This window comes from Struthio camelus, chromosome 16 (assembly GCF_040807025.1).
Source record: "Struthio camelus isolate bStrCam1 chromosome 16, bStrCam1.hap1, whole genome shotgun sequence".
Taxonomy (NCBI): Eukaryota; Metazoa; Chordata; class Aves; order Struthioniformes; family Struthionidae; genus Struthio; species Struthio camelus.
Window position 1 is genome coordinate 13,493,925 of NC_090957.1, and position 284,792 is coordinate 13,778,716.

General features: G+C 43.4%; 9 protein-coding genes and 2 long non-coding RNA genes across 28 annotated transcripts in view; 6 read left to right on the top strand and 5 right to left on the bottom strand.

Moving 5' to 3' along the window:
- Window positions 1-6,666: 6,666 nt before the first annotated feature.
- Window positions 6,667-8,848, bottom strand: MIS12 (MIS12 kinetochore complex component). The gene has a single exon (XM_009678131.2). The coding sequence runs from the start codon at window positions 8,445-8,447 to the stop codon at window positions 7,815-7,817; it is 633 nt and encodes a 210-aa protein (XP_009676426.1). The 5' UTR covers window positions 8,448-8,848; the 3' UTR covers window positions 6,667-7,814.
- Window positions 8,849-8,928: 80 nt separating this feature from the next.
- Window positions 8,929-13,632, top strand: DERL2 (derlin 2). Its single transcript, XM_068909788.1, has 7 exons — window positions 8,929-9,117; window positions 9,517-9,582; window positions 9,859-9,932; window positions 10,357-10,450; window positions 10,967-11,162; window positions 11,612-11,702; window positions 13,136-13,632. Exons 1-7 carry the CDS (start codon window positions 9,025-9,027, stop codon window positions 13,239-13,241), a joined length of 720 nt encoding a protein of 239 aa, XP_068765889.1. The 5' UTR covers window positions 8,929-9,024; the 3' UTR covers window positions 13,242-13,632.
- A 2,586-nt stretch (window positions 13,633-16,218) lies between these two features.
- DHX33 (DEAH-box helicase 33) lies at window positions 16,219-29,706 on the top strand. The gene is made up of 12 exons (XM_068909444.1): window positions 16,219-16,420; window positions 18,191-18,351; window positions 18,960-19,187; window positions 20,011-20,181; window positions 21,608-21,793; window positions 22,554-22,665; window positions 23,069-23,228; window positions 23,592-23,680; window positions 24,218-24,345; window positions 24,921-25,124; window positions 25,919-26,005; window positions 27,406-29,706. Exons 1-12 carry the CDS (start codon window positions 16,219-16,221, stop codon window positions 27,712-27,714), a joined length of 2,037 nt encoding a protein of 678 aa, XP_068765545.1. The 3' UTR covers window positions 27,715-29,706.
- Window positions 29,707-31,467: 1,761 nt separating this feature from the next.
- C1QBP (complement C1q binding protein) lies at window positions 31,468-36,243 on the top strand. The gene is made up of 6 exons (XM_068909445.1): window positions 31,468-31,747; window positions 32,129-32,279; window positions 32,780-32,870; window positions 33,914-34,009; window positions 34,881-35,003; window positions 35,814-36,243. Exons 1-6 carry the CDS (start codon window positions 31,489-31,491, stop codon window positions 35,961-35,963), a joined length of 870 nt encoding a protein of 289 aa, XP_068765546.1. The 5' UTR covers window positions 31,468-31,488; the 3' UTR covers window positions 35,964-36,243.
- Window positions 36,244-37,789: 1,546 nt separating this feature from the next.
- RPAIN (RPA interacting protein) lies at window positions 37,790-41,332 on the bottom strand. The gene is made up of 7 exons (XM_068909446.1): window positions 41,202-41,332; window positions 40,796-40,984; window positions 40,140-40,203; window positions 39,496-39,610; window positions 38,859-38,922; window positions 38,587-38,721; window positions 37,790-38,005 (listed from the first exon to the last, which is right to left on the bottom strand). The coding sequence occupies exons 1-7, from the start codon at window positions 41,277-41,279 to the stop codon at window positions 37,976-37,978; spliced, it is 675 nt and encodes a 224-aa protein (XP_068765547.1). The 5' UTR covers window positions 41,280-41,332; the 3' UTR covers window positions 37,790-37,975.
- A 127-nt stretch (window positions 41,333-41,459) lies between these two features.
- Window positions 41,460-53,978, top strand: NUP88 (nucleoporin 88). Its single transcript, XM_068910263.1, has 17 exons — window positions 41,460-41,724; window positions 42,643-42,812; window positions 43,301-43,426; window positions 43,641-43,727; window positions 44,319-44,495; window positions 45,582-45,765; window positions 46,221-46,371; window positions 47,449-47,547; window positions 47,712-47,802; window positions 48,855-48,956; window positions 50,081-50,239; window positions 50,698-50,823; window positions 51,211-51,276; window positions 51,514-51,594; window positions 52,028-52,154; window positions 52,630-52,748; window positions 53,768-53,978. Exons 1-17 carry the CDS (start codon window positions 41,482-41,484, stop codon window positions 53,829-53,831), a joined length of 2,172 nt encoding a protein of 723 aa, XP_068766364.1. The 5' UTR covers window positions 41,460-41,481; the 3' UTR covers window positions 53,832-53,978.
- Window positions 53,979-54,538: 560 nt separating this feature from the next.
- Window positions 54,539-108,046, bottom strand: RABEP1 (rabaptin, RAB GTPase binding effector protein 1). Of its 6 annotated transcripts, XM_009678123.2 has the most exons (19): window positions 106,997-107,033; window positions 106,337-106,438; window positions 89,206-89,334; window positions 86,721-86,924; window positions 85,280-85,440; window positions 78,684-78,803; window positions 75,600-75,735; window positions 74,651-74,829; window positions 73,599-73,724; window positions 70,104-70,571; window positions 68,059-68,163; window positions 67,177-67,293; window positions 65,511-65,609; window positions 63,700-63,840; window positions 62,792-62,981; window positions 62,438-62,493; window positions 61,509-61,607; window positions 60,555-60,671; window positions 54,539-58,411 (listed from the first exon to the last, which is right to left on the bottom strand). In XM_009678123.2, exons 1-19 carry the CDS (start codon window positions 107,016-107,018, stop codon window positions 58,310-58,312), a joined length of 2,673 nt encoding a protein of 890 aa, XP_009676418.1. In that variant the 5' UTR covers window positions 107,019-107,033; the 3' UTR covers window positions 54,539-58,309. The 6 variants fall into 6 exon arrangements, with proteins under 6 accessions (XP_009676418.1, XP_068766362.1, XP_068766363.1 ...); XM_068910261.1 differs by lacking the exons at window positions 106,337-106,438; window positions 106,997-107,033 and adding an exon at window positions 107,745-108,046; XM_068910262.1 differs by lacking the exons at window positions 106,337-106,438; window positions 106,997-107,033 and adding an exon at window positions 107,149-107,300.
- A 225-nt stretch (window positions 108,047-108,271) lies between these two features.
- Window positions 108,272-110,501, top strand: LOC104146185 (uncharacterized). The gene is made up of 4 exons (XR_694576.2): window positions 108,272-108,510; window positions 109,176-109,251; window positions 109,551-109,740; window positions 110,173-110,501. It is a non-coding gene; the product is annotated as an uncharacterized lncRNA (long non-coding RNA).
- Window positions 110,502-116,838: 6,337 nt separating this feature from the next.
- LOC104146186 (uncharacterized) lies at window positions 116,839-125,482 on the bottom strand. Its single transcript, XR_694579.2, has 3 exons — window positions 121,980-125,482; window positions 120,948-121,065; window positions 116,839-117,491 (listed from the first exon to the last, which is right to left on the bottom strand). It is a non-coding gene; the product is annotated as an uncharacterized lncRNA (long non-coding RNA).
- A 2,033-nt stretch (window positions 125,483-127,515) lies between these two features.
- On the bottom strand, window positions 127,516-132,379 carry IFT22 (intraflagellar transport 22). The gene is made up of 5 exons (XM_068910272.1): window positions 132,091-132,379; window positions 131,701-131,780; window positions 131,490-131,579; window positions 130,151-130,353; window positions 127,516-128,618 (listed from the first exon to the last, which is right to left on the bottom strand). Exons 1-5 carry the CDS (start codon window positions 132,127-132,129, stop codon window positions 128,470-128,472), a joined length of 561 nt encoding a protein of 186 aa, XP_068766373.1. The 5' UTR covers window positions 132,130-132,379; the 3' UTR covers window positions 127,516-128,469.
- A 15,375-nt stretch (window positions 132,380-147,754) lies between these two features.
- The window catches only part of COL26A1 (collagen type XXVI alpha 1 chain), a 182,395-nt gene continuing 45,357 nt past the window's right edge, over window positions 147,755-284,792 (top strand). For 3 of the 13 annotated variants that reach the window (XM_009678109.2, XM_009678113.2, XM_068910267.1), the window contains exons 1-5: window positions 147,792-148,241; window positions 173,579-173,701; window positions 185,631-185,734; window positions 268,268-268,309; window positions 284,258-284,319. In XM_009678109.2, coding sequence (XP_009676404.1) covers window positions 148,090-148,241; window positions 173,579-173,701; window positions 185,631-185,734; window positions 268,268-268,309; window positions 284,258-284,319 — 483 coding nt within the window. In that variant the 5' untranslated portion in view covers window positions 147,792-148,089. Of the gene's footprint in view, window positions 148,242-173,578; window positions 173,702-181,333; window positions 181,441-182,358; window positions 182,655-185,630; window positions 185,735-268,267; window positions 268,310-284,257; window positions 284,320-284,792 lie in introns of those variants that run through there. The other 10 variants (XM_068910266.1, XM_009678116.2, XM_009678110.2 and 7 more) reach the window with 9 other exon arrangements.

A 284,792-nucleotide genomic window follows, 5' to 3' on the forward strand; every position in this document is an offset into this window, starting at 1 on the left:
TCTGGCTGGCTCCCGGGGCCGTGCAAGACCCCACGCGGGGAACGTCTGGGTGTAACAAGGGTGTCCCCAGCCTTGCAGCAGGACGGGCGTCCCGGGGGTCTCTCCCCTGTCCCGGTGGCCTCTTCGGCTCCGCAGCCGTTGGACCTGAGGAGAAGTAATTACAGTGCGTGACCGTCAGCAGGGTGTCGTGCCTGTAATTAAGGCTCTCGGTGAGGAGCCACAGGGTGGCCTAAGGCCAGCAATGGGCCAGCTTCATGAACGATTCAGAAGATCAGAGATTCATGAATGGCCATTAGCGACACCACGGACGTTGAAGCGGCACCTTGCTCATGGCCGTGAATTCGTGACTGTCTAATTGGGCCTCGGAGGCGGGGAGCGGGCTGGGGCGCAGCGGTGCCACCAGGGTCTCCACGCCGGCCAGGGCTCGGACAGCACCCGTCCCCAGCCGCGGCCACCAGGCCGCTTGGGCGACGCAGTCCGGGAGCTGTCGAGCGAGCCGGCAGAGGAAGTGAGGGCTTCACCGGCGGTGGGAGATGGTCGCCTAACCGCGCCGGCCTTCAGGCTCAGGCCAAGCTCTTTCCCAGCCGGAAACCAGGTCTTCTGCTGCCGCAGGAGCGCTGGGAGGACACGGAGAGCCAGCAGGTGAAATACGCTGCCTTTGGGGTCTGGTTTCCCGGACGGTTGAGTCAGGGTCCTGAGGGACAGTCGGTGCCGCTAACAGCGGGTTACGGGACGCGGTCGGCACGAATCCCAGCAGAGCAAGCGGGAAGGTCCCGAGTCCGGGACGTCCCCTCGAACGCGCGTTGTCCTCCTGCCGAAAGCCGGTGGCTTCGTTCCCGTTAGACCTCCGCTTTGATGCTGACGCCGCTGACAAAGCGCACTACAGAAAAACTGCTTCTGCCCTCAGGATGATCTTGGTAACGTTGTACAACCGGCGGTTGTATTTTCACGTGGGTTCTTAACGAAGCCCTTGGCCTCAGGCCTGGGCTCTTCTGATCCTCCAGCTCGGCACAATCATTTTGGGAGACCGGGCATTAAAATTGAACTACCTAGACTTTCCTCCTTTCTTTCTTTAAAAGCGCAGAAAACGCAAACTGGCCCCAGGCCCTGTTCCTGCAAAAGCCTGGCCTAATAGGATCGGTGGGGTTTGTTGTACCCGCGCGGACGTCCCTCCTCTGCGGCAGGTCTCGTGCTCGCAAGGGAGCGCCGCGCGAGCCCGCCGGTACGAGCTGCCGGAGGGAAACGCCTCCCGGCTACCCGCAAAACCAGCAGCTGAAGCAGCGCGGCCGTTGCAACAGGGGAAGTTTGGAGAGGAGCCACCGCGGCCTCCACGAAAGGTCCTGAGGCGGCACGAAGATTTGTGGTTAATTGGGACTATCACCAAGACAGGAGGAGAGCTGCTCTGCCAGGGAGGGAGGCGGGAGCGGGCGGCCGGCACCGAGCGGGGCGGCGTTTGCGGGCGCTCGACCCAGCTCGATGAGCCCGGCGGGTGAGAGGGGAGAGGAGCTGGCGCCGGCACCAGCTCCGGAAAAGGCCCTGGCAGCACCGGTATGGGGGTCTCGGAAGCGCCGGATTCATTTCCGATGATTGCCGTGAGGTGACTCGAGCGACGGTCTCAGAGGGACCGCATGTATCCGCACGCCTGCGCTGGCGGGACCCCGTTTCAGCCAGGGACGGGGTGGCCCTGCGGCCTCCGCTCGCTCCCGGGCGACGGGGAGAGCTCTGCCCCAAGGAAGCGCTGGGGGTTTAGTGGCATCTTAGCACTGGCGTCCTCCAGCGAGGAACCGATCGGGGCACAAACTCCCAACCTGCGTCTCTCTCACAAACGTCCTTTGACTAACAGCGACCCCTCAGCTCCGTAAAGGGGTTAGGCAGCCCCGGGTTGGGGCCGTTTGCTCTGTCTTCCTCTCTGGATAATGCAAATCAGGTAAGCCTGGGGTTTTTTTTGCAGTTGTCTTTAGCTGATTCCCTTTACAGGTGCTGGTGTTTTCACGCCAAGATGTGAAATGCTGCAGAGGAAGGGCTTTTTTGGGCGCGCACAAACAAGGAGCTCTTTGGTGACTGTCACTGCCACCTTCGGATGCCACCTGAAAGGTAAGTGGGAGTGTTTTGAACAGAGAAACCGTGTTTTGCTTGTTAAAATTTTGAAATTCTTTAAAAAGCATTGCCTCGTTTTAGGAAGGGGGTTAGGAGAGGGGTGGTTGCATTTGCCCTCCCGCTCCGCTAGCAGAAGGGAGCGAGGCCATGGTGCGTGGCGATACCTCCGCGAGGTTTGGGCTTTGCCTCGAGGCAAACGGTGCTGCCGTGAGGTTTGCTAATGATGAGACGGATACAGGGCAAACTCACCAGCAGCTCGCTGCCCTCCCAACGATCCTCCTTGCCTGACCAGCAGGCTGCTGCACCAAGGAGCATCCAAATCATTCAAACGGGGCAGATCTGACAGTCACATGGCATTGCATGAGCATACACGTGCCGTCGTGGCTTTTAAAAATTAGATGATGATGATGAAAATTGACATTGAAATAGCTAATTAAAAGTGCCAGAAGCATTGCAACAAGGAAGGACAGACTGGTCTTCCCTGGCATGTATTCTTTTAGCCCCTGTTTTTGGGATGTGCGTATGCGTTAACTGACAGAGAATCATGGATCTGCAGGAGGATTTAGAGTATTCAAATCAAGCGGCTGCCAAGCCTGTGCAGACTGTGTGCTCGCCTCATAATAACTGACACAGAAGCAGAAACATGTCGCTTGCAGATACGAAAAGGGCAAGCCTGCTGACCTGAGAGCGTCAGAGCCATACCTACGATGGCTGGCAAGGCCTTTCCCAGAGACTCCCTCCATTAAGAGACCTTTGTAGCAGGGAGAATGCTTTACAGACGTGAGCCTTCACTCCCTGATGGAGCTGAGAACTGCAGGTGGAGAAGAGAGGAGCAACAGCTGTAAGATCATCCAGATGTTTTGTTAAGTGGTACATATCATGAGACTTATACTTTATCACTGAGCAAGATGTAAGACTCTTTAGAGATGTTTTGTAAATGTGAAGCCTTGCCTTTTATTTCAGGTAGAAACATTCTGTCTCAGAAGGTAATAGATTTGTGTATGCCATGAAGGCAGTCTACTTTGAAAAGAATTAAGAGAGAGAGACATGATGGAGGAAGGTACAAAGTCGTTTCTGCCTAATTGCATGTAACAGAGGCTCCTCGAGCTGTCTGTGTACACACTTTCCTTTGGGGGGTGACATCTCCCATTCAAAAACTGGCACCCACAGCTGTGATCATGAGAAATGTTCTGGATAGCATCTCAGCACTGTACAAGCTATTCGATCAAGAGGAAAAAAAGTGTAGCTGTTTGAGCACAAATGACTGAAAATTGGAATAAGTCTTCATGAGAAGCGAAAAATACAGCATTAGGATGTATAAATATTATACTTTTTGATCTAGCTCTCTGCAAAAACACACGTGTATGTTCTCTCATGACATGCAGTTCCCCAACAAAAGGAAACCTGTCTCCTACTCATTAATGGTAAAACAACCGATTTATCTTAGGAGATATTCAACAATTCTTGGTGCATACAAAAGATATGAGGCAAAAAGAAACAGACTTTTCTGCCAGCTGAAACCTTGCGACGGTCTCCTGGTGCCCTCTGCTGTCCACTTTTTTCGTTCCAGAAAATGCAGTTTTGATATTTTGACATGCTCATTGTTTTTATGAGTTAATAGGCTGGCATCCTGACCTGATTTTCAGTGATAAGGCTAAATGACTTTGCTTTATTGCTGTTATTTGAGCTAAAATAGCAGCTTGCTGAAGGCAATTATCTTCAGGTTCTCTAGTTTGGTTTAAGAAGCATAGCTTAGACCATGTGGGGAAAACACAGGCTATTTCTGAAAATAGTTATAGTATTTGCCTTGGACATGATGGGTAAAAATTGTAACCTAAAAACATGTAGAAGCAGATGTTTGAGCTATGAAGGAAAATTAATTCCCCTATGATACAACTACTGAGAACTTTAACTTGTTACTTTGTAACTTATTCTACCTTTGTCCTCAAACCTTGTGACAGGTATTTTCTCCCATTTCCAAACACTCTGCTGCTCTGTAATTGACGTTATAGAAACATACAAGTAAAACTTCCCTTTTCATTCGTTTTATGTTTCCATGTCATTCCTCTCTCCTCCCACCCCTGACTGGAACGATCACGCAGTGCAATTTAGCGAGGGAACCTGCATAAATCCTCTTTATCTAGTCAATGTCTAATGCTCGTTTATCTTTGTTCCTGCAGGAGAGACATCACGTTGTGCTGGGAACTCATTAGCGGGGCTAAGTCTAACCAGCACTTGAACAGAGGCTCCAGAGCACAAGGAATGGAGAAAAGGTGAGGAAAACTGCTTTATAGTAAGGTGGAACAGGAAAAACAACTGCTTATTAATGCTGCTTTCTGGATGTAGCTTGGCATTTGCACGTCGCATAGGTCACTGATCAGAGGCACCTCGATGCAGAAAAACACCAGCTCCCATGCGGTGGGAGGGCTGACAGGACACGTTATGTTGTTGCAAGTAGCGACTGTCAAAAGAGGTTAGAGTAAAATTCTCACTTTTCGCAGCCACTTTTGTAGTATGTGTTAAGTCCCTGCGGCATTTTTGACAAGCGAAAGAATGTCTTCCCTAGGCAAATACTGTTTCTTCAATATTATAAAAACAGTTACAGGCATTCATTCTGTAGTTTATGTGCCTAGCTCATAAATACACAGAGTACACCCTGCCTAACGGGATTCACCCTGTAGCAGTTACTTTCCACATGTGCACTTCTGAAAAAAAAAACACCAAACACATTATTTTCATACCTGTAATTTGATTCTGCATACACTAAAGGAAATCTGAAAAACACTATTGGGATTATTTAGAAGTGTTATATGGATTATATAAGCTTGTCTGATCTTCAGAGAACAGGTAATTATATTTTAGAATTAAATGATAAAACATTCAGATGTTTCTTAAATAAGTTTCTAGAGGCTTCGCATGACAGCCAGCAAATAACTAGTATTGCCAGATTGTGTCTAAAGCTTTTGCATTTAATTTCATCCTGTGGAAGTATTCTTAGTTTCATAACATAACATTCGCATAAGGCAACTTGACCTCCAGTGAATGTCCCTATCCTGCCACTAAATACATACATTTTGGATATATATTTCATCAAACATTTTATTTACAATGTTATTTTAAAAGTATTTTTAACACTCATTCCTTAGGTAACCATTAAAAAAAATAGCATTGCTTCATAAAACAATTGTTCTTCATTATATTGCTACCATGTATATTACTGAAATATGCTGGATCTCCTGGTGAAGCGTTTTATTACTCTTTGGAAAGAGATTATATTTGGCAGCAGCTTTCATACAGTATTCACCCCCCCCTGCCCCCCCGCAGTTAGAGAGTTATACTCTTACAATTGATTTTATGAACAAAAATGAAGAGGAGAAATCAGGTTACAAAATCTTAACAGCAGGTGAATTTAAGTAGCTGGTATCTCCAGAGGGCTTATGGCAAGTCTCCTTTTTGCTTCACAGATATGATTTTCTCCATATGCCATTCATTTTGGCTAAATGGTTTTGTCATCAGTCAACCATCACTTAATTTCAGCTACAGAAGCCTAAACAAAGAAGAAAATGGTCTCACTGTAATTAATCTCCTGTTGAGAACCTACATTAGCTAGTAAATGGTTATTTTCCCTGTTCATTTTAATGAATTATTCATACACCAAAAAAAAACCTTTTTCAGGAATAAAGACTTTAAAATATTAAAATCAGCAAGAGAGCTCAATCTTTAATCTACCAGTGCACAAATCCTGAAGAGCAGCATGCAAAACAAGTGATGCATATTTGAACCGTGTAGATGCTGAAGTGTTTGATAAATAATGAAGGCCTTCGTATTCTTAACATTCTTGATCAGAGGTTTTTACGCTACTTTTTCCAATTCCTTATTTCTAGAAAAGTTACCAAGTTTTGAGGACTGCAATGAATATGCTGTGAATGTGAATGTCTGTGACACTTACACAGCCATTACTTTGTCCTGAAGACCAGGTGGCAATAGATTGTTTCATTCCACATTGACAAACACTTGCCTGTAGTTCTACTTTTAGCTAAATGTTCATGGGTTTTATTGAAGCTATCATCTTAGCTTCTTAATCAGTGGTAGATTTTGTAAACGCTATTCTCTACAATTAAAGAAATTGTGATTGCTTGATTTTTTGCAACAAAATTCAAGTCAATGGTACAAAATGAAGCTGCACTTTCTCAGTTAAAGATTATCTGCAGCAGAGATTATAATTGTTCTACTCTACAAACTTTAAGTTAGACAATATTAGATAACCTGCAAGTCATAGACTAAGCTGTTTCTTAAACAAGAAAGCAATCTAATTTTTACTTGCTCCTCTATTTTTCTCAGCTTCTGAAGTTGAGCTCTAGCCTCCATATAGGCTAACATTCACTGAACAAGTCTAGAGTTCAACATTAGATATTCATTTCCTCTGTAAGGCTTGCAGAGCGGCCACGGAGTCTTACCTTTCTGCAATTGCACATCAAAAAGTCAATATATGTTTAAATATACTGGCTATACTAAACTGATTCTATATGAACTCTTTAGATGTTTGGGAAGAAGTAATTGAAAAATGTGTTTTATGCTTTTAGTACATTGTTTTATTGCAATAACTCCTAAATTACACATAAGTTTAATGTATTTCAAACATCTGTGCTTACTAAAGTACAAACGGGTGTTAACACTTTATGACAAAGAAGCGCAATCTGTACAGGTGATTCAAAGCCTCCTGAGGCCTTTGAAAAGATTTACACCTACTGTGTAGAACTTGACAAAGCACAGATAGAATAAGCTCAATTAAGTGACTTCAAAGAACTCATCAGTCAGTCTTCACAACATTCATACAGGAAAATCTGATTAAACATGCACAAAATTAGCTTTGCTATTTAGTAGAAAAAGGACACCGGACAACAAAAATAAAGCCTTGTAAGATAAAGTAAGGAAAGTGATCAAGTTGAAGTGATCGAATTGTTCATTTCCTCCAGGTGCTTTCTGATTTTAAATCTTTTGAGCAGCACACTATCCTCACTCGAAGAAAACAGTCTACCTCTTTACAAAACATATTAAGTGGTAATAAACCCTTAAATCTCAGAAACTGCTCAAAGTGACAAAAGTTAATATTGATGCAAACAAGTCTGTTCCTCCTCAGAGCATTTACAAGCGTCACTACCTTATTCTTCTCTATGGGCTTCCTACTTGTTGACTTTCAAAACACAGCGAACAGGCACCTTGGCCTTAAAGAAAAACAGCCTTTGTAACGCAGCTGCTTCAGAAGATCAGTACAAAATCTTGATGTCATCACTGACAAAAGCACACACTTCATTACCTGAACTGGTATCAGTCTGGGAACTCACTTAGACATTCTTCAGTGTGCTTTGTTAACCTTAAGATACACAAATGCTATATGCTGTGTTCAAAGGTAACTTTCCTGAGGTCAGGAAACTACCTTCAGTCAGGTTATCCAACACAAATTGTATTCCTGATCACCACTTTCATTATACTTTTCCTAGAAAATGAAGGCTTTTTCCTCTCCCTGCTTCCTAATTAAGTTGAGGCAAACTGATACACTTCAACAAAATTCAGTGCAAGAGCTCGACCAGCTTTCAGCCTACTCCTGGCAGGATTAGAAGTGCAGGGGCTAGAGAAGATACTTCTGGAAAGGCAGGCCTCTTTATCATTTTAAGTGAGCTGATTAATGGCTTTTTTGATGCTTTTCATAATTTCCATTAAGCTAACTGACCACTCTTCTGCAGTTTTTTGCTTTTCTTTTCAACATCTTTTAATACCCCTTGGAGCTTCTTAGAGTTCTGGGTCAGGAATGCAAAGCTTTCTTGGAAGTTGCTGGTCCCGTGTGCTCTACAGATGTTCTCAAGCCCATCAAACCACTGCAAAATTTTTTCAAGTTCAGCCTGAACAGTCTTCTGTTCTTCCAGTTCCGCTAGAAGCGCCTGCCCCGCAGACGCCTCGGCCCTGTACTGCTGCTGCAGTTCACTGATCTCATCCTGCAGCGCCTGGAACTGTTCTTTAGTGTACGGGTACTGCTCGTGCACCTTGTCCTCAGGAAGGAGCACGTTCTTCGGGATGTTCAACACCAGCTGCAAAAGCACTTCTTCCATTTTACTGAAGAGCTGATCAAAGCGCTCCTTCATGAAGAGAAGAAATTTCTCCGTGCTCTCCCGGATCTGGAACGGGCTGATTTTAGCGTTGGGAAACCCATCCAATTTCTTCAGGATGACGCTCTCAACCACCAGCATCATCTCGAAGAGGTAGTCCTGGAAGGCGATGTAGACACGAAGCATGCACGTCTGGGGGGTGAAGCCGAAAAACTGCGCCTCGTAGGCCATGGGGTTGACCGACATCTTGGCGAAGGGGCCTCGAGGGCCCGCACCGGGAGGGCAGCGAGGGGGCGCCGCCGGCAGAGCCGGCCCGGGCCCCGCGGAGGGGCAGCGCGAGGACGACGCCGGCTTCCACGGCAGGCCTAGCGGGGCGCCGGGCCCGTCCCCTCCCTCGGCCGCAGCCCGCACGGGCGCTGCAGAACGAGCCCGCGGCTCCTCACGGCCCCGCAGCCGCGTCGCGCAGGAGCGAAACTCACCGGAGCGGACCGGCCTCCCCACTCCCCCTCAGGCCGCCTCCGCCGCTTCCCGCCTCGTTCGAACCCCCTCGGGCGGGCCCGCCAATCAGCGAGCAGAACGGAGCCGCGAGGAACAACACGCCGGCCAATCACCGTGCCCTCTGGCTGGAGAGGCGGGCGGAGAGGGAGGGGGAAGCCGCCGCGGCCAATGAGAGCGCAGCGCGATGGTTCGGGCGCGGCCGGCGCCCATTGGCTCCGGGGGGGGGGGGGGCGGGAGGAACGGCGCGCGCAGGCGCGCAGGCGCGCGGCTGGGCGGCGGAAGCGGAAGCGGAAGCGGAAGCGGAAGCGGAGCGGGGGGCGCTAAGATGGCGTACCAGACCTTCCGGCAGGAGTACCTGCAGGTGCCGCCCGTTACGCGGGCCTACACCACGGCCTGCGTCCTCACCACCGCCGCCGTGGTGAGTGCGGGGGCCGGCGCGGGGGCGCGCAGGAGGAGAGGGAAGGGGATGCCGGGCGGGGTGAGGCGGGCTAGCGCCGTCCGGGGCGGGGGGGGGGCTGCTGCCCCGGCCAGGCCGCTCTGCTCCGGGCCGGGGCTCTGCCCTGTGGGGGCGGCGGCCCCCGAGCGGCGGGGCCCCGCTGCCCGCCTCTAAGCCTGGAGAGGAGCAGAGCACCAGCGCGCGTTCAGCAGCGCCTGCGGGGCCGGGCGGATACCGCGGAGGGCTCGGCTGGAAAGCTGCGTGCGCTCCCGGCCTGGCCTCGGGGGCCTGCCTCGCGCGGAGGAGGTGGGTGACCTGTTTGGGTGCGTACGGCGGAACTCTCGGTACGTTCGTTTCATCAAATGTTCTCTTCTTTTTCAGCAATTAGAACTAATCACGCCCTTTCAACTATATTTCAACCCTGAATTAATATTTAAACACTTTCAAGTAAGTGTTTTCTAAAGTGTGGGGGTTCTTAAGAAAGCTGTTGAGCTTGTAATTGCTTGTGTTTGCAAAGTCAGTTGTTATAAATGGCTGTTGCCTCTCATAGCAGAGTTACAATTTAGTAATAAAGCTGAAACAAAGATCAGTGTATCTCTAGGTCAAGTCTTAGATCCTGTGACTGTAAAGGAGACTGGTTGCAGTTACTTGCAGTTACTTTCTATTTAGACAATAAAAAAAAAGTTTTCATGTTTAAGTTCCTTGTGTTTGTCTTATTTCCAGGTATGGAGGTTAATCACAAACTACTTATTTTTTGGACCAGTTGGCTTTAATTTTTTATTTAACATGATCTTTTTGTATCCTTCATCAAGTTTGTTTCCTGTTCTCGGAAAGCAAAGCTCCAGAGTGCAGAGATGTTGCTACGAAAAGGCTCAGTTCTGCTGCACTGTGAAGTTTCTGGGAGCTTAGCGATGCTGATTTCACTGGTGGGAGCTCCTTCAAGTTGTAAAGAATTTTTGACATTTATTTCCGTGGTGTTAGAACTTGAGCTTACAAGCCTGATCCTTCTGGGGTGTTCAAGCAGATTGGTGCTGGTATGTGGGAGAAAATTCCAAGAGTGTTTCTGTTCTCCAGGGTCTGGCTTCTCTGCTGAGGTGCTCAGTTGATGAAGTAAATTGGTATAAAATTTACATGCAAGGGCATGTGTAATCAAAACCTTTTCCCCTTGAATCTTTCTGTCGAATTCATTTGCTGTCAAACTTTCCTGACCTGTGGCTTCAGATATCGTTACTGCCGAATGCTTGAAGAAGGATCTTTTCGAGGTCGGACGGCAGATTTTGTATTTATGTTCCTTTTTGGTGGACTTTTAATGACTGTATCCTTTTTTTTTCCTCTTGTTTTCCCCCTAACTGCCATATTAAAGTTGAAGATATGTCAATGAGAACTCAAACTGTGCTGTTACACTTCTCTCTGTTTTTAGATGATGAGATACTTTGCTTGTAGCATGAGGGATAATGGTGTTAAGGTAGTTTTGAATGTTTTGTGACTGTCATTTTTATCAAGTATTGAGCTGGTCTTTTAGTCTTTCTAATGCTAGGTTTAGGATTATGGAAATGAGTTTCTCGTGTGAGATGCTATTAGCATGAAATCGCCTGAGTAAATTATACTATAAAGAGAGATTATTCATGCTGCAGATATCCTAAATTCCACTATAAGTGTTGAATTTGATAATAAATTTGATTGACTTGAATTCGGGGAATTGGAGGGAGAAACTGTATGGAAAACAAAAGAGAACAGGTCAAGTTGTCAAATTCCTGTCATGTTTGATCTCAACACAGTTATTTTAAATGACTCATAACTGTGAACTGTTTTCTTTAACTAGCCATCCCAGCTTTTTGGCTTGTTTGTAAACTTAGTTTTCCTGGGTCAGGCATTCACAATAATGCTTGTGTATGTATGGAGCCGCAGGAATCCCTATGTCCGTATGAACTTTTTTGGTCTTCTCATCTTTCAAGCTCCGTTTCTACCTTGGGTACTGATGGGCTTTTCACTGCTTTTGGGGAACTCCATCATTGTGGATCTCCTGGGTAAGAAACTGCAAAAATCCTAAGAATCTGTTTCTGCTAGTGTTTTACATGGGTGGGGGGGAATGCAGAAAAATCCAAGAGCCAAATGCCTCCTGCTTATGGCTTAGTATTAGTTTATCTGGTATATTGATGATATGCTTATACGAGGCCCTCCTGGTTTCTAGACATTATAGGGTATTTAGTGCTGTAGCAGCGATGAAAAAGGTTTCTGGTGCTTCAGCTCTTTTTTTGCTTGGAAACAGCCCAGATGCATAATCTCATCATGGGTATCAGGCTACTGGTATGAAATAGTTTATATATACTACTATTTTTATTAGTTCACATAAAGCAATAACATCAGCATGTTTAATAATGACAGGTGTTTTTTCTGAAAAAAATCTAGTGGAGCACTTCTAAGTTATAGAGGAGAAATATTGAAAATTACCATTTGACATTTCTTTATGTACTAGGCATTGCAGTTGGGCATATATACTTTTTCCTAGAAGATGTCTTTCCTAATCAGCCTGGTGGTGGAAGGCTTCTGAGAACGCCGTCTGTCCTGTAAGTGTTTGTTTTTTGATTTGGAATAGCTAAATAGATAAAAAAGGGGTTGGTATGGAAAACTGTTTATAATTCATTTAAATCAACCTCTATTAAGTTAGGCAGCCTGAGACAGAACTGCAGTAAGTCTGTGCTTGCTATTTTATTTAATTCATTTTTTACCGAACAAGGGAGGGGGGCGAGTATTACCAACGCGTAAGTAGGAACTAACTTGGAGAGAAGGGGGTAAAGAGTTTTTTGTAACTGTTGATTTCTTTGGTAATCCTTGATAATCCTTGCTTAACCGAGTTTTGCCTATTGGTGGCGCCCAAGATGCATAAATCTGTTACTGAGATGAGGCGCAAGAGTGCCGCTGTGTAGGAATGCGGTGACTGAGGTATTTAGTTTAGCTTTTGGGCAGGGGCAAGTGGAATGATCCTCGTGTCAAAATTTTGACAAAGGACTGTAGTGTTTATAGAATTCAGTGGTGCTGTTCCTCCTTGGTTCCTCTTATATAATGGGCCGTAATCATCTGGAATGTCGTGCGACAGCTTAGATGAGACCAGCTTGCCTAAATGTCGGGGTAGTTTGAGACGTGGAAAGCTGAGGTGTCTGAAACTCTTAGAATTGTGTAGCGCCCAACTGATTCTCTTTTTGGCTTGAACTGGTTTGCAGACAGCTGGGTATTTAAACTTATTCAGATATATGCTTGGTTAAACTCATTTGTCATAGCTGTTTGATTGTCCAGGAACTTGTATTGATGTTTCATTTTTCTTCCGTCTACGCTTTACCTTCAGCAAGTAACTGTACCAGGTGATCTGTACAGGAATAGCTGTCCCAGAGTAGCTATGCAGGTCACTTCTGTAGGTCTGCACTAATATAATCCAGCCTTAATACCTCAAAACTGTTTCCAGTGCAGGCTACCTTCACATTTCCTTATTGCACATATGTAGTTGGGCGCTCATTTGTCTTTTTGCATTTATATCTGAGCTTTTAAAACTAGTTTTGAGAGTGACAGAATAATCTGCAAGATTGAGTGTGGGTTTTTTTTTTTTTTTTTTTTTTGTAAATTGGAAACTCCAGATCTCTAATCTGGGTGCAGCCACAGACTCGTCTACTGACTAATGGACTCTTACTAATAATATTTGTCCAGCTCTCAAGATGTGAAGAGCTATTTAATGTTCCATTCGCATTTTGGTCCCTTATCCTGTCCTGGGAGAACATGCTAGCTGTATGAAATTCTTCCTTACACGAAAGATAAATTTGTAACTTTCAGTTAAATCAGTCCTAGTTGATTTAGCCACAAAATTCTTGCCCTTCCTGCAGATGTCTCCTAGCTGAAGCACACATGTGACCCTGTATGCGTGAAGAATTTGAACAGTCTTGATGTTACCGTGAAATGTGTGTGGGGAGGTTTTTTATTTGTTTTTAAAAAACCCTTTTTTGTTTTCCAGGAAAGCAATATTTGATACACCAGAGGATGACCCTAATTACAATCCCTTGCCAGAAGAACGACCGGGAGGATTTGCATGGGGAGAAGGTCAGCGCCTTGGAGGCTAATAGGCGGCCGTGCCAAAATCCAGCAACGGCTGGGAGAGACTTAACTGAAGTACTATATTGGGGATTCTTTTATTTCCCCGTCACAGAAAGGACACTTTTTGAAAGCTCTATGGTTCTGAATACAAGCACTTTATGAGATGGTAATCTAATCCAAGAAGCTTCCAGGCTGCCAGTGTCTTCCCTGGCTAGGGGTTGTATTGCACTGGTAATGAAAATATCAATCTAGTGGAGCCAAAAAGCTAAAACTGGAAACCATTTCCTGTCAACTTCGGTTAATAAGACCATGAGTACTTGTTTAAAGTGATTTCTAAAGCATTTTTTTCAAGTTATTTGATACAGGGAACTGTATGGGAAACTTTACAGGGGACAAAATAAAACTTTTTGGTTTTAACTCCTTTTTTTATTCTTAGATGAACAAGCCGCAACATGGTTGAAAGCGTAAGTCTCTCTTGCAATGGTGGAAGTTTTTGGTCTGAGATGCTAATGTCTCCGGTCATTACAATTCCTTACATTTGAATTGTAAGAAATGCAAGATTCGGCATAATGCAGGCTTTTTACTTTACCAGTTCGGTGTGGTTTTGGAATGTGCCTTGGTGTGAATAGACTTGTAGACTGAGACTGTTTTGATAGGTTTTTCCATGACGACTGTACGTTCAGATGACAAGGTTTGAGTCTTACTGGTTTGTTAAAATAGATAATCTTGCAAAATCCAACACCCACCCACCCACCCAACACACCCAATCCTAGCAGTCATTAAATTATTTGGAACACTAGGGAAGAGCTTGTCTGCTGTCTGAACTGCTCAAATACTTCAGGCAATGAGTTGAATAAAATGTCTTGTGGATCCTCTTTGGTTACCTTTTGGGGAATCTTACAGTCTTTGGGTGGGTGGTGGAAAAAAAAATGCAGAGGTGGGAAAAAACAAGTCCCTGAAGAGGCAACATTAGTGCTGGCTTCTCCCACAAATGTTTCTCCCACAAGTGCTAGGAAGAAGGACTGTTCATTCAGTGTGCTCAGTTTTGGTGTACGCATGAAGCTTGTTGCAGGAGGACCGAGTGGTAGCAACATCTGTCCAAAAACAATCAGTGACACTGAGTAGAATTTAGCTTAAAATTAGGTTGATAGAAATTTCTTTAAGAGGAGCCATGTAAAAAAACTAGTAGCACAGTTCAGCTGGTAAAGCTGAATTACTCTTTGGACTCTATAGATGGTACCAAGTAGTTCTCTAGTGACTGACTCATGACAGATAGAAGCAATAAGATACTGTTGAACAGCGTCTTCCTCCTAGACTTAAGAAGGCTAGGCTTACAGACATCTATAGTCAGTCGTCTTGTATAGTCTCAGATTTTGCTGTTCTTGTTTGTAAACTAGCTATAATTTCTAAACTCGTTTGTAGTCCAGGAGATTAATGTGTCAGGATCTTATGGAATAATGCATTGCTCACAAGCTGTGTTGGAAATGTTAAACAAATTTAGTGTGACCATTTTTATCTGGGTCTTATCTGTTAATCACTCTGAAAAATTTGAGAGGGATAATTTTTTTTCTCCAAAACACCTTTTAAATCTTACTTTCTAGGAGTACTAAAAATGTTGAAGGCAGTACTGCTTAAGGATTGCCTTTTGAGGCACAAAATTGATTAAAAGCTGTTTTCAGTTCTGCGTTTAACAGCTTCTTAATAGTTTCCTGGTGAAATGTTAGTGAGTGGGGCTGAAGCTAAAAGACAGCCTTGTAGCTAGGATAAAACCTTTTGTAAATCCAAAGCCCTGCTGAGGTGGGCAACATCGTGTATGCCTTTCTGAGAAAGACCTGCTGTTTTTAGCAAGTAATATATTGACAAGACAGCTTGTCCCTCCTTGCTCTTTCAAACTTATTTTCCTTGCACGTTTCCTACCACACTGGTGGAATGCTTAAGTTGTATGCTTCCCTTAATCGAGTAATATCCTAGTATCCAAGTCTGGGAGGGACTTGGAAATGTTACTTACTTGTATCCCAGGACAAAATCGAGACCATATATGTTATTACTGGCGGATCAGTAATAACATATATGAAGATGTTATATACATCTTCAATAGGGAAGTTTCCCTAAGACTAAGCACGGAAAACTGCTTTTAAGCTGCTTTTGATCAGCACTTTTCCAGTGGTAATCTTGAATTTTTTTTTTATTTTTTTTTTTTTACTCTCAGCTATGCTGCTAGGGCTCTCTCGGACATCTGTGCTGTGCGTTTCTCAAAGCTGTGCAACAACCCTGCCAGCTCTGTGTTTCAGGTGATGATAAAACATCTCAGCCCTTCATACCTCAAGTATATGCAAGGCTGGACTTGCTGATCCTGGAAGGAGCCTGACTCAGTGAGGCACTACAGCTGTAATGAATGCTGTAGCCCGAGCTTGCTGAGAATTTGCTCCAGTCCCCTTAGCCCTAAATGCACGCACTAAGGGTTTAGTAATTTCTCCAAGCAGTGTCCTGTGAATATTACCAAAAGCTTCCTGTTTGCCCCAGGAACAGAGCTGATAGCACCTTGGTAACATTGCTTAATATGTCTCATTAGCATTTCACACAGAACTTTCCCACAAGCAAAAGGTAAATGGTGGCGGGGGTGTTAGCCTGGCCGAGGGGTACCCGGCGTGCAGGGGGTGCCGCTTGCAGGGTGGGGGTCCGTGTTGTGGGGTGGCCTGCTGGTGGCGGTACTGGCCTTACGGGCCTAGTAAAACTCGACCCTGGAGCTCTGGAAGCTGTTTCCCGTGGTTTCATTTAAAACAAAACCAAACAAAACCCCACGTATGCGCCGTGCTGGCTGCCCCGGGAGCCGGGCGGGGCGCGAAGAACTACGTCCCCCACAATGCCCCGCTGCGGCGCAGCCGGTCACGTGGGCGGCGGCGCGATGACGCCGCGGCGGCGCGACGCGGTGAGGCGGCAGCCGTCGCCCGGGCGACAGGCGGGCGGCGCGGCGGGCCTGAGGGGGCCGGGCGGCGGGGGGCGATGCCGCAGGGCAGCGAGGTGCCCCCGGCCAAGCGGCTCAAGGCGGCGCCGCCCCCGCCCCGCGCCGCCATGCTGCCGGGCTCCCCCGCGCCCCGGCGGCACCCGCCGCCCGCCGACTCGCAGCGCCGGGGCCTGCCCATCTTCCAGGCGCGGGGGCCGCTGCTGGGCCAGCTGCGCGGCCTCGACAGCGCCGTCCTCATCGGTGAGTGCGGGGCCGCCGCTCGCGGGGTCGCTGGTGAGAAGTGGCCCCGCAGTGTTTGGGGGGGCCCCAAAATTAAATATTTAATATTTAGATATTAATATTTTTGTTCTCTCTAGAGCGCTCCGATACCTGTTGCCTGGGTTTATATGGGGCAGGCGGGAAAAGTGCGTGTTTTCGCCTTTCCTTTTCACCAGAGAAGCCGTCCACTTAAAGCTAAATGGGAAAGCCCTGCTCTTTAGAAAAATAATCGTGTTCCTCCACGTTTGCAGGGGCATTTCTTAATTTTGTTTGTTTCTTTTTTAGTCCCAGCTGTTATACTTTGTGTCTGACTTTCAGGAGTGAACGTGCAGCTCCCAGTGCTTTCTACTGGAAACCTAAAGACTCAGCGCTTATTAGAATTAAACGCAAAACGCGTTGTATTTCACCCCCCGCAATAAGTGAGAAGTTCGGAAGAATCGCTCATGATCGTTCTTAAGACTGATAGATGAGACTGTGTTTATAGCCTTGCTTCTGTATAATCCTGAGATTACTGCTTGCTAAATATACACTGCAAGATGCCACTTCCAGTTTTTCAGTGGAGTCAGCTCAATAGCCTTTCTTGCTTTTTCCAGCCTGCAGCTGCAGTGCTTGCATTTGGAATTGGACTTGGAATTTGGAATTGCTTTCCAGTTCTCTTCTGCCTTCTATCATCCTGCTAAATTTCTCATTCTTCTTCCTCCTTTTCTTCTGAGGTCTCACCTCAGTCCCGCAGTGCGTACTGTGCTGGTGCTGTCTTGCAAGGATTGAGAGTACAGGCCTCACGCTTTTTCAGATATAGCAATTTGCTTTTAATCGGCCGGTTGAAAGTGGAATAGGCACCTGATCTAAATAACAGATGTGTTTTAAGTTGTAATAAAACGCATAGGAAAATGGCAGTTATGGTGAAAACAGTCTCTGCTCTTCCTTGCGCGTTGCACTTTCAGATAGTTTCACCTGCAGTGCCTCTCAGCACTCTGATTTGTGCTGATTTATGCTGCCCACAGTGTGTTACCCTTTTTGTTGTCCGTGCAGTAATAAGGACTGATGGTAGCTCTCTGTATACTTGTGCCACTTCTGCTGACTGCTGTCTGTAGTACAGTGGTCTGTGCAGAGCTTGTCTTGCAAATACCCATGGGGAAATTGGGCTCGTGCTCATTAGATTGTGCGCTAACGCTGTGTGTATGGAGGAGGCATTCACCTGAGCCTGAAGGAGCTGTCTCTGATTTCCGGAAGGCACAGGGGAAGGCTTGTTAGCTTGCGGTGCCCCTGAGTGCTCCTCTAAGAGAGTCTCAAATCTCAACTTGCTGCTTGCTTGCTTGCTGTTATGACAAAAACTTTGCTTTAATTTACTTATAACTTTACTTTGAAACATCCTGGTGTGTAGTGTGAGTAAAAATAACTGTGTCTATACCTTGCTCTGCACAATCATCTCTTTATGTTGGCTGTTAGTCGTTAAACATTTCACGTCCAAGCAGACTGGAATATGTTTCTGAACCGCAGTATGGCTAGAGAGAACCTGGGTGAAACGAGTTTTGTCAAGTAGTGGTCTGGCAGCTAGAGCATGAAATCTGGGTTCTGTCCCTGGCCTGCTCCTGCTTTATTGTATGACTTTGGGCAAGCTGTCCAAATGCTTCCTGCCTTCAGCCTCCCTGTGCTGAGACAGGATTGAAAAACTAACATAAAAATGGCTTGGGACCTTTCATTTGAAGATGCTAAAGACAAGAAAAACTCTATTCACTTGACATTCCTCAGGAGAAACGGGCTCAGGAAAGACCACTCAGATCCCTCAGTACCTCTATGAAGCGGGAATCGGCCGCCAAGGCGTCATTGCTGTGACCCAGCCTCGCAGAGTAGCAGCTATATCCTTAGCCACCAGAGTCTCGGATGAGAAGAGGACAGAGCTGGGGAAACTGGTAGGTTGCTTTACAAAGTCTTTAGAGAGTTGATTTAGTACTGTGGTGCTGACTGGACTGTGTCATGGCTTGAATGGGTAAGACAAAGCTGGGACCACAGATAACATGTAGTCTTCATTTAATAATATGCCTGGTGCCTCTTTGCCTGCTTCTGCAGCTCAGCGTGAGCCATGTTTGTCTCTCTCTGTGGTATTTTACACCTCAGCTATCATCAGTGTTCCTTTATTTGAGAGGAGGAAAAAAAAAGCTGGTTAAAGAATAAAAGAAAAATAATTGCTCTCTCTTCCTAGGCCTTCTCTTCCAGTGTTTCTTATGTCCAAAGTCCTGGGCACACTGGCAAGGAGAGCCAGGAGCGTCTGTGATAAGCTTCTAGTTTGGGATTGTGATACAATGTGGAGAGCTTCCTTTGGGCTGGAATATTAGATTCCCAAGGCTACCTTCTCACAGACTGCAAAAACACAATATGCTTTCCAAAGCTCTCCCCACAGCCCTACCTGGCTCTGGCTAACGTGATGGCCAGAGTGCTTTGTGGTCCTTTACTGACATGATGGCAATGAGGAACGTAAAGAACCTTGTGCTTGTACTCTGTGTGATGATGACTTCCTTAGGTCGGCTACACTGTGCGCTTTGACGATCTTACATCTGATGAAACTAGAATCAAGTTTCTAACGGATGGAATGCTCCTCCGCGAAGCTATTGGGGACCCCATGCTGCGGAAGTACAGTATCGTCATCCTGGATGAAGCGCACGAGAGGACGATTCACACTGATGTGCTCTTTGGCGTGGTGAAAGCAGCGCAGAAGAAGCGAAAGGAATTGGGCAAACTGCCGCTAAAGGTACGTGCAGCTGGGAGGCAGAGAAGGGCAGGGACAGGGCTTGGTCTCAGAGCACTGTGTGCCTCAGCTAGGGTTTCCCAACGTGTTTGGGATTTCAGCCTTGCATCTTTTCCTATTTCTAATAAGCCTCTTTAAACCTGAATTGTTCAGGGTGACCAACTAATGACCTGTGGGTATATTATAGCCCATCAGCACAAAGTATCTGGTCTTCTCCATTTTGCCTTTTTTCATAAGATCCTTGCAGGTGTGAGCTAAAGGCCAGGTACATTGTTCAGGGAGTTTCTGGTACTGTTCCTGAGAGCGCCCTGGATATAGGAGCTCTTTGCCTAATATGACAACTCTGACGTTTTCACAGTGAGAAAGGAGATTGCCCATGTGTGTCATGTCACGATTCAGAACGTGTGCACACTTGTGTAATGGACGTGTGTGTGAATGCATCATGACGTGTTTGAGTGCCTGTTAGTTGCATGGTTTTGATGGGGAAGACATGTAGGGGGATGCATAGGGTCCTAGCACAGTCCCTTTCAACAGGCTGTTGTGCAACCCAGCTTTGTGGATAACTCAGCTCTCTTTATGAAATGTCAGAAAAAAAATTTAACATGTCTTTGTTTTATCATGCCAACACATTACACTTGTGTGATACCAAGGCTGATGACTTTAACCAGGAAAGCTCACTCTCTTCTCTCGCAAACTCTCTGTGCTTTTTGCTGTTCTCAGCATATGTTGCAGACTTGAGAAGGTGGCTTTTGGTTAGCCCTGACTGGCAAGTGTTCTAGTGGGTCTGAATCGCAGTACTAACCCCTACCTTATGTTCATATTGAAGGTGATCGTCATGTCAGCTACGATGGATGTTGACCAGTTCTCCCAGTACTTCAATGGAGCTCCTGTTCTCTATTTGGAAGGCAGACAACATCCCATTCAGATCTTTTACACCAAACAGCCTCAGAGCGATTACCTCCAAGCAGCGCTGGTGTCAGTCTTCCAGATCCACCAGGTACAGTGACTGTCAAGTTTGTGCCTCCCTGGGGCCACGGGTTGTTGGTCAGTATAGGTTCTGCTGCCCGAGTACTACTTTCCTTGTTGTAGCAGAAGCACTGAGGTGTAGGTCCTTGAGATGGGTCAGGCTCACTGATGCCAAATCAGCGATGTCCCTCAGATGTTCACTGCATCCTCCAGGAAAAGGAAAGTGAATAGCTGCCGAGTGTGCGGGGTTAATGAGTTGGATTGGTTCAAGGAAGGGGTTGATGAGTGCCAGTGTTCCCAAAGGTGAGAGAAACACTGGAAGCGGAGTGAGAGGATAGATAAAAAATGTGAGGGGGAAAAGGTGCCCTCAGTACCTCCTGTATTTAGTAGCAGTGAGCTGTTAGGTTGGCTCAACTGTTCATGAAACAGTCAGAGGGTGTTTCACAGACTCATTCTATATAAGTAGTGGTATCAGCCTGGCATTCTGCTCTTCTGTGGCATCAAAGTCACGTGGATAAACATGGCTACGGGCACGTGTCACAGACCTCTGCAGTCATGCTGTATGCCTGTGGATTGATCATGCTGTCCTGGGAGCCAGTGGTGCTGAGGCTATTTGGAAGTCTGCCTCTAGGATCTTTTGACAGCCTGCCCAGTCAGACAGCTAATGTGGGGGTATGGAGAGGAGCACTCACATGAGTAGAAAACATGACAAGTGCATGTGTGAATGCAGGAAATAATGTAATTTGTATTTTTGTGGCAACAGTGAAGAGCTGGGCGGGGGGGGGACAACTCCAAAAAGCCCAGGTTTAATCCAAGAGTGGCATGAAGATGATCTTTCTAATTTACTGGAAAAGTGTCACTGTAGAGCAAGTAGAAATCTATTAAAAATAACAGTTCATAAACGTTTTTTGACTGGCACTAAATGTTTGATTGAGAAACTGCCAGATGCTTGCATCATTTAATTAAACTGTTTATTATCTTTCATCTAATGCTCTGAAGATGCTTGTTGTTGCTAGGATTGTGGGACTTCCACATTGAGGCTGGAGTTGAAAGGAGACGGCTAAGCAAAGCTCTCTGATGTCAGCTCGTGTCTAATATTTAAATGTTCTTGTCACTTGATATTTTCTGTGATTACTGGCTTGTACCTGGATGCTTTCTGCTTTTCTCATTTGCACATCCTGGATGATTATTTAACAAAACAGACGTGTGAATCTGAGTGATTTCTCCATCCTGTTAAGACTCAGTCTTGCAAAATGCTGTTTACTCTTCACTTCTGGTGAATCCAGTGGGAGTTCCAGGCTGTTCCATCCCTTGCACAGGGCACAAGTCTCTTTTCTTTCTTACTTGCGTCGTTGTCTTGCTGTCAGGACATCTCAGAAGATGTGCTGTCGTTACAGTCTCTGTTTTCTCTCCCTATGCAATCCATCTTAACTTCTTGGTTTTTCCTCTGGTTCTAGGAAGCACCTTTTTCTCACGACATCCTGGTGTTTCTGACTGGTCAGGAAGAGATCGAAGCAATGACTAAAACCTGTCGAGACATTGCCAAGCATCTCCCTGATGGCTGCCCACAGATGATGGTGATGCCTCTTTATGCTTCTCTGCCCTATTCTCAACAGCTCCGAGTCTTTCAGGCTGCCCCCAAGGTGAGGCGATGTGATGGGTGAACAGGATGAGTTTTTTACCTGCTTGTATAGTTGTTTGTTTAAAAAAAAAAAAAACCCACATGGCATAAAGCAGTCTGTACGGATAATAAGTAATAGTCTCCCCTGCCCACTGATTTCAGTAATGTCCACTGGTTTCAGTGGTTTCAGTGTGACATAAGATGATGCAACTGTGCTGGTATTAACAGACATATACAATAAATTTTCTGGAATCATGAAAAAAAGGTAGGAATAAGGAGAGCGAAAAGAGTGAGGAATTGAAGTTCCTACCATTTCTTGTGGATTTTATGCCTATAGCCCAAAAAAGGCACTGCAGTTAATGGGCCAGCCAAATTCTAACAAAGCTAAACACCTAAGCATATTCAGCAGGGCCGTAAGAAGAGGAAATTATGCTGCCTCAGGCCCTTTTGCATCTATTCAGCAGATAAATAGGAATTCAAGTCTTCCAGGGGATCTGTGCTTGTGCCAGGAATGAAACCAAAGTGCTTTAAAGACATGGTGATAACAGCTCTGCTGAATGGTGTATTTTGTTGCAAGAAGTGTAAGTACGTATTTTGGAAACTGAATAAGAGTACAGATTATCTTAATGTACAAGAGCTAGCATAGCAAACCTGGTACTTGGTCATAGCACCCTGTAATGCTGTGTAAACCTTGACCATGCTTGGCAAAAATAGCAGCAGTTCCACCATTGCAGCTAATCTAAAATGTCTTTTGACTGGCTTTAACTTGATCTTCATTCTAGGGTTATCGCAAAGTGATCCTCTCCACAAACATTGCAGAAACCTCCATCACCATTGCAGGAATAAAATATGTTGTGGATACAGGCATGGTGAAAGCAAAGAAGTACAACCCTGGTGAGTACTTCTTTAAGGAATGATGCAGAGATTGTTTTCACTTTTATGTAAGTTATCTGAGGTGATTAGCACCACTGGCAGCTGATTTAAAATAACCCTCTGCGCTCTCTAAATTGGTGTCCCATGTTTGAGATTTGTATTTTTTTGGTCTTCCCACTGTGCTCACCTCATCCTGGACTAAGTAGCAGCCATTTGAGGGTAAAAATCTGTCCAATCTGAATCTTCTGTTCATGGCCACAGCGCCTGATAGTTTGTTTTGCTTCAGGGTGTGAGCACTGAACCAAGTGAAGTCTGAGCAGTGTTTGGATGGGAGACCGCTGGGATTTTTTGTCATTGTTCCACAAAGTTATGTTTTTCAAAGCCTTATGTTGTGCGGACTGAAGTGATGCTTTTCCATATTTAGAAATTGGTCTGGAAGTGCTGGCAGTCCAGCGGGTGTCGAAAGCTCAGGCTTGGCAACGGACAGGGAGAGCGGGACGAGAGGACAGTGGGATCTGTTACCGGCTCTACACAGAGGATGAATTTGAGAAGTTTGACAAAATGACGATACCTGAGATACAGAGGTGAGAACAGAACTTGTTTTCCCTGTTGCGGTCATACTATTTGCCACGCTTTTTTTTATGGCTTGTTACACGAGGGGCAATGTAAAGAACTGAACAGCAAAACTGGATCGAGGGTTTGACTGGCTGACTTAAAGAAAAGTGAACTGCGGAGACTAAACAGAAAAACTAGGCAGAATTTGCTTAGGTTGGACAGTTGGACTTGCATCTTAACCTTCCTAGTTTAGGAAGTCAAACTTCACCGGCCAGCATTAGGCTAGTTTCTGTTAAGCCATAGCACAGATCCGAGGACTGTTTCTCAACTTATAGGCTGATTACAAACCAAAAAGAAAGCAAAACATCTCAGTAATTTTTCTGCCCGTGCAGGTGTAACCTGGCCAGCGTGATGCTTCAGCTCTTGGCCCTGAGAATTCCCAATATACTCACCTTTGACTTCATGTCCAAACCATCTCCTGGTAAGTGGGTACAAAGGCAGCCTTGGGAGAAATGGACAAAAGAGTCACTAACAAACTGCTTTAACGTAGTCTTCAGGCCAGCTTGAAAAGATGGAGTGTGGAAAGCCCAGGGCTGTGAAAGGGGAGCCATCTCTCACTGCTGCATCTCCTGGTGGTTGTGAAGTCTCAGACTTGTTCACCGCTCATCGCGTGTGCTCTGCCTCATCAGAGCAGGCATGGTTACGGCAGAGAGCTGGCGAATCCAGCTTCCAAACAGAGCAAAGAGCGGTTTTGTTAAGGAAAAGCTGTAGAGAATCTCACAAAACTAGAGACGGCAGGTTTAGCTTTGCCTCTGTTTTTGCTACTCAAATTGGAAATGGTGACTGTTCTACTGGATGAAGGCGGATACATCAGTTTGGGGCATCCATTTCTCTAAATTGCTAAATAGAAAATACTTGTCTCTCTGGCTGAGGGAAGGTGGCAGTGAGGGTACCAGGGTACCATCCCTGCCAGTGCCAGCCCAGAGGCCTCCCTGCCTGAACCGTCTTGTTTTGACAGATGCTATTCAAGCAGCCATTGAGCAGCTGGACCTGCTGGGGGCTGTGGAACGAAAGGAAGACCAGCTTGTCCTAACCCCCCTGGGAAGGAAGATGGCAGCCTTTCCGCTGGAACCAAAGTTCTCTAAAGTAAAAACTACAGAACAATTAGCTTATTTATATCTGACGTATATATTTTCTGTTTCAAACTCTTGAAACAAGGTCTGGAATTTGGGGTGGCGGCAGCTGTAGTAGTATATTTATGGTATAGCTTTTTTTTATATTTATGGAAGCATAGCTTGCTTTATAGCAGCTGTGCTGGTTTGCCTGTCATTTGCTGTTTGTTTAAGGGAGATATTAAAAGGTGATTTGTTTCGGCTAGCACCTCTGAAGCTGAAACTAGTCTAATTCCCTTGCCGTTTCCAGGATCACTGGCAGCACTGTTTATTGGCAGGTTCACCAGGTTGTCTGGTACTGTTGTGGATTTTAGTCACCTTGTTTATGCTGCGTCTGGACTGGCCGATCTCAAGAAATTGCATGATAGCTGCTGTTAAAGGTGCTTGGTGGTCCTGTAAGAGCATTTACAGTTGTCTCTAGGCCAAAGTGTTTATGGAGTTGTCCTGAATGATGCTTGGTAAAGTTCTTGGGCTGTAAGTAAGCAGAAAAGCCTGCCTACCTTGAGAGGATGTGGTCAACCAAAAGTCAGTTTGTTCTGTGATTTGCAGACCATCCTCCTGTCCCCTAAGTTCCACTGTACAGAAGAGATTCTGACCATCGTATCGCTGTTATCAGTGGACAGCGTCCTCTACAGTCCGCCAGCCCGGCGGGATGAAGTGCAATCCATCAGGAAGAAATTCATCTCCAGTGAAGGGGATCATCTTACCTTGCTCAACGTGTACAGGGCCTTCAAAAATGTCAGTGGCAACAAGGTAGGATTCTCTCAGGCTGCCCTTGGCTGCCTGTGGACATGGTGGTGAGGAGTTCTCTTGACACACAGCAGAGTAACATCTGCAGCCTTCACAGTTGATATAATAGGCATCCTTCCAAAGCACCTATGAGAAGGGAGGGCTTATTTGTGCTTTACAGTGGGGTAGTCAGAGAGTGCTGTGTAGTTGCAAAAGGTCCCCCCAGAAGGCCGTAGTGGAACTGATTGTCAGATTTCCCTGAGGACAATTTTGTAATTGCAAAGTCAGGTCTCTCTCTTGCCTAGTTCTAGCTGGAAACAGGAGGGGATGGTAGAACGTTGTGACTTGCTGAGTAACACCTAGATGTGCTCTTTGGTATGTCAGGATGCATTGCAAAGACACTAAGCATATTTACCAATAGATTTGGATTTATTCTACCCTATAAACTCAGTCTGATTTTTAGGTTGGGAGAGTAGTGCACTCCATTCCCTGCAGCATCTTTCTTATCCATTCTTACTCTTGTGTAGTTTGTTTTCACCAGCTGTGGGATATCGAGTGTTGTTTCACAGCATTTGCTGACCTTGAGAGCAACTGAGAGCAGGAAGAGAACAACACATTGCAATTCCTTCACGCTGTGGGAAGGAATGTAGACAGAGGGCAGCAATCACAGGTAGAAATCTGACAAGGAAAAGGGTTAGCACCTGTTCTCTAGGAGATGGTGTGTTTTGGAGATTTCTGCTCTTCATGGTATCCAAAGGTTTTTCATGCTTCTTGGGTGAAGCAGCAGCCCCTTCTCACTCTTGGTGCCTCTGCTGCAGGAATGGTGCAAAGAGAACTTTGTCAACAGCAGGAACATGATGCTCGTGTCGGACGTCAGAGCTCAGCTCAGGGACATTTGCGTAAAGGTAACTTGTTGCCATACTCTATTTCTTAGTTTTGTCTATTTGCATTTTTCTTTTCTGTTTGTCCCCCAAATGATTTCCTTGTGCACCAAGTCCCAGGAGCAGCAAACCTGGTTGTGTTTTCAGTTCCTAATGAACAGCTGGGGAAAATTCCTGACTGTGCAGATTGCATTCCAGAATCTTAGAGCTGCAGGCCTCAATGCGTCTAGGAGAGGTGTAGAGAGAAGTGGGGCTCTGGGAAGGCTTCTCAGGCAGAGGACAGTTTTTCCTAAGGGATCCCGCTGCTATAGTGCAGGTGGGACTGTGCTGTGTGCCACTGGGTGATGGCAGCCTCCACAGCCCATGCTGGCTGGCTTCTTCCCATAATCGGGCATTCAGCTTAGGAGCAGCTTTCACATCAGCACTGCTCCTGCCAGTTGCCCAGCTTGAGCGATAGCACAGGAGCCAGGGCTGGATTACTTGCAGTCCGTACGTGACGTGGGAGCCGCGCAGCCGCGCACCCCTGTCCTATTGTGAATGCTAGCTGGCCTGACGCTGACTTGCAGAAGGGGAGTCTGGATCCGTTTTGTGACTCTTCTCCTTTCTGCTGTTAGTCTGGACTAGCCTAATGCCTCAATACAAAGCCCTGTCTGCGCTGAATTCCCAGAGGTCCCAGAGGTTTTGTAGTTCATAGGCTAGCTGAATTGCTGGCATGGTGTTGCCTGGCCTCAGAAGCCCATTGAAATGGAGTTGCGTTTCCCCCTGAGGGTGCACATACACGCTTGCTTACTCTTTGGCACGAGAAGAACACATTGTGAAAATAACTCCCAAATGGAGTCCCTCTGGACAAACACAGATCTGTGTGAGAAGTAAAAGCTAATGCCATTTGATAGTGAGCAGTACCTTGTGCACTTTAGGGTGTGTGACTGCAAAGTGCCGTGCAGCCCGCTTGATGCTATGGCTTCCATCTCTCCTGCCCTGGTTATGGCTGCCAAAGATCCAAGGAGGGCAGGATTTCAGAGCTGGGTAGCATGGGCACAGTAGCTCTGGAGAATTAGGAGTACTGAGGTGTTGCTAAGGCTGATGTTTCCCTGCAAAGCATGCATGAAAGCCCAGCTGGAGCAGAAGCCGCAGGCTGTCCTCTTCATGTGGCCTTCTCTCCTGGCAGAAGCGTTTCTCTGAGAGCCTGCAAGTGAAGTTAGAACAGTACCTGAGCTCACTCTGCAGGGCCAAGATCCCCTCTCTTTTGGGGTCCCAGCTGTCAGAATGAGTGCCAGAAAGTGATGTGCTCTTCTGGGCTATGCGGGAGCCTCCAGCTTGCTGTTTAACTTCTTTAGATGTGATGTTAGGGGTGTCTGAGCCTGGGCTGCAGGATGCTCTCTAAAGGTGCTACCTACCACCTTGTCTCTCTCACTGCTAACCAGCTATCGATGCCAATGGAGTCTTCCCGCTCAGACACTGGAAACATCCGCCGCTGCCTAGCTCACAGCCTCTTCATGAACGCTGCGGAGCTGCAGCCGGACGGCACTTACACCACCGTGGACTCTTACCAGTTGGTGGCCATCCACCCCTCTTCTGTGCTGTTCCACTGCAAGCCGGCCTGCGTGGTTTACAACGGGCTGCTTCACACCAACAAGTGCTACATGCGGGATCTCTGTGTGGTGGATGCGGACTGGCTGTATGATGCAGCCCCTGACTATTTCCGCAGGAAGCTCAGAACAGCCAAGAACTGACCTGCAGGCCTGGGGCTAACAGGACCAGGATTTTTAGGCTCACCTAATGAGGCTATTTTTTGTTTTGTAATGAATGTATGGGAATGGTAGAGCTTTGCCTTGTAAATCGGGTAAAAACCTTAGAGGAAAAATGGCTTCTCTGTGAGAGCCAGACCTCACAAGTCTCCATGGCTTAGAACAATCATCCTTTATAGCAGTTAATCTGTAAAAGGGAAACATAACAAGTACTCTGTGTGCACGCGTGTGTGTGTGTGAGAGTGATAAATCTGTGTTGGGGGGGGGGAAAGGGAGCTGGTATCAGATTCCAGTTTTTAACACTTACTAAACTTTAACGAGCTTGTATACGAAGAAATGAAATCCTAAGAGCTCTTCTGAGCAGACTTGGTATTTTTTGATGATTGTGCTTGTATCCTTAGCAGGTTTTATTGGCAAAAAAAGGAGAAAAAAGTTTTAAATCTCTACATACAGGGAAAAAATGCCTTTTTTAAACTATTTCTAGAAGGGAGGTGCTACTGTCTTTTACCTCATTAAACATCTTCCTGCCTGCATGTCATATTCACCACGTCATTTGGGACCAGCTGAAAGCTAGTAATGGCGTCACCTGCTTGGACAGGTCTTCATTGCCTGTGTCTGTGTCCCAGGGGCTGGTAGTATTTTCTCGGAGGGGCTGTCCAGCCACCTGTGCATTTGATGTTGCTTTTGTTCTCCCTTTTGCTGTTAGGGCATGCAATTCCTCTGTGTCTGATGCACGTGGAGGAGGCAGCTGTAGATTCTCAATATTTGGCCCCACGGTTCCACGTGGAAAGATGCAATCTGCTCTGTCTAGAGCGATTTTCTTCCTCTGAAGAGCCAAACTTCTTAAAACAGGAGGAGGGACTCACTCCTGGGAAGGATCCAGCGTTTTAGCAGCAAACTCTTACGTCCTTCCCCGCTCTGTATCTGGACACTTCTGGCTTTGGAGTTGGCACACCGTCCACAATAGCTAGTCAAGCTAGTTTGAGGCGAACTCAGCAAACCAAGTACGAAGATGTAGTTTAGACTCTTAGACTTCCTTTAAAGGCACTGGAATCATCAAACCTTTCTTCTGCTCTGACACCGGTGCTTCTTTCCCCCTTCCGCCCCCCCAGGCCCCAATTATACTTTGACTCTCCATTAGAAGTTTGGAGCTTGGCGTTGTTTGTCAAGAACCATAGATCTGCCATTAGTATTTATTTTTATTTTTCCATATCCCTTTGGCATCTAACTATCTTTTTTTCTTCTTATTGGAGAGAAGTGGCAATAAGAAACTTAACCCTCTTTTTAAATACTGTAATTAAGGAACTAAGACCACTCCAAAGGTAAAACTTGTTCTGTAGTGTGAAGGAAAATGGGTTGGTTACATTATGACTGTGTGTGGGTGGAGAAAAAATTTAAGTTGTTTTTAAATGATGCCCTAAGTAGTTCTAAAATAACCTCTCTGGGAGAGGTGACTTCCAGTTTCAACAGAGTCTGTTGACACAGTGTATTAGTTTATACAGATTTTTGGATGAGTTGCACTAAAGCAGATTTGTTATAGAGTGGGAGAGAAAGCCGTTCTGTAAATACGGTGTCATTATATAATACAGTGAGGTTAGCTAACATGGGCTGTGACGGGATTTTCACCCTTTGACTTAAGTGGTGTTCAGTTCTTGCGTTCTTCAAGCATCAACTTAAAACAAAAATAAAAGCTCATGGCATTTTAGTGGGACTGCTCAGGGATGCAGTCATATTGGCAAGCCCTTACTCACTCCATTTGCTTGGGGAGTAAATAAACTGCTGGCTTTGCTCGTGGGATCTGTGGGAACAAGCTGCACTTTCCAGTTAGCAAAATGTCCTTTCTGGTTGCACACATCACAGTTACCCAGCACATTGTAATATGCCTTCTCTTTGGGCTCCTGATTTCGACTTACCTTGGTTCTCTCTTTGAAAACTGGGTCAAATACCTCTTAAAAATAAAAAAAAAATGGAATTTCACTTTTGCTGGTCTGCAAATTGCTGTCTCCAAAGAGAGTAGATAGGGATCCAGTGTACCAAGAACGGTCTTGTCTCTCAGCCTGTTCCCGGAAAGGGTGATACTGAAAGTTTGCGGGGGTCCCGTGGAAGTGGGCTCGCGTCCGTGTTGTGCCTCTTGCGGTGTTGTTCCTTGGTGGTCAGAAACACACCAGTGTGCGGGGCACAGGCAGCCGTTGCCACTTTTGTATGTAAGAGCAGCTATCGGTTTTGATTCGTGTTTCAAGAGTGTGCTGTTATTTCAATTGTTCTCACTCGCACAAACTGCAGGGAATTATCAAAGCACTGTACGTAACTCTTCCTTGTTTATACAGACTGCATCTGTAGGGGAAAATGGAGTAAAAGCACATTTGGTTTGGGCAGTCTAATTAAGCAGACTGTTTAAGGGAGGGGATGGGGAACTGATTTAGAAGTAACTGATTTGTATATTTTTCCCACAATAAAGAGCGATGGCTAAAATCCAAGTGCCGGGTGTCGTTTTGTGAGGCGGGAAAGCTGCATAGCTAACAGAAATGATGGCAGGACGTTTCGGTACAAGTCCTCATAGTAGTGCTTGAAGTCCGGGGGCGAGTGTCCTGTCTTGACGCCGTCCGGGGTTTCGGTGTCACTGAAGCACTTTGGATTTTAAAGATAAAACCTTAGCAGGGGTTGGTGAGTCTGGGCTTTGCGTACAGGAGGGGCCCAGTTATTGCGGAGGCAGGACTCAAACACGAGCGGGGAGCAAAAATCCTGGTCCTTTGAAGCCATGATACCGGACCTCTCCAGCCAGAGCCTTGCTGCAAGCACTAATTGGCCTTTTGTGGGTCTGGTCAGAGCATTGGAACAGGTTGCCCAGAGAGGTGGTGGAGTCTCCTTCGCTGGAGATATTCAAAACCCGTCTGGATGTGATCCTGGGCAATACGCTCTAGAGGACCCTGCCTGAGCAGGGCGGTTGGACTAGATGATCTCCAGAGGCCCCTTCCAACCTCAACCAGTCTGTGATTCTGTGGTCAATAGGGGACAAGAGTGCCAACTTGGAGACAAAGCCCGGGCTTTAAGCCAGGAGGCAGTTTGCCTTGGTCGCGCCCCCTTCTAAAATATTTATTGCTAAAGGCCAAAAAAAATCATTTGTTTCCCCTTTCTGAGGCCTTGCCAGAAAGCTGGCTATTCTTCTAAGAAAGAGCCGGGAGGATATGCAGGGATAAAGCTTTCAGCGCTCAACGATGCTTTTTTCTTGTCGCGGTCAGTGTTGAAGCTTCAGCGTCGTTTCCACGCGCCTGGAGCTTTTCTGTGACCCTTTCAGCAGCGCCAGAGCCTCACCCGCCGAGTGCATGGGGTGGAGAGGTGGTAAATATTGATGTATATACATGTAATATTGACGTAGACGTGGTGCGTGTGCTGCTCTTGTGTATTGTTGCTCTTTGTAGCCCATCAGAGTAGTGAGCTGCCCCCTTGACAGGCGTCCCTCTGCAACCGCTGTAAGCAAGTCACTTCAGGTTTTCCACTTCCTTGTCTGTAAAGCGGAGGTAAACGCAAAGCTGGACCGAGCCCTGCTCTACCGCCTTCTGTTTGCATAAGCAGCGCGTTTCCGGGCGGGACTCCGCAGCTGCCGGGGGCGGGACTCGAACCCGCGGCGCCGGGCTCGGGGCGGGGCGCGCTCGCCGCTGCGCTGCCGCGAGGCAGGACGGGAAGGGGGCGGAGCGCGCTGCGCCGGAAGCACTCGCGGCACTTCCGGGCCAGGCGGTGTCCTCCGCTGCCGGCCTCGCCATGCTGCTCGCCCGCGCCCTGCGCCCCGCCGCCGCCGCCGCCCTGCGCCCGCCGCCGCCCCGCCACCAGCCCCGCCGCCCCCTTCTCCTCCTCGCCGCCCCCTCCTGCCCCCGCGCCCTCCTGCCGCCGCCCGCCGCCGCCCCGCTGGCGCGCTCCCTGTGGCAGCTGGGCGGCGGCGGGTGGCGGAGGGCGCTGCTGCGCCCGCGGCGGGGCTCGGCCGGCGGCGTCTCCTGCGGCTGCGGCGGCCTCCACACCGAGGGTGAGCCGGGGCGGCGGCGAGGGGAGGGAGCGACCCCCCCCGGCAGGAGGGGCGAGGGGGGCGGGGGGAGCCGCTCTGGGAGGGCGACGGCCCCCTGGGGGGGGGGGCAGGGCCCCCGTGAGGGGGGCGGGGGCGCGAGCGGCCACGTGCGCCCTCCCCCCCCCCCACGTGGTCGCGCGTGTCCCGGCCCGCACGTGGCGGGCGGGGGGGGTGCGACACGAGCGGCCTCGGCCCCCGCCGGGCCGTGCTGCCCCCCCCCCCCCCGCCACCGTCTCCCGCGGTGGCCGCGGGGGAAGGGGCGATCTGCAGCCCCTGCCCGCTCTCGAGGGGTTTCTTGCTTTTTTCCTTTCTTATTCACTCGCCTTATTGCTGCCTCCTAAGGAGACAAAGCGTTTGCAGCCTTTCTGACGGATGAAATAAAAGAGGAGAAGAAGATCCAGAAACATAAATCCCTGCCCAAGATATCTGGAGGGTGGGAGCTGGAAGTCCATGGCACAGAGGCCAAGCTGGTCCGGAAAATAGCTGGGGAGAAGTAAGTGCAAACGGGTGCTTGGCGTTTCTAAGGATTCATCTGGGCAAGCGTGTGTGCTTGACAGCAGTAATCACAATTCTTCTGTGTGTTCGTGTTGCTTGTGCCACTGTCTATCCAGGCTGCGCAAACTCTGGGTGTTGCATAGGCTCGTTATTTTACCATCCTGGGCCCAAGGTGTTTTTCTTACCAGTTGGCTTTGTTTTGTGTGTTGCAAAGATTTGTGAGATCTCCCTCCATTAAAAACATGAAATCAGTCTAATAAAACTTGAAGAACGCCCACCTGTTTTATTAGAGCGTGCATCTTAAACTCTAAGCTGCAATACATACCACATGAGGGAAGGACAAATAGAACAGAACATGTAATATGCTTTGAATCTCGTTCATGAGGTGTGAATTCAATGGCTGTAGTGCTGTCCCTGCTACAAAAGTTTCAAATACGAGAGATACAGTAAGTATTTTCTTTATTGTGTTTAAAATAATTGCTTATGGTTCTTTTGAAGGATAACGGTTACGTTCAACATCAATAACAGCATTCCGCCATCTCTTGAAGAAGAAGAAACACAAGAAGAGCAGAAACCTGATGAGCAGGAGGTAAACATAGTCTTTATGTACACTTTATTATGGATGTCAGCACACAGGAAAGTTAGCTGTTTGCCCTTAATGCTTTTTCTCTCATTTGATATTTGGGAGCATAAAGATAACATAACGCAGATTTTTCTCAATTTCCTGTTCTTTGGCTGTGACCCTCTTCTCTCTGTAGCAGGAAGACAGAGAGGGTGAGAGGGTTCTGTATGAGGAGAGATGAAAGGAACGGAGATATTTGACTTTATGGCTGCCTCTGTAACCTGCTACAATAAATACTGCCTTTTGTACTTTGCTTAGCTAGTGTAACTAATGGTACTGGTATGCCATGCCAACAAAATGCAAAACTACTCACATGACGTTGTTTGCATGGTTTTGTTGATTAGAAGAGTGTCGCATGCTCCTTTTTCATAAGACTGTGAGTAAAAGTACTGGTAAAACTAAGCGAGCAATGTGATTTGAGGCAGATGCCTAATCTACAGTGACATTGGTTGAACAAGTAGGGAATGAAACTGTACTGCATGTCTGTGGTTTATAGCAGTTACTCTGCGTTTTTTGAACGTTAGTGCTTATTCCAGTGCATTACTGCTTAGTACACTCAGCTGGGCGGGCTGGGGAGACTGTACGTTGCTCCCCATCCCTGGGCATGCCCTTATCTACTGAGAACACACAGTGCGCTTGGTCCGTGCGTGTGCATAGGAAGTCTTTGTGCACTGCCAAATGTCCCACGTGAAGGAGCGCTGGCGAGAGCAACTCCTGCTCTCAAAACAATTTACAGGGGGAGGAATCTGGGTGAGTTGCAGGCTCTCTGGGTTGTTAGTGATCGTTCTACCAACGTGACCAGATGCAGAATAGAGAAGGGGCTGAAGGGCCGTGGGTGAGGTTGGAGGAGGCTGCCTTGGCGAGGACAACTCCAGAGGCCCTCAAGAAAGAGGGTGACTGGGAACAACCTGGGTGCTGGATGGGCTGTGTTGCTGGGCTGTACCTTGGCTGCTTTAGCTCCCGTTCAGACTCCAATGCTGATGTGAATTTCTTTCTTACCTTTTACGTAGCCTGATATTACATCAACTCCAAACTTTGTTGTAGAAGTAATAAAAGATGATACAAAACAGACCCTTGTTCTTGACTGCCATTATCCTGAAGATGAGGTGAGTATTGAACTGCTCAGGTGTCAGCTACGGCTAACTCTGGCCTGTGGCTCACTGCACATCTCCTGCTTGACCACAGTGTAATTGTGCCACTGTTGAATCTAACTGCTCTAACAGTCTGCTGGTTTTCTTAATCTGCAGAAAATGCAGTCTTCTCTTGCTTCTCTTGTTTAACACAAAAAAAGGCTTTAAGAGCCTGCAAGAATAAGCTCTGGGGAGATGTTCCATTACATTCCTTATATCCTGACCTTGCTTTTCTAATCAGCTACATATAGGCTAGCTTATTGAATTGGAGAAAGGAGGTATGGATTCTTTAACTGCATGGCAAATTGAGATAGGTAAACAAGAATGGCCTAAAGGATACATTTAATACAATGTATAAGTAACTTGCAAATCTCATGGGTGCTGAGGTGTCACAAAGGTGGAAGAGTAGTAGGGATTAGCCAAAAAAAAAAAAAAAAAGAAAAGAAAAAAGGGAGGGGAATTAAACTGAGAGCTTTGCTTCAGGGTGATTTTTGTGGTTTATTTTGCACATCTTAACATCGTTTATGCAGACACTCTGATGTCAAAGGTTAGACAGACTTCTGAGGACAGAATGTTTTAGAACCTTGCAGAAGAGATTTTTACATCTTTGTCATTGACTTACATCAGGTTGCAAGAACTGGTAGACTGACCTCTTTTGGGATTTCCTGTGTTCTCGTGCATGTGCGTGCTTGTCTTCACAGGCATGTGTTGAAAGAGAGGAATGGCTTTAATACTGGTTGTGGGGTTTTGCCTGCACTGTAATATTCCTTGCTTCAGGCTGAAGCAGTGGCTAAAGGAGCCCTGTAGTTTGGGCTAATCTTTGTCTTGCCTCCATTTCCTGTTTCAGGTCGGACAGGAGGGAGAGGACGAAAGTGATATTTTCACAATTCGAGAGGTCAGCTTCCAGCCCGCTGGAGAATCAGATTGGAAGGAAACCAACTACACCCTCAATACAGATTCCCTTGACTGGGTAAGTGCTGCTAAAACTAACAAGGCCTTAGACTGCAGAGGACACTTGAGCTTCCCTGGACTCACTCCCTGCTTCTGAATTCTGGATGAATCCTGTTCTGGGTGCCTGAGACCGGGGATTCCCCTGCTCTGCCCGGGCTTGCTGTGCGGCAATGCTTTTCTGTGCTGCAGATCCACTGCAGACTGAGGGCTGTTATGTGGTCCCAGTAGTCATGCAGTGCTGGTGGCATTAGTGGCAGTGAGAGGCCTCCATGTTGAAACCACTTCTGTCTCAGGCTTCAGAAGTTTATGATGCTTTTTCCTAGCTGCACTGCGTTTTAGAGATGCTTTAACGATGCTTGCACAAGTATCATTTAATCTATGTTCAACGTAACAGTAGTTTAATTTTTGTTTTAAGTTTCCCAGGTATGTTTTCCTAGTGGGGACATAAAATTAAAAGAAACAAACAAACCTGGAATCTGTTCAAGAATCTGGCATGTACTTAAAAGTTCTCAATGCCAGGCTTTCAAAAGGTTAAAGCCTTCTTAATTTGAAGCTGTATATCATGTGATTAACATTTTAGAGTATTTATCTTTGGGTAGTGTTCACATTACGTTGGTAGTGTGCTCTAAAATATCCCGTGCTGCTTTTTTTTCCCCATTCTGACTTGAGACAAAATTAATTGCAAAAAATGTGCCTGGTATCTGGTCTCGTGCAGGAGGAAGGTCTGATTTTCCTCAGAGAAAGAAAAGCCCAGTGCCATGGGGCATCTTAAAATCAACCTGTACCCAGGTGTGTTCTGCTCAGTAAGTTTTCTGTTCCTTCCTTCCAGGCTCTGTATGATCACTTAATGGATTTCCTGGCTGATCGAGGAGTGGACAACACATTCGCTGATGAGTTAATTGAGCTCAGCACTGCACTGGAGCACCAGGAGTACATTAAATTCCTTGAAGACCTTAAAAGCTTTGTCAAATGTCAGTAGATTAGGATAGGAAACTAATCGTCAAATGGGGGTATTGCACAGCAGCGCTCCAGCTAGCAATGCCCAAACATATATCTTCACAACAGATACTGAGAGTAAGTAACTTTGAATTAGGATATGAGGATCGTGGGGGGAAAATGAGGATTCTCGCATGTATTTTGGGATTTGTATTTATGCCCAGATCAAGTTTTAGAACGCTACTGCCTGGAATTGCCTCACCCCACTTGGTGTTTTTGTACAATTATGAATGAATGTGAAGAATAAAAATCTGTTCAATGTATCACTGCAGACTGGTGTTTTTTCTTCTTCTTGCTGTACCACTGCTGACCAGAGACAGTTGCCATAATATGACTTGTTTTCTTTTTTTTTTTTTTTTCCGGGCCTGAACCAGTGTTACTGGTTACTATAGCTGCCCGCAGAATTGTTGATGCGGAGGCAGCGTGTGTTGCCAGCGGGTTTTCTCCAGGCAGAGCTATTCTAGCACCTTTAAACAAACACTGGCATAGTTGCGTCTGGAGGAGGGATTTGGCTGGCCAGCCAGCGCTAACTGTGTATGCGATTCTTTCATTCTAGGTGTCCGAGGTCAGTACTGTGGCAGGCTGCAGTGTAATCAGGGTATGACTGAAGTTTTGGCTGCCTTTCTGTGTGTCATGGAGTAGAACCTAGGCTCTTAAAAATAAGCTTTGAGGAGCTGTTTTAAATAGGCACCTGCTGCCATAACATATTATAGCAGTGTTAATGCAGCTGCTTTAGAAAATACCCCAGGGAGACTGGCGCACTTCAGTTTCAGCAGAGTACTTCAGATGATGTGGCTGCTCATGTCAAAGGCATTGCTGCAAGGCAGCAGCTGAAGATGTCTATGCAAACTGGTGTCTCCAGTTGGTGCCTCAAGGTCATTAAAAAGTCCTCTTGGCAGAACAGAAACCCAAATGTGCTCCTGCTATGTTTGGGAACGGTGTGCCAGCTGGCAGTACATTAAAGCTCTACTTCTTCATTTGGTTTCAGTGCATCCGTGAAAAATGCTGAGATGAGACAGTCACCCTATTTAAATGGCACTGGGGTCTTGCACTTCTGCACGGAGTATGTCTTTTGATCTTGTTAATTTTGTCCAGGACTACCTTGTATTCTGGAATTGTGCAATTCAGTTAGCAATGATGAGCTTTGCTGTTGTGCAGGGTGCTCAGGGAAGTACGTGTACTGAGGTAGAGAATTAAGCTGCTTTACTGTGGTTTCAGTTTAACATAATTTTCCTTTATGACTCAACGAGAAATGTGTCTCATGACTGTTTGCAGAGGCTGACCAGAGCTGACCACATTGACCATGGGAGGAACAGGATTCTCTCCATCCTCCTGAAGCCTTGGCTGTCAGGAATCCAAATCCAAGCACCTGCTGTTCCCACCCGCTAGCCAGCCAACACTATAGTGTTTTGAGAGTCGTCTTTGTCTCACGAGAAATACATTCAACTTACGTTTCTCTTTGCTGTCCTTCTGCCCGTCTATGCATTGTTAACCCAGGTGTATTAAAACAATATTTGTTTACTAATTAATCGGACCCATGCTCAAATAGGGGGACGCCTCACACAAAAGCAAAGCTTTTGTACCAGAGCAGTCCCATTCCTTTAGGAGGATCCTATACTGAAAAGGAACTAGGTTTTGGTGCTTTGTGTAGTTAAGCCTACAGGGACTCCTCTGTTCTCTACAACAGAAGAAAAGGATATAACAAAGCACAGATGCTGTCAGTGAAAAGAAAACAAAAGCGAAAGCCAGTGCAAGCTGTGATATCACTGATGCACTGATTATAATAATAAAAAAACATGGAAGCTGAAATAAACTAGGTCTATTTATTTCAAAATATTTACTGTGTCATCAAAAGTGCAAGTTAAGGCAATACTACTGCCTTGTCAAATATGTTTTTGACACAACAGTTACAAGTATATACATAATAGTAGCAGCTCTGGGCAGATTTTTAAACTCAAGAAGTTCTTCCAGTGAAAAAACAGCAGCGAAATCAAGTTACAGGAGAATCATCCAGGAGTCACAGACCTTTACAAGAAGTAAGGGAAGTTAAACAAACAGACAAACTCTACTCATACATTTTATATATAACTCTATTAATATACAAAACTGAAATGCTCTGTTCCTAAAACTGTAGTCAGATAGGTACACATATCAGTGCCCAGCAGTTCTACTTAAGCAGCAAGTTTAAGTCCTTCCTGCTAGCTCTAGCTTGAGCCGAAGTTACGGTATGTGGGTTCTCTAAGAGGCCTGAGCTGTTCGAGGAGGCCTAAACTGAAATAACTTTTACAGCTTTTCTTCAGGAAACACTTCTCAAAATAGATGCTCTACACAAGGCAAAGTTGTTTGCTAAGGTGTGAGAAAGGAAGTCAGCTAATTTGATAGGTCCTCAAAAGACTCCCTAATCCAGCAGTTAAGGTGTATTTTGTAAATTGTGTAATGCTACTGCCCTTCCTTTCATGGTTGCAGGTAGTCAAGAGAGTCTGAGAGAAACAGCAACCCAAACCACTGAGGTCAATGGACTGCTGCTTTCTGTGTGTAGCTAAATAGGTAGTACAGAAGTTGGTCTGACCCAAGAGCCTTTCCAGAAACTTGACATTTAGACTCACCGAACAGCTCATGAGAAGACTGGTTTCTTCCTCCATTCCGCTGGTAACAGTAAACTCTGGATTGTGAAAGCACCTGTGACTGTGCTCTGTTATAGTGTTTTCTAGAACTGACCGGAGCTTCTCTTCTGTCATATCCTGAGATAAATTGGGTTAAAAGAAATCTTAGACTTAAGTTGCTCCGTAGCTTAAAACTGCCTCCTCTTGTTCAGAAGGAGGCTGACCTCGCAATAGACAGAGGATGTTAATTACACTTCATCCACAACATAGCTTACCTGTGTACTGATGTATAATCCACACTGGCAAAAAACCAAGTGATTCCGCACGGTCAGGTTATTCCTAAGAAGACAGCAGACACTGAGCATCTTCACAACAACAACTAGAACAAAGGCAGACCTTAGCAAGAGTTGTTAGATTTTTGGAGCTCGTTGCTCAGTTTTCTATTTTGTTGAAATACCCACAAACAGGAGCCTGTGTTTGCCTGTTGCTTTTGTTAGCGCCTGTTTCTAAGCCCAAACTTTTTATGTGCGGGAGGAGGGTGGAGAATCAATCCCTCTTTGTGCTAATTATGGCTAGGTTGATTGCAGCACCAAGGTTCCTCACAGAATACTTTGTTCCATGAATGGCACAGAAGAGAAATTCTGTGCTATCACCTTGCAGCTGAAATTCAGCCTTAACTTACACAATGATCTTGTTGTAACTCCCTTCAGAGTGCTCTAGACAGAGGCGGCTGCACGAAAAGACCCAAATATCTTGCACAGAACAACAGGAAAGAAGCCAGCGTTCATTAAGAGAACAATATCTAGAGTAGCACAGCTTTTGAGTGCTGCTCAGACCTGCAAGACTACGGAGTAGAGAAGCCCTGGGAGGCTTCTGTCACGCATCTCGTTCCAGCGCCAAGAGCGTTCTTACTTTCTACACACGGGGCAGATGATCTTGTCACCGGCATCCAAGCCATCAAGCATCGCATTGAGACATTCTTCATCAAACTGAAGACTTCGCTCATATTCTTCTATAAGCAACTGTTCTGCAATCAAGGAACAGAACACCCTCGGGCATCTGTTATGAGCTCAAGATGCTACAGAAACATGCATGAAGTTGCTTGGTGGACAGTCTGTGACAGCCACTACTTCTGAACGTGTCTATCTTATCTTTGGATCGCATTTCTACACTTGGAGGAATGATTCCTGTTAATCTAGTTTTTCCTATGGCTCAATCCTTAGGCGGTCTCAACTGTGCAAATATAACACACTTCAACCAGCAACCTAGAAATACTTTGCATTGATTTATACATGCTCCTACAGCTCCCAAACGTCACAGTGCTGTCTCCTGACTCTATTAGCTTCTCACAGACCCTAAAGCGCCATTCAAACTTACAACTGTCACAAAGGGCTCAGTGCCCTAGAGAGGCCACAGATACTTCCAAAGAGGCTCTTCTTGAAACTCCCATGGTCTACAAGAACTAAGGAGTTCAGTCTCACCCCCGTTTGGATTACTAGAAAGTCAGAAATATTACGATTTAAACTGAAGTCTGAAAAAGCGTTTTGAGAAATTACCTTGCAACACCAATTCATGTTGGATTTCTTCCAGCACTGCTAGTTCGTCAGGATCCTCTAGCATCTGAAAGGTGCATCAGTCAGTAATTCTCCCATTCTGCCTACATTCTCCCTTATTTTCCAGCGCCTGACTAAGCTGTCAGTGTAATGTAAGTTCACTCCTTACTTGTCTATCTGTCACATCTCTGCATTTGCAAAAACATGCACTGTAGAAAGCAACATACACGATACTAATCTGTGCAAAAATATTCATAAGGGATGGGATCACAGGCTGCCCAAGAATCTGCCTTTTAAAACGTTAGAGTCTTTTTACCATTTCTTGGAAGTGAAAGCAGTCAGTGACACGAGCGCTCTGAAAACCACAGCTGTGGAAATCCCCCCTCTGCTGCGATTCATGCCCAGCTTGTGCTGGAAATAAGGAAGTTCCCCGCTCCTGGGCCCGAAGGCCACCGCTCTCACAGCTGTTTCACGACATCCCGCACTAGCTGCCGAAGCTCGAAACCCAGAAGGTCTGAGCTGGGCCAACTCCAAGCAGAGGAGGCTGGAGCTCACCGGGGAAGAAAGCAGCTACAGCGGCAGAGCGGTGCACCCGATGTGCCCACCTCCGACGGGCGACATCCCGAGGCGAGGAGCCCGAAGGCGGCGGCAGTACCGACCTGTGCCAAGGGCTGCTCGCCGCGCAGGGAGGGCAGGCTGCCGGGCGCGGAGCGCAGGGCCTGCCACTCCTGCTCCATCACCTCCTGCACCAGCTGCGCGCCCAGGGCCGAGGCGCCGACGCGCTGCCCGGCCTGCCGGTACCGGTCCAGCAGCTTCGCCCGGCTGTTGCGCAGCCTCTCCACGCAGCGCTGCGGAGACAACACGGGCCCGTCAGTGACGCGCGGGGGGGGGGGGGGGGGGGCTGCTACAGCACTGGCGGAGCGGAGCGGCTGTAGCGGCAGTCGGCGCCCGCCCGGTAACGGCGCCCAGGCCCAGCCCACGCCGCCCGCTCCCGCAGCGCCTCGCTGCGCGCCCGGAGGCCGCCAGACGGCTCCCCCTCTCCCCCGGCGCGGCGGCCCCGCTCACCCGGCGGTAGGTCTCCTTCCAGGGCGGCGCCGCCGGCCCCTTGTACAGGGCGCGGTGCCGCCGCAGCGGCGCCTCCATGGCCGCCCGCCGCCGCCGCCACCCCCGCCACCCCGCCCCGCCTCGCCCGCCGCCGCGCCGCGGGCATGCCGGGAGCCGCCGTCACCCCGCCCCGGGGCACGCTGGGAGATGCAGTCCGGGCCGACGCGAGCCGATGGGAGCCGCTGATTGGCTGCGAGGGCGGGGCGGGCGGGCGGGGGAGGAGGCGGCGCGGCGCGGCGCGATGGCGGCCGAGTGGGGCCCGGCGGAGCAGTGGCGCGCGGCGCTGCCGCAGCACGCGGTGCTCTGCCGCCTCCGCGAGCGCAGCGCCGCCGCCGCCGCCGCCCCGCGGCCGCCGCTCATCCGCAACCTGCTCTTCGGCCTCGACGGCGACCTCTTCCTCTGGGACGGCGAGAGCAGCGCCCTGCACACCATCGGCCTCCGCCGCCTCGGCGGCCCCGAGCCCGCGGGGCTGGGCCGCTACCAGGTGGGGAGAGCCGTTAGCGGGGGGGGAGGGGAACCGTTATGGGGGGGGGGATCTGGGGCCGTTAGCGGGGGGGAGGGGGGACCGTTATCGGGTGAGGGGCGTCTGGGGCCGTTAGCTGGGGGGGGAGGAGTGGGGGACCGTTATGGGGCGGGGGGGGCTGGGGCGGTTGGCGGGTAGGGACGACATGGATCGGGGGAACGTGGGGTCCTTACCGGCCGGGGCCGGGGGGGTCGTTACCGGGAGGGGCTGGACCGGGACCGGGGGGAGGATGGAGATCGTTACCGGGAGAGGCCGGAGATGGGGACGGGATCGTCACCGGGACGTGGGGGATCGTTACCGGGAGAGGCCGGGACCGAGGGAGGAGATGGGGACGGCGATGGGTACCGGGAGGGGCCGTGGGGCAGCGAGCAGGGCCCCGTGGGGCCGGCGTGCGCTGGGCAGCGGCAGGGCCGGGCTGCGGGGCCGGGGCCGGGCTCAGCGGCGAGGGGCGGCCGAGGGCCCTGTTGCCGCCTGGGCGGGGGGGCCCCCTGGCCCCGCTTGCCGCCCTCCCGGCTCGCACTTGCCCCCTGTCACCGAGCCGCTGCCGCGTGCAGGACTGGGGGTAAAACCATCAGCCGAGGAGCACGCGTGGGTCGGCGTGGTGGCGGCTTCCCCGTGGCCGTGCAGCCGCTGTGTCCGTCGCGGCTGGGCTGGAGGAGTTAAGTGACGTGTGGCTGCAGAAGTACTTCTCAACGTGGGGCCCTCGCTCAGGGAAACGGATGGATTTTTTGTATGATGGTGTGGCTTGAAACAAGCTTTATTTATCACCCCATGGCCTGTGCATAAATCGCCGTGCAAACTGGATACTAAATCCTGAACGCTGTACTTCCATGAGCGTTTCTGATGGCTTGCGTTTAACTGTAACACTTTTATTTTCAGACTCTTCTCTGCATAAATCCCCCCCTTTTTGAGGTCTATCAAACACTGTTAAGCCCCACGCAGCATCATGTGGCGCTCATTGGTACTAAAGGGCTCATGGTACTGGAACTGCCTAAACGCTGGGGGAAGAATTCTGAATTTGAAGGTGGGAAATCAACAGTCAACTGCAGGTGGGTAAGACCTGAGGTGGTTCATGATATCCTGTCTTGCTGTTTGTTCCATGAGAGCCTCTGTTCTCGTCTGGCTAGATAGGAAAGGCATTGGTTGTATCAGGGTTGTAGAGACAATCACAAACGCGGTTATTTTGGCTCGGGGTTTGCTGTTTGGTTGTTGCTTGTTGCAACAAAGCTTGTTGCAATTGCAGAGGAACAAGGTATTCTTCTGTATTTTTCACTAACCATTTGGATCTTTTAGCATTGGCAGGTAAAAGCACGTTTTCAGGTGGAAATGGCAAAGGGCTACATATTAAAGCTGTCCCTTCAGCCTTAAGAATTATACAGCCAATGCCTTTGAAACATTTTAAATGGGTTTCCCCTTCTTCTTGCCCCTACTTTCCCCTGGAAGTAGTAACTCATTCTGTTTTTGTTTTTGGGAGGGATGTGTGGTTCTTTCGCTGTTGTTTTTTGGTAACATTGCACGCTTCTGCTCTGTATTACAGTACTATTCCTATTGCGGAAAGGTTCTTCACAAGTTCAACATCTCTGACTTTAAAGCATGCTGCCTGGTATCCCTGTGAGACATTAGAGCCCCATATTGTGCTGTTGACTTCAGATAACACCATAAGGTAAAACCTGTTTATAACTGATCATCAACTTTTTTTTGTAGTAGCCAGTCTGATTTTTCACTGGATCTTTTTGCATCACCATTCTCACCGGGTTTACCAAAAAAACGTAGACTGGGAAAAATTTTAGGCTGATAACTACTGATGTTTCTGTATCAGCAGGGACGCGTGCAACGCTGACAACTGAATTAACATTGTTCCTATCTCTTTTCTCCAGGATTTACAGTCTAAAGGTGCCTCAGACACCCATCAAAGTGATTGCTCTCTCAGACGCTGAAGAGGAGACTTTAATAATAAATAAAGGGTTTGTGTGGCTTCTTGTTTTTGAAATGTATCAAATGTGTTTTTAATTGAATGAGTGGTAAATCCACTAGAAAATCTTCTCATGTCTTATTGGTGCGCTAGCTGCACCTTTTTTTACCCCACGTTTATTTAAAAAAAAAAAAAAAAGGAGGAACAAGCTGTACAGTCTAGTGTTTGCTGGCATTTGAAAAATACACATTACACATCATCCTTAACATGTGGTTAAAAAGGGCTTTCTGAGAGAGGAATGCAGAAAATAATTGTCCTTCTCTTTTCTCCTTGGCCTAACTGAAAAGGAGAAACTCGAGGATCTTGGCTAGTCAAGCCATAGACTGATATATTACACAGGAAATACCGGTACGTCCCCTTGTATCCTGAGAAGTTGGACTGGCTGGTGAGCGTATTTCAGAAATGCGGCACAGGAAGAAAGATGTTACCTGCAGGCTTTTGCTGCTGAACATAGGACATCAAAGAACTGATTGTCAGCTGTTTAGCAGTAGTTTGTCTGACAGCACATACTGATGGACCTAGATAAATAACCTGTGTTCTCCCAGTCATTGCTGACTTCAGGTTTTGTTTCGACTTGTCCCAGGAGGGCCTACACAGCATCGCTTGGAGAAACTGCAGTGGCGTTTGACTTTGGCCCACTGGTGCCACTCCCAAAGAACATAGTTGGACAGCGAGGGAGCGAAGAAGTGTTGGCCTATCCTCTGTACATTTTATATGAAAATGGGGAGACATTCCTCACATATATCAGTCTGATACAGAGGTAGGCCTCACACTCATCCTTACGTTTCATGTGGTGGTTGTATGTTTGTGCAATGCTTGGATTTCAGAGCCATCTCTCAGCCTGGCTCGGGTTCTGGAATGGATGCTAGGCTGGCTTTACGATATTGCAAACTGTTCTGTCTTCTCCCATGGCAGTACCAATAGACTTCAATCCAAGAATAGCGAGGCTTTCTTTTTTGATCCAGAGGTGAAAGGTTCAGTTTCCAATGCTGACAACCAGCAGTCAATTAGCAATTGCCAGATATCTGTAATGGAAAGAAGGGATTGTTAAAAGATTGATGGCTCTGACACTGTTACACGTATTTTGGAACCTTCAGTTTGAAGCAGTTTATTTTTAGCCTCAAATGAGGCTGAACGAGTGCCAGTGTCAGCTTAGGAGAAGAAATATTTTAAGGTCATAGGAGGTTTTCATGTGTATCCCATAATGAGAGGTCAAGAATTTGAATCGAGAATAGGAGCACAATATAGGAAAACATTTCATACCTCAGAAAATTGAAAAGAGTGGAAAACAAGTTAGATGTAGTATAACTGAGAATTAAAACGCGGATGGTATTTAGGTTTGCCTAAACAGCACCGTTTGCCTCTGCTTGAGAATTGATGTTGAATTGAGTAGATCCTGCTCATCATAAGCAATGAAATGACCTTAATCCTGCAAAAGTTCTACCAGGCCATAAAATGCTGCTTGTAAGTGCTTTCTTAGGCAAGAAAATAACTAATTAATAAAGATAATTAATTTGAGGTTTCTATAAGTACCTTTTAGATTCTTATATGAAAATATTTCCTCTCAAATTTGTTGCAATGTAGCTTGGTTGCTTTTGGAGGAAAAAAAAAATGGAACCCAGCAATAACATGTTATCCTTCAAGATCTCCATGAAGCAGATAGTGCAGGCTCTTAATCTTCAGAAGGCTGGATTGCTACTACCTAGCAGAAATTAAACAGAACTCTAACCTATTGGGTTTGTTTTGTTTTGTTTTGTTTTTTCAATCATCCTTATTTTGTAGTTATTCTCCAGCAATCTCTTGTAGGCAGCTGTGAAGAACTCTGAACACTTCTTCTTTATTTCAGTGCTGGAAATCTTGGCAAGCTGCTAGGCCCCTTGCCCATGCATCCTGCTGCAGAAGATAACTATGGCTATGATGCGTGTGCTGTCCTTTGCCTACCTTGTATTCCAAACATCTTGGTGATTGCCACTGAATCGGGAATGCTTTATCACTGCGTGGTACTGGATGGAGAAGAGGATGATGAACAGGTATCTTGTCTTGTTCTTTCTATACGCATCTTTGTTTCTTCAAAGTTCCTGGCTGCAAGATAGCAGGATGCCTGGTAGGAAAAGCCAAGTGTCAAAGCTGCATCCTTTTATAAGGAAGTAGTGAGCCTTCCTCCTATTCCTGCCAATCCCTATGATCACTGGGGCTTTTATTTTAACTGTCAATTCTGTATACCTCTAGGGATATCAGTTTTTAATCAAACTTATTAACAACTATTTTAGAGAGAGTCTTCTAAGATTAGAAATTATTATGGTTCATAGAGAAATGTAACTTTTTTTAAAGTAAAAAAAATAAAGAGACTTTAAGTACTTTATCTCTGACAGTATATACTTGGGCAACTCTTGCCTATAGTATGTAACTCTTTTCCTTGATGTTATTTATGCTGGCATTTCTATTTAAAGGAGGTCTCACTAAAGATTTCAAATGCCCTTTACAGTCAGAAAAATCTTGGGACCCGAGAGCTGATCTTATTCCTTCACTGTATGTGTTTGAATGTGTTGAGCTGGAACTTGCACTGAAACTGGCATCAGGAGATGAGGAAGAGCCTTTGGAGTCTGACTTCTCTTGCCCAATCAAACTGCATCGAGGTAGGGTTGTAATTCAGCCATGTGGTTGTTGGTTTTTTACCTGCTTTATTTCATTAATTTAACACCCGATTACTTGCAGATTATCATTGGCCTCAGACAGTGGTATTAGAATAAGCATTTGACTGATGTCTTCATTAAAGCTGGGGAAAATCTGCTGCGTAAAAGGGGAGTTGTCCTAAGACAGTCCAGAGACTGCTGAAACCTGCTCCCAAAGTAGGTGTGAGCCTGCAGTGCCTGTTATCTCCACTCCATCTGTTGTCCCTCCCCCCCCCTTTTTTTTAAACTAATTGCTCCATTAAAAGGAGTAGCAGAGAGGTGTTTCATCTCCTTCAAAACAGAAATTGGCTTAAATCACCTGATGTTAAATGTAACTACAGGGGAGTGTGCATACTTCTGCAGAAATATGAAGAGACAGCTGGAAGACTTGTGTTTCACAAATGGGATCTGGAGGAGCGTGGCAAGCATTGCAGGCCACTAAAAGACCGAGCAAGCCTGGGACATGCGTTAATGTTTATTCAAGGGCAGATTATATAGGTCACATAATACTAAACTCTTTCAGCTGCAGATTATAAAGTAGAAGTTGTTGCATCTGTGATGATTTTACATATGTAAGCAAGTGATATACCTGGGGATGGTGACCTGTAGGATGAGTTAGGTTTTTGTTTTTTTTTTTTTAATTAGAGTAACTGATGTAATTGTGGGGCAGGACAAATGGTTTGAGTATTTCTGAACAAGAAGCTAGTCTGAATGCTGGTCTGCTGCCTTTTAACTGATCTTGCCTTTAAAATCCAGTAGATTGTTATAGACATCATTGTGTGATACAAATAGTTAGTTCTAAACAATTCATGAAGAGTTTAGGCATTTTAAGTGTATTACAATTCTACGCATAAAAAAATTATGCGGCTAATCTATCTAGCTAGGTTTTTTTTTTGGATAGAGACTAGTTAGTACTAGTACTAAGATGCTAATATTGACTGGACAACAGGCAGATACCAATGTTAAACAATTCGACTTTGTGGGATGAGTTTTTTCTCAGGTTGAGGTCTTCTCTTAATATATTCACTGTTTAAATTTCAGATCCTAAATGCCCCTCTAGATACCACTGCACACACGAAGCTGGTGTCCATAGCGTTGGGTTGACGTGGATCAATAAACTTCACAAATTCCTTGGGTCAGGTGAGTGGCGAGACTCCATTGCACGCAGAGGGAAGTGGTTACCATCTAGACTTCTACATTTTGCTATTAACAAGTTGGTGAATATGCAGTTAATGCCTAGAATATGTATATTTTACCTTGCAAAGGGGATCTAATGCATGCTGACAAATCTGTCGTCTTTGTAGATGAAGAAGACAAAGATAGTTTACAAGAGTTGGGAGCAGAACAGAAGTGCTTTGTTGAACATATTCTTTGTACAAAACCGTTGCCGTGCAGGTAAAAAAAAAAAAAAAAAAAAAAAAACCCCAACCCCCCTCCCACCTCTTTCTATTAACTCCAAATCAGTGAGTTACTATGCAAAATATTTATGTTTTGCCCCCCCCCTTCTGCTGCATTCTCTCTGTGGAAAATAATTCTGTTAAGCTTACTTTGTTAGTTAAATAATCAATATATGCATCGGGCTTTGTACTGCACAGTCAGGGTTGTAAGCTAAAGTCCTGACTTTCCTGAAAACATTTGTCCAAATAGCAGAAATTGTTTTCAATGCTGTTTACTTGTCTCTGCACAGCTCTAGGACTTGATTTGGCTTTCTTAACAAACATTGACATATTCCTTTTCTTTGTATGTTAAAGATGAAACAGTGCTCTAAAAGAATGTTTGATTTTTTTTTTTTTTTTTTTTTTGAACAACTCCTGAGGTACCCCAGTCTGGTTCGAGATCAAGTGTCTGTGGGGCTCTGTACTGTTTATCCATCTGCTTTTTTTTGTTTGTTTGTTTGCTTTAGTAAGGCCTGATCATTATTATATAAGGCTATGTATAAAATATAATAAAACTACAAAAAGGTGTTTATTAATAGATGCTAGCCATCTTAAGGTCTCACTAAGTCAGTGCTGATGACAGCTCTCTGATGGTGTTAGTAGGTACCTGAGGACAGGGCATGTAAATCAAATATTGAGCGTGACTAACTGTCTGCACAGGCAGAAGCGTTCTTGCCTGAGAAAGTATGTGCTCTGCACTAGAAGTGGGATACGGTTTCCTCAATCAAGGCAGAGTCGCTTCTGTTTCACAGTTAAGTGGTGTAGGTGCTCCCTCTCCCAGGATGGATGGGTTTTTTTTCCTTGTGTAGCTCACTTCCAACAAGACCGTATGATATAAAAATATTATTTTGCAAGACTCATTTTGGAAAGCAGTTCTTACTTTAGGGAGACATGTCTGGCTTAAGGTGCCTGCTGTAGCTAAGAATGCTTCCATAACAGTGGATGTGTGTAATAACTGCAGCTGCAAAGAACTTGTTTTGAGTTGGTAATTCTTGTGTTTTCTTCCCTCAGGCAACCTGCGCCCATTAGAGGATTTTGGATAGTTTCTGACATCTTGGGGCCGACAATGATCTGCATCACAAACACCTATGAGTGTATTACAAGGCCGCTTTTGTAGGTGGTTCTTAATTGGATTGAAATCCATGTTTTTAACTGAGCTGTTCAGAGGTGACTGTCTTGCAAAATGGATCTCAGGATTTTTTTTTTTTAAAGTCCTTTTCTTCTTAGACTTCTGTACCCCTCGTAATGCACAGACATTTTTCTACTGAACACTCCCTGTCTGAGTTCTGAAGTGTTCTTGTACTAGTTATTAAAAACTGACAAAGTGTTTTTTTTTTTTGGGGGGGGGGGGAATGAGGGGAGAATAACATTAACGTGTATCACTCTTAATGCATGTTAGCACAGGAGGTTGTTGACGTTATTGGGTAGTCATTTTTTTCCTTTAATTTTTATAATGAGGAATCTGGAAAGCTGAAACTCCTTTGCAGACAGAGGAGTGCAAAGATGTTTGATTGTCACCAAGGTTATGTTTGCAGGAGGAAAAAAAAATGCAGGGAGAGGGGCAAAGTAGCTTTAAAGTCATGGCATTTTAGTGTGTATTTCTAAAGCAACGTTTCTCTCCTTTATGTTTGGGGCTGTGGGGGAAGGATATAGATGAGTTTGGGGAAAGTGGTTTTGCACAGGAAAGTGAACAAACACTCGGTATAGATGGAGCTATTTTAATTTCTTTGTTACTAAGGACACTGCCACGTGGCAGGTACCTTCAACAGAGCTTCAACAGTCAGGTTACCTTGCACATTTTCCTCCTTTTTTTTTTTTTTTTTAAACTCTTTCTGCAATATGCTCAAACCTGTTTTCTTAAAGCTACTTTAAACCCCACTTATCTCACTTTATATAAGCAGGACAGCAACGTGTTGGGTTGCTTGGAAAAGCTAACCATGCTGCCATTTGAGATGGTGCTTGCCTTGTTACTGAACTTACCTCCCTTTAAATAAAAGGGTGCTTTTGGTTCTTGCCCTTTTCTGTTCTGTCCAAGCAGTGGAAGAGTTGGGGCTGCAAGCTGCACCAAGCTTGTCTAGAGTTGGCCTTAGCGCATCATTGAAATAAGTCTTGGAACACATCTGACTTACGGCTATAATACATTAATTCCACAGTGGATGAGTTCCTTAACTAATGGGGTATAATGTTTAAGCTACAGCAGAGTTTAAAGTGTTCTACCATGTGATGTGCTTTGGCAGAAGTACAGTCCATCCTGCATCCCCGCCTCTGCTGTGTACTAGAGAGGACAATGATGTTGCAGTTTCCCCTCTCCGTATCCTGGCCGAATCACAGCATTCATTTGAGAAGCACATCCGAAGCATCCTCCAGCGTAGTTCTGCCAATCCCTTGGTTCTGAAGTAAGTAAAGACTCTCTCCTAGGGAAGCTGAAGGGTCAGGGGGAAGATGCCTAGGAATACTGTGTGTTCATTGGCTTCTGCTCAAACTGCCTGTTAGCGTGGGCATAGCTAGTAACGGGGCAAACCTCCCGCAGCCAACTCATGCCTTTCTGTCTGTACAGGCAGGGCATAGCATCATGCAGCAATTTCAGTTGGAAGGGACCTCACAGGTCATCTTCGTCCAGCCTCCTGCTCCAAGCAGGGCTAACCTCAGTGCTAGAGTGGGTTGTTCAGGGCCTCATCCCATTGGGTTTTGAGTATCTTAATATCTTGGGCTTTCCTCAGTAGGAAGACTGCCTTATAGCCCCTCGTTTCCATCTCTGATCTGAAGTCCTTATCATACATAGTATAAATGGCTTATCCTTTCAAAGGAACGTGCACAAGTAGGCTTACCAAAAAACTGTCTCATATATATGAAGGTCTGCAGATAAAGATGCTGCTCCTCCCCCTGAAGAATGCCTCCAGCTTCTTAGCAGAGCCACACAAGTGTTCAGAGAGGAATATATACTGAAACAAGATCTGGCAAAAGAGGAAATTCAGCAAAGGTAAGACAAAAAACCTAAGTACTGTATGTACACTGTCTCTATGAATCAATGTCAGTAAGTATTCAGCATTAACCCTCCTCTGCTGGAAGAACTGTTACAAATAAGCACAATCTATACTGTGACACCTACTCCTGTAAGACTAATGGAGTACTAGAGTTGAAAACAGTATTACAAGCGAAGGGGTGAGGGGGGAGGGCTAGTGTAATATCTTGTAGCCTACGGGGGAAGAAAAAAAGTGAAAACACACACATAAAATACTTCTCTTCCGGTGTGGATGAATGGAGTCATGAACACTAATCACTTTCTGTGATCCTTTCTGTATAGCCTAAATCCTGATTCACCTGGATTGCTGTTGTGTATGGTTTTATTTTATTCATTTATTTTAAGAGTGAAGCTGCTATGGGGACAGAAAAAGAAGCAACTGGAAGACCTCAATTACTGTCGAGAAGAAAGGTGTGTATAATCTCTGGCTGGTTTTATGAAGCCAAATATCAGGAATCACGCAACTTCATGCAGAAGTACAGGTCTTGTCGGAAAGAGCTGTCCATGAAGTGAATGTGTTACCAGCTAGAATTAAGCACGTAGGTTCATTCCCTGCTCCAGCCTTTTCAGGCTCCTTATCCTGTTTCCATGTACAGCCCATCTACCATGTAAATCTGAAGTAAACAAACATTTCTTATTTGCGTAAAGGAAAAGTTTGCGGGAAATGGCTGAGCGCTTGGCTGACAAGTATGAAGAAGCCAAAGAAAAGCAAGAAGATATTATGAACAGGTGAGTGCTAACTGCCCTGTTTCATCACAGAGCACTTGCTGTAATAGAGAAGTTTGCAGCTAGGGTAGAAGAACAGAGTAAGCGGAAGGTGCCACACTGGTTTGTTAGAGAATCTCTGGACTCCTCTTGTTACAGCTTAGGAGTGATTTTTCAGTACTACTGCAGGTCCAGACTGAGTCAGCTTGCTATTTAGAAATGCTCTGTGAGGCTAGCTGAAAGAAGAAAGGCCTGAGCCTAGGAAATGCCAAAAGATGCTTCATGGGCATATGCAAGACTGTAGGTGTCTTGGCATAACTGGTTCACAGAATCACAGAATGGCTGAGGTTGGAAAGGACCTCTGGAGATCATCTAGTCCAACCCCCCTGCTCAAGCAGGGTCCTCTAGAACACTCAATAGTGTTAATTCAGCAACGTTTCTTGCTTTGTACCTGAAGGATGAAGAAAGTGCTTCGTAGCTTCCACTCTCAGCTTCCAGTTTTATCAGACAGTGAAAAAGATATGAAGAAAGAATTGCAGACAATACATGACCAGCTGCAGCACTTGAGCAATGCTATCAGACAGGTGAGATAACAAAACATCTGGGTGCTAGATTACTGACACCACTCTGTTCGCACTTAATGATCACAGCGAATTAGCAGAATACAGTCCTTCCAGATACAGCAACTTTGTGCCTTTGCTAAATTAGCAACAGCATGTTAAAGTAACTTCTGAACCTTTTTAGTATTATAGATCTAAGCTACTGCAACCTAGTAAACCCTTTCTTAGGTTTAGGTTTTCTTAGGTAAGTCACTTAGTCCCAGCGCTGGCTTTCTCATTTCTTGGTGAGAGGAAAGTGAAAAAGGAAGCAGATTTTAAATGCATTTTCTACTTTCATTTTTAATCCTAGGAGAGAAGGATGCAAGCTCTAAGTCAATTCGTCAAGTCCTGTCGGTTATCCTGTCAACATTATCCTAGTACTTTAAGCAATGGGAGGGTAATCACTTGATGCAACAAATGCAACACTGACCAAGGTCTTCATTTTGTGCGTGACTTCTAGGTTAAAATGAAAAAGGACTACCAGCAGAAAAAGATGGAAAAGGGGACCAGTCCACGAAAACCCAGCATCACCCTCAGTGCCTACCAGAGCAAGTGCATCCAAGCTGTTCTGAAAGAAGAGTAAGTTAAAACTTGGATCTTCGTATAGACGTTAGGTGCTTGGCACTAACGTAAGCCAATTCCAAGCAGGCTATAGGTGTCCATTACTATTTTTCTAAGAGGCTTTTTTCCAGAAAAGCTTCAGGTACATAGCTACGCAGACTTCAGAAATCTGCAACATCTGAAACAAAACTGAAACAAGTGCCCTCAGTTCTTAGGGAAAGGCTGCATGTCCAATTACTACAGCTAACCTTTTTGCCTGGTGAATTTTTTGCAACTTGTAAACAGTCACAAAACTGTCAGCGCTATTCAGAGTTAGTATAGTCAGTCTGTCAGTACAGGCGTAGGTGGTTTCAAGTCAAACATTAATGAAATCAAGTGTTGAAGAATGTAAATCTTACAACTATTCTCAGAATGGACAACTCGCAGACATCAATAGTAGGAAGGAATACAGATGAAGTGCTACAGCCACACACCGAGTTCATCAACGTGCTTGTTTTTTTCCTAGGTTAGGGCAAGAGATTTTTTAATTTAGATGTACTTTTGCTGAAACGCTGCTGTGGGATTTAAATGTTACCAGTTTTCAGGAGCGAGTCTTAGTGACACTGATATGGATTTAAGGGAGACCTCAGGCAACTACTTGTTCAGTTTTATGCCAGTGAATTCATCTAGGACAGCATGTACCAGGTCTTTGTTTTATTTAGCTACAGCTGTGCAATCTCATTCAAATTTCTACAGGGTAATTTAACCCTTATGCTGCATGAGGGGGCTGATTGATGTGCCAGCTGGAGCTTGTAGGGCTTGTCTTGAAGCATAAAACTAGCCAGCTTGTGACAGTAGCAGTGGCCACACCAATGCTGCTATTAAAAGAAATCTGCTTTTTCTCTGAGAATCCTTCAGCAGCCTGTATCCAGCCCATTATTAACAAAATGACTTGCAACAACATTTCCCTTTTCTGCTTCTAAGATACAAAGTATTTTTCCTTCGTGATTGCTCTCAAACGACTTTCAGCCTTTCACTTAAACTCATTTTTCTTGCAGGGGCGAACACATAAGGGAAATGGTAAAACAGATCAATGACATCAGAAGCCATGTGAACTTCTAACACGTCCATGACTAGATGAGCTTTAATTTTCCTTGGTATTCCCTTTGTATATTTACCATTTGTAAGTTGAATAATATACATTTTACTTATTCATATTATTTTGTAAAGACGGGCTGTGAAATAAAATACGTTTGATAAGACTCCTTACATGCTGTGGTTTTTTTGCTTGTTTGTTTTTCCTGGAAGGAGATTGTGCAGTAGGTATTTTAAAATACAAGTATGTTATAATTCAATACTTACAGCTAGCCCATTAGTGCTGAAGGGTATTACTGCCTCCGGAAAGCTCCCTAGGGTTCTTTTGGGAGGAGTTACCTATCACTGGTCCATGGCATGGTTACTGTACTGCTGGGGAGGCCTGTGGCAGAAGGCAGAGTATAAAAACCAGAGAAGCGCGCACACACTTCATCAGCTCTTTTTTTTTTTTTTTTTTTTAATTTGGAACACTTTCTTCATTAAGGACACACCTTCAATACAGTTAACAAATGGTTACACTTGAATTCTGTAGACAGCAGAATTCTACATCCACAGTTGCACAGGACACCAACGGCTTGGTTCACTGGAATGCAGTATTAACTTCCAAACACTCAGTTTGCCTTTATCAAAAGGTGGCTCTTGGAGTATGTTATTAAATTAAAAGGCCAATTGTTTCCCTGCTGTAGACAAACTTTAGTGGGCAATAAATAACTGTTGCCCCCCACCTTAAAAAAAAGGTTAATATGGTCAAGCTCAGTTTTGAAAAGTAGTACTGCACTGCTACAAAAGTGGCACAGTAAGAGGTGCCAAAATAAAGCTGTAAGGAAAGGAGGGCTGCTATTACCGGTTAGGTAACAAGGTTATCAGACATGCTGCAAGAACACTTTTGTACAGATTAAGACTATACAAGTATAGGAATGCATACAAAACTTGATCCTGTCCCTTTTACAGTCTACATGAACCGAATCCAGTTTTCTAATCCACTTGCCCTATGTATTTTAGCTGACACAACAGGTTGGATGTAGTGCTTGTTAAGAATCTCTTACTAAGATGTGAGGAGGACCAACCACCCTACTCAAATCAAGCCCCAGAATGACAAGAGCTGGAGGGATATCACTGATTTTTTTCCAGCTATCTTGTGAGCAATACCACCATAATCCATCTGGGGAAGATCTACTGCAAGAGCTTTCACATCACTTCATTTACACTGCTTTGAATTTGCTCTACAAATTTGGCACACGCTTCTTTAAAGGCCACTTCAAATGTCTTATTGAGTTCAGCAGAAGCTTGAGTTACTAACTTTGAAGCTGAGCTTTCCTTCCCCAGGAGGGAGAGCCCCTCTGGGTAAGCAGGACAGCTGTTTGTAGTGAGCACATCTCCCATCACTTCTGTGAACAGTCAGGTTTCTAGCTATTAAGCACAAAAAACCAAAAAACCCAAATCAAAAACAAATCATCAACCCTAACTTGCATGGATTGTTTGAAAAAGGTCACTCTTACAGTTCAACGCTAAACTAAAACTGTCATACAGAGCTAGTACTTAAAGAGAACTGAAGAAGTCAGGGTGTATGATGGAATACGGTGGTAAAAAGGAAGACAGCCATACCATAATGGTATACCCTTCCTCTCCAGCTCAAAAAACAAGTTACTCCACTGCCTCATGCAGTGCCTGGTTTAAAAGCAAGAAAGAGAGCAGCCAACACAGCCCCTTCCAGCTGGGTTCGCATCTCGAGTCCCTTCATGCCCTACCACATAATGCCTCCAGCCTCCTCAGACTAGACCAACATGCCATCTCTGTCCGCTGAGAAAATACACAAGCATGCATACATACACACTCACACCCACATGCAAAACACCTATCTGCAATTGCTATAGCTGTTACAGCGTTTATGACGATCACAAACGGATCGCCCACTCACCTGTTTTCCCTACGGACTACAGAAAGAGACCTTGCAGCCACCATTTGAAATCTGATAGTATCACACCAATAATAAAGCCACGTGCACAGTTTGTAGAAATACACTACAGAAACACCACATCAACCCTGCACTACTCAAAACAATCTAAAAGAGTCAGCTAATGCCATAGTTGTTCAAGTCTAAGAGTGGGGAGGTTGGGCTGCTGAGAAAGGGCACTGACACATAGACCAGAAAAGGATGCTGAAGTGCCGTTACCAGCTGCTTTCCTTGCTTTCTGGCCCTGAGAGGACAGTCTAGCAACCTCACCTAAAAGTTCTTTTTCTACATAGGTCTTCAGGTGCATTCTCTCAAGTGTTCAGCTTGCTGAAGAGATTTAGATGTTCATTCTAGTTTTGCCATAAGACAACAGGCTCCCTTAAGACATCGCCGCACAAGTTAAGCATCAGTAACCAGCTGAGAGTTAGTTTTCAGGAAGGAAGGGAATATAGGCAAAAGCTTTTCCAGTCTGCAGCTCCTACTAAAGGCCTAAATTTTATGCATAGCCACAAAAACAGGAATCTAGCCATTCATAAACTAAATGCAAAACATCTGGTATTCAGTTTTATGCATCAGGAGGCAGCTGCTGGCACCTCATGGTTCAGCAAATATTGAGAAAAGTTTAAGGAAAAAAAAAAAAAAAAGATGATCAGCTGATGATAAAGAACCTAAGCCACATTTAACTGAATTTCACTTCAAAGTGAAATTAAGTGCCATCTGAAAGATGACAACTCTGCCATCTATTAGTCTGGTCATTAGTAACGCAGGATTATAGAGCTTCTGAGTGTCAGGATTATGAAAGGAATTAATTGCTAGAGTAATGCTTTAAATCTAGCACTAAATGACAAGCAATTGAGCTTGTATGCTTTTGGGGGGGGGGGGAGGCTGTTTAAGGCATTCCTCTTCAAAACCACTGGTTCTAATTTTAAGTTTTAGCAGGATTGACGCTACTAAAAATAGGATTTGAGCACCTAAAAAATAGTCATATGCATTACTGTTTGGAGCATTTTCTGTTGCTTCTGGTTCTCTTCACCTTCAAATCAGTAGCCAAGTAGGTAAAGAAAAACAACGAGCGATGGAGGCAAGCCTAAGTTATAAATCCTGGATAGTAACGAGCAGCTGCCTTAGCTTCCTTTCTTCTCACTGAGTCATAACAAGGGGCCAGTTCAAGAACTCCGTTTGCACCACCACTTTTACCAACACCCACAACAAAAACCATCGCCATCCAATTGTGTGCATGAAACTCCAGGAAGTGGAGAAAAAGAGAAGGAATGCTCATGTTAACGTTATACATTTATATAACAAGAAACCCAACCTTAGCACTTGATCAATCACAAGCATTTCTTCCCTCTGCTGTTGTGTCACACAGCGTAATTTAAATGTATATTTATAGAAACGAGAGACAGTGTAGGTGTCACCTCTGAGCAATACCATGATACTGTACTTTAAAGTAAGAGATGCACTGTACTTTTCAAACTAGAACCAGCAGAACAATGCAGTTCCAGTGCATTTTGTGCTCTATGATTGAGAATGCAATCACTGGTACTACTAACCTGACCCAGAAGAGGTGAGTCAAGCTGGCTTTCCTTCAGTCAGTCTTACCTTGACACTTCTGGTCCAGTGCCATCCACTGCAGGAAAGCAGACCTGCGTAAACCCCAAGCCAATGCGCAGACAACGCGTAGGGTTTTTGCGCAGAGACAGGATTACAGGTACCGCTCAGCTTTAGAGATGAGAAAGCTCTGGTTGTAATTCCATGTTTTAAATTAAATTTGAGAAAAGAGATTAAAAAACAGTGCATTTCTTGTGCTTTTCTTTAAACACGAGAATTCAAAGGAAAAAGTTCAAGGAGTTAAGTTCTCAGTACGTCTTTTTGGTTTTCTGGATTAGCATTTATCTGCTTAGGAGACACACAGCTCATTCATGTCCACCACACCTCAGCAGCACTCAGATTCTTCAACACAAAGTCAAATGGTAAAAAAAAAAGCACTGAAATAAGATCAATATCCAGTGTCCTGCTAATAAAGTCATATTTTAATATAAAATATTCATACAGCATACTCTACACCTCATTCTCTCTGCTAGCTGAATACTGTTACTGACTATTCAAACAGAAAAACTTCAACCACTTTGCTCTTCAATGTTTTGGAGGGACAATATGGTTTCCAGCAGCTACTTTGATCACAGTAGTGGGGGGAAAGGAAGGAGGGAAAGACAAGGGATAAATGTTCCAAAAATCTATATTAGGTTACGAAGTTGGCTGAAAGAGGGAAAAGTTTTTCAGAACGTAAGGACTGATCCCACTCAGTGGAACACGAAACACCACACTCATTAGTGTTTCCATTAGAAAGTTCTCCTTCCTACACTGCAAGTCACCCTTGTGCTCTCTTTCCTGCCCAGTACGAAATCTTCTCCCCTCTAGAAACAAAACTTAGTCATTGCTCCCCTCTGTTGTCTTCTGCTCTTTCGGTTAGAGTTAAATAATAATTAATGTTGCTATAAAGATGAGTTAAAAACCCCAAATGCAGCCTTGGAGCTTGCTCATCAGGGTGTCATGTTTCAGGAAGCTGATTAATGTCCGTCAGTTTTGTGTCATTGAGGATTGCACGGATTCTCTCCAGGGAATCTGCCTGCCGGATCCGCTCCAACTGCACCTACAGAAAACCAGGAGACACAATGAGCTAGTAAAGCGTACTGATGCAATACCATAGACCTGCAACCTGAACTGAGCTGGCAGGCAAAATTAGCAAATCCCTGGTACCCGTGCAAGGAGAAGCAGTATCAAATTATCATTGGCTGAGAAATGCAGGGCTTCACGGGGCACAAATTTAATTTAAGACCAAGAACGGGAGGAAAAGGAGGACAGAAGACAGTTGTGTGTTTAAAATAAAAAGCCAATTTCGGGGGGGGGGGGTGTTTTAATGTTTCATTTGTTTTATTTAATGTTTCATACTTCATTTAATAACCGGCCCCTGTCATCATACTGGCCTGGGCAATGGGAGGAGATGTGCAAACCAGCATAAACTTTCAGGGAATGGATGTAAGGCAAGTACAGACCTAAATGACAAACGCCTTCAAGTCTCTTGAGATCAAAGTCAAAACGCTTTTGGAGGAACCTTTAAACGTCCCACCTTTAAGCACGTTCCTGTTACTTGCTTTTCTGATAAATGTCTATCTTCAATATACTGGAAAAAGTGCCCCGCAGAACCATGTGAATGTGAAGAGATCACAACTTGGGGGGAGGATTCGAACTTTCACATTCTTTGTATTAGGATCCAGGCTTTCTGTTGAAAGCTTCAGACTCGTGTTTAATTGATTTTCATCTGCTACGCTACCCACACTTAGCCCTTCTGCTCCATTGCTGATATCTAACTTGGCCAGTTGACACCTCATACACAAGTAATACGGGCCCAGGCTCTCCAGTGACAAGGTCAGGAACAGAAATAACCCTTCCCGGCTATCAAGGAACCAAAATCCTCATTCGATACATGGTAATCTCTCCTCTCGTGTATTATGCAGCAGCTCTTGTACTACCCGCAGCGGAGACAGCGCCTAAACCATTGCCCATCAGAAGAGCTAGTCTTGCAGCATGTCTTAGCATAAGGCACTGAAAACATCAGCCCCTAAGACACTAACCTGTAATGACTGCCCAGCAGCAGGAAAGACAAAATGCAGGGGGACAAGACATTTACTTGTAGGCCTACTAAGGTACCTGCAGATTTTGAAAAAGAGCACCTCACATCTTCAAAGTGGTGTATATGTTTTCGCTCCAAGAACTGCATGATCAACCGCTTTAAGAACAGAGGGTGTAAAAACTAACGAGCAGCAATTTCACTAGCCAGGACTATTCAGTAGTCTCCTTTGTACTAGCCGCTCCTCCAGAAACAGCCAGAATAAAAGAGGACAGTTCTCTCTTGGCCATTCAGCTAAACTCTTGTCTAGTAAACAATCTCCAATATTCCTGGTCTTGTTTTCCAAATAAACCAGAAACACTTGACTCCAAAAATTTGCATTTTTAATGGAAAAAACGTGGGGGGCAAGGGACAGGGACATAAAATTCTAAAGGCAGACACTCTGAAGGTAAGCCGAGTCTAACCTGGCTCCCTGAGGAGACTTTTAGTCATCCTGCACACCCTCTAAAACTGCCTCCTTCTTGTCTCTCTCTCTACAGTCAGCAGAAAGAGAGATTAACCTGACAAACTGGAATTAGCCTCGATGAACACCCCTGCCCAAATTCCTTCCTTCTGCCATACAGTATCTCGGTGCCAACCGCAAGTTCTTACTTTTTAGAAGAAATACAAAGGATAGCAAGAGCAACACTGGCAAGGGTAAGACTTTTAGATACTCTAAATAAAAAGCAGTAAAAATAAAATGAAGCAGCACTTCATATATTCAGACCAAACAGGGTAAGTTCCTACCTTTGTACTCAAATATTTGCACCATGATGCATTGCTATCATGGTTACACACTGGAAGAACATCATGAGATGGATAGTGAAACGTTGGGGTCTCATGGCACCCTTATTTACGGCTCTCTACAACTCTATTTAGTACAGTGACTGTATATTTTTTGCTGCTGAGAATGAGTTTGAATCAAGCAATCAGACAGAATAAAATCCTCAACAGGCTTTAATACTAACATTATACTAGGAATACCTGATTAATTAATTACGCTAATAACTCTAAAGATTGTTCATACGTACTGACATAAGAAAATTTACAACCCTCTTTCTTGGTTTACCTAGAGGAAGTAAAGGAACAAAAGTAGCACTTTACAAACTGATTGCACTTCCCTTACCTGAAGCGTCTGAGAAAGCTTTACAAAATCTCTCTGCACTTGCTCACTGACATCCAGTTCAGTCTGCAATCGCTGAGCTTTATTCTTCTCCTCAAACACCAGCTGTTCAAGGTTTGCCTGAAGACAAAAAGATTCTTTATGCTATACTCAAACTGAACACAGAAAGAGAAGAGAAGCCTGTATAAACTGATTAAAGCATGATACTAGAATGAGGACATCTGGTTACACCCAAGAGTCCTGGCAAGAAGTAAAATCAATCACTTTCTGCCTCTGTTTTCCTAATTGCAAAATAGGGGTTAATGCCCAGCAGATAAGCATTCTCAGGATCAAATTAGTTAAAACATGAAAAAGCACATTGCCTCCTAACAATAGTATGCTCAAGGACCTCAAAATAAAACAGCAGATTTCTGAGTTTGAGCAGAGCTTGACAGTAGATGGAAGGCAGTAGTCTCCTGGTGAAAACGTAATTATCTTGCTGTCTGTGTTTTAGTCAAAAATGCCTCAGAAGACAGAAAGAAAGAAAGAAAAAAAAAAGAGGGAGGCAGAAATCAGACCACAATTAATTCATCCAACTGCCAAAGTAAGGCTCTTTCCTACAGCAAAAGCAAAATGACATTTATTCAGAAGTCTCGAGGGACTCAAAGCAGGGTTTGGTTAATCAGGAAGTTTTTTACGTGCAGAAGTGTTACTGACATTGGAAGACACAACTTTGGAAGATATATCTACACCAGAACAGATAATCAAAGCAGCAATAATTCAGATCCACTGCTTTACAAGTCTAAATACACAGTGACTGGGGTAGAGATTTAAACAGCACCCCATGGAGACTATTGCACTGTCAGAAAACTAGCTAACATTCAAACATTTCCTTTTCCATTCCCATGTAGTAATACCCTTTGCCCACTAGTTTGATCAAAGATGCATATCTACTTAATAGCCAGGCACCATAGCTACCTTTGCTGCTGTCTCCTTCTTCAGCTGTTCTTCCAGAGTGCTTTTTGTCTCCTGCAGACTCTCCAGCTGCTGCAGGTTTTCCTGTGAAGAACTTTCCAACTGCATAATAAAAATAATAATAATAATAATAATAAGTGATTTAACTAAAACATCTGACACTTCAATTTCACAGAGTCCCTCTATAATAGGAAGCATCCAGTCTGTGCGTCTTTCTCAGGACTTAGAAATACTTAGAGAGAGAGATTATTAGGGTGTCTTTCTATCTTTTTCTTGCTGAAGCTGGAGAGAAATAGCCAAAGCTGACATTTAGGTCACAGATTATTAGGTATATTATTAGGTAACCTAATATTTAGGTTACAGATTAATAAAAAGACAAAACACCTGTTAAGTAACAGATCTATGAATGCGGCCCAATCCTACACTGGCATCAAGACAGCAAGTCTGTCCTTCAAAGTCCCAAGTGTGACCCTATTTGTTTCTTCTGAAACGGTCGCAGAGCTATTTACAATACAGTGAGAGCGTACAGTGTCAGCACGTTCAGTAAGAACATTTGCGCAAACACATGAATTGATGTTCCTGCTTACAGAAAGGCAAGATCACCTCCACAAATAAGCCAGCCCTCCAGTATCCCACAAGCACAGACAAAGGAACAGTAGTGTTAAACATTTCAGAGATCTCTACTTAGTTCAGCTTGCTTTCCCTCCCAGTAGTGGGCATACTAAGCATTATACAAAAATATATTTAAAATGTTTCTGACATACACCTCAGAGACAGCAAGGAAAAAGTTCATTATTTCAGCTATGAGGAGGCCGACGTCAAAAAAGATACCGAGACCCTGATAGAATGAGCAGAAAGAAGAATCTAACTCTCTTTGTTTAAACACACACACACACACACACACACCCCCCAACAGTGAAAGGGCTCATTACCTGTTCCTTTTCCACTTTTATTCTTTCCAATTCAGCTTTTAAACTAGAAATGGAAGCTGAAAAACAAAAATATTAAAGCTTGAATGCAAGAAAAGCATAATAAACAGGACAGCTCCTGTTTACTTCTGTTAATATTTGAGGGAGAACTAAGTGTACGCCACATCAAAGGTACCTCAAAGGCAAATAAATAATTGTACCTTTGTTTTCAGCTGCACAGCTTGGGTGCATCTTTTATCAAAAATGGACATCTTTGATAAAATGCAGATAAAGCTATTAATTCCATCACTAAAATCTTCAAGTATCTTACTACTTTCTAATATTCCTATTTTGAGACTTTTTTTACCCCTTGCTCACCTATTTCTTCTTTGCAGTTCTCTATTTCCAGCTGTAGAGTTTCCTCTATATTTTCTTTCAAATATTGTTCAGCTTGAATCTGTTCTTTTAAGAATAAAATCTCCGCCTTAAGTTTCTCCTCAAGATGATCTGCTGCTGTCCGCACACTAATTATGTCTTCTCGATATTTTAAAATCAGCTCACGGAGCTCCTGAATCAATGATTAGCAAGAAGTTTTATTACTGCAGGATCTTTAGATAAAGACAATACTATGTTTTCCAATATACAAGCTACAGACAAAGCTATATTACCCCAAGGTTTGTCCTAGCATACCAGATCTTGCATTCAGAAAGGTTTTGAAGCAGAATTGCTCGTTTTGCTTGGCCATGGTAAGCAAAGAGCTTATAAAGATCTCCACAGGCTTAGGACCACCCCTTTCTCCCATGCTTTTAAACTTGATGTGCTTAAGTGTAAGAGAGCAGGCATGGAAAGCAGGACAAGGCCTACCATTCCTCCGGACTCAGGATTATTAACAGTTCTTAACTGTAAGGTTTGGACAGAAATTAGGGTGATTGACTTAATTTACCGAATCAACACAGTGAAGCCACAATGAGTGAACAATTGTGTGCCCAGTTGCAACATACAGCTTAAACTAGTTGAACTGGGATACGCCTGCCCTCGGCTGACAACAGATCAGCTGTCAGGCCATGATATCTCACTTGTTTCATTATTATCTGTCCGTACCCTAAAGCAGGCTCACCACCACTGGTGGGATAGGACAGCTGGTTTTGTATATCATAGACTTACAGGGTTAAAAATCCAGCTTATTGTTCATTGTGAGTCAGCTTTTTGTTAAAGAAGCTTCTTCCAGGGAGTCCTAGCCACATGCTTTACTTGTGTTAATAGTTAATGATTTTTAAAGGTTTTACCTCTGCAGCTTCTGGCAGAATGAAATCTTCAGCTCGCTGTAAAGACACATGCAAGCTGTGTTTTCCTTGAAGACTCTCATTATCTTTTTGTAGTCTCACCAACTCTTCCGAAACCTGTTCCCTTGACTGCGTCAGGACAGCCTACAATGTAAAGAAAAGCATGAATTCTCACTTCAGGTCAGAGCTCTTCATGCCCCATTTATCATACTTGCTGCCATAGCTTTCAAAAGTCTGGTGAATTAATACTTTTTGTAAAGAAGGGAAACAAAATGGTTGTGTGGATCAGCATGATCTGGCCTCTCCTTAGCCTGATCTGTGCACCAGAAATAAAAATCAAGATGAAATTTAACTGCACAGGCAGACAAGAGAAAGCAAGCTATAAACACAGCATTGTCGTATCTCCCAGTTTTCTTCCATATCTATCCATTAGCTAGCTGTGCTCATGGGGAAAAAAAATTATATATGGTTTCTGGAGCTGGCAGTACTGTTTATTAAGATCACCCAGCAACTCAGCTGTATGTCAGGTTATTGAAATATCTTAAACATTCAATTTGAAATTTTCAGTGTTAGGTATCTGCCCCCCACTCCCCACTCTGCTGCATAAGGCATAAGAGAGGAAAAAAAAGAAGAAACTTGATCCCAGTACAGAAGGGAATGGGTTGCTCTCAGGAAGTTCGACTTTGCTCTGTCCTAGACAATGAGGTTCTATTCCTGTCCTTGGACGTATTTCCTACAAGATGCTCTAAACAGTTCAAAACAGGTAACTTTCCGTACATATCTCTAGCTGGGTGTTAGGGCTCATATTTTGAAATCTTATTTGTAAGAACACTTTGAATTCATCTCAAACTGATGAAAACGTTAACTAGCATTTGTAAGCTCTTTCATACTGTAGTGATCAATCTTACAAAAAAAGTGCCCTGAGAAAATTTATTCTGCCTTCAGATTTGGGATAAAATAAGATATTAAATGGGTATAAAATGTACATAATAAATGAGGAAAAAATTAGTTGATTAGTGAGATCCATATTAACTTATGTGCATACAGATATAAGGAGCCTGGCATAAAACAAACAAAAACCACCCTACCCAATCATGTAATCATCAGATAATAGGCTGTACGCATAACAATGTAAAAAGATAAGGTTGAATAGAAAAGCTTGTTTCTAAGTGTTCCTTCACTCTGAGTGCTTGATTCTGCAAATTTTTTTTTTTTAAACCCAGCAGTCACCATATGAAAGCAATACCCATTAAGCATATATTCAAAATATCTCATGGTAGATCATAGCTGTCACTGAAGACATAAGCTTCACCACTCCAGCGATGCTGCCCAGTGATGAAACTGCTCTCCCAAGTGCTGAGGACTACAGAGACTGAGACCCATTCTTTAAGGGGAAGGATGCATCAAGGGAGAGTACGGTGCTCATGGTAGCTGGGAGGCGACACTTGCCACCGTAAGTTTAAGGACTAAGACAGAATGTAAGACTAAACTCCAAAGGCAGATCTTCTCCCACAGAGCCCGAACCGTAACAGCAACTTGGGAACATGGCAGAAAGGAGTGCCAGTGGGCTTTAAGAAGCTGTGTGTGCAAGGTCTGTTGAGCAAAGAGTGTTAGAGAGTAAGCCTACAAACCGTTCCGGGATCTGCACTCGCTATCAAGCTAACAGGTGAAGATACTAAACAAGTGAAAACGCACGGCTCTCTCTGCTCAGACTTGGTTGGTGTGCAAGACAAACAGTCCTTTACAAACACAGAGAGCTCCCAAGGTTAGACAAATAGCATTGTCAAGGGATCTTGGGGATTACGCTGTCTTACCATTTGCTCCTGGACACTTCTCTTTGCTTGGGAAAACGCCTGCTGCAGTTCGTTGAGGAAATTCTCTGACTTTTGACATTTAGCCATAAGCGAAGAGATCTTTAGGGGAAAAAAAAACCCACACAGATAAAGGACATGAAACAGATTTTGAAGAAGAAATAAACACTGAAGTTCTGTTCCTCCTTATCATCACTAACATATACTTGGAAACTTCAAATTCATCCACTAAAATGTCTTTCATTAATGGCTTACTTGGTAAAGCAGTAAGACAGCTCAATCAGTAAGTAGTAAAGCGATACTATACTTTTATACCAATAATATATTAACCTTCTATTTACAAAACCCTAAATAAGAAACAGTTAATTCTAATCAAACTCAAATATAAGATAGTTCAGAGCCAGTGAAGGGAAACTGTAAAGCTGCTACCTAAATTTTTGGCATTTTCTTTAAAATAAAGTAACTTTGTACTCCTTTCACTGAACACACAGATTTTCAGAAACGTTGCAATTAAGTTGCTTCACAACAAGGCATGCTTAACAGCATGATTAAACATTACTTAGTAAGAGCATGCTAATATAGCCAAAAGAAAAATCATCTCCATGTCACTGGAGACCAACTTTGTCTAATGACTCCTACTTCAATAGTAAGACAAAATATTGCATAAGAGGGAAAAAGGAAAGTCTTCCAGCTCAAGAGAAGCAAATTCAAAGTCTTGTATAAAGTATTTCCCCGATATCGTGATCTGTAATAGGCCTAAGCTGACTCTTTTCTTTGTTTTGTTTTGTTTTCTTCCCTACAGCTATGTCTACTGCACATACTCTTTGGCTCCATTGAGCTAGGCGAGCTATGTATGCACCCCAGACTGAAAAAATCTTTATGCCGGGCTATTACTTTAAACTATCAGTCTAGTGCATATTTTGAAGTACTAAGATACTCATTAACTAAGCGTCTTCACCACTAGTCCATCAATTGTGCGTCAAATATTGATGTGATTAAGTGGTATGAACAGTAACACAGTGACCAAGAACACAGGGCTACTTTCACACATTACTCAAATTCCAGTGATAATCCTGAAATACGTTATGCCGGTTAGCAGAAAAAGAGTCTCAGATCTAACAAAGCAGACCACATTTTAAATAAAATGCAATTCAAGGTGTCTGCAAAACAGATTTAGGTTGCAAAAACCTTAAGCTACAGAGAGAGCAGCACCCCTAGCTAAAAGGGCCTCAGGTCATATCCTAAGCAAGCTATAAAATAAGCTAAGAGAAAGGTATCTTGCTGAAGAACTAGGAGGTTGTCTAATAGCATAAAACAAACAGAAAACATCCTACAACCCTTCAACTTGGACCACAAATTTAGTAAATTACTACAGAAATTTATTCTGCCATTGTGACACCTGACTTCTTGACATCTTATTTGAGAAACATGGCTTGGACATTAAACTAACAGTCATAACTGAGTCAAAAGAACCGAATCAGGAGATGCAACTTTAGAGCCAAGACTGGGTAACATGGTAAGTCTGGCAGGTTTCTATGATCTGGAAACTGCAGCAGACTGTCAGTTAGACAGCAGGCAGTCAATCACATCCAGTGCCAAGAAAGAGTTCCTGTCACACACAAGGAATCATGAAACATTATTCAAAAGTAACATTACAAAATGTTTGTACCTGATTAGAGGAGTCCTCAGCACTTTGTTTCATGTAATCCTCCAACTCCTGTTTATCTTTCATTGTTTTTTCCAGCTGGTCATTGGCCTGCCTCAGCATCACCTGCAGCTTTTTCACCTAGGTTGTTACAACAAAATAATTTAACTTTCCATTCTTGGGATGGGAGGGAGTACTTATTCCCAGAACATTAATATAACCCATCCCACCCTCAAACAACAAAACAAACCCCTCAAAACCCTTTGCAACCCCAAAAGCTCCTTTATTGTTCTTTTGAAAGAAACACCTTGCATCGCAGATTGTACTTGTATGGAAACATAGGACATCAAATTGTACTGGACCATTGCCATGTAAAGACTCCAATCACTGATTTTGCAGCAGAATGTGACTCATGCCTTTCCTACCCTTCTGAAGACGGTTCAATACATGGTAGGGAACAAAGTCTCCAGTACTTTAGAGTCATTTTATGCTGCTAGGATGAGCGCCTCTATTTTTTCCTTTGCTGTTAACAATTCTCACAGTATCAAAAAAAGCAGAACTTAACGCATGAAAAGTGTTTTAGAACATCAGTTATGAAGAATACTGACTTCTGCGTGAGCACAACACTTTTTATAGAGCAGGGCCGCTCTTGCAGAATTTTATAGCATCACAAAGTCACTCCCTGTGGTAAATATTTAAGAAATATGTATAGGCAGAGTCCATGATCATAAACAAGCAGTAACAAATCAGATTACATCAGTAAAATGACATAAGTTATCCAGATTTTATGTATGTGGACATCCTTCAATTAAAACCAACGAATAAAACAACAGATGGTCCGGTGTTGCATCCTTAGTAATTCCTACAGCTGTAAAACTCTTGCTAGAGCTGGAAGAGAAATCCCACCTGGTCTCTTGTCTCAGCCTCCTGAATCTGGATCCCTTGCAACTGCTTCTCATAATTCGAGCACATATCACAGCGCCTGCCCAGCTTGTTCCCAGCGTTCTGCACCTGGAGAACAGAGTTATCACCTGCCATAAGGGTCATAAACTTTCTGAGGAATGCAGGAGGGCTGTGTACTCTCAGGTGTGTTGTATGATCACAAAAATATTATGCATAAAAGACTCTGGCAGAATCATAGAACGGCAAGATTAAGCTACTCTAAAACTAAAGGGCAATGCAAATCAGATGCTGTATATCCGCTTTTCCTGGCATAAATCCCACTACTAGCACAGGAGCAATAAGCCATGACATGCAAGAGTTTATCAAGTCATTCAGTGTGTCCTTTTGAAATATAGTGCTTAATTGTCTGTATAGAAATAGACATCTCGGAGAAGAGATTTCTACAGGCTGTAGCATTTTTTCATGCAATTACATTGTATTACAAGTCCCATTATATCCAATATCACAGAGCCTTATAATCAACACAAATCAATTAAAAAGAAAGTCAGTTCACTGGGTCAAGATTTTCTTCAGAATCTTTTTCCCCCTATAACTGAGCTTTGAACATTTTTGCAATGGCATTTACTAATTTTGTGCTACAGCCACCATCAGGTTTTATTTATTTTTTTTGTAAGTACCCTCCTCCAATATTGCTCAGTATCAGGGACTGAATAATCAGCTAGAAGAACAGTTGGTCTGACTCAGTCTGACCTGCACTCAAAAAGAGAAAAAAAGGAAAATAATAAAGTAGAAGATGGACAGGTAAAACAAAAAAACCCCAACAGATAGGAAGCAAAAAGGGTTGGCGGGGGGGGAACGATAACAGAGAATAACAAGGAAACCAACTGCCATTTTGCAATTGTAGTAGTTTCGGCTAAGGGGACAAATGAAAGTTTTTCCAAAGCTACAGCTCTAAGTCGGGTCTGAGCTGGAATCTCTCTTCGCTGCTCCATGATCCTCCCACAGAGAGCGGCATCCACGTGCCCTGCCTGTACTCCTGCCTCCAAAAAATACGTGGGAAGCAGTGCATTTCTTCTACGAATTCTAGGAAAGGGTTGGAGTGAAATGGCATCCAAATGTCAACAGGGCAAGGAAGAACTCAAGAGCAGAGGATTTTAGTCAGCTCGAGATGGCTACGTTGTTGTTTACCTCCTTTATCTCTCTTGAGGTTATAGACTAGTAGCAACACAAAACAATCGCAACTTTACAATAAGTTTGGAGAGATCTTTGCAGAGGGGGTGAATTCCAGTAAGCTGAGGAAATTAAGTATCATCAGCATGCAGTTCTCCACTGCATTCATCCTTTGCCACACGTCCTCCTTTCCCACCTGCATTCCTACATTCTTCTTTTTTTCGCCTTGTCTTCTATTTCACTCATTTCTGATAATGTTACCTTCCTCCCTGCCACTTCTTCTCCCCGCCACCTCTGTTGTTACTCCTTGGCCTCTCTTCTTCTGAAGCAAGTAGTACAGGAGCCACACAACGCTCCTCTCTTCAGCAAAAGACCAAATGCAGGTTTTGAACTGGCATCGTATAAAGCTACTGAAAAACTGACATGCAGAACACCCAGAAGCAACAGTTTTTGTGGTTACCCATAGGGAGAGGGACTGACACTGGCGCAACGTTAAGTCTAGTTTGCTGCCTGTTGCTCTCAAAATTTGGTATGTTATGAAGCAAGTCCCTGACAATTTTCTAAAGCTTGCTCTGTAGTAACCTGATGTTATGTGTACCTTTGTTGCTCACTTCTAAAGCGCGCTCCATGCAAAATCCTCTGTAAATACACCGGCTGTACAAAACAGCACCGTAAGCTCTGCTGCTTTTGTTAATCTTTGTCCTTTCCTAGCTAAGCCCAGTTGCACTACAATTTCTTTTTCTCAGATTCCCATTTTCTCCTCGATTTCTCCCATCTTCTTCCCCCCACCTCAGATTTGCAAGAGCAAAGGCTACACCTGCCAGACCCTCCCCTACCACAGGCAGGGACCGCAGCAGACCGGCACGCCGGCTACTCACCTCTTTCTGCAGTAGATTCCACTCTGTCTCGCTAACCAAGCGGTAACCGCTAGGGGATACGTAAGCACTTTCTACCCCTTGTGTAACACTGGAAAGGAGGGAAGCAGTCTCTTCTTGCTCTGGTGTCATTGCTTTGATTGCTTTTTCCTGATCTTTGGTTAACATGAATCCACTTGGCATTTGCAGAGACCCAAGGGAAGCCGTATCAAAGTTCTCGGACACTGAATCTGCTCCAACAAGCGGTCCAAAATCTGACTCATCCAGGTTCCCAGCAGATTTTGCTTTGTTGTTGTATCCTAAAGCTTTGGACTGTAAAGATCCAGATGTCCCCAGACTGTCTGTTGACTGTGCTCTCCGTAGTCCATCCTTAAACATATCGTTATCCGATTTATTGAAAGACTCACCAGAAGACAGAAGCAAGTCTGCATCCAATGAATGGACCGAGCCATGGGTGCTATTTAAATGCACCTGCAATTGAAAAACAAGGAAGAAAGATTTGTATACTCTGTTCTAGAAGCGCAGTATAAATGGACACTTAGCTGGACGCAAAGTATCAGACATGATAACCTGCAGGTTTAAATTGGTAAGAACATCTGATTGCTAACTTAAGGCTGCAGAGAAAACTATACAGAACTGAAGTCTACCAGCTGCAATTTCCAAACAAGTCATCTTTTAAGAGCGCTTTTATAAGAATATGCTTTGCTGCCAGCTCACTTAGCAAGGTGACAGTCACCTTATATCTCTTTCAGCATTTGAAGCAAGGCACTTCTTCCATTAAAGAAGAGACAGACTTGCAAAATGACTCTTTAAACTATAATCTTCCAGAATGAAGTTTAGAAAAAGACCAAAAGAATTCACCTCCTTCATAAATGGAAAATGACGTATTTAAAATCTGCTCTGTACTGACAGGTGAATATTCTTCTTCCATTTCTTTCTTCTGTTATGGTCATCTGACAAAATAGCCTAAAAAATATTTTCTTATGACATTTAAAAGCTCATTTGTACATAAAAGAAAATGGAAGGGAGAAGGTTGGGCTTCAGTAGAAAAGCACACTAGACTGTGAATACCAAAAGCTACGCTGGCTTGTGACTTGCGTAAGGAACACAAGCCTCAATTTGTTTTTTACACAAGTCTCAATCTATTTTTTTATTTACTTGTTGCACTGAAAAACGGAGCAGTAATGTTTTATTTAGGAAGTATAAGACTGCTTTCAAAACACCTTCCCACCTCTTGTGCTCTCATTTTGCTATTAGACACGTGAAGAAAATAACACTGAAAGTGTCTTGAGAAAAATATTATAAGTCCAGCACAGACTAGCAGGTGGCTAAAACTTCCATGCAGGTGCTTAAAATAAGGGTTCCTTTTCTTTCCTATAGCTGCAAGAGTCTGGTTCTGAGGGTATTTTGAAATATAGCAAGAAAAATATCGGAGTCAAATTTTTAAGGACAGTGCAGATACACAAAAGAATGGCAGTTATTTTACTGAATAAGACACACACAAAGCCATTCTTTGTTACTCTGTCCACAGCCACAGACTTCAAATTGTATTTAAAAGTATCCCCACGCTTGCAGACTTTGAGCTTTAACTGTCTCAAGTTTTCACAGGAATCACTGAAAAACTAAACACCAACTTTGAACGTTACAGGCAGATTAAACATTACTATGACGTACCTATACTACTCTATATATTTAAAATTCATAATTAACTATTATGCAATTATTGTTTTTATGACTGTTGTAGAAATGCTTTACTTGAAGCATTTTTTTTTTAAGGCATGACATTTTTACAATGTAAATTTTAAAATGTAAATACGTGTGTTGAAGTAGTTCATAGCGAGTCAAGACAACATGAACTTGCAGACAATTGCGTCTTCGGACAACGGTTGATGACACGGTTACATCATTTGTTTGCATTTGCAAATGGGAAAGCCTTATCAAATGGTCAACAAAGAGCTTACAAGCCAGGGTATGACAACTGTAGGACATGACTGATAAGAAGATTTATTACCTCGTGCAAAACACGTTTGGTACGGCTAAAAAAGGTCATAAATAACAACCAAAAACAAATTCATAGACAAAGACAAAACCACTCTGGAAATTATACACCCTTACTCTAAATGTAAAACATTCCACTACATATAATTCCTAGAATTAAATAAATGCAGTGCTTAAGAGACTAAAGCGCGTCCCAGGAATTGAGATTAAAGAAAACGTCAGAAGACAACCCTTTTGTATTAAAAGCTCTCATTTGCATATCTGGATACAGAAGTGTTGTTAGTATTCAACACAGTACTTGAAATTGACAGAAAAAAATAGTATCCTTCCTGTAAGATAAAGGGTAGAACCAAATCTCAGCTATGCTTGGAAGTTCTGATTTTGAACATCTTTCGGCATTTTGCACTATTTCTGAAACAACATCTCATCCTGCTACAAATCGCTGATAAACAATATAGGGCAGATTCTGGAATATATACATGTTTTTCCATTTAAAAAGGGTAAACAAAACAGGCAAAAATTCAGTTCACACTGCAACTTCTCAAATCTCCTGAGGCTTACATGAACTTCTATAGCACAAAACTGAGTTTTTTTTTTTTTTTTAAAAACTAATTTTTCCCCACTTCAAGTTACAAAACCAAAACGGAACCTGTCAAATGATCAGATAAACAGTCAAAACACACAGAGAGGGGAAATAATTGCCAGTTTCGATGTTGTTTCCAAGGTCCAAGCTGCATTCTCATTGGATTTGTTTATTCACAAATGAAAAGCTACGGCAATTCTCACATACAATTTCACCTTGACCAAGTATATGACTTTCTACAACACAAAAAAGGCTGGCTAATGACATCCAGCAGTATCACTTTTTCTGGCTGTTATAATGAGTTACTAATACACCACAAGCAGCTTCAACAAAAAGTTGGTGCTGAGCCCCCGCTACTGGCATGGCTAAAGCAGCTTATTTCTGGCTGCTGAACATTATGTGGCCAAAAACCTCAACTTGCATAGCTGGCTGAAGCTTAACACACACATGTGCACACACACAAATACACAAAACAATGCTATTTTACACATGCTAGGCAACTAGCTAACTTAGCAATCAGTGACCACAGACTAGTCTAATCAGTGTAAGTTCAAAACAGAACAGATTAGCACTTACCTGCAATACTGTTGCTAAACATTCAGATTTAATAGATTTACTTCTGAAGATTTAGGTGTGTTACAATGCGGTTATAAAACCCCACAGACGTTAACAACTATTAATATCCACAATGCAAAGGGTAAATTATAATTTTTTATAATTATAAAAGGTATTAAAGTATTGTCTTCCAATCTTTATTTGAATTTATATATTCAAGTGCAACTCCAAAATTTAATTGCTTATTAAGAACTATAAACCGTAGCGAATAAAGGACATCAAGTTTCCATTTGTATTTATAACGAACACCCTGAGGAACACAAAATTTTTCAAAGTTGCTTTGAACTATTCAATTGTTTTACCTCTTCATTAGAAAACTGGGTAAGGGATTCCTCATGGGCTAGAGAACATGAAGCTTTTGTTTCATCATCTGAATCCTTTTGTTTCTGCTCCTTTCTTTTGCTAAGTCTCTGCTGATCATCTTCTTCCTAGAAATCAGTGGTCAATGGACAAAGCATATAAGCAGGATTCATTTTTGTTTTAAGAGCCATGACACTAGCTATCATGATAAGCCAAGCTTCAGAGAAGACACTAGGAAGGATTCATTTGGTTAAAAAGCTAATATTCATTTCACAAGGCACATACGCCTCTACATTGATCTAAAGAACTTATTTTTCACTTTTAGTTACTGATTCATGTTGCAGAATAACTTTATTCAAAAAAAGATATTACTTAGTTCAAAATTCTTATTATAGGAATTACCAAATAGGTAACAATAAAAATAGTTGGGTACACTGGTTATTGTATATAACCTCCTAAGATGCTTGCACCGCTAATGACCCCACTTATACCAGCACGAACATTAAAACCAAATGTGAAAAGTACCTTGATCACACTAAACAATGCAATAGAAGATACACAAAACGACTCACGAAGAAAGACATCAAAGAATTGCAAGTCATAAAGCATGTACACAATCACGCATATAAGATAATTTACTATGAAGCTCTTTTAGCTTATTCCTGAGCAAGGTACACATAGGGAAAAAAAAAAAAAATCTAGAAGTGAAACTTGTCATCCTAACATCCTTAACCCAGTTCTTTTGCATCACAGAAAACAGTTTCTTCCTCCAAGATTAACTTCTAGATATTATTCACCTTTACTTTAACAATATTAGCAATATTATTTTTTAAAGTTACTATATATATGAATATTGAAATATTTGAACAAAAAGACAGCTTCTATTAAAATCATTAGCTGTCATTTTTTGGAACTCTTAACACACTTAACCCAGTTAAGAATAAAATTAAAACGATGATCTGTCCTCTCGTCTCCAGCATGTGCTTTCAGACCCTGGTAGACCATATCAACTCTACAGTCTTTTTCTACAAGAAAGAGGAAAGCAGCAAGTAACCTGATCCTTTTTTTTCAGTTCCTCAACTTGTCGGAGTTGCTCAGAGGTCAGAACAATTTCCATACGTTGCATGTCCCTCATCAGCAAACGCTGAGACTCCAAGAACTGGTCGTTGGCTTTTTGCCATGTGTGTTTCAACTGGTTGTGCTGTTGTCGTTCTTGCTCTAAGAGGTGGCAGACTATTCAAGAAGAGAAAGAGTCAGAATTTTTTTTTAACCTCTTTTCCAAAGAGAAGCATCCTCATGAATAAAAGTAATTATTGCTCTAGTCAGAAGGAGTCAGGCTTTGTTCAACAACTATTTAGGACGAAATACGACATTTTTATAATTTCCAAACCTGGCTTGGGAATAGGGATGTATCACCAAAACTTATGATTTCCCAATTAGAAGACTAACATTGTCACTTTCTTCATAAATTCTCATAGTCTGGTTTTTATTGTCCTTCTTAAAATGATGCCTTGTAAGTTCCTCCTTATTTCAGCAGAAGGTTCCGCTTTTCATTCCTCTACAGTGATTCCGTGCTGTACCGGCACGCATATACATTAACACATCCATTCCATCACCAGGCATTCAGAATTGATGCATTCTGTGTGGGAAGCAAACCCTCACTAGACTGTCTTACAGAAATAATGCTAGTAATTCTACACAAATAAGGAGAGACCAGCAAAATCACTTTAAAAAGAATGAAGCTTGCAACACCATGAATTTCTGACTCTCAGCGCCACCCTTGGAGGGATGGATTTGTTATTTTTCTCCCTCATAAGAGGGCTCCAAAGTCAATTGTTCTGTTAACATTTCAAGAGCTTTCACATTTACATTACTGTTTTTTCCCCTACTACTTTTTTCAATCCAACTCAGAGAAGAAATCAGAGAAGAGATAAGAAACAGCTATGTTGGTTTTTTGCATCCTCAGTGTAGGAGAGTCAAAAGGATTATCATTAGATAGGTACCTTCATGCAGTTCTTTCCGTAACTTCTCTGCATCTTCTTGCAGGACAGATTTTTGTGTATTGAGAACAGCCACATACATCTCTAAGTCTGTCCTACAAGACTTTTCAGCTTCCAAATAATGGTTCAATTCTTTAACCTGAATAAAGAGAGAGAAAATCATCTCAGTGGAGGACAGTCTCAGGCCTCTCCTTTCCTGTTTGGGTAACATACAGCTGCTGAATACAAGTTTATTTCTAGGAATCACAAATATTTAACTACCAGTGAACTAGTACTATTTGTATTTATTTCTGAATAAATAAATTATCTACTCATCAAAATTCTGCCAAATCAAACACACAAGTATGTTGAGAGCTTCAGCAGTTAGATCACAACAACAGTGCACAGAGATGGCAGAGAGGCTAGCATCCGAGACCAACAGACAATGAAGTAATCCTTTAAGCAGCACTGATAAGCCAACAGCTGAACTACTGTATCTGGTTTGAGGTTTTATGCCTCCAAAGAGGAGACAGTTCAAAACAGAGTAACAATAGTCAGAAAACATGACTATGAGGCAAGACAGAACTGAATCAGGGATGCTAGCCTAAGACGAGAGCAAAGCAGAGGACCGAGAAGATAAAAACATTCAAACTCATGAAAGACTGCTGCAAAGAAAAAGGAAAATCCTCCCACAGAGGATGGGATAAAAAGCAATTGCAGTAAGGAAGAATGAAGAAACATATTAGGAAGGATTGGGGGGGGGGAGGTTGATTTGTTTAAAAAGAAAAAACAGGAAAAAAACCAGCAAGTCTAACAAAATTGGAACAAAAGGCCTGCAGAGACTGGAGAATCTCCACTGAGAATCTTTTACAACAAGGCTACGTAAGTGTCTGTCAAATATGAGGCTGCCCAGATGGATCCCATCTTGGAAAAGGAACTGGCTAAAGGATTTCTTTTATGGTCCTATGCAGTTTTATGATTTTCTGAGTCAGAAATCACATGAGTTTTTATTTTAAAGGAAGTGAAAGCCTTCAGGCAATTCCTGACTGGCTCCACAGAGTTGTTCTTTATCTTTCTCAGCACAGCCCCAAAGCCACAGACACTAATTCCGAGTTCCAAGATAATCCTTCTGCGCTAACTTGCCATTAATGGTGGGGACAGCTTCTCCCGCCCTAGGATACTAAGCCTTCTGCCTGTAAGCCTGTTAGCTAGCCTTTGAAAGGAGAAATTGGACTCAGAGGATCCCCCTTGGGAAGGATGGAACAGCCTTGCAGGACACAAAAGAAACGCATTGTTTCACTGATCCAGCTAAACACCTGACACTGAAAAACAAAACAGCACGACTCAAAGCAGATCCGAGGGATTTCATCATGACCAAGATAAAACTCAAAGGCGTCGCTCATTCTGCGCAACTTGTCAGTCCTCAGACCAGTCTAATAATATAAATCATCAAAATAATACTTTGCATTTTTATAGGGCCATGGATCAAAGCACTATGACAACTTCCCAACTACGTGTGTGTTTAAAAAGAGACAAGAGGGCAGGGATACACAGAAAAGTTGGATCAGCATCTCCTTGCTGGATACAAAATAGCAATTCTTTCCAATTCAGCTGAGCAGGTGACCAAAACAGAACTATGGGGGAACTCTAGACAAGAGGAATAATGATATAAAACTGACTGCAAGTAACAATTAAAGGTGTGAAGTATTTTCTTTGATAAGAATCACTGTCCAAAGCAGAACTTTTAAAAGAACAAACAAACAACAGATCCCAAAAGAAAACAAACACCTAAAATCTCAAAAAAAAAAAAAAAAAAAAAAAAGGATAAAACACCTGATCTCTTTTTCAAGAGACCTATGTTTGTCTTTTACTCATCCCATTGAGTGACATGCTCAGATCTTAGAGGGCAGGCAGACGCCAGCAAAATTCCTGGTCCTGAAACAGTCAGCTTTATTCAGATAGCCCTTGCCTATAATGGAAGAGGGAGACAAGAGCAACTCCGGATGTTAAAACTAGAGTTAATGGAAAAGTTCCACGCTGCTGTGAAGAAAAAAAAAAAGAAAAAAGGAGAGAGCTGAGCAAGAGAAAAGAAAGGATTTATGTTTTCTCCCCCGCCCCAAATTCAGCCTTGCATTGAAAATGAATTAGCATAACAAATCCACAAAGAAGGAAAAAGCTCCAGCATGGTCTGTCTATCAATGCAGTAAAATTGTCAAGACTGTTAAATGAATTCCACTCCTCCCTCAGACCCCAGACAGACCTCCAAGTAGGACTAACAGGGGGAAAAAAAAGAGAAAGAATTTGAGCAAGTGATGAGCATCTATTAGGATTATCTTTTAAAAGAATGCGAGCCAGAAGACCACAAGGAAAAACATCCAAATGCTAGGCTATATTGTAATTTCAGCATACTTGATTTTCAAGATAAAGTATTCATTATAAATGCTATCTTTCTTTCTGTATAAAACAGCACATTAAATGCAACTACCTTACACTACCACTGATATTAGTTATCCTCCATAGCTGATGAGAAAGTTAAACAGGGTTTCTGAAACACCGAAGGATACAGAAATGCTGGGTAAATCACTTGCACTTTACGGAAAGCTCAGATTCATAGAAAGGGATACTGGAAATTGCTGCCAAGACATCAATACAAGATATAAAAAATTCTAGTCATACAGCCTCAGTTTTATGCCCAGGATTAGAAAACAAAATATAGCAGATGCTGGAGGGAAGTAGATTAAAAAGTGCCAAATGCAAATCTTCCTGCGGCTTTAAGCATGACATTAATCTAAAGACCAGACTGTTGGAGAGGCGAAACAAAGCTATTTTTCTAGAGCTTTTCTTCCTCACTTTTATTTCCAATAGAGCTGAATTTATGCAATTTAAGCTAAGCACAGATGAAACACACACGTAACCCGACTCTAAAACCAGAACCACAGCAGAACACAAACAGGCCGAACGTTACTTGCACTCCAGCAGAAGAGACGTACTGCGCAGGAGAAGCTTCGGACTACAACTTTTTCTCTTTAGAAAGTTTGCCGTCGCTGACCTGCGTCAAGCTACCGTGACGCAAGACGCAAATCAGGATACGATTAAACTCCACCTCACCTTTGATGCTTCCAGCTCTTTTATTTTTTCTTCAGCTCCCGTCAGTTTCTCCTTTAGAGCCGCAATCTCCTTCTCCATAGGCATCACAACTGAACGAAGCTTCTCAGCATCTTCCTGGGCCTGAAATTAATGCACTAAGTTACTAATGCATTATCACAGTTTTCACTACGACGTTTTCCATTATGCGAGACATCTGGAGAAAACACCCTATGCCAATACAAATAGCTGACTAAGCTTCCACCCAGAGCGCTCGTCTTACTACGATTTATTGTGTTGGGCAGCCATCTCCACAGCAACAGATCACATTTATTCCATTCATTGAAGGCAGTTGAATTTTAAATCCTGTGGATCGGGCCACAGATATCTGCTTTTAAAGAGACCCTCAGTAAATCTATCACTCTCAACGCTTAGGAGAAAATTTATGAATCTTGCATTTCAAAATGCGTACGCGTTTCTGTTACTGAACCGTCCTGCAACTTGCTGCCGCGTAACACACACGAAACACCCGCATATGACAACAACCGCCTGGTGGGTTACTGACTGCTCACGTACTTCCTCATGAAGTTAAAAAGCAAAGGGATCCGCGCGGTAGCACACGGCATAGCTTTGTTCCGTTTTGGAAACCCACTTTTAAACTTTAAATTACTGCTGATGCAGCATCAGTTTTTGGTGTTACTGCACTAAATACTTCAAAATTTATCTAGAGTCAAGCTATCGCAAAAGCCACGCAAAAGCCATTTTCAAAAAGCAGGTCTGGAAAGATCAAAGTAGGCTAAGAGAACGAGAAGACCGACATGAGAGAACAGAGAAAGAACGAGGTAAAAATAGCAGGAATTACAACAAGCAATAACATTCAGTATTCAAATTCAGCATTGCACAGGGCAGCCCTGACATCCCTGCTCCTTATACGCTCGGACGTTCCTTCACGCACGTCTCAAAACCTGTCCAAGCGAAAGCAGCAGCTCCCATAGACTCCGCCGCCGCGAGCAGAACACTCAGAAAACAATTCAGATTCGAACGTTCACCACAATAAAACTGTTTAAGCCACAAAGAACTTAAGCTACCTCGTTTTCGTTGCATTTCGATAGGGAGGTTCAGGCTGCTCAGTTCTCCTCTACCCTCTACTGGCAGGGTTCAGCGAGAAAAAATGAGAACCGCGTCCCAAAACCGCAGCTTCCAAAGATGCCACTTCTCCTGCTCTTATCAGCCAAGACAACCGCTACCCTAGATGACGCTCGTGTCTTGTTTTGAATCTAGACTAGAACACGGGCTTCAGAGGTTACCCACTAGATTTCCATTTTCTGGTCAGCGTGCTAACAACTGTATTCTGAACAAGGCTTTCAACAAGAGATAACAGAAGACTTCAGCAGCTTCAAAATCCATTAAAATAGACAAAAGAAAATAACACTGCCATACCTGGCAAGCAGATGAGTGCTACCAGGCCCCCAAAACCTACTCTACAGATTAAGTTTCTTCATGTTTCGTTCACTTCTGGTGCATTCTGTCACTGTTAGCTTGCTCATCCAAAGAGGACAAATAAAATACGAGAGGAACAGTAAAGGGCCTCACATGACACGGTGAATTCAATGCCGGGGCACGTGACAGCGTCACACACCCCCCATCGCTGGCAGCCAGCCGCTCATCAGTCACCGTCTTTGAGCAGATGGGAGCAGGAGGTCAACTTCAGCGACTGCTCCACATCTCCTTCCTTGCACCGACCCCATTCATTCAAACTGACCTAGAGCAGGCTCACGCAGACCAGAGCGCCCAGCGGTTTTAGGACTGTTTTATAAGCTTTTTCCTAATTATTCCCGATATCTGCAAGAACATATCAGCGCCAGTCTGATTTCACATTGTTCACCACTGCAGACAAAGCAGCAAATTCTTTCGTGCTGGAACCAACCAGTTCCAAGAAGTCAAAGACAAAACCGGACTGTTTAGCGGGGACCAACCGGCAAGACAAAACTGCATGTATCAAATTCCACCTGACCAGGGAGGGCGGGGGGGAATCACTCTAACTTTCACTTCTTTGTGAACAAGGTTTTGCAAATGTTCCCTGCCCCCACCCCAAAAAGGGAGGTGTAGGATACATGTAAAAAGGTCAGTATGACGGTGAGCTGAATACTCCAAACAGCTTACATCTGCTAAAAAAAGAAGTGGTGGCCACCGGGCCTGCTTCCAGCCTCCCGTGAATTGAGGTAAAGTCCTGAGACTCCCAAATAGAGGCTGAAGTTCCTACTCAAACTTTTAATAAAATGAGAATACTTAGCCTGTAAAAAAACCTATGTTAAAACCTCACCGTGTGTTTTAAAGAAATACAGCATAGCCTTTTTTCTCCATATTCATGCAAGCGGCCCTATCGCCGCCTCCTACATCACATACCGAATATAATCCGCTTGGAGCGGTTACATTTTGTTTTTTGAACATCCCAGTCCCATAAAACATGTTATCATGTGGCAGGAAGTGTCACGGTATCGCAGTTCCTCTATAAAAAGGAGCTATTCAGACTCCTCCATAGGAATGATCATTAAAATGTGGATGACCTTCTAATTTTTTTCCAAATTTACTTAAGTGCAGTAGACCAAACTTTTACACAATTACCACCTTTGTATTTATTCATCACCAAATAAAACTAACTAAATAAAAGCCCCTGCCAAGGCCAGAAGTGCCTGAGGTAGGATCAATGACAAAAGCTGCTTATAAGAAAGGAAGGATTTGCCAGAAGAGATGTTTGTAAAGGTATTAAACTTGCCAAAAACCTAGCTGGGGGAGCCTCAGACAACACTGCATCTGAATTTATTCCTAACAAACAAAATAAACAACAATAAACTTTTACACACACACATAAAATTTGAGACGCTCTCTTTAAAGTGGAAGTAAAACACTGGAATAGGTTTTAATCAATTTTTAACGTTCTTTATCATTAGCAATGAAAGCCTTCAGATTTTAAAGTCAGCGCTGTCAGACATCAGATTTCCCTCTCTTTCCAGTTCCTCCTCTTCTTTCTACCAAACATGTTTTCTCATCAGAGGTTTATCCTTTTCACTCTCTACATCCAAAATACCTGTTCAGCAGACTTCTGCTAGACAAGAGTCTGACATAATTGTGCTAAGAAAAGCCTTTAGATTCAGCACAGCTCCAGCAGCAAAGCAGTCACCTTCCTGAATGGAAAATGAGGTCTGGATAAACTGGATCAGCCAAATTTTGCCAGCGTGCAAGGTGCAGCCCCCACTAAATCATTTTCCAGAAGGAGCCCAGTCATCACTGAAAGGAGAACTGACACGGGGCTACATGTTGCAATGGCTAGGCTGCTTCCAGCATCTGCGATAACTCTAAGGAAACCTATCTGGTATTACAAAGCAGCAGGAAGATGGACTTTAAAAAAAAATTACATTTTCGGAAAGGTTAATCACTAGACAAGCATGCTCATCATTAGAAAAAGGTATTTCTCATTTTTGAGTTGGGAGGGAGATTTAAAGAATGCGTGCAAAGCTTTCAACGCAGATTTCCTATAAATGCTTGCTTCATGGTAAAACAAAAAAAAAAAATCCACACAAAATTCACAAGTTTTCTACAGCAATTTGACAGTTTGCAACTTGAAATACATTTACATAGAAAAGCAAAACAGCTGCTTCCTGACAATTATGCACGTTCCACTAGATGTGCTCCTTCCAACAAGGATCCATGCAAGAGCTAAACTACAGATTTGCAGGTTAGACTTGGACACCTCTTGCAAAGTAGTCAAAAACTAGGAAATACAGCTCAAAGTAGTATGCTTATCAAAACATTACCCCTCCAACTGCTCCCCAACCAGGAAAAACCAACATGCATACTAGAAGCCTGACAGCATAGGTACCAAAACTAAACATTCAACCAAATAAGGTTTACGTTCCAAGAGATGGTTACAGAACTTGGATCAACATTTGTTAACTACCCTTCACCTCTTTAGGGGAGGAAAAAAAAAAGTAGACAAGTATAATCTTCAGCAATTACGTGGATCCAGCATTCTGAGATTTCATGGATTTTCTTTGTTTAAAATTTTATAGTCATGTAGAACACAACTGGACTGAGATATTACCAAACCAAGAGAGCCAAGATGACCAGTGTCCTGCACAGAAGCAAGTTATTTGTGACCTTGTTTCTGCCCTATCCATTTTTCCAACCACACAGTAAAAGCAAGACAAGGGTATGGTTTTATGTTAGTTTTAATGACTAAATACATGTCGTATCTTATATGCCATTACAAGAATGGCTTACCAACCTGAGAAAAGAGTTACTTTTCTTTTTTTTTTTTTTTCTTTCTCCTTTTTAATCTTTTGAGATGTTTGGAGATTTCATAGAACTGGCTAGAACAAGAGGTTATTTTTTTTTTTTAAAACTCTTCCCAAGCTTATACATTAAAATAAAATAAATCCTTCCTTATAACGGAACATATAAAGATGGAGTTCACCTCTGCTGGAAATACCATTTTTCATGAGGAATTGGCCACAAGTCTTCAAACAGGAGAGTCTAACTAAATTCCTCCTTTTGCACTGTCTGGTGGTTCGTGAATGATCATTTTTCTGCTAGTCAACCACAGCTTTTTGAGGGCTTGGGGTGTTGGGGATTTTTTTGGCGAGACTGACTGTCCTTTTCCTAATTTTGTTTTAATTCTTAGTCTCCTTGACTAAGAGGTTTAAAGGTTTAACATGGAAAATTAAAAAAAAAAAAAGCAACATGCAAATGTGCTAGGAGTATCCTATTTGACAGTTAAAGCAGTTATTTCAAGCAGCACTCCCAAGACCAGATTTTCCCTTCCCGTCTAAAGTGCATTTTCCTCTGCTTCAGTGGCCCTTCTAGAAAGCTTTCCAAGCTCACGTTAATCACAGTATTAATCACAGATTAGTTAATCACAGTATTAATTAAAAACAATCACTTTTCCTTTAGAAACACAAGGAACACAACTACACTCCATTTAAAGGTGTGTAGTTGAAAATGCCATTAAACTGCTATCCCAAACTTTGAGATGCTAACCGGCTCATGGTAAAGCCACTAAGTTTAGGGGAGCTGCTTTGCCATCAGAGCAACTTGCAACTCCAGCTCTGTTACGTGATCAGTACATTCAGACGAAGAAAATGGTGTTTAAGTTTTAGATGTTGGATATTCTGTATTTCAAAGACTTTTCCAGTAGAGGGAGATTTCTGAAAATACTTATTGACAGTTGCTTAGTGCAACAGTCCTGCAATGTCTAACCATGAATTCTGCATCCTCTGGGTTGCCTGTACAGAACTTGCCACTGTGATCCAGTCCTGAGCCTTACTTCCAGCTTCAGACAAAAATCTTTATTCTCTTAGTAGAGCTAAAACTTTCTCTACAAAAAGAAACAGGTTGATGTTTTAAAATTACAGTGGCAGTACTGCTGCTGTTAGAACATCAGCAAACAGGCTTTATTCAGACTCCCACCTTTATAAATCAGGACTACATGAAAAGCAGTCACGCTGAATACCAAACACCACTCATGCAACTAAAACTATCAATATTCAGAAAAATCTCTGAACTTAAGTCTCAGGAAAAAAAGAAAAAAAAGGAAATCCATTTTCACAGTACCAATACTGATTGCTTGTCATGACACAGCGACAGCAGGGAAAATATTTATTTTGTGGGATGTTTATGCTCTTTGATAATTACGTTTCTTCTGCTGAGAGCAAGCAGAAACAAGGAAATACAGTAAGATGGCATATTATTTCATGTTAGTCTAGTCTTTTCTTTATCCAATATAGAGTCATTTATGACATTAAGAAGGTCTTAGAGTACCTTGAAGACTAATGCCTGTGAATCAGACAGATTCACGCATATATGAGCTCTTAAAATACATATACGAAGGCTCCAAACTGCCGATCTATCATGACAGGCTCAATCTACTTCCCGCCTGAAGGAAAAGAAATACCCTAAAATCATCAAACCCAACCAAAAATCCAAACTCAACACAAGACACCTCAATTTACTCCTATGAGCTGTTCCAAGTCACATTACTCCAACAGTAACCTTTCCGAACTCCAAGATAATTATCTTCCATAATCTAAAGCCTGTTGTCTTAAGATAACAAGGTCCTGTATTTCCTGGAAGCCAACAGTACTATGTGGCACAAACATGGCTTACTTCATAACAAAGACTAAAAATATTTTAGAAATAGAGCCCATTAAAAGCCTCTAAAGAAGCTATAAGATCTGAGACAAAGAAAAAAGGCACAGAAGCATAAAGGAAGTCTTATATATCTGCCGTCACTCCAGCAAAGTCTTATGGGAGTTTTACTTAAGATCATTAGACAACACGACAAAAGACTTTACAAAGCCTCCTGCTTTTAAGAGCTGAAGGCCAAATCTTACCAACTTTTCAGGTTCACCCTTCTAATCAAATCCACATAGTCAGATACAACCCCTTTATGGATTGAAATGCAGGACTGGGTCACGATGATGTCAATGAACAAACAGCTAAACATCTGCAGAACGAGGCTATGCATATTTCTGAGGCGTTATCAGCAGGGTGTAGAAACAGTCTCATACATAAAAAACAAGTATATCTTGAAACAGAAATTGAACAGCTAGATTTCAATGTACCTTTTTCATTTCATTTTCTAAATTTTCTTCCTCTTGACCTTCAGACAGTCGCCTTCTTAACTCTGCTATTTCCCGTTCCACATTTTCTCGATATTGATTCCACTGAGCTCGCTCTTGCTCCGACCTGCGATGATACTGGAGCTCATACTCACGAACAGTCTCTATAAAATAGCATTTCCGAAACTTAATTTTAATATAAGTTACACAAGGGAGCTCTAGGAACTCCATCTCCAACCAGTCAATGACTTATTGTAGTTGATCAAAACTAGGACTACAGTGAACTCGCCCTTCTTTTCTCTTCCCTTTGACTCTCACCCCAAAAAGCAGATACATAAGTAACTGATCCAAACGAACTGCATGTCTACTTGTACCTATGTTAACCCCCCCCAAAAAACTACATATGTATCTACCTGTATAACCCCGTACTTTCAAAATATATCATCCAAGCTACCAAAACCCTACTACTTTCTTCCAAAATGTGGAGACACAGCTAAACCTTCTCATATCTCTTTCATTTCTGTATTGTTAATATTACCACTTCGAGTATCTTTGTTTACAAATATGTACAGCAGCTGGGACAAGAGAGCTTTCATGTTGGTTCACGTATCTACATACATCATAAACGGAACAAATTGTATTTGTAGCAAGCCAGATGAAGCTTGCGTACCCAATATATACGAAGAATTGTGTTCTCTGGGTGAAAGTGTAATCAGGTGATGTGGAAAACTGCCTAAAGGCAACAGGCTGTAGACTCAGTATACTGTGACCCTGTTTGTGCACCTTTAAGAAAACAGCCAGTTGTGACAACAGTCTGCCTCCAGTTTACATCCTGTATTTTGTTCCTGGCTCATAGTTTGGCTCAGAAATGCCAACAGCTGTGCAACATGCAAATGTAGCACAGAACAGCTCAGAACTGGCAAGAAAAAAAAAGAAAGAAAGAAAAGAAAGAAAGAAAAAAAAAACACAGCATGACTGATACAGAGCAGCACATTCAGTCACAAGCTGGGGGAAAAGTCTATGTGATAGTGCTGGAGGGACATTTAACTGTCTGACAGCAAAACTGTGTTTACACAGAAGGAGAGAAAAGAATCATACTGTCAGCCTAAAGCTGTTTTCAGACTTGTAAAGTCACATGTATTATTACGTTTCTTTGTGAAGGATGAAGAATGACATTCTTGGTCCCTCAAAAATGCTTTGCATGTATGTGGGAGTTCCCATTGCCATGTTTCCTTATTACTTCCATCCCCATATTAACAGAAAAGAAGAATCAAGCTCTTTTTGACAAGCTTAGGAATTATGCTTGATACACTACTTCTGTAACCCAGTTTTGCCAAGGCATGAAAAGTATTTATCCATATTCTGTGCAACAGCAGGCACAAATCACTTAATGCACACTAAAAACGTGTCTGATCTTAGTGACTGCAGCTTGTCTGGCTGTTACCTTTCATAATAGCTTGCAGCGAGGCCACTTCTTCTTGCCACTGTCTCTTCACCTCATCAATAGCTTCTTGTTTCGTATTCTCAGATACTGTAGCTATAGCTTTGATGTTCTCCATTTCAGCATGAGCTTCCATTAGCTGTGTCCGCAGCTGTCCTAGATCATCTTGGGCTGCTTGCAGCACTGCATTTTGTCTTTTCAGGTCCTCTGAAAAGAAGTATTATTTCCATTTAGTTTGATTAACAAATTCAGCCTGAAGGGCACCCATAGCTGCTCTGACAAGAGCACTGCTCTAACATGGGGGCAAAGGAAGCACGGGTATTTCAAAAATCTACCCATAGTAATTGAACAGATATTAGTAGAGGTCATTAGAGAACATTTTTTCTTGAATTCCTTTGCCCTTCCCTTTTATTTAAAAAAGTACCTTCTCACTCTTGCAGCTACAAGACAGACACTGCAGATAGAACCTATCCGTCAATAAATGCAATGAAGATGAACTGTGCTTCTAATTATTTCAATATCATTTAACTCAAGCTGGTAACAAATCTGGAATTTCAAAGATAAAACCAACAGGCAGAAAGACTGTTCTTCACCAAGTTGTGACACTAGGTTAGTTCTGAACTTGATAAAACACTTCACGCTTATGCTTCACTTTATATTTCTGGAACAGAAACTCTCTGAACACTACTTGGAGCGCACATAAGAAAACTATGCATCCTAATTTCCTCTTTCCCATATCTGCGCTGAAACTAAGCTTCCATTAAAAAAAAAAAAAAGGGGGGGGGGGAAACACATCCAACTAAATTTCCACTACTTCTCTAATTGTTGCAACTATAAACAGAGATTAAACTAATTTCACATTATCCTCCTGAGTATTGAGGCAACCTGAGGCAAAAGCTCTGAAAGATATATATGATACAATTAATTTCAGAAGCAGTAACGCAGAATATATAGTTTTATGTCCACACAGCTCATTTCAATGGCAAACACTTTTAGCAGAAATATCCAGCCAGCATACTAAGCTGTCTACATACACCAAGCTATCTCTGTGTGTTTCCCTCAGTACCAAAAGGCTTGATTAATCCAGCTACCCAAAACAATACCTTATCCATATCCTCTGTCAAGTAGGGTAAGTCACCAAGTTGATTGTACAAAAATCTACAGCTTTATAAAAGGAACCCTGAGCTAACTGAGTACTCAGACAGATATTAATCCTCATGAAAAAAACTTGAGGATCCTTTATCATTTATATTACTTAGTTCTCCAATGACCTCATTAAGGGTAAAAGCTGCCACAGTCCCCATCTACATATAGGAAGGGGTTTCTCGAGGGGTTCTCAAAGAGGAAGGAAAAAAAGAGGGTTTGGAAAAAAAAGAAAAGAAAAGTAATTGCTTGTATATTCTTCCATGGTATCCTTTCACTTTGGTACATGTGCAAGTTGTGAAGAGAAAAAATTACCCAATTTATTTTTACTTTCTATTTTTTGACAGTTCTTGTCTGAAAAAGAGAGAATTATTGCTGATCTCATCAGCAGTGCCTTGTATCTTAAAGTTCCTTTCATCCAGCTGCTAGAAACACAAAGAAATAGGCCTTCTGTATGATCTGCTCTTCATTATGCCTGTTATATTTCTGCTCTCATGAGCTTATACAACCAGCTGCAGTCTTAATGCATTATTTTTTGGCTTTGCTTTCATATGTTAAGGACAAGGAAATCATCAGGATTAGAAGTAAATCAATTTAGGTCTCAGAACAGAAGCTCTCTCTTCTCTCCAGTCCTTCATTGGCTATTTGAGCTCACATGGTTCAAATTTTCCTACAAAGATTGTTTTAGAAATAAATGCCCTTGGCTGGTATTAAAACTTTTACAATGTCTGTCTGCTTACATTCTTGCTCAGACTGAAATTTAAGACAAATCAATACTACATAAAAAAGCTAGCCACAATGTACAAACAGCACATCAATAAGATTGTCTTTTTCCACTTACCATTTCAGCTGCTGCTCAAAAAGAATGAGCATAGATCATAGATCTACTGTAGAGAGTTAATATTAAAACTCAGTGGTGGTGTTTTTGTATGTATATCAAGTTGCTCTGCTGACTCCTATCTGTACAGGCAAATATTTAAAGTCATTCTAAAAATTCATTCTAGGAAGTTAAATAGCCAGCTATTGGCTTTTACTCTCTGACTGTCCAACATGTTCTTATTTCATCTCTGTTTAACAGACTACTATCACCTTTTCACCTTTGGCAAATCAGATATAGCAACAATACCATGTTTCACAGATCACACTGGCTATGCAGCCAACTATCCCAGTACTGGAAGAAAATTCCTTTCTGCCTTCATTATCCTCAGCCAGATAAGAAAAGAAGTCATGTTCTGTGCATGGGCAAGTGGTGAGCAGTAGCTAGCATTATAAAGGTTATTCTTCATACAAGGATTATTTGAAGTTTAACTAAACTTTAGAATAATTCAGAGAATTTAGAACTCACCTTCCTTAGCTAAGTATAGCTCCTTAAATTTTGCTCTCTTTTGATTAAATTCTTGCTCAAGTTGCTGCTTTGTGCGCAGGAATTCAGCGTTGACCTTTTCCAATTCTGCTACCCGTTGTAGAAGAGCAACTAAAAAACAAAACAGAAGATAAGGTACATCATTAACAGTTAAGGTATGCCATTCTGCAACTTAAAAGTGTAACCCCCAAACCTTAAAAATGTCTTTATTCGTTAGCTCAGCTGCTGCCCCATGATAAGTCAGGACAGCCAGTGAGAGTCCTTTAAGTGACAAAGGATGATTGTCTGCTTTAGACTGCAGCACCAAATTCTGATAGATATCTTCACAGCAGTAAAGGCAGGGGGGAAATTCTGTGGAAAACAATCAAGCTGCCACAGAGAAAGATAATTTTGTACACAGAACGAAGGGAGAAATTCCAAAAACAGCCAGAAGTATTTCTATTGGGAGCTTCTTTCCAAAACCCTGGGAATTCAGTTACCACGCACAGGACCTTCCCCTCCTGCGTCTGAAGGCAGAGCACCCAAAGCGCTACGTTCTCGAAGGCTGAGGGCAAGAAAAACCACTACTGATCTAATAACTATGGAAGAACAAAGCACAGAAAAACCACGAGCTAAAATCAGATGCCATATTGTCTTCTCTCTTCAGTTCTGCACTTTCACTAAAAGAAAGTTTCTCAGACTACATTCAGACAAGCTTGCCAGGGATCCCAGTCTATGGAGGAATAACTGTTCGTGAGATCAGATCCTCTTCATTTCTAGCAAAAATATCCTGAAGGTATCCAAAGTATTTTCCAGTATTTACTTACCACATAAACGATTGCTCTGGTGGTATGACAAACAAGGGGAATGGTCGGAAGTTGTTAAGACTCCTAAAAATTGCTACAATGTGCTCACTACTGAAAAAGTTATAATGCCACCCTATGAAGCTCTAAAGATCCCACCAAGTAAGAAGCACAACTGACCCTGGAACATTGATCTTCATGGGCAACATTAACTTTTTTGTATCTCAAGAAGTAGCGATTTGGTTTAGGTACCAGAAGGTTTCATATTGCACGCTTCAGCACTCAAATACAACACACAAATAAAAGACAGATAACCTAGAATAAAATCTACTTCCATACTATATTGCCTTGAGAAAACAACGTGCCTTTAAGCAACTCACTGTCTGCTCCGCAAAAGCATTTTATGCACATGTTCCAGCTTCATCATGTAGAAAAGCTGAATCACTTCTTCTCAGTTATAGTCTCTACAGCACAAGCTAGATAAACACTTCTGATGGGTCAATATTTTGTGTACGTATCACATACCCAACATACTTCCCACCAAAAGCAAGGGCTGAAAACATAGTATAAAGGCTACTCAACTTCAGCAGCATCAAACATTTAGACTTGCAAACAGGTGGAATCAGAGCTAGGGCTTACAGTGGTAAAACTCTCGACCGTCAGCACCACTGAGATTTTGTGAATTATATTTATTTTTAGTATCAGATGTAAGAGCAGTGCCAGAGTAAGAGATCTTTTAAAATCACAGCTATGTTTTAACAATTGCCAGCTACGAAAGCTTATGGGGTTATAAAATACAGTACTTAATCTCTCCAGCTCAGTATCAGGAGGCCTGTGGCTAGTGGTGTCCCCCAGGGGTCAGTCCTGGGTCCAGTCTCGTTCAATGTATTCATCAATGACCTGGAGGAAGGAACAAGAGTGCACCCTCAGCAAGTTTGCTGAGGATACTAAACTGGGGAGAGAGGCTAACACCCCAGAAGACTGTGCTGCCATTCAGAGGGACCTGGACAGGCTGGAGAGGTGGGCGGAGAGGAACCTCATCAAGTTCAACAAAGGCAAGTGCAAGGTCCTGCACCTAGGCAGGAATAATCCCATGCAGCAGGACAGGCTGGGGGTTGACCTGCTGCAAAGTAGCTCTGCCGAGAAGGACCTGGGAGTGCTGGTGGACAACAAGTTAAACATGAGGCAGCAGTGTGCCCTTGTGGCCAAGAAGGCCAATGGGATCCTGCGGTGCATTAGGCAGTGTTGCCAGCAGGTCGAGGGAGGTGATCCTGCCCCTCTCCTCAGCCCTGAGGAGGCCTCCCCTGGAGGACTGTGTCCAGTTCTGGGCTCCCCAGTACAAGAGAGACATGGCGCTCCTGGAGAGAGTCCAGCGGAGGGCTACCAAGATGATTAGAGGGCTGGAGCACCTCTCCTAGGAAGAAAGACTGCAAGAGCTGGGCCTGTTCAGCCTGGAGAAGAGAAGACTGAGAGGGGATCTCATAAATGTGTACAAGTATCTGAAGGGGGAGTGTCAAGAGGATGAGGCCAGCCTCTTCTCCGTGGTACCCAGCAACAGGACAAGAGGCAATGGGCAGAAACTGAACCACAGGAAGTTCCATCTGAACCTGAGAAAAAACTTCTTCACTGTGAGGGTGACAGAGCATTGGAACAGGTTGCCCAGAGAGGTAGTGGAGTCTCCTTCGCTGGAGATATTCAAAACCCGTCTGGATGTGATCCTGGGCAATATGCTCTAGGTGACCCTGCTTGAGCAGGGAGGTTGGACTAGATGATCTCCAGAGGTCCCTTCCAACCTCAACCATTCTGTGATTCTGTGATCAGATTTAAAGGTATACCTGGATACACAACTGAAGAAATTATAATCTTGTTCTATTACCTTAAGAATCAATACATCTGTTTTTCTGGCCAGCATCCCCTACATGGATTGCACAAAGTAAACTGCAAAGGGGTACTCTCCCGAAAAAGAAAGAAACCTGCAGGAAAGACAAGATACTGAGCAAAGCTCCAGATGAGTTAGGAAAGCGGCTGGACCACAAACAGGAAACGAAATAGCTTCCACGGAGCCAGGCCCAGGCAGCAAGAAGGCTGAAGAGTCGCCTTTGATCTCTTGCTGAAGAGATCAAAGGGAAAGGGCTAGCCTGTGCTCCCACTCCCCACCGACTGCTGAGAGATGCTGATGCTGCAAGCAACAGCCGCTGCACTCGGCCACGAGGCCAGGCGGCTCGGGGGCCTCCCGGGCGAGAGGGAACGCCGACGGCGCTGCAGCCCCGCGCAGCCTCCACCACCTGCAATTGAGACCTCCTGAGAGTGAAAAGCACTGCTTTGCTTCAAAGAGATGGTTTGGATGTCACCGCTTGAGCTTTCACCGGGAAACTATCACAGGCACTGAAACTCAGGTGAGTTTTACACCACGGTTGGGAGCCAGGCAGCTAAACCCTCGGGATGCGGCCGAGGAGGCAGCAGCCTCCCGGCTCAGTGCGCACAGGTACAGGCAGGCAGGCTTGAAGACATGTCCACTAACTCAGAACAAAACTAAAAGGAACCTAGACGTTGCTCAAACACACACAGTATTTCAAAGACCACACAAACAACCGATTAATTCCACGACTGCTAATTCTGAAAGTTATAAGTCACGATGTTTTGAACTGCAGACAGCAGCAAGCCTCCCTCCAAAAAGGCTCAAGTCCTCCTCGTTTACTGCTATTCCTTTCCATCTTTCCTTCGCGGAGGGACGGCAGCAGCTGTGCCTGCTCCTCTCACGTGGAAGGAGTTGTGCAAAGCAGCAGAACTCTATTTCTTTTCAAGATTAAAGGCTCTGCTGAGGATGGAAGGAAGGAAGGACTCTGAAAGAGCAGATACTTAAGTGCTTTAAGCTGTGGGCCCAACAGGTTCATAGCTTTTAGATCCTCCCACCCAACTGGAAAGAGGGACCACAGGCGTCACAAAACAGGAAGTGAAATTTAAACTTCAAATATTTACCTTTTTACAGCATTCCCCTTCTCTAAAACCTGACAAGTAGGTGTAAAAAGAAAAGAAAAGAAAACAAAACAGAGCTGGGGCTGCTATCACGACCGACAGCAGGCACGCAAAAGCACAGGGGAAGATCACAGACACAGGCAACTACGCGTTAACATTATTCTTTTTACTCAAACATTAAGTTTAAAGCGGTTTTAGCACATGTATTGCATATGCTGTTTGGGACCTACCAGACCGTAGCTTTCTGAACACGGAAGGAGCGTTTTTCACTAACGGCATACACATTTCAGTAGTATAAGAGGTTATCTTGAGAACAGTAAATTATGTAAGAGGTCAATGCCCCTGAAATGCGTCTGCATTAGAAGTAAATAAAAAAAGGTTTACTTTCTCAGACATAGTTACAGCTACGCTTTTTCTTCTAAGTATAAATTATTAAATTTTCATAACAGTGGTTTTCTTACACATAAGTTAGATTTGTATGACAGAAATACATATATACACTTTACTTTGCAAAATGAAAGTGTGAGCCCAAAGTCAAATCATCACATGTAGGTAACTGCCTGCAGGCTAAACTATACAGATCACATCTGCCTGGAAACGCCCTAACAGCAACGGCAAGAGACTGAGTAGTAGCAGATTTTCATTTAGGCCTTTGTCATGTACAGCTGAACTCTACATCTGAATTTAGGTCCAAATAATCTGTCTGCAGCACAGCTGAAGACAAGAACTTTGTATTTGCCATCATAGACTATCAACTTAAAGCAAATCAAAAAATAACCCCCTCCCTCCCCCCCGCCACGCACACACATTTTGGAATGATCATACTTGTGCGTTTGCCAGTCGCTGACGCTGCGTTCCCATTTCCATGCACAGAAATGCAGTCATCAATATTTAATGACACAGATGAAGTATATAGTAAACAAAGCCTGAGAGATGGTCAGCTCTTGGGGAACTATGCCCGACTGAAACAGGATCTTCTATTACACACAAGGGATCAGACACAGGCACAGGACATGCTGTATTTCTTAAGAGCAGCAGCATGGAAGACCCAATTCCCTAATTAGGGCCCTAATTCATAAAGAAAAATCAAAAACCCTAAAGACCCAATTTCTTAACTCCTGAAATAGCTCGGAGAAGAATTTAAATTAAGATTGATAAGCCAAATTGAAAAACAAACAAACGAAAAGAGAAGACACTAACTTTGGCCAACCATTTAGTAGCTGTATACAGGGCTCCGGAGTAGCCAGGACAAACAGATTACTGATGACGCAGACATGCCAGTTAAATTACTAGCTTTGTTTCTAATGAACAGCATGATTTTGCATACAAACCCTGTCCCCATCAGCAGCAGGGATCACCGCACCATCTCCCTAGCTAACCTCGCAGCAAAGAGCGCTGTATTCTCTTAGGGGACTCAACCAACGAGAGGGACTCAAAGCAAGCGCAGTGAAATTACTTTAAGAGTAGAGTCATCCATTTTCAAGAAAACTAGGAGACAACACTGAGTATGCAAACAAATACTCCGGTGAAAAAGATAAAACTTTTGCTTAACCCTAACACAGCAAAATTTGAATTCAAGCAAAACAAAAACAACAAACACTTCTTATTGACTGGTTTCTTTAAAGCTGTTGCACAGAGCAGCTCCCCAAAGTACTTAATATTACCTATGCCAAAGTTACCAGTTACACAAACATATGGCGACCATTCCAGAACTAAGACAGACAAAGCCGATTAACACTAAGATTATTTTTGAGTACTAGGTCTATTTATAAAATTAATGCCACAAAGCTTTCCACTTGATATTTAAAGTGTGAAACACGACATCAAGAGTTCAGTCCTACACAACTAAAAGCTGAAAAACAGATCAGAAACAAACTGTAAGTATGTATGACAAATATTTTAGAGACAAAAAAAAAAATCAGTCATGTCATTTTCCAACTCTTCCTTTTCCTGTTATGATTGCTAAAAACACAGGTATGAAAAGAATAAAAATACATGGCTGGCCATTTCTCTTCATGCGTACTCCCTCACAGCAGTAATTTTCATCTGCCATGACATCACAGTGCAGGGACACTGATGTTACTATATAAATGTTGCTTAAAATATTTGACAAAAAACATTTAACTGCTCTTTCTGAAAAAAAGAAATCTAAAATTGCCACCGGGATGCATATTTAGACCGCAGAAAGCTTTTCAGTACTGGTCAGCATACATTTTTGTAGTTTTATTTGAGGATAGAGAATTACAACAGGCTTTTCTGTTGCCACCTCAGTTTTCAGAGCAGCAAACCAACCCCTCTGGACTGTCATAGCTCTTTTATTTCCTGAGAAGGTCACTGCATGCAATGATGATAATTAGGCTACAAAAAATCCCTAACCTGCAGTTGTGCCATGGAAGACGTGCTCTTGCTTGCCAACAGCATCACCAGTAAGTAGTTCTGCAGTTCCCCATTTTTGGGCAGCTTGGCTTTTAGAAACATTGTTCCATTCACCCAGTAACTACTGGTTTATTGTACAGTTGCAGGTTATTTGACATCCACAATTCAGTCTGTATTGACTAAGCATTCACATGCAGATATTCTGGGACAAATTTAATGCTATAGACATAAAAACTTGCCGCTGTTGACAAATGTGGCTATCACTTAAAGCACAGAATTGAACATTGCTGCATCGTATCAGTCACAGTATCTTTTTATTTATTGCAGTAAAGCACAATTGCAGTATCAAAAATATTCAGCTGAGCATGGCATGTTTAACATCTCGCCACATTATAAATGTTATATTAACATCAGGTGGAAAAAGCTGCATTGTACCATTAAAAGTTGAAATTAATATTACCTTTTCATTAAAGCCGAATGACTCAAACATACCTTTCCACTAGAAGAAGTGGTCTTTGCAGTGTCTATTCCTGGATCCTTTGTTTGTTTTTGTTTATTGGTTTTAAACACTGTATGGCATGCTACAGCAAGGTTCTCAGCAGGAAAAAACAAGCTATTAAACAAAAAGTATTAAAATATTTAAAATGTAAAGAAATGGATAAGGTGTTTGAATCACAGAAAAGTGAATAGTTGCGGTTGAAGGGATCCCTGGAGATCATCTGGTCCAACTCCCCTGCTCAAGCAGCATCAGCTAGAGCAGGCTGCCCAGGGACGTGTACAGTTAGGTGCTGAATATCTCCAAGGACGGAGACTCTGCAAGCTCTCTGGGCAACTTGTTCCAGTGTTCAACCACCCTCCCAGTGAAGAAGCGTTTTCCTATGTTCAGATGGAAAAGCTGGAAAGAGTCTCTCCGTAAGACAAAGCAAGAATGAAGAGAAACCATTTCAGCAGCAAACAAGAAAATAAGGGTCCTTTAACTAGATTAGTTTATTAATCCTGCACAGTTGGATAGCTACACACAACAATGAGTAAGAGATACGTTTCAGATGATACTGTGAAAACCTACATAACTGTTTATGACCATCTTCATAGCCTTAAAATAATTCAGGCAGTGCCTTACACAGGTGCATTTCACAGGTGCATCTTTAAAGATCTTGCTCCTGCCAACACCAGCTGGGATGAGCTGCTATTCAGCATGAAGCATCATTTCAAGATCAGCACCAAAGCTACATCAGGTGTGGTAGTGCTGTTTTAAATCAATGCAGAAGTGCACAGCACACAAGTGAACACGAATTCCTGGTTCAAGTCAAACGCTAATAATTAACAAAAATGTCACCTAGTACTTACTAACGAGACTAAGTATTGTCCTGTATTTTTGATGTGCAACCACTTCCACTGGCTTTCTCCTTGGACTTGAACCAGGCTGTTGCCGTTTCGGAGTCTAAGCCTCCATTCCCTGACGCTCCAGTGGCGCTCAGTGAAAGGAAGTCACGCCTGACTTCCTTCCAGTTTTGATAAGCCCACTTCATGGGCTTCATGACTAATGCTCTTCATTTCTTCCACACATTTAGTCATTCTGGCTCCAGGTAACTTAAGCACAGTTTTAAATTTATGCTTAGTTAAACATTATTTGAATTAGAATGCAATAGAACAGTATTCACTCACGTTAAGTGTCACAGGAATGGCATTAATCGTACACGTCTCTGTTGGCAGAAGTCGGCCTGAATTTTTTTCTAGCAATTCATCTTTCACTTGCAAAAACCACCTTTTGTTTCTAAAGGCAGTCCGGCAATGTATAATCTTGGCTTTCCCCTGCATCACCACTAGCCTGCCTTTCCCTGCCTCCCTCAACATACTTGAAGGTGCTTTTGCTTCCCCATTTAACCAGGACTGCCACTAGACCACTCTCAGTTAATGCACACACTCAAATTTTCCCCATGCAAGTTTTAATTCTCTACTCCATTTCTGCCATTGATGCTTTGAGGGGGGTGGGCAGCACAATCGCTCTTAAAATTTCAGGAAAATGCAATTTGTTAGCATTTTTCAAGAGAAGCAACCATACTCTCTGCCCCATCACTTAAGTGATAAGGTGAACAGAGCAGCAGTGAGCTAATCACTAATGACTTTTTCAAGTCAATCAGATATCACAATAGATGGTATCCCAAAGAAAGTATTTTGGTTGCAGGTGGTCACATTTCAGAGAAAAGGTTTCACGGATAGTAGCAGCAATGTGATGTGAATAGGCTTGCGCACACGTTTGTCTCAAAAGTCAACTGGACTGCAAACTACCGTTTGCTGAACACAGAAACTTTGAATTTGTCTAGAGACACGAAATAGAGAAAACTGAGTTACCAATCTGATCACAATTATCAGTATTTTCATGAGGTTTCAATTTAAGGAAAAAAGAGTCTCTGCAGAAGAAAAGAAAGGCTCAATGACTTCTTGAGTTTACAAAGGGTCTATTTACCCTACTGGCTGTGCACATTTACTCAACCTAGTCATCTCTTGAGTAAACAAGTGTGTGGTCATGGCAGCACAAAATCTAGCAAAGGCTAACTATCCAAGTATTGGTCAGGTTTCTCTAAAAGGGTTCATCACTAGTGCCGAGCCTCATGCCGCTAGGATTGCACCACCATCGCTAGGATTGCACCACCATCGGCTTAAAGCTAGCCTAGGTAGATATACATACCCTGCAGTCACAGCCCGCCTTGATTCCCTTGGCAAAGCTTTTCAAGCATTTAACACAATGTCTAATCTGAAACAATGCATCTATCAAACATGTCAGCATTCACACAGGCTTTCACCACTCCTTTTATTTCATCAGTCTGCCCTGCCTCATTAACTGCTAAGCTAAACATTCAGCATAAAGGTACTTTAGATAGACACACAGAGGAGGTTCTTTCAACCTGCAACAAGACCACCAGCAGTGCCATCTCCTCTTTCCTCCTTCCACAGTATGACAAAGCAAGTCCCACTAAATGGTCCGATAGCTTAATTCTTCTTAACCAAAGTAACACTAAGTTCATTGATTTTGAAAAAAATGAGTCTGTATTCATGCAGGAATGCTTTTGCCAAGCTTTTCCATACTACCAGATCCCAAAACCACAAAATCCAGATTAGGATTAAACTACTTCACCTTGCAATTACTCTTAACAGTGAGGTTTTCAGAGTACCTTGATTGGCAAGAAAAAAAAAAATTTAAATAAAGGGTTATTGTCTGCTTTAGTAAACCATTCAAAATTTGCTTTTCTGATCAAACATTCTTATTTCAGATTAACAGGCATTTAGGGGAGGATTCTGACACTCACCTTACTACACTGGAGACCACTTATACAGTTTCTTATTCTGAACAACACTGGTATAAAGGTTTTCTTAAAATAGAAACATCTGCTAAACAAAGACAACAAACTTAGTACTGATTTTCTATCAAGATAATTTGATTGCTGACTCATTTGCAGTAGGAGGAGAAAAAAAAATCCCTTAAACTCCTTATTTATCACTTTGTCTACAGATTTATTAATGACTGTCCTCTTTGCAAAAAAAAAAAGTGAATAAAACGTTACTCAGCTCTCTGGAAAAAAAAAAAACAAATCAACCCTAATGCATTGTTCTCTTTGATGAAGTAATTTAATATATAAAGCAAGACCACGCTATTAAGCTGAAAATTCCCCCGATACCACTAGTCTAAGATCTTACGCTTCTTTACCATTTGTCACAGGGCTTATGATCTAAGTGTAGCTTTGATAGCATTCAGGCCACAGACCTCCCCAAATACTCTGCCTCCCAATTTCTGAGCATAAAGGCAAATAAAAGATGACCTAACACTTAAAAATTCAAAGAAAGGCGACAAAAGTAAATTATTCAGTTGAAGAGATAAGCACATAACTAGAGCAACAGTACATGAAAATTATATGCAGAGAAAAAGAAGTCACTATTTGGGAAAGCTATATGGGCAATGGCTTGTCTAGTTTATTATCGCGACCAGTATGAAGAAACTATCATTTAAAGTAAATCAGCATCTTTCTCGGCATTTTCAAAAGCTTACACAATCAGTAAGAGTATGGGAACTCGTTTTCAGGTGTGCAGCTACCAGACAGCATTACTATGTTTTTACAGATACCAGAAAAGCCTCTGAATTAACAATAATTCATACCTAACCTAAGAGTTATGAACGTGAACACTACAAAAGGGAGCTGATGCCAGATTTCTTACCCTCTGGTTCCCTACCCCAGCCCTACATAATTTAGCCATCCAGATTGCTAGGCAGAGAATAAACGGAGAAAAGGAACAGGTGAAGAGTTACTTTCAAGTAATAAGTAATTTCAGAAGTGTGAGTTATCAGCAGTGCAGGTTGCAGGCATGAAAATACAGTGCCTTAGAATAATCGCTTAAAGGATATAAACCCTAATAAGTGGCCTGGAAGACATGGCTGCCAGATGTACTTATGGAGATACTATGGTGCTAAATGCAGTATGACAACTCATAAAGGATGGTTAACATTATTATTTGATAAGAAACAGGATACAGTCCCTATCATTCCGAGTAAGGTTTCTACAGCAATTTAATAGCATCTCTGAAAACAGACTACTCCTCCTCCAAGTCTCTACAATCTATTTCTTGACAGAAAACACTGCCATCATTCTATATATTCACATTTTTGTCACCACTTGTCAACCTACTGAAATCCTGAACAGTTCAAAAGGAAGAAAATCCTCCTCCAGCATGAAATTTTCACTTACATTGCACCGTTTTAAGAAAGGCATAATATGCCTGGCATATAAGCAAAAGAGAGGATAATGACTTTTATTCAGCCTGTAGTTATGATCAATTTAGGTACTAGTGGTCATCTGAAAGGGAACTCACCCCCAACCATGTACTCCTTTATCCCCACCAAGCTACTACAAGAGCTTTTCGGGCTGTACAGCGACAGAGAAGCAATCCAGCAAAAAGCTCAAAAAAAAAAAAATCAAATTTCAGTCATATCAGGTCTCCGATCATGCTCATCTCTCAGATGAGCACACACCCACAATTGGCACAAACACGACCACGAGGATGTAGCCTAGTTTAAGCTGACTGGGAAAACGAGTTTGAACTATATCCTTGGACACAGGATTTATCCAGCAACTCGGCTTCCAAAAGGGGCAGCCCGTTTTCCCCTTTCCACTCATATTACTACCATGTGATCTCCACCCCTTCCTTTATGTAAGCCCTAATGCACATCAAGTCTTTCACCGAATCACTTAAACCTACTAACCCAGTAAGACACTAAAACAAAAGAGTGAATAGTTTATCCCTAAGTGAGTCTTGAACTAGCTCAGGAAAGGGTCCAACGTGCAGAGGTGGCACAACAGAAATGGTGGGAACATGATTCTGGGAGCGGGCAGGAGAGCAGGACCCCTCCTTTCAGCAGCAGCAACCTTCTACATTGATTTAGCCGTAACATGAAAGCACAGCCTTTGGGTACCATTTGAGAATCAGTAGAGGTCTAGCTAGTGCATGCTGCTTGCCAAAAGAAATAGCTAGGCCTTCCTTCTGCCCTGCACTCTCCCTTCTGCTAACACAGATATTGGTGAAGTCCTGCAGCAAAACCTTTTTCTAGATTTCATGACTGTCACTTTTAAGTGATAAATGGCCTTCCTCAAATCCTGATTTCCAGTCAGACCCTCTAAGGGAAGCTTGCAAACATACTCTGTATCAGAAAGCAAATTCCAAAGCTCAGATTTCCTATCAGTGTTTGCATGCATATACACACACACACTTGTTGTACAAATGCAACTGAACTGGTGTCTCGAGTATAGCTGCAGTTACCAAACCTACCGCTGCAGGTAAAAACACATTGGAAGCCACTTTTATCCCAGTATAAGGTTACACTCGCTTATTTACTCCCATTTTTTAAAGCAAATATGCCAGCAGAAAACTGCAGACTAGACTAGACCCTACAACATGCCATCACTGACCCCTCCCGAGGTATAATCAGGAGAATGATAGCCTCAGTACCTCAAATGAATGCAACCCTTGTAACATCAGGAGTTTTGAAACCATTTAGAGAATAAAACCATCTAGAGATTTAGTGTCTTAGTCTCCAGTGCCATCTAAAAATTGAACAGAAGCTGTGAAGATCGCAAAAATATATCTTCTTAGAAGCACTCAGCAAGTACAGAATCTGGAGTTTGACTAATTGCAGCTTTCCCATTAATTTAGCATGCATCCAGATGAAGAAATGACGACAGGCACTGTAAGTGGACAATTAAAAAAAAATCCTACTTAAAACCAACAACACTGAGAACCTGAGATGTATGCGGTAGATGGGCTCAAAAGCCAGTGAATACCTGCTCTATTACTGACAGTAAAGCACGACTAGCTCTTACCTTTTTAACGAAAAACTGGAGAGATCTTACATGTAGAGCAAGTCAAAAAACAGCAAGTAAGCTAAGAATCAGTGCTAGGGAGCAATACTGTTTGGAAAAGAAAAGAGAACACATTTTTCAAGGAGGAAGTTTGTACAGTCATGAGATTTTCTCTAGAGGAAGAAGAATGGAGGCATGGAGGAAACAGATATTGAGGGTGTGCTCATTAGAAAGACTTTCATAGAGGAGAGCAAGCAAAAAGACTGCAGAGTCCGAAGCAAGGACAAGGTACATGGGACAGCCACAGACTGGAGGCTGTAAAAGGGCTGTTTGACAGGGACAGTAACGTTTAAAGAGGATGAGGTGATGGCTGGGAAGGAGGACTGAAGAAACTGGAAAATCAGCTGAAGAGCAGTGGTTGTTCAAGACAAGGTCAAATGACTGGCTGTTTGGCTGGAAAGGAAAAATCTGTCACCAAAGATCAAATAAGGCCATGTTTCTGAGGAATTGAACCAGTCATTTAACCGCGTGGAAACAGAAATTGCCAGGGTAGGTGGAAACAGATGTGAAGGGCGATTTGAGAAAGTTTTTATTTTTCTCTTTGCTGTACATGGAGGAGTTCAGCCAGGGAAGACAAGCATCGGATGAGGAAGGGAGGGAAAGAAGAGACTCCGCAAGCCAGCTGACAGAAGTCATGGCTGGAAGAAGCAGGCATGAATGGAAAAAAAAGAAAAAACATATATGGCAATTCATCAGGTTTTCCCAATGAATGACCTGGGCACACAACAGCCGAAGAAGAAAGCAATTGCACAGAGAGAGAAGCTTCACGTTGCTCTTCTGATACTATGAATACCTAGGGAAGTTTCCTCTACTCTGACAGGTTAAATCAGAGATTTTTCAGTCCTTTTTTTTTTTTTTTTTTTCCCCAAGAATCCTCCCTGTCCCCTTTATGAAAAGGATTAAAGCCTTCTTAGAAGGTTTATTTTTCTAGACAGTCCATGGAAAGTAGCATATAAGTAGCTTCTGAATAGTAGGGGTCTGAAGACCACAGGCTGGAATACTGCTGTTCTAACAAAAAAAGGACATACATCTTCATTTTGCACTTAAAAGTTACTATTCAAACTAGAGACATTATTGTATTAACAGTTATACAGTAATTCTGCATTCTTCAGGTACTAGATGCACTACTAATAGGGCAACAGGACAATCCAGAATTTTTCTCGACTGCCAGGTATATTTCAACAAAGCGATACAAAGCAATTCTCTTCTTTCTGGAAGATATAGAAACATTAACTAGGGGTGTACTAGTCACTTGTTCCTCCTATGCCAATTCAAATAAAGATATCAAATGATTTAAATTTTTCCAGATATAATTCACCATCATGCTTAACTGACTATACTATGACTAAAATTACACAATGCTTATACTATTTATAGAAGAACTTGCAGAGACTAGTACCATTAGCTCAGACACCATTAAACCAGATACTGAAAACAACTCTGCAAGTAAAAGATTGCAAATCACTCAGAAGCACTAGACCTTTGGAGTGAAAGATGTTCCTCTTAAATACACACACAACGGCATTTATAGTTAGTCTTTTGCTCCAGCTTTGCTGTTAGAGACTGCTTACAAGTTTGCTTACTAAGTGCTGCTTATCAATACTATCAGTTCTTATCTTGGGAGACTTCAGTCAGAGTAAAGCCATAACCTCATACTTGTTGGGTTTTTTTTAATATATGCTTTTATTAAAAAAAAAAAAATCCAAACACTTAAACATAATACTAAAAACTTAAAATGTTAACAGTATTTTTTAAACAAAGTGTTTGGAGTGAAAACCCCAGGAAGTTTGCCATTCAACCATCACATGTTATGAAGCAGGCCTACGGGACTTGGTCCGCTCCCACCCTGTGGGACATTGTTTGTTTTAGCTTTTTAAAGTTTTAAAACAAAATTCCTTCTCCAATTACTTCCAAGGGAGTATACACAAACCAGTTGCACAGTGGGAATCCACTCCACCCACTAAGGGATAGGGGAAAGCAACTACAGCATCTTGCGGCATCTGGCCAGCAAAGACAGAGAATATTTTCTAAGGCCATCTTCTCTGTGATGATGGTGAAGTAGAGGTGGCCAAGAAGCAACAAAAATGGACAAAAAAAAAAATCTATTATTTTCCAGTGTTCAAATTGCAAGAGTGAGTTGGTCCATGTGCTAAAGTATATTCATGTGCCTTCAGGCCAGTCAACAACCAATTATAAAGAACAGAGTCACGGCATTTTTCAAAATTAAGGGAGAGATTTGGGACTTGGCTTCAAAAAGAAAATAGACACCCTGAATGCACATGTTTCCACTCCTAAGCAAACTGATCTGATCAAAACTTCCTTAGAAATTCTAGAAGGTGGAAATATGCATGTTCTAGGTGTCTATTTCCCTTTTGAAGCCAAATCCCAAATCTGTCCACTGAACTGATACAGAAAAACATTCAGCTTAAAAGATGCATACATTTGTGTGTTTTTTCAATTAATCGCTTGTTTAATAATATTAATAACTATTAAATAACAAGCAAGCAAGATGAAAGTGGGGAAAAAATTTACGGGCACCTGGAAAGTACCAGTAATTTTGAAGTTTCTCCCCAAGAGAGGCGTTTAACATCTGACAGTTACATCAGCAACAGAGTCAAATTTCAGTGCTCAAACCGCTCCCCTATCAGTCACACCTCACCTTTGAGATAAGTAATAGCATTTTTAGATCCTTCAATTTCATTTTTAAAAGTGTTACGCTTCCAGTTAATTTTCCTTAAAAGTATAAGTGGCTAAGGCTTAGGTTTTATTAATTGATTTTCCACGTGGCGTTCCAGACCCCTCCACTAACAACGCGCAGCCTCTGGGATACGTGAAAAGTACAGCCACAGCAAGTCTCGGCTCTTGTCAGGATCCCCTGTTATTGCCGCAGGGAAACAACGCAGCTCGTGCTGCTACCAGTGGTACTGAAATCAATATGGCAACATCCTCCAACCTTCTATATACAGCTGAGCAGTTCTTTCCAGTAAGAACTGGCAAAACCTCCGACCACAGAAGAAAAAAGAAGCATTTATACTGATCTAAGCACTGGAGTAAGAACAAGTTCCTTCAATACTGTACTCCCGACTGGTGAATTCTTCCTATAATATTTGATAGACTGTGACATTAGAGTTTCCTTTATCACAGAGCAAACTCAACAGATACAGTATTTATCAGTCTGACTGTACTAACAGTTTACTAGTGCAATAAGAAGAGTTCAAATAATTTGCCTATCACTGCAATTCATTTTTTAGTCCTGGAGAATTATGTTTTATGTAACAGCGGTTTTGTCTTTGAAGCAGTTTCCAGGCATGAGAGGAAAGTGATCTTAAAGTCTGAACATTCTGATGGAGTAAAACTACATCAAAATGTTTTGCTTGGTAGCCTCATCTTCAGAGATGGCAAGAATCCAGAGCTGAATTAAACCCAAGGAAGCTGAGAGCACACCACCTTCAAAAATAAAAATATGAAAAAAAAAAAAAAACCCAGGCATTACCGTTCCAGCCATGCAATCTCAACAACACAAGCGTCCATTAAAACCTCCAAAAAGTCACTTTGACCAGAAACAATAAGCAGCACACACCTACTTGCAGGTTGACATCGTTAGCTAAGAGTTAACAGCACAAAGCTGCACCAGCAGCCAAAGGACTCTGCACTTAGCCTTTCTGGGATTGTTATCATGTGGAAACGCTATTACCCCACACAAAAGAATTAAGAGAGTTATTAACTTCTATACGAAGCCAAAGTACAAAAATGGCATAGGACCTGACATCCATTCTTCTCCATTTCTTTTTGCTATTTCTTCTCGTCTGGGGCCCATTTTCATTTCTATATGGGCATTAGAATAGCACATGTATATTACTCCCATGTTGTCCCATACGTGTTATTATTAACAGGGTCTCTTAGACCTGCTGTGAAAAAAAAATTATAGCAGCTACGTGTTACACAAATAAAGAACGCAAAAGGTACTTAAAACAAATATTAGTAACTATAAAAAAGCTGCGAGTTTTCCTTAGAGGAACATACTAATCTAATGCTATTTTGTCATGCTTAACCTTAAATCAGAGGTTACACTACTCCTTTGAGCAACGAATTCAAGGCAGACAATTAAAAATGGTAAATAATTCATTTCTTCAACATTTTTCTCCACGTTAAGAAACAACAGGGAAGTTTTATGACACGCTTTTTAGCGAGCTGCTTAAAAATAAAACCAACAGGGTCTTGAGAACAATAGTAATCAAAGTGAATAAAAAAAACTCCAAAAGGTCCCACTATTGCCAAAGGGGGATGGGGGAGAGAAGCCATTTTAGAAGCTCAAAATTCCTGAGTACAAGAGCACAGCAACCCCTTTCAGGATCTATCCAGCTTGCAGCTTTTCCTCCCCACGTGCTTTACAGCATCCTCATCTTCCAGCAGCTAGAAAGCGAAAGACAGCAATCTGTACTTCCCACAAGGAGGACTCCATCACCTTGTCAAATTACTAGATTTCACTTGCACCTTTTTGTCAGCGTGAATTAATATTGCTTAGGAAAAGAAGCGAACCTATCCAGCTTGTAACATCTAATGTACAGCTACCTTTCCCAGGCGAGAAGCGAACCTTTGCACAGTTCCACTGCACACCTGCAGTCAGATTCTCCACAAAAGCCAAGACAAATTGTCGTGAATAGTTCAGTACCTCTGAACAATAGAAGAACAATAACCAATGGTTATTCACCAAACAGAACATACAACAAAGCAACCCATACCAACAGCAGTCTTTCAACCACTACAGCAAGTAAATTCACCCTCCTTTTAGCGCTCTTAAGTGACAAGCATGTAATCATTGACCCTAAGGGGCGGGGGGGGGGGGGGAATCCAAGCACCTCCATTAAAAATTTGACCAGCTGGACTGAACTCCCCCAGGAAAAGCACTTTCTTGTTTAAGTGCACAAAGAAACGTGCACACATAATTCTCTAGATATGAATAATTAAGAATACTTCATTGCCCTCCTCTAACAGAATACTTTCCCAGGAAAACTCGTCTGCTCTCGAATAAAGAAAGCTCCCTCCTGGCCTCACACCTGGGTAAACACCTACCCCTCAAGAGCCTGCACATCTCTCTGTTTCTCCTCCCTACCTCTATATTATGATGAGCTTTCACTTAAATTCTTCACTTGCTCTCTCCTTCACTCTTCCCCCTGCATCCCACGCGCTAAACATTTGCCCTTCAATCCCGTATTTTAAACTAAACCTTACCCACGGGTTTCCTGATACGCATACCGCTCTGTAACCTGCTCCAAGGGAGGAGAACCTCCTCTCCTGTAATTCCTCACCAAATAGGAACAAATAACCTTCCCATAACAAGACCCTTCAGGCAAAGCTCATCTTCCTCCTACACAGGTAAATACCATCTTGAGAGAAGAGCTGTCATCTTCTTTGTCTTCACCAGCGCACGAACCGTCCACGCAAGCATCCCGGCCTCGACCTTTCGAGGTGCCTCCCCGCCGCCCGCCCAGGGCCGACGGAGCCCTCCGGCACCTGCCACCGCCAAGCCGGCGGCGAGGCCTTGTCCGGCCGGCCCCGTCCCCTTCCCCTCCCCGACCGCCGCCCTGCCCGTCCCCGCGGCGGGCACCCCGGGGAGGCCTCGCCCCGCACCCCGAGGGCGGCGGGGAGGGGGAGCGCGGCCCCCCGCCGCCACCACCACCACCACCACCCCCGCTGCGGGGGACGTTCACACGCCAACGGCCACCGGCCACGCCGCCCTCGCCGGGCCGCCCCGGGGCTGCGCGCGGACCCACCCGCGCTGCCCTCGGCAGGCCGCTCCGGCCGGGCATCGCCCTCCTCCCGCGGGGCTCCCCCGGGGCTGCCCCGGCCCGGCCCGGCCGCCTCCCCCCGCCCGGCCCGGCCCGGCGCGGCGCGGCGCGGCGCGGCGCTGCTCGGCAGGCGAGCCCGGGGCTGGGCAGGCCGCGCCCGGCGCGGCGCGGCGAGGCCGCCTCCCCATTACCGTCCGTCGGCGGGCTCGGTCCGGGCTGGGCCATGGCTCCGGCGGGCGGCGCCGCCGCGGCCTCCTCCGCCCGCAGCCGCGGCGTCGGAGCGGGAACCGCTACGCCAGGGGGCCCCGGCGGGCGACGGGAGCTGCCGGCCTGGGCCTCCGCCTCCTCCGCCTCATCGTGACAGCGGCCGCCGGCGGCAGGAGGAGGAGGAGGAGGAGGAGGAGGAGGAGGAGGAGGAGGAGCGCCGCGCAGGCGCCCACGCGGAGCCCACGGCACCGGCGGCCGCCGCTGCCGGAGGCGGCAGGGCCGGGGCCGCGCTGCCCCGCGGGAGGGGCTGGGCGGCCTGCGCGGGCCCGCGCTGCGGTGCTTCGTCACCTCCCGGCGGAGCGGGGCGGAGCGGGGCAGCCGGCCGCGGCGGCGGCGCCCTGCCCGGCTTGGGCTCCCGGGCGAGCCCCGCAGTCGGGGCCCTGGCGCGGCCCCGCCTGCGGCGCCCGCCGAGCTGCAGGGGCCGCCGCCGCCGCCGCCCGGGCCCCGCGGCCCGCTTCAGGCGATGGGCGCCGGCAGGCAGGGAGGCGAGCGCTGGGCGCCCGGGCCGCGCCGCCTCGGGAGGGCACGGCAGGGCTCCCGCCCGAACACCGCGCAGTTATCCATTTACAGGGAGATTTACGGATTAACCCGTATCTGCCGCGCCGCAGGGTGAGCGTGAGCTGAGACGGTGGAAGCCATCCTTTCAGGGCATGTAAAATCAGCGAAAACAGCGTGGGAATGGATGCTGAGGTATGATGGCCTGTCAAGGGCATGATCTGTTATGGCTAGTCTTACTTTTGGCTCGCGTATCCTAAAAACCAGTCATTTTTAAACCAGCTCTCACAGGACTTCACCCCTCCCCCGACTTGCCGCAGCCGTTCAGGCCTTGCTGTCAAAACACGCCGTACGACAAGATACAGGATTCTGCGTTTTGTGTTACGTTTTTGCTCAGCTAACCAAACAAAACCTTGAAATGGAGGGAAAATCTTTCAAAGTTATTCTGTTACATTTTGCCCGTTTTGGCCTGTTGAGCCAAATCTGCACAATCTTTCCTGTTGTAGAAAGCGGGCTTAAAGGCTAGTCCACCTTCCCAACTTGAGACGGATAAGGCTTTCTGTGGGTGCTCCCAGACCTGCTGAGCGCTTGCAGAATTGCTGCCCTGGCGACAGAACGCTCAGAGGACTCTGTACCCATCACTCGAGCGACACTGCAAAATGTGTTAGCTCCAGCTTAGGCTCTTGAAGAAGTAGCGGGATATTTAAGCATCCCACACAATAAATTCTTTAGTAAATCTAGTCCTAACTGCGGGAACTGAGCACTTGAAACCCTGTCCATGTGTGTTTCCAGGCTAGTACCCCAAATCGCTCATATTAACAGCTACTTGAGATTAAAGTTTAGACCCTCATCTTTTTCAGGACAAGGGAAAACTCCCACTGATTTCAGTTGGTCCAGGATCAAAGCTTATGCATCACTCCCTGCTGCAAACAGAAGGTAAGATAATATTAAGTTTGATATCTGTCTGCCTACAAGCACTTATGAAGGGATGAATACCATATGCCTCCCATCACTTCAAGTCACCAAAATATTGACTGTTCAGATTGCAGCATTTCAAAATTTATATCAAAACCCCCTGAGCAGTGCTTACAATTAAATGGGTTTTATACAGTAGCTGGAAGAATAGAAAACCCCTCAAGAGGCTCATACTTTTTTTTTTTCCTTCCTGTTCTTCAATTTAAAGCTGTACTAGCTTTATAGGTATGACTCTTTCTTTAGCTTTCCTTCTTTTTCAGAAGTGCAATGGACTTGACAGATGGAAAGATTTACACAGTATCTATTCACAGTAACTTGGAACTTGGAACAATTGAGTAACTTCCTCCATGCCTCCCAAAATGTCCCATTTAATTCTGATCATTTGCGGTTCTTATAGCCTTGAGGATCCCAAAGGACTTTCCAGCATGACTCAGCTAAAGCTTACAAGAGGTAAGTGAAGTTTAACAGTAGCTTGCAGTCATGGAAACAGGACTATTGCAGTGCCAGAACCAGGAGTAGAGACCAAAAGTCCTAAATCCCAATCCCCATGCTGTAAGTGTTAAACAAGCCCAGTATTAATGAAACAATGAGGCATGGGTTAGATCCAGAGAGCTGCAGATGGGCAGAGGCTGTTTCGTTCACTCGGGAGAATAAGCTGACAGTTTCTCCAGAAATAATAAAGCTCCTGGAATTCCATGCATTTTTCTCAAAACTGTTTAGCCTAAAAGTCTGACATGGGTTTTTTCAGCATCAGTACCAAAAGCAGCAGACAAAAGTTAATGGAAGATGCATCTTCCTTGCGAGAGTGTGCTCTGTGTTAGTATGAGCTGGAGAAGTATCTGTCCTCTTTCACTCTTCTCTTCCTGAAATGTAATCTCACAGGCTCAGCAGAAAAGATAAGTTTGCAGCTTTTGTTTAAACAACAGTAACATCCAGTGACGAGCAAGAAGTGTGTACACTCCATGACTGTCTGGAGACCAGAAGTAAACTGAAGGGGACTGTGGTTATTTGGATGGGAAGAGTGAAGTCATTTACATAATGCATCTAGGACAAAACATGTATTTTCTTCTTGCCTGAGGAAAATAAAACAAACAAGTAGCACAAGAGCTAATTAAGCCTGTTTTCCTAATGGATCTGTGTCTTGTGGTTGACTGACTTCAGTGCTTATGAATGCTCGAGTTCCAAATTAAACTCTTCCTACTTTTTGAGCATTTAGAAGGGTATATTCTCATTGTGTGGCCTTGCTGATGTCTGGTGTGTTCATTTTTCCCTTAGCTGGGGCACTTTAACCTTAGCTGACGTACCTCTTTTCAGTACACTTAGAAGAATGTAACTATCACTGCTTATATCTGTATAACTAGTCCCAGAAGCTATATCCGGTTGAGTTACCCTGGCTATGTCCCAGCTTTGTGTTAGGAAAAGACCCAAGTACATACATTTCACTTCCACTTGAAGCAATGTACACAGCTCTGGGGGAAGTTACTGCACGCTCCAGCAGGTCCCCTCACATGGATGATCAGAGAACCAAGACCGTGATCACACCCATGAAGTGTCTGATCACAAAGCTTTGTTTGCCCAGGAAGTGAGGCTAGTAAAATACAGAGCTAATTCCTTTACTTTTGAACAGTACAAGATAACCTTGTTCTGTATGACAACAAACATACTTTTGAATGGTACAAGATACCTTGTTCTGTATGACAACCAACGTGATTCTGCAAAAAGCATAGTCTTTAAAAAGATAATCTAAAGTTCTGGGCTCGCAAGGGACAAGTCTACATCTGGTGTAAATTCAGTGGAAATGGGCCGATGTGTGGGAAATGAGAAACTGGCCTGTAGTGCTGATGGAGATCAAAAAGAACTTCTGAAATGTGTTATTTCCCATTTATATTGCTTTGCTGCCTAGTGGCCACAGACAAGTTTGATTCCATTGTGGCAGGTATCGTAGGAGTATGCAGTGAATTACAGGCCCTGCTCCACAGTTTAACTCATCTAATAGAACACCTGCAGTTTAACTGAATTCATCCAAGAAAGCTGAGTAACAAGGTAGATTTGGGAAGTTGTTTGTGGGTTGCCAAGATTAGACTCCACTGTACTCATAGAGGAAGAGAAATGCAGAACTGAGGACCCTCTGCCTGACCACACAGAAAAACTAACTTCAGGAGCAACAGCTTGTGTGTCCCTGGTGACTCTACCTAGAGGTATAACACAGTGAGGATTTTGGTAACAGTCTCCTTCATTGGACAAATCATGAAGGGATGCTGTCTGTAGATGTATGCAACAAGAAAGACCTGATACAACCTGAATATGGAAAGTAAACATAGGATCAGAAGAAACGTATGTTCGTAACTCCAGGTGAAGCCCAAGGGAACAGAAGTTGCACACATCTCTAAGGAGCGACTCAGCTGCTCACAATAGCAAGTCTTGGGTTCATTCAAAAGGTAAGTAACGGGCTTGTTCTGCTAGAAAAAGAAGGAAAGAGGGAAACCAGAAGTTACTGCTCGCACTTTATATATTTCTAGGTTTGCCAGAGTTTAGATTCTTTGCAGTATCTAACTATTTTTCCCCCTTTTTTGTTAAAAAAAGTGTTTAGTTCCTTAATTTTCAAACATTTATATTCCTTTTGTTGAGATGATGGCATTAAGTATAGGTTATGCAGATAAGAATGTTTGTAGGCTTTGGTCCTTTCTCTTTAATGCAAAGCTTTTGGAGAAAATTTATGTTCTTCTCAGTATTAACCATAAAGAGGTTGGTTAAAAATCCCAAACCAGTCACGCTCTTTTCTTCAAAAGTTATTCAGCAATGCAAGCAATTCAGTCTGGAACGATTGCATTATTTGCAATGGTAACTTCTTAGCGAACCCTAGAATAGTTTATGTGGTTAAAAACCTTTTCAAGAGCAATTGAAAAATTGTTATCCACTCTATTGTTTAAAGGATTCCATGTGGTACGCTTCTTTGAATATATGGGAAGAAAATGATGCCAAAAATGAAAATTTGGCAGGCAAAAATCTAAGTGCTTGCATTGGCTCTGAACCTATATATATGCACATTAATGATCTCATTTGAAAGATGTCTGTATTAAGGTTTGAAAGCTCTCTGGGGTCTCAAGGGGTGCCCTCACTGAATACTGTGATGTACCATGGAACTAAAGAATTTTTCTTCCTGCAAAATAACCAGGGAATCAGAAACTCATTACGTGTGCATAACAGAGGACACATTAAGAGCATATTCTTTTGGGTAGCCTTGCTCAGTGATACTTCATTAGAATTGTTGTTGTAGGGAGGCACAAAAACAATACTGCTTTGTACTGATACAGTCCTTCACTGGAAGATGCAAACATATATCTTAGCCCATTCAGACTCACAACACCTGTATAATGAAGTTATCTGCCTCTGTCTACAGATATGCAGAGTAGGATGCAAAGGGGTTCAGCAAAAGCCTTGGCAAACCTTCCTGTAGTGGTTTAAACTGCTGGTGCCCTATAGACAGCTCTGCCCTTCTGTTAGGGATAACTTGTAGCAAAGTAGAGAGAGTGGAGCGTAGGATTATGTTTAGCCATACGATGTTTAGGCCTAGCCCAAATACACCTTTATCAGTGATTTAAGCTGAGATGGTGGACTTTGTATTGCAGCAGTTGAAGTGTGGGCATACAAAGTCCCTCCTGCCAGCTCTGTTATGGCAGCGACAGAGGACAGCAGGCACCAACAATGCCCTTGTCCGTCACCACAGGTTCATCAGACTTCACCCAGCAAAGACCAACGTGACCCAACAGCAAGGGTAGGGTAATGGGGACCTGAGACAGAACTCTGCTCATGAGATTTTACTTTTCTTTGAAAAGCTAAAATAACAACAGGGGGTTACACTTTTTGAGGCTATTTTAAGATGGGTATTTTGGAACTGGAAACAGTAAAATGGGAGTTACGGTAAGTATTGCATACAGTAGTATTTTTCAAAACAGACCATATTAGCAGCAGCATCTCATTCACTCATCTTCCTAATCTTAAGAGGGCCAGTTCATTACCATCAACAAGATCAGTCATATCAGATCTGCAGGACTGGGCCATTTATCCCATTTTCTCCCTCTGAGGCGCAAGCAGATCAGATATCCCATACGTTCTAATGCTTGCAGCGCCCACTTGCCAAGAGAAGGAGGGAGCGTTGCAAGTACCGTGAAATTCATTGTCCCATGTGTGTCATATTAAGTGGTGTAGCCAAAAGATTTCCATGTTAAGACTTCAGCAGGGCTCACTTTGGAGTGTTTTATTAATCCAACCACTGTTAACTCTCAGTGTGTCCCTTTCAGAACTGCCTTTTGGAGATATTTAGGAGAACATGATATCCAAGAAGACTGAGCTGTCTTTGTGGAGACAGGTGACTGGGCAACTGGAGAGATGCAGTAAGATTTCAGAGAGTCTCTAGATTCCTGCAAATCCATCAGCTGAACAGGCCCAGCATCCTTCCCTTTCTGAGCAGTTTGATCCAGGTAGGATCGCTGGATGCTCCAAAAGCCTAGCTTTAGGTCTAGCTTCAAGTGGGACTCTACAGTGATTCCTGAGCATTTTCTGGGGCTCTAGCTGTACCATTTGTGCACAGATGGATAAACTCAAGTACTTGTCAACACAAACTTAAAAAACATACCTTAGGTCAGTGGCTGGACTGTTTCTCATCAGTGCTGTCCCATCCTTATGAATCCTTTGATTTCCTGTTTTCCCTGATTTCTTCTGGAAATTACAATGGTTTCCTCACTTGTCTCATTTTACTGGCATCCTCTTTCCAGAGGCATGTCCATTAGACACAGATACACAAAAAAAGAGCCTTACAATACACCCAGAAGAGAAGGAGTTATCTCAGATTTACAGACTAGGAAGTTAAGACACAGAAAGATATCATGATTTGCCCAAGGATACACAAAAGTCAGCATAGTGGGGGAAAAAACAGTAAAAATATCTCCTTTCTCCCTCTTCTGTGTTTTTGCCATGAAGCTATGTTTCTTTCCTTTGCTTACTCATTACACCTTCAACAAATTTCAGAAAGCTTCAAGCCTCCCTTGAAAAATAGCTGAAGACAGACATCTGTTGATGAAAATGAGTATTTCTTAGCAGGTAAAAAGATCTATAGACTCTCAGCTTGAATCTCTCCAAAATATTTGCTGCTGGGGTATGCTTTCCTACTTTACTCTTTCTCCATTCATGCAGCATTAAGAAGCTCTGATTCTCCTCTGAGGCTACAGGAGGTTTCACATTACATTGTTAACCTCCTTCAGATCATCTCCTCCATGCCCAATCCCCGAGTTACATTTACATGCAGACATAATGTCATTCAGTCCACTTTATGCCACTTACACCTCTCTTGTTGCTACGGGGAACGCTGATAAGAAACCAATTAGCAAATAAAGTATTTGAGGAGGAATTTGAAAACTGCCACTTGGTGGATTTGTGTATAATAGGCAGTGACATTTTATTTGCCATTTGTCCTTACCTAGCTGAGCCTCTTCCACTGCAGCTTCCGCTACATGCTGTGTAGTCAGAACATGCTCTTCCCAAAGGTTTTAGAGGCTGAGACATGTAACTGCATCTTACACTGGGGAATTTTTGCAATTCCCGTGAGAAGAGGGAGTTTGCTTACTTTAAAAGCTCTTTTGCTGGTGTGAAAGTGCAAAGAGCACCATCAAGTGTCTAACTGGAGTAAATACAGAAGAGCTCAATGGCATTGATACAAAGGGGTCTCCACACATCCCACAGTCGAGTTACACTTGTGGGAGGGCATGATGATCTAAATAAAAGATAGTTTACAGTCAGTACAGAAGTTACTTCTGAGGGAAGAGTGGCAAAGTTGTCACCGTTTCAAAAAGACGTGAGACAACCTGGAAGCCCAATGAGACAGGTCAGATTATGTCTTCTAGAAAAGAGCTGTATTCTGAAATGGGAATACGGAAGATTGAGGGAGCCAATCAATCTTGTTTTGATTGGCTCAAAACAAGCGGGAGGAGGTGGAGGTGGCAGGAGATGGAGCTTGATAAGCAAAGTATGCAAGTCGAGGCAACAAAAGAAATAAGCTATGGCAGAGAGAGGAGACTGGGCCAGATCTTTACCCTCTGATCCTTCTGCTTTACAGAGTAAGATCAGCAAAAAGAGGCTAGAAAGTCGCACTGACAGCTGAGAGAATCAGGGAGAAGTAACTTCAGCTGCCTCTGTTCCATCTTTGCAGCCCCGTATAGCTTGGCTGGACACACGGAGATAACCCTGGGTTTCAAGAAGGAAAAAGATTGGGAAAAAGATTTTGAACAGAAACATGCAGTCAGCAGTAGTTCTTCTTATCACCTATGGCTGTAGGCTTTTGGTAGGCCAGAAGTAAGACTAGAAAAACTAATAGGAGAGCAAGGAGTCCATGAGACCAGAAAGGGGCAAAAGTCTGAGGAAAAGGCAAACAGTATTCTCTGCAAAGAAGTAATAACCAATTAGGTGTGCGAGGAAAAGCATGCAAGTAGCTGTGCAAGAATCTATCGAAACTCCAGGTAAACAAGGAACCTGGAATGTTTGTTGTGTAATGAACAGGATATTTATAAATCAAAGATCCAGAGTGTTCCAGTTTAGCACAATATTTGTACTAATGTATCACTAATGTATACTCCCTAAAACCAGACTTTCGATGGGCTGGCATAAGTTAGAAATGCTGTAATCCAAGACAGCCTCTCTGTTGTGTTCAGCGTTCCCAGGAACAACTTAGCATGTGTTTGCTCTTATTCTTTTTATATTGGACTTGCAAAGCAGAACTCGCTTCTTTGATTAATACTAAGTACCGTTTTGTTTGTGCCCTGTGGCAGCGGTACCTAGATGGACTGGTTTGAATACTGAAAACATGAGACGTATTTAATCTATGGAGCTCTGTTATAACAAAGTTGTCTGAATAGAACATCTGGTATCGAATCTTTGGATAAACCAGTTCCTGGAAGTATTTGGACCTGCTCTGTGTCTGTGCCTTGTTCCAGCTTTGCATTCCCTCCCCTGCTTCCCTGTTTCTAGACCCAGTAGAGGATGGTTTATTGCCTGGTGCAACCCATTACAGTCCCTTTGTTGGGGTGTGACAGTTAGTTGAGCAAAAAGAGTGTAAATATCACTTTGGCATCTGTGGGGTTGAGATAGCAGTGCTAGCTTAAGGCCTCCCTGAAAGGCTTTTTGTCTGTCCTCAAGGTGGTGGGGAAAGAAGAAAGAGCAGTCATCCAGACAGTTAAGGAAGAGATTGTCTGATATGTCTGCAGAGGGCAACTCTGTTGGAGAGTTTTTGTCTGTACGGAACCTCTCTGTCCCCGAAGGGACCTAGGGCGGATACATCCATCCAAGACCTCCCTGTCCAGGGAAGTGAATGGAAACCCACTGCTCAGCACTGACAGATCCCACTGCCAGTCCTGCTTTATGTGCAAGAAAAAGTCCTGCACAGTTGAAGAGTGAGAAGGGGAAATGGGATCACTGCCTACTGACTGTTGCCATACAACAGATAGAAGTGCCCTTAAGAGATCCTCAGCCCCAGTCTTCCAAATCACAAGCCATGTTTTTACTTCAATAACGAGGCAGCAGAGGCGAATCATATAGACATCCCATCAATTTAGAGGTGTTGGAGATTAACTCCTTTCACTTTAGGAAGCATTTAAAGAAAAGCTAAGAAAGGCTGAGCACACAGGGCTCCCATTACCCTTGCTGGGACTCAGGCCAGTTGCCTTCGCTCCTGATGAGATTTTCAGATCATGTCGTGTTACAGATCTCCAATGTCTTGAATTTACTTCTCCAGAGGCTCCTGGCACAAAAAGGCATGAAAGAGCATCGCATGGGATTTCCTAAACTGGATTCAGAATATTATACAGCAATTGTTCCACCCATATTAACCAGGAAATTTGGCTCACAATGTAACATTTAATGCTACTGAGTAAATAAGGTATTTCACATTATATTCCTTTAAGATGTCTCGTTATGTTTAAAGGGCTGATTTTCTTCTCTTTTGTCCTGTTTTTAGGCTTGATATATCAAGTGAACTTCAGTGGAGTTGTTCTTGACTCACACCAATGACAAGAGGAAAGAGAAGCAAATTCCTCATGTTGAACATTATATTGTGCCAGATGTTTTGCTGGTAAAAATCCATAGCTCCACAGGCACCAATTTCTTCAGGATCTGGAATGTCTGGCCCAATTTCTTTCTTCATTCTGGAAACTCTGTGAAGGAAACCGCTTTATTTTGCAATACTGAATATTCATGCTGGGAAGTTATAAGCAAGAACAAAATAATGAGAGACAGGGTCTCTAATAAGCTTCCTGTCACATGAGGCTCTGGTTCTGTTGAAGCAGATGTGGTTGCTGACTTGTTTCCAAAATGTTTGTTGAGTGGTGATTAGATTCTGTCATACTGATGTTATCTCTCTGTGATCTCATTCAATACAAGTAGTTCTGTAAACAGTGAAACCTTCTTTTCTATGGATTTATATTTTGGATTGTGTTTCAACAGAGTTCCTCTGATACTTCATGGAGATTGAGTTCATATTTAGCCTATGTCTTCAATGAGGGATAAATAATCTGCCTCCTTTATTTGGCTATCTGTTTTCACTTGCAGGAATTATATATCTTCAAGGCTCTGTCAAAGTTGACTGAGATTTATGAACAAATCCCAGAGTTATTCGGAGCAGATTGGTGTGGACAAACATGAACATGAGTCTCATTTCCTTAGAAAAGCGAAAGGTAAGAATGCATTTTTAGTGTTTTGCCCTTGCATGCTACCTGCTTGATTCCAGTCTGACTATGTCTTATTTGTGACTGATCATGTGAGATATGTTTTATTTGTAAAGCTGTGTGAAGTATGGGAAATTTTCTGCCTCATGGAATGCATATTAAAACATCCTTAATTTATACTTGTCATGTGGCGCACAACAGCTTACATCCTTGTGCTGTTGTCCTTGTTGGAGTGTGGGAAGAAGGTGCCATGCATTTTAACTTGCACGTTTGCACAGGGAAATGCAGAGAAAACAGACTGCTTTAGAATCAGACCCCACCAATTCTGTTTTGGAGAGGAAAAAAAGGAAACAGAATTGAAAATGACCTTGTGCTGCTGAGTCCAGTCCTCTGCTTCTGCAGGGAGCCAAGTTCCCAATCCTTTTCATAAACTGATTTTGCTATTCAAAAATTTGTTCTTTTCTCCTTGTTCTCTCTCTCCTATCCTGCCCGCTTCCTATTTTATTTGGGAGTTTCTTCCAGAATCTTTCTATTTTTATAGGAAAAAACCCATTCTATGGTCAATAAATATGCTCTTGTTCCAGTAATATCCTTTAGGTTGATTAGTTCTTTTCTCTTCCAACTATCTGCAGTGAGACTGTGCATGTGCTCTGTTGTGCCAAGTCCAGTAAAGGAGGCAGGAATTAGTGCTAATAGCCAGTCCTTCACTTGTGTGTCGCTCATTCCTTGGCTGATTAGAGCAAATTGTTATCACCAGTGTATGTTAAGTAGCACTTTTCATGATATGTCACATTAAGCAAGGAGAAAGCTCCTGCGGATCAGAGATAGTTAGAGGAACTGGTCAAGCTCCAAGGATAATAGAGGAAGTGAGAATGGCAGTAAGAGGGTTGGCAGCAGTATCAGTTTGCTGGATATAGGAGAACAATTTTTTGTACAGCCTTAAAGAGTGTCATATGAAAGTTAAAATACCATGAAAAAAAGTGAGAGAATCATAGCCATTTTAGTTCTGTGCTAAATAAGAAGGCCTGAAATCTTCCCTGTTCCTTCCATTTTGACCTTTCAAATCCAGTCCAGGCTTCAGTGGTTTGACCGGGTTTTCTTGGAGCTTGACCTGTGAAACTGTAAGCTTCACTGAATTTTATGTGAAGGGCCAGGGCTCTGTTACCTTTAGCAAAGATAACTTCTCTCTCAAGTCCTTCTCAGTAACAATAGAAGTTCATCTTGATTTTACTCATTTAATCTGCATACCTCTGATTCTTAACCTTATTATTATCCCTATGATTAATAACCCTATTAGTTGTTCAAACTCTCTACTTATTTCTTTACATTGGAAATGTAAATTTTGATTCCTCTAGGGGAAAGAAAGAGTTAAATGATTATTATCAAAAGTGAGCAAGATTTAAGAAAGAATCTTAAAAACAAAACAATTGCTTCTTTCAAACCTCCTTGATACATTACAAGTTATAAAGAGTAAAGCAGAAAGAGACCGATCCAATTGTTTTGTTTAAATCTTGAGGAAAGTCCTATAGGTAGGACAACTCTGGAGGTCTCTCTCTCAGTCTTTTTAACCTTCTGCAAGGTTAGTTTAGTTTGCCTAATGTAAATAAGTGATTAATTTAAAAATGAAAAATAAATGGGAAGCATGAAGAAGGGGGGCAATAATTCAAAACAAGAAGCAGATCAGACACAAATATCAAGTGTTTAGTTCCACTTGTGCCAGTGTAAAAGGTGGCATCTGGTTATGATTAGAGAGGAACTATCATGTGGAAACAGAACAAAAGCTAGAGATCAGGGGTCACTCGTCTTCTATCACAAAGTCGCAAAGATTTCTTCATTACATTTGATGATGACAGATTAAGCCCTTGATTCTGAGTTGAATCTCTGAAGGGGCTGATAAAGATGGCAATGGACATTCTAAACTCAAATTTTGGGACTGTGGTTGTTCTGGCTATGGAGACCTTACCAGCTGCAACCAGTATCTGTGTCACCCATTGACCCGCATTTTGGTCCTGAGCAGCCACGCTTGGACAGCAGGTACAGCCTCACTTGGACAGTGGGTGCAGCAGGTCTCTCTCAGATTATTTAGCTGTGAGTGATTTCTGAACAATGGTCATCTTAGTACCTAAGAAAACATATTGACACCCAAAGATAGCTAGAATGGAATCTAGCTAAAATTATCATCCTCCAAATCAGTTGCTTGTCCTGCTCTGCGACTCACCCTGTCCCAGAGGTCTGAAAGGGCATATGTGGCAGGCAGCTCTCACCCAGGAACGTCTCCTGTATCTCGCAGATTAGGATTGCAAGGGATCTTTCCCGTTTTCTGGCCCCTTTCAGGACTGACAAAAGGAAGCCAGACAGAGTCTGGAACTTGTGCCAAAATTTTCCAAGTCTTTGTTAGCTGGAAGGATAGTAGATATGGGCCAGTGGTGTCTGGGTGTAAAAGGAAAGGGAAATCAGATGGAGTCTCAGGAGGCTAACAGGAGGTGCAGATGGTCAGGGATGAATGTCCCAGCTTTCATTTCTTTGGGATATTAAACTTTAACAACTGATGTATCAAAGAGCAATTCACAGTCACACAGCATATGCTCATATCATCAGGACAGAAGCACACACACATTCCTGCTCACCGCACAAGTGCTGTTAGTGTCCTTAGGGCATGAAAAGATAGGATCAGACCGCTCAGCTTTGTGTCATAGACCCCATATCTTAACAGGCCATGGAAATTCCCATTTAGCTCAGCAGGGAAGAGTGCATAGAGTGGAAGGATTTAGCTTTTATTGCTACTGTTTTGTAAAATAACCTTAACAGGCCAGAACTGTGAAGTTCTGTGTGACTTAAGATTTATTACATCACTACCATATCTGTGTATCTCCTTCCCAGTTCCTAGATATGAAAGAAGTTAAAGGTCCAAAACTTGCAACTTCAAATTAACAGATATAGATATACCTCATGTCACCTCCTGTATACCTCCTTGGACAAAGGAACTCCATCAAGTGTTGGCTTGTCCTGTTACACTGTGAAGGTGTCAGCACCGTATGCTGTAAAACTTCACTCAACTTCATTCCTTTTTTTAGGAAGAAAAAAGAGAAGCATATTCTCAATGGAAAACAGATGGACTTTTCATTAAATATTAATGATCTGCTTTAAAAGTAAAGATATGGTATTCTGAGCAGAAGAAGGGCCTCCTAATAGCTTTGTTTAGGTCCCAGGCTCATTATCTTAGCTACAGATAGGATTGCAGGATCTTTGTATCATTAGGAGTTCCAGTTAAACCCCCCTACCATTATTAGCCTTCCAAACACGCAGAGAAACAATTCTGGGTCCTTAACAATATTTTTCCCTAAGACATACCTTTCTTTAACGTTTATTATGGGGCTGGCAGTGGATTGTTCAGTTTCTGGAGCATTACCCTTTAAGCTGGGGTCATAATGAAAATCCTTGAATATTCATTGCAAGGCAGGCTTCATTGACAGCCTGGTCTTCACAGTCAACTTTGGTGTGACTCCTCCAAGTGGTTTTACTGGCTGAGAGAGGTGACACCGGTAGTCTAGAAACCTTGAAGGTCCTTCCTAAAAAGATGAACCCTGCAATCTGTGCCTGTAGGTACTAAATCAGCTTTTGACAAGTAAAGAACAATGCAGTCCCAGGGTTTTAGGAATAGATGGTTGCTGCCAAACCACAGTAAATGCTTTTGTCTGGAACTCATGGAACAGTAACATAGCAATGGAGGGTGTGCCCTTGTCTATTATTCCCTCTGAGCAAATTCTCAGAGACATGTTACCAGGATTTAGATAGATTTCATGAAACTAGTAGAGAAGCAGGCTTTCGTTTCCTTACCATGGGAGGAAGAGACAATGGCATGCAGCAAAACATATGGCTTTTTTTGGTCCTGACTGAGAGTTATACAAGCAAACCCCAGCGCCCATCCTCAGACAGCACTCTGCTAAAGTGAGAGTCACGTGAGAAAATTTGCATTACCTTTCTTCTGAGTTGACAGAATTGCTCTACTTCCTCTGCATATGTATAAACGTAACCTATGTCTCCAACTGAGCTCCAGCTGGGGAGTGTGAATCAGAATCCAAGCTTTCCAAGGCTCAAGAAAGTTTGCAGCAAATGTTCTGGTTCACTCTCACCTCTGTGAAAAATTCCTATGCATTAATAAAAAAGAGATAAGCCCCTTGTTTTCCTAAGAAAGGGACTGGAAGGATCAAGTCCAGTCGCACTCTATCACAAGCTATTAATTAAGCACCATTCTGAAAATAGGTGCGTTTTCCCCACCGTTTGTTATTGGGAGACTCTGTTTGTTAGAAACCTTTTTTAATTTCCAGACTAGATTTATTAAGGACTAGTTCATCCACATGTATTCTTGTGCCAAAACTGTCTTTCAGTTGAGACAATACTTTTAAGCCAAATAGAAGGTGAGCCTGAATATGAGATTTCCCCTGCTTTTTCTCTCTTTCAGGGAAAAAAGAGCTTAAATATTAGGCCACCTTGTATTCATGGTCAAATTATTTCCTCCTACAATTCAGGGTTAGGTGGGAGAGAGGAATAAGCAAAAGAAGCAGGTGATAAGAGACTACTTTATACACAGGTTTGTGCAACTTAATCAGAATGGTCCAGTCTTTCAGCAACAGTATCCCTGCCGTGATGGCTGCTGTTATCTTATAGGTCCTATTATCTTATGTCCAGGTAAATACAGTCAATTTTCTCTCTTCCTGATACATTTAGAGAGATCAAGCGTGTGCCCCCTCTCTCCCTACATTGCTAAAGTCTAAACTTTTCTCATATAATTGTTTCTTTTTTTCTGCAGCCGCTCTGGTGGCCCTTTCTTGTGTAGCTTTCTGAGCATGGGTGACCAAATCTGTACACCATTTGCACAAAGTCAGTTCCATCAGACTGGTAATTACAGCAAGAGATAAAAGTTTTCCAGATACTGATGCTTTTTGAGGATTGATTTTCTGAGGATGAATTCTCAGCAAATTCAAATCAGGAGTCTTTAAGAGGATTTACTTAGGCATCTAAACCTCAGTCACTCGAAGGGGAATCTTGTCCTAAGTAAATAAAATAAGCTGGATCAATGCAAAAATATACACCTGGACTGATAACTGGCCTGCTTCATACACATGAATTAAACCCCTGAACTGCCTGGAGTAGTAGAGTATGGTATCTTTTATTCACATGCGTTAATAGTGTCTATGCTGGCATCCGGAGCAATGACTAAAGGTAGGCAAGTTACAGCATCTCAGGAAAGGCACCTTTTCAACAAGGTAACCAATCTTTTGGGGACTGTCTGCCGCACCAGTGAAACATTCCACCAGTGCAGGCTTCTGGAAAAGTGGAAGTAATCACAAGTGACCTCCAAAGCAAGGTACTCCAGTTGATCTGATTTTAAGAGGTCCTGGATACCTTCTGGAAGTTGCTTCCTAAAGTGTCTGCACGTAGGCTCCCTTCATATTTTAAGATGAGCATATGAGAAATACAGTACTGGTGGGCAATCTTGAATATGCTGGCCTACGTGACTTCCTCATAGTCACTTACTTGGCAGTTCAGTAATAGGAACATAGGGATTCTTATGTCTATTGTGTCCATTAGAACAATGCTGAGAGCAACTGAGACCAAAGGCCTGGCCTTCAAAATATATGACTTGAAAGGAAAGCTGCATTTTTTTGGTAGGGTCCAAATGTATTTCATTCAGTTTTGCTGTTACTCCCAAAGTTTGGTTGTAAACAAGGATGATTTTTACCCTGGAAGCCACACATCTGGATTGCAGCGCCTGTAACTGTTTTCATCATCACAGGAATTATTGGCTTCATAATGTTGTGTGTGTGCAGGAAATGGCTTGTAAGAGGTAACAGGAGAAAACTCTATTTTATAGATGAAGAGCTTAAATGTCTTAAATCACCAGTGGCTGCAAGATATCCACAGCCATCAACCTTCTATACACAACCCCAAAGTCTTAAAATTCTGCATTTCCAGCCCTGCAGAATTTTTTTGAGTCTGACTGTTCCCTATCACATCTCCATGCTGACTGTGTCAAGTTTAAGTTAACTGTCCAAAGCAATGATGTAGCAACCACTTTCAGGAGAGGTGAGTGTGAAGTTGTGTAGAGATCACCTATAGGTCTAAAAATTTTTGTAGCCACACAGCAATAAAACCTTGACAATAATTTCTGTATAGCATAAATAAGGCATCAGTAATGTAAGCCATTAAGCTTATTAATACTTCATGCCACATGACAAAATAATGCTGTAGCTGTATGGCTTCTGTTTAAATCAGTTTTTCTTCTCACTGCATAGTTGGCATATCCTGGAGTGTGGATTTTGCACTGTGGAGGCTGTATGTATTTGAATGGATTAATATTGAAAATGTTCTGTTCATTAAAGGCTCAGGAAAAAACACCCAGTCCCATGTCCCTGATTCTACATTCTGTCCCCAAAACCCTAACAATACAGGGGAGTACAGAAAAGTTAATGCTGGAACAAATAGGTGCTGAGTTTCAATTTGGAAAAGGAACCATGCAAAAGGAGTAGTAACTCAGAGAATTCCAATCTGTGCACTGTTCTTGCAAAGAAGGGTTTTGGGGGTACATGGCTGATGACAGAACAAGGAGACATGAACTGCTCACTCTGAGGCCCAAAGGACATCTAGAGATGGCTATATTTGTTTGGAGGAATTGGCAGACTATTCACTCCTTCTCTACCTTGCCTTCCACTTCTTGGAAAGGTTGTCCAAAAAGCCTTTCTGAAGTGCTAGGCATGGGGTATGGGCCTCAGTGCAGATGGCTGCAAATTTGCTGTTATCTTTTCCTCCTAGTTCCTCCTTCCTCTTTCAACTCCTAGTTAAACCTATGGCTTGTCAACTAAGTGACTTCTGTGGAATTTGCTGCTGCTTACCTCATGTTCCCATTTTCATTTCCACTTGACTGGGCAATTGTTTGGTCTCACAAGTAGAAGCAGATATAGAGCCACAAAATGGTCATTTACTAACTACATCACTTCAGGCAAACAAGCAGGAGGCCTGCAAACCCCCAGTCTGCGTAATACAGTGCTATGGAGTTGTTTGAAGCTCTGCAGACCTACTAATAGCAGCGGACGGGTAGGCTGTAAGGTGCCAAGACAGAAACTTATGCGTATTCGTCCAGCATCTGGCATTCTTTACCCCCTTCTACCTGGGCTTCTCTGTGGACCCGTTTCATAAATCATTAATGAATGCTATTTCGGAATAAACACTTTCCCTGTATCTTCTCCAGTACTAAAGATTAATTTTGGTCCACACGTTTGCTGTGTTCCTCAGCAGCCAAGAATTTAATCTCTTTGACCAGATTCTAAGAATGATATCCCACATTTACTACATATTGTGGCCTTTCTGAATGATATAAGTACTAATTTAGGGATCTGTCTTTAGTTCTGTATAACAGTAGTTTTCTTCTCTAATGAGAAATGTTTTGCAGTATATACCTATCTATACTTTACATATCTTTTTTTGAATTTAAGGTAAGATCACAATTAACATTTTATATGAAGCAAAGTGATGAAGAGGAGAGTTCACTGACTTTTCATCCCTGGAATCACCCAAATACTGGTTTACGTTCCAAGTAAGATTATATATGGTGGGTTTCACACCAGTGTTTACTGGTCATATCACAGTGCTGCTGTTGGGAAAAACTGAATTTATTAAGGCAGTATATTTTAAAAATTGGCTTCAGCACCACACAGCTGGCAAGAAGGAAAAAATAATCTAAGGCAGCATGTAAAAAACTTGTTCTCTAGTTAGACTGTGATTTTTTTCAATAACTGCCTCCAACTGCCTATGACTCTGATTGCAATCATATACAGTCTGATTGTTTCAAAAGTCTTAAAAATAAAATGTAGATTTTGAAATGCCAGCCTCCCACTATTCTCCTCCAACCTTTTTCGTTTCATGTCTTATTGCTTACTTTGCTTTTTTCTTTCATGGGATCCTTCCTCTCACTGATTTTTTCTTTCAGTATCCCTTTCCTTTTATCTCATAACTGAGTGGAGCTTTAACAGCAGAATATGAGCCAGCAGACAATGAAAAGAAGCTGAGGCAGCAAATTCTGAAAGCACACCAAGCACAAAAGAAAAGAACAGTGCAGGTTATTGGTACCAAATTTGTGTGCCACAGGCTTGCTACCAACCAGAGCAAACCAGCATATCACTAGAATCATAATTCTCCAAAGTAGAAGCTGGTTGGTACAGCATGTTTGGAAGTGTTATTTGTAGCTACTGCTATTACAATGAAGAACTGTTTAAAAGACCTTTTTTAATCTTTTGCCTCGCATGCTTGGGTTTTAAGTAAAAAGGGTTTAATAATCAAAAAGAAAAATACCTGGGGAGGTACAAAATACAACTGAGACAAAGACATTAGATGTTAGACAGGCTACATATTAGTTGGTCTGGAGCATGATGATGTAGAAGGTCTTCATGTAACATATGAAAAGAAAACAACTTTGAAAAATCATCTCCTTCCTGAAAGCAAAAAATACAAATAGCTTATTTGGGGCTGCTATACACAATCAATCGTTATTAGGCCATTACAATGAATCCTATTGACGGGGACTGAATTCACAAAAGAAAGGGAATGCCAATTTTTGCCCCGAGATAGACCTGTGGGCAATTTTGAGGAGGCCAGGGCAAGACTTGAGCTACTGTTAACATCAGTTTGTGACAGAGCATCAAACCCTGCTTGATTTTTACTCTCACTGAAGTTTCCTGGATAACGCCCTGATTGCTCTGTAATGCACCTCAACTTTATGGGAAGGCCATGAGAAAGCTCTGTAAACAACGGAATAAATTTTTGAAGATCCTTTTCTTGCCATTTTGGGAAACTGATAACATTTGTACAAGAGCAAGCTAGTCATTACTCAAATCAGAAATGAAAGAACTATGACAATGGGAAAAACAGCAGACTGATTTTAAACTAGATCCATGAAAAACCCAAGGAACTCTCTTCTCTTCTGCAGTCTTGAACTAAAATACACCAAGTATTTCCTGTTTTTTAACATGCTTTCTGTAAGGGATGTTAACTGAAAGACAAAGGTGATGAGAGGACAAGGCTCTTTTTAACAAATATGCTTGTAAAACAGCTACAGCTCAAATACAGCTGGGTGGCACAGAAGATATAATGAAATAAAATCTCTTGTAAAATTTAGTGCTACATGTCAGACAAGCTGTTGATGTAAGAATGCACAAATTGAGCGGCAGTACAAGGTGGAATGGGATGCTTCTCAAGGATTTCTCCAGTTCCTGCTCCCAACCTCTCTCTCCTTAAAATTCTCCTCTAATAAATGAGTGTCAGTATGGATACGTGCTTCTGTCTTTCATTCATCATTTCTTTGGCTATTTGGGTCTGTGACAAACCTTTGCAAACTTTTCTTGTTTGCTAATTAGTGTGAAGCGTACTGCAAACTTATCACTACTTTTTTCACTACAAAATCAAGCAAGTCACAGTTCCACAAAACGTTAATTAACTTTCCATTTGAGAACAAAAAGGATACACTTTAAATGTGTTTTTATTGCCTTAGTATTAAATGTTACAGAAAAATGTCTTCTGCAGCAAAACACACAGAAGAGCAGGGATGAGCACAAAGCAAACGAATAAGAAAGTAAATTATCTATGAAATCAGTTGTTTCAATGCTACAGGGAACAATAATACAAATTTGGAAACAGCTTTTCCTCCTTCGGAGAATGCAGCACTTTTTTTTCTTTATTGGAGCTCCTAGCATAGGTCAAAGTGGCTGCATTATACTGAGATTTAGATTCTTTTCCACCTAGAGAGAGCTAAACATGGTCACCAAAAAGTTTATTTTGTTGGAATGGAAGAAAAGCCTAGTCCTGAGGAAGACCGCAATTTTTTACTCTGTCTTGTCAAGATAATAGCTATGAAATGTATTCTTTTCAGATGCTGAACAGAAAGATAAGGGGAATTTGGAGCATTAAAACGTGGATTCCACATTGCAACTACTTTGCAGATCCCTATTCCAATCAGTTTCTACCGACTTCCAAAAGCATAACTTCTCCAGGAACGCAGCTAACACGAACACTTTACTGAGGTGCTTCAACAGAACTCCATAAATCTTAGGTTCTGTCATGCTTTCTTCTCTTAGCACTTCTAGAAAACGGGATTCTGAAGTGAAGAAATGACTGATATCCTTATCTTTTGGTCCACACTAACATATTAAACAATACCTTCCTATGCCTCAGATGCCAAATGAAACCACAGTGCAACTAAAGTTACCTAAATTCCTGGAGGTGCAGCCAAGTCTTTGGCACCACAGTTCATTTGATGTCAGCACTTGGTTCTTCTGGTTAAGTCACAAGTTGTGTGTTATTTTCTTTGAAGTGTTTATAGACTGGCAAATTCTTCTGAAGATCTGTTCACAGGCTAGTACAGCTTATAAAGTTGAAAATAATCCTTTCTCTTCCCTGCTCAGTATTTCTTTTAACATTATGAGATAATTGACATTTCTTCCCTGTCCCGGTTCTCATTTAGTAAGTTGATAATGCTTCTAAAGTATTTCACAAATTCCATCCGAACATCTTCAGGATCTTCTTCTAAGTTGGAATGTATTAGTTTCAGTTTGTTCAGTGGAGAAGCTTTGAAGTTAAGTAAAAAATAATTAGGTATATTTTTTGTAGAAAATAAGCATTTACGTTCAAGGTCATGTGACAGCTCATGCTGAAGAAGTCAGCTGGCATTCATCAGTATCCACTTTTGATACCCCAGATGATGTAGAACACATTAAGAAGAAATGCAACCCAGCTTGTTAGCACTACAGAAAAATGTAACTCACTGCTCGATTAAAATCTTTGAACATGATCATTAAGGCTTAAACTATTGGTTTTGCTCTCACATTCAGTTCGGCAGAATATAACAATTCAGTATTGAATAGAAATTTTACTATTTAATTGATATGACTCTCTTTGATCACTTCAAAATTATGCAAGTATTTTGTTATATTAAATATATATTAATAGTCTCCATCCATGGATATATTCAAAACCTGACTGGACAAGGCCCTCAGTGAGATGTTGTAGTTGACCCTGCTTGGAGCAGGGGAGCTGGACTAGATGATCTCCGGAGGTCCCTTCCAACCTCAATAGTTCTATGCTTCTGTTTATTATTGTTATATAAAATATATGTTTGAACTCTTTTCATTATAGGCTATTGTGATAAACAAAAGGGTCACTGTTACAGACAAACTTTGGTACATTTGATTAACTCTCCTTGCAGTGAAATGGGTGATTCAATGGAGAGAACTGGGAGTCTGGGAAGTGAGGTTCTCTGCTTGACTATGAAGCTGGCTTGCTTTTTCATGCCAATAATGAATTCTGCTGTGACTATGAAGGAGGAAGTTGGTTATTTATAAGAAACCTTTCGTTCTTCTTAGATAATTAGCATTAATAGGACTGTTCAGTAGAAATTTCATTGCTGTTACACAGGAGTGATTCTCCTAATTTTCCTAATCTGGTGTTTCTGTATTTCTTTTAGACGCACATTTCTCAAAACTGCTTTGTAGTTCTTGCACAAGAAAATACAGTGAGATCTGGGACACCTTTTTTATTATCTGCAATACACGTGATCTGTCTCTGCTTAAAGCTTCTTTGTGTTGATCATTTCTAGAAAGCTTCTAACAAAGCCCAGTAAAAAGGAGGTCTTTCAGTAGACCGTATACCTCTGTCAGAAAGGCTGGATATTGATTCTGACTTTATGATAAAGTTAGCCTGACCAATACTACGGAAATCATTTACAGCAGTGTAAACCCAACATAAGATTGGTAGCATCAAATTGACTTTGTCTCCAGCTTCCCATATGACAAAACAATTTATTCTTATTTATAAGAATATCCACAAATAATTGGGCAGCATATAAAAAGGTGCCTATAATGATTTTAAGAGAAAGACATGTCTTTACTTTCCCTTTTGTAAAACAGGAATATTGCTCACCTTCTAGATGACTTTTGAGATTTAATCTTTTTGTTTTTGCAAAGCACTCTTAACATTCTTAGATTGACAAATTTAAATGAAAAATGCAAGTTATAAGATATCACCAACTTTAAAGATAAAGATATCAATGGAAAAAAAAAAAAAAACCTGTAAGTTATAATTTCTGTTTTCCATCTCCTTACCCAAGGACAGATTTTCTGTGTCCCCTGCATGGCCTGGCTTGTGATGTGCGACTAGAAGACACTGACTATCTAGCAATGGCTGCTGTTGCACAAAGCAGGAGTACCACATTTCAATTTCTTTCAGGTGACTGGGCAGCTCAGGATTGAAGATAATTACTACACCATGGGAGTCCTTCATCAGAGCTGGCCAGCATGTTTCAAACCTTGAAAAACAGGTGCATGGAAAATGGTAAGACTGATAGCTTGAAAATGGGAACATGCATTCAAACTTGCAGAAGTTTTCACTTTCCCACCTCAAAAACACATTTCAGTACTTTTTCCATATATAAAATTAGTAATCTTACTAGTGATCTATCATATTCCAAATGTTTTGGCTTATCTATTATATTAGTTGGTCCCATGATTTGGCGACAATGTAATATTTGGTCAAGTGCCTATTTAAACACTTTCCTTAAAAACAGATCTTTGCAGTTCTCAATTGTATGCTCTGGAAATTAAGGTCTCAACCAGATACATACATTGTTTGAAGTCCACTCACATAATAACCTCAACGGGATAAAGGCAGGTTCTCTCAAGAAGAGTAACTTATGGAACTGGGTCACAAATCATCTAACTCTCTAGCACATAGTCCTTCTCCCAGATTCCTCCCACGTCCTGTCACTTTCAAAAGGAATAAAACCTAGAGTCATTCAGTTTAATTAATTTTCTAGAAAGAGAATAAAATTCGCTAGTTCTTGAATCCTCTTCAACAATATTTGTTAGTTTTTACAGCCACGTCTTCCTTCCTTTCTTAGATACTGTCTATTCCTCACTGCCCCATAAACCAAGTCACCCTCTGCCTCTAACCACAATCAGGAAAACTGTAAATATATTTATCCTTTATGCTGTGGAGTTCTGGTCAAGTTTGGGATTATTACAAATACAGACACTGTTCTCCCTAAATAGTACTTAATCTAAAAGCACTGTAAAAGAACAACATACAAAGCAAACAAACTGAAAGAGAAAGCAAATATTCTTCAACCTTTTTCAGTTAGCACAGTCAGTTACAGAACGGAGCTCTCTGTCTCCTGTATCTTCATTCTAGGAGCTATGGACTTTACCATCATATTCACTCATCAAAAACAAAATTTAGTGTCAACTGGGATCATGGCAGAGAGGACCTTGTACCAGATGTTTTACAGTAGAGAGGTATAAAAAACTGTGATAGGTAGAGGCGAGAATAATTCTCATCTCAGGAAAATTATTGTTTTTAGGTGTTAAGGATGAACATTCTGTAGAAGTACAACTATTATGATTTAAGCAGCCTGGAAGAAGTAAGGGGATGATGAAGCTGGCTTACTTTTGATCACCACTGCAATCCCACAGCTCAAATCGACATCCAGCTCCCTTGCTGCTACCGTTTAAGTTTGGCTTCTCATATTCCAGGATCCTGTGAAAATGAGTGGATGTAAGATAATTCTGCACAACACCACAGCCAGATAGCGGACCTTTCTGAGGGGCAATCATTTGTCAGGGGTTTGCTTCAGTCAGCATGACGTGGTCTTGCTCACCTTACACCTTGCGTCGGGACATAGCTGCCAATCCCTTCGATGCTCTCTGAAACAAAGTTTGCCAAGACCGATTTTCCAGACTGGCAGAAACGGGAACAAAAGACATCCATTAGGAATTTCATGTGCCCAAGCAGCAGCGAACACAAGAGCTGGGTGCTCACCCGAGCACCCTGCGCTCTTTAGCCATGGACCTGTGTGTGCAGGCCTGGCCACCTGCCTGCCCTCCCACAGACCCACACCCTATCAGCGGAACCCTTTATTTCGAGGCACAGGGGCCTGAGGAAGGCCGCAGGGGCAGCGGGCCGTGAGGAGGGCGGCTGAGGTAACGGCTGCCACAGAGAGATTGGGGGAGAAAGAGACCGCGGGGGGGGGGGGGGGGAGGGCGCTCACCTCGCGGGGCCCCACCAGCAGCACCTTCGCCTTCAACATGGCGCCGCGGCGGCGGGCGTCGCCCAGCAACGCGGCGGAAAGGGAGGGGGAGGAAGGGCGCGTTGCGATTGGCTGGCGGCGGCGGCGCTGTCGTCACGTGCTGGGGGGCGGTGCGCGCGCACCTCCCAGGTGGCTTTGCCCGGGCCCGCCCACTCGGCTGCTCGCGTCTAGGGGCGCTTCGCCGCCGCTGCCGTTGCCGTCGTCGTCGTCCCGGTTCTGGCCGGCGGCCTGCGCCGGTGCCCGGGGGCCCTCCCTGCGGGGGGCGGGCCGGGCGGGGCCCACCCCGCGAGGGGCGGCCCCAGGCCGTGTGGTTTTAACCGCAGATCCTCCCTGAGCGGGCAGTGAAGAGGCAAGTTCTTAAAACTTTCTTATTGAGGCTTGTTAGGGGAAGCGGCAGGCTTTTTGAAACTGCAGCTTCTAAGTAAAAAAAAAAAAATAAAAAAAGAAAAAACCCCAAACCACATCTGGCAAACAGCTGTGCCGCTTCAGAGCTGTTCCGTGCCCAGGTACAATAGCAGTTTTAGACAAGCTTTCAAATAGGGCCTTCAGGCACTCCCACAGTATAAATGTTTATTACTAGTACTACTAATAAATGTGAACCAGAGTTGCTTCGCTCTCGCTGGGGGGGTGCAGTCTTTCCATCGTGCTGTAGGCTTTTTCGCTGTCTCGCTCCTTACATAGAGGTGGTTTAGGTCTGTTTAATGTAGCATCACGCTGGTCAGTGTTTTAAACTTCAGGCAATCCTGTGTTTTCAGCCTGGTGAGAGAAAAAATAATGCCAAAAATGTTAGTTGCATCCAGGGTTAGGTTTGCTTCTCTTGCAGCAGGCTGGATGTGTATTTTCTCCTTGTGCAGATCCATGTGTGATTCAAGAGCAGATTCACAGAGAAATAGGAAAAGTTGTTGTGAGTTCTTTCTGCTGCTGTATTGTTTTCCACATTTCAGATCTACTGACTTCTGGAGAAAAGACAGAAAGGGTGACCCAGAGAGAAGAAACTAGGACAATCTCCCTCTTATTAGTTGGCATATGTTATTTAGTTGCCACCTCCACAAGCACAGGAAGAGAAATGTGGTATAAAGGGCCCTATTGTGGATAGCAGTGCAGAAGAGAAAAAAAATGAGCAAGAGGTAACAGTGAAACTGGGTAAAACTGGCTGTTTGTGCAGCTGCCCAGAAAGCAATTAGGATTAATTTTGAGATGAAGTGTCAGATAGGGTCTTTGTGTGTTTATATTAGCCACTGAAGAGTAAGGAGAGCACAACGGACTAAGACTGAAGTTTTCAGACTTACCCTTGTGATTTAGGAGTTTAAGTCACTTTAGCAAGTGAGAATTAAGCTGCCAAGCCACGTAGGTGTCTCTGAAAACATCACCTTAAGTCAAGTACGTTTGATGTTTACAGCATCTCTCTTAGGTGTATGAGTAAAGTTATGATGGGTGCTGGTATGTTGTTTACTGAGAGTATGTACTTAGAAATCAGCAAGGCTCTTTTGTTTCACTTATTCACTCTGCTAGCCCGCAGCAGGGAGAAAACTTCAGCAGTAGTGAACTACTTCCAGACTGTACTGGTAGTGGTCAATAAGTCTTGCATTTGTTCAACAGCTGTTTTTCAACCATTCTGTTTTGGTAGCAAACAAAAATGATCATCTCCGGATGATTCTCTGTGGGCAGATCCTCCTCCCTTGAAAAGCCAAAAGCAATTTCAGTCTGTCAATAATATTTCAAGAAAACTATTCTTCACTGTTGAAGTGTCTCTGAGAACTCAAACCAAGACACATGGATATACCAAAACATGTGATGCTGTTGCCTGAATTACAGATAAAAGGACTTTGTCTCCAAGTTAGAGGCCCACAGGTTTTACTGGATGCAACAGTAAGATATAGTGCCAGTCACCTTTCAGAGGATACTTTGTACTTACAACTTATTCAGTCTTTTGGAGAACAGTATTTTAAGTTTACATTATACTTTGCTTAGTGTGGCATATAAAAATTTTCCTATGAAAGATTTTTTTGGGTTGCTTCACATGATTTTGAGGCTCAGTGCTGATACTTTGTCTAATGTACTGTAGCAATGTTTCCAAACTTTGGAAAACATGCCTTAGAGCAGTCAAATGAAGTTATGTGTGCAAATAATGCATTGGTCGGAAATACAGCCACATGCAAAGACATACCATGTGACTGAACACTCTATCTGCGTATTGTGGGTTGCATGACATTTATTGTGTGTGTGCAGGAACAGCCTTCTAGAAGGTACATTCAGGTCACCTGCATTACATCCTCTGCTTATCTGTTTTGGTTCATTTAGGGGCCAGGCGTAGAATACCAGGATTGAAAGGAAGAAACGCCTATTTCCATGCACTGAAGCCTGTTATTAAATAATAAGGAGAAAACCAATATTGGTGTAAATGTGAAACTTTTTACTTGAGAAGCTCAGGACAGGGATATTTGTCTAAGGTTTGAGATTAAGTAGGTAAACAGTAGGTAGATTGATAAAGGGCTGGATGAAGTATGGCTGTCCTGTAGATAAAGTTTTGGTAGAGCTGTGAAAGAGGAACAAACTCAGCAGGACACTGAGGTGCATTGAGAGTGATGCAGTGGAGGGCTGCTCTTTATTATGAGCGTTTTTCACTTAAAAATGGCTGCCCAGGAAGTGTATGCAGTCAGTTCACAGTCTTTCTCAGCAAACCTATTCAGGAGACAGTAGGAAAAACTCATGCAAAACCTTTTGCTTGGTTCAGATCATCAAGGACAACTTTAAGAGGAATAATGCCCAGTTCTGATCCATGGTCTCAAAAGTCCTTTCCAAAGGAGATCAGGATCTTTATTTCCATTTTATGAATGGAGAAGTAAAAGCAGGGAAGGGTTAAATGACTTGCACCAACTTGGCTGGCAGCAGAGAATTAATGAAGATGCCTCCAGGTTTCAGTCCAGAGGCAGACAAACCAGTGGCCAAAGTATTTTTGACTGATGGATATGAACTCATCAAAGCCTTAAAGGACCCAATTCTCCCCTTGTGCCTTCTTCAAAGTCAATGGAATTGCCCAAAGGATGAATTTGAATGGCTATGTTTACTGCTGTGCTTTAGAAACGAAACACAAGGAGCAGCAGTCTACCTCCACTAAACCTACAAGACAACATGCCAAAATTCTCTGATTTTACTGAGTAACAATACATGAATCTGGAGGTAGGGTTTAGATCCCACTGTTCAAATTCAAAGCTAAGGCTGCAGCTGATGCCTCTGATGGATGTCATTTCGCTTGTTCTAAAGTGATTGCTCTGATCACATTCTGTGGAGCAACAGTAACACCTAGTGGCTAAATGTACCAGTCCTCCTTTTGTTCCCTCCCTGCGAGACGTCTGTGCTGCTGGGGACATGGTGTGATTGGCAGTTTTGACTTGAGAGGCCAACACTTAGGATCTCTAGGGATTTGCCATTTTCCTCTCAATCCCCCACCATGTTCTGTTTTCTATTAAAAGTGGTAGATGAAATATGAAACTCTTCCTCCCACCTCCCCACCCACTTCTCTTTCTGACTCATGGAGGAGGGTGTTCCAGTCCATCTTGATCTGTAGGTGGGTGGGCTGTGAATGGCTGGGCCTACTGCTCCCAGCTTGGAGCGCTCAGATTTCGGTGTGGAATCCAGGCTTGCCTTTTTTTTTTTTTTCTTCCTTTCTGAAAAGGATCAAGCAGATCATCTGATGGAGGTTGGTGACCTCAGTGCATTTGATAATGCGGTGTTAACTTGCCTGTGTTAAGACAGATCAACCTGATCTGTTCCAAGAAGTACCATTTCTTAAGATGTGGTATGCAGGATTGTTTGCCATGGTCTACTGGGACTGCTAATTCATCAGAGAGGGACCCCCTAGAAAAATAGCATTTGAAAGGAAAGAACCCACAGATGTTTATTGTGTTAGCAGGAGAGCCCTTCAGAGGGTCTTCTCTCCCCCTAGGTGGGGAAAGTTTCAAATTTTCCATGGAAAAAAGCATTAAGCAAAAGTATTTCTGCTAAAGCCCAGATCATTGGCATTTATAAATAGAACCTCAGCTCTTTGTGGGAATTACCTTACTGGGACATTATGGTCTTGTCATATTCGTGCTGTCTAATTTTAAGCTCCTGGCTTAGGTATTCTGAATTGCCCTTTCAAAGAATCTATTTGAAAGAGTCTTCCTTGCCTGTTGACAGAGCCTAGACTTTTCATTTACATTCTGGATACATGGTCGTTTACACCTGGCATAAACTCCTTTCACTGTCCACTCAGAGAAGCAGTATTGTCTCCATCCAGGTCCTCAGCTCTCAATCCAGCCCCTTTCTAATTGCCTGTTTAGAGGGAACTGATCCAGCTGAAAATTCGTCTGACCCCTCGGAAAATAGGAGATCGTTTTCAGCTGGATCAACTCTCTGATTCTGCTCACTGCATGGCTGCACAAAAAACTAGTGTGAACAGAAAGAAGCCGGTGGGGATCAGTGGAGACTTGGCCAAGTGAGACAAGGATGGGGCCGTTTCTTTCAGCCCTTGTATAGATGTGTGCTGAATCAAAGTGGCCATATAATCACACCGTTCGTCACACCTCTTAAACTAGTTGTTCTCAATACCTGTTTGAGAGAGCAGTCAAAGAGAATTAGAGCCTATGGTGAGAAATGAGAAATATTGTGAACTGCTGGGATATGTGGGGGACCCTTTGCTCTCAGAAGATGGCACAGTAGCCTTGTTGGGCTGAGCTCAAAATTTTTTTGCTTGAGTGGTTACCAACTGTTTGGTAGGTGGTAGAGTAGAAGGTGCTAGCTGTATGGAACAAGGCAAATAAGGGAGAACTGTGTTTGTGATTCACAAGGCTTACGGAACCTTTTCTATTAGACCCGTATGCTTTTTGTTTTGAATAAAATATTTCAAAGTAAATTTTGTTTCTTACTGACAGCTGCGGCATTTGCCTCCCCTATTGGCCTGGAAAGAGCCTGAATTTATTGTCTGGTCTATTTATTCACTCAAGGCTAGATCCTCAATGATTTTGTAGAAAGCAAAGAAAAAAAGTGTGTATAGACTTTAGAGGGACAGGCGTGTTGTCCTAAAGGAGAAGAGATCCTGCTGACAGGAAGATTTTGTTTTCTCTTGTTTTCAATCTCTGATTTGACTTTGTATCACTTTGGAGTTTATGGCCAAACATGGAAATTTCTTAACCCTGCAGTCCTTCCAGGTATTATGTTTCTGCTAAAGTCCTGGGCCAAATCAGCTCTCTTTTCAGATAGCTCACATTCATTTTCATTAACACTTCAATTAGCCCTTGGTGGCATGCCATTAGAGACAGTAGATTTATACCAGTAGTTAGTACGTTTTGAGGAGTCTGAAACAAGATCTCAAATCCTTACTCCTTTGCTTAGGTACCTGGATACACAGATGAATGCTTAACTCTACACCCGCAACCTAAAACCTGTATTCTTGACAATTTTACCTCACTGCCCTTTCAAACCTGAGCGAGATAGCATATTAGTTTCCCAGTTGTTGACTCACTTGCAAACTCCTCATTCAGAAAGTCCTCCTTAATATCTTACTGTTACAAATACACATATCTGTGAGGCTGTCTCTTTGATATGAATATGGCCTGCCACTGAGGACTTGCTGCACTTTAAGGTTCTTGAATTTCTGTGGGTATCGGTAGAGCTTGGAGAAGCATTTAGTACTCTGTATTTTAAACCACTGTATGGAATGTCTTGGAAATGCAAAAAGAGGACTACACTTGAGGACTATAAAAAAGTTCATGTTTAGTACAGATTGTTGCTCATATCATGTTAAGTAGTTCATTATTTTATTGTTCTTCAGCAATTGAAATCTTTAGTCTTTTACTTTTGGCTTGGCTGGTGCTGTTGTCCAGAGCTGGGTTATAATAATACTGCGCTTCACCTAAACTCAGATTTTTATAGTTTTCATCTTAATTAGCAAGCTCCAGATTTGGATGGATTAATATAATCACTCATTCTTTCTTTCTCCTTATAGGTTCAGAAGTATAATCTGTCACTTGTGAGAACATAAAGAATTGAACTGGAAGCATTCCAAACTCTTTACTGTAAGCTTTCAAAGATTTAATGGAGTCCTCAGTTATAAAATCTTTAATTTGAACTAGACCTTTATATTCTCCATTCTTAAATTCACTATTTTTACATCCAGGGGATTTCCTGTTATCCAAGTATGTATGGAGGCCCTTTATTTCCCTATATGTGTGTTTTTTAATTCAAATCAAATGTAAATGTCAGTGGTAGATTGCACTTAACCTCCTTAGGTTCATATTTCTTATTTAATTGCATTACATTTTAAGGTTGAAGGATATATATTTACTGCTGTTAACAGCACACCATATTTTAATGAAGCTGTTATCTTCTGGAAATGTATACAGAACAACGGAGATTGATTATATAGGACCTTTCAAAGAAGCTGTATCTCAGAGCCATTTAAAATGCATAAACACAGAGGAGAGTGTCATTGCTTCAAAAGTAAGGAAATGAGCAGTTGGGTTATCAAGAACGTTTGCCCTCCTTTCCCCCAGCCAAAGACTGTACCTCAGTACGTTGCTAGTACAGCTGTGGTGTGCCAGGGAATATGTTACAAGCTACGCTTGTTCTCCAAGATGCTCCAGAATTGCAAAACTGCCTTTTCCAAAGCCTACTCACCTCCTCTGTAAGCTGGCCAGACTCCCTTTCCACCTGACCTACAGCTCAGCTCTGCAAATGCATTGTTAGTCAGTTCAGGGGCGGCTCAGAACATGGAAAATAATTATCCAATTTTCTTGAAACATCTGAAAAAGGCAAGTATTACCTAGAGATCATGTACAGAAAATCTGGGACAAATCTACTGTGCTCTGCTAGAAAGCCAGCCAGCTGAACACCTGTTTTCAATGCAGAATAGTGCATCACCCCACAGTGGGGCACTGCACTGGGTTTTTCACAACAATCTTAGAGTTAAATACTCAAGACGTGAACTGAGCCAAAAAAAGATTTACTGTGAGCCACTTCTTTCCAGGCTGTTAGTCTTGTCCTACCATTCCATCACATACCAACAATCTCCTTAGCCTGGTCAAAACCTTTTACTCCTTTCTTTGGGCAACAATCAGCTTAAATGTTTCATAGTGTTTTACAGACTTTATCATTTCCTTTCTGCCAAGAAAAGAGCAATTTATCCATCTCTTTAGATTAGGTCTCATCTTGCTTCTTTTTTTTTTCCCCTCTCCTTTAATTATTTTTCCTATTTATACTATATCCTTTTTTATTCCATTCTATATATATGAGGTTTTTTTTCCTTTTATCCTTCCAACACCCAAGATATGTGACAAAGCACTAAACCCTATTTTGTAAAGTGAGGCACTGAGAGATTGTATGATGGCTCTAGTAGGTCAGAGAATTGAACCAGATTCTTTTTGTTTGTAGACTGACAGCCCATCTGTCACTTTTGGACTGAAATCCAGGAGCACGAGGGAATGAGAACCAGTGTAATCCTAGTGGATTCTTTGAGGATTGGTTTTGCATCTGTAGGTCTCCTCTAGGCAGAGTGAAAACAGAGAGAGAGAAAAAATATTTTTTGTAGCAAAAAAGAGATCTGTGTTCTATGCCGTTCCGTATTTTGGTCCATTTAGAAATGGAAAGTGAGGAGAGGAGGGAAATCTAGATGCAGCCAGTTCAAGAAGGTGTTTGGATTGAGTATACCAGGCCCGCTGAGTGGAGTATCCATTAGTGGCAGCGCAGAGAACTGCCAACACCTTAGCGAGCAGTAGAATGCATATGCATAGCCAAGAAATACTTGTCTCCAATTGCATTGCAGTGGTGTTAGCCCTTAATGCCTACAATGATTCTTTAATGTTTAGCACCTTAGTTGCTTTTTTTATTGCTTCCATGAAGGAATCTGTAAGATTCAAGAGAAAGAAGTTAGGTAGAGAGACAGCTGAAGAGCAAGACAGTGCCACTGAACAGTATTGGGTTTTGCTTAAATGATTGCTTCCTTTAGTATAAATGGAGCAAAATATTCATAAAAGTAAATTGATACATCTGGAGAATATTCTCTTTAAATAATTTCCAGAGCTCTCAGCATAACACATAGCTGTAGAAACCACCCCTCCCCAACAACTGAACAGGATCTTGGGTTGCATTACCGTAGGAACAGAGTATATATTGAAAGATATATTGTTATTACAAAAGGCACAGGTGAGCTCTTGTTCAGAGCACTCTTTTCAGTACTGGTTACTGTGTCTAAGAAGGATATAATTGTCCTGAAAGGGGTAAAGCAAAGAGAATGAGAACAATAGCATGTCTTTCAGCTCGAAAGAGCTTTAGCATATTCTTGTTTTAAAAAGAGATCTTGCTGTGATTCAGTCAATGATTTTAAAATGATGAAGAGGATTAAACACATTGAAAGTCACAAAATTATGGAAACAAGGAGACAATTTTAAAAATAAGATCAAAGGAAAGGAGTGGGGGCAGATAAAGCAGAGGCTCATATGAAGACTTCAAGAAATATATAATGGCAGTTACCACTGGGGTCCTGTGAATCTAGAAGCACAGCGCTTTAGAGCAAACTGAGATGAAGATAGTAAGGAAAACATGGATAGGATATTCAGATTGTGGCTGGTTATATTTACCAGTAACACACAGAGATGCCAAAAGCCGTGCTTGAACAAGCTCTGGGAAACACCTGCAGGGGGAAACAGAAGGTCCTACAACCTGGGTGATAAGGTGGAAGAGAGATTTTTCAATGCAGCTGAAGAGGGACTCTAGAACAGGAGAGCACCGACTGACAGGAAATTTGCAGCGTGAGGAGAGCTGGCTAGCAGGTAAGGTATTTGGGAATAAGGTGGAGGAGGGAAGAGGGGAAGTGTGTATGCCCAAATTAATCCACTTTAACTGCAGGCAGATACCTAAGATGGAAATGTCTGAGGCCATTTCAGATCTTAGCAGGGCGGAATCATGCTGTGGAGGGGGTGTTCCCCATCCAATGGCTACAGTGCAGTGATTTTCAGCTTGCAACCCACAAACTTCTGAAGGACCATAGCCAACTTCTAGGGGGCCTGTGAAAGCCAGCTAAGAAAAGAAGGTTAGGCCTTATTGTCCTGGGTCCCAGAGAAATTTCCTAGGAGATCTGAAAATCAATAAAAGCTGCAAAAATACGGATGGAGCATATATCGATTCCTCTTCTAATCCTTGGCTCCACAGGGCAGGCGTAGGGTTTTGGGAACAACCTCTGGGGATGTACAGGAGCTGGGAAGAGGGTATCTCTCTCCAGATAGCCTTTCTTACCTGTTCTGTGTGCCTTTACTTCCTTTGTCAGGAAGGGGATGACCTCACTCCCTGTTACGTGACTTGCAAGATGAAAAAAGGGAATTCAGGCTACCATTCACATTGAGGTGCTCAAGTCGGGCAGGATGGATCCGGGGGGAAATTAAGCAGGACAATTTCAGGGCCAGAGTCCAAAACTGAGACTTGTCCACTCCTCATAGTTCAGTCATGAAAGTCCCTACTTCTCTGAGATTCAGAGAGAGTCCAGTCCTCAAGCTAGATTTACAAAGCAGCTAAGCATCCAGATACCACTGAATTTGGTTGTCCTGCTCTCTGTGACTCTATTGAGAATTGCAGCCTAATATGTGGTAGCTCCTTCCTCTGCGCTTTGTTTCCTTGCAGACGTTCAAGGTTGTCTATGTCTTGGAAGTTTGTAAGTTCAATGTTTATGTCCTGTACAGCATCAAGCAAGCAGTCAGCTGTCGGTGACTGAATAATTTACTGAACAGTTAATGATCAGGAACACAGTTTGAGGATAGGGGAATGGAGACAGACCTCCCAATGTTTTCATTAATGACCTCAGTGATGGGAGAGAGAGAATGCTTATTAAATCTGCAGATGAGGCAAAGCTGGGACAGAGTGCAAGAACACTGGAAGGCAGGATTAAAATTTCAAATGGTCTTGACAAATTGGTGATACAATCTGAATAAAATAAGGTGAAACTCATTAAGGACAACTGCAAGGCACTACACTTTGGCAGGAGTAATTTTAACTATGCAAATATAGGATGGGGAAAAATTAGACAAACGAGCGGTTTTGCAGAAGAAGGTAGATGATCACAAACTAAACATGCCTTAACAATGATGTACAGATGCCAGAAAGGCAGATCCCTGGCAAGGCTGTGCAGAGAAAGCTTTTGCATAGGAGTATAGGTGACGGGTGTTGTGCTCTCAGAAAGATGTAGACCAATTGGAGAGGCCAGAGGAGAAAAACAGTAAGGATCAGAAGTCTGTAAGGTATGACCTACAGAGGAGGTCTGAAGAAATTGGGATTGTTTTGCTTCTAGAAGCTAAGCAGAAATTTTAAAACATTCTTACAGTACTCTGAGGGCTGGAGAGTCTGTTGAAAGAGAGAAGCAATCATTTTCTGTATCCATAATGGGGAAAGTAAGACATCAAGAGCTTAAATTTCAGCAAAACAGACTGAGGTTGGATGTTAAGGAAAACTGTCAGTACAGATAGCAAAGCATTGGAATAATGTTGTCAGAGGAGCATGGGGAGTTTCTGTCTCTGGAGGTCTTTCACAACAAGGTAGACACACTTGTGCCTGGAGTAATCTATGTGTAATAGATCCTAAGAAGAGGGATTAAATAATTCTTGCAGTCCTTCTTAGCTACTTCTCTATGTCTCTCTTAGCTCTGGCAGGTGTGAATGCAATAGACCTGATGCTATTTGTGCATTGGCTTTATCACACCAGTGTGAGTCCCCACTTTATTGTATTCTCAGTGAGTCTGATAAGTCAAGGGTGTGCCAAACTCACTGTGCACGTGCAGATCAGTTCGCCATTGGGTGCACAGCTGAGAGAATCTTCATCTGCCATCAAAGGTGATAGAAATGATTTTTCCGAGGACTCCACCGAAGGTGGTCGCTATCTTGCCGATCTCTTAAATCATCCCGCTTTCCCTCTGCTGAATTATCTTTCAATCTGAATTATTTTACCCAGTATGTTACTTTATAATACCCACCCAAGTGCTTCACTCAGGCAAAGTTTCCCTCTAAGGTAATGAATTTTGCCAAAAATTATGACTTTTGGATCATTTCTTGTGCTTCATACAATATCACTGTATATCATATATACCATATGCTAAACTGCTTGTGTAATCATGACATTTTTTCAGTTCAATTCCATTACGAGTTCAGCTGTGATTGATTTATTCCGTGTCAAAGCCAATAAATCTTCAGAGAAACACATTAGCTCCCTTCTAGTTAAAAAGAATAAAACAGTACCCCAAAATGTTTAGTTTTGTTCTACTCCCCACTACTAAACATGTTATAATAATCCTAGTAATCTTATAATTTAATTTATAATAGAGATTTTTAGCTCTTACTGTAACTAGCCATTATCCATCTCTTCTAATTTTCTAAGGTTCCTTGAGTGGACTGCTTTGTCATGTCATGATGAAATAGCGTAGGCTCCTTAGGAAGCTGGAAGGCTTTTATCCAGAGCGTTTTTGGTTTTAGATGGTCTTATCAGTGATTGCTTCTAACTTCAAAAGGACACTTCATAGTTCTAAAGCTCCACAGAATTTTATCAAACAGAGCAAAGCTGTTATTACTTTGGTCTCTTCTTAGTATCCACATGAAAAATGCACTCACAGAATTCAAGGGGCAGGCCAATTAAAACTCATTTGCAATGATTTTCATTTTCTCTAGCAATATTCTGACTCTTCTGATAACTACTAACTTTTGTAATACTGTGAGTGATGCTGAGTGGTTGGGAGATGGCCTCTGATTCTAGAGCTGGGCTCTCCTGTTACAGCCGGGTATGGGAGCATACTATGTGTTAATGCATCTGAAATAACAGTTCTTTAGCTAAAAGTGACTGTGAAGCAGCCCTCAGGACCAGACTTGCCTGCTGTATGAAGGGAGAGCCTGAAAAGGCAGCCTCAGGTACGGCAAGGCTACCTTCTGAGTCACCTTTCAAACTGAAGACCTTTGAGAAAACAAGCCCATCTTTTGCTGAATTACTTCACTGCTTTTCCTTTACAATCAAACAAAAAACAGACTAAACTTTCAATGTTCTTTTTATTGTCTTTGTTTTCTCCCCGTTTCATTTGTTGGCTGACTTGCGTGCAGTGTATATGTTTAAAGAAATTATAGTTGTATCAGAGAACACTTTCTGATGTCGTGTGTCACAGGTATGTCCCACAGACCAAGAGGCTGAAAAAACACTCCAGAGCATGTGAAACCCCCAGTGCTCATACATATCCGATGGATTAGTTGTCTGACATAATGGACCTGCTCTTTCATTATAGTTAAAATAAGGCCAATCCAACTGGTAAATTGAAAACCTGGCCTCTTCTGGCCTCCTTGCCGTTTTACCCCTGTGCTTCCATGCATTGTGGCTTTCCAGTATGCAAACTTGCCTCTCCCAACTGGAACCAAGTTGGTGAAATCCTTCCAAATAGTTTGTTTAGCCCCAGTTGCCTAGGCAAATCTTTAATTAACAGGCTCATATACATGCATAAAAAGCGTATCTTTCGTAATGTAGTATGTCTGTTTTTTAAGAATAGGGCTGTTCAGATTTCAAGGGTTCTTTTCTCAAAGTCCTTCTGATAAATTGAATGAGTTATGTTTTTGTTGGCTGTCCTTGTTACCTCCATCACTGTGTTTCCAATTTATCAACATACTTTTGAAAAACTGTTAGGATATGTTGCACTCGCAAGCACCATGGGGAGAAAAAATATTCATTTATTACTGCTGTTGTGTTTGATTATATTATGCATATCCAGAGGACTAAAAATGAAATGTCATCTTTAATTCTCCCCTTACAGTAGACAATATCACCCTTTCTTCTCTCTTTCCAAGAACAGCTTGGAAGTTAATTCTTCATTTTCATCTTAAATCAGCCACTCAGAAAAGAAGCAAGTGTGCATTAGGGACAGGGCAGGAGTAATGGGATCCTCGAGATCTGAGTTCTATTCCTGGCTTTGCCTTTAGTTCTTGGTAATCTTTTTAATCTTGAGCAAAGTCATTTGACCTCTGCTCTCCATTTTCTCAGTTCATGAAAAGGAAGAAGATTTCTTGCATGTGTCTCTAATAGTGTGCCAGAATCATGTCTTTTCTAATCACCTGTGTTTAGTATCTCGTCTTAGAGTCTTGCAAAATCAGTGAAGGCTGAAGCAGCAAATTATGCCTGCAACCAAAAATAAAAAGCTCTTGGACGGTTAATACTTAAAGGCTGTGAAGTGCTTCCGAAGGGCCTAACCCAAGCCAGGAGAAAGGGTCACAAAGCCACTAGTGCCATTCAGTGCTGGTAAATACTGATAAAAGATCTATCCTAGCCTGACAGGAGAGGGAACTAAGTGTGTTTGGGACAAAAGGCTGAAAAGAGGACCTCAGAGCACAGCCTGGAGCTGTGGTAACGGCCAGGGTGGAGGCCCTGGGTGACTGGCCCAGCTGCACCTGGACTGGCCATGCACGCACAGCTGAGAGAGATTGCTCTGATTAAAGAGCAGGGGAGCTTCAGAGACCTGCCTAGCACCTACAGTGCTTGAGCTCTGAGTGCTTTTCCCGGAGCAGAGCTGAGGGGAGAAGGATCCTTTTTTGCTATCCTGTCCTGTCAGGTGGCGCTAAGCAGAGGTTACCTGAGGCCTGGCTCTGAGCAAAATGGCTGTGCCCAGTCCTGAGTCCATGGAAAAGCCAGCCCCAGAAGAAGCAGAGAAGCTATGTCACAAAGGTGTTACCAAAGTGGCTGAATACCCTTGGGTAAATTGTTGGGAGCTGAGTATTTTCTTGTAGGGGGAAAGGAAGACGTTCCTCTTGCGGAGGGCAAGGAGAAACTGAGGCAGAGAAAGGTGCTATGGCAGATCTGAGGCAGGGTTGGGTGCAGAGGTCTCCGTTGTATCCCAGCTCCAAGCGCTGAGGGTTTTTGTAAATATGCAGTGGCTATTTCTGAGCAGGCTTGTCAGGTCACTGCTGCTGGCCTGGACCAGCTCCCTTTGAGTCTGGACAGTGTGGCTCCGCTGCCCACTCTGGCCCCAGGTCTGGAGCATCCCGAGGGCAGCTGTGGGGCAACCTTGGGGAGGTCACATGGAGCTGCTTTGCAGACTTTGTCCTTGCCTTCTGTGTGATTTGCTCCAGAGATTAATGACTCTGGCTGTTTAAAAACCCGGTGCCTCATTTGCAGTCTAAACTTGTCTGGTTGCAGGCTCCAGCCAGGGGCTATTTATCTCCATATGCAGGCTCTTGAGGTGGTCACCGTGGGGGAAGGGGTAGGTGCTCACCCCGGGGGTGGAGAATGAATCTAGCCATCGCTCACTGTGCCATCTCTCGGGGATCTTGCTGCTCCTGGGGGGAAAGGGTCTTTCCTTTTAGAGGTATTGCAGAGCCCCAGTGGAAACCTCAGGCCCCCAAGGGTACTCAGGCAAAATGTGCTTTTGGTGGTAAATCAGGGCTGTGCTTGGATGGCTATGCAAACTTAGGTGCAAAGGGGGGTGCTGTGAGGTTGCAGGATCTGAGGGTGAAGTCTTGGAGGCACAGTTGCATTGTCCTAGAAATGAAATCCCTCTGTCCTATGTTGGGTTCAGACCACTCACTTGCCCAGGCAGTGAGCCCCACCAGCCCAGGGTGCCCTCTGGAGCAATATTGGGCTAGGACTAGGGGAGAATCCTGTTTTATCTGAGGCTCTGCAGCCTCTTCCCTTCTTTTGGGTGCTTTCCTCCAGGCAGGCTCTCCTGCAAGAGAGGGTCTAAAAGAGGGGGACACTGAAAGGGCAGCAAACGTGGTCTGTGACTCTGTCACCAGATCTTGGGCGTTCAAGAGCTATAAACTCAAACTCATCTACCTGCATGAAGAGGGAGCCTTACTGTTGGCTCCTTTCTTGGAGCCACCCTGAAACAGCCATATCCATTCACAGCTGCAAAATTCCTCCTCTTGCTTGTGGCAGGGGCCAGCTGTGCAATTCTCCAGGCTCTGGGGCATCCTGGATGCCTAGGTACAAGGGATCTACACAACCCCATGAGCCAGCTGATGGAAAGGATACTTGTATGTGACACCAAAAATGAGTGGAATGTATGTGCTGAAGCAGCAATTACTTTTTAACTAGCCTTTCAAGTTGCAATGTGAATGAGGCTCTCAAAAAAAAAAAAAACAAAAAACAAAAAACATTTCCTGCTTGTATGACTTGTGTGGGGCAAACATGGCAGAAACCAAGCCCCAGCTCACCTGTTGTGGGGTGTCTTCTCTGTGCTGCTGCAGTGCAGAGGGGACCCTAGAAGTGACTCTCACTTAAGCAGGGAAGTGCAGGCTCTTGTCGTGGTCAGTATCTAAAACGCTTCAGGTTTGAGACTGGGGCTTGTACTCCTCATGCCTCGGGCGTGCTACCTGCTTGCACCCAGAGCTGCTTAGCAATGTGGGCGGCTGGAGCCAAAGTGCTGCTGAACCTGGGCTTTCTGCAGCGATGCCTGTGTCTTGTTTTCCCTCGCTAGTGACTCTAAGTGGGCTGTGAGCGCCCACCTGGCAGGTTTTGTACCTGGGTAGGGCTGCGGCTTGCCTGAGCGCTGGGCTGCCCTGATGCTTTCACCGGGGAGCCCCTTCGCAGCAGGGTCTGCTGAGAGGCCTGGCAAGGGTTAATGCAGAAACCCCACGCCCCCTTTGACGGAGTCGGACCAACCTCGCCAAATTTGAAAAGGCATCCGGGGCTGAGTGTGCGCCCTGGGCGCAAAGAGCAGCGCTGGCCCCAGACCCCCTGCACGAGTGGCAGCAGCAGCAGCCAGGACTCAATTTGCAGAGGGAACCGGGCTTCCCCTTGAGAACCAGAGCAGCATTCCCCTGCCCGGGGCACCCCTGCCCCCCCGGTCCCAAACTCCTGGGCTACCTCCACCTAGTCGGCTCCCACTGTGACCCCGCAGTGGGGAGGCACGGTGGCCCCACGGCTTTGTGCTGAGTAAGAGGAAAGGGGGTGTGTGAGGAAAACCTTATTCTCGCAAAAATGCGGTTTGCTCTTTTCTTGTCCTGGTGCTGCTGCCTGCATGGATGTGTGCTAGGGACCGGCTTCCTCTATCAATTCCCAGCATCAACCCTGCAGCACAACTACCCAGAGCAGAACTCGGGCTCCCCGGGCAGTGGCTTCGCCAGTCGCCGGTGAGTAAGATCGGGTCTGAGCAGCGGGACAGCAAAATCGCGGGCAGAAATGCTCCCCCTCCCACCCCAGACTGGCATTTTGATCCCCAAGGAGGTTGCAAGGAGCTTATGGTGCTGCTGCACCCCGAACGAGCATCCTTGGTGGGGTGGACAGTGCCGGGAGCTGCGCTTGCCTGCCCAGGGGACTCCCTACGTGCCCGGGGCAGTGTCCCTCTAGGCAGGAGGTGCCGATGGAGTCGAGGACCTGAACTCTAGCAAGTAAACCCTGCAAACCCTTCCCCTCTTGCCTCCCCCAGCCCATTGGGGATGGAAACTTGGCCTTGCCATGGCCATGGGACAATGTGTCACTGTACTGTGCAGAGCTGGGGTTTTAAAACCTCCTGAGCCAGGACATTGGGGATGCCGGCAGAGGGAACTGTTATAGCCGCTGGCTGCGAAGAAAGCTTGTTCAGCTCAACAAAGGAAAGACCTTAATTATAGATCTCTATTCAAGAGTTGCAGCTTTCAAATAGCTGTTTAGAAACAAACCTCCCACTCCTCTCCCCTCCCCCCCAGCCCATTTCTCATAAACTTAATGTAAATCAGTTTTGATTTACTGTATCTTGCTGCTTCAACAGAGCAAACAATTTAGACTCCCCCCTCCCTGTTTTCTCTGGGTATTTCTCTAGAGGTGAAACAGCTGTTTAGATGAATGAGCCGCACTGTATAAAGTAAGAGTGGCTTAACCTGATTCCAGTTGTTCTTAAGTTTCATGATTTTTTTTTTCAGTGATTCCCTTAAATGGGGACTTGGGAATTTAATATTCAGGGCTCATCTGTCTTGTCTTTATGCCTCCCCACTCTCCCTATGCTAATACCTAGCATGCATGAGTTACGCTGCTGTGGAGGAGGGTTTAGGTTAGCATAGCTTATTTAGGCTTGGAATTGGGATTAGGCATCTGCACAATGGGTTTGCATCAGTGTGTCACAAATGCAAGAGCGGGTGCTATCCTTGTGTGTTGCACGGTTCTCACATATGGTGCACATTTCATCTCAAAGTGGGGGTGGTTTTGTTTGCTGGCCTGTCAAACAGGCCTCAGTCTGTAGGGGGTGTGATGTTAAACTACAGTAACTGTCAGAGGGTTTGAAACAGCAGAAAATTATAGGAGAGTAATGGGATAAACCTATCCCAGCTGGATCTGTTCCAAGGAACCCCCTTCCCAAAGCATGAGTTGCAATGAGAACCACATGTCGTTTGTCTTACATATCTATTAGCCTGCAGATCTTTGTTCAGAGCTACCACGCTTACATGAGCATGTACTGTATCTCTGCTCACCAAAGACCTTCCCTGATTCGCACTCTTACATGATTTTTCCCATGCGGTGGTTGTTTGGATAGCTGACCCTTTGTCAGGGGAATATAACCCTCTCCAAGTCTATAAAGTGCTGTATAAAACCGTCTAAAGTGGATTTAAACAATGATGTAGAGAAAGCTGGTAGAATTTTTGTCCAGTGGAACTTTGCCATGTGAGAATCTCCCATTCTGGCTTAAAGCAGAGGAGGAAATAAAAAATAAGTTCGAAGGGAGGGAAAATCACTGGTGGAAGTTTTGAAATAAAGATTCAAGTGCGTAGTCAAATATCACACGTTGAAGCAATCTTTGTGTGTTTAGAATTTCCCACTGAATGGTGAAGTTTTGTTGTTGGAAAATGTCTAACAAAAGCCTTTATTTCCTGATGGGAAAATCTGTGTGGGAAAACTTTACCCAGCAACAATGTTGGCCCTTTGGGGAGAGCCTCCTGCAGGGTACGGTTTCAGGTTGAGATAGCTGTGCTCTTCTGGATTTAATATGGTGCTGGATGAAGAATGAGATTTTTTGCTCTTAAATCTGACGTTGATCTGTGTGGGTGTGAAGTCCTTTCTCAGAAAGAGTGCATCAAGCTATAAGTTGTTGTTTGTATTGGTCATTGTCCCTTTTCCCATCTAAACTGGGGATCTTAATAGCACCTGAATGGTTATGTTAAGCAATGGCAGTTGCATCAGAATAGTCTGCTATCTCTGCCCTGAAGAGGTTGCAGTGGACAGAAGATGGGTGGGTGATAGCTGTTAATGGCACTAGATAGCCGTTCCCACTTTGCACTCTGCGGTCTTCCCAATGTGTGTTGTGTCCAGTGACTTCTGGCACTTTTCCTGGATGCCTTCTGCCAAGCGTAAACAGGCTGAAGCCTTGGAAATTGCTACTGCAGCTCCGGGTTTCAGTAAGTCGCAGCAGTTTTCTCCTCTATGCTGATGCAGTGCACTACAGCTGACATCTTTCCTTGACATAAGACACACCCTGTTCTTGCAGTTGGCTTTTTTTGTCCTTGATCTGCATGTGAAGACATGATAGAGCTGTCTGGGAATCTGGTATCAAAATTTTTTAACTAACTTGTTACAAAAGTTGTATTTCCCCCAAGAAAAAATAAAAAGGTTGCTGGAATCTTTTCCTATTAGAAAACGATTCCAGGCTCAGTAGTTGATTTAGTCCTTGGTGTCCAGGTTGCAGGCTGTCTTAGAGATGGACTTCCAGGGCTCTAAGGACTGCTGAGCTCTTTATCCCCTAGACAACTGGGGCCCTGGACAGTGTGAGAAACCTTTAGAGAGGAGGAAAAAAGTTAGGGGGGGGGGAAGGGAAGCATAACTCACATACCTCATAATGAAATTCTGCAATACTTGTTCTGGTGCAATTTTTTTTTTGGGGGGGGGGGGGATGAAAATTCAAGCTTCTGGTTGGTTTTAGTGATAGATCTTGTCTATTAGACCTAAGAAAATTCCAGTCTGTCTTTGCATGTGCTTGAAATGCTGTGAACTTCTGTAGGGCACGTATAAGCAATAATGCCTAACATCCAACCAGCAGTGTTTGTTGGCAATGTATATTATTGTAGCAGCCTCACTGTTTTGTTTGAAATTCGTGTTCAAACTTGCTACCGTGTCAAAGCACTGAGAATGGGAAGTGGGTCTTACCCAAAGCATAGGAATGAAGGAGCCATCTTCCTGACAGAAATATCGGCACTATTAACCATACTATACTGGTAGTTACAATTTGGTGCCCTACTTATTTTGATAGCAGTTGGATAGATAGGCCCTTCTGATGGTGGTTCTTAGTGCTTGCTACAGCAGTGATATTTCTTGAGGATAGGTGTGGAGAGAAAGGTAATATCAATCAATGGAATTCTGCAAGTGCAACTTCTGATCCCTAGAGACGGGTTTCAACACGAAAGACTAGGTGGCTTCACCCATTTCTTGTTGTCACGTGCGTGCTTCGGAGACCTGAGCACAGCCAAGGTGGAGAGATCTGTGTTCTCGTTGTGGCTCTGCCAATGACTCTCTCCATGTCAGAGAGCAGATCACTTTGCCCTGGATTCAGTGGAACAAGTAAACGCTTTGTATGCTGCTTAAACACTTTGTACGCTGCTTTGGAGTAGGTGAGTTGTTTTCTTAAACTGACATCAGCTTTCCTGCACTCTATGCTATCTTATTTCCCTCCCTGAAAAAACTAATGTGTTGATGTTTTCATATGTTTGGATGATTCTTGAAATATGCTGTTAATTATTTGGTGAGACAGGCAGTCTCCTAATTTGTGACTTGAACTGCTGGTTTTCTAGATCGAGAAGTTTGGGTGGATCTATTATAGGTAGATCTGTTTTCTTCAGAGTGGCTGCGTGCATCATGCCGGTCCTGTAAGCTACACCTTTGCTGGACATCAAATTCACCTCCCCAGCCTATTTGAAGGACTGCTGAACTATGCTGTAATGCAGTAAACTAGTCTGCAGCCTTTTAGGTGAGGCTTTGGCGTTGTTAAATACATATGGGTTTCTTTGTGAGAGAAGCCTGTTCTTGATATCACAAGGTGGTCTCTAAATCAGTGTCCTGATTTATGTAGCCTGTCTAGTGCTTTTAGAACGTATTCCTAACGTCTTCCTAACAGTTATCTGTTAATTCTGACTTTCCCAGAGAAAGATGGTTAGAATATGATTTCAGCCCCAAATTTTTGAAGTCCTTGTGGCTCTAAAGTGGGTGCGGACCATAAGACTATATGTATTAGATCAATGTAGTTCCCTTCCTTTTCCGGAGAGGCTCTTGCTTTCTGAGTCATTCCCTCCATCACCTAATAGTCTACAGCTCTTCGTTGCCAGAAGTCTCTATGGTTTGCTGTGGACTGTGCAGGGATGTCTAGCAAACAAACTGGGATTTGTGTCACACTGAGTCCTCTGCACTAATTCCCCTTTGAAGTGCCCTACCCAGGTAACCAAGAGGTCGGAAGGTCTTAAGCCCATCACCAAACCCTTCAACTATCCCATGTTTGTTTCCTTCCCTCTTTAGCCATATGATCTTCATCGAACTTGGGTTCAGTGCTGTAGCTTTGCAATGCAATTAAAACAGTGTGAAAGGGCCTAGCAACACTGGAATGGCTTTGAAATACCAGACATGACTTTAGTTACTGTGCTAAATTGTATTCGTTTAGGAAATCTCCTACTGTCCTGGCTTTCCAGCTGTTTGTGTGAATTGTTTCCTGTCAAGTACATTTCATTTTCCAGCTCCAGCAAGGAAAAGGCAGCAGAGAGGCAAAGCAATGGGTGGCAGTGAACTCGTGCTCTCCTTGGATAAATTAACAAATGTGTCTCTTTCAATAACCCTTAATTGTTCCTTTTCTCAAAGCTGAGCTTGTTAGTGTTTTAAATCCTAGATGAAATGCACAAAGTCAGAAATTTAACAGCTTTGCTTGGTGGAGTAGTTCTGTGACACTTGGATCATAGACTGCTTACATCTCTTGTATCTGATTGGGCTGTGTCTTGATAAAGGGAGAAAAAACTTAAGGATTTGTAACTAAAATAACTGTGAAAGAATGGAAGCGTCGGATACTTGTAGGTCTTCTGAATGAGAACAATGGACTGGCTATCAGGCTTTTTCTAGGTTTTCTGGATGTTGAAGCCACGTTATTCTGTTGTAAAACAGACTGCCTCTCCTGTAGGAGGATGTTAAAATTCATTGGACTTCTTTTCTGCAATGTATTCAAAGCTCTCAAGTCACTGTTAACTGGAAGGAGGTAGACAGCGCTTAAATACTTTCACTGAGACAGAATGCTTATTTTGAGGCTTTGAGCTTAAAGCCAGCCCATGCCAGCTTGGAAGTCACAAAAAGACTCTAATAAGAATCAGAGCTGCAAGAATTAAATAAATAAATAAATAACGTTAGCAACTGGAATATTATCCTCCAAATCTTTGACTTTTTATATAATTGAATAGTATTAAAGTTTCTACTTAATGTGTATGAACACACTGGGGCATGGATCTGAATTAGAGTCCTTAAGTACAACTATAGTACTATTATAGTACTACAGTAGTAAGACTACTTTATAGTAGTCCTCAAGTACTACTATGACAAAGGAAGAGGGTAGGAACTGTGATGTTGTTCCTTATTGCTTTTGCTCCTTATTTCCTTTTTGGGAAGAAGCAACTGTTTATTCAGTGTAATAAATTGCAAGTCCATAATGAACTTGAGATGTTTTGGCTTGTTTGACATCTTTAATTCCCCAGTACCCCAGAAATGAACAGATGTGTAATTAGAGAGTATGCTTGGGTGAAAGTGTTATCTGTAATGATTTAGGCCTGGGTATTTGAAAATGGCTGTATCTGTTTACTTTTTGAAAGGAAGGATAAGTGGGAAGTTATTTCAGATCTGAGACACATTTTCAATTTCCGAAATGGGGAGATCATAGCCCTGGCAAAGGAAAGGGGGGAAAAAAAAAATTCCCTCTCCTCTCTGTTTAAAGGGCTTTAACCCAGAAGCCCACAGGATGGATGCTATTGAGAGAAATGTTTGAGGCAGCTTTGTGATGTTTAAAGTCTGGGATGGATGGATCTCCTTTTCCATAACTCTGTTTTCATTCTGTGGTTTATCTGGAAAACCCAATTCAAGTATCTGCCTCTTAAAATTGTAATAGTTGACTCTTTTTTTAAACAACCCTCTTTGAAGCTGAGAAGAGAAGGTATCTGTGAGCTTCTTTTATGTAGGACTCTTCCCTTTACTTCCTTGTGGTCTGCTGCATGCCTCTAAGCTGTTCTGTGGGAGCTGAGTAAGGCTTTCTTTATTCAACTATATTCTTCTGTGCTGACCAAACAAACTATCTGTCCAAACTTTAAAGCTAATGTGAGGTACCACTGTATGGAAATGCATCTAGTCATGTCCAATTTTGACACTAGGTTATGTAGTCAGATGTCTTTTTAATCACTTCCAATTTTTTCTGTCCCTAGGAACTGGGTGGAAGTGATACTCTTTTGCAGTTCTTGTGCTAAGTACAGGCATGTGTTTGCTCAAAGCATCTCAGAAATGCCATCACTATGAACTTGTGAGGTAGGGTAATATCCTCCTCCATACGGTCTCGTAACCAAGTTGTACTGAGTCTGTAGAGTTAGGACAGGTCCTAACTGTTCTTTGAGCTCAATTTTTTGTGTGTATGTGCTCTAGTGAGGAGCTGTTCTTGGCTCTGCAGGTGAGCAGGACTCAATCCTACTCTTCACTTTTCAGTGCAATACCTTTAGTAATTAAACAAAAAAAAGAGAGAAAAAGATAGCACATGAGGTGGGAACAAGTGCCAAGTGAAGGCAGCGTAGGCAAAGACATTTTATGAAAGATGTGTGTTTCATGTGAGGACAGTTTGGGGGATGGACACTGTAGAAGTGAGGAAGGGGACACAGCACATAGGACTACAGGACCAGAGCACTAAGATGACTTGTCTTCTGCTCTGCATGAGAAACTGGAATAGGATTCTTCTCAGCCTAGGCACGCGGGATGTTGGAGCTCTTTAGGACTAAGAAAAGGCAGCAGCATAGGTGCTAAATGAGCTAGACCTTCCTCTTGTCCCTTTGTGGTGACCTTGTGAGATGGAGTTTCTCTGTTGAGGCACAGCACAGCAACTTCCCTTCTCTGCTCCGCTTGTCCTATGCATGGGGTCAGTCACCATCTGCTCTTTCCCCACAGGACTGTGCTTATTCCGCAGTTCAGAAGTGTGGCACTGGGAGCTTTCAGCTTGGTTTGCAATGCTGCTTCTCATCATGAAAAGGCTTGGGGCAGATAGGCTGCTGTGGGTGTTCGGATGATGTAACGTCTCCAAGCCGAGTTTCCCATTGGCCTGCTGCTGCGGTGCTTGGTGGGGTGTGGTAGCCCTGAACGGAAGGGCAGACATTTCTTTTTGCTGTGTTCTGCTTAGCCCTTATTAAACTCAGATGTTTCTAACCCCTTCCTCCAGGCTCTCATTATTGCTGTAAACACAGCAGAGGACAGTGAGCTTTTTCAAGTCCTCATTTGAGGCAGCAGCGGGTGACAGCTCTTCTCGGGTCTGCTCCTGCGTGTGTGCGGAGGGAGGTCTGTCATGAATGTAACCCTCCAACCCGAGGGAGGTTCCACTAATGTTTTCTCTGGGGGAAAAAGAATCTTTACCCCCCCCCCCCCCCGACGCCACTTCTCTGCCCCGCAGTTTGGGTGACTGGCTTTTTTTGTCTGATTCTCAGACAAAAATGTGCTATAGTGTAGCATCACTATATCTTGTCCAAACTTGGAGTTGTTCGCATTTTTAGGTGGCATTGAAAGTGATGCCAGCTAAAATATGGTTTCAGTTGCCGTGCTGAGATGACTAAAAACGCTCTCCTAGAAGAGGACGCTTAGGTCTGGCTGTCAGCAGCTCCTGTGTTACAGCCATACGTGTTCCTGATTTGCTATAGGACTCTCACAGAAAGTTTGGGGCGGGGGGGGGGGGAGGTTGCCTTTCTTTTTGTTAAGGGGAAAGGGGATGAGAGAGTCCCATAGTAACAGGACCTTAGATGCTTCCTACTTTTCTCCTATTAACTTCACTTCACACAATGCAAGCTACCATATCCCCTTCAAGTGCAACTTATGAATCCTTGGTACCTTTAAATATAAAACTGTTAACTTTGAGGTGTAACCAGGCTATTTCTAGCCTTCTTGTATATGACTCTCCAAGGATTGTTGCATCTCTCGCGAATCTTGAGTCTCAAATCTCTGTCCGTTTAATATCGTTCTGTTTTGGGCTGAGAAATTCCTGGCCCTGCAAGTTACCAGAGCTGCTTTATGAATGGTATCTGGCTTGGTGAGAACTGCCTTCCTGCAGGATTTCTGAGGATCTCTGTAAGGTTACCTATGTGACTTGTTCTTGTGACATTTTCATATCTGACTCTCATCTGGCATGCCCTGTTGTGAATTGAGCTAATGATCCTGATTCTAATTTATCAGGAGCTAAGCTAGATGGTAGGAAGATCGCTGCCATTTCAGTGCTGAATTTGGCCACTGGATGCTAGATTTCTCTTTGGAGATCTGGGCTATCCTAAGGCATTGGAAGGTGGGCTGCTCTATTGCTAGGTACTTGAAATCTGGCCCTTTGAGTCTCTGACTCGATTTGAATTGCCCTTCAGGAGTTTCTGGCGCATGGGAGGTACTGAGAGCTTTTGTCATTTGGTATTCCACATCCTTGGGAAAACACTGATTTAATTAATGGTCATTGCAGCTTTGAGGGGAACATTTTATGCTGCTTTTAATGAACTTTAAGCTAAAATGGCAGGGATCCTGAGAACTGAGCTGTCAGCTTGGGTCTGTCATTGGCGCTAGCAGTACAGGCTGGGGAAAATCTGATATGCTTAAGCTTCAGTATTTCGGCATGGCAAACCCCACTAACCTAAACACATAGGGGGAGTCGCATTCTTTGGTATGCCTAATCTCTGAATTTTGTTAAACATGCATTTCTGCCAGAACTTTATTGGACAGAACAATAGTGACCAGCTGGGCAAGTGACCCAGGCTTTTCTGGTCGCAGAGGAATTCAGATTTTGAGGAGACCAGATTCTCATGTGCAGCTTAAAATGATCTGGATATAGTTGCTTTTAATTATCAGCTGGCTGATTCATAAGGCTTTGTTTTTTCCATCCTCTCCCCGAACAAATGGACTGTTCCCTCAAACACTCAGTGTATATTCTATAGAACAGCATGAAGTCTGGGAATTGAGACTTGTAAATTCTGTCTTATTTTCCCTGAATAAAATGGGAATAGTAATACTTCCCTTTGAGGAAGGGAAGGCTCTGGGGAGTACTTTGTGAGGGTGTGGTTAGATCTTAGATAGAAAGCTGCAAAATCCTAAGTATTGTACATGAATATATGCACAAGTTTATAATAAATCTATGAATGATAATTCTTGGCACTTGTATAAACTTCCACTCTTACAGCATAGAGGTCAGCCTGCTCCTTGTTTCATGTACCTCTCTGAGCCTGGAAGACTGATATTAGTCTCTGGGAGTTAGTCTTTGACCTTAGCAGAGAAGGATTTAGTGAGGAGGTCAGGCTGAGAGAGGCAGAAGTGAAGGGGAAGGAGGTGCTGAGTGGGAGAGGCTGGAGTGAACAGCAGCAGAGAGTAGAGTGGTGGCACTGGTTGTGGTGCTTCCCTCTTCCCTTGTGCACTGAACAGGCTGTGGGAGGCTGGATGCGTTGTGTGTCCATGGAAGCAACACTGGCCTGTGGGCATGCGGTGAAAAACTGTCACCTCAACAGCTGTTGCTACCACACAACCTTTGAGCAAAGGCCGGTCTGGGTATGATGCTGCGGAGTTCCTCATTTCCCATGCAGTGTCTGATATATAGTAGAAGAGTGAAAGAGGCAAGTTGGCTCTGTGGGATGTTACAGCACTTGGCTTAATGCTGCTGTAAATCAGCGTAACCTGCAGCAAAATATATTGTCTCCCTGCAGTGTATTTCAGGATACAGCACTGAGCCAAATAGTTTAAACTATCGCACAGTAAAATACTGTCTCTTGGGCTGCTGTTACTGGAAGTCACTAATGTATATCACGAATGATACAAAAATTTTGGATTACAAAGTGGTAGGAATTCCTAGGCTGTCGGCCTGTGGATAAGGTTTGAATGACTGCACACTGCAAGCACAAATAATAAGATCCCACTTTGCCAAGCCCCAGAAAAATACTTGAGTCCTGATAGTGTAATTAGAAGTCTGCTAAAACCTTTTCAAGACCTCTGCAATAAAACCCATTGGAAACTTATTACAAGAACTGCAGCAACATACTCATTTGCTTGGGTAATGTCCTTTGAAACAATCAAGCTCTCTAATTATGTCCACCAATCCCTGCCAAGTGGTTATTGGCATCTGAACTAGAAGATTTTCAAACAGCATCTAGGTTTTCAAAGCAGCATCTTAGAATTTTGCTGAAATTAAGCTTTCAGCTCCCAGGTACCTTTTGGAGAAGTTACTCCTTAATCCTTGGGAAGGTAAGGATGAAGTTGTATCTTAGGAATCATAGGAATTGTCACAACTCAGCTTGTGAGCTGAATGCAATGGGAAGCTGAATTAGTTTGCTAATTCACACTTCAACTGGCTTGTGCCTTGACTGAACCTAGGAGCCAGCTTGTGCTACCCAAGCACCGGGGTTATTGAGTTGTGTCTGAACATCCCTCTGTGGCCTAGAGAGAGAGAGACAGGGCTCCCTTTGCAGGGCACCTCCATCAGCCTTTTTTTTTTTTTTTCCTGACCTGAAATTCCAAGCTCCCCACATCTTTTGTGGCTCACGTATTACTAGTAATAATTGAGCAGGCCGTGCCCATGTTGACTGCGAGGGGAAACGGTTCAGTAGTGATTCTCTGTTACTCCCTGTTCTGAGATGTTGTTCAATAAAACCTTTTTTTTTTTTTTTTTTAAATGTGAGAAATGTTTCAGTTGAAACTCATCCCTCTTTGTTTTGCCAGAAGTGTGTGACGCAGGTATGTCACAGCCATTTAATTTGAATCCCAGCACTAATATGTGCTATGAATATTGATGTTCAGTGGCTTCACTGGTATTATGGGCTCCTTACACACTTAGAAAGGGACCAAGCAAACACTGCCATGACTGGGTGAGGCTACTGCCTTTGCCTGAAGGGTGGCTGTGCTTTGCTGAAGTACCGCATGTAAAAATTCCCCCAAACTGCAATGGAAAGTTGTAAAGGAAAACCATCAAGTTATGTATGTACGGAGGGGAAAAAACACAAGCAAGTTTTTTAGCTGTGATGTGCAAAGGCTGCTTGCGTATATGCTTAGCATAATAACCCTCTGCAGACTGTACAGTTTCTGAACAGCCATGGGTCATTCACAGGTTTCCTGGTTTGCAAATGTATGCTGCTCTTCCCAAACTGACTATAAGAAAGATAGCAGAAAGACGTAAAGCAGCTGTCAGCCATCAATAAAATTCAAGTTATAACTGTTTTAAAAGTAGTCTTATCCTTCACGCTCTTCTCCTCTTCTCCTCCTCTATTCAGCCTCCAGACATTCTGCTTTTGGAGAAATCTGTGCAAATTTGAGGGGGGCAAACGTCAGCTGTCTTTAATGGCTTTGCCTTGACTTTGTCACAAGCTATTGCAGGTAGTAGGTGTCTAAAATGGGATGTGGGTGTATCTGGTGTTGGTCAGTGCCTGTTGCGTTCTCCCTGCAAGCAGAGTCTGAGACTCTTCCCACCGATACCTCTAGGCATTTCCATTCCCAGAGCTGGGGAGAGGGTTGCCTAATAAGCCTTTTCTTTAGGAGTTTGGGTCATTTATGTGCCTAACTTTGCACCCTTACCAAACTCATGGTTAAAAATATGTTGTGGGATTTCCTGCTTTGCCTTGGGAAAGTGAAGTTGTCCTCCCTTTTTGCATTGGCAGGTAACTTCAAACTTAACAGAACAAAACAGTCCCTCCCCCCCAGCGCTCATGTAATGGATTCTGCCATATTTGATAATTCCCCACAGAATAGTGCAGGAATTTTTCTGGCCAATTGTCTATATCTCTCCTTTGGACCCCCTGCTGTCACCTCTCTGGCTCAGAGCTTCTCTCTCCCATCCGGTTTCTCACATGTGTACTCGGGAATGTTTCAAAGCAGTGTTATCATTCAGAAGGAATCTACAGTGCGTGCACAGGCTATGGGGGTTTTTCTTTCAGCTGTTATTACTTGGCCAAATCAAACCCGTTTTCCACCTGGATACCGAAGTGTAGATCTCCTCCCTCAAGACCATCTCCCTTCCAAATAGAGGCTTCCAAAGCACTGAGGCACTAAAGCAGTTTCTTAGATTGTTCAAGAATTTTTTAATAATGCAGAAAGGTGTTAGTGTTTCTGTTCAGGCGAGAAGGGCTCTCCCCCCATGAACAAACTAGGTTGCACCACGGTTTTAAGAAGGGAAAATAAATAATTGTTCTTGGTCAGAAATGAGGTATGGAGACTACTTCCAAAACGGTGAAAGCTTAGGAAGATGTGTCAAAAAGCAAAAGAGCCTTTTTAATTGAAAAGATGCAATTAGATGTTCTATCTATGGGTGTTTTAAGTACAGTAGGCTGCGAGTGATTTAAACATATACCATCTGGTTAAGAGCGAGTTTAAAAGTTGATGAGACAATACAGTTTTCACTAGCAGGGGTTTGGGACTACTGTGGGCAGAAGGGCTGATCTACAGCAAATGCTATGTAGTTACTTTTACGGCTTTGGAACAGCGCAGCCGGCCGAGTGTAAGAGTGGGAGTCTGGAGAAAGGTGAACAGGAGGTTACTGGTATAGCAGAACGTCATACGCCTGTAACTACTGCATCCCAACTGCGTTTCCACTTTGTGCGGATGAAGCGCTTCACGACTGGCACCTGGAGAACATTTTAGGGCACATCTAGGGAACATTTTAGGAAAACATTTTAGGGCAACTCATTACTGTGTTCAGGTGGGCACTGGGAGTGAGTGGCTTGAGAAGGAAGCAAGGAAGGGAAAGATGTGATCACCTAGCCACCCGTGGGTGTGGATATGCACTTATAAAGGGTATTGCCAGTTTACTGCAGTAAAGTTGACTTTTGAAGACTTTAGGCTGTTTAAGTAGAAATTTATTAACCTTAAAGCTATTGAGACATCCTCCTGCCTTAGCTCACTGTCTCTGATCTCTCTCCCAACATGCACTTGAATCAAAACTGAGTGTTGTGAAGGGCAAACTGAGCTCTCTGATCACATAAGAGATCTCAGTTTTGATGTTCCTACTTCCCTACACATGAAACTCCCATGGGTGTGACTGGAACAATAGGATTATTTTCCAAATTATTTTTTATTGTAGTAACGCCCAGGACAGCCTTGTGCCAGACGTGACAGACATGGAATAAAAAGTTTTCAACTTAAATAGCAAATTAGCATGCACCCTTTGGGCTTTGTTTTTCAAACTGATTAACGCTTTGAACGCCTGCTATAGAGGCTTTGCAGGACTTTGTTTTTATTGAGGTGGGCATGCAAACTGGCTCAGCTTGGGGATCTGTGAGCTGGCCAAGCAAAAGACTGCCTACCTGATGCTGTGCAGTGCAGCCTGTTATTCAGAATAGCCTGGCATACCAGTAGAGCAGTCACTGGAGGAACGTGCTTTGCTCTTGAAAGGAGTACAGGCCTGTTAATATGGTAGAGCTGCCCAAGAAACCCTCCTGGAGCCCCTACTCCACATTCTTTCAGCAGGAGTCCTCTCTCAGACCTAGTGCAAATGCTGGCGGATGGGTATCAGACCTTGAACTGCCTCGCTAGATGTGAGCGGCTGAGCTTGACCCATCAGGAAGGGAAAGAGGGCTTATTGATCTCTAAGCAATAAAAGTAGGTGGGATTTGTGTAGACTGGGTTATTTCTGACATCTTACTTCCAGCTCTGGTATAGCAGGCCTGTTCTTCCAGAGTTGCTGCTTGCTAGCCGGTAGAAGATGAGTTCTGTGAAGAACGTAGGTATGCGTGTTTATGCAGGATGGACCAGTGGTTGCTTGTCGGGCACTCTGGAAAGTGCTGGGCACCTTAGAAGGTTGTAGGATTTTCTTATAAATTTGCTTTTGAGGAAAGTGACTTAAGTAATTCATAAGTAGAGGATCCTGATTTTAAGGTACTGCTGACATAATGCTGGATCTGCATTTCACAACCTCTGTGGCTCTTGCTGTTTCTTTAGCTGTTACAAAGAGCATGTTGTCATGTCTGGCTCTTGGTATGACATTCATTTGAAATAGTTTATGGTTTGAGGGATGCAGAATAAAGTTAAGCCTATGTACTTACTAGGACTTAAACTCTAGACCGAAAGAGATCCCCTTAGCTCATTAAATCTGGTTCCCCACAATGACGGGCAACTGCACAATATATGACTAGTCTAGAAAGGTCTGCAGCATATTCACCTGTGTACCAGAGCCCACAAAATACTTTCCAACTTGCTGAACAAATTTAAGGCCTAGATTGAATGATATGATTGTAACGTACCTCAGGAAAAGGTAGAGGAAGTGTTGCTAGCAGAGTTTTGGGTTCTGTTTACATGACGTAGTTGTCCATAAAGGTGTTTCCAGTCATGTTCTAACACTTGTGAAGCTGAAGCTGATCCACTTTTCAGTGCCTTGTTTCGGGCCCTTTGTACTGGGAGTTTATGAAACGCTGCTCTGAGCATTGACATAATTCAGAAAAACAAATCCATATTGTCTTTAAGATAAAAGGCAATATTTTTTTTAATGGGATCTCTTATTTGATTTATTAAGTTATTTTAGATCTCAAATAGCTCTACCGGTCTCCAGTGACAGTAATATCTGTACTGTTCAGCTTCAGGAAAAGCATGAAACATGCATGTTAAATGGGCAGATCAACACCATGTGATTAATAGCAAGCACTGACTTGTTCATACCTTCTTTTTTTTTTTTTTTTCTCTGATATCCTCAGTGCTCTCCTTTGACGTTGCTTTTGTTCTTATTGGAATCTGTGTTTCACAGTGCCGGTACAATGCTAATGAAAAGCACTGCTCCATCTCAGCAAAGGCTGTATGCTGCGGTCGTGCACAAAGTGCTGACGCTTAGCATGCTGCTGAGTGCTGTGAGTTTGGCATCAGAAGGCTGAATTTGAGGCACAAAGATGCACTGTTGGCCGTGTAAGTAAAAAGCAAACAAACAAAATGTTAAGGAACTGACCCTGGGTTGATGCATGCAAATTCAGGCCCTGTGTTGCTGATGCTTAATTTGAAGGAGATGCTGGACACCAACTAGATGCAGGAGACTGATTTAGCAGTTGCTGTGTTGGTGGACACGGGTTGTGTGAAGTGTTGCCTTTGCTGAGTTTCATCATGATATATTGTAGCAAGTGAACTTCAGGCAGCTATGGGTAGTGACTTTGTAGCCACAACAAGAGCATTCATAATACAAGGGACAGTGTTACAGGGTTGCTGACTCCTTACTGCTAGTTTTCTTGACATTTTTTATCTCTCCTCGAAGTTTTGAGGACAAACTGGTGTGTGTCAGTGGCCTCCCCCTCCACTCTCTGCTATTTCAAAGTTGGAGAGTTTAATTCCCGATGAATTTATGCTGGTGTAAATTTAGAGTGTGCTGGTACTGACTTTAATAAAATTGTGCCCTCTAATGAAAATCAGGGCCGCTGTCTTCAGCTTCAGCAGTTCTAGATTAGGTTTTTGGAGCAGGGCACGTAGTCAAACGGCAAGTGAGTCCTTTAGAAACATGGGTATATTTTAAACAGTTGGTGTTCCATGTCTCGGCTCTGTACCTTTAATCAAGGTGTGATTGGGTTTTTCTTGCCTGCACCCCTCTCCTCAAGGTCAGGCTTTCTAGGAATGAACAAATCAGTACTGTGGATATACTGGAAATAGGAAGGCGGGAGACCTGTCTGCAGCTGAGTTATCCAGATATGCAAAGATGTTTAGAGTCAGGTTCTTTTTTTGAAAGGCTCTAATTCAAGGAGCTTTTATATTGCAAAAATGACATACTTGGTTGTAATTGTGCATGATTTCCATGCTGCTTGAATATCACATGCCAAATTCCATCCAGTCAGTCTAATTTGACAAAGATGGATTCCATGGATATTTTTTTTAGGTTTCCTCTTCTCTGCTTTGGTGAACGTTGGAAACTACTGTCTTCTCATTGATTACAATAATCTTGGGGGAGGGAGCAGCAAATAGTTCAATGCTGAGAAGAATGCCTGTAAAAGCAAAGGACTTCAAAGGAGTGAAACCCCTTTTATTTCTGAGCACTCAGTCATGCACTAACTTCTTTTCATTTTCATGATGAAGATAATTATGGTTCAGGTCAACCATATTTATTGTTTCATTCAGTCAGAACATGCCACTAGTAAATACAGAGGAGCTGGATGGTGGGTAGAAATCAGAGGGGCTCTATGCTAGAGAAATCTTCCTTGAGCCCTTTGTCCCCTTCCCCCTTGTATGTGCATGAATAGGTACATAGGCATAGAGGTGTGTGTATTGAACATGCCTAATCTTTTAAATTCAGCCTTATTTCTGATACTACCTGCCTGCCCAGCCATAAGCCCTCATATGCATATGTTAAGTTCTGTATTTGTATTAGTGCTGATGTACAGGGTGGATCTGCTCTGAAAATGAATCAAGCTTGTGTAATAGAGGAGTGCTGTTGTCTACAGGGCCCCTGCTTCATTAGTTGCAGCAGTTGGAAGGTGCCTTGTGAATGAGGTGGGGGATTGGAAGAAGAAAAGGGATGGTCTCATGGCTAAGGAAGTTGAATGTTGCCCTGGGGAGCTGTGTCTCTGACGCAGAGTTGCACCCGTGGCTCAGCTATTCTGTTTCTAGGCTTTTAATAATTCTAGTAGGGAGAATTTCTCCCTTAACCCCTGTAACTTCAATAACTGCAGAACGATAAGGCACAATTTTGTGCAGTTTCCTATCAATTAAAGTTAGTTCAGCCCTGGAGGTAAGGCTGTTTGGAAGGTCAACTATGCACACAACAAAGCAAGGAGAGCAGTTAAATGCACTTGGCTGCAGAAGCTGCTGAAGATTAAAGCTGCTGTGCAGACTGAATTACATTTTCCTCCTAAGGTAAAGATTCCTCCAGGACGAAACTCCCTCCAGCAGCCTCCGATAATCCACTTTGTGTGGGAGAACTTAAGACTATTATTGGCAACTGAACGTTTGAAGTGTACTAAGCACAGAACGTATTGCCCCCTAGGGAAGGGTTATGCTTTTGGGAGGTACCTAGATAAATTGTCCCATCTGACTTAGCTAGGCAGAACTTATTTTTATGGTCACTTTTTTGCAAACTATTACTTGGGGGGCAGAAAGATTGGAGTTCCTTCAAATCTGTGTCTGACTGACATAGCAGAGTGGGAGACCTGGAACTTGTCTTATTCCTGTTCATGCCTCTGGCTCTCTGCTGCTTCAGATGGCTGCTGCTGTCTGGCTTCAGAAACACCAGCAATCTTCCAGTTTTATTCATTTCCCAAAATGAATGGGCTGCTATAAAGATTTTCTCCCTTTTCACAGGAGTCAGGCTAGCCTCCATTAATGACTGTGAAGTACTCGAATTCAGTGGGAGTAAGGCATGCGTAAAACATCAATATTGACAGGATTTCTGTGGCTTGTTGTGTCTTCTGACTGGCAGACCACTTAAGACTTTGAAACAGAAGAGCAGACCCTGCTTTGAACTTAATCCTGCTGTCATATATCTGTGTGCAGTCCCTTTCCTTCTTCCCCTCCCTCCTCCTCCCCATGTAGTCTTTCATGGATTCCTTAGAAATGCTCCATTGAGCTACAGACCACTGACCTGAATCAATCCCTCAACTTTGAACATCCTGATTTTGCGGAGATCCGTAGCCATGACTGAATACTGCAGCTGGCTCTTCTCTGGGCAACAAGCTGAATCGTAGTTTTGGATCCCAAAACCTTGATACCTGAGAGAGCTCAGGTATGGCTGGGAACACGAGAACCCTACGCCCGACTTAGCCTTTATCTGAGCTTTCCAGCAGCATGTGATGGGCTTGTGTCCTTTTTAGTCAGGTCACAGCAGTAAAGAAAGTAAGCGAATAACTAACTGAAGTAGCTGGTAAGCTTGACCCTGGTGGGAGCCAAAGCACGTTCTGGGAGGTGTGTATTTGTGAATAAGAAAGGAATAATATGTGATTATGTAGAACTGGGTTGCTCAGGAAGAGAGACCCCAGAGAGCCTGGCAGCCTTTGAATCTTAGATTTCTTGGCATGCACAGGGCAACTTCTGCTTCTGGCCTCGGTGGAATGTATAAATAACTAACTCTGGCTAACCAGGGGCTCCAGCACACAACGTATGGATTGGTGTTTTGGCACAGCAAGTAGGACGCTGTACTATTTACATAGAGAAAAGGGCATGGTTTGCTTTCATTGAGTCAGAACAGCAACTTTTTCCCAGTAAAAGCCAGTGACCTTCTGATTTTATTGAAATTCCTCTCTAGGATTGCAGGGAAATTGATAGCTCGAGTGAAAAATGTTGCAAGGAAACTCAGGGAAATCTATCTAGCTATCAAAACACTCCTACTGTTTTCTGTGCCCTAAATGTTGATCTCTGCTAAGTATAACACACAGTGTGTTATCCTTATGGAAACAGAAAGATAATTCAGTGCAGTTGTTTACACAGCTCCAAGCTCTGGGGCAAATCACAAGCATCAGAAATGCCAGCCTTACTGAGAGACATCTAGGGTATTTATCAGGGGTGGGAAGAGTCAGTTCATGCCCAAACACATGCAACAGGTGCTGATGAAGCCATCCTGCGTGTAAAGCCATTTTTTTCAGAGACACTTCTGCTTTCCTCTGCCCTGGCCCAGTTAAGTCTAGCTCATTTGAGCTTTTGTGTCTGACTTATACTGCATGGCAAGTGCTTTCATAGGAAATACTGAAACCACATTAAATCTCCGTTTTAGTTAGCTCTACAACAGCATAAATGTTTTTATTCAGAGTCTAACTGGTAGGATTGTCTCTGCTGAAAGCCCGGCATTTTGTGCTGGTAGGAGCGTGGTATACTGTAAGGACGCTGTTTTCTGGAACCGTAGCTGTGTCCTTCACTGCAGTGAGCACGTGAGCCGGAAGAAGCTCCTGTGTGTGGCAGGTGTTGCCTGCTGTAGGTCTGCCCTTCAGAGGGCATGGCAGCCAGTCCGTTTTGTGTGTGAAGCTGAGCTGCGGTCCCACTGAAAGAAGTGGTTAGGCAAGAACGTAACTGCTTTCGATTTCAAGTCGAACCCTCTTCATTAAACAGGCTACTTGCTGAGTCCTGATCAGTTCACCCCAGCGGTTTCTGACGTTGTTCAGTTTGTGAACGCTTGTCTGGTAAAATGAAACCTACCAACAGTCAGTTGGCTTTCCTTTTGCAACCCCCTTAGACACCCCTCCAGGGACCCCCAGGCGTCTGAGGACCTTGGATAAAAAGCAGTGGTTTGGACTAGGAAACAAAAGTTGCTTTTGGGGATGAGGCCGTCAGCTTGTGGTGCAGGCCTTTTAAAAGTGTTTACAGTGGGGAAGTGGGTGGAAAGACTCCCTGTTTATGCCTTGAGTGGTGGGCCTACGAAAAAGTACTAGGCAAATCAAATTGGCAAGAAAGGAGGGGGAAACTTGCTGTCTGCTGCCTTCACCTCTGTGACACAATTGCTCTCAACTGATTCAGTTGTGCTAGGCAAGAATTAGGCTTTGGTATGTGAGTACATGGCTCTTCTGGAGATTACAGTATTTTAGCCGGGGTATTTGTCAGCTTAGATTTCTCCACCCGCTGTAATCCTTTCTTTTCTCCCTCACTATATAATATTACAGGCTGTGCAGACATCTAGAGTTTCCAGACTTAGACTCGCTTTTCCTTCTTGAGTGCAAATTCAAAAGGTGCACCGTTAGTAGACCTGTCTACTGAGAGGGGCAGGATGTTCAGAAAGCCTTGTAGGGTCCAGAATTTACCTTCTTCCCTGGTATCTGGCTGCAGAAGCAAAAGGCAGCTCAAGCCCCCTTGAGGGCCAGCTGCTCCGTGAGGTCTGCTCAGTGCACACCCTGGAAAGTTAGCCTTGGTGTCTGCTCAGTGTCCAGGTGGCCCGAAGCGATGTGTCACTGGCCTCACTGAGTCAGCAGAGAGTGGGTAACTCCCTCCCAGCATCTGCTGAGGGAGGGGTCCATTTAAACTTGGAGCAGTATTTTTCGGAGTACCTCCAAATGAAGGCAAAAAATTGAATTTGTTACTTTAGTGAGCCTGAAACAGCCACAGTAATATATATATATATTTTTTGTATCTGTCTGGAACCTACACAGTAAATGTTATTGGATATCTGCTGACATCAACACTTGTATTCCCTCTGGAACAACATGTTGTCAGCTGTGATCGAGACATGAGATCTTGCTCTGTAGCCCTGGACAGAAATTGTCTAAGTCGGTAGCTCGCAAGCTATGGTCTGCAGATCCTCAGTTGTCCATGAAAATCTTCCAAGAATTAAGCAGGGTGTGAGAGGAGGGTGTCTCTTTGGAAATGGCTGCGGAAAATGGACAAACTGAGACTCGCCTCTCTAAGCAAAGCAGTGGAAGACCAACTCCACAAGGCACTGCAGGGCATTTTGCTAAAATATGTTGGTGCATAAGATACAGTGGACCTGGCTCTAAAGGAGCTGTTGTTTGGATCACTGCATTTTCTTGGTTGGAATATTCTCTTTGAATAAGCAATAATATATTCTCTGCCATCCTGGATGCATGCCAGTAAAAGTCCTAAACCTTTCTTGCTAGCATCTGTATATAATATAAAGGGTCATTTATAATCTCTGTAAGCCATGATGGGGCCTTTCGTCACTTTGTCTGAAGCCTGCTTGTGTTCTGGAGACCGTTCTTACTGACTTTTGGCTTGCAAGGAGAAATCTTGGGGTGAGTCTGTCTGTCTTCTTTCAGACTTACTCGCTGTCTCGTTATACCTACAGTGAGTCCCAAGTTATGTACCGTCATGCATCTTACAATTAGCTGCATCCTGGCTATTCTACCTCCCCTGCTTACATGCTGCAGTGGAAACCAAACACCTGAAAGTAACATTTATAGGAAAGTGATGCTAAGTATGTGAAGCAAAGAGCATGATGTTTTGCAAATGGGAATGGATCTTTCACCCCTGGGTGGGTGCCTTTGTAATGGAAGTCTTCCTTCTCTTGGTAAAGAAAAAAGTTAGCAAAATCTGTATTTGTATCAGATTCCCCAAGTGTCTTTGGGATTTGACTTGTTTTTTGCCCTCAGGATCTGTGCTGTGCTTCATAAAAGCCCTTTTTTGACTGCTTTAAAGAAGAGTCTATGAGTGCTGATGTGACAAGTGTTGTGTTACTTTCCTGGACTCTGAGCGCTCCAGCTGAAGAAAGTGGAAGTTTGTTTTTAACCCCCAGATATAACTGAATGATCTCTTTCTTTGTCCTAGACTATTAGTCCTGTTCAGACTGGCAAACCAGGTGATAGCTTCAGGCTAGGAAACCGATGAAATGAGAACCTCAGGGAAGGTTCTCATATCCTGTAATCATTGCTCCCTTTTTATTATGGGTCCCTGATTAGGTCATCTGAGGAAATGAACCTGGGAATGTTTTTTTTTCCCCAATGTGCAGACCTCTATCATGTGAGCTGGAGTGTGGGAGCAGCCTTTGCCTCCTACCGCTGCCTGAGGCTCTGTCACTGGAGTGTAACGAGGTCTGTCCAGCAGCACGTCTCGCTTCTGAGAAAGGCTTTTCAAAGGCAGAAATGATAACTCGAGGGATAAATTCCTTTGACCTGCTAGGGTAAATGCGTGCCTGAAAAACTTACTGTAAGGACCAGGTAGAGTGAATGTGCAAGAGACACCTACTCCAACAACAGCTATTCTGGACTAATTTGGAAAAAAACAATCTGAATGCATGCCAGCAGCACTCACCAAGCTAAAGGGCTGGAGAAAACGTTTTTGTAGTTAGCTACAATATTCAGCCATTCTTGCAGTTTTTGATACAGGCTGCCTGCGCAGTGCCACCTGCTTAGAACCAGGTCCACAGGGGTGTTTAATGGAGTGTTAGACTCCAACGTAGGTTGAAAATAATCCTCGAAGGATCAAGGTGAGGTTGAATCTGGGTCTATGCAGGGGAAGAATGTGGAGGGTATTGGTTAGGTTCTAATTTCTCTTTGACAGTTGCAATTTGGAGTTTCCATTACACATTAACCGGAGCAGGTAGGCTGCCAGATTCCCTCTGGCAAGTGGAGAGGGCCTCCAAGGTCTGCTCTTTTCTTCTGTGCTGTGCTGGGGTGTGTGGTGCTGTCCATCTCTTCGTTCCCCTTCCCACCTCGTTCACCTTCAGGGATGTGAAGCTCTCCCGTTTCAGCATCAGCTGTGTAGCGTAGGGTTTTGCTTTTAGCGCGGTTGCGTGTTCTGTGTCAGACGAAGAAAAACTTTGTCCTTCTCCAGGAAAGTGGGACAGTTTGTCTCAGAAGCAAGTCCATTAAAATCAGGATTACGGTGGAATGATATCAGTGTGGGATAATCCAATTCCACACAATGGAAACGGTACTTTTTTGCAAATGAACCTTTGTCATGGGAGAAGGCTGGGAGGGGTGGGGGCATATGTATGCAAGCTATGTAACAGTTCAGGCATATTGTGTGTAAATAAATGTTCAGTTTATTTAGATTCCATTGGCAAGCCAGAAAAATGTTCTTAATGTGAGGGCAGGCCCTCAAGTGTTCAATAAATGTGCTCTGTTTTAAAATGTTTGGTAACTTTATTCTGGGTTTGTTAATATCTGTGTCCCTTCTTGATCTATTACATGTTGCTGGTGTGCATACTACGGCTTCATTCTTTCTCCTGTGGTTGGACCAGTTCTTTTCCTCGTTGCATGTTAATGAGAAGTTTTGTTTTTCATAATTTTAGGACTTACGCTCTTGCCGTTATCCTGTCATGTTCTGTATACGCACGGTTTGCTTTGCCTGATACAAAGTGTTTTTGTCCCGAGACTCGTGCTGGAGGGTGGTGCTATCCCTCAGACTGCTGTAAGCATTGTGCTAAAAACATGTGCTCGAGTTAAATCACATGTAGCTGTGTTTTCTTCCACCCCTTCATACTTGTCCATTCTCCTGGTTGCTTTTTCTTCCGTACTTAAATGGATATTCCTCTGGCATGAGGAGGTACTAGACCAGTCTTACCCTGTGATGCCCATTTGAACAAGTGCTAGGACTAAGTCTAGGAGAGAAAAAAGGGGGCTGATTGTGCTGTGTGTGCACTTGAAATTAAAAGCAAAATTCTATCTTGAATAATTATCCCATTTCTGATCTCTTTTTCTGTTTTCATGTTTCTTTTGTTTTTTGTCCTCTAAACTTTGTACCAAAGCTGTGTTGAGCCTGTTAGAGAATCTGCTATTGTCATGTGGTCTGAGGCTTCATTAATTTTTTTTTTTCTCCTCCAATTTTGCCCTTCAGTTCTATGATGTGGATGTTAGTAGGCACATTTGGCCACGAGGAACTGTGATCCAGAGTCTAGGCTTTGTATCTGTAGCACAGTAGCTCTTACTTTCCAGCTGTACTGGGAACAACTGGGCAACCTAAGCATTTCTCCCTTCTTTAAAAAATTGATATAACCTCCAGGAAAAAATAGCATTTCTCTGGTAATCTTGCCTTATAGCAATGAAATCTTTGGTCTGCTGTTGCAAGTGGCCATATAAATGACTTTGGTATCCTCTGTGGAATCCCTAATACAATCTTCTGCTGGTTTTTTTTTTTTTTTTTTTAGAGATTCCTCCTCTGTTCCCAAAGCCAGCCTGCAGGAGCCCTCCCAGCTGCTGCTGGGAGCCTGCTCTGGCCCTTTCCCACAGTGGCGTCCCGCAGCGTCAGCTCCTCTCCAGGTCCAGCGAAAGGGTCTGATAGCATAAAGGTTGCATTAATGCCCAGTTGAGCAGAGTCATAAAAACAGGGCTGAAAATACACCACAGACCCGTGCTAATTCTGAGAGAAGTGACTCTCCACAACCTCCCTGCAAGCCTGGGAAGCACTCGAGATGCAGCTGTAATGCGTGTTCCTTTTACGGGGAACTGCAAGTGAGTTTGCAGTGAGCCGGAGCAGTATTGGCAGGCAAAGCTGCATGGCTCTACCTTGATGCTGTGGAGGGGCTTCTGTGGCAGAGGGTCAAAAAGCCACCCTGACTTCAAGCACCCTGGTTTAGCAGCACAGGCCGCCGTCTGCCTGCAGCCGAAGGTGGGGTCAGCAGCCTGTTGTCTCTGCTTGCCCATTGTGATCTGCTGCAGGCGGCTCGGCTGTTGGCACACATGCACCTATTCATGGGAATGAGAGTTAGCCAAAGAGCGGGGAGCCTCCTGCAGGGATGGAAGGAGAATTCAAAAGGGAAACAAAAAGCAACAAACCTAGCAAATGGCAAGTACTGGGGAAAATCAAGCCACCACTGGGAAGGTGGGGTGAGGGAAGGAGGAGGGATCGTGTTTATTACCACAGTGCAAGAAGTTTGGTTCTGGTGTGCAAGGTTGGGGAGCCACCATAATGTTTAGAGGAGAAGGGATCAACTGTTCTTAGTGCTCTTGTGTTTAAGGTGGGACTGTTGCGTGCATAGGGAATGATCAGGCAGCTGCTTTGTGTGTTTCAGAGCACAAGGCAGAGTCTCCACCACCTGCCTCTGTCCCCAGTTCCGATCCCCAGCTCAGTGGGAAGGTGCCTGTCCATCCTGTTACCTCTATGTAGTTACAGAAGCAAAAATATGAGCCAGAACTTGGCAAATATGAATGAGGCTTGCCAGGGGGAAATGCAAGTATACCTCTTTTCTTGTTTTTCTCAAGTATGACACTTGAACTTAAAAACCTTTTTCAGAGAAGGTAAAGGGGCTCTATGGGTCCTGATTCACAGGACTGGCACTTCAGTTCCTGCCTGCTCACGTGCCTTGGGGTGAAGAGGTCTCTCTTATTCCTGTTTCCTTCACTTGTAGGAGAGCATAAGACTGTTCCTTCCCTCCCCGACATCTTGTCTTGCCCGTTTTTGGACTGTAACTTCGCCAGGGCAGCAATGCAATATGTTCAGCACCCAGCCTGTTCCAGCCCTGCTGACAATGAGCACCACCACCCAAAAAGCAGAATTTTCCAACTTAGATGTTGTTCAAGTGGTCAGAGGCCAGGGAATGATACCGTAATGAACAGGACGAAATTAAGACCAGTACAATGGGAGCTGACTATCAAGAGATTTGGAAGACTTTTTTTTTTTCTTCCCCTAAGTCCTATTGTTTATGATAACTAACAGAACTAAATTATAACTAAACTATGCACTGTAAAACTCTGGCCTCTTGAGAACTGAGCAAGAGGCCTTATTGGATCTCTTGTGATTGAGATTGGCAGAAGTTGGGAATCTCTCTGCAACTATTGGGTGGAGGGGGTGGGGTGGGAAATTAAGACCGAAAGTTAGGCTTACTACGGTTGGCAGAAGAAACAACCCCACCCCAAAGTTACTTTGTCTTTTTTTTTTTTTAATTTTTTTATTGCAGTCTGATATATGTTGGTTCAGCTTGCTGCGTTACTGGGGCTAACAATGTCCTTTCTCTCTGCAGGCATTGGTGTCACTATACGGTTACTCGGAGAGTTTCCTGTCAAGTGCAGAATGGGTCAGAAACGGTGATCCAGAGAGTTTATCAGAGCTGCCGGTGGCCAGGACCTTGTGCCAATTTAGTGAGGTAAAAATCTTGCTGTTTTATGTTGCACATACAAGTTACCCTGCACTTTTCATTGGATTGATTAGCTTTTAAGCACTGTGTAGGAGTTGAGCTCGATGGGTCAGATGCTAATCTTCTAATTTATGGTGGTGTAGGTAAGGAATACCACCGATGTTAGCTGCAAAATAATTACACGTGCAGATATGTATAGCATTGGGGCAAGCTATGTTGAACAGCTTTAGCTTAGGTTGTTCTGCTAGTCTTCTGTGGAGAAGTGCAAACAGGAGGCTGGGAAAACGGTTGTTGTTAGTTAGTCAAGCATGAAGCTACAGATAAGTGTAAAGTCCTTGCGAGTGCAATGTGAGTGAACAGGGTTGGTGAGGATGCTGGACAGATGACACTGTGGGGTTGATTGGGATTGAGTCCTCAGACTCAGGTTCTTTGAGGGGAATGTTGATCCCATACATTGGAAAGCTTCACTCAGATTACTTACAGTAATGGACACAGGTAAGGTGCGCTGTACCTTTCAGAAAGGAATTATTTTATAGCACCTCTTACTCCTACATCTCAATATCCTTTACAGACATACATAAAAGTGCAAAGTCACCTCTCCCTAGATGAGACGCACGGCTTGGCTTGGAGACCGTGGCTTGTCAAAAGCTTCTCCCTAGTCTGCTATTAGCCTGCTGTGTTTTTCAGTCCTTTACTGTGTTAGGGTCCATTTACATAACAAATGTGAAATAACTATACAAACCTGCCACCTTTCTGTATGCGAAGTATCTTTACATTGTTTAGTTTTGCCTTCTCTGAGAGGCGTTCTCAGAGCAGAATAACATTATCCAGCCATCTAGGGAACTGGTGCAGGAAAAGCCATTGTGCTCTAAATTTACACCTAGCTTCTATAACAGTTTCCCATGTAGACAAGCCAATAATTTAGCTAGCAAGGTTTAGTCATTTATTACCCTTCTCTTACCAATTCCCCCATAGGGCAGTGATTGAGGTCCTCTTCTGCTTGATAGCCTAGCCAGAACGTGGTCAAACTACTGACAAACGTTCAGAAATATCCATCTCCCAAATCTGTGTCCTGTGTATACTGAACTACTCTTGTGACTCTATTCATCTGGAATTCACATTTTCCATGTGGCAGTTACCACAGTTGGTTCTCTAGTTTCTACTTGGCCACTGGTCAGTCTAAGTTTTTTTCACTTGTAATATATCTGCTTTGGTGTCTCTTTGGTCTTGTTTTATGCAAGGCTGTGGTTGAAACACTTAATATTTTACACTGTTATGGCCAAACTTCTGTTGAAGTTTTTTAATTTCCTAGACATTTTAAGCACATCATTGTCATTAGAAACTTGTGAGCTTTTGCCTTGTCTCCAAAACTTGCCAAAAACCTTGCTTATTTTTCCTTGTTGACATCACTGTAATTGCAGGAGTACCAAACAATTGATCATGTTACTGGTGAGAATCTTTTTCTGTGGGCTACTACAGTCACTCATATACATCAATTGTTGCTTTGACCAAGAGACTTTAAAGAAATGTGTTTGCTGTTGTGACACTGTTATTCATGGAATATTTTCAGTTTCAAATGTAGTTCAGCTCATTTGTCTGACGAGTCCAATAGTTTGGAGACAATGCAGAGTGGCAGCAGACTTCTCAATTTTTTTTTCTATTTGAAACTATCATAGAAAGAAGCTGAGGTTATTGATATTTAAAACCTCTGTTGCTGAAAGCTCAGCTGAGAGGAGCTGCCTTTCTAGAAAACAGTTGCCAGGAAGAAACCTACCAGACGAGACATGAGGATGCTAATGCTCTGCTCCCTTTGAAAGTGGGAGGGAGCATAAGACAGACAAAACGACTGGCAGCCTTCCAAGGAAATGGCTATACCATCTGTCCTCTAATCATACGTTTTTATGGCATGCTTATGTGAAATAGAGAGACCCTGGAGCTCCCTTTCCTGAGGACCTCCAGGAAGCTGCTAACAGAGATGCCCGAGCCCACCTGCTTATCAGCAGTGGCAAAGCAGAAGCAGCACATGCCAGTTTCTGACTATCTATTGGGCTGGCCGCTGCAGAGAAGGGAGAGGCCTGAGAGCAAATGGCAGTGAAGCCAAAGTCTTCCCCCTCCCTCCCCGCTTCCCTCCCTGTAGTGGTTGCTTGTTTTTTGGTAGTGCGTTTGACTTCTGATAAAGGAATGAAAAATAGCCACTGAAACTGATGGATATTGTGACATGCAACTCCTGTGTGAAACTTCTGCTAATCCTGAGTCATGTTGTATATTGAGGTCTTATTTCATGGGCCTATATATGGCTGCCCATTTCTGTTATATTGCCGATTCCTAGGGATATGTGAATAACTGGCTCTCTCTTGTCTTCCAGCCAAGCTGAAATAACCAAACGAGAGCTTTGAACAATTACATTTTTCCCTCCTTCACCAAAAGCAATGTTCTCTCTTCGGAAAACGCTAATCTCTCCTGTTTGTCGTCAGATGAAAAATTCCTAAAGGTAGCAATGGAAAAGACAGTCCCTCAGAGTCACGGGATAGTTGATCCTCTCCTCTGTTCAGTATCTCATTTGCTACTGCAGTCCCCGAACATGGGGGAAGTGTTGTATTTTGTTTCCTTCCTCTTCCATTGAGAAACTGGCTTTGAAGATGTGCAAGCTTATACCAGCCAGCAGGCTCCAGGGCTCCCTGGGGCAATGTCTCTGACTACTCCTGCAGAAGACAAACATGACATTCATCAAAGCAGAAAGTTAAAATTGGGTGCCCTACTTCAATTTTTGTCCTAGTGGGTTTGAGAGCGATTCTCTACCTACTTTTTCAAAAGGAAAAAGAAATGCCTCATTACCAAGTCTAAATGCTGGTGTTACTGGGCCTTTTGCCTAGAAGCTGGGCTGGTTTTAGCAGGAATCTGGTTATTCCTGTGATGAACCTACTGTCCATGGTGCAGGCCAAAGGTTTCCATGAGTATTGGTGCTGCAGCTGGGGTGAATACTGCCTCTTGTGTTTCAGACTGACTTCTCCCAAAAAGAGCATCATGGATGTGGAATGGCAGAGCTGGAGCCCGTGGGCTTGTCACTTTGCCACTATGGCTGTCCTTAAGGACACCTCTGCCCATGCTTCTTCCAGTCCTGCTACTGCAGGACCAGAAACATTACATGCCCCAATAGCTTGGGAGATTACGGCATTCATCTCTTTGGCAGACATCCTGAGTAAGGATGTCCTCAATAGATACCTTAAACAGGGAAGAGCAGTAAGAAGCACCAAATTTCAGTGTCCTGTCCTACCTCAGGAGAGGGCTTGCACCAGCTTGATGGAAGGGGAACCAAAGAATCCCTGATGTTGCTAAACATGGTATTCTCTAGCTCATCAGTCCTTGAGCGTGTTCCTGCAATATGAAGGAGCTTGTCTGCCCTGTCTGTAGTCTTAGATGCTGGCATAAATTCCAAAGAATCTGATCTACAAGACAGCTCCAGCAAGAATGCTTTACAGCATCAGTGTTTTGTTCCCGTTTCCTCCTTGCCTTCTCTGTGTCGGAACCTCTGTCTTCTCAGGTTTTCTGGAAGTCTAGCTTTCAAGACATGACAGGCATACTTGAGGTCTGTTTGTTGGTGGCTAGAAATGGTCGTGCTCTGTATATCCAATTTCTGCTCCTGTGGTTGCTTAGGTAATATCGATATGTTTCCCCTTTGATAAAAGACAAACTTAACTACCTTCTATGCAGAGATCTCGATGGTGCCTGAAATTGAATTATAAGGGGAGGCATGAGCAGATTCATATGGTGTTATGCTTGACTGTAAGCAACACAAAATATCAATAAGCTATCAGCATTACTCTGGCTTTATAGTATTCCTCCCAGCTGTGACTTGAAATAAACTGTTTTCATCTCCTTGTTTACAGGGAGTCAACCAAATCTGGGAGAGCTTTCATTCTGCAAGCATCCGTTATCAGGACGCTCATTAGCAAAAGGGACGCCAGCCAAAAGAAAGGCATCTCGACTGTGCAGTGGCAGCCGAGAGGGGTGTTCTGTTAGAGAAACTCGTCTGGCCATGCTGATGTCTGCTTGTAAGCAAAGGATTTAATCCGTGTCCTGTCTCCCACTGATTTGTGTTAAGTTTCTTTTCCTTATTGCACAAACCGCAGCTCAGGGTCAAGCTTTTGACAGAGGAGTATCTGTGAGATCCTCAGCCTAGCAGCTTCAGTTGTGTGATGTCCTTGCTGTCTGTTCACTTGCGCTTGGCAGCTGTACTACTTTTGCGGGAGTGTCGTCATCTTGGCTTGGCTGGGATGAGCTGCTCTGTTCCCGACCCCCGCCCCAGATTCTTTATTTAGCTTGGGTGCTGAGTTGCTTTGGAGCTGTCTTGGCTGGAGACCTTCCCTCAGCAGATCTCTGTTCTTGAACTCTCTTCATTTGTCCAGTGAGGGCTTTGACTTCTGCATGCCATAGGATATGCCTTTGCTTTGTCACGCTACGGAGTGAACAGGCAGCTTTCCAGCAGTCTGGCTGAAGCTCCTAATATATTATAAAAATCGCATACCATTTGTCTATCTGAAGGAGGGGATAAGTCGCTTGCTTCATGTTTCAACAGTAACCTAATCCCTGGGTCTCTGCTGCCTGAACGGTTGCACCCAGCTCCCAGTAAAACTTTGCGTCTGAATTGTAACCCTTCTCCTGAGCAATCTTTTTGTTGCAGCTGTTGTAGGCTAATGCCCAGCTCTACCATGCTTAGGACTGTACCCTCCTAGAGGCTCACAGAGAAGGCTGGTTTTGTAGGCCAGACAAGGGTTTGAGACCTACGTTCAGTTGCTGGAGCTTTTGTGATTTTTCTGTGCCTTTGGTCAAGTGGTGCTGTGTATTGAAGCCACCTGTAAGATGAGAACAATTTTTTTTTTTTTTGTATTGTTGTGTCTTATGACCTTTGAGAGCAGGGCAACTTCTTGCTATGTCCTAGTCAGGCAAAAAGGTCCTAATTTTGATTTGTGTGTGGTTATTGCAGCCAGCAGAATAGTGTCCCAGTCAGGAGGTAAAGCCAGGTGAGGTATAGCCTGGCAGATCACTTAATGTTATGGTTTTCAGAAGACAAACATTTTCTGCTTCTTCTGGAAACCTGCATCTTCAGATTGTGGCAGAATGGTCTGATTCCTCTTCTACTTGTTTGACTTTAGAAACGTGAATGTTCTCAGTGAAGCTGGGCAAGTTTTCATCCTGCTATTTTTTGCCCTAATCAATGGCTATATGGCTCCTTTTCACTGTAGCTTTTGAGAAATTCTCTCTCTGCAGCATCCTCTGGCTTCAGAGAATCTGGAGATTCACCTTGAAAACCATCAGCTGGCTTGTATGGGGTGAGTATACCTGGCCTCCAGGCTTCAGCTAGAACAAGGCCAGAGGTCTTCCACCCCCAGTTTTTGAGAAGAGAGCTGTTAAAACCCTAAACATGAAGTTACTCTTATGTCAGCTTCAAACATCACCCAAAGGTGATGGAAGGGGAGAGCATTCTTGCAGTGCTGCAAGTCTGGGATGCCCTTTCTGACTGCCAGCTGTTGCATCTTTTTTTCTCTGAATATTCTAGCTGGTTCAGCTTATCTCATCAGAGACGATAGGTGCTTTTGATCGCATTTTTTTAATGCGTGTAGACTGCACATCTTGCATGGATCAGTCTTGCTGTTCAGTATTCTTGAATGTAGGGTTTCTTTTTTGTTATTTTCATTTAAACTGAGCACATTGCTGTTTCTGGAGAGATTTTTATAAGCTATTTTTCAGAAAAATAAAGCAAGAATTCTGCAGGATCATCCATTTCAGTTTCTCTGCTTTTGAAGACGTTATTGCTACAGGGTCAATTGCAGAGGTTGGGGATATGTCATCCAAGAGATTGGCCTGTAGTCGATGCTTCTCAGTTTCAGAAGTAGTAACACCACAGGGAAACCCTTCTCTCTCTTTCCAGTCAGTTGAATAATAAATCCTAGAGCCTGTTCCAGTGCATTAGGATTGCTATTTGAAGTCTTGTTACACAGGAACTCTTTTATGTGTTTAGTTCCCTTATTTCTCTCCAAGCTGTGGAGTCACATGCTTGGAAGAAGATGCCTGCCCTCCCATGCGCACGGGGGTGAGAGCATGATGAACAGTCCCACTGTGAACAGGACAGAGGCTCTGAATGTGTAAATGATTAGAGGCGTCGTACGAAGGTGTGTTCTCAGGTTTGGGAACAGCGTGGACAGCCGTGCTTTCCGACGGGGATGTATGTGCTACAGGCCAGCTGTCTGGGCAGGGCTCAGAGCCACCTGCTTTGGGGGCTGTGCTCAGGCGCAGGTGTCCTCAGGCTGCTAATTGAAGACCTGATTGTCTTGCGCAGACATGTTGTCTGGGCGCTCTTCCCCCTTGCCAGTGGGGAAGCACAGTGCTGCTCTGCAATAGCACTGAGACCTAGCTGTGAATAAAGACAGGAGCTGCTGATTGCTTTGGTGGCATTGAAACATTTCTGTTTCCATGTCCTTTCCTCTGCGGACTGAGAGGCAGTAAAATACTTCAAAGCGGTGCTCTGTACGTCTTGGGATGGGAAGTGTGGAGGTTTCTGTTTTCTCAGTTTTAGACTCTTAATATGTGTGCAAACCAGCAAACTCAGAGAGTGAAACCTAGTCCTCTTCCTCCCCTCTGGCAAAGGCAAGACATGCACGTTGACCTCCAAGACTCCCGCAGCTGCAGGTTTTTTTTTGCCCCTTGTCTGGAGGAGCACATCTGAAACTCCTCTGTTTATGTTCTCTCATGGGAAACTACTGGCTTTGTGCTAGGGAAGCTGGAGCGGCCAGGGCTGCAGAAAAGAGCGCAGGTTTGATTCACAGAGTAACGAGGAAAACACAAAGTCTCGCTGTGCTCTCTCATGCTTATGAGTGCAAATGTGATGATAACGGTACTCCTTGCCCTTACCCTACATCAGCTGTGTGACACTGGCTTGAGGTGAAGATATCTTGTCTGTAATCCATATAGGAAACTACCTGATATAATTGGTGTCTGATAGGAGTCAGAGGACAGTTACGACGGTCTGTGTGGCGTGGGGGTGGTGGTGGTGGTGGTAAGTGTGTTCTTGATAGCTTCGCTGAGAAGAGGACTCTCTGGGTACAACCACAGGAGTTTCTTTTTTATGTCAGTACCTTCCCAGCAATTTCCAATCTCTCTCTCTCTTTTTTTTTTTTTTTTTAACCAGGGTAGCCAAGTACTTCAAGACTTGAGTACAAAACCTGAGATGTTAAAATCAGATTTCAGAACATCTAAAATTCCCTGTGCAAAAATCAAGGTTTTTTGGCATGCATGGCCTGATTAACAGGCATGTCAGAATTAGGGGAATGACCAAAAGCTTTGTTCTGATTTCTTTTAATGCGTAGTTAGCACTTGTTATAACTGTGATGGATTGTCCCTGTTCCAAAGACAGCATGCCAGTTACATGTACAGGAATTAGTCCATTGGGGTTCTGAGTTGGTTGATACCTGTCCTCATCACCGTGAGAACAGTAGGTGAAAGAAAGCTTGTACTGCTTGCTTTTCAGGCTCTTTGCCAGTCTGAGAGGCAAATTCATGCCTCTCTATATTCTGAATCTTACCAAGAAGTGATGCTGAACCTTTCAACCTGGGACTTGAATAAAAATGAATTGACGCCTCTGAAGACCTCTGAGATTTTCTTGGGCACAAACTGGAATGATTAAATGAATAACACTATCAAAGCCATCTCTTGTGACAAGGAACCGAGTTTGACCCCTTTCTTCTCCTGTGGTAGTTATGTACAAACAGTTTTGTTTATAAGTGTCGAAAGGGAGGGGAGATCCAAAACGGGGAAAGTATTTCCTGTGTGTGACAGGCTGTTCTGCTTGGGTCATGGCAGAGATCGCGTGTTTCTCTTTGACCTGATTTTTGAGTCTCTGATCCAAGAATATGACACTCTCCTCTTCTTGTGGCATGTCTGGCTGTTGTATTCAGTGACACTTCCTTGGGAGCAAGAGGAACATATGCTTGTGTGTTGGAGTGTGAGACTTACTGGCTCCTATATCCTAAACGTGTCCTAACCTTTCCAGCGTTTCTAGCTCCATATTCCCAAATCGGTTAATCGCTCCTCTCCTGCTACCCCCAATTACCACTTCTTGGGCAGTCATTTGAGCATCTTAGGCTTGCATCTTTGCTGCTTCCTAAATGATGATTGCATATTGATGAGCTCCTGTAGCTTGCCTGACATGGATCAGGCAGTCTCCAAGGACAGCCAAGCATATGATCTGATTTAGCAAAGGCAGTGGCTAATAGTCAATATTTCTGTATTCTTCCCCCAGCGCTGACATGGATGTGCTGTCTCCTTCCCTGGGCCTGTCACAATGCAGTGTGTGGGTAAATGATGTGGGTCTCTTGCAGTGGAGCTGCAGGTCCTGGTAGTTTATTTCTCTGTGAAGTGCTTGGAAGCCTTCTGCTTAAAGGGACTGTGTATGCTGGGAAACAAAGAGGTCCGGGTTGTGACTCATCCTGACCTCTCCTCTTGCTGTGGTTTTTTGGTATATTTATGCCAGTGCTTGTGGCTTGGGTGGCATCCAAGGGGAAGGCTTTCCTAATCTCCTATCAGCCCTTTTTCTGCCTATTGTGTTTTCCACTCCTGTTCATTCTAAGGCTTCTTAGCAGGTATCTTTTTTTTTGTTCTCCTTTTTCCAGGTTTCCTTCTCTCCCCTAGCTTTTCAGTTATCAGAAACATGGTAATGCTTTGCTAAAGGAGTTTCTTTGTTCCCTTCCTGGAATAACAATCACAGAAGTTTGCACGATGCGATGTGCTGATATGTGTGACAACAGACCTTGGTGTCATGTGAGATGATTGAGGGAAAAATGGTGCTCTGAAGCCCAGAACAACATCTGAACAAGTTGGAACTAGCAAGCTGGGACTGCTTCACGTGCCTGTTATGTGCGATGCTGAACAGAGCTGCAAACATCAGGACTCTTCCAGGAAGTTCAGGGTGGGTGGTAGACTGTGACAGCTGAGCTCCATGTTTGTTATGCCCTAAGAAGTCCTTACTCTTTTGAGGATTAAAACTATAGCTACTTCCCTCATGTAGAACTGCTGCCAAGATTCCAGTCTGGCTCTAGCCACTCTCCACACTTCATAATGAAGTTTGAAAGAGCTTTAACATCTTGGTGTTGGCAGAAACACAGTTTTAAAATCACGGTGTGGTTGGAGACTAGCTGGCTCCAGCCACTGGTAATGGGATGGAGACTTTCATCTCAAGGTCAAATCCAAATGTGGTGTTAGGGACAAAGTCATGAACTTCTGACTGATGGTTCAGGGCTTAAGCATGGAAAGATGTCTTGAGTCCAGTGCCAAGACTGGAGTTGGGAGGCTCGGGTTCTGTTCTTATATGTTGCCAGAGCTGTTCTGAGGGACCCTCAGCAAGATGTTTAAAGCCTCCATGCGTTGGGTGCATCTGTGAAAAAGCACTGAAGGTCTACCTACATCAATGTGGGGCCAAGTCATCAAGCTCATTAGTGACTGCAAACTCCTGAATACCATTGGGTGCGGAAGTGCAAAGAATTAGGTAGGACAAGCTGGCTCTGTCCAGTCCTTATTAAACAAGTGACTGGATCGCAGTTGTCAGGATTAGCAGTAACTGGTGTGCTTTTTGGCAACTTGGAGGGTGAGGACGTAATGTTCCAGGGAGACCGCGTTACGTTCCATCACTGGGCGACGCTGTTCCAAGTGCAGGCTGCTGTGTGTTCAGGACAAAGCTTATGCAGCCTTCTTCTCTGGTGGCTATAGGAGAAGGTGGTCTCTGTGTTTGTCAGCTGGCATAATAACAAATTGCAGCTTATGGAGAAACTGGTTTCCCAAAGGCTGCTTTAAACAATACTGAGATGCTGCCTTCTTTCCAAGACATATGTGGGCAGCCTCTCCTGGCAAGCATATGTTACTACTCTTTGGAATAACATTGCCAATGTCTCTGCAGTGCTATCAGGTATGCACACCTGTGCCTGCTACCCTGTGGAGGGGTTTCAGGTTGGATTCATGCAATTTCTGGCTCTTTTTCGCCCATGTGCCCAGGCAGGCCTGGGGCAGTGCTGCAGGTGGTGCAGGCTGGGGCAGCACTCCGTCTCCTGGTGAGACTCAGCACTGCGGGAGGATGCTCTTCCCGGAGGAATCTGTGCGCTCCAGTGCTTGTATCTTGCATGATCTTGGGAGAGAAGCATAAAGCTGCAGCCTGCAACAGTGTAATCCGAAAGCTTCAGCCTTTCCCTGTGTGTGCCAAATTCCTTTGGCTGTTAAATAGGAGTAGGAATTTCGAGGGGAGCTTGTAGAGTACAACTTCTGTGTTTGCTTTCAACTTCATGAATAGCAGCCGTGATTTGTCTGGCTGTATACTGAAGAACTCTGATTTGTTGACTTTGAAAGATCAGTGGTTTAAAGCAAAAGCTGAGATTTATGCAGCTCAGCATCTTACTTTGATTTCAGAATCACTGTGGTGTCTTGCACAGGGCTGGTTGTGTCTGCAAATAGCTGTCTAGTCTCCAACAATACTTGTTTTTAATCTGGCCCCTGGGGATGCTTTGTGCTGTAGATGGAGCTAACAAATATGCCCTATGGAACCTGGACTGTGAAGAAGAATGTAACCCTATTCAGAGGGGGGAAACCGAGGCACAGGTTGACTAGTTGACTTGGACTGGAAAAAGAAAAGCTGGAAACCAGATCACTGATCTAGTGTTTTGTCATGATCTTTGCTTTGTCATGCTGAGGTGCCTCAGTGTGAAAGGTTCAATTGCCTCATGAGTGTAATTTTTGATGATAGAGGATAGAAATAGGTGATTTATAGATCAGCTATATTCCAATGGGAATATACAGGAAAGGAAAAGTTAATCTTTTGTCTAGAGGAATGCCAGTTGGGGATTGGGCAGCCAAATGCATGTATAGTCTTGGAGCTCTTCTATTTTGTGGAAAAGAGGATTTTTAACATGAGAGATTTGTAAAGGAGGGTAGGACATTTAAAGGAAGGAAGACAATGAGATAATTTTCTTGATGTTCATAGAAAATTCTCCCAAATTTGAGGGTAGCAAGCAAGAAAGCCGTGAAGAGGCTTTCTGAAGGCTTATTCTGGAGGCTGAGGGTAAGCTGTCTGGAGGTGGAAGTGAGAAGTACCAAGGGAAGATCCTTGGAAGAAAAGGCTGCTGTCTTATAGTGGAAAGGTATTGGAAAAGGAGGAGCCCAGAGAAGGTAAAATTTCAAGGGAGTCACATACTGGGCTGACAGTCCAAAGGTAACAAATCTGTGGCTCTAAGGTCTTGCTATGAGGAGAGCAGTAAGTTGTATGTGTGTGTGAGGGGGCTGTTTTTGTTTTTAGCGTCATAGTGCAGTGCAAAGGGTAGAAACAAGACTACTGAGAGCCTGGACCGTGTGCTGGAAGGGTGCTTCAGAGAACAAGTCTAAAACATTGCTTAATGCTCATAGAAGGAACAAGGAGATGGGTCAGTGGCTGTAGCAGCTAGTGGTCTGTTCCTGCTCTAATTGCTTTTCAATCTGTTGGGCAGTTTCCCCCGGATCTGAGAGGTGGGGAGCAGGAGAAGGGAAGAGATCTAAGAGAGAGGATATTTATGCAATTTTTGTGAAAATCGGTTGTTGGAAACTCTTAGTACCCAGTGAGCTAGAGGCTTATGCCAGTCTTTGTTAAACCTCTGCGCTTGCAATGACTTGGTAGCGATGAGCCCTCCGCACAGCATACTGGTGTGGTTTGGGGGAGAGCCAGAACAGTAAGAGGGTTTAAAGAGGGTGCAGAATCGGACCCACAGTGTGGTAAACACTTGCTCTGCCATTCTGTGTGTCTCTGCTCTGCAGCTGGGAGTGGCAGGGTGCTTTGGGGATAGTTGCAGGCCGGAGGATGTGTGATGAATTGGTAGCAACCCTGTCTTGGATAGGGAAGTGCAGCCTGCTGACTTCTTGTTTGTGTTAGTTACAGGACTCTTATCAGGCCCACGTACAAAATGTCCTACCGAACAGTGACCACGCTGGAGTGGAGGTGCTGTCCTGGCTTCACAGGGAGCAACTGCGAAGAGGGTAAGTTATGCAGAATGCCTCTGTCCTTACAGAGGCAAAAGGGGATGTGTGGATGGACTAGGTGGGCTGAGTGGGGTTTCATTCTTTAATTTGCTCTATGCCTTTCAAACACAAGAACAAATCACCTGTTCTCTTCATTCTCCATCGTAATCTGGATTCTCATGCATAGTCCTTCTCCTGAAGGCTAAGCTGCCAGAGGTGTTCTTGGGGAAACAGAGGATGCTAAATGCCTGCAAAGAAGCATAGTGGCAGGGGATGGGGGTGAGGGAAGCGTAATGAAGAAAAGGGTACTCAGAGGTGGCCTGTTTGTAGATGTCTGCCAGCGTAGAGTGTATTCATGTTTGGCATCCCCACTGCACAGTCCTTCAGAAAATGTACTTTCTCCCTGCCAATGTGTATCTTCTCCACATCCCACCCTCTGTTGTTGCAGCTGATGGCAGATGGCTGCCTGAATGGCTGCTAACAAGAGTTAGGCCTGTAAGGTTCAAACCCAAATATCTGTGTTCCCTGAGAACTTTGAATTAAATTAGGCACCTCCTGTTCTCCTTCCATCCCTCCTCCTGACTTATGGGTACAACAGTCAGGTTGCACCGTGCATATAACAACGGAGCTCTGAGTTTGGCATCTGATCTGTCACATGGAGGAAAACATAAGGCTTTTTCTAAAGCTGGAAGAAAGGAAAATCTTCTCCCTTTCTCATCATGATGGACAAAAAAGGAGTGTTTTGCGTTTTCCTTTGGGACGTTCTCTGGTTTAACTATTGTTTCTGAGGCTTAAAAACAAGTCCTGCTTCCCCATTGGATTTCAGGTTTAGGCACTGTGGCATGAGCCAAATAACTCTCATGAGTGTTCATGACCTGAGACAGAGACTGTAAGAGAAACAGAGCTTTGAGTTTGCTGATCATTCGCACAGGATCACTGCCGTCCACCTCAGCTGGCTAATAACAAGTCGTTGGGACTGATCACCATCTCAGAGATGCTGCAGTTCGTAGCTGCACCTCGGTTTCTTTGTGCTTACGTATATTGATGTTAATCACACAATTTGGGTGAATCTCTAACTAGAAAGTTTTCTTATTAAAGTCACAAAGAATGATGGTTCCAGACAGCAGCTCTCTTCAGGCTGCTGAGGAAACAGTAGCTTCTCAGAAGCTCAAGAATAGTTTTAAAAAGCAGCAAAGCTACCATAAATTACAGTCTGCAGGAGAGCGCTTTGGATTTTAGCAGGCTGCTAAAGGAAGTGAGCCTGGCAAAGAGAAGTTGTTGCATGTGGCTTGGCTTTTTACCTGTCAAGGTAGAGAAGCGGGGTAATAAGGATTATGTTGGAGCTGTTATTTCCAGAGTAGCTGTGGCTCAGCCTGGCTGAGGATCTGAATGGGGACCCGAGAAGCTTGTGTGCAGCCTCTTTGGGTCTGTAGGTTTGGACAGGTGTGAGTGATTACAGCTTAGCAGTGCTGCTGGTGAAAAGGAGAGAATCCAGCTCCCTCCCACAGTGCCAGATCCATCTCAGTGGAGTTCAGGGGAAATAAAAAGCCAGCATAAGCCTGTTTGAGAAAGTCAGCAAGGATCTCACAGGAGCAGGTCTGTGGAATGAGGTGACAATTTTACGCAGTCAGTTTTCAAGGTGGAACTGTGCTTTTGGGCTTGGATAGCGGCTGTGGAATGTGAGCAGAAAGCCAGTAGCAAGTCCTCACTTTCATGTGTGAGATTTTTTTTTAACCCCCCTCCCAACATCTGGAGCTACTGACAGCCCTGATTCCTTTAAAAAAAATAAAAAGTAATTAAAAAACCCCACTCCAACCAGAAAAGCACCCTCACCCTTCCCCCTTTTTTAGTAGAACAGAGACGTACCGTTTACTTTCTGATAGTGTGCACAGGACCTCAAGCTGTCTAGAAGCATCAGGTTTAAAATCAAAGCATTTATTTGCTGCTTACGTTAATCCTTACTGGTAGTGTCAGTTGAATCCTTACTGGTAGTGTCAGTTGGAATTGTGGGTAAAAGAAGCTGAAGAGATTTCTTTAGGGCTTTTTGGTACGTTTAGCAACCTGATAGAAAGCCTTTTGTACTCTTCCCTTTCTGTCCTCTCTCTTTCCATAACTTCTGTTCTAAGCTTACGTCTGTGTGGGTATTTCTTGCAAACAACAGACAAAAGAAAACAGAACTAAACTGAAACAAAACAAAAACAGTGCAATAATGAATTGCCACATCAATTAGCAGGGGTAGAACCTCAAAATGCTTTCATGTTTTTCTTCTTTTTTGTATTAATTAGATTTCACCTCAATATTTAATTTCATTTGTCTGTGCAGCTGATGCTTTTGAAGTTAATGTGACGTAGGTATGATTGAAGGCAGATTGGGCCTTCATTATTTTTAACTTGCACGTGATGCAGATGCTTTAATTCTCGGACAGTTGCTGTTGTTGTTCTCCACTGTCTTCAAAATGGCAACTACGATAGTTCTGGGCTTCCGTTTTGTTTAAGGTTTCTCCTATTTCTAGTGACCAAAGGAAAATTAGCATTTTTTGCAGTTACCAAAGGAAAATTTCCTTTCCCAAAGAGTCTTGGAATAGCTAGAATTATATGTAATACATAGGACTGTGTATGCATGGGCACAACTTTGAGCTTCAGCTTGAGACTAGAGAGATCCTATCCATTGACTCCTGCTTTAATCCCCAATGAGGAGCGATGATATGTGTTCCTTTTGTGCTGTTCTTGAACAGTGCCTTTGAGGGAGCCACCATAGCTCATCTGGAAGATGAATTCATTTTTATTTTTTTAGCTGCCCTTTTTTGAGGCCTTCTTGCCTTTTTTCTGTGCTTTGTTTCATTTCGCCTTTTGTGGGGGAAGGTAGGATGATGGAGGGACAAATCAAGGAAACCAAGTCAAAGAACTTGGAATCATTCAAAGGCTCCAGTGCAATTATTTCCACCATGCATGCTTTCTTGTTATCTCCCAACTGGCAGTCAGCTTTTCAAAGCTGGGCAAAGAGCCCTAAAATATTGCAGACTCCTGATGTGACTGGTTTGCTGCAACATGCCCTCAATGAGAAATCTCCCCTTCCACAACAACACACTGCCGATAGAGCAAGCTGTTAAATGCAATTTAAGTATTACAGAGTGTCTTGACCCTTAGCTAATAAGTTTAGTTTGAGAAAGTAACCACTTAACTGTCACCACTTTGATACTGAAGGCTGCATGTTGTTTAGATTTAAATTATCTTGGGAATTTAACTCTTGGATTGCAGCTGACAAAGAGGAGCATCATCTGGAGGAAGCCTAGCTCTGAAAGTGGGTGGAGATTTTGCTCCTCACTTGGCTGTTGATTTACTGAGGTGGGGATGGCAGCTTCCAATCTGTTTCCTTTTTAAACTCAACACTGCTCGGGGTCCTCCCACCTTCCCTTCACTGCCTTCCCTTCAAACAAAGGCATGCCACCTTCTGAAAGGTCTCCAGTTCCTTTACTGTTGTTGTAGAACTGTGACCAGCTAGTTGAGTAGATGGTTAAAAATCACCAGTTGTATCGGGACTTTGTAAAGGGTTTCTTGCAACTTTCTTGGACAGAGAAAGAGATGTGATGCAAACACGTCTGGTGAATTTAACTGTCAGTAGATGCTAATTTTTATTTTTCGGTTTGGGGCTTTTTTTGTTTTGTTTAAACTGGAGCCCAAGCCTAGGACAGGAAATGAATCCACTGAGCCACCCAGTCTGCTGACTGCTGATATAAAGAACATATGGATAAGGGCAGTGCAGAGGTGAAGTGGTTTAGCTATTGCAATCATGCATCAAACTGATTGATTTGCATCCAAGATGATGCTGACATTTCAACTCAGCCTTTTTTCTATATGGCTGAAAGTTCAAAGGCATGTGAAATCTCTGGGGAGAGAGGAGAAGTGTCCCTAGCAAGTTCTGGGGCTCAGCACTGCTTTAGAGCTACCCAGCCAGGAAAGATCCTATTTTACTTTACAAATCTCACATAGACTTTTTTCTTGTTTGTTTGTATTGCTTGAATTTGGGACAGTAGCTGGTATCCTATTTACCCCAGAAGCAAATTGACAGGAGACAGCTTAACTCTTTGGGCAAGAAGCAGCTCCAGAGTAACTTTGTATCACTAAAGTAATGCCATTGTATCTGTGAGGCTTACTCTTTTCATTTTTTTGTTTGGAGATGCTGGGGGAAGTTGAGCATCCATCTTCAGAAATAGTTTAAGTTGAGAATTTGCCTTTTTCGCTTGTTTCAGTTCCTGGAATAATTTTTATCTACTTTTAATAACAACTATTTGTGTCCTATTGTCCTGATATTTTCAAACCTGTGCTAATCAAAGCAAAAACGTCCATTTGAACAGTGAAACCCTCGCAGAGGTTATCTCAGTGCTATCTGGCTGACAGGGCAGCTTTATGCCGCAAGCGCGCTGTGAACAGAGGGACCTTCCTGTCAAGTTTAGATCTAGCTAATACAAACCAGCACAAATCCTTGCACAGGTATAGTTCTTTACTAGAAGCTGTTTCTGTAATTCCTTTCGTAAAATGTGATTGATTTTTTTTATTTTTATTTTTTGAAAAGAGGTCCAAAGTGAGAGCGAAATCCAACATTTGGTTCCACATAGCACACTTACTTCTAAGAAAGTTCATTCTAAACTTTGATTTGAAAATTTAATGTTTATTAGAAATTGTAGATGTTTCTTAAGTGAATACATGTTACAGATTGTTGTTTGGAGCCTGAACTTCCTAATAATTACCTTGTTAGTAAAGCAATTGGTGAGTAGGTAGTAAAAATGTGGTAACTAACTCTATGTAAACCTACCTTCAAAAAAAGTTTCATTAAAACCCATCAAAACCTTGGTAATCACCCTTGATGGAATTGTTAATGCATGAAAGCAGCTTTTCGAGTGTTGGGGTTTTTGTGTATATAGTCTATAGATGTTAGATAGTATCTGCTCTAATGTTTTTTTCCATAGCAGTGTTTTCTCAGTTCTTTCAAAAGTGTTATACCTCTGGCTGCTTGTGTTTCTGGTGGCCTTTTCAGTGCAAGACAGAAGGTCCACCAGAAGTTTCCCAAACTACTCTGTGATATATCGCCCAGTTCCTATCCACTACCATCACCATACTGACCACTCGGCAACCTCTGACTTCAAGCATAACATTTGTGTCACTCTTGATCAAATTTGCTGAGGAGTTCCTGGAGTGTGTGGTCACTGTTGGAAGAGTATGCAGCCTGCTGAGAGAGCTTTCTGGCATCAGTGCTGTGTCACTACTTAAACAATTTCATCTTCTCTTTCAATACAGGGTCAAAAAAAAAACCAAACCCTCAAACCCTGACAGGTTTCCAAAGATGTTGATGCTACATTCCAGCAAATGAGTGTGTGGTTTTTTGTTTTTTGTTTTTTTTTTTTGGACAATTTAAATCTGAACAGGGAGAATTTTATTCAGCACCTAATGTCAAAATATTTGGATTGCTAAATATCTACAGATGTTATCTTAACATAATTAGAAAAGCTGTATGCCATTCTGTTACATTGTCTCACCCCTCCCCCTTTTTTTAGCTCCCATCAAATTATTCTGGTATGTTGAGAGTCTTTTTTAGTTTGGTAAGTTATTTGCCTGCTTTCTCAAACACATTGGGTGCTTGTACAAGCTTTTTGTTTCTCTTAGGTATGTGTTTCTTAATTTACAAGTGACAGACCCACGTATTTTTAGTTAAATTTTGTTTGCATTATTTCTAATTGGGAATGGACATAACTTTAATTTAGGGCTAACTCAGGAGCAGGCTGCTTAGGCAGGCGTCTTGCCAAGGGTTCAGGCTATACCGTACTGATATACCATTCAGGTTATACTGAAACACCATAGGCTGTTACTCCTTTCTCATCAGCCTGGCAGGATTCTGCCAATTGCTATCTAGAAGGAGGCAAACATCTGGGGCATCTTTACCAACTTCTGCTTTGTCGTAGGTGCTTGTATAACTAACTGACAGTTGTGTTTTCTGGGGAGAGGTGAGGTGCAGTGAGGGGAGATTAGAGCTGTAAAGGAAGTCCTGGGCTCAATCAGTGTTTGGAGCTGCTATTGGCAGTGCTGGTTTCATCAAAGCTTCTTTGAGTACTTATTATCCTATAAAAAAACATAAGGGGTAGCAGTCCCGAAGCAACTCAGCAAAGCAGAGTAAGGAAAGTAAGGAAACTCCTATGGAAAGACAGAGTGATCTCTTTAGGGAGTTATAATGTGTTGATCTCACGAGTAGATGAGCAAAATTCTCGGGCTCTGCCCACCAGGAAATTGGCCTAGAGGGTCATGGGGTTCCCTTTGAACTCCACTGTGAACCTGTAAAGAGAGCCAGGGGGGAAAAAAGCAGACCTTTGTCTTGTATGCCAAAAGGGAATTGGCTCTTGAATGACAAATGCTGTCGACTCATTTTCATCTGTGTTGCTGGTATTATTTTATCAAGTTACGACTTCCTGATGGGAGGACATTGAACACAGAGGAGAAATGAAGCATGGAAACTTTGGGTACTGTGTTTCTCCTGTTTTGGCCAAACAAAGATTCAGCCGTGATGGATCTGAGAGCTTTTTAAAAGTATTTGCTATTAGATTTTTTCAAACACTCATAGACATCTCTTATGGTTGACCGGTTAGATACTGAAACTGCTACACCCAAGTGAGGTCTTGAATCGCTTCAGAATAAAAATTGAGAGCCTTGGGTTCTGAAGAACTTATACAACCTTTGAAGTGTTTTCTTCCTTGTCATAATCTTTAGTGCCTACTTCAGTCTGCTGTTTACCTCCGTACTTCCTTGTGTAGAAGTTCCCTTCAGTGCTTCTGTCTTGCCCAAGACAACTCACTTATTTCCCACTCATTCCCACACTGATGGCCCTTTGATTTGGTTGAGGCCATTAACAGTGTGTAGCTTTGTCTCACATATAAGGTATATGTGATTTGTCTCACAATCCCTTCTGCCCAGGGTAAGGACTTTGGGCTGATGCAGAGCATGATGAAAAGTTTGTGCTGCTGCTGCCTATGTTGTGTCTTTCATTTGGAAAAGGAGGACTTGGTAAGTCATGTTGTCAATCCTGCAAACATAGTACCAAAGTTATGAAAAATATTCTCCCAAAAAACTCCACCCTATTTCTCTTCTCTAGAGAAATTCCCCTCAGAGGTGGTGGAGGAGGGGTGGGGTTTTGTTTGTAACAAAGTTAGCATTTTTCTGAGTGCACACCATAATACCAGTGGCATATGGAAGTGCTAACCGGAGGAATAGTTCTTAATTAGTATCCACTGTTTGTCTCAATGCTTTTCAAGTGAGTGGTGGATAACAATGGAAGAAGAATTACAGCCAGCCCCTGAAGCTGTATGTAACACATCTGCAAGACTTGTTTCTGGTGTATCTCTGTATCTGAGGTTCCTTGCTGCTATAATAACTTGTGTGTTCCTATCAGGAATAGGAAATGAGGCATAGGATGCCTTTAGGATGAAATGTCTACAGTTAGAAGGGCTGGCAATGAAGAAGAGTATCTTCTTTCTTTCACGGACTTTTCAAGGCTATTGCCCATTCAACAAGCTGTTTTGTGTTTAATTTTTTGAGCATAGCACTTATGAAATTACAGCTCCCTCCCCACTGCTTTTCAAGAGCTTAGTTATGAAACATGTGGACTTAATGTTACTGTCAAACAGCGTTGGGCTGGATGGTTTCTTGAGGAAGAGCTTGTTGAATTTAACCCAGGAAAATCCTTGAGGCGCTAAGAAATGCCTGGCATGCAGAGTGCCGTCGAGTTTCCCATGAGTCGGGTAGTTTATTCTTTAATCTATCCTGGAAGTCTGGCCCTTGCAGCAGTTGAGATTTGTGCAGGTATGAATGCTGATGAGGATAGGGGTTGGAGGAAAAGAGAGGAAAGCTTCTGTTCTTCATCTCTAATGTAACTTTTATCTGTAGCAATGGCTCTGGAATCCTGCTTCCTTCCGTATTTCTGTCTTGTCATATAATGGGGAGAGGACATGCTTTGCGCCACATCAACTTTTCAGATTCTTGTATGGAGCTGCTCTAATATGAGTTGTCGCTTGGCGTGTGTGATGGAGGAGTATTTGTACTGCTGAACTTTCAAGACATGAGAGTGAAGGAAATGTCTTAAGACAGGAGGAGATTTTGTTTCCAGGTTTGCATAGATGGCAGATGGAGAGGACATATTAGATCATCTATTCTGTCCTTGCAGGACTAACATATTCTTTTCACAAATAACTTTCTAATAATTTTAAACAAAGCTGTTGACAGTGCAAGCTGTTTTCCTGTGTAAGTAGGAAGAAGGGTACAAGGTGCTGCAAGACAAAGGGAGAAGGCTGAGGAAGGCCACAGAGTACACGGGGAGCTGTGCAGCTGGTGGCAAGCTGAACTGGAACCAAGCTTTGGGGTGAGGCAGATGGAAATCTTTCTGTGTCTTCCTTAGGGATTCTTTCTGTATGTGTTTCTCTTTTTAATGTAGGTTTTTCTTTAAATGAGTTAATGCAATTGGTACGATAACATTTGTGCTTTCGGTAATAACTAATTCCAGTTGTGGGCTGTTCCAAAACATCAACATACTGGAGAGTTCATGTAAGTGCGGCACCTAAGCAGGCTAAGCCTTATCCTTCTCAAATGCCTTCTTCAGGCAGAAGTGATTCACTGGGGACCTAAAAAGTCATAACTATTCTGGGATGCTTTGCCATGTGGGCAACCCCATGCTTTCAAAATGTAAGTTTAATTATTTGAAAATCATTTTTTTTAACTAGTTGATTTTTGTATTGTTTCATGCCTCTAATTGTTTAGCTCTTTGGACAGGATGGGAGGGTTAGGGTTTAGGGTATTTAGGGTTAGGCCATGTTTTATTTTGGGTAGACATCTTTATTGACCTGAGATGTGTTGTCCCTTCAGAATCTGACGCTGCTGCCATGCTGGGTTCAGTTAAGACAGTTGGTTCATGGCTTTTGTGTTTGTTTATACTCCTGGGTAGTTGCAAGTTGTTCAGTTCAGATGATGAGAGCATTAGTGGTGAGAAACCAGATCCATCTCAAAGGCAACAAGGAACTCCTGAACAAAGCTTGGAAATCTAATGGACAAAGCTGGACTTTCTTAAAGGGGACCGTGTTGCAGATGACTTCCGAGTCCTCATGGGAAATGAATCGATGAATTTCCTCACGGAAATGAATTTCCTCATGGAAATGAATTTTATGCCCCACTCCCCATGTTGTACACTCTGCAGTTTGAGGAAAAGGGGTATATGTGTGCATAGGCTTTAGGAAACTTAACCAGAAAGGTCTTTGGTAATACCAGATCCTTCTTAGAGGCCTGGTAATGGATTCTTATAAGAGCATGCTATGGTAGTAGGGAAGGAATTACTGATATCAGAAGGGATGGACGTATGGGCTAAGTGCTGGGTCTCTGCTGTGGACGCAGAGCTTATAGCTTTCTAGGAGGCCTTCCAAACAAGGCTGTAGTAGTAACAATTCTATGTGAATGCATAAGTCAAAGATGTGGGATTCTCTTTCTTAGAGAAAGAGGGCTTACGCAGCATTTCTCTCTTCCTGTTGCAGTAGTGGGTATCTGTTTAACTATTGTTCTGCATCCCCGAGGTGTTATGCATAGCAGTGGGTGAAGCATTTTGACCCGGCTTTTTGCTCTTTTTTCAGGTGCCACTTAACAGTGGCATTTAACAGCTGTGACATATGTGGTATGAATCTTTGAGATGCATTTTAGCAAACCTCTCTAAACATTACCAGAGAGGATATACTACTGTATCGTTTAGTCAAGATTCAGAAAGAAAATCAAAGCTTCCTTTCCACCAGTCCTACACACTAAAATTGTAATAGACTATTAGGACAGCAACCGGTGCATTTGTATTGGCACCTCCTCTCTCAAAAGCCTTAATGGAAGATGGACTTTTTGACCTGTTGAAAGAGTTAATTAATAGGATCTCTAACTGAACAGGGAGCCGCCCAGAAGGCGGGACCCCTCACAGCAAGCCCTCTGCCTACAGTTTCCTCTGTGTCATCTGGAGCATCTAGTTCTATCTGCAGTGGTGTGTGATGAATGAGAAGTTTCAGCAAATGTCACATCACATAAAGGCTGTTCTTTATCCTGAGCTGCTGTAGCACCTTATGATGAGTTCGTAAGCAGTGGAAACTCATTTGCAGAAGTGAGACTTGCAGCTGGAGTTGGGATAGCAAGCCCAGGGGTAGGTCCAGAGGTGGGTTTGCCAGAGAAGCTTGTGACTGCACAGTTTCATGCTTTGTAAAAGAGTTTGAGGTGAAAGCAAGAGGTAGGTGTCAAATCCCCTTGCTGCGGAATCCTGGGCTCTCATTCTTTCCTCAAGTCTTTGTTAATAAAAGGGGAACCAAATATGTCCCTCCAAATACTAATTTCTAGTTGAGTTTCATTTCAGTTTAATACTGAGAAGTACTAGGCAAAAGCTTGTTCATTGCAAGTCATGCCAACATCAAGTCTTCTCTCAACAAGCTAGTAAGCAGGATAAAGGCAGCAGAGCTAGTGCAGCTCCATTTGGGAAGCTACAGGAATGTATGCTAGATGGAACAACTTCAAAATACACAGTCAGTTCACTCAAAACAAACCCTGCAGCGTAATTAGTAAGGGTTCAGACTGTGTCAGTTTGGGCGGAGGTGTCAAATGGAGTTGCACCAGGGACTGTTCTCAGTCCAGTGTAGCTTGATATTTCATTTAAAAGTTGGTGGGAGGAATGGAGGGAGCCCTCTAATCAAATCTGTGCATGTTGCACAGCTGAGCAGTACTGGGAATACATGGTAGACTAGGATTAAAAGACAGTCAGATCTTGATTAAATTCTAGAATTGGGCAGAAAACCATAAAGTAGGATTTGGTCAGACAAGCGGCCAGTGAATCACAGGGGCAGGAATAGTCAAATGCACAAATCTTGAGTGGAAGGTGACTCTCAAGGCAGTAGGATCCCAAGGGAGGGGCTGAATTTTGTGGAAGAGGGTGGAATGAAGCTCTGCTCTGAAGTTGCTATAAACGCAGGGGAAGAAATGCTGTCTTGGAGTCTGGTGCTATAGATAATCTGACCAGGTGTTAATGGATCCATGAGACTGTGCCTGACACACAGCATCTAGAATCTTGTATATGTTTATGTACAGGGGTGCCTGCAAGTGTATGTGTCAGTGTTTCTCATAGAAGGCAAATTTCAAGAGTTGAAATAATTTCTGCCTTCTGAGCCCCTCAATTCATCTGAAAGTTAGTCTTAGTAGGTGTTACAGATCTGAGCTCCAAGAACTTAAATATTGTTAGTTTTGCTGTGTCGGTGTGAAGGAATGTATATGACTAGGAGAGGACTGTGCCTTTCCTAGTTAACATTTGAATATCTCGTACTGTTAAATAATTAGATTGGTTAACTCTGATTATTAGCTAGAGTAGTTAAAGTACATCTATAAACGCAATTAAAAATAGCAACAACACAAATGGACTTTCCTAAAACTAACATAATTAGTAGCCATTAAAGGCTAACTTTTGTTTTTCAAAAACTGGACAAGAAGGGGACACAGAGTTGTTATAATGATTCCATGCACATGATTACGAAGAGCAGGAAATATTTAATCAGTTCACAAGCATAACATTGCAAAACATCCTGATTGTCACTGCAGCGTAGAGAACATTTGTTGGATGGGCTTGTAGCAACCTTTACAGTTCTTAAATAAATGAAAGCTGGAAAAAAAACTTTGCTGGTGAACTTTCCAAGGACATCAGCTCTCATTCTATCCGCCATTAAGCTAGATTTCAAACAACATTTAAAGGATTTCATCAAAGTGGATTAGGGTTTGAAACATCACCATTTAGACAGGTCGTATTAGGTTCCTCAACCGTCAAAGCAGGAAAGGCATAAAGGAGTGGCTCTCTGAAATCCCCAGTGAAGAAGTTCATTAAGGACCATGATAAATTTTATTCTGGACTCATAACATATGCTTCTTGCCTGGGCTCCTGATTTGCCTCCTCCTTAGATAATGCATCCAAATCCACCAGTAACATGCAAGTTTGCATTTCATTTTGAGCCCAGCAGGCATACGGCAACGAGGTTACAAGACCTTTCCAAGTTAGCCTGGAGGGATTTGTTGGCTACAGTTTGGATTTCTGGCAAGCAACTTACTCCAGCTCTTTTCTGTAATAAACTCAGGGTTCAGTCCCTGGCCTCTTATAGATATTGAGCGGTTGCGTGTCTCTGGATAATCAGTCGCTGGAAAGGCACAGATGTTGCAATGATTCCTGGTTGCTAATGCCATTGAACAAATAATGCAAAAACTACTATTGCTTGTGACTTTTTATTTGCTGTTCGTTAAGCCTTCCAGTGCCATGGATGGCTGATGCATCTACTACCGGCAGATCCAATACTAGAGCGTTATGATAAGGAACAGAGTGGGATACACCATTGCCTGAGGCAGGGGCTCAAGTTCATTGATGAGCAATTCTAAGAAAGTCAGCAGGATTATAGAAGTATGGAGCTAGAAGAGGTCCTAGCCTTTACATAGTTGTGGAGTTATCAAGAGATGGTTCGATAAATTCCTGCAAATTTCCTTTTTTATTTTCCTGTAAAGCCTGTTTGAATACACTCCTACTTATGCAAACACAAAAGAAGCGTGGGGGGTAGAAAAAAAGAAACCCAATAAGTGAGGATTCACAATTTAGTCTTTTACTTGTTTATAAATGAAATTGTAGCAGTAATGCCCAGGAAGTCTTTAGTGTGCCTCCATTGTGGAAAGTGCTGGGTTTTGTGTTGATTTGATAGATCATCCTTCATTTTAAAAATCTTGAGGAACTTTGGTCTAGGCCAGCCCATCCATCCTGGCAGGTAGACTTTAACTAGACTGCTTCCTGCTGCCAATGATTATGCCAGATTTGACTCCCTAGATCAAGTGCTAGAGGTTTCTGTTGAAGGTTTCAGATCTTGTTCTCGTGGAGAAGGAAAGGAAATGTTTCTACAGCACATGCTGTAGAAAGTGCTCCGGTAGCAGTGAGACAATACTGGAGACTGTGAAATATCTTGGTTAATTAGTTCTTCTCCAGTGGCCAAACTAGCTAACAGATAAAAAACCTATTGCTGTTGCCAGCCAGTGGTGTGTTTTAGCTTACATAAGAGAGGCCTGTGATAAAGGTTCTGATTTTCTCCTTACTAGTGGTGAGAGTTGTTACATGAGTACTGAGTCGTACATATTTAGTGATGGCTTCAAATGCTACAGCTAGTTGTCTTGCTGCAGGGATTTGTACTGTAAAATATTATAGTCCGTTAAATAAGGGGAACAAGTTATTCCTAAACTTGAATTATTTGATCTTTTCAAACCTCAAGCGATTAAGCAAACAGTGGCTTTTTCAGCATTCTCCAGTTCTATTATCTGCTAAACACATCTCCCATTGTGATCTGCCAGAGATGCCTTGAACACATTCTTTCTGCTGTGTACTTGCTAGTCCTTGCGGAAACATAAATAAGCAGTTATTTCCATTGCATCTAGGCTGTCTGGGTGGGATAGAGAGGATGGATATTGGTTTATGTTAAACATTAAGTCAAAGATTCTCACTTTTGTCTTAATATCGGCACTCAGCATGACAACAGCTTTTTACTAGCTGCAAAAGAAAATAAACCATTTCTTTACCATGTAAGTAGTTCAAGTTCTTTTACAGTATGATGTGTCTGTACAAAGGTATCATTGTTGCTCTGCGCTTGTTGTAGGGAAGCAGAACGATGACTACCGGCAACAGTAAGCATGATAACTGTAAAACTCTTAAGCTCTTTACAGAGCGGTGCAAAATACCAAGGTCCTTCGTGCACTTAACAGGGAACTTGAATGAGAATTTGGATGGCTCTATTAATGTGCAGTGGCAGTTTTTCTTCTAGAATGAGTGTCCCTCAACATCCAGCCCTAGTCTCCTAGACATTGGACAAATGTGAATACTATAAGCTCTGGAAGACAAAATGTTAGAGCTTGAATCTTTTTTTTTTTTTTTTTTGCTGCAAGTTCAACTACTAACCTTTGGTCTTTGTTGATTGAGCATGAGAGACAGAGTAAACTAAGTTTCACTCTTCAAATTCATTAAAAGCTGTTAGGAGAAAGAAAAGATCATTTTCCCCAAGGTTATCAAGGATATCACAAGGACTGCTTGAGAATCAACTTTTCTTTGGAGTTATGATGATTCTGGAGTAAATGAGCCTCCCTTTTCTGATCCACAAGGTTTTGTACCTTCTTCATACCTCAAATCAGCAGAAACTCCGATCTTCATCTGGCTTTTTATGGAAGCTTGTAGAACTGAAAATTTGAATACATTCTGACAATAGACCCTAATCAACCTTTGGTCACTGCAAGCTGAAATGGTTTGAAAACCTGTATAACATTTTGACCAAACCTGGGCTGGTGTTCAACATCTTTATCAAAAGCTGAAGCCAGAGCAACTCTTGACTTCAGACTTTCATTATAAGTCAGCTGTAGACACTAATGTGCACTTGAGTTGGGGCAGAAGGATATAATGGGTCAGCTGCGCCTTTTGGGCTAGCATGTGATTGCTCCCTTGGGATCGTGTGAGCAGTGGTGTTCTCACTATTGCTTTATACTTAGCTCGCACTGAAAAGCGGTGGCCACTTTTTACTCCTTTTCAGCACTGCTCGTGAGCATCAGCTATTTCAGGGCAGCCTTTGCCAGCATCTGTCATTGATTTCCTTTCCTCTACAGCTCTCACTGTGGCCCTGAATTGTGTGACACTGTGGGCTGCTTCATGTGAACAGTTGGCGTAGCTGTGCATGAACCCTGTGTTGCAGCCATGTTTTCCTGGTTTGTAGGTCCAGATCTGAGTCCTGAGTGTGCAGGTGATTTAAAAGCAACTGGGCCCATTGACGTGGGACTGGGAGTTATATGTTAAATCTCTTGCTCTGGCACAGATGCTTGTGTGACTTGGTGTTACATCAATATGGTTCTATCCAGACTAGGATGCAATAGCTCTGCCTGTGCATGAACCAGCAGAATAGAAGCTGGCTTCAGTCTGGGTGCTATGATCTGTCTTACCTTGCCCCGTTAGAGCAGTACCACAGGCTGTCTTCCATTTGCTATTAGCATGCACATTGTAACTGGCGTTTGTGAGCAGGTCTTGAATGAGCTACACGTAAGAAGTAATTGTTAATTTTTTTCTGACTAATACAGACGATAGTTGGACTTGTTATGTTTATGTATGTAGGAAAAGTAGCGTTAACAAAACTCATTGTGGGACCGTATGGAAGGGGAACATGATTTTATTTTTAAACTTCTAAGTGTATTGATCCTGCCCACTCACACTCTTGTGACTATGACTACTTATGCAGTCTGGACTGGATCACTTCTGTGGCATAGAGGATAAAGGAAACTGGTTGTGCAGTCCTATGTCTTTTGGGTTTTTCCTAACTGGGGATGACAACTGGGTTTTGGGTAGGTCTTATAATTTTTAGATGCCAGCATTTGTCATGGTTTAATCTTTTGACTCAATCTCTTGCATCGTTCTCCATAAATCTTAAGTAGGGCTACTGCCTGTTGTCTTTTTTTTAACCTTATTCTAGATAGCTTTAGAGCTATAATTTGTCTTGCTGTTGGGATAACAGGAAGAGGAATGGTGCACACAGTGTGGTATAACCTTGGTACGTATTTCATTCTTAAAAATGTTAATGTTTCTGTCACAAATCTCTTTCTGTGTGTGTGCGATGTACTTGTGCCTTTTGAAATGCAAGTTATGGACTATGATTTCCATACTATCCACTTGCTGATCCAGTGTCTCTGATATGCTCCAAATTTCTCTTTGGGACCTTTTGTGTTACCTTGGAATTGACTGCATGGGAGCTGTTCTGAACTTGCTGCCATAGAGACAGTTTTGGTGTGTACTGAGACGTCCTCCTGTGCGCTCTGATCCCGTCTCCTGCTTCTCCTTGGCTGGTTCTTGGATCCATCGTGCCCGTGCTTAGAATGCCAGTAAAAAAAACAGAACACAAAAACAAAACAAAAAAGCCAAACAAAAACAGATTGCGCTGTTTTTTTCCCCCATTTTGATGTCTAAATTCCACGTCGTTGACAGAACAGGACGCTTCAGGCCACATGCTCCAGGGCAGTGATTGTAACTCCTCATGTGATTAAAGTCACTTGGCCAGCAGCCCTTATTGCCACAGGGTTCATTCCTCACGTAAGAGTGGCTGATGCATGTTAACTGTACTCTCTGATTCCAGCTTTCATAGCTTTGGGATTTATGTCTCAACAGTGAGAAGACATTGATGTTTGTTGTTATCCCACCTGAGACCCACAGGCTTATATTACTGTATCTGAATAACTGGTTTATCGTGTGGACATACAGCAGGGTCTAGTGTGTCTATAGCCGTCAATCTCCATAGGCGTACAGTAGATATTTACATTGCCCTTGCTTATCTGGCTGTCCTTCACAGTTTTAATATGAACCATACCAAATAAAGCTGCCTGAGAATTGAAGATTATCTATGGTATTCATCACTTTTAGGAAGGGGAGTTGGTTTAATGTTGGCTTCTAGCATTTGCTAGGCCTTGTCTCCTTGACAGAAAACAACAGACTGTAGCGGTTACCAAGAACAGCTGCTTAGAAGGGGCTTATGGATATTTTTTCCTCTTTTGCTGACCTGAACCACAGCAATTATAAGTTCTGGTTATTGTAAACTTACCACAGAACACAAGGCATACCTTAAAATGATGTCATGTCTAGACACACAATTCAGGTATAAATTATGGAGAGAAAGTAGCTTGTTCAGTGGTTAAACTGTAAAAATTTAACAAGATATTTCTGTCTCTCTAGCCTTCACTCTTGCATACGTATTTCTTTACCTCTTACCAGGAGAATTCTATGACTGCCTCTTAATTTTTTTGTGTTGGGAGATGGAATTTCCTCCCTGTTCTCCATTTCATTTCCTATTTCTGCCTTGCTGCGTCTCAAGGGAAGTAGCGTAGCCATCTACTTAGAGCAGAGAACTAGAGAGGAAGAATTCTGGGTCCAGTCATGACTCAGCCAAGGTCACACAAGAGGTGATATATGGCAACCTTTTCAAAAATTGGCATGCTATTTTGGGTAGCTTTGTTTTATGGGGTGGTAGGGGAAAGAAGAACTCCACTGTGGTGCCCAAGTGCTTGATTTTCAGAAGTACTCACTATTTACAGTCTCGGCAACATCCCTGGAGTCGCTAGTAGGGTTGCCTGAGCCTTACATTTAAGTATGAGTTGGACCCTATTTACTGCAGGGCTTGACTATATGGCTATGCTAGCTGAATTCCTGTCTAGAGTCTCTGCTGCTGCTCTGCATGTGAATAGTGGAGCATAGCTATGATGTTATGGGTAATCTTGGACCTAGGGACTGAGGTCTTGCAAACTCAGAGCAGGCTCTTGCAGGTGCTGCACAGAATAGCACTTGCGGATGTCACACGCTTCCCATCTGCCATCAGTTATTTGGGCATAACTCCATTGACTTTGTAGGGAATGCTCCCATGTTTACAAGGGCCTAGCTGGTCTATTGGCTTTTACTTTAATGCACGTTTTCCCGTGCTTGGCCTGGACTTAATTTCTTGATGTGATCGGAACTGCTGGCTTACCACCTGGTGTAATCTATACCCTTCAGGTACCTGCTATGAAATGCAGACTTTGGAGATGGAAAAAGCCTGCTGGGTTAACAAGCCAGTGTGGGACTATTCTCCGTAGCATATTCTGTTGTGCTTTTCCTGGCCTAATTACAGTCTTTGAGTGAAGGAATTTGGCAAGAATATTCTTCCATTTTATCTGTTACTTGGTCTGAAGTTCTGTTCAGTAAGTTTATTCAGTCCTCTCCATTATAGCCTGCCACCATCTAGATTTTCCTTCTTCTGTCAGCGTAGATGGATACTATGCATTTTGGTCCCAGGTCCAGTTCTGATGCCTATTCTCGCATAAAGAGAACCTAGCTCTCCCTAAGTAGCTGGTCTGCAATCTGTGTCTCCTGAAGGGTAAGGCTTCTGTTCCAGGCGAATATCTGTGTCTGGATGTAGTTCTTATCATACCTGGGCCTCTCATGATCTTTCCTAACCCATAATCACATTAGTTCATTTTCTGGAACCTGTCTATACTGCAGATCTCTGGACACAACTTTTAATGCTCAGTGAGCAGAGATGGCAATTGATGATATAGAATTCGCTCTCTGCTTGTTGCCACAAAGGCAGTTTTGATGCCTGAAGAACCCTTTTGCCCTGTTTTTCAGTGTATGAAGCAATGCCCTAATTTCCAAAGGGTCATATATGTCCATCTTATTTAACTTCAACTGCCCACACAGGCAGTTAGTGTGGTGCGAAGGGAGGAGAGCCTTTTGCTCACTATCTACAAGCAGAGGTGGACAATCCTTAACTCATTCTAACTTGTGTGGCTTTCTGTTAACAAAGCAGTCAAGTTAAGTTCCTTGTATTCCTCATAGATATTGGATCTGTTCTGGAACTATGATTTGCCTGTCCATGACCTGATGCTTGTGATCAGCAAGCCCCAATTCACCCGGGCCCTTCTTGCTCTCCTGCTTTACAAGATAGTAGCAAGACTTGTTTTCTTTTGGATCCGTTTGCATCAGTTGTTCCTTCTGGCCTCTTTATCTCTACTAGCAGGGAAGGACCTTCCTACTGTTTCTAAGTATTGAGTTAGCTGCTCTTCTGCATTTGCACCCTGCTACCCTGTTGTTTGCAAAGGGTTATATGGAAGGTGAGTTTAGGATGCAACTTGTAAGGCACCCCATGTCCTCAGAGTGGTTAATGCACCGCATAGTGCAGTTAGGTGGCAAGCCTTGTGATACTTAGAAATGAATTGCACCACAAATTGTTATAACGTCTTCAGAGGTCGATAAACAACATGAGGTTGTATGCAGCAAGGCTATGAAGATGATGCTTCCACTGAAGTAGACTTTGTTGCATTAAGACTACTCAAGCAATTCAAGCTTCCGGATTGCACCCTTCCAATGCATTACGCAGGCTGAGGTGGCCTTTGGACCCCTTTTCAGTTTTTAATGGAGTGCTTGTTTTTTTACATCAATTTTTTTAATGGCTATTAAACGTAGGAGGAGAGTGTTAATACAGCTCTAAATGCTCTGTCAGCCAAAGTTTGTCCTCAGTCCTGCTTCTAGGATATCCACTTGCCGTATCCCAGTTTTTCTCTGTTCATGGCCTTTTGGAGGTGCTTTTTCTTTCGTGAGACTCTTGACCAGTTCAAGTACAAACAGATGGAAAGCAGTAGAGATCCAGCTCCATAGCAGCACCCTGGCCAGAATCTTAACTCATCTGAAGCGTTTGCTGCTCAGGGACAGGCGTCAGAGCCAGGAATTGTGGAGCCTGGGGCAGAACATCGTGAATTCTTCCCTGTGTTGTCCCCTCTGTCCCTACATCTCTTCTTCCCAGCCCAACTCCTCTTTTGTCCTATTTTTCTAAGTCTGCAGCCTGTTTTTGTATCCCTGTATGTTTGCCCAGATGAAGCATGCTTCCTTTCCTGGAATATGGAGCTGCCCCTCTCTTGGGCTGGTGCAAGGGCAGGAAGCTACAGACTCCACTGGCGCTGATCTCCTTTCTGGGTTGCTGGGGACAGGGAGTGGAGGCTGGTAGTATACCAGAGCTGGAAGAGATATATGGAGGAAAAGCTGGTGCTTCAGCCAAGGGTATCTTGGCATGCTGTTTCATGGTTTTTAGGAAACATTCTCCAGCAGAACAGCAATTTCTTTGGATAATGGATTCTGGACCTGCTGCTATTTGTAGGTTGTGAAAGCAATTTTCTTTTGTCCCTGGGGCACTCTACTTCAAATGCCTCTAAGACAAAACCAAACCTTTTGAATTTTCCTTAGCACAGGCTTTGGTAGCATAGCCTTTGGGCTGCTTGACCCCTTAGTGGGAATCCTGCACAGTGGGACCAGTTTTCAAAGTCCATGGGTCAGTCCATTGCCTCGTGAGCAATGCTGCCAGGAGGGGCTTGCCCTTGTCCTGACTGTGTGCTAGCAAGCAGGGGCCAGCAGGGAGACCACCAGGTTTGTTTCTCATGAAGAATTGTCATCAGGTAGCTTTGCTGGGGCCTATGTGAGTCTCCTTCAAACAACTGTCATAATATGGAAGCTTGCAAATCTCCTTACCCCAGGGAAAATCGACTTGCTTCAAAGAACTGAAGGGATGTAGGAGGCACAACTGCAGACTGTTCTGGAATATTTAACTGTGTAAAAGTTGGAGAGTTTTCCCACTTCTGCTCCATGTGGAGTAACTTAGCTTTTTCAGCACCTTAAGGGCATTGACGTACATCCAGGGAAAGGAAAATAGGAGAAATGCAAGAAATGAAAATGTGAACCAGAGCTGCTTAGGCAGAGACTATGTCCTGGATATGAGTTTCTCTCTTGCCTAAAATTTCATAGCCTTTTTATGGAAAAGGGAAGGGATATTATCTCTGGGGATTACATACCTGTTCTGCAGCTTTCTAATAAGAGATAGCCCTTAGCGAGTGTGTGTGTGTTTATGTGTGTAGATAATTTATTAAAAAAGAAAGTTCTGCTTTACATTTGTAAGTTCTTAACCCCATCTCTGTAATCATCACTAGGAGTTCTGCAGCGAGGGTTTTATTTGACTTTAGTGTCTCTAAGAAGAAAAAAAAATGTTTAGGAAAGCATGGGACTAGCTGCTTCTCAATTTTATGTTTTAGTTGGGCCGGCGCTGGACTGGGAACTAAACATACATAGTGGGAAATAAAGCAGTGAATGGGGCAGATTCTAAAATCTGCAGTGGTGGTGATTTTGGATAGCAATCTCTCCCGATATAGGGTGGCAAATACATCGTACATTTTTCTATGTACATGTGTGGATACACTTCTCTATATTGCGTCTTTGCTACAGTGTTTCATGTCCTATGTTTGTGTGATGACTGGCAAGCCACTTTGGCATTTTGAGGCGCGTAAGTGTGCGACTCTATCCTACTGTTTTTCAAATAGCTCTCCTAGCCGTACCAATAAGGCAGGCTATGAACAGTGCGAAGACAGACCCTATCATGTTTTTATATAATCTCTGTTCATTCCTGAAGGGAAGCTTTGAGTGACTGGTGACAGATCTGCACTAAGTTTGGAAGCAAATGCAAATTATTTCAGAGCAAATCTGTTTTACAGAACAAGTCTCTGCTGGCTAGGGAGGAAGGATCAGATATATTCACCTAGGTTTTCTCATTTAGCCAGCTTTTGCATTCCTTTCTCCACTTCTCTTATGCTTCTGTTTCTTTTCTTTTTTTCTTTTATTTTCCCCTCCACTCAAGATCCATTGTTCCCGTTCTTTTATATTGGTTGTGTTCCAGGTTGGGAACAGGCGAAACAGTTTCAGGTTGGCAGGCTGATGCGGATGCTGATTTCCCAGCCCCAGCTGCTGTTCCGTGGCCAGTCTTTGCTGGCTTACGGCAGCTCCTGCCTGTGCCATCATCCACAACTGCTTCTGGGTACCAGTAAGAGGTCCCTGTCCACAGAGTCAGATACCCCAAGCTCCTCTGCCTGCACTCTGTTTGTCCCCTTCCTCTGTGCTGTTTATAGGAAAAATCACACATGCCAGTCTTCCCTAGAAGCAGGGAGAGGGAATGGAGGTAATTATGTTTCCCCTCGCCTCCCTGGCCTATGACTCCACAAACCTCAGATGCTGTGGACACACATTTGTTCTGTACAAGCTATAGGGGAGCAGCAACGCTGGAGAAGCCTCTCTACAGCTGATGGTAAACTGAATTTCACCTGTACTGCTAAGATGGTTGGAGACAGCTCCGGTCAAGTGTCACTTCCCCCTGCCATCTTCCTTTTCCTCCCAGTTTCCAGAATTGTAAAGGCTAATCTTCTGTGCTTGCCTCTTCAGGTTGAGAAGAGATGAGCAGACTGTCATAGCTATCAAACTGGGGCTGCACAGTGTCTAGAGGCTCTGCCTCTTAATTCTTCTCCAGCTGTTCCTTGTGGAAAGGAACTAGAGGGTAAATCGAGCAGTATCTTCCCCCTTGTTCCTCAGCCACCTGAGGAAGGCATCTTCTGTACATGCTTTCTGCAGCTGCCTTCCCTGGAGGGCTTTATGTAAATGCTGGACGCTGTGTGAGAAGGAAAGTAATACTTCGGAAGTTGCTAGGCTTCAGGATGTAACCCTTTAACTTCTGGAGTTCAAAAGCACTGACTGCCCTTCAACAGGCCAAGCACTCCTTAATTCCCACGTGTCCTACAGCTGAGCTGTGGGCTGAGTGGTGCTGAAGGTAGCCCCTTTCCTTCCCTGGCTCTTTAGGACCCTGATCATGCAGCCAAAGGATCAGCAGGGGACAACAAAGCCAATTCTGCTGCTGAAGAAGGTGAGATCAAGGGCCCAAACTCTGAAAGGAGAAACTCTGGGAGTGGCTCACCCCCCTCTCCACCTTTCCTGGAGCTCAGCAGCACTCATGGAGCTGGAATGGGGGCTGCATTTATCAAATTCCTGTCTGCAACAGCAATGCAGTTGTTTTAGATTAGTGTACAAATAGACATTAGTGTAATACATCTGTTGTTAATCCACATCTTGGTAGAAAAAAGATGCCAACACATCATTTATTAGCCACGTCGATCCTATAATGTCCTTTCTTTTGTCTTTTGAGTATATAATAAGTTCCAGGATGCCTTTTATTTCATTGTATACCACATTTCCTCTTGTCTAGCATAGCAGGACAAAATGTGTTCCAGGATGTAATTTATGCCATTTTGGAACTGGACACCACATGATGTATCCTGAACTCTGAAAATCTTCAGTGCATTAGTTGTCCTGCTCTGCTCACAGGTTAGTCTATGCAGATTTGATGGGTAGAAAAAACGGAAAAACTAGTAGGAAGCAAAGCAGCCTATTCTCTTAGTCCAAGGTGAACTAAAGGATCGTCAGGAGCTCTGGACACTGACTGGGCAGGATGTAAATCTTACACCCTCGATTTGTTTAGAAAACTGGATAGTGAAGTGCCAGCCCAGCTAAAAAGCCTATCCTTGACGGCTTGTACAGGAAGGTCCCATAACACTCTGAAAGGAGCCAGTCAGGGAGTAGCTGATGGACAGTGACTGTTGTATCTTTCCTTTTCCACAGAAACTGAGGGCTGCTGCTGGAATCTGTTCATCTGATCACATCAAAACCTTGTGCCTGTGCTAGAGGAAAGAATACAAAGTCCTTAACCGACTTTTTCCTATTTAGTAATGCTAATGGGTTTTGAGAGGCAGATGACCGTTCACAGGCATTGAGGAACCAGGGGCACAAGCCCTGCTGAAAGTCAGGGAGGTTGGTGGTATTTTGATTGTGGTGTGATCAGTTGGGGAGAAATAGGCAGTGGCTGCTTGCCTGGTAGCTTCAACAGGAATCTTTTACTTCTGCTCGTCTCTGTCTTAGTCACGGTTTAAAATCCCACCTAGAACAATGGAAGCCCAGTCCTATGTACCCTCATCGCTGCCTTATCGAAATGTCAATTTTGGCATGTGTCAAACATTCACTGTGCAGTGGAGGAAAGCAGGACACTGTATCAATTAAGTCTGGACCAGGGAAACAATACAGGACTTCTAGCTAGCTTCTATAAGGAGGAAAATAAACCAGCATAAGCAGGACCTTCGAATTTTAGGTTAGACCAACAATTGTGTTCAAAACCTGTGGAAATAATTGGAAGAGAAAATATTTTGGCAAAATATCATGTCGTCTTCCTGTTTTTTAATTATTCTTTTTTTTTCTTTCATCACTGGATCTCACAGTAGACAATTTACCTTGCACTGTCCCAGCTTCCTTGTTTTGTACCCCATTATGTCTGGTATGTGTCTGGGTTTTGATGCGTCAGTCTTGATGCTTGAGGAAAGGAGGGGACATTAGCTGCACAGCTGAGCTCTTTGCTTTATCAAAACTTTTTTTTTTAGTATGTGCTAGTTTTAAGCACATGAACAGTACATGGAGTTTGTGAATGGGTTGCTGGGGTAACCAAGATGTAAGACCAGAGGGAATAATGTTAATAAAATAAATTGCTGACTCAGAACAGCCTGATAACTCAGACGGGTGAGTTCTTAGGCTTGACATCAAGTTTTGCTCCCCTAATCCCTCTCTGGCCCCCCCCATCAGCTTCCTCCTGCTTGGAGGCATTTTGCATTCACAGGGCCATAGTTCAGTTAAATCCAATACTGTGTCATGCCATTAGCACACAAGTCTCCTGTGCCAGGATCTCTCGTTTCCAGGCCTCCAGAGAACTGAATGTTAAGACTTTTTAAAAGGCAAGCTGTTGTAGAAATGACAAGCTCTTACCCCTCTCCAAACAGCTCAGCACCATTCTTCTGTAAGGGGAGATATAATGGAATATGAAACAGCAAACAGTACAGACACCAGTCAAGCAATTACTGTTCCTGTCAGGGGATAGGAATAATGGAGAAGGAGAGGACAAAGCAGGGCTATTTGTGTTGTGAATAACAGCCGGGGCCTGCATTGTGCTATAAATGCAGAACAGAGTCCCCAGCCCACAGACCTTACTGTCTGCTTTAATTTAGAAAATTACAAAATTAAAGCAGCTGTAAGTGTATGTTTTTGCATGTGAACAGTCTCGGGAACTAATTGTCACAGGGCACCAACAAAAACAAAATCTCGGCGTGGTTCGGAGACAAACTCCTTAGATGTTCAGACCCTTTTCCTGCTAGTGAGTACAGCTTTGGTTGCATCAGAGCAGATAAACCTACCTGCTCCAGAGTACACCCTGGCAGATAGATCACTGTGCTGGAGAAGAACCCTTTCCAAGGAGATATTTTGCCTGTAACTTCCTGATTTGTGGAAGTTACAAGCACGGCTCTCCTGTGGAGGCATCTAATCCCAGCCTCTTTCAAAAACTCAACTGCCAACAGGAGAATATCTTGATGGCTGGTGTCTGATGCAGGTAAGATGCTGTTGAGGGATTAGGTGGCCACACTTTGTCCTTCTACCACAAAATTTTAGAGATCTCTGCTGACTTTAGGAGGAAAGGTGTGCGTCCGCATGCAGAGGAGGCAGAAATGCAGGCCCCAGCGTTCTGTACATGCTGGGACACTGAAGGACAGTGTCCCTCAAGGGACTTGCCTGTGGCTAACAAAGAGGCGATCAGCCGGAGATGTGGATGTTGCTCAGTCCAGTGATTCTCTTCTCAATCCAGAGATCGTGCTTGCTTTTACTAGAACAGAAATGGCACATTTTTGAATGATGGAGACTGGTCTATTTGCCTCTGCGGGCAGAGGGTTGTAACTATTTCCTTGCCCTTTCAGTGAGTTCATTCATTCCTCTGCATGCCTTCATGTGGTAAAGGACTGTAGTTCAGACAGGCTTGGCTGGAATAATCACTCCTTTTCAGCCAGGTTCTTGCCCTGTGTTGAAGCTGTGCGATGGGACAAAGATGTTGCCTTTGTCCTTGCTCTGGGGTGGCAGCGCTGGCCACGAGCTCTCTGTGTCGCTGCAGAAGTGTGTATCTGTGGGAAGGAGGAAAACGTTCTCTCTCTTTTTTTTTTTTTTTTAAGCTGTGCATCCAATGCTCCAAATTCAACAAGCACTAGGAACGGGCTCCTTCCTGCCCCTGAAGCCCAGGGAACTGCCCTGAGTTTACAACAGCGAAGCTGAGGTCAAACTTGAGCTGGATGTGAAACTTGGCGTGCCGTATGGGCAGGGATTGGCTTTGGGGAGGCCAGGCACGACTGCAAATCTGTGTGCTTCTGCCATTCGGTGTATCTAGTCATAGAGGAGGTTTAAAGGGGGTTAGCCAAAAAGAGAAGTCGTGGTGTGATGCAGTGTTTTGGCACCACTGAGTTATTTTGCTTAATAGTTTGGAGATGATTTAATCTCTGAGATAATTAAATTGAAGGTGTCATTTTAAAAGATAACAATGTCTGTGTGAGCTCTGTTAGGCTTGGCATAAGCTTCAGCTTGTTTTGTAGGGATTGGGGGATTTTCTTGTGTGGACAGTGGGGGAGGAATGGTAGGGCTAGTTTGATGGTATTTGTTCCTGCTATTTCTTGCTATAAAATACTCTGACATAACGCAGAGCAAGAAAGCAGCCCCCGAGACCTCAAGAGGGTGAGAGCAAAATACTCCCCCTTGGATGTTAATGTAGCTTCTGACGACGAAACCCCTTGGATCAAATCTCAGCCCCTTGCATCTATTCCTGTGGCCTGCCAAGAGAGAGAAATAGGGCTCAGAAACTGCCCAAGAGGAAGCGCGTGGCCTTGGGGAGCTCTCTAGAGACCTGCCTTAAGGGTGCGCAATCCCAAGGAGCTGATCTAGGTCTGTGTCTTGGCTGCAGGAAGGTGCTAATGCTCGTGCTTTAGTTACACCTCTGCTCCAGGGCACGTGGGTGGTGGTGGAGTTACCTGACTGAAATTTAGCATTTAACTTCCCAGCGTGTAACCTATTGGTAGCTGGACCATGTGTCCCAGCAACTGGGTACTGGGCTGTTCCCACGGGCTACGTTGTAGCTCTTGCATGGTAAGAGGGAGCCAGTCTGCACTTTTTCCAGCCAGGACCCCTGCAAGTCGTCAGGGATCCCTCACTTACACCCACGGGTGCCCTGCTCCATCCATGCCATGCCCCGAAATGTCCCTGTCCCAGGGCTGGGCCAGGGAGGGAGCTGGGTCAGCAGGTAGCAGAGGTCCGCTAGCAGCGAGGACCTGTGTTATTGCAGTTCCCCCTGCGCCTCGGCTGTCCTCGAAGATGCTCTTGCAGCCCATGCCCTATCCATGCGTGGGCGTGTGCAGTAGTTTTTGGGAGCAGTTTTCTGCCTCTTTGAACGCTGCACTGTTAGCAACGTTTTCCCTGGTTACTGGATACTACATTTAGTTCCTTTGACCTCAGTGCTCTGCTACGTCCAGTTTAACACCAGTTGTATTACCCTTAAAAAAGGGAGATTATATAGTATGTATTTGTTCTTGTTTTTTAATTCCCCACTTTTCCCTAATCTGGTGTGCAAGGGAGTCAAGCCTAGGTGTTTCAGTGATATGGCTTGTGATTTGCACCAATTTATGCAGAAATTGACAGTGACATTTTTTTCTTACTAGCAGAAGAAACAGGGGGACTTGGACCCCCTTCTGGAGAGTTACCTAGAAAAACACAGCCGACATTTAAAGTTGCAGGTTTGGAGTTGAAGTAAATATTCCAGTGAGGTAAAAGACCCATGAATAATACATCTTTAGGCTGAAATAAGAATTTGTATGTTTTTAAGCAGGGGAAAGGAAACGGGATATAATTTCTCTTAGTAACAAATATATATTCTCCTCAAGCAAAGAACCAGCTCTCCGGTGGAAAGTTCATTTGCTCCATAAATGTTTTAAAGGCTTTTTTTTTTTTTTTCCAGTGGCGCGTGGAGCTTTAATCTCTCTTGGTTCAGCTGATTTGAAATGTTGGTTTCAGCTTGACATCACATGCCCTCCACAGGGTAGCGTATCTTTTCAGAGCGATCCAGCGTGATGTCATTGGTTACAGCAGATTTGACGCAAGATCCATAAATCAGGGGCAAGTTTGTCTATTTGCTCGGATTAGCATCTTGAGAATGCCAAAGCAGACTGAACAAAAGAGCTTCTCATATCTTTGCTTAAGGCTCAAACCTGACCAAACTGTTCTGTGATTTGGGAAAGTTGGATTAAACACTAGGAGCTATTTTTTGCAAGAAGCCTTTTGCATTTCTTGCATTTGTGTTAGACGCAATGTAAGCATAGGATAGGTCATATTGGAGGCTGCACGGGGATTTTGTTCAGGCCAGTAGAAATGAAAGTGAACTGTGTCGAAATTGTTGGGTGCTCTTCTGTGTGAGGCAGAAGTTGCCCCAGATCCCTTCCACAGCAAGGTCGTCCGGCACAGGACTTCTGATGCCATTTGGCACCTACACTTACACTCTGAATAAACGTCTACACAGGGTTCAGTGTGGTTTAGCTAATTCACTTTTTAAGCTCAAATATTATAGTTAATGCAGATAACTTTCCTGAGTGTCTCTGTGTAAAGAAGCCCTATGTTTTGAAATGGAGTGTCAATTTATTTCATCTACCTGAGTGCGATCAAGGTGTTCAAATGTGCTCTGTATTGACCCTTGGCACTGCATAAAATACGAAGATATACTATCTGTCCAACAAACACACACATACTATAAATATATAAATGTGAGGGGGCCCGATGTGTTCTCGCTGCTCTAAATCAGGAGCAAGTCAGCTGAGAGCAGTGGGAGAGCATCGGTATATAAGCGGCATAAATCCAAACACTGTGGAGACCTGTAGCACCCCTGTAAATGCCAGACTATTTGAGAAAGAAAGAGTTAAAGTGCCTCCGCTCGGACGAGGCCCGGTAGCCTGCCATTGGTGCTGACAGACGGGGAGTCACTCTCTTCCTGCAGATTCTATCAACTTCCACTCTGTTGTCAGCAGGTTGTAAATAAAATAAGCGCTGTGTTGTTCTTCCCACTGGCTCCCAGACGAGGCTGCCTCCAAGTGAGCGTACAGGTCTGATTGATATCGAGGAGGGCTGATTGCACCTCCAGCGCCATCAGTCTCGGAAAGGGAGACTTTCAGCTCTTGCCCAGCGAGAGCCTGAATGGATTTGAAAGTCGGGAGGCAATGTATAGTGTGAAGTGTTTTAGTTGGGTTGCTGGACCACCTTGAGGAGGTAAACTGCTGTCTAATGCGAACCGGGTTTGGTTTTTGGCAGCTCAGAGAGATGAATAGGATTAAAAATAAATGAAGATAGCCATCTTTTCAAAAAGAAAAATGGAAGAGGAGGGAAGTGATCCAGTTAGGCATTAAAACTTGAAATCAAGCTTAAAATTATTGCCTGCGTTCGGAATTCTTCAGAAGGCATCCAAAGAGATAGCTTGTGTATTTTTGGATATGCTGTGGTCCAGCACTGCTAGCAAAATATGAAAGGGAGGATCCTGAGTTTTCTTCTGTGGCTCTGCAACCGACTCGCGGCATGTGATGTGGACCAAATTACTTGGGTCAGCGCTTCAGTTTGTAATTTTTTGGATGTCTGGTTTGAGAGTTGCCAGACAGCTTCCACTGGTGGTTTGGGGTAGGGAGAGCTTTTTTTTTTTTTTTTTTTGGAGAGAGAGAGAGGGGGAGGGGGGGAGAGAGAGAGAGAGAGAGAAAATCACCGTGCTGCTGACATTTCTAAGACATCCCATATGAAGACATCCCAAGTGTGCAATTCCCAAACTAATTTTCCACACTAGAAAATGTTGACTTTCATCTTTGTCTATAAGTTTCTTCATCCGTAAAATAGGAATGTTGCGACAAATTGCCTATCCTGGATCGTTGCTGTAAGGATAAAATAATGTTTGTAAAGTGAGTTTCCTCCAAGGAAACTTAATTGTGAAGCAGACTGTATAAATCTGGCTCCAAGACTTTCATGATGGTCCTTTCTCTATGGGAAGCAAAGAAGTCCTGCAAATGTCTCTTTGGAACTTGTTTTGAACGTTTCTTGTTAGACTCTTGCGAGTCTTGTCCTCTCTGAACATGGGTGTTCCCGTTCTCAAGTTTATTTTTCACATCCGTGCAGTCATCTGGAACAGCCCTGTTCTCCGGGGGAGGCTATATAGGGAGTATTGAATTAGAGCAGGATGGTGTTCATCCCAAAGAAATGGCTATTTGAGGTTACTCCAAATTAATAACCCCAGGAGGATGTTGGCAAAGCTACAGCAGGGACTGTGGGTTTGAATGGTGCCTGTGGACCCAAATTTCTCAGGCAATGCAAAAAGCTTCAGCTTATGTTAAGCAGGCATTTTTATTTGCATTTGTTAAGTGTGATAAATGCGCAAGCTATTCTTGTCTCCTCCTGCCTAGAGGACTGAATATTTGGTCCTGTAACTTTAGCTGTTCAGTGTCTGGTTTGTTATACCAGTGTTTGAGAGGGGAACTCAGCAGTAAACTTTCCAGGTCTGTCTGCAGTTGATCTGCTTCAGTCCTACTGGCATTTTTTGGGAGTTTTATGACTTCTTTCTTGTAAGTTTGGTACATGTTTTGTTTTCTTTGGAGCCAGGATTGGCTGCTCTTGCCTTTCTTTTGGAAGCTCCAGTGATCAATGCCTTCAGTTGTGGGAACTCTTGCAGAGAAGAGAGTTCTGTCATCATTTATGGGGGTACAGGAAAAACAGATGAAACAGTGTGTTATATGCCAAATATTATCCTCAGAACTGCTCTTATCTGATATCTACAGCTGTACTTGCTTAATGTTAATATTATTTTGCTTAGCTTGATCTTTCTTTAGAGAAAATAAAAACCTATAGAGTCCTCTGAAGGAAATTAGGCATCTTTATTCAGCAACCAGAATTATCCCTGTCGATATTTATATGTTTGGTTCACTTTTATTGCGTCAGGATGGGATCTGTAATACTAACTGGCTGTATGTTCCCAAATTGCCTCCTGGTGCAAGCCAGCAGAAGGAAAGGGACTGTTACCGTTTCAGAAGTTAATTGGATCTTCTTTCCTGGTCAACTCTATAAGATGGAACAAACGTTTGTTAATCTGGCACCGCTTTGCCAGTCTAGAGTGGCAGCTCAGCAGCCGAACAGGCCCTTGAAAAGGGATGTAAATCAGGGACAGATTCTCCAACCGTGTAATTGTCAAAGCTATCACTGGCTTTTGTGCTGACTTACACTAGGTGACCATCTGCTCCTGAGCCCTTAAAACCATGTGAACAGTTATTCCAAGGCCTTTTCATCAACCCCTGAATAGTTAGGCTTATTTTTGGGTCACTCTCATAGTAGTAGCTGGATCTCATGAAGTGAGTTCAATATAAATGTGAAGGCAGGTAGATGAAATAAGCAACAGTGTAAGTTTTTATATCTCCCAATAACTTATGTAATCAAACAAGCTTATTTTGGAGACAATGTATACACACCTAGCCTTTTAAGGGAATCTGTTGTTTTGTCTGGTAACTCAGACTAACACTTCATCCTTGATTTCTACTGCAGCGTTGTTATGACCCAAGGCAAGACATCCATCCATCTTGCAAAAGAATTGTAATCCAGGACCCTGACCAGTAGTATAGTCATGATAATACTAGAGCTATTACACAGCTTACTGCATGAAGCCAACAGATGAAACAATGTTTTTCAGAAGTATGAAAGTGCCTTCTTATTATATTGTCTTGCCTGCAAAAGTAAGTTTAAATCAGAGTAGGGAATGGAGTCTCTTAAACACACCAGCCTACGATTCAAAAAACATTTTTTTTTAAGTGAAAAGCTTAAATAATTTCCCCAGAAAGCCAATTTGTAACTTAAGCCTTCCCAAGGAATGATCCAATGTGCAGTCTAATCATTTTATGTGACTGTTTAATCTACTGTTTAACAAACAAAAATACTTGCAGTACCATAGCAACTACTGCACAGTTTGGTGCTCCTGGGACAGAGATCAGCTTCTTGATCCAAAGCAAACCTGCCTACTCCATACTTTAAGATATGCTTTAAGGCAACCTTATGGATTAATAAATAAGACTTCTCAAATTCAGGCATATAATAAGCTCTGTTTTGGTATGGGTATTTCATTCAGTTGTCTACATATGCAGAGATGCACTCTATGCATTAGGATAAGTAGGCGTTCATGATTTTGCAAGATGTCAAGGACATGAAAGGTTCTGGTCCCTTTCCAGTATGCAGGTGTACTATAGATAGAAATCACTATTGTTTGTGCATAAAACCTGTGTGTATTGAATTTCAGAGGAATGCTTGGCTATTTCTTCCATATTCAAGGTGTTAAAGTACATTGTCAGCAGGGAAATCTCTAGCAGTCTTCCCTTTTTCATGAGGTAAAAAGATCTGCTTGTGGAAAAGAGAGCTTTTTGGTGATGAAACAGAAGGGAACATCTCCTGCTTTTGATTATGGATGAAAAGGTTTAAGAAACACTGCCAAAACATCCTCTTTGATAAAAGGCCATGTCATTGGGTCTAAATGCCAAAACCACTTGTTCCCCTCCTATCTTCTTGGTGTTTATGCTGCGTCTTGACCTCTTCAGGTAGGAGGTTCTTGCCCCAGCTTTTCCTATGCTTTGTTCCAGTGCTGTCTCATCTGCACCAGGCAAGGGAACTTAGCAGTCCTGACTACAGCACCGCTTAAAAATGCAACTTAATAATAACCGCATTTCCCTGTCAGCTGCATTTGTGCCACTGGATGAACTTGCCCTGGTTCATGGAGGATTTTATGGCTGTCATGTTGGATAGGATCTAGCCTTTTTCTGGAGATTACAGATTTATCCTTGGGCTAGAGATATTTGTGAGGCGTTCCCCAATTTGTCTTGCATCTAGAGTTGGTCGGGAATTTCCCAACAGGACTGTTTTCTGGAAGAAAATGCTGATTCAATGACACGTCCTTGTTTTGTTATTGTGGGAGATTTGTCAAAACTGTTGACAGGAACCAGACAGGCAAGAGCGATGTTGATGACTGGTCCTCCAGCTGCCCGATCTCTTGGGGCTCCAAAGCCGGCAGTGCTAATGGGTGGTGAGCCATCAAACCGGTGGTGAGGCAGCCGGCGAGCGGGGTGGCCAGGCAAGCGCTGGTCGGCCGAGCATCCCGTTCCTCCGCTGCCCGCGAAGCCGCAGGGCGGGCATGGCCGGGCCAATGGCAGGGCATCGCTGCTCTGCAGTATCAACGTTTGTTTCCGTCTGTGGCACAAACAACCCAACGTTGGTCATTTGGGATTGTCTTTGAAACCAAAATCCTCGTCTGGGTGGCTCTCCCCAGTCTCGTTAGCACCGGAGGTCGGAGTAAAATGAATGAGCTAATTACTGCCACTACTTGTTTACTGCATGTGGTTGTACTCATGATGTTTCCCCTTCTCTGATGGGGTGTCTGAATCCTTTTACGGCATTGCAATATGTTTTGGATGATAGGTGTATGTAGTTTCTTTTCTTTTCTTTTTCTTTTTTTTTTTTGAATGTGAATAGCCATATAACTTTTTGGGTAGTAACTTTTATATGGTAAATCTCCCCCACCCCCCCACCCCACTTTTTTCTTTTCTCCTCCTATTATTTTGCCAACTGCTGTCTCCTCTTTGGAGTTCACAGCCCCAAAGAAAGCTGTTAGTAAGTTTGCTCGAGAGAAGTACATTTCTCAGATATATATGTATAAAGTTGGAGAACCTTTCTGGTTCAAAAACATAAGTAAAATGTTAAGTTACCACAATCCTAAAACAATATACTGTACTTCATCTAGAAAGAATCTGTTCCACATTGCAAGATCTCTGGGCACTCTATGTAAAATGATACCCTACTAAGAAATATAACTTATTAATGAAAGTTTTGACAGAGAAGATTTCATTTTGAAAATAATGTCCCCCAAAGCTTTTATAATAATTAAGTTTGAAACAAGGTCATGCAGACACAATAATTTCCAGGCTGAATGATCAGATGTAACTCTTTTTCTTCCTCTTATTTATTTATTTATTTGCTCTTCTCCTCCCTTCAAAAAGTACCCCCCTGCCAGCTGGACCTGCTAATGATTTTATACTGGAAAGTCCCAGTATGGTCTAAGAGAGGCAAAAAGGAAGGAAAAAGAAAAAAGCTTCCTTAAAACTTCTTTGACTTCTCTTTCTCAAGTTATCCTTGTAAGCAAAGCAATCTGAAGGCAAAATTGTACTCTCAGTCACTCCTTTGCAACCCCAGTAAACTTAGATCAAGGCCTAGTCTCTATGCAATGCCTTCCTTACTCGCTACCTAATCTGTGTCTTTATGCTGTGCATTGCACACGAATATCTGAATTGGGTCAGTACCCTGGCTTGTCTCTTTAATTGCCATGATTCTAAAAAAAAGTCTTTGATTACCTACTTGGGACTGCATTTGTGTCTTGTGCACACAAGTGATTGATTTTTGGGGGGAGGATTCATTTTAATTAATTAATTTAATTAATAATAATTTTGGGGGGATTAATTTCCTCTGGTCAAGATGCAAATGGAGGTTTTCTCCTTCATCTCTTAGCATGGGATAGAAAGGGAAAGGTTGCTTCACAATAATATGCTTTGGGGTCTGTAACTTTCAGTGGACCTTGCTCTCTAGAGCGAGTCCCCATCCGTGTCCCTTCCTGCTGTTTCAGAGCTGAGTGTGAAGCAGGTGTGCTCTCAAGGCAGCTATTAAAACCCAGTTTCCTGGAAGAATTAGCAGACTTGCTTTTTTCTCCTATGTTAATCACAGAGACAGTGGTTGTTCCCTGCTTGTTTGCTTATGCTGTTTGGGGGGACACGTCTATTTATAAGACCACTTACAGAGGTTCTAGAAGTACTCTTAGAAAGGTAATAAATGGGTGCAATCCTCAATGCAGGTAACTTTGCAATTTCTGTTACTTGGACACATCAGCTTATGCTGATCGAAAGCTGCTGTCCTAGCAGGAGGCAAGGAACCTAAGCTGCTGGTCCCCTTCTCAGATTTATGCATTATCTGTGTGCAGATACTTAGATTATCAAAGCCGTTCCAAATTGTTCATTTAACCTAGTGTGAATCCCATGTAGATATGATTACTTTCGATTACATTAGGAGTGTGGATGAGCCTGTGTTGTTGTCACTGCAGCTTAATGAGTCATCAGTTTAGCCATAGCAGTTGACTTTTTGTACCCTCTGTTTGCTGCAAACACAAAGTACAGTATATTGGTTTGAATCAACCTGAGGGAATGCACACAAACAGTTAACATAACTTCAGCTGCTGAGCAAGGAACTTGTTACATTGCAGTAAGTTAATCTTTTGTTATTTTTCATCCAGATGCCCAGTCAAATTTCTAGCTTAAACTGCGATTGGGGCATCCACACGGTCGCTATACCTGCTTTGAATTTGGGCTCCTATAGCAATAGCACCAACATCGGCATAGCTGGGATGGCTGTGTCGGTCTGCTGCAAAGCTGGGTTTGTGTCTGCAGAAATTGGCAGTAACATCTTGAAGAAAGATGAGTTTTGGTGTTGACACAGCACAGCAAAGGTAAGGGTCTGCGTAGGTGTGTTGTAGTTAACGCAAAACCTTGTGTGTGTGTATATAGACAGGTTCGTTGCCTAATTGTCTTCTGAGGATCAATATTCTGTCTTTCCTGGGTTAATTAGTTGTAGCTGTACTGAAGGCCATCTCATTTTAAAAATAGATTGCTGGCATAGTGCTTTCTCTTTGGGCCCTTGATATTAGAATGTATCCCCTACCTTGATACAGAGTAGCGTTATCTTAATTGTGTTTGGCACAATTCAAGATAGATGCAGCATCTCGGACTTTGGGAGGGAGGAATGAGAGCCTCTGGGGAGAGCAGGGATGTTTTTCTGTTGTCTGGCTAGTTGATTTAATTGCTTGGAGTTCGGCTGCCTGAGCGGCTGTGTTTTATTGCATGATTTGTGTTCTGAGGTTTGTCGAGGCCTAGATCCTTGAATCAGCATGCTTTCTTTTTTCTTTTTTTTTTCTTTTTTCTTTTGGAAAAATTAAACTATATTGAAATTTTTTTTTTAGATTTTATGACTCTCGAAGTTTCTCCAAATATTAAGCCTACTAACGTCCCAGACAGTAAGGTGAAGAGCATGAGTTTCAATCTGTCTATCTTTCCAATGAATAAGACGCAGATAAATTAGGCTTTTTTAGGGTCTGCCAAAAGTACTGATCGCAGAGCTGGGAATAGAAACTGAGACCTTTTCTGTAGTCATCAGACCACCCGTCCAACCATATGCTTGTGTTTCAGCGCTCAGCCTCTTTGCAAACACTCACAATTAGTGATCTGAGCTGTGCTGTTCATGCTATCAGAGACATCTCCATTTAATTTATTATCCTGCAAAAGATCTAAGCTTTCACATAGTTATACCCTGGCTGTGTTCCTTTGTGAATTATTTACGGTAGTATTTTTGGTCTTCAGTCATCCAGTTTTGGCTAAAACTCTTCTTCCTCCAGTTTCCTGCCATTTATCCTTCATGCACTAAGCCAAACTGTTAGATTGTTTGATTACCACATTTCAGACATTGTCATTAACCTCTACCTTGGAAAGAGCAGTTTTATCAAGCAGACATTACTGAAGCTGTAGGTTAGCATATAGATAGGAGATGAGGAAGGCATTTTGCCTCTCTTTTTTTTTTTTTAAGAGATGGTGTCAAATTAGAAACAATGTATTTTTTTTAAAAATAATCTTCTCTGCTTTTAAGAATCCAAGGTTATTTTGTAAGATAGGGAGGAGACTTGTTTTTTTAAACAATTGCATTGTCACTATTTTGTTTGCTGCCACTTGAGTTTCTCAGTTGGACAATGAAAAATATCCCTGTCTATTTTAGCCAGATTTTTGCAGTAAGCACTGCTTTTCTCTTCCATCAAGAAAAGTTATGTGTGGGAAGGCTTTCTTTATTTACGTTATTTCCTTTTTGATTCTCATGCTCTAGGACAGTTCTGTGATCTTTGCATTGGCAAGCAATATTGCTGATTTCATAAAAAGCAACAGCATATTTCAGCAGAAGTTACGTGCCTGCTTCTAAAACTTCAGAACAACAGTAAAAGCGTACCTGTGTAAAAGTTATATTTGAAGGCAAAACCGTAATACCTTCCCTTTAATTATATGGGTGGCTAAAGAGCTCTTGAAGACATAAAAGACTAATGCGTGGTCTGTAGTTGCTTTACAACCAATGCAGCTGTAGAAAATAACCTGTTTTCTTACTGCGGGGGGAGATAATCAACTCTTCTGTAGTGATAGTTAGGTATTTTTTTGCTTGGTGACTGACAGGATGACAGATGCTTTGTAAGTGCAGAAGATAGCGCACGTCAGCAAGGACTGCTTCTCTGAGTATTTTTGACTCCAAGCTCAGGTATTGTTATTCATGCAGTGTACGGTGATACGGTTTCAGTTTAAAAAGAAAAAAAAAAAAAAGGAATTAGACCATCAAGGGACTAATTATACCCCAGAAGGGCATCAAGGGGAGAGAGTAAGAAGGGACCTGTGTATATGTGTGCGTCTTCCTTTGCTTTTGCCCCACACCATACAAATTAAACCTATTTAGTCTCCTTTACACCAGCTTACAAGTTGTGCATGAGGTCACACATGACCTCCAGTTTCTTCTGCGCGTTAGCATTACAGATGATGGACTGTCATGCACGTTCTCTGTCCTTTTAATAGAGAATGGGAACCTTCTTCCTGCAGTCTAGCGCTCATTTCTCTTCTGCTTTCTCCATTGCTAAGGAAGAGGCAGCCTTGTTTGACAACAACATCTTTGTTTCATAGGAGTTTCTGTCCTCCTGCTGTTTATTCTGCACCTGGAGTCAGTGCGTGCGATGTGTGACATCATGTAACGCCATTCACAGCAACCCCCCAGGACAGCTTAAACAGTGGGTTAGGGCTCTAGGTGGGAAGGACACCGTGGGAGAGGAATCTTTGAGAAACTGGAGAATCCTCTCCTGCAAACACCCTGCAAAACCGGGAACTGCGAGCCCCAGAGTCAGCAGTTCCATGGGTTTGCCTCTGAGGATTTTTGTCAGCTGTGCCTGTAACAATAGCGAAGGGTCTGTTTTGAAACAAAATGTTTGACGTGTTCTTTAAATGCCCAGTGTTATCCAAGGAGGCTCAGTTCCTCTTTGTAATATGGGCTTAGCTTGAAGTATCCTTTGGGGAATAGCTCTCCTCCCCCAAAACAGCCTGTCACCTCTTCCATGCAAAACTCTGGAGCTTGGTTATGTTAAAGTAACAGCAGGAGATTGTGAAGGAGACTGGACCAAAAAAAGAGATGTATTTAGTGAGGTAGCTATGACTGTTTGATTACTTCCATTCTGTTTTGTCTTTGAGCGTCTATTTTTGCTTTTTTGAGTTAAATGTTTTATGGATATTAGCATCAATTCTCATCTTAGTGACTTGAATGTTTCGGTACCAAATAGGGCAAAAACGTCCATTCACATCAAAGGAAATTTTGCTCAGCTGGTGACCACAGACATCTGACTCAGTTGCCTTTTGTAATATCTTCCGGTTACTTTGCAGTTTGCTTTGTCTTTCTTAGTGTTTATTGCCCTAGGTGTCATCTGCAAACTTGTTCCTGGTTGAATGTATACCAATGATATATCCCAAAAAGGAAGACGCTTTTGAAAACTAAGTGTGCAATAATCCAGCCATCCGGACGCATGCAAAGAAGCTCAGTTGTTAAAGTGAGGGTTATGACACTTTAAACTCTCAAGGTCAGAAAATTAAAAACTATTGTTTAAATTGTGCATTCTTCACTGCTTTTGCAGAAACAGCTCTATGGACCTCTAGTGGCCTAAGGATCACAGGCTTTTAACCACTGCTGTTATGTATGATATGGCCTTAACAAATTACAAAAGTTATTATAAAGTAGTAAACTTAGTCATTACATGTAAAATTTCTTTCCTGAAAAATTGCTGTATTCTGCTTTGGAATGTACGTGTCTAAAGTTGAGCAACGTTTTAAAAAGCCAACTAAAAAATACTACCCAGCAAAATGGGAAAAATAGTCCACACAGTCAAAATAAAATGCAGACATAAAGGAACAATCTAAGGTCAAATTTCATCCCAAATTTAGGGGCTGTGTTCTCAAAAACATATCACGCAACATTTCTCTCAGACTTGGATTTAACAGAACATTTTTTTCTCTGAAAAATGTTCTACCAAGAGAAATGTTTTTTCTCAACCAAAAAGTGTGAATGTAATACAAAACATTGTATCCTTTACGTCCCAAGTGCTTCCACATTTTGCTAGCGTGTTAAGAGCCAGTTCAGCGAAGTAAGCTAGAAGCTGTTAACTAGAACTAACTACCTTTCAGAGGAAAGTAAAATCTAAACCTGCACAATATAAGAAACGTGGAAAAGGGAATGCTTTCTAAAATTCTACATTTTAACAGTCTGAGGAGGGTCTAAATTATTGCTTGAAGTATTATATTTTCCTTATTGAAATGATGTTATCTGTGTTACGAGACAAAGTTTGCAAGTTCAGTCCGGTTATGCATAGGATGGGGGAGGATCATGAAGCCTGTGTACCATATAGATTGCACCTGGGCTCTTGTTCTTTGCTCTAATACAGATGTGATGCTATGAAGGCACTAGGGAGATGGGGAGCCGATCCTAGTTTATGGTACACTGTCCCAAACAGTTCATAAAACAGCATTATTTTTAAAAATTGCACAAAAGAGCATTGTATGAAGAGCTGTCACAAAAGAGCATTGTATGACCATGTATTTGAGTATATTCTTTTTTGAGTTCAGTTGTCTGCTATTCTAAAACCAGATTTTATTGCAGCAGTAAGTGTGGAATACCTAGAGCATCAGAAATTAGATACTCGAAAGGAGGATTTTTTTTATTTTTTTATTTTTTATGTGATTAGGCTGTGACGATCCCCACATCAAAGTGGAGGGGGGAAATTCAGGTCGTCCTGTGCTTAGCCAACTGCAGCAGATAGAGAGCATGTAGCAGAAACGCACACGGGCTGCACCGTTCCTGGCGTGGGGTCAGGAGAAAGGAAAGAACTGTGAAATTGGCCTAAGACCATCTGGGAGTGTGTTCCTGGTAGTTATTGTAATTTTTCATAGACCTGATCATGAATTTTCCAACAGCTCTTTAAAATGAAGCTGTTGTTGGAAATAAAGGTGCAAATCTCTCCATCAATGTCAAGTCATGCGTGCTTCAGGGGAGCTGGAAGCAGCACTTCTGTTCAGGTTGCCAGTGTTATTTCTTACAGGTACCAGTTGTTTCGTAGAAAGTCTTATTTAAATGGAAGGAGTAGGATAGGAAGGATGAAGGCAGTGAACTCTGTGTCGGGATCCCTTTATTTTCCAGTCCTGCTGCTAACAGTCCATTCATCTTTGTGCCTGAGTTCCTCTTACAAAATGTAGAAAATAATAAATCTGGAATTTGGAAGTAGCATCTTAGAAAGTAATTTTATTGAAAGGGATTTGTTAATAGATATCTTCAAACCAACTTGATGAATAGAAAGGCATTCCCAGTGAGCGGAAGGAAAGGTGGCTGAGCAGAGCATGGAAGCAAGTGTTTTCCATCCTAATGAACACTTTCAAAGTCTATGTTTCTCTTTTCTCATTTCAAATATTCTATAACACTTTGAACCAACTTTTTGGTGGATTGGGGTATCTCTGTGATATTCATGGGAAGGGCTATGTTGCAACTCATAGCTGCCCGGTGTTCCTTGGGCTCAGCTGTTGGACAAGAGGAGCAGAGCTAAGCAATGCTGCATGGGAATCAGTATTTCAGCACTTTGCTCTGGGTCACTGCTTGCAAAAAGAGCCTCAAACTACAGACTCCAGGTACCTCGAACGTTCGTACATCAATCTGGCTAAGGCTGCTGTTGGCTTTCACAATGGCAGATGTGATGATTGCCTCGCTCTTGAATTTTGACTTGCAGTTAGATGAGTTCACCTTAAGAGGCAGTGGCTTGGTTCTTCTCGTCCTGAAGTAACCGAGTTTCCTGTGTAGCCGTGACTGCTACGTTTGGATCTTGGCCTGTTTCTAGCTGACTAATTCAGTGTTTGTGATGTAAGGAGGCCTCAATTAGTAGGCGAGAGATTGGTGTTGGCATGAAGATGATGAGATGGAAGGCAGCTGGATGATAGGATGCCACTCTGCAATGTCTAAAGTGGAAGATAGAGATCTGGTCTGCAAATCCTAGTCTTTTCCAGCAGGAAAGTGGGCCTTTGCCTTGTGGGACAACGTTACGGCACAAAGCCATCCTGTATACTTTGAGCAGGGAGCTTAACAAATGAGCTCATTTTTACTGAAACTCTAGCACTCTGAGCATATTACTACTATGGATTAATGTAATTTATTTTTGTCACTGACTGATTCATAGGGTGTTTTCTTGCAATTTTCCAAAGTACCTCGTGAATCATTTAGGCAGAAATTATAAAACTAAATGCTTCTTTCCTCTTCTGACGCTAGCCCTTGGAGCCAGGCTATCTGGGGGAGGTGTGAGGGAAGGGTGTGTGACTGTGCACACAGTCATGTCAGCAGTTTTTTCCCCATCTGCTTATTTCAGATCAGTGCTTAGGGGACATAAGGATGTCAAAGAACCCTCTAGTTGATCTTTGTTCATTTGTGTTGCAGGGAGAGTAGGCTGTTGCTCCGCAACTTTGGAGTCAATGTGGTGGATACAATGCTATATCCATTTTATGTTGTCTTTATCTTTGTTTTGTGTGTGTGTGTGTGTGTGTGTGTGTGTGTGTGTATGATCCATTGCCTTAGCTTTGTGCTGTCAGTTTTGGGTGTCCAGCTTCAAGAGATGACCTTAAGCATAGAGCTCTTCTTTTGTGGATGGTGGAAACAGGATGAGGGCACTGTACTCTAACTGCCGCAAGTGGCTTGGTGCTTAGCGAGGCTGGGTGTTGATGGTCCATCTGTATTAGGTTGGGGCAGGGGCTGTCTGGGGCCCAGTTGATAGACAAACCTTCTCCTTCGCTTGCATTTTTCTGTCTTCAGAACTCCCTGTTGGTGGCCTTCATGGTGCCATGTTAAGGTCAGCTAACTGCTCCTCCATGGGCTGTTCTCCTTTCACCACTAGAGTCAATATTTCAGGATTTATTGTCTTTCACTCTTCCTTTCTGCCCTTTACCCCATTTCTTCTTGTGGCCCAATGGTTGATTCTGTCTGTGCCCCAGAGTTTTGCAGTCAGCTGATGTTTGTTTCTTTGGTACCACTCTGAAGTTTTGGGACAGTATTTAGTCTGGGTTAGGTGATGTCCTGAGTAGCCCAACTAGTAGTGGACAGAGGAAAATACATGGAAATCCGTAGAATCCATATGTAAATTTTATTTTGAATCTGTATGCGGGACCTTTTCCAGATTTACTCTGAAAATACAAGCTGTATTCAGCCTATCTCTTTCGGTATCGTGTTTGCTACTGGTGGGACCGAGGCAATTTTTTACTGAGCGCACAGATAAAGCCTTCTGATTTACACCTCAGAAATTTCCAGCTCGCTACCCAGTGACTAGGCATGGATGGAGTTTTACACTATTGAATATGACTGTAGCCAACATGCTGACATTCTTTCCTCCCTTGGATTTGACTGTGTTAAGCCCACACCAAGAGCAAATTTAGATACAAAGATGGAATCAAAACTTTTCCTCTGCTTTAGTTGCCCTCAGGTCTGGTCATCCTTCACTCTGTGACATCCTAACCCTAAAGAGTACTTCTACCGTTCCTATGTTGAATGGGCTGGTGGAGTGCACCTGAAAGGATGTCCTGAAGGGTCCTGAAAGGATGGAGCAGGCAGGCAAATGGACATCCCTAACTTTGTAGAAGCGGTCTGGTTCTCTTATACGTAATGTCAGGAGTATAGTCTCAGAGTGGAGTTGATTCACCAGGTACAAACAATGAATCTGTTTCTTTCTGCATAGGGCTTAGGATGGTGGGAAATATCAGGTGTTGTTTAATTAGGGTATTTCTCAATTTGTGGGATTTTCTGGGATTTTCTCTCTCTTTTTTTTTTAATGAGTATCCTGTAGCTTTAAAAATCCAGAATATTACAAACATATTGCGAGCACATGCTCGCCATACAGAAAACCACAAAACAATAAACCTAATGTTGAAAACCACATTAAAACAAGGAAAAATCACTTTGCTAATGTTTTGTTTCATACACTTTTTTAAGACTTGGAACGGAGTGGAGTCCGTTTTCTTGGCTGCTAATCAAAGAGCTGGCACACTTCACATAGGAAAAATGTAAACTTTAGAGGGCCAAGGTTTTTACTTTCAATGCCCCTTTCAGACAGTGGTTTTTATGGGTTAACAAATGTTAGCCAATACTTCTCTGACAGGGACAATCAGTACGTGGGTATCTGAGCGTAGCTGACTTGCCTTTGGGGAACCTGGAATCATTTAGATCTTGTTAGCCCAGTGATTAGGGATGTTGAGTTTTCAGTGTGTCACCATTTTTGTAACCTGTAAAGGAAATAAACAATATTTACAAAGGGAAATAAATGAATGTGGATTCCTCAGTTAATTGCATTCATGTCTTCCTAAATTAAGATGCTTTATTTGGATTTGCTGGAGGGCTACAGTTCTTGTCAAAGGCTGATTGATTTGGACTTTTCTGTGCCTTCATCTGGATCTGATTCCCTCTTGGAAGTTTGACTAACAGCAGAAACATCTGATAAAAGGGCTTTTCACTTGGAGCACTTTACAACTGTAATTGCAAATTATCAGCCTGAATTAAGATAGGGGAAAATGATTAGTGAAAAGGTACTTGGCTAAATAAGCTCCATACATCGTAATTTTATCTAAGAATCTTCGGACTGCTTTCACATTACATCCTCTGGTTATTCAGAAGCGTGCCTGTTGGTCTCAAACTCAACTGTATGATCTCCTTTGTCCATATGTAGTTGTCTCTGTTTTCAAGGTTTATAAAAATTCAGGAGGGGCAGGGTCCAATGCTGATCACAAAGGCTATGCACTGGTGTCTCTTCACTGACCGTTGCCTGCAGTGGGGAGACTTTGCTTGAGTGTACGAGGAACCAGGAAAAGGTCACAAGTGAGTTGGTTGCAGTTATTATAAGACAAGGATATCACAAATGCCATATTTGCATCAAACCAGTGGTCCATTTTTTTGCGTTTTCCACTGCCTGATATAGAATCCCCTAGTTACCCAAGAATGTGAGAGTATGAAGTGAGGATTAGTAGTGATTTACATAGTCGCTGATCTTCTGCATTTGCTTCTTGCCTTAGAATAGAGTAAGAGAATGAAAGCAATTCAGAGGAGAATCATACTGCTGAAGGCGCTGTCAAAAGGGGCTCTGGTGCTTTGAGGATGTCTGTGGGGTAAGAGTAGAGGCCGTTTTTATGGTTCTTAAGTCTCTTATGTCAGAGGTTTCAAGAGAGCTGGGCACCTAATTCTGACTGCCCGTGTTCCTGGGATGTCTGTATATAGCGTCTTTCCTTTGAGGTGTCAGGTCATTTGCTTCACACAGGGTATGATCCAGAGATGGTGAGAACCTTGAACTGAGTAATCAGTAGATGTCAGTGGAAACTGAGCCATTTCCCACCCCGTGGGACTGGGCTCTTTCTGTGAATTCATCAGAGCTGATAATGTATTTGCCAGCGCTGACTGCGCTTTGTGTTTCCCCTTAGCCCCTTTGCTTTACTCTTTTCGTGGTCAATATTCCTTCTTGTGTGCACACTCATAAGCAAAACAAATGAGCGCAGATACCTTTGGTTTCCCTGATTTTATTTCTTGGGTACCAAACCCTGCCTATGGCAGCTGAGCTCTAACCCTTTTGGTGACTGGCTTTTCTCCATAAGCTCTGCTGCAGCAACAGCTGAAGCGCAAGTTATTCCATGTTCAGGGCTGCAGATTATACTCTTAAATATTATCTTCCGGCTTCTCTCAGAGATCTCCAGTTCACTCCTATTGTTAGATATCTTTAATAAGCTGAATATGAGTAATTTTTATAAACATGTCCTGTTCCTCTTAAGCCCCATCAATCTGATGGAGTTCTGTCTTTCTATTTTGACTCTTAAAACTGCCTGGGTTTCAGTTTCAGTCGTTCTAGCTGCTCCTTAAGTGTTTCCCACTCTTCTGTGGTTAATTTCCAAGACATGCTATGGAATCCTCATTGATATTCTCCAAGGCGCTTTGAATCTAGCTGTTCTAAAGGCAAAAAAATCTGCACTCTCCTTTCTCAAGTGCATGCAGTCTCCTCAAGAGCTCCTCAGGTCTTCTGATAAGATCAGAATGCTCCTAAATGTCTGATGTATGTAATTACGCCTAGCATGGTTTTTGAGATTAGTAACACCGCAGTATTTGCTCATGCTGGCTGTTCAGCAAGTCGCACTAGGGAGTTCCTCCTCTCCTGACATATGTTCACCCCTGCCTTGCTGTGCCATTAGTGTCATCCCAACCAGGGTCTGAGTCATTGGAATTTTGGAACCATCGGGCTCCTGGCTTCCACCTCTGTTTTCTTAAGATGTGTAGCAACATCCCTAGTCTGTAGCCCAAATTTAGTATCCTGAATCTCTGCCCAAACAATTGTCAGATGAAAAGTCTTTAAGTCATTTGCCTTCCTCTGTGGGTTCTGTTATCCCATCTGTGTCTCTAGCAACAGCTAGTCGCCTTCCCTCCATCTTCAGGGAGTTCCTTCCTGAAGTTCATGAGGTGGGACGTCAGGAGGGATGGCATGTTGTCGCCGCCTTTTTAGAGGATGGAGCCAGCCACCTGACAGGAGGACGGCACGCTGGTGCTTCTCGTCTGCTGTCTCATGCTGCAAACATTCAATTTTCATTAAAAATGATGGAAGACTTTCAGTTGCTTTGATTAAAAATACTGTCAAACAGTGAATGAAGTGTAACCAATACAGAAAAATCTACTCGCATCTTCAGGGAACTGAGAGCAGGTGCTTGGGTGGGAGGAAGGGCTGAGCTGTCTTACTGAGCACAGTCCAGGGAAGTCGCTGAACCACAAATCACTGGAGGCTGGGAGGGTTTTCTGTGCAAGTATTGCTATGTGCTTGTCCTGTTCTTTTACACTCCCTTAAGCATCAGCTATTGGCTGCTCTTGAAGATGGTGTCCTAGCAAAGCTGCACGATGGGTCTGACCTTTCTCAGGTTATATTCTTACAGTGATGCTTTATATGTTAAAATCCTTGCGTGGTAGAGAGAGGGTGACGGTGTTGTTTAGTGTTGACTGGTGGCTCATTTAGCAGGAGGCAGTTTGAGTTTTCCCTCTAGTCCACTCTCAGTCAATCTCGGCAGCCCTTCCACAGATCCTAAGGTTGATTTGAACCTTTTCTTCTTACTGCTTTTTAGCAACTTTTTAGGCAGGACTTCTTAGAGGGTGGTACTTTAGCAGTGATTGCTTCCTTTTTTCCCATTTCAACTCCTTTTTGTTAAGAACAATTTTCCTTACTCGACTCAATATAACAAGATTGTCACATTCTTAGCCAAAAAAGAACGCAAAAGGATAGTTTGTATAACCCTTGCACAAGGTTAACACGCACACCCTAACTCAAGGTGCTAAATTTGGGGCCTTACCCATGTTGCTCACACACATTTGTTCAAAGTAGCGCTGGCTTAGGTGCTATATGATGAAAGACAGTATTTTGTGTCTTGGAGCTGCTGAGTAGCAGCTGCCAAATGAAAATATTATTATTTCTGAGTGTGCTGGTTGTGATTTGAGATATACCCAGATCAAGTTCACCAACCCAGCCCAAGCACCTTGAATTACATTACGTTATGTTCAAAACTTAATCCAGAAGATGCAGTTCAGTCTCAAAGTGTATCTTGTGCATCACATATATGGAGAGCAGTGGGTTTTTTCCGTACAGTAAATTTTCCCTAGAATTGCAATGTTGGGTTGGAGCTTTTATGAATTTTGTGGTCTATTTTTTGGAGCACCTTGCTTTCCAAGCTGGCCTTGACCTGTGTCCAGATGTACATCCCCCAATCCCCATGTCTGAAACAAGTGCAGACTCGGCACAAATGGGGCAGGAGGACTGCTTTCTGCCAGTCCCCGCTCCTGCTTGCCCAAGGACAAGGAAATCTCTTGTGCAAGTCTGGACAGCATATTGCGCCTTTTTTTTCTTATTCCACATTGACTCGGCATGTTTCAGAGGAAGTCTAGATTTTCATCTGGTGTTTAAGGAAAAACAGTTACCTTCCCATCAGAGCTCTTTGTAGAAAGTGTCTAAATTACCATCACAGCTGTGTAATGTCCACATATGGACAGAATACAGCATGGCATCCTGCTACCTTGCCAGCTCCCCTGCTGTCTGCCCCCGACTCTTCTGCAGATGGATAGGAAGCGAGGAAGTAAGTGACAGCCAGCAGTGTGCCGTTGCAGACGCTGGCTGCAGCTGCCATACGCCGCGGGACTGCATTGCACGGGGGAACAACAGTCACTGATTCCCTTTGGATTGTCTGCTCGAGTCCTTGTACGATGTATGGGGGGGGGGTGCCTCTTTCATCTGAGACTGGACAGTCTGAGGTTTCCTAGTTCATTTTGCTCCTCTTTATAGAAATGGGCAAAGATTCTCTCCCCCCCCCACCCCCCCCACCCCATGGGGAGGTGGAGTAGAGGAGAAGTCATTCTGCCATCCATAATTTTGTTCTCAGCTGAAAACAGCAAAATTTTCCGGGAAAGGATGAGTCCCCTTTGGCATGAAAATCAGCAGATTTAGTTGTATCTGGTTTGTTGCCTGACCTTTCAGTGATTGCTGAAGATGTGCAGCTCTCTCCAAATTCAGTGGGACGCACAGCTGCTTGAGCACTCCTGACAATTACACCTGCCTTGTCTAACTTAAGCTCATCTTAGTGGGTCACTGGGGGAACTAAACTTTGATGGGGGCAGTTCTCTGTCATCTCAAAGGTGACTGGCACCTCCATGTTGCATTTCCTTTGGATTAATATCAAGCAATGATTTAATCAACGCTTTTGGTAACTAGCATATTTCATTCCTGGCTGGAAAGTTGTAAATCAAAAATCCCTGCGAAAGGACATAAATGGAAACCTACAGAAGTAATTTATCATCCAAGAGGTTCTAGTTTGTCACAACTGTTACTCAGTGAGAACATGTTTTTTTACAATTAAGAAGAAATGCTTACTCTAAATGGTATATTATCTTAAAACAGAAAAATATGCTGTCAGATTGGAACTCAACTTTGGGGTTATAATCAAAATAATTAAATATACTAAAGCAGAGGTTAAAAAATGTTGCCATATAAATGAATTTGGTGAAAAGAATCAACCAAAAAATATATTGCGTTTGTAAGTGAATACAAAACAAATACATGTTAAACCAAATAAAAACAACCTCAAATCAAATTCACAGTGGTAACAAATAGTATTAAAATTGCCAGATATGTTGAGAATTTGTTTAAAAAAACAAGCTAGTGAAAAGCACTTTCTGCTGGGTTCTAACAGCGTCTGACATAGTTTAGCAGTGCTTCCCATAGTTAAAAGTATAAAACACCTGAAATTATGTGCTCTTTGTGCTTTGATCAAATACCTAAGGATGTGAAACAAGGAAATTTATGAACTTGAAAGGAAATTAATAAAATTTAATTAAAGAAAAAAAAAAGATTGATGAAGGGAAGAGTTGGGGTTAGCTATAAACAGCTAACAAATAATTTGGAGGGGAAAAAACTGGCCCAAACTAGATACTAGCATAAACCCTCTTGGGTGATTAAACCAAAGGATGATTTGTAATCATTAACCTAAACTTGCTTTCGGTAAACTTATGTATCCACCTGGTCCGTGAACTTCTCGGGTCGTTTGACTTGGTTGACTGGTTAGTACGAATGGGTGCAAATCCTTCTGCGTTCTTGAGGTGTAGTGAAAAAAGCTACTGGGAGTGCGGCAGCGTAGGTGGTGGATACTTGCTGTGCGTGTGCTCTCCAGGCTTTCACAACATTAGTATGCATATTTTAAACTTTTTTTGGGCTTAAGTGAGCAAAATTAAATGTAGAATTCAATTTGGGATGAGCCCCTGATTTATATAAAACACACACAGATTGCCTGAAGTGATTGTGGAGCCTCCAGTGTGGGGAATCTTGAAGAACCACTTAGACAAACATACGAGGAATGATAAGAGTAGCCCTGGATCTGCCTTGGGACGAGAGCGTGGGCAAGTGACCTCCTGAGGTCCTTGCCTCATGGCTGGAAGTCAGAAAGGCATTTCATAATGAAATAAAAAGCAAAAATCAGACCTCTGCGGATTAGCTGTGGCCAGGAAACATGCCCATTATTAGCAAGTACAAAAGAGCAATTTGAGCCACTCGCACTTCACGAGCCTTAACAAAAAAAAAAAAAAAAAGGGTCTTGAAATAGCATCCAGTTGTTTAAGTGACTCAGATTTTTGCTTTGACAGTGTGCTTGGTAAGCTACATTGTTCTGAATGATTTGCTGCTCGGTTCTGTGACTTTTATTACTTTTTGGACGCAAAGGAGAAAACTCCCCTAGGTCTGTTTAGAATTTGCTCATTTGCGATTTCCATGTATGTTTCCTTATTTGACTGAGCTGGAAGTGCGTGTTGGCATTCCCTCCTTTCCAATTTATTGAGTTACACTCTGAAGAGCCTCAACGCCGTTCTGCTGGGCGCTGTGTGCAAAAAGGCTTATTCAGCAGTTCCTAAATAGGTGATAGGTAAGTGTGGTTTCACTCGCTTTAGCTCTCTGCCTTGTCTAACCGCCCATCAACTGCTCCTGGAGCACCTCCTCCCTTTTGCTCTTGGAGGGGCTGGGGCCGCTAACCCTGACATGAAGAAGTTGGGATGTGGCTTGTAGGTGCAGGAAGACCAGCTTATTCTGGTATAGTGATCTGAGCCCTGTTACTGTTTTTCTTTATTATTTTGTCGCCTAGGCGATCCTCTTTCCTCAAAGCTGTTCGTCTTAGTATTGGAGGCCAGTTTAAACGTGTCTAGGGGCACCTGCGGTGGAAGTAGGAAAGCAGCACACCAAGCCTGGTGCACGGGAGCATCCAGAGAGGTGCCTGCAAGGAAGGATTAGTGCACGTATATTTTCATTCATTTTAACTGCTGGCTCTGGCTGTTGCTGTTCATTACTGTCACACTGCAAAAGCAAAGTTATGTGTGTGTGGCTTCTTAGATGTGGGCTTTTTTTAGTTGTTATTATTACTTTTTTTTAGTTAAAGATTCTTATAAAGGAAGTGTTTGGAAGTCAGAATAAAGTTAATGCAGAAGGGATATTGGTTAGATCTTAGTTCAGCTGCTAGTGCTCTCCATAAGTGCTTAGTCCCATTGATAAGAGGTGAAAGCAGCGGAAACTGTATATATCTCTATAACAAGACTCTCTAAAGAGAAACCTAGGCAATTAACTTGGCACTAAGGTGCAGTCACTTTAGATTAAGAGTGTGTGTGTGTGTGTGTGTGTGTGTGTGTACCTGCCTTCCAGCTGGCTTGCTGATAGAGGAAACATCAAAGAAAATACAAGCAACACGTTCCGGATAGAGATAGTAGGCTCTGAAAACTTCTACTAAAGTCGTGAGCAGAGATATAAAAGTGCCAACGTTCAAGTGGTTCTTGCCAAAATACTGCCAGAAATGATTTAATGATGTTCTGTTCTAGCAGCGTTTCCTCAGGGCTGTTTGTTTCTGGAGTGGGTCCTGGCGGTGTTTCCTGGACTGTACCTGTTTTGATTGAGATCAGGGTTGAATTTCATCTCTTGCCTTTCGTGTTATCCCACTCCACTGCTAATCCTCATTCTCCAGTGAAGATCTCTGTTCTCATCGCAGTGCCAGGATTTGGGGTTAGCGCTCGTTTAAACTGTTGTAATTTCCTATGGCCACTATCGATCAAGGCAGAAAGCTGCAGCAGGCTGTGGGCCTTTCCCTCCGATTTGTCAGTGTATTTTTCTCCTAGGTGAGGCTGCATCATGGATCAGCCAGGAAGATCTAGTATTTCTGAGGGTGGTATGAAATTTTAAGCTACTTCTATACCTATGTGCCCATGTTATTTGTTTATAGCTGGATCCTTTCTGACTTTGTCTGAGGAGTTCGTCTGAACGTCCACTGTGTAAGTGAGAATCTGGATACAGAGGAACAAACACAACTCATAGTTCAGAGGACTGTGCACCAGACGGCTGTTGTACCTGTGTAGGACCTCCCTGCTCCACAGGGAAGGAGGATGCTAGGACAAGGCTGCAGGGCTATCACCTGGCATTGAGCACGTTTTGCTGAAAATTGCTGATGGTTAGAAACATTCTTAAAAACTTGCAGAAGCACCTCAAGAAGGTGATGGGGGGAGAAACTGTGACCTGTAAAGTTCACAGTTGCGCTTAGCGCCCCCAAATGTCCAGCTCGTCCCTGCTGCCAATGTCCTTGTGCCAGGAGGCTGCAGGGCAGAAGTGCTGCTATGTTAACAGCTAAGGGCTGCAGGATTGCAGGAGGATATTTCTAAAAGGTCCTTCAGTTAAGCTGGTGGATGGTGACTCAGAAGAGCTGGGGTTAATCTCTGCCTTTACCATGTGCCTCCTAAATGACCCTCTGCGTGACACTAGGCTGTGACAATGAAAATGGCAATGTTCCCCTTTCATCTGCAGGGTTGAGATCTTTCTCTGATCTATTTAGATACACCATTCCCGGTGTTGTATCAGCCTTTGTTTAGCCATAGTGCATGGCAAGACTATACCCAGCTGTTCAATAAGTGACGTGCATATTTTAACAGAAAAATGCATAAATAAGAAAGTATACTTAATGTCTAGCAATACAGCTTCTCTGTAGTAGCTGGAGGAGGCTATAATTTAGATATCCTGAAAGTCCTCCCTAGATCATGGTAGGCTACCTGCAAACTTTTGAAATAGAAATTTAGAGAGTTTGGTCCTATTCACAGCTTTAGGTTTGTGCAGTTTCTAAGCAGAGTGCTTCTATCAGGGCAGCTGGTTCCTGTGCGTAGGCAAGGTGGCTTACTCTTCTTGGCTATATTTTTTAAGCTAACAGACCTTCATGTGTCTATGTGTTAGTCTCCTTAAATGGGACACATGTCTCCAGGGCCATGAGCCTGGCTCTGAGGGATCTCAGTGCTTCCTGAGGTGGTGCTGGCTCTGGAGCAGAGTAACCATATGAGATAAGAAAATGCATAGAAATGAAACGTTTTTTATTTGTTAGTTTGGGGACTGCGGAGTAGCTTAGTCTTTATCTGCAGTTGCTCAAATCAATGGGATACAAAACCTAAACTTTTGCTAGAGGATATCATTGCTCACGCCTGATCTCAAGTGGGGATGCCAAGCTGTGCCCCAGGCAGTGCAGGTTTGCTCCAGGACATGGAGTGGTGGCAGGGTACCTGTTAAATTGGGTGATATTGCTGTGGCTTGTTTGATAGCACAGTCCACTGTTTGGATAAGGAAACGAAATGGCAGTGCTCACTCTGTGCCCCAGCACTGCCTTACCATGTCATCTTTAACAAGTCAGTGAGTGCCTTCTTATTTTAGCATAGATTATGAAATGAAAGTAATGATAGTTTTTTAGCTAATGGGAACTCAAACCTTGAAAACCTACTACAAGTAAGAAAAAAATGCTTTGAGTTCACTACATGAAATGCCCAGGGCATCACAGGACAGGAGGTCCAGCAAGGATCAGGGCAGCGATCCCTGTTTTTGGAGGACAACTGGTCTTATGGAAGGATCAAGGGACTAGATTTGTGAACAAACTCAAAGCTCTTAGCTGTCTGAAGTGTGCTGACCCCTAGAAATTGTGGATCTTTGTTCTTGACGAGTGTTAACGTCGCTGGCGCTGGTGGCCGTGATCGCCAACTTCATGCTCAGTTTCTGACGCTGACGCTCTTGAATCCTCAAATTAAAAACTGAACAAAAACACCAGCAAATGACACGCTTGCTCGCAACTGCTGTCCTTGCAGAAGTGCATGGGGTCTCTGCCTCAGTTTTTCAGGCTTGATGCGGGAGGAGCTCGCAGCCCGCGGCAGGGCGTTCACAGGGACAAGCCGTGTCTAGAGCGGCAACTTTTCTAGTCTGAGCGGGAGGAAAGGTTTCCCCAGAGCCCTGTGCAGAACAGGAGCTGATAAAGATCCAGAAGATGATTTCACTCATCTGTCCATCGAGCACAGGCAACCTGGGGAGACCAGACCAAACATAGACATGTAGGCTGTGTCCCGGTGTTATGTGATACAAATACTCCTGCTTAGCAGGAGTTTTGTGTGTATGTGTGTTTTGTTTTTTGGGGTTTTTTTTGTGTGTTTTGTGTTTTTTGTGTGTTTGTGTTTTTTTAACTTCTCTTGATTATGTGGTCAGCATGTTTAATTCCATTCTCTGCTGCATTATGAAGTGGAATAAAATCTCCATCTTCCTTGCTTTTAAGGGTATTTCCTGTGTCTCCCTTCCTCCCAAATGCCCCGTTTCTCCTTTCTTGATGGTTAGAATATGTTGGAATGGGACTGAGGCAGTGTGTGAAACCACTAATGCACTGGAGCGTTTAGGAGGATCAGGGATCCGTGGTCCAGAATATGAATATTTGCTTTAAAAATATTCCACTAAGTAGGAAAGGAGAGAGTATTAAAGCTTCACTTCCTTTTTATTTTTATGAGCCTAAGTTATTTGTCAGTTGGAAACATGATAAATTAGACAAACATTATTCTTTCCCTCCTCCAGGTTGGATGTTCTGCTCTGCATTTTACAGTGCAGTGAATAACTAAGCTTCATTATCACCAAGCTGTCAGCGCTGAGAGGCTATTGCAAAGCTCTTTGCCTGGTTAATTGAATCGAGCGTGTTGTGTGCCTAATTCATCGTTCTGTGCGTTTGTCATTTACTGTGTGAATGGCAACGAGAGATGACTTTGGCTGGAGCATTGCTGTTGTCGGCAGTTCACAGCTTTTCAAAGCTTTACCAGCGTTGGGTATCTGCGTTCTACAGTCCTGACGACGGTATCGTGAAATAAGTCCCTCGGGGACAATTTCATCATCTCAATTACATGATTGAAAGATGTGGGGAGATGCAAAGCCACTGAGGTTAAGAATGCCATGATGTATAAATAGCCTTGGATAAATGTAAGCATCAAATTGAATGCAGATGGGTTTGTGGACTTTGCAAGCCACTTGCTTAAGAATGTCTACACCATATACCCACTCCTGCATTCATCTTGGTAAAAGTTCAGTGACTGTCAGCAGGTCTGAATTACAATAAAAATACCTAATTCATACATAATATTTTTCATGAATCATTGGAGTACTTTATGGAGAATGGTGGCATTGTTATTCCTATGTTATGGCTAGAAAAACTGTGGCACAGAAAGCCCAGGTCATAAAGCAGGCCAGATGGGAGGAGAACCTGGTTTCTAGGCAGATCTGCTCCCATACCTGAGCTAGGATTAAGGCACTCTGTTTTCCTGGGAACATCGTGGCATTGAGATTTCCTTATGTAGCTGCCCCCTTCAAGCACTGATGGTAGGAAGCAATCTTTCAGATGGAGGCCGTGAGATTTGCTCAAGGCCTTTCGTGTTTTGGGAATTGGCTACAGGGTCTAGGAGTCGGGGAGGGGGTGGGAGCCCTCCTTGGCATGCCGGGATGCCTAGGAGAGCCTACCTAGAGCTGTTGTTGCTGTTAGGGGGCTCACTGAGGAGTTGTGTGTCTGGAAGTGAAGGCGAGGAGGGGTCTAAAGGCACAGCAGTGCCTGGGCCTCAGCCTGGCATGAGCAATTTTCCCAGCATTGCGACAGGATAACGCTCTCATCAGCGACACCTGGGACAAAGAGGCTGGGGAGGAGATACCTTTTCATTGTAGGCTTGTCTGGATCCCTGACTTGTGCCATGCTGAGGTTTCAGTTCTCACCTAAAGATTAAATCTGAGATTTAATCTTTATTTTTTCAACAACTTAGTCTTCCCAGTGCTTTTGGCAAAACTGTGCGCCTTTATGTTGATCTCAGCCACGTGCTCTCCTGAGATGAAACACTGCCCATTGCAGACTTCCCCCGTGATGCCGTTTAGCGAAGGAATCTCTGAGAAGGGTCTTTGGGTTGCCGCTTTCAAGGGGTAAGCGTAACCCTAAATTTATAAAGCCTCTAAGTCACTGTTGATCATGTGTCCTCTCAGCGTGCAGCCACCTTTTCCCAGGCTGGAGGAACAACATGGAGGACGATGGACTCTGCCTCTGAAATCTCTATAAATGGGCCATGACCATCTCCAACTTAGATTTGGGATGAGGGTTAAATTTGTAGAAGTTTGGATTAGGCTGTACTGAGAAATGCAGCTTCAAGACTGAAGCATGCAAAGAAGTTTTCCTTCTATAATCTTTTGTTTTCGAGGATCTTGGGGTAATGCAGTAAGGGGAAGCTCTCTTCACATGGGTCTAACCCATCCGAACAACAGCAAAATTGCTCTGCTAGGGTTTGAATTTTGCTTGTGAAGAAAGGGATGTGCAACGGGATTTGAATACATCAGCATATGGATTTTAGAGTCAGGGTGCTGAGGATTTAGCGTAATAGCTTTGATGCTTCTCTCTCTAAAATGTAGTGTTATTTTAAAGTGTGGTCTGAGCAAAAGGAACAGATTGCATAGATAGGAAGCATTACGAGAAAGGAGAAGGGTAAAACATGGCAAAAAAGGAAACTATAGGAAACCAGTATAGTAGCATTTGGTGAGTGATTGTTCAATAGTTTAGAGAAGGTTATATTCTTTCTAACTCAATATTAACATAAAAAATGATGGGGCGAGTTCTGAGTTTTAACACTCCCCTGCAGTTAGTAGCAAAGTTTATTCCAACAAGCTAATGTGTGGTGTGTGTGTGTATTGGGGGGAGGGGGCTGAGTGTTTTTTGTTTGTTTTTTGTTCTTTTAAGATACCTTTGGTCTCCTAAATTCAAACTTGTGGCTAGTTTGAAGTTTTATGGCTGCCTGAGGTACCAATTTTCATTTTCAGTGTATTTCCATACTTTGTAATTTTTATGGCTATACTAGAATTCCTTATGTTTGTGCATACTTACTCAGTTATTTAAATATCCTGGTGACTCGTAGCCCAAACACACACACACGCTCCCTGGGGACGTGCCTGCTGCTCGCGCACAGTTGACTCATGTGGTGTATATGCTGCAGAGCAGATTTGAAGTAGACAAGCTGAGAACAGAGGCCCTATGCTGAGTGACTAAGATAAATTGCAAAAGTGATGCTATTTCTTAGCCTACACACAGGAAACTCTGAAGTCAGTGAACCTTAGGAAAGAACAACAAATGCAAGATGCTCTTTGCAGTTTCCTTTGTATATTGTTTTCAGGGTTCTGTGTTTTGTTCTGGTTTTGGAGCTGCTTTTTGTTTTATGTCCTCACTCCGCTTGATAGCTCCAGGCTGCAGCTAAGATATACCCTGGTGCGAGGCAGTGAGTGCAGATAAAAGCTCAGGACAGTTCAGGTCCTAGCTCTGTTGGGATGCAGAGAAATCCCCTAAAACCTAGAAAACAGCTCTCTAGATTGAGAGGAATAGCGAAGCATTCGACCCCGTCATGGACAACATTGTAGCAGGAGGCCTACTGATTGACAGCCATGTTTTATAGGTATGTGGATGGAGAGGCCCCCGAGATGAGTGCTGGGCTCGAGGTCTGCTATAATAAAGACTCTGGTCTGCTCTGATTTCTGTGCTGATGGAAGGGGCTGCAGATAAGATCAAAGGGCTGCTGCCTGCTTTCTGCCTCCTATGAGCGAGTGAGGGATTGCTCCCAGAGGGGTACACTTAAGAGATAGGTCCCTTTAAATGGCTTTTTTTTTTGGTCTTTCAAGGTCCACGTTTAGAAAAGGTTAAAAAGAAGAAGAAGAAAAAAAGCTTGTATGTGCTGCATTTTTAAAGTTCCATTTAAAATAAATACAGGCTACTGGCACGCTCGGGTGAGTTGCAAACTTGAGGTCTCTGGGGTGGCTTAGACAGGTATTAACTAGTGCTGGTGTGTTTCTGTCAAACAGATCACGACAGCGTACGTGGCACAGGGATCGTTGTTCCTTTTCTGAATCATCATATAAAAAAACAAATCCTAAATAAGTCTGCCTAGCAGTGCTAGTTAAAAAAGAGAATGAATTTTCATGCTCGTATTCATGAAAAAAGTTCTCGTTTCCTTTACAAATTTCTGAATCCAGACCTTTCCAGACAAATACTGTTAATCTTACAATGACAAAAATGACCTGATCGCTCACTAATGAAAGACCTTTCAATGCTGCTGGGAACATAGTTAATTCTTTCCATTTTGTTTGATGTCAACAACCATTTCTGTGGAAATAGAAGGGGTTGATACCTGTGACTTACCGTGGGCAAGCCCAGGAAAATTTTGGGGAACAACTGAGTTTTTCAAAACAGCCTTAGGAGCTTTAACTCCTGGGCAGTAATAAAAAATGTGCCTTATCAACTGAGCCCATCCACAGTGCTCGTTTCCCAGGCTGCCTCATTTATTCAGACATTTGAAACAGTACTGGATTAGATTTCATCTCCCAGTCCCTGTCTAGTGAACCTGCTCTCCAGTGCAGTGATTTATCAAGGGCACTACATGCTGCTTTCTTCATTTGGATTGCCTCTTCCCCGGAAACTGGTGACCAAGGGTGAGAAAGCATTAAGAAAAAAGAAAGAAAGAGGAGGAAAAAAAAAAGAAAGAAATTGGCATCTCTTCTTGGAGGCGAGGAATCCCTGACTAATCCACTGAGCCGCTCAGTCCCCAGAAGTTGACCCTGAACCTGGAGTCCTATCTAGAAAGAATTCTTTTCCAATGAAATACTGAGGGAGGAGTAAATTTACAACTTGCTCAGAAACGAGTAGACTTTACAAGTTATATTTGACGTCTTCTGTCCAAATAAGAAGTTTTTCCGTAACTGGCTGTGCTGGACCTGCTCTATGATTTTTTTTTTGTTTTCGATGCATCTCCAAACAATCATTTAAGAGAAACAACACAAAATGAAAGCCTAGCCAAAGTCAAGTGACTGAGATTCGTGAGCCTTTAAAGACTAACCACATGTAGGCAGAACCTCCCGAGCAGTCGTAACCTTTCCTACTGAAACTAGAGCGTTTCATGCTGCTCCAGTGAAATTTTTGGGAATTCCCACAAGCCTCCCTCAAAGACTGGCAATCCCTTACGTGGAGCGAACCACCTCGACCATTTGTGTCGTCTTTGTTGTGTTGCAATTCTTTCTCTTTACCAGTTTAGGAAAAGGCGTGTGTTAGCCTGCCTTGAGGTCATCCTGAAACCATTAAAACTGCTGACGTCCTTGGAGGCCTCGCTGTCAGAAGTAACCGTGGTTTGCGCATGGCTCGGCTGATTGTCGGCTCTGTGGTTCTGCTGTTACTAGCAGTAACTTCAGTAATAGGGATGGTAGTTGCGCAAGGTGTATTCCTGGGGTGACCTTCATCTGGATTTGCCCAGACAGTAGTCAGATTTGTTAAGAGACTCTCTTTTGCCAGATCACATATATATGTTTGCCTGCCTCTGTGCATCTCACTGGAAGTGCTCTTACCGCAGCATGTGTGTGTAGTTGTGACGGCACGGGAAAAGCTGAGCATTCGGCTCCAGTATTGGCTGCTTATGCAGACTTGGGAGTCCTGTGTCTCTTTGCTTACTGGCGAGGCAGTGTGGCTCGTGTAACGCAGCAGCCGTTCTGTCATCTGTGCTCTGTAATGCCTTCTGAGATGCTGTGCAGTGAAAATGCATATAAATCAGCAGACCACCAGTTCCTGAAGCTGACCTGTGTTGGATGCTACTAATCTCTAATGAGACAAGAGGCCTTGAAGGGATGACAGGCCCAGGAAGTTGCATGCGCTGTCCTAACCCAGCAGAGCCAGCTGTGCATGGCCAGTTGCATAAAGTCCCTCTGCTTCAGCTGCCATCTCTAAGATGGGGTGAGATGATGGCTGAAACTACTTTGCAGTAGGATCCCGAGCGCTGTGTGTGTGTCTCTGAGCCGTGGTTGGGTGTTCCAGTGGACAGTGGCAAAGGTATGCAAAATAACTGTGATTGCAGCTTCAGTCAGCGATGTCCTTGGCCTCCTTTCCCTGGGGACCCTGTGACTCTTACTGGGACTCTGTGACCCACCGTTGCTGCCTCCAATTCCTTTACTGAGACAATCTGAGAAGCAGCAAGGCAGCCCAATAATGCCATATCGCTGCCCAGCAGGGTCCTAGCTGCCCAAAAGCTGGAATCAGAAGTTTATTAGCAGGATCTTCCTTTATACACAGTACATGTTTGGATCCAGTTAAAAAGCATTTTTATCTATTAGATGAACTTGCATGCATTCATCCCTCCCGATTCTGCAGCTGGTGCTGCATCCCTGCTCTGTCTGGAGCTATTGCAGCATGCATGTGTCTGTGTGTGTGTCTAGATATATATACAAGCCCTGCTTTATTCAGTTGAATTGCAGGTCTCTCTTTGCCATCACGTAGCACTGTTCAGCATTACTGTGACCCAGAGAGGCCTTCTGCAGCAGCTAACAGCTTTCTCCCAGTTGTGTCACACACACACGCTGGTCAGGTAGGTGTTGGCCTCCCTTCCCTCAGCAACGCCCTTGCTGAGCTGCTGCCTCCCTCTGCTCGGGAGATCACTGTCACTCGGTGCAGCCTCTGCCTGTAGCAGTACTGCGCTTCCTTCAGTAACTTGTGTCTGCAGCGTTTTCAAATTTCCTCCCCAGGCAGGTTCATCCCTCAGCCACAGAGCAAAGTTTCCTTTGCTAGATGCTAAATCCTGGGTGTCTCCCCATCTGTTTGAATCCCTGTAGCATGTACACATAAATTTCTAGATTCCGTCACTTTCTGCGCAATCTAAGAGGATGCTCCAGGCGTCATCTGCTGTCTAGAAAGCACTGTCTGCATAGATCAAAGACGCAGTGCAATGTTGAGACTTGGCCGCAGTCCCAATCCCTTATGGTCTTCAAACCCATCCTCCTGGAACAGCTGCTCGTGGAGCTTCCACCAGGTGCCTACAGCGGGGCTTTGACACGATGCCACTTGGCGCTCGGCCCCCAGCGTTATGGGCTAGAGAAAGCAGCGAAGGCTTATTGCTGCTAGAGCAGACGCTTTCCAGGTACTCTTTCCTTGATCCTGCTGTCTGTCTTCTTTATCCCAAAGAGCAGAATAATCATGATAGAATTAAAATGGGATTTGCTCGCTGCAAAATCCTTAGCAGCTGTCTCCTCAGAAACTATGTTTTAGCAACCCTCCTATGAGAGTCCAAAAGGTCAGTGGAGAGGAGTGGTGCTTGCTTTCTGACAAGGTGAGGACTCACCATATCCCCCTTCTCCAAACCTGTTAAGCTGGCAGCTTCCAGGCACTAATTTCACTGAAAAGTATCCTAAGAGGGTTAAACAACCACCATGTGTCAGAATTTCTATTCTTGATAAGTTTGCAGTGAGGATAATTGGTAAGGAATGTCTATTCTTTATCTTAGAAGCTGGAAATAACAGATAGGATGCAGAGTCACACTGATCGGACCAAATATCCGTCCAGCCCAGGGTCTTGTGTCTGATGGGCCGGGAGCTGATGCCTAGGGAAGAGGGTGAGTGAAGACGAGCGAGCAGTAATACTTCCGACTACTCTGCAACCCGCATCCAACCATGCCTTAGGCGCTTCCTTAGCTGCGAGGTCATGTCTTTGTGTTTTGTAGCCCTCTGTGGATTTCTCTGTGACTTGGTCTAACCCTTTTTGAATTTGTGAAAAATATGATCAAGTGCAACTTCCTTGGCAAGCTCTTACACAGCTTAGCTGCACAGTGTATGAAAAAGCAGTCTTCTGCCATGGACTCTGTATGATCTTGGTCAAGTCATTTTGTTTTCCTGTATATAAAAGGGGGATAGTGTGTTCCTGTTTCACAGGGAGTTAGGAAGGTAGTATTTGAATACCCTATAAATATGATGGCTGTGAGATTTACAGAAACATACATAATAAATTAAGCAATCTAAAGCTTTGTGCTTAATCTGATTCCTTTCTGGCTTCCAACAGACCAAACTTGAAACCATGCTGTCTCTCTTTTAATTCTTTGTAATCTAGTTTATCATATAGAAAGAAGCACAGGCAGCAGACCTGTACGTCTTCTTTCTCATACCCAGGATTTGTGCAGGACTGTTTGGTAGAGTGTGTTTTCCAGCAGTTGTTCAGTCTGGCAGATGCTATTGTACCTTTCTTGGGATATCGTTAATAAAAGCTGCAGTGGAAAACTAAATGTCAGCTTTGTGAGCAGAGGGCCTGTGACAGCTGCTAACTAACCCAACAGACAATACTTTGATTGAGATCATCTTCAGGTAACGTGGGCTTTTAGCTGAGAGTCAAAGTGCACCGAGATTCTTTAATGAAAGGCAGTGGCCGCTTGAGAATTGCCGAGTGCAGCAAGAATACACAGTCCTCGTCAGGTTCAAACAGAAGACTCCACGTTAACAGGGTTTAAAAAAATAGTCTGCTCTTTCGCTGTTTAGAGAGCCAGTACACTTGGCCTGTAAAGCTTGTCTCTAGAAAGAAGAAACGAAAGAGGAGGGCAGAAAAGGGTGTGTTCTTGGTGCTGGGTCTGTCCGGATCGGACTGAACATTCTTTGGGGTAGGTGACACTTGGAGAAATGGTTTCAAAATAATTCAGGGCCTTCCCTTATTTCAGTGGGTTTTTAATTAGTTCCCAAAAATGCTTTGAGTATTTATGCTGTGAAATGTGAAGCTGTTGGCCTGTCCTCTCCGTTCTTGCAGAGCAAACACTCTCAAAGAGTTTATTCATGCTTTCCATTTTCTTTAAAAATAAGAAGGCATTCCTATGCCTTTTCATACGTAGCTTTATGGCACTCTGCGTTTGTGGCAGAAATAAGATCATTTAATTGATTTATAGTCATTCAGTGACTGTAAATCCTTTGCATTCCTCATGAACAATTTAGGTCGGGGAGTTTAGCCCTTGAGCTGAACTGTGGTGTGTGCTTCAGCCTGCCTGGAGAGTCAGCGGGATTAAAACTGGTTAAAACCACTGGACTAACTATCCTGTTATGTTTCAGGTGGTTGCAGGAAGGCATTAGCTCCTTAATGGAAGCGGGTAACTGATGGGAGCAAGCAAGTGCTGCAGACGGTGAAATCCTTAAAAGGGAATATGAATTTTAGTGGAATAATTCCAGTAAGGGCTGAAAGCTGCATCGATTGGCGGCGTCAGGCTGCAGGTGACGGCAACACTTCATTTTAGTTCACCATTTAGCCCAGTCTACTGCATTAACAGGAGGTGGAGGTTTCATCCCGGCTCTTGTTCCTGTTTGGGCATGAAGATTTGGAAATGTGCACGTAAGCGTGATATGAATTGCTTGTGTTCATCTTTGTGTGATGCTCTCAGAGAGCGTAATCTTGTTATTCGAAGCCCTTGTTACTGTTTCAGTTTTGATCACTTTAGCAACTACTAATTCTTTTAGAGTTAGGGGTGGTACATGAATAGTCTCTGCTTCTTCCCAGATCCACCCCTGGGAAAATACTGGAAAAAGCAAATAACCAACCGCCTCCTCCCCATAAGCAACCTCAAACTCATCCCTCTCTGGGAAAAGCAACAGTGGAAAGGAGTATGTATGCGCTGATGTGCCAGTGAGCATCAGTTTTGGATCCAGCCCCACAGATGGGTCTGGTTGCTTTGTGTTCATCCCCCATTCCCAGTTATATCTTGTGAATTCCCAGCATGTTATCAACATCCGCACACAAAGCCCCATAACCCTTAGTTATTAATTCCCTCTTTCCACCGCCTTGGCTCTCCATAAATCTTAGGCCTGGAATCTTTCTTCCTTTCTCCCTGCTGCTCCCACCTCTTTCCCTCTTTTTCTCTTTTAAATTAAACACATTCCAGAGAGAGGCCAGGAGCTGACAGGAAGCTCTGCGCCAATGGGGCTTCCTTTGGGATGTGCCGGCTGACTAGACACCCGTCCGTTCTTCTTTGGCCTGTAGGGAGGATTAAGGGAAGACTTCAGCCTGCGGTGTCCAGTGCTCCCCCTTCCGCTTGCAAATTGCTTTTGTGTTCCTAGCTTGCTAGCAGAGAGGCAGTAAGGAGTGGAGGGTGCCTCTAGACAGCAGTCAACGATAGGACTGCAGGAGACATCCCAGTGCAGTTTTGGTCTAAGGGACTAATGTAGCAGTAGGCTTCAGTGCAGGCTCAACAAGCCTTCTGAGGGTGCTGGGCTGTGGTAGACAGCTTGTCTTTCCTACAAGTTCTGTTGCTGCAGTGGGGTCTATCTAGACAGATGCTAAATTGAGTAAATTGTTTGCGGCTGCATGCAAAAACAACGGGGAGTGGTTTTACATGGAGTGAAATATCCAAAGCCACATAGAGCTGTGGCTTTATCTGTGCTGAGGGGAGCAGAACTCTCTCTGTTGTCTGGATGCCCGTCATCCAACGCTGGGTGGTTCCTACCTGCGTCGTGCTAGTGGGACGTTGGTTCTCATGTTTAACTTCTCATCCGTTATAACGTGAAGCCCTTTTGTGCAAAACCGCTGCTTATCTAGGTATTCTTGATCCTACGAATAAAACTCTGATAGTTACTGAGTGATTTTCTAATTGGTTTGCATACATCCCCTGTAGCAGATTCATGCAGACTCTGCCTCCGTAGCTGGCTTTTGAGAATGTCACAAAAAAGTAGAGCTAAAGCCATACCAAAATCAAGATATGTTCAAAGTACTGTTTTTCTTTGTCCTTAAGAGGCCTGGCACCTTATCATTGAAGGAAATTAGATTAGTTTGGCATGATTTGTTCTCGACAGATTTATGTTGGCAGTTAAGTGCTTTTTTTAATTTTTTTAATCTTCTAGGTACTTATAAATAGTCTGATTATTTACTGCTGTGTTTTTCTGGATATTGATACAAAAATGCTGGTTTCCCTGTTTTCCCTTTTTCAAGATAAGCATTGTACTTCCCCTTCTCCCAGATTCCTGGTCTCACGTTGTCCTCCACCAGTTCTCAGACATGATTGCTAGTGGTTCACTAGTTGGCTCTTAAAGTGTCTTCAAATAAAGATACTCTGGCCCAGGTAGTCAGAAGCTTAACTATTCTCTAATCAAGGTGATTTCTAATGAGACTTTGTCCTGTGGCACGTGTATGAGTGGCACATTGTAGAACCTCTCTGAAAGTAGGGAAACCTTTTTGTATTTTACCTTTAAGCATTACCTTGATCATCCCTAGGAACTCAGCCTCCCGACTGGGTGAGTCTGTACCAGTGTTTTCTTCCTCTGGAAGAAAATAAAAAAGAACCTGGGAAACTGGAAAAAGGATCTTTGGGGCGCTGCCTGAAGTCAGCCCGCGTATGGCAAGGGGAAGCCCCTGGGTTATACGTACTGGAGGCCTAGCTAAGAAATAACCTAGTGAATCAGCGGATATCCTACCTATAGTCGTGCACTTTGTGCTTGGGTTTACTGGATTCCTTTTACTGTATCACTTTAACACAATAACTGGTGTGTAATACATTTTAACTTTCTGAGAGAGGTCCAAATACCTCTAACAGATGAGTTGATCTTTCATGCCAATGAGAGCTGTGCTCAAGTCTCTGCTATATGCAATTTCCCTTTGAAAGATTGCCCAGTCCTGTGTGACAACAGCTGAAGGTACAAGAGTAATTTGATCAAAATTCTCAGATATTTTGAGGGACTAAAGTTTGTCCCACCAAGAAGACCCCCTTTTTGCCTTTCCTTTACTTCTGCCTCTAAAAAAAAAAAAATACAACCCCCCCACCCCCTAAATTTATATTTAGAATCTGAGATTTCTCTTTGAATCTCTTCCTGGCTCAGCCAAATTTGAAACCCAGACTGGCAGCTGTAAGGTTGTACCATCGATTTCCATGTAAATGTTCCTCAGATGATTTACCTGAGGGACCACGGCCCAAACCGCGATGCGTGGCCCGCAGCCAAGGCAGTAGAGATCTGGCGTTGTGTGGAAAGAAGGGTCAGTGCAAATCACACACAAGCCCCATTCCCACATGAAAAGGAAATAAAGACATGCATAGAAGCTTCTCATTAGTCCCTTAACTAAACATAACCAAGCAGGAAAAATAGTGCTGGCAAGAAAATGCAAGTATGTTTATTAGCCATTCAGTGCCTAGCAGGTCTCAAACTCTTCTGCATTTCATTTTTCATTAATATTGCATTGGAAATCGTAACTGCCTGTTCATTTTAAGTTCTGAAATTTTTTTCTGTGTTCTGGAGGCATGAATAGAAAGCCGGCAGCAATGAACATAAAAAAGTAAACATTGAAATATATCACATAAGGCTGTGAGCTCCTTGGGTTTGACTCTGAAAGCTGGAGTTCACGCTAAGCTCCCCACGCAGGAAAAGCAGGGACCTCCAGGTTGTGTGAACTGGCTTGGACGTCTGTCACAGAAAGAGATGAATTGCCTGTTCTTTGCCTTCGGCTGTAAAGAGAGTCCAGGGTGACTAGCTCTAACTTCTAAATGTATAACTTTCTGCTGCCTAAACCAGGGCAGGTAAATCCTATACTTAATGCATCAAATGCAACATAGCCAGGGACTGATGTCTTGCAGATAACAAGACTTCAGAGGAAATATATCTAAGGGGAATATAATGTCAGTGTGTGCCATCGTACCCTGCTAAGCTGCAAAAATCAAAAGTGTCAAGGGTGGCTCTAAAGGCTGTGTGGTGTGGGAACGTTGACTTTGTCCGGGATGTAAAACCCATCATCTGGTTGCTTTTCTACCAACAGGAGCAATGAGGTAAAAGCGGTTTTCATGGTCAAATTGTTTGAGTATTTCAGTCAACACGTGTCCCCTGTGGTTTCAGCTCTCATCTCTTCAGTGTCACTCTACTCTCTCAAGAAATTGCTGTATTTTGATGTATGTGGAATTGCTCTTCATTATAATGGAAACCTGCCGGCATGGTCATAGAAGTATGTTTGTATCCAATGGACTGCTGCAGAACTAGAGCTTGGGGAGGACGAGGTTACCCAAACTGGCTCTCAGGTTTGCTCATGCTAGGGATGGGATCATTTGTTCCACCAAGTGAAGTCACAGACCCTAAACTTGGTGGCATGTCATGTGAGTCAGCTGAGAATCCACTCGGAAGGAAGGCAGGCAGAAATTCTTCCCATGCATGTAACAATTCTAGACAGTGTAATCTCAACTGCTATATTTAGGCATTTAAACCACAACTAACTGGGTGCCCCCAGTGTAACAGAGCAAAAGGAGTGTGAGGAAGTAGCAAAGTATTTGTCCCACATAGAGACTAAATATCTATTATCAGCCATCTCTTTAGCCTCCTTCCTCTGTTGTTTCTTTCTCCCTGGAGATTCAGCAAGTGGATTGATTTGCTGCCTGACTCGCTGTCTTAGATTGAGATACTGAGAATTACTGACAGCATTAATAAAATTAGTGTTAGGGAGGAAGTTTGAACATTTACCTTTGACTTTTTTAAGGGAGAGAACTGATCTTTAGTCTAAATTAAAAAGTTACTGGATTGCCTTTTTTTTCTGACCAGAGTCTTGATGGCTTTCATCTGAAACCTTAGTCTGGAATTCAGAATTTATTATTGTAATTTCTGATCTTTCTTTTCATTGAGAATCTTTGGTTAGTTGAGAAAGCACTGGATATTTAACAGAGTTGTAGGGAGAAACATTTTCACAAAACCATCACATAAAGACAATACAGGTATTTGTAGCAGTACGATTTTATGACAGTGAGGATTTTTTTTTTTTTCTATCTTAGGTGACACAGAGGTCAAACTGAAATAATGGTCTTAGTGTCAGAATCTCAGGACAGGCAAAGATCTAGTTTTTATTTTTCAAGAGTGGTTTGCATCATTACTTTTAAACGTGGTTGCCTGCTCTTTAGGTTACATGATTAGCTTTTACTCCCTTTGGGAAATGACTGAATTCAGTAGACATTTGTTTCGTTACATAACTGCTCTTTGTCTATACATCTTGCACTCCGTTTTCATGTGGTATAGTTTATCCCCAGGTAAAAGCAGCAGGCTTAACTTGAGTTTTGCTCTGCTCTGGAGGAAGATAGCTTTCCAAAAGTCATATTTTAAGCTATTTTCAGTAGCTCTTAAAGTTTTGGTTGAGGTGTTTGCTGCTTTGAGGTCCTTGCTCAACCAGCATAGCTGAGTAATGTCACTGCAAGCTTTTTTAATATTCTCGCTCTGCGGCCCTTCCAGCAAACATCGGAGCCTTTGCTACTGTCCACCTAAAACATCAAGTCATTTGAAAGATCTTCAGGACATTAACAATTATTTGGAAGTTGCATCCTTTCAAAGAACAAGGCAAAAGACTGCAATTTAAGAAAGTCCAGCCTTCCTGCAGAGCTACTGTGCTGCCTGAGGCAGTGATGTCCCTGTCCTGCCTCTTTCTTTGCCAGCCAGTTCCCTTGTCTATGGAGAATATAAGCTTTTGGGGTTGGAAATTGCATTGCTTTGTGTGTGTGTTGTTCTGAGACCACGCATGCAGGCTATGCACTATTATTACCAAAACTCGTTACTCTTCCCCCCACCCCCTCCCCTTGGGGAAATTGCTGGTTGAGCTCGGACAGAAAGCCTGTGCCATTCTGTACATAGCTGAACTCCGCTTACCTTAATGAAGAGCGAGTGCCAGAATCCAAAGAACTTCTTTTGATCCGCAATAGATAGCATTGCTTGTTTTATCAGGCAAAAGATTGCTATTCTCTTACTCATTTTTCTCCCTTTCTCTTTCTCTGACTGCTGAAAGTATACATGATTTTAGTGGAGTATTTTTTGGAAGGTTTTCTCCCCCTCCCCCATTTCCTGAAAAGCTTGCATACAGAGTGAGACACTCATAAGCTGTTCTGAGATAAGAATTTAATTTATTTACGCTTCATTGTTCCAGGCATGGCTACAGACTGGTTTGGAAATTTGCTGTTCCAACTTTAACAGGTCACAGCATGGAAGGGAGCAGCTGGATTTTCCTCCAGAGCAGCCGTCAGCTGTTGGAAATCTCTTGATACTTCCCTGGCTTCCCCAGATTCAGCATTAACTTCTCCTTCCTGTAACACGAATTACACTATGCGCCGTAGACTCTTTAGCTAACAGAAAGGACTAAAGAATAGGAAAGGGATAAGGCATCGATAGCAGTTTCCCATGGGACTGACAGACACCAAGCCATTGATCTGACTCCTTTCACCTTCATAGGGACAAAGCATGAGAAAATAGACTGTCTCCAACTCCAGCATCTCATGACGTTTCTGAAGTAACCTCTAGGGCTCAAGGAAGTAGACAATGAGTTCGAAGTCAAGAAATTCAAATTATTTTGCATGCTATTACATTGCTTTTCCTTCTCACCTCTTTTGGTCTTAAAAAAGAATCTTCTCCATTACATAATCCAATGTTCCAGGCAGATAGCTGAGGTATTAAGGCAGCAGGCCCATTTCTCATCTCAAGCCGACTATATGGCAGTGTAATTCTGTTGGCTTCAGTGAAGTTAGTCCCAATTTACACTGTTAGAATGACCCATATGTTAAATCTATACTATGACATATGTAGGATCCATAATATAGCCACGTAACTTTGCCATGAGAGCCTAATTTCAGTGTTGCTTCGCTTTCTTTAGAACATAAAGGCGAAAACAATATATTGCATTAAGTGGTAATTAATGTAAGCAACGAGAGAGGGAAATTCAAATGTCTTGTTCTCTTTGATCTAAGTATCTACTGAAAACTAAGTTAGAATGGTATAACTTGTGAGTTCTTTGCAGAAGTTGAGTTATTGGTTCTTTCTCTTCTAGGCTTGATGGAGCTTACTGAAATTTGCCCTTCAACACCACCTAAAAAATTGAATGTAGATTTTGTGTTTGCCATTTTGCATTCTTTTTATTAGAACCCTAATCTTCATGCTTTTTTCTGTGAGCTTTGCACTGTAAGTTGTTGGTCTTGAATGTCTCCAAAGGCAATGGCTTTGGGTAAAGCTGTGATTCAGAAACTGCAAAACGCTAGAGTGTCCCCAAGCAAACAGTGCTGTTTACAGGTGGTAAACTTCACAGTAGTTTGATGGGCATTTTGTACGTGGTCACATTTAGTATAATTTTTCTATATAAATGAAGCTCTTTATGGGCAGGGAAGAAAGTAGGAAGGGGAAAGAAAAGAGAAAAACCCCTTAGAGTAGTTACCACTGCTGGTTAGTAGAATGTACAATTTATGACCTGTGAAAAACATGGGGAAATAACTGAGAGTCAGGAGGGAAGAGTTACTAGCCGTGACATCACTAACTCTGTTAATATAAACCTCTATGTTTCTATGTTCACAATGGGAGACTTGTCTGTTGAGTTGATGGTGGAAGGGGCTGGATCATGCCTTGGTGTAAATTGGCATGGGTCCATCTTTGACGTGTCAGTATATTCACTCCTCTCTTGTGTGGTTATGTCAAGGCTAGGATAGCCTTAGTTCTGTGAGGTAAGTGTGACCTTTTCTCCTTAGCCTTTTAGGTTAAGATATGAGAGCGACGGGATGTAAAATTTGTCTCTAGCCATACAGACAGCAAGTAGCTTGGAGAAACTAAAGATGAAATTTCCACGGTCTTTTGATGGGTTGTTGACTGTTTTTAGGCCCTTTGTGCCTTTGCTGTGTTCTTAACTCTGAGCTGTTTGTTAAAAAGGAAGAACGAAAAAGCAGTTTCCTCTAGTTAAGGCCGTTAATCGTGTTTCTAAGATACACAGATGCCAGCCCCTGCATGGCCTGTTGAATATGAGACTCCTAGCTCTCCCCAGGGGAAATTAGGGGATCATCGTTTACACATCTAGCTTCTGTAATGATGAATGGGATTATTAGAGAAAATCCCCTTGTGCATCAGTGAATGTAAAATCATGTGGTTCCTTTGCCTATGGGTTGAGACTCCAGTTCACTAAATAAAACAGCTGGACTAGTCTAGGCAAGGCCAAGTTATCTGGGGGAGGGGTACATTACATTTTGCTAGCAAAGTGCTCGTAGCTTGGGCAGCATTTTTTGGTCATCTTGGTTCTTTTGGGGGAGGGTTGTCACAAAAAGCACTCTGAATAAGATTGCTTCAGGTCTCTGCCAATGTCAGCTGTATGACCTGTGATTTCATGGTACAACTGTCCTTCTGAAATTTTTCGTAATGTGCTCTGAGTGCCCCTTTCCCAGCCGGTGCTAAACATGATAGCTTGTTAATTGAAAAATGATGAGGGAAATTGGTAGCCCCTCTATAGAATGAAATATTTCTTGGACATCTGGCGTTGAATCTATATATCCAAGGGGTGGGAAATGGGAAGATAATTGTCCGTGTCCCGAAGGAACTGTAACACTCAGTAGTATTTTTTGTTCAGAGAGCATGCCAGGGAAGGGTGCCTTCACTTTTGAAAAGTATGGACAGCACTAATAGGATTCTTCTGCCTACCTCCTGAGAACAAGCAAGACTTAAAGGCAAATTACCTTACGCAAAGGATAGTGTAAATGGAGCAATCTGCCCTGTCCAAGTGTAAGCAGGAGGTGGCTGGACAGATATCTTTCAGCCCCTGACTGACTGAAACATCAGCCAAGTTTGAGAGATTAAAAAATATAGTTTACCCTTCAGTAAGCAGAATGAGAAATCCGTATGCATTCCCATCCTATGATTTTGAGTTAATCTTCTACTGGCTTGTAATTTCTGAGGAGCTATAGATTGAATCCAGGCACACACTCGCTAGCTAGGTCTAATTTCCGAGTTGGGGGTATTTTTTGTTTGTTCTTTTATTATTTTTTTTCTTTCAAATTCCTTCAATACCAAAGGACACAAATGGATTCTAAGCCACTAATTTAAAATACTACTACTAATAATAACAGCTTAGAATGTGTGCTAGTTGCCAAAAGTTGAGTATCAGCACTGGTGAAAGATGAAACTGCCCCAAGTTTCTTGGCAAATGTGACAGAGGCAAATATTTCAAAGGTCATTTCAGTTTTGAAATTTGCTTCCTTGGAGATTGTGCTGTGGTAACGTTTGCCTTCTAGATGTTATCAGAGAAGCACCGTCATTTCATAGTAACCGAAATTAAAGAATTTTAGGATGTAGGGTCTGTACTCTAAAGATATGCTCATTCTGTCCCCTGTCCCCTGCTGTTTCCATTAGCCTTGCTGGTCTTAGGGGTATTTGCTGATCGTTTCAGTGCTAGCATTTCTGGGTTTCTGTGTTACACTGCAAGTTCAAAATGATTTGGTTGTCACCCTTCTCTGAAAACACTCTTGACAGTCCTGTCCAATCTGGGTCATCTGTTGGTCCTTAAGTAAGCTTTTATATTTTTGAATTTAAAAACAAACACAAACCCTACTTGGCTTGCACACCAATTGACTTCACAAGTTAAACAGCGATCTGTTATTTAATAGCAATACTTCAGTAGCACCTAGAGGCCAATCAGGCCAGGGCCCTGAACTGCTAAGCTCTGTGCAAACACTCGGTTACAGCAGGACTTGCCAGATGGCAGCTTGAAAGTTCAGTTTTGTAGCATGTGAATAATGGAGAGCTTGAAGAACTGCTGTATTGATAGGTTTGGTACAATGTGTCTTATGCAAGGAACAAGTACTAACAGAAGACTTTTCTGTCCCTGCCTTATTTCTCCTCTCTATAGCAGGGCTATCCAACTGATGTTTCCTGAGATCAGCTGAGTGCTTGCCTTGAGGTCTGCTTATTTTTACCATGCTTCTCTGGGTAAGTCTCCTTAGCAGGAGGCAGTGGGCTTGCTCCTGGCACTGAGTGCCCCCTTCGCCGGAGGCATGGGCCCTGTGGAGCTGCTGTCCCAAAAGACTGGAAGAGTGGTCTGCAGTGTGGAACGAGGGATTCGTGATGTGATAAGAGCTGGTGTTTCTGTTCCAGGTTTGAATTGGTGTTTGCGGTTTGATTGCTATGGTCTGGTTGGAACTTGGGTAGACTTGCTTGTTTGAACTTGGTGCTAGGTTTTGGAGAGCTTCCTTAACCAGAGCTTATGCGTTGCTGATCGCTTCCCCAGATTCTGTGCAGTGTATTCTCCTTCACTGGGAAACCAGCTTGCAAAGCCTTCAAGTCTGCTCTAGCTCAAGGGTAGCAATGCAGGAAAATAAATCTATGAGGGGTTCTGTGCATCTTTTGATGCTGTCCTAATTTTAACGTAGCATTGTATAGTTGTAGAGCATCAGTATTGATTTTGGTTATTAGGAGAGATGAGTTTAGTAATTGCACCTCCATCTGCTATTTCTATGCTTGGGAAGTCGTTCTTTGCTCAAGTAAATTTTTTCATTGAGGGCTTGTGTGGGAGTTTTACCTCAGAGAATGGCCATTTATAAGAGGTAGTGAAACGAGACCTGCTGCAAGCTGACCTGTTCTCCTAGAAGTCATCAAGTGGCAACTCTGATCTCCACATCAGAAATGGGGTACCTGTTTCTTATATCAGATGAAAATACCCCAGTTTATGGTCAGCTTTCTCCAGTAATCAGAGGTCATATGGGCCGCCTTTGTTAATGGAGCCAAGCTGCAGATTGAAAAACCCATTTCAGTAGATTATGAGCAGGTGTTTTGACTTTTCAATTTATATGGCTGAAGGCAAGTTTTATTAGTAAAACCTTGGGCAACTTGGCAATGGATTTTTAGGCTCTAACTGAGTGCTTGGAGCTGCATTTCTCTGAACTGTCTTTTAGAGGAACTGCAGCTGTATAAATGGAGGAAGATCAAGGAAAGAAGCTATAAATATAGCCTTATTAAGGTGAGTTTTTAAGTCAAAGTAACTTTTCGAAATATTTTACAGCTTAAGAACTAGTTTCTGGTTGCTTCCAACTGCTATATCACTTTTCAGCAACATAGTGGATGTGTTTTTGGTGGAATAATGGCCATTCCAGGCACAGTGGAGCATGGGGCAGTGTCTCAGTTTGGTGCCTTTTCCATGAGACTTTTTCACCTTGACTGGACAGAGAACTGAAAATGATCAGGGACTAGCAGGCCTCTTCTGCCCGATTTTCATGGTGCAGAATGAAAATAGTTCTAGAGAGCTAGATAGATGCCGGTGGACAGTCCTGCCTGTGTTGGGGTAGGAGCTCGTGAGGATCTGGAGACATTTCCTGTTGCCCTGAAGCTTTTTTCAAGATGGGCAAAGGTGGATTGTGCCTTACCAGGAATGTGACAAACTCGCTCAATATGTTTTCTTGCTAGATGTTAATTGAAAACAACGATTTAGCACATAAAATGTGCTAGCATAGCTTGGTGATGGTTAGTGCCTTGTGTTCGCCTCATGTTCTTGTCACAGATGATTTAGACTCTCTTCCCTTAAGTGTGTATGGCAGGTATCTAAAGTCCACAAGCCAACTGGTACTTTGAGTTTGCTGTCCTGGGAGTTACTGTGGGCTCCGTAAGCACAGCTGAAACTCTTGTTTCCTTAGCAGCTGGAAGCAAATGAAACTGTAGAAGAAGCTAGGGCTTTGAATCAGTAAAGCCGGGTCCGTTCCAGCTTAAACACAGTCCCCTCTCTCCACTTCTTGATGACTCCAAAGTTGGCCTCAGAGAAAACCAGAGAGACTTGGACTGAAACAGGACAAGAGAGTAGAGCAAGGGGTAGGTGGAAAGGGCGATCATCTGAAGGTCAGGGCTAAAACAACAAGCAATTCAGTGTTGCTATGTCTCCTGCATAAGGGGATATCTTTAGGGAGAATACTGGACAAGGTCCTTCACTAGAGTGCAGGTATGTAACATGAAAGAAATCATTCAGAAAGCTTCTCAAAAGCAGTTTGAAGAGAGTGAAGATAACTGTGAAAGAAGTGGTTTTCCTTTCCACACAGACACAAGGGTATGTGCACGTGTGTCAATGAATGCATAAAAGAAAAGGTGCTGGAGTACATCGTCCAGAGTTGGTCTGAGCTAGGATTTCCATTTGTTAGTCTGGAATGAGGAGGCTCTAAGGCAACTGCTATGTCCTGTTTCAGGAGGCAGAGGTGCTCCAGATACGCTCTGCCATCATGGTAAAAATGCCTTTCTTTTTGGCATTCAAGTAACTACCCTTTTTTTATTTGAGTGTCACATTTTACCCACTTGCAGTTTTCTGCTTGTGTATTTTGGCTTTTGACCAAGACCTCGGGCTATGTGTGCTCATATGGTTTTGATAAAACATTGAACTTAGACAATACATCTTCTCGGACATTTCTTCCTGTTAGATTCAAGTATGATACAAAGCAACCAGTCCTTGGTCAGTAGCAGACACTGTTTTTATCAAGCATTGTTGGATATTCATTAGCCATGAAAGGATTGTAGAGAAAACTTACCACAGCACAGCCCGGTACAGGTAGGTGCTTCCTCTTCTGAGCCCTTTATTTAGTCACTTTAGCAAAGCCATAAACTGTAAAGTGTGGTACCATTTTGAAGTCTCCATACAAATACTAGGCTACAGCATTTAAGCTATTTGGCTGGCATTTTGTCTTGCTTCTTTTACAGTCTCGTTAGACTGCTAACAGATAAAATGCTACCGAGATATTGAACAGTGGCAGATAAATGGGAGTAGCAACCTCATTAAAGACCATCTGCTGCTCCCAACGTTTATATATACTGTTTAATGAATCACAAGAATTTGAAATGTGATAATATGTGGGGTAAAAATCTGAATAGAAAGAACATTTTTTGTGGTCTGCCCAAAAACCATATGCGCCCTCTGTTACTATAGTGAGTCTGTCAGGCTCCCTGATACAGTTAACGTACCTAATATCTTCAAGGAAAGGGTGTACACATCCACATTTAACAGGCAGGGATGTAAAACATAAAGAAAGGTATTTGTCTCCCTGAAGCTCATTTGTTTGTCTGCCTGTCTACTTATGTATCTAGCCCTCGTTTAAACCAGTCATCCAGCCTTCTTCTAGGAGGAGAAAACGTGGAGGAGGAAGAGGGGAAAAGAGGCATTTCCAGCGAGTTGAGCAATCCTGTCTGAACTGAGTGCCAGGCTTAGACTAGAGCCTATTTCCAGTCTCACCGCATGGTGCAGCACCTTTTAGACATGCCTGCGTGAGCTGGAATGGGCTGGGGCATCAGTGTGTTAGCACAGCCCTGTGTTGAGAAGCTGATTTAAATCCGAGTATCGGTATGGTTATTTTGGCACTGCACCGAGTCTAGTCTGCCAGGGTGGGCAGAAGGCTGAACTACTGATGGGGCGAGCTGGGCTGGCACTGGTTTGAAAATCCCTGCTGGGATGTGATGCAGGTGTGATCCAAGTGATCCGGCATAACCCAAGGTTTTGCTGGTACCAGCCAGTGCTCTTCCAAGTCTTGGGATAGCAGCCTGCCCTTTGTGTCGTGCTGGATTTTGCATGCTCTCGTATGGTAGGCCTACAGTGTCCAACTGACAGCCGTCTTCCAGCAGAAATAGTATTTATATGGGAGCATTTAAGTGAACTGGTGGGCGAGAGACCTGTGCATGGGGAGGGCAGGGTGAGTGATGTTTTGGTCCAGTGTGCTATAAAGAGCTGAAGTCATGTTGGAAACAACGGTACACAGAATGTGCATTTGTATATCTGCCTACTGAAATATTAGAGTGACGGGACAGCAGGTAGTTCAGAAGCATTTAATTTTTTTATTTTTATTTTTTGTTTTTTGTAAACTTCACTAGCTGAAATCCTTCTAAGGATATTTGATCTCATCTTTTTAGGTTTCACGGTTAAATATAACATTAACAGGCATTGTTTACACCTTATACAGAGAAGCACAAAATAAAAAGGAGTGTGCAGAAACCACACGGAAGTTCTCCAATTAAGTTGCTTCTTGTACTAGTGGAAAGCCTGTGTTGCAAAGGCAGATGAAAGATCCTCAGACTTAGAGGCCTCCGTTGTCAGGGGTTTGAGCCTGACCTCAGTTTCTTGGGATCTGACAGACATGTTTGTCCAGTGTGAGAGGCCGAGAGACCCTGCGCAGACCCCTTTGTTCTTCACTTTTTATGTCTTTCTGTCTCATCTCCCTTCCTTCATCTGGCAGACTGAGATGAAAAGTTGTGTCCGCCCCTCTGCAAGCTTCCGGATAGATCCAATTAAAATACTGCATTCTTGTGTCATATGGGAGAGTTGAGCTATTGAACCTCTTCAGCTGGGGGATTTCAATCCTAGTTTTTGGCTGCCCTGGTTCTGGGATTATGGGGTTCAAAACTGGGATTGTGCACTTCAACTTTTATGGGAAAGCCTGGTAGGACTGAACACACTGTTAATTTTTCAGTAGACTTTTGTACAACATAGTGTTGAATCTTGCAATGTTAAAGGCTGTGCTCTAGTAAATAAATGTGGGTAGAATCCCATTTAATTTTTATGAGTTGCGTCCCCCTGAAGTCCTCTAGGCTATTTGAACAGATGACAAGCCAAAAAAAGTTTTTTCCTAATTTTCCAGCTGGGCAAATTCAGCCTGGGATATGAAAAAGACTAAGTCCTGCTCTGTGTTTTCTTTTTCTTGTATCTTCATCAATTTGCTCGTTATGCATGATCTGGTTCCTAGAGTGTTGTAACTAACAATGGTGGGTTTTTTTCATGATATCTTAATCCTCAAAGGCAAGAGATACTCTCAGAGTAATAGTTGACTATGGTTTTCTCAGTGACACTGGAACACAGGATACACCCGCATTTGATCTGCTTCCAGGTTCTGAGGTTAGAAATCCACTGACTATTATTGATGATACATAGGACAAGGGCAGTCCTGCTTATACTCCCTGTATTCATTGCAACACTGATTATAATGAGATTTTATTTTTGCTGGTACCGTACGTATATGAAACGAAAAGAAATACACAGTAGAGGTGCCATTTTTCTTTGAAGCATCACTCATCTAAGTCATCTTTGATTTAAAAAATGAAGCTGCATTTACAGAAACCATACAAAACTGTTGTCAAGACTTGTATGAAATAGTGTTGTGTCCTAATAATAACTTCTAGCAGAAAAATCTTGGCATCCTGCAGTTTAGGAAAGGGTTTTAAAATTCACCTTCAGTTTTTGGGCAACAGGCAAAACATGTGGCTCTGTTTAGGAGCTATTTTCGTTAAAGCTTGACAATACAGGATGATAAAATACAGCTGCATTGTTTAAACTTTCAATTTAATTTCTGGTTTGCATCCAAGTTGTTTCATCAATATGGCGCCATTCATTTCAAAACAAAGCTCTTGGAAGAGCCTCCCGTACCCCACCATTGATCAAGAGAGTGTTAAAATGTGGAGCCTAATTACGTTTCTGGCTTCTTTGGAATTCCAAAATTGGATTTTTCTAATTGTCACATTTGCAATCAGGGTAACTTTCCATGACAATTAGTCAGAATTATTAGAGTCCTTGTTGCCAGGGATTCATAACTAATGGTGATATTTTGCTTTTCAAGACTCTGTAAGCGTCAAAGGCAGCATGTATCTTGAAGAATAGCCATTTGACTGCAAAGTCGTCTATACTTAACTACACCCAAATGACTACTGTTACTGTTACAGCCGTTTTTATTCATTCTCCAGGGTTGAGTTGTTGCCACAATCTCTGCTGCAAGCTCTGCAGATACAATTAACTACCGAGTTCTGTCTTGTTGCAAAATGAGACTTGTGAAATCTTGACATGAGAAAGTTCATTCTTGACTGTTTCACTCAAGCTCAGCTTGGTAAGGGCCAGTATCCAGAAGACGACTAATGCTGCTGGTGGTTGTCGGCTATTGTATAGACATCTTCGAAGTGAGCCTAACTAATTATCTGTACAACCTGTCTAGATAGCCACTATGTCTTCTCAGTCTGACTGATGTCTGGATCACAGTTAGAGCCCGTACCCATGTGTGTAACACTAAGCATATGCTTACTTTAAGAAGTTTGCCCAGTCAAGACTTCCTTCTTGATATAGCTTTAAGAAAGTTTTAAAAAAAGAGAGAGGGAGAAAAAAAATGTAACAATGACAAATGAAAACAAATCCACAGACATTAATTAGCATATTAGCTAGCTGAGCTGTCTTCACTATGCTATCTTCTGCACTGCAGACCAGAGTCTTGCAGAGAAACAGTACTTTAGCCTGAACCCTGATGCATGAGTGTAGGTGTTCACAGACTAGCAAACCCTTAAAAAAGCATTCCTTGCTTGATGTGCAACATCTATTTCAGAGACATCTGTTCAAGATGCAGTTGTCTCGATCTCCTGGCCTGTTGATGTTAACAGATTTTTGTCATCAACTTCAAGCTTTAGATCAAGTACTAATTGTAACAGTGCTGTCTGACATTGGCAGACAATGACAGTGTGTATTTTTTTGATTTTGCATTTAGGTAAATGAACCACTTTTCAGTGGTAGTGTCTGCTTAAAATTTACCCCTTTCCTCTTCCTCTCACCCCTGCACTGCCCTTTCCTCTTATACTTACTCAAGCATTTGTGTAGCGACGTGGTTCAGGGGATTAATCTGGCTGAAAAATAGTAAATGCTTTTAGGACTGGCTTTTTCAGTTTGCGTTTCCCAATCTGGTCAGCTGTGTGTCCGTGTGAGTGTCCATAGACTCATTCTAAAAAGAGAGGTGGCGATTTCTTAAACTAGTTAAGCTGTAGCAGTGCTACCTGGTGGCAAACTATCACCTCTGTGTCTAGCCAGACAGCTAAAGCCTGCCGTTTTCCTTTTAACTGATACCTAGAGCATCTCTGGGTCCACTGACATGTATTTATGTGACTTGACGCATGTGACCACTTGTGACAAAAAGATCTGGAAGAGAGCTTTACTGATACAGAGTCCAAGATGTTCAAACCTCTAGTCTTGCAGAAAGTTTGCCCTGGGAGGAAGAGGAGCTGTAATCAATTCTGTTTAATTAAATCAACTTAAGCTAATTGTCAGTTAATAAAAAGGCATTGGTCAGCTCATAAAATAGAAGTCAAGATTAAAAGAGTAGTTGCCATGAACAGGTGGTAACTCTGTTTCCAAGTTAGACCACATTACTCTCTGGCACCAGATCCCTGAGAATACATCTTCCAGTTTAAAAAAATGTTTATGAAACTTGTAAAATATAGGGCTCATTTTATAACCAATTTTCTATCTCACCTGCCAAGAGCAGTGGGGGTTGAGCCAGCACAAGGCGGATGCAGAGTTTTAGGCAGCTGTCCAGAAATGGAGTCCCTGAGCGGTGCTGTGGAGTACATTTCTACCTCCGATTGGCCTTTCTTTTGCAATTCTTATGATTTAGTTTTCTCTTTCTTGTTGCTGTTACAGAAAAGACATTGTAAGCATCGTTTGATGTCATTGATCTTGGCCTGGTACTGTTGTGCAAAGGGAGAAGCTTGCTATGCTGCACTGTGTACCGTGGCTGTGGTTTAACTCTAGATGGCTCTTGAGTTAATAACAGGATCCCTCTGGATTTGGCCCTTGGTATTTCTGCTGACTCTGCAGTTCTTACAGGAGGCATAAAACATTTATCTAATTTTAACTGGAAAGGACTAAACTGAAATCTTTATCTACTCCTCAAAGTGGAAGCAGAAACTTGGTGGTTTGTAGTTGCTCTTAATGGTGGAATAACCAAAGATAATTTATTGCATAGTGATTATTATATTATTCAGTTAATAGTGCAGAACTATGTAATTCTGAGAATTTTGCTATGGCTTGCAAGTAGTCTACACTGATGAAAGACCTTCTGTCGAGTCCTGGCTTGTTGCAGTAGTGATGAGTTACATCTCATACCCACTTTTTGTGACCGTCCATTCCCAGAAATCTCATGCAGGATGAAGTAGGTTGGTCTTGTGTTAAGTCCCGATACTTGATTTAGGCACTAAAAGACTAGATTAATTTCCTTTTCCTCCTCAGTCATCTTCTCTCAGGGAGTTCAGCCACAATGCCTTGAGCAGCACTAATACAACTATTTGGTGGAGCTCTGGCAGCAACAACAGTCTCATTTAAAAGGGGACAATCTTAGGAGAACTCCCCACCTGAGAGCTAATAGAGCCTTGCTGGTGTGGGTGGTAGCATGGAGCTTCAGAAGGAGATCCAAGTCCTCTCACTCTGCTGGAAGGAGATTGGAATTGAATTTAGAGGGGTGAATCCCACATATTATTGCTTTATTTCACTGGAGGAGAAAGTTAGAGTCTGTAAAGGTATCTGCTAGAGAGCAGTGCATTGTACATCTCTTTTTCCTCTCTTATCGTCGTCTGAGATGCAGTCAGTGACCGTGTACTTTAGTGATGCAGCTCGGCACTCTCTCTGCACGCTGCTTGGAAAAGCATGGGCGATCCCATTGCAAGGGAATGAAAAGTTGCATCCCAAATGCAGACTGGATGCATGATGGTGGGATGGGGCAGAGGGACAGGAAAAGAGGAGCTGGGCAGGGACACAGAGTACAAAGGGGAGGGAGCTGCAGCTCGCTTGCTCCCCCTCATGAGTCTGCACATTCATGATACCTTAGTTATGATCAATGTGACTGTTGTGGCTTTTCTGTGGACACTGTCTGACTAGAAACCCTAGCCACTAGGCCTTTCTCTGACCTCATTTTCTTGACTTCTTGGTTGGTCAGGGATCTCCTCAGTACTGTAGTTTTCTTGCCTGCATGGAGCCAAGCTGCTCGATTGCTGGTAATGGGCCACAAATGTCTCGACAGAAAGAGGTGCTGGAGAGGTGGCTCTGACCTCCTCCTTGAGCATTGTTGTTCAGTGTTGCCATATCGAAGGGGCTGATGAGAGAGTGGTGATCATTTTTGGCTTTGAGCAAGACAAAGGCTTTGTGAGCTTGTAGGCTACAGCAGCTCGTTTGGGGTTTTGACCTGATTTGCATTTTCTGTCGCATGTTACTTTGGGACCTCAGGTTGGCCAGACTTTTAGGTGAAGTTCAGCCCTTGCCTGTCTGCACTCCTTGTGTGTCCACTGTGCCCTTCCACGAAATGGAGGGCAGCTACTGAGCTCCAGCAGAACTAAGAGAGATGTGCCTGCAATGCCTCTTTTGGCTGACAGCTGCCCTGGATAACTGGGCTTTGCTCTGCTGCCTCAGAGAAGGCAAAGGCAGGAGGTTCCCCTAGCTGCTGCCTTGGAGCGAAGGGGAAGATGCTAGAGATATAGCCCAGTCCTTACCCAATTATGCGTCTGCAGTAGCAAAAACAGGAAACAAAAACTTGAATTGTCTTCTCTGAAGCATGGCACTGCCATGACTTAGGACAGGGGTCTGTAACCTATAGCAAGAGGACCCAGAATTAAAACCTATCAAATTTGGAAAGGGTCGTGAAGTGAGCACTGCAGGATCTAGAGAGAGGTTTCTGTGAGAGCCTGGGACCTCTCTGTTCTGGTTCCTGCTGAGTTTTTTGGGAGGTTGCAACTGCTGCCTCGCATAGAAGGAAAACCAGCGCTGACCATAGAATAGGAAGAGTCTTGCCTCTTTAAGAAGGACTGAGTTTCTACTGTTGTGTTCAAGGTGAAGCTCTGGTCCAGCCAGGTTGCTGCCGCTGGCTTAGGATGCATCCCAGGTCCTCACTTGCCTGCTCTCCTCTGCAACCGGAGATGAGGTTGCAGCACTTGCCGGCATAGTTTAGAGCCAACTAGCATGGCTATGCAAGGCCTGGCCTTCTCCACATGGGGCTCCCAGCAGCCAGTATTGCCTCACTGCTCCCAGCACCTGCTCTGGCTGGATTAGGAGCAGTGTGAGTGGTCCAGCACACTGCAGTTGTTCAACTGAGCATAGCCATGGTGGGACCTTACAGGAAGATCCCCTTGGGTCCCTGGTCTGATTCATGGGGTCCCTGCAGAATGAGCATCATGTGAACCCCAGCTTTTGGATTCAACCATCTGAAAAGGTTCCTCTCACTGAGAATCCCGTGAGGGCTTGGCGGCATGTTCCTCTGAGGCATGGTTTCCTTAAAAAGAAAACAAGACAGGGTTGGTCTCAACCAGAGCAGTTTTCCATTTATCCACATCTCCCACACTTACCCCAACTTGATGTAATCAACTGCTGGGAGTCACACCAGGAGCCAAGTCTGTATTTATCCGTTTCTGCTGCTTGTGTGCTTTAAAGCTTGAGATGACACAGAAGAGCTGGAGGAGTATAAAAGCATCAGTCCTCCAAATGAACTCTTGTGGGTTTTAGTATTTGAGGGTCTTGGGGGTTTCCAGTCCTCTTTCAGACTTAAACTGGTGTAATTGCACCAACATCTCCCATTACTCCCAGGGAAGATAAGGAATAGGACAACAAGCAAGGCTGCTGTTTGGCTTTTTAACCACATGCACAAAACCATCTAGGACCCCACGCTAACAAAAACCATATTCAAAGCAATTATCTGATTTGTTTGTTTGTTTTTAATATGATGTTTCTAGACACTGGTACAACAAACACTCTATAAAATCTTGTAACAGTTGTTTGTAGTTAGTATGTTCAAGATGGTTATGTGTATTCTGGTCATGACTAATATACATCACTTCAGCATGACCCTCATCCGCCAGTATTGTGGGAAATTTTTGGTACCAAGACAATTATTTCCTCAGCTTGTTTAGCATTCCTCCCCCTCCTCCCCCCACCACCTTTTTACCCTTATATGCAAGAAAACATAGATAGTGGTTTGCTCATCTGTTGTGCTTTCCAGAGGAAAGTGCTTTGTGGTTCACAGGCTTAAATAATTAAGTCTTCACGGACCTCAGCGTGGTTTATAAAAGCGGTTGGAGTCTCTGCTTTTCCAGAGGGAGACAGAAAGCTCTCTAGAGGCAAGGTAACTAGCCCAGCTCGTGAGCTGGCCCTGGCAGAGCCGGGGCAGACCTGGTTCCCCAAAGCATACTCGAGCTCACTGAGCATTAGGAGATGCTGCTGCTGCCCACCCTACTAAAGCTCTTTCCGCTCCCCGCTTGATTCTTTCTCTTTTTTATCACAAACTTGTGTTTTAGCATAGGCAATGGCCGTTGGGCAGGTCCTGGGTTCTTCCTGCAGTGGCTCGGCCAAAACGATGACTGCTGCGCTCCCACCTTGAACCCGGGGCAAATTTCGCGTTGCAGCGTGCAGCTGAGGCAATGACTGCCGTTATCCAAAAAAAAGCCTTTTACACTTAACCGGAATGGAGTGGCGCAGCCTGTTTCATTCATTAGATTTTTCTGCGGTTGTATTTTTTGGAAGCATCATTTCCAATAGAGGCACGGGGCTCTTTTACGGGCTTATTTCAGCACTTTGAAAGCACGAGTGTGTGCATATGTGCCTGCATGTCTGGATGTGGGTGGGAAGGGGGGGAGCGCTGGCAAGCGCACAAAAGAGCCGCGAGGGGAGAGCGAAGGCGCTTTCATTCCTGACCAAGTTTTGCTCCGCAAGCTGAGTAAACTTTTTTGTTGTCGAAGCAACGCTGTGCGGGGCAAGGATTTGACACGTTCCCAGTGGTAATTGCCTTGTCTCCCCCCCGCAGGTTCATCTGGCCGGCAGCACCGTTACTTTTCCAACCTGGACCGTAAGTGGGCACCTTAAAAATCAGATAAAAGCAGAGCCTAATAACGAAGCGGTGGGGGAGGGGGGGGTGTGGACCCTGCACTGCTGGAGGTCCCTTGCAGGACTGGCCCAGCCAGGCTGCAGGGTGCTGGCTTGTGTGTGTGTGTGCGTGGTGGGGGGCATCGGTGAGCCTCTGCCTTCTCTTTGCCTCAGTTTCCCCCAAGTACATGGAGGAGGAGGAAAGGGGAGCTGCAAACGCTCCACTTCTCTCAGGTTTAGGAAATTCCTCAAGTAGCAAAGAGTGCCTGGGAAGGGTCACCCATACTGGTCCAGGTCTTCTGTGGATGTCTGTCTAGGTTGCTGCTAGAAAGGAGACACCAGGCTCCACCGGCCCTTGGCCTGTCCCAGGGTGGCTGTTCTTCTGTCCTCCCGGGAGTTAAAATCCACCCCCAACACATGTTTTTCCTAACCTGTATAACAAGGGTAATGCTCCCTGTCTGTCTTTGGTGGTGGTGATGTCGTGGAGAAGCTCCAAAAAAGGCATCTGGGAGGCAAGGTGGCTGTGACCTTGTTTGCAATTGTGGGCTTACCCGCAAGGAAAACAGACTTGCCAGCCTTGGGCAACCTGGAGCCTGGTGTCCCGTTACGACTGAGCATTTCCATCCATGACCTTTATCTTGGGGACTGCGAATAGAGGCCCCCAGAGAAAACTGAGTTGAATTGGCTTTAAAGATTGAAAGTGAACCATCACTGCTTAGTGGCTTGCTAGTGTGTCAACTGTACATCTCCAAGCTGATGGTAAAAGTAGCTTGTAAGCGATTGAGTGCCTGTGCAAAAGCCCATCCAAGGTTTTAAATTTGACTGTAATCTCTGATGATGGTTATTCAATGAGCACCTGAGATTTACCCAAGAGTTGAAGAGCCTTTATACCTAATGGCCATGTGCCGGTTTTGTTGTAAATGAAAAACTTGGGATCTTAGAAGTGGTACATGTGCTGAGCAGATGAGTTACTCCAACAAGGCTGTTTTTGTGAAGGCCTCAGTGGGACCAGCAAGGGTGTGAAGGGCTGAAGGACTCGCGCTGATCTCCTTAGTAAGGAGAGCCTTTTTGCTCTTCTTACTGAACACAACCTCTACAGAAAAATAAGTGTCCACAGAGCCCGCAAACTCAAATGAAGCCTCAAATCAGAAGGAGCTTCTGTCCTTCTGCCCATACCAATATTGGAGAGTGCAGGGGTTCATGTCCTTTCATGTGCACTGTTCACATATGTTATAGAACGTGCTGCTGTTGTGCATTTGGCACTGATTCCTTCCCTCGTTATCTGCGGTTGTTCAGCGTATAAGGAGCCGTTTGTCCCACGCACAGCTGGAGTGGGCGCTGGGCAAGTGTGGCAGAGGTGGCAGCCTCAGCCAGCTGTGCCTCTGGACCTGCTGCGGTGAGCCACCCGTGCAGGACCCATTTCCCAGCACTTGCTGCAGAAACAGGAGGACATTTGGAGTGCACAGAGACTTCAGAGCTTTCCCTGAAATTCTCAGTTCTCATTGTATCAGGAAAAAAATTGATGTCTGAATAGAAAAGTCAGTCCTAGCCTTCTGGGAGTGAAGGTTCCTCCAGTTGTTACGTTTATTCTTGTTCTCCCCTTGCCTATTCTATTCTATGGCTGAGGATGCTCTGCTTGCTTCTCTCCAATACTTGGACTTTGCCTGGCATACGAATGCACTTTTTACTGTGTTGACCCTCACACACTGTGCTCTTGGAACTGCCATGTGGAGGGGCATGTGGGAGGTGTCGTGTGAGCGGGAATTATATCCGCATATTCTGAATTCCTGATTATTGGCCCAGCTGCAGGGCAGTCTTGTTTCTGGGTTTTTGTTTGTTTGTTTGTTTTTTGATTCTTATTTTTTGTAACTTCTTTACTGTCAAGTCCCTTTTTCCTTACCGGCGTGATCCCCTCTTGGCTTCTGCCATCTCTAGCGTGAAGAAACTGTTGTAAGGTGTCTTCAGCAGACCCCAGTTTGGGTGAAGGTTTTCTGCTCCTCTGGAGTTCCTCGCAGTTTTTGTCCGAGGCAGGTGATTTGGTTCCTTGGTCTCTGCTTTGTGCTCCAGGTTCTCCCTCACAATGGCTGTTCTCCTTTCACCGTCTGCCTTGTTCTTTGGCCATACAGGGCACAGAGTGGTTCTTCTCTGTGTGCATCTGGAACCTTTGAGGAGACAAGATATTATATCAATTTAAAATGCAGTTTGTTCCATTGCTCACTTCTGTGGCTACACCTTTAAGGTTTTGTCCACACAAAGTCTAACTTAGGCTATTATTCTTTTGCTAGCTTGATGATGGGGGTTGGAGGATATTGGCTGGCCTTTTTTTTTTTTTCTTTTTGTCTGTGCAAGAAATCCTCCTCATCAACAATTTGGTTTAGGATTTCCCTAGTTATCGTGTGCTTAAAGATATTTCCTTCTATGGTTTGCTTTTAGTCATTTAGCCTCCAGATGATCCACTGATTTTTAGGATGTAGACTAGACTCTTTGGAAGCATGGCCAGGCAGCAAAGCAGGGATGTATTGCCCCTCATGCAGTTGGGACTCTGAGGTATGAGGAGAGATGAATATTCGGAAATGAATACTGGAATTGGCAGGAGAGAGTCCGCAGCTTCCCTGGAGACCAGGTAACTAGATTTGTGCAGGGTAGGATGTATGTGGCACAACGTGACATCACGGTTTGCTCTCCTTTATAGACGGAAACATGCCAGATAAGTAAAGAACAGGTACACCAAGGGCAGGAGCGCTGTCAAGTCAGTTCCTTCCAGCTTCAGCTTTCACTAACTTTGATAGAAGCAGGACCAAGAGGGAATAAAAGAGATCTGAAAATTAGGGCTGTTTTAAATTGGAGTAGAGGTCTGGCTGCAGATGCTCTTCTATCTTTTCAGGCTAAAGAAGTTGAAACTTTTTAATGCAAGTGCCTAAACTGCTTAAATTTTTCATGGACTTTTTCTACCCCTTGGTGATCTGCTCCCCTGTACCTTGGGAGCATCACTCCAGGCATCCGGTGATACTGTTTGGGGCAGGATGGGAAGGTGATGTGGTGTTATGCTTGCATACTGCAAGTGCTTCAGAAATGTGAGTTGCTGTTGTATATCTAGAAGATACAGAAAAGGCTGACTGTTTTCTGTAACACTGTAATGTTCCTTATAGGCTCATAACTGCTACAGTATAGAGAGATCTACAAATGCTTCTGGCTGTGCTCAGACAATTGTAAACCCTACCCAAGGTGGATGTCTCTGCCTGGTGTTTTCTGTTGGCTGTTTCTAGGTATTCAGTCCATCAGAAACTTTAGTTTCAGGGCCTAAAGTGGAATTTAAACTATCTGAATATAGTCCTTTGTGTCAAATCAAATGATTTGTTAAAGCGAGGCCAGATTTGCAGGGAGAATCAATCTTTTTTATTAGATCAACTGATGTGGAAAAAGCAGACAAACTTTCAGGCATATTAACCCTTCTTCTGGTCTGCGTTTGCATTACAAGAAGAGAGGGACCCGTCTGCACAGGGGAGAGTGCACGTTAGGGTGTGAGTCCACACCAACTCTTCGTGGACAGCCTTGGTCTGAAGGCAGACCTGGGTGGCATTCTTGGGCTTACCTGCAAGCCTGATCAGGGAAAAGACTTGTCTCCCTGTGTGTTTGCACGCTAGATGTTACTACACAACAAATATATAATGGTCTCTGCTCTGCAGCTGACTCATTGTGCAAGTCTGGGGCTAATTACTGAATCCCTCTGTGCCTCAATTTCCATCTGTAAAATGTCACAGATGCCCACCATTCATAAATCGCTTTCAGATTTCCAGATGAGGTGCCGTGTAAGTGTAGAATAGTGTTAGTTTATACATATTGTGCTAGAGCATAATATAAAACACATGCAACCGAAGAGCCTTGCAGATGTGGTTCTTTCAACTGCAAAAGGCAAGGCCTCGGCTGATGATTTAGCACAGCATTAATTGGGCTAAAATGGGAGATTGCTTTTGTACTGATGCAATTGTCACCATTAAAGTCCTCATTTACCAACAGTTTTTGGAGATAACCCAGTTATTTCCTATTGAGAGAAACTGTAGTGTCTTGGGTCTCGAAACACAGCCATTTGTAGCAAATGTCGACATTTTTATAGCAGCCCCCACACTGGCTGTCCTCACACTTCTGGAAGGGGACTGCTGCATTGTTTATTTTGAATGTGCATTTTGCTTGTCCTGTAGCTACGCTTAGCACTTTTTTGTTGCCTGCAACCTTTTGGGCATATCCTAATCTCAAAGCAGCATTTGACCGAGTCATTTCCATTGCCATTACTGGGTGTTGCATACACAGGAATCCCCATTTATTGATAAGAAAGCTGTTCCTGTGGCTGCAAAGGAAGGAGTGCCTGGCAGCTGTTCAGCATTAAGTCAATTCGCAAAGTTTAAAGGATTTGTGGGCTGTGATTGTTTGGGTTTGGGCGATTAACTTTCGTGAAGTGCTTGAGACTGTCTTCCAGATGCATTTCATGGAAGAGGATGAACTTAAACCGGCTAAGAGATTTGATTTGTTTAAGCACCTCCAAGTTTCCTGATCGTGCTGCTGGGGCTCAGTTCTCAGTGGCTATAAAACACAGGAGCTCCTTTGGCTGCAGCAGAATTGGGGTTGCTCCTACCATCTGCAACCTGGCCAGGTGTACGCGTGAGACTGGGAAATGCCAACATCCCTGTTGTCAGAGGCTGTCCTCTAGCCGTGTGATTTTTAAATCCCTGATCTGAGCTTATTTGTCAGTGTATTTGTTGTCTGTTGCTCAGAAATAATTATTGATGTTGAGTGGTTGTGGGAAGACGGCATGGGGTTGGGGGGAGTGAAGGTATCTCAGGAGATATCCAGTTCCTGCTCAGTGTTTTGCAGACAAATTGCACCATTCTCCCATGTTTGTCCATTTTGGCCTTGGAGCCTCCCTGTTCCTCATCAGTGCTCGGAGGGAGGGTCAAAATTCGTTGTCAAATCCTCTCCAGCTGTAAGAGTAACATGATACTGGAGCTGAGTGCGTGGGGTGGCTGGCATGGGAGAGGAAGCTGGCTGACATCTGGCCTTACCCAGTGCTTGCCATGTTCCAGGAGAAATCTCCCTGGTGATGGGCCTTTGTTCATGGGTCTGAGCAAGCTGTTTAAGGTAATTAGGAGGCAAGACAGTTTCAAGGTGGAGACAGCTAAAACCTCAAAATGAAGCCCTTGACCTACCACTAACGCAATGTCTCTTGGGGGCACTCATGCTACAGTGCTCATCATTGTGTAGGTGTCATAAATCCGAGAAAGCACAAAAAGGTGAATGGCGAATAAGGGCTAGGTCTCACCAGAGAGTAAATGGACATTCATCTGCTGCAGTCACTTACTACTCGTTAAGAACCATGCCTGGGAACACCACTCCGGTGGGCAAAGATGAGAAAGAAGGTGGTTCCTTACCCCAGGAGATGACAACTGAAATAACTAGTGAAATAAAGCCCTTTGCCCTCTGCTGAGTCCTGCCCCATCCTTTTGTAGCTGAAAGAGCAAGACATGTGGCACTGAAAGAGAAACCCATAGCTGTAATAAAGGAACAAGTTTAATTGGTTTTTGTTTGTTTATTTGCTTGTTTTTTTCCCCTGATCTTCCTGACTCCGTTGAAGTCACAGTTCTGTGAAGTAGTGTCCCAGGCCAGAGTCAAGCAAACAGAAATAATCCAAGCTATGGCTAGAGTGATAGGTTTGTTTAGTCTCTAGATCTGGGAAGCATTTTGTGAGTTTGGGGTTAAAAATAACAGGGTGGAGGAATTCTGGAAAGCGTTGATTCAGCACAGTGTTAAGGATATCTTTTGATTTATCCCAAAATGAATTAGAAAAGCAGGTTGGTGCAACTATTTTGAAAGCTTTAAAAATCTGAAACTCAGATGTGCCTTGCTAACCCCAAGTGGATATATCCATTACTGATTTTTCTCCACCCACAAGTTAACAGGGAAGCAAAAAAAATGTCCTTGGCCTAGCCTCATGCTAGCCACGAACCTGATGTAACTGTTACCTTGTTCTTCACGTTACTGGGGGTGAGGTGATTTGAGAGCATCTCCAGGCCTGCCGAGTCCGTGGTGTCCCTGGGACCTGAGAGAGCAATCCCAGCTACAGAGGAAGGTGGAAAGGATTTGTCTTTCTGCTGCTCAGATCTATAAAGGTTGATGCAGGGCTCAGAGGAATTTAGATAGAGGCTAGCAAAGGGTAATTGGGAGAATTAGGCAGAGTAATGATCCTGAAGAGACCGAGTATCTCCTAGCCTTGCACTGTTTCACTCCTGCGCAGTGCAGGGCCATGGTATGTTGGGCAAGGACTGAGAGCCCAGAGCAGAGCCCCTGGGAAGAGCACAGGCGCAGGAGAACAGAAACTGCTGTAGGGGACTCAACCTGAAGCTGAAACATCCACCAGGGAAATCAAAGCTTTGCAATAGCGCCCTTGGGGCCAAGAATAATAATGATCAGAATGGATCTACTGTAGAAAGCATGGGCAAATAGGGTGGGATTTGATATTCAGGGAGGTAAATTCTTCTGCATTCAGACTTTTTTTCCAGTAGTTTTTTTTTTTATTAGTCTTTCAGCTGATTTTTTTCTTGGCTAAAGGAAGCCGATGCAAAATCTTCTGGATGAAGAACCACCAGTGCTTGACTGAACATCCTGCCCATAGCATGTTTATGGGTTACAGGAACTTTGTGCAGGGAGAAGATGTATAACGCTAAGGTGTGTCTTTAGTCCTTGCAGGCTACAGTGTAATAAGACTCAAAGTAGGGATGGAATTTAAAGTCAGAAGTTCAAGCTGGAAACAAGATGGACATTTTTCATGTTGTGATTAACTGTGAATGCAGTTTACCAAAGAAACCTAGGTGGTCTGGCTTTAGAGTGTCTTTCTGAAAGATATACTCCAGTTGACTGTGGCTCAAGGCTGTGAGAGATTCTCTAACCTGTGATATGCAGGTGCAGAGCTGATATTATAAGAGTTCCTCCAGTTTTTGGTGATCCTCTATTCAAACATTTTCTTTCTTCCCATCTGCTTCCTTATTTCATGTTACTTACCTCCATTTTCACCCCATTGTCACCTGATGGTTTCATCCAGCAGGTAGAAACAGTCTCTTCTGTATGGCGCATGAGACCAGTAGCTTCTCAGTTTGAGATGGACTTTCCAGCCTCGTATGGTTCCCATGGGCGTCTGGACTGGGAAGGTTGAGGTAGCCAGGTCCCAGTGTGAATCTGCTCCATGTCATAGATCAGAGGATGCCGGAGAAATGAGAGTCTAGTTCAATGACTGTGGGTATCAGATGCTGGATGTTGGCTTTAGCGAGATAAGGATAAAGCTTTTGCCCTTGTGTTGTGGTGAGAGGTTTGTGCACACGTGCTATTCACGCTGCCAATGTGCCTTTATTTTCTGGCTTTTTGTTTGCTTCAGTGTGTTTTTCAGCCATGTGGTGATAGATACTGGTGAAGCAGAGGAGTAAAGAGCTGACAGGGAGGTGGTTTTGTACAGCAGCTGGAAGGACCAAGCACCCATGCCACCAACAGCGTTGCTCGAGAGCACCAAGCCTTCAACAGCTCCCTGGACAGCAAGGCTTTAACAAACTCTTGTTGGATGGCTAAAATCCCTTTATCGGGGTCATTTCAGCCTTCAGGCATCCATGCTGGGCTACATCTGTTGGTATTTCTAAAAATAATAGGTAATATGCCTCTAGCAAAATGTGTTGCATCAAAACCCAGCCACTCCCTGCTAGACCTTGTTTTGACAGATAAAGATGAGTTGAACACGGATCTCGCAGCTCATGGTTGGCTGTGAATAAATGATCATGACCTAATTCCATATGCTAACAGAGTGCAGTCCTAACCAGCAAAATAGGTCTTTGGCACTGTGAAAGAGCACAAATCCCAAAGCTGAGAGCGATTATGTATAAAATTAGTTAGTGGTGTGGGAGAGTGCATGTGTGAAATTTTAAATAAAACAATGTGAGTGATGTGAGCTGTTTAAGAATAGACCTGGGTGAATAGTAGAGATTTTGGGATCATTTGCCAAACCCCAGAACTGGAAAGGAAGATTATTCGGGACAAAGTGAAATGGAAATCTTAAGATTTTTTTTTATACAATATAATGGCTAAAATAAGGTTTTGGGTCAATCCATATTATTTCATTTGACCACAAGTCAAATGAAGTTTCACTTAAGACTAATCATTTCATTTCATTTTTAATTTCGGTGAGTTTGAAAAAACTGTCATTTCAAACTAAGGGCAGAAGTATTTCATTAAGAAATTATCAAATCATTCTTAAAAAAATCTAGAGAAAGTATTGCAGAAACTTAAAAAAAAATGATGCCCGTGTTTTCACTTGAAACTGTGTACCAAGTTTTACTTGGATTCTCAAATAGTTGTTATTACTCCCAAAGTGCATTTTGTGGCAAATGTTCTTTTCACTCAGTTTTGCTCATCTCTAACTACAATTGCTTCAAAATGACACAATTTCATGGTAATGAAAAAAATTGATTTGCTTTCTAGAGGAAAAAGAAAGTCCTTTCCTGTTTAAGAAAGTAGAACAAAGTAGACCAAAAAAAGTATGAATATTTTACAAGCAGAAAAAGATCAGAAAGTAGTTCTTGCACAAAGAGAAATTTGAGTTGCTTTTTAAAAACAGCTGATAAAGTTAAGAGTAAAAAGGAGGAATTTATTATAATAGAGATATATATTAAAGGGAGAGATCACAATGGAGAAATATTGACAATGATAGGGAACTTCTAATAACATTGGGGAATTATCAATAGTGATGGCAAAAAGGCAAAAACATTCAATAAATGTTCTGTTTCATAGTGATAGACAACTTTAAAAGTCTTAATTTACAGTTAGAGGAGAAAAAAAAATCCATCCTATAAAATCCTGAGAGTAAAGCTACAGGAGAGAAATAAGCATCATTATTTGGTCAAGACTATTTTTAAATTTTTTTGAGCCTCCCTTTACTTATCTATGAAGTACTTTAAGTCTAATAATGACTATGCTCAGTGGAAATGCTGTGAGGCTTTGTCAGTAATGCTTTTGAACATAGGATTAGGGGAACTGTGTGTTGAAAGTGAGCAGCTTACAGTTTTTGGTGGTTATTTCACCCAGAAAGGGGGCAAAAAAGAAAGGTGGTCTAAAATAGTATTTTTCAGTCCATCTTCTGAAATTTGGGCAAATGCAGGTAGAAGAAAGTCATAACATTTTAAAATGACTCTAGGTATGATCCATTTTTGCCTGGGTTGAATTAAAAATAAAAAAACAGGCAACACAACCCAGCCATACTCCAAAGCCCCCCAACTCATTTGATGGTGTCTGCAGATGCATGGTGGAGAAAGTGCCTTTCCGTGCCGCCCAGCGTGGCTCTGGCTGTGACCCTCGGTGGGATGTACGGGGAGCTGGCGTAGGGAAGTAGATCATAAAGTGGCCTGCAGCAGCTCCTCTCCATCCCTCCTTCCTCCCACGTGTCCCCCTGGGTGGCATCCGGCCTCACTGCCGCCTTTCCAACAGTGGAAGCAGAAGGGAGGATTTGCTCTGAAGTGCTGTATAAACACACGACTGTAAAGCGTGGCTGTGCACTGTGTGCGTCCACTCTACGTGCACTTAAGTTGGAGCATGAAATGTTTGTAACTCGGCGAGAATACAGATTTCAGCAGCAGCTGAACTCACCGCAGCGTTGGGGAGAGGAAGGCAGGTTTCTGCAGCCTCTAAGGTGTTTGTAGATGCCTAATGAACTGTCTCACCTTTCTTTTGCTATTGCTGCTGTGAGAGACGCTCAAGGCCATGTGGGTCCCTTTCTTAGCCACTGGCTTTGCCAAAAAGTGAAAAACTGCAATGCACCTAACAAATGTTGTGGTGTTAAATAGAGAAGATACTGTAGCAGGGTCCTAATGATCCCAAGCTAAACAGAAGTCAGAGAGGTTCCCCTTGCAGAGAAACAATTCCTGCTCCAACTTGCTGGGTCTTTCCTGCTAGAGCTGAGCTGCGATGTCCCATCCAAAGGGTAGGAGCTCTTTCTCCTGCAGTTCCTTGCACCTTTGATTTTTGTTTTCTCTTCAGACCGGAGGCTACTGGACAGCCTGAGCTTTTCTCTTCTCCACTGATGCTGTCAGCCAGGCTGTTGGGGCCTTTCACACGCCCCAACTCCATTACAGAGCTATAGACATGACTGATACTAAACAAGTACAATTAATAAAGTCTATCTAGCCAACATCTGACTCTCATTAGAGGAAACGTGTTGAAAAAACAGATCCCAGGTTCGCTGTGATTTATGGCTTGGGCCTGTTATCCTTCACGAGCACTGGCGAAAGCTTTTGCAAAGAGCCAGAACATAAACTACTTAAGGAAACTTGGTATCCATGTAGAAAGGCTGGAAGGGTCAAATCAGACAAATTAAAGTGGGGTGGAGGTGCAAGCCTGGGTTGGCTGTCCCCTGTGGAGGGCCACCTAGGTAGGCACAAGAGATCTGTGTGTGCATCTCTACTGGGGTACTTGCCTTAAGCTTTCTGCTGGTGCCGGTGTCTAAAAGTGTCACTGTTTTTTTTTTCTGGCCAAAGAGTGTGTGCGTGTGCATGTGTGTGAACGGAGCAGGCAGTGAGCCGATGGCTTATCTTGAGAGCGTCCAAGTCTAACATCTCTAGTGCACGTTTCAAGCTGTGTCTGATAATGAGAGCTGCAGAGCACAGGGATGGTGACAGTGCTGTTGTCACCTGAGTATATCACACGGTGGCTTCCCTGCTCGATTGTGGATGTCTTTGTCATGTCTCAGCCTCTATCGGCTCGCTGAGTTGACAGAAAAACTTACTGTGCTTCCCGCTCTCCTCAGGCATTTCAGACTTCATCCTTTTCTCCTTCTAAAGAAGCAGAGGTGTCTGCATGAGCCTGGAGGAATCCAGCGGCCTCCACCAGTGTTCTTCCTGCTTTGCTCAGGCTGCCCTCTTCTCTTCCTGGAGATTTAAGGAAAGGTGTCCATTGCACTATCTGAAAAAAAAAAAAAAAACCCTAGCCTCCCACTTCCTTTGAAAAAGGAAATTTTCTTCAAAATGGACCTATTCAACTTGTATTGTATTGATTTGTGACACAGGACTGCCCAAATTGTAAGGGTGGGATGCGTGGAGGTGTGCCTGGATGCTGCAGCGCTTGGGCTCCAGCTGGAGCTGCCGTGGTCTGCTTTGTGGAGCTGCGGCTCGGTCTTGTTGCCGAACTCTCTCCGCAGCAGGGATAACCCTGTTCACGTTCCTTGCGAGTGTCCATTTCTGAAAAATGCAGTGAAAGCGGTGGAAATATTATTAAATGGCAATGGAGGAGTTTCCAGGTAGGTTTTATCACCAAAATCAAACACACTCCTTTAGTCCTGTGTACATGTGCAACATTTAGTCTCTTCTCAACCTCTGCCCTCATAGCCTTTACAAAAGAAACATCATACTAAAAATACAAGAGGAAACTGAGACTCGGAGGAGGAGAGTGTTGTTCAGAGCCCTGAGCAGGTTGCAGCAAGATCTGGGATTGCAATTCTTACGTCCTGAAGCCCGGCTATGTGCTATGCCCCATTGCCTTGCAAGGTTGGAGTTCCCAGTAATGGCAAAATGCGGCCTTGAGAAAGCCGACTGCAAACCTTTTAGTTATTTGAACAAAGGCTTTATGATTCCAAAACGTTCTCCCCTTTCATTTGCTATAAACCGCTGCCACCGCCGCCTCCTCCTCCTCCCCCCTGAAATATGAATTTTGCAGTAATCCATCAAGAAAAAGAGAGACAGAGCCTTGATCCCTTGACTTCAGTTGAGCTGTGCAATTTATATCTCCTGAGCATCTGGCTGCAGGGAAACCAAAAGCCCTTTTAATATTCTGCAGAGACTCTGGGTATACAAACGAGCGTGAGCTGTCAGGGCTGAGAAATGGGGCAGAGGTGCCAAGAGGCGGCTTTACCTTCCATGGACCTCTCTGACCTGCGGCCTTGTGGTGAAAGTTGGCCTGACTTTTTTTAATCCCCTCAGTGCCACTGTGATAATTGTGCTGAAATCATTAGCGCCCTCGTGGTATAAAGCCATTAGTGGCTACAAAATTGTGCCTGTTTTCTTGATCTCTTTTTGGGTGAGGAGTTTGAAGTCCTCTGGGGCTTTCAGCTGTGAGCAGCCAAAATGCACGAGTATTTACCGATTAAATTATGCTAATGCTGCTTGAGACCTGCGAAGTGGGAATGCCAAGTGCAAGGCAGCACCCAAAGTCGGTCATTCACTGCCTTAACTTGCTTGTCGGAGGCGGATATCCAGAGAGGAAGCCGCAGGCTTAGCTCCTGGTGTCTGCTTGCAAAGCGCCCCAGATGTTACCCGAGCCTGAAGCTGCAGCGGCGCTGGCTTACAGCCCTTCACTGAAGATGAAATGTAGATCCGCATCCAAGAGAAGCAGGTCACCACTGGCACAGGGTCTCTTGCGTTGCTTTCCTCTATGCACGCATCCAGCGAGGGCAAGTCCAGCAGAGCGGGAGCCCGGGAAGGGAGAGGTGTTTCGGGATGGTAACGGTGAGACATTATGGAGATGGACTGGGTGTCACGCGATACACTGGGACAGTCTCGTGTTCGTTATCTCAATTATTTATCCTCCCTGCTGGAATATTTCTAAAACAAATCCTACCATGTGTTTTGAGGTTGGGCTTCGTAGAGTGAATTCGCAACTTCTTGCTCAGAGTTTAGCTGGAAAAATACAAATCTGCCAACTAGGAATATGAAGGAAATAAACTGTGGTTGTGTGTAGCAACAAGTGATGAATTTCTGCAGATATGGAAAGCGTCTGCACTGGAATTCCAGGTCAGAAAGTATGTGCTTTTGCCCCAGTGTTATATTCATTGTATGTGAAATAATGATGTGAGACTCTCAAGCTAGTTTTAATAAAGCAGATTGCTTTCTCCCTGATCAGAAAATTCCACTTTGTGGGCCTGGGCCTTGGAATCACCAGCCATCAGGGTTAGATACTTAGTACTTCAGTGCATAGTAGTTAGGGAAGTTATTTAGTAGCTTGATTTGTCACCATCTCCTCAGCCTTTTTGGAAGGACAGACAGCCCCTGCCCTTGAAGCAGTCCTGTCCCTGGCATGGTTGGAGTGAGCTTTGAATACAGTTCCTGTAAGAGCGATGCTGAGTATTCATCTTGCTCTTCATGTTTGAAAGCATCGTCCGTCTGTTAACCGAGTAAACGTCATGAAGATTTGTTTGCCGGACAATTTGCCTTAGTAATAAGATTTTTTGCATTAGGGCTTCTGCTTTCTGGGTTAGTCGAATGACATTTGGGTCCAGGCCAAGTTCCTTGGGTGTGCAGCTGGGTTTCCAGGCACTTCAAGAAGGAAAGGATCAGAGTTCAAATGTGACTTGGGCTTAATTAGTTCTCTAGCTGACCTAGGCTGTTTTCCCTATGTTTTGCTGATTCATCACTGACAACAAAACGATGTTAGCACAAGCCCATTGCTGTAGTGCAGTGGCACTGCTGCCTCCTGTCCCCCGTTTGGTCATTTTGTTCCTCTAAAATTAACCTTGTGTCCTGCAAATACATGTGAGAGAGTACTTTGAGACCTCCCTTGAGAGCAGAGGGGGCTGCTGGACCAGCACTGTTCCTACATTCGGTGAAACACAGACAATCAGAATATTCTCCCCTTGTGAGCTGGTTGTTTCACCCCTCTGCAGAGGGGTGGTACAAGCTCTTTTTATGAGCTGAGTTCTCCAAAAAGTGCTTAAGTGCTCTATCCATCTCATATTCTGGACAGAGATGAATTTCAGACAGTCCAAGTCATTCTCTCTGAAACCTACGGGAGTTATTAATATGTGCAAGCCAGCAGAGGGGAGAATAGGACTCCATATTTTATTTGCTTTGTAACACATCTGGTACGCTTTTTGGCTCTTGGGAGTACTGGAATTATTCGGTCTTATCTTTCTATGGGGATGAGCAAGATCAAAAGCATGAAACCGGTTACATACAGAACATAATTCCCTGTTTCAAACACCACAAACAGATCCAGACCAAACAAGCCTCACCCTCACTGTGAGACAGTGCCCTTACAGGCTTGTGTATTCATGGGCCAGTTCAGGCCAAAATATTTTATTGCCCAAGACTCATTGCAGGGAATAAAAATACATAAATGTTATTTCTGCTTGACCAAAAGAAAGTCTATGACATTATTGACCTCTAAGGAAATTCCTCAATCCAAGTGTGCCTGAGCTGTCAGATACTTTGTTTGCAAAATGTCTCATTATGAAGTGGAAAGTATATGTCAAATTCCTTTGGGAAGCTGCACAGCTCCTCCTGGAGATTTTATTTGCCCCCAGGGGAACAAGGAGAGAGAATTTCTTCGAAAGGTTTATGCGATGGGTGATTGGTTGCCATTAGCACTCAAGTAATCTTCTTGGGCTGTAAATCAGTAATGTGGAGTAGTCAACCATCCTGACCGTATGAGCCACATACTAAAATCTTGGTATGGCTGACAGCCATGAGTACATACCACATGCTTCATAAAGCTGGAAAGTGTTTGTGGGTGAAGACTGGAGATGTTCCTCAGGTGCCCTAGTGCAAAAGGGCTTGCCAGAGGGACAGCTGAGTCCCAGGCGTCCTGGTGATATTTGATCTCAGCACTCGTGTTCGCCCATTCCTCCCTAGAGCTAGGCACTGGAGTTACTCAACATCCCCTGCACTGATGCAGCCTCAGCCTGAGAACTCCACCCAAATGGTCTATTAAGTGGCCTAAAAATTATTGGTCAGCCCTCCCAGCCCTATGGAAATACCAGTAATAAATACTGCTTCAGCGACCATGAATCAGGGAGAACTGGCTCTGGCCCTTAAGGAGACCAGAAATGCATGCAGGTATGTATTTCTCATCTGTGGGACATGAGCAGGCAGTGATTCATCGCATGAGTACGGATGGTTTATTCTCTGTAATACTTTATGTTGCAAGTCATTTTCCCTTTTTAAAAACTGTTGCACTTCAAAAGTTGTGATAGGTGAATGGACCAGTCTGGAAAGTTTCTCTGTTAGCTGGGAATGTGCAGTTCTGTATTACTGCAAAGTGCTGGGAAAGTGCCCTGTTGATTAAATCTCTGTTCAGGGCTTTATCCTCCTTCACTCACTTTAAAATTGCTGAAATGAAAACAGAGGCAAAGCAGCAGGCCTCTTGTTTAGATAAGTGATGTCCTTTGTATCAAGCAATCATTTTAAACTGCACCTAGAGCCCATTAAGTTAACGTTTGTTCTTCGTAAGGCATCCTGTCAAGACCCCTTTGGTGGTTACTGCCTATCTATTGCTTCTATGCAGTAAAGTGAGATATAAACCACTTCATACTGCAGCTTTGGTCTACTGCAGCCCTGGGGTCTGTCTTGTTTTTTCTTGCTGTCACTGAGACTGATTATTTGTTATGGGAGTGGTAACAGAGCCTGGGAGCTCGAGAATGGACCAGGACTCTACAGAGAAGGGCATTTTGTACGTTCGTTGGTTTCCTAGGCGTTTCACCAGGATCTGGTACAGCAGTGAGTAGAGTGGTGAGCTCAGTGGGAGTAGTGGTTGTGCAGCCTCATGTCTTGTGAGGTGGGAGCACATGCCACACCAGCTTGCACTCATGACAGAACATATCACCAGTACTTTGCTGCAAGGACACAACAGGTCATACTGGTTGGCACCAGGGAAAGTCTTAAAACTCATCTTTTCCTCCCCTACCTTCTACCCATTGGGACGTTCTGCACCAGTGAGCAGCAAGAAACAAAGGTTCATGCAAGGTGTCTGTGGCTACTTACGTGTGCGATAGAGTTAATACTTTTTTTCCCCCCAGAACTGATCTTGAAGCACTTTTTTTGTGTGTTTTGGATGAAAAGGGGATCAGGGCTTGCAAATTTAAAGCTGTAGATTAAGATGCAAAGTACGCAGAGATTACATCGTTTTGCTTTGTTCTTTCTAGAATGCATGAACTGCACAAGACTAGCGGATATGACTGAGAGGCTAAACACGCTCGAGGCCAAGGTAAGGGCATGGGTGTATTGCTCTTTTTCACCAAAATTTCCAGGAGTTTGTTGACAGTGAAAAACATTGTTAATTGGCAACCCAGGAGAGATAGTGCATTTGTCTTTCCACTCATCTGGTGACCAGGGACTGCAGAGCTCACCCAGCTGCTCATCCGATGTGGCAGCTGCTCATCCGATGTGGCACAAAGTGATGGCAGAAGAAGTGATAGCTCTGGGGAAGAGAGCTGTTTGGTCTTCATAGTTCAGCTTTACTTTTGAGATGAATAACTAAACAGCCAGCTAGCGCTTGCTGTCTGCTTTACAGGAAGTTCCGTATGTGCCTTTCTGGAACGAGACCAAAGGTAGGTGGCTAAGTGGTACCATTAGGACAAAGAGCTTGCAGCAAATGTCTGTCCTCAGCCCCTGCTCTACTACCGTGGGCATGGGAAGGACGGTCAGCATTAGCTGTGCTGCTGCTAGTAATAACTAGCT

Coding starts and splice junctions, on each gene's coding strand:
- MIS12 (XM_009678131.2), bottom strand. CDS start 8,447: ATGTCGGTCAACCCCATGGCCTACGAGGCGCAGTTTTTCGGCTTCACC.
- DERL2 (XM_068909788.1), top strand. CDS start 9,025: ATGGCGTACCAGACCTTCCGGCAGGAGTACCTGCAGGTGCCGCCCGTT. Junction 9,583..9,858: donor TAATATTTAAACACTTTCAA/GTAAGTGTTTTC, acceptor TCTTATTTCCAG/GTATGGAGGTTAATCACAAA. Junction 11,703..13,135: donor CTGAGAACGCCGTCTGTCCT/GTAAGTGTTTGT, acceptor TTTGTTTTCCAG/GAAAGCAATATTTGATACAC.
- DHX33 (XM_068909444.1), top strand. CDS start 16,219: ATGCCGCAGGGCAGCGAGGTGCCCCCGGCCAAGCGGCTCAAGGCGGCG. Junction 19,188..20,010: donor TGGGCAAACTGCCGCTAAAG/GTACGTGCAGCT, acceptor TTCATATTGAAG/GTGATCGTCATGTCAGCTAC. Junction 26,006..27,405: donor TCAGGGACATTTGCGTAAAG/GTAACTTGTTGC, acceptor ACTGCTAACCAG/CTATCGATGCCAATGGAGTC.
- C1QBP (XM_068909445.1), top strand. CDS start 31,489: ATGCTGCTCGCCCGCGCCCTGCGCCCCGCCGCCGCCGCCGCCCTGCGC. Junction 32,871..33,913: donor AGAAACCTGATGAGCAGGAG/GTAAACATAGTC, acceptor CCTTTTACGTAG/CCTGATATTACATCAACTCC. Junction 34,010..34,880: donor GCCATTATCCTGAAGATGAG/GTGAGTATTGAA, acceptor TTCCTGTTTCAG/GTCGGACAGGAGGGAGAGGA.
- RPAIN (XM_068909446.1), bottom strand. CDS start 41,279: ATGGAGGCGCCGCTGCGGCGGCACCGCGCCCTGTACAAGGGGCCGGCG. Junction 40,204..40,795: donor GCGAGCAGCCCTTGGCACAG/GTCGGTACTGCC, acceptor TGCACCTTTCAG/ATGCTAGAGGATCCTGACGA. Junction 38,923..39,495: donor ATCTGCCCCGTGTGTAGAAA/GTAAGAACGCTC, acceptor CTGTCTTCTTAG/GAATAACCTGACCGTGCGGA.
- NUP88 (XM_068910263.1), top strand. CDS start 41,482: ATGGCGGCCGAGTGGGGCCCGGCGGAGCAGTGGCGCGCGGCGCTGCCG. Junction 43,427..43,640: donor ACTTCAGATAACACCATAAG/GTAAAACCTGTT, acceptor TCTTTTCTCCAG/GATTTACAGTCTAAAGGTGC. Junction 51,277..51,513: donor AATTACTGTCGAGAAGAAAG/GTGTGTATAATC, acceptor ATTTGCGTAAAG/GAAAAGTTTGCGGGAAATGG.
- RABEP1 (XM_068910260.1), bottom strand. CDS start 106,487: ATGTTCTGTTTGGTGAATAACCATTGGTTATTGTTCTTCTATTGTTCA. Junction 86,925..89,205: donor GCTATACTTAGCTAAGGAAG/GTGAGTTCTAAA, acceptor ACTTCTTTTCAG/AGGACCTGAAAAGACAAAAT. Junction 68,164..70,103: donor GGAATCTACTGCAGAAAGAG/GTGAGTAGCCGG, acceptor TCTGTTCTCCAG/GTGCAGAACGCTGGGAACAA.
- IFT22 (XM_068910272.1), bottom strand. CDS start 132,129: ATGTTGAAGGCGAAGGTGCTGCTGGTGGGGCCCCGCGAG. Junction 131,781..132,090: donor TGCTGGTGGGGCCCCGCGAG/GTGAGCGCCCTC, acceptor CGTTTCTGCCAG/TCTGGAAAATCGGTCTTGGC. Junction 131,580..131,700: donor GTCCCGACGCAAGGTGTAAG/GTGAGCAAGACC, acceptor TCATTTTCACAG/GATCCTGGAATATGAGAAGC.